Consider the following 288,358-nt stretch of genomic DNA (forward strand, 5'->3'; position numbering starts at 1 on the left):
GTGGGTTAAGGGCTGGCTAGGCAGGCTAAGCGTGGGAGAGAGGTGAGGAAGGGCTAGAAGAGCATCTGCGATCACGCTGAGCCTGGCACAGGATGCTAGTTGAGTGTGCGCGCACGTGTGTGTATGTTCGTCCACATCACACCTGCTGCAAGAGAAAGCTACAGCCTACCTGCTCAGGAGTGGTCAGTAGGGCCCGATCCAAAGACTCCCCTCAGCTCCAATGGGGGTTTTGATCAGGACTAGAGCTGAGTGCCCAATTACAGACACCCTGCAGAGGGGTCAAGCACCATTCAGAGCTGGGAGCACCCAGCACCGCTGAGAACCCGGCCCAGCTTGTGTCATGGTGGGTCCCCAAAAATGGAGGAACCCAAACTCAGTGGCCACGTGTTATGCAGGGGCTAAAACTGTCAGCAGGATCCCACAGCCTGGCCTGCCCCACACGATGCTGCAGTACTCAGCCGTCTAGGCCCCTCCGGCATTTCCTTTACATTGCCACAGCGGTGCCAGGCTTTGGGGACAATCTATGCAGGGGTTTGGTGCCAGGCACAGCCGCGTACCGGGCCATTCATGCTGTTCAGCTGTCAGCACCCCCTCTGAGTGTGATTAATAAACACGGCCCGCTGAATAAGTGCCTCCGATGGAAACATCTCGTGGCTGAAACCCCGCTCCGCTGCTTTTGCTCCGCTAATCACCAACTGACTTTCTCAGAGCCTCCCCTGAGCCGGCAGCTGCCGAGCTTAGAATTAGTCCGTTAAAAAGTGAGTCAACTAGAAACTGACAAGTGAAACACACTGGGCTTTGAAGGCAAATAAGAGCGTGAAACAAAACCTCAAAAAGCGAAGTGACAAACCCCAGCGGCAGGCCCAGTCAAGGGAGGAAAGGGTTAATACGGGAGCCCTGGCATGCCCATATATAGACAAAACTGACACACTCTCCACCAATGGTGCAGCTGCCAGGCTGTGTTCGGAGAGCTCGCAAGTCCGACGGTGCCCAAGGTGGGGGAGGGAATATCTTCGACTGGGCCAGCTCCTGCAGGTGAGAGACAAGCTTTGGGGCCAGCCAGAGCTCGGCCTCGGTCGGGGGAGGTGCCCCCACGTCACAGCGAATGCCAGGGGGGGACAGATGGATTAGCACAGTAGATAACCTATTTCAAGGGACCCGTCAAGGTGAAGTGGCCTGTTAAGACCCCTCCAGCCATAGGGAGGAAAGGCCTGGGGGCGGGGCAAGCAGCTGTGGGGTGTCCGTGGGTTATGGATTGTCGGAATAAGCCATAAATCCAGTGCTGTCATTTTCCATTTCACCTGCTGTAAACAGACTGAGCCGGGCATCTGGAGGGGAGACGGGGCAGAGGTGGCTTGAGAGGGCAGCAGAGAGGAGGCAGGGCCCTGGAAGGCTCTTTTTACCCCATCCTTCCTCTTCAAGGGTATTTCAAAACAGGCCTTTCCACTGTTAGCAGGGACTGGCTCCTACACGTTTGCACATTAAGGGCCAATCCTGACTGCTTCCACAGCACCATCACCTGTGCCCACCACTCCAGAGGCACAACTAACTTTCCTAGGACGGCGCTGTTTCTCCCTTGGGCTGAGCTCCCTCCCCCCCCCCCCCCCCGAGTTCTCATGGCACCTCAATGCTGCCCTAGAGCGAGCATCTCTTCCTGGGGCGATGGGTGCCACAGGTTTCCCCCGTGCTGCTGCAGGCGAGCTCATATTCTGGAACTGAGTTCCCATGTTGTCCTAGCCTGGGGCACAGCACCAATCTGAGAAGGGAAGGGAAGAGCACATTCTACAGCTCCGCTGAGCCCTGGCTGGAGGAGGGAAGGGGCTCTGACCCCTGCTGCTAAGGAGAAGCCACAGGAAGGATCCCAGCCTTTCCACTGACCTCAGGGAAGAATCAAGAGGCAGTGTCCCCGGCAGCGGCTGCTGAAGGCTGTAGGGTGTTGTGGAAACCTGGAGCACAGCTGGGGAACTACTGAAAGACTTGCCAGAAACAGACAGGACTTCATCACTGCCCTAAATGCCAGAGGTGCAATGGGAACATGATGATGATGAATATAAACAAATAACACAAGTCTGTAGGGACAAAATTAGAAAGGCCAGGGCACAAAACGAGATCAAACTAGCTAGAGACATAAAGGGCAACAAGAAAACATTCTACAGATACATGAGAAGTAAGAGGAAGACCAAGGACAGGGTAGGCCTGTTACTCAATGAGCGGGGGTAGGGGGGGGAATAATAACAGAAAATGTGGAAATGGCAGAGATGCTTAATGACTTCCTTGTTTCGGTTTTCACCAAGAAGGTTGGTGGTGATTGGACATCTAACACAGTGAATACCAGTGAAAATGAGGTAGGATCTGAGGCTACAATAGGAAAAGAACAAGTCAAAAATTACTTAGACAAATTAGATGTCTTCAGGTCACCAGGGCTTGATGAATTGCATCCTGGAATACTCAAGGAGCTGACTGAGGAGATAGCTGACCCATTAGCAATTATCTTTGGAAAGTCCTGGGAGATGGGAGAGATTCCAGAAGACTGGAAAAGGGCAAACCGAGTGCCCATCTATAAAAAGGGAAATAAGGACAATCCAGGGAATTACAGACAGGGCCGGCTCCAGGCACCAGCTGAGCAAGCTGGTGCTTGGGGCGGCAGATTGTTGGAGGCGGCATTCTGCCCAATCCTAGGGCGGCACGGCCGCTTTTGTTGTTGTTGTTGTTCCGCTGCAGCCACCCTATAGGGGGCGGCGGCGCGGAGAACCAGAGCGCCCTGCAGGGCAGTCCTCTTCCTTCCCTCCCCGCTGACCGGAGTGGAGCCCTCGCGGCAGGAGGCAGCGCAGTGGGAGGGGCCACGTGGCAGCACCCCTGCTGTAGCCCTGGCCGCCCCCTTCTCTCTCTCTCCCGCCCACTCCCTCCCCCCCAAGCCAGTCCCCCTGCTCCCGTGCTCCGGCCACGCTGCAAGTTTTTTGTTTGTTTGTTTGTTTTTGTTTTCGCTTTGCCGTTCTGGCCGCCCCGTTTTTGTTTTGTTTTTTTTTCTTTTTTTGCTTGGGGCGGCCAAAAAGCCAGAGCCGGCCCCGATTACAGACCAGTCAGCTTAACTTCTATACCCGGATAGATAATGGAGCAAATAATTAAGCAATCGGTTTGCAAACACCTAGAAGATAATAAGGTGATAAATAACGGTCAGCCTGGGTTTGTTAAGAACAAATCATGTCACACCAGCCTGATAGCTTTCTTTGACAGAGTAACAAGCCTTGTGGATGGGGGGAAGCAGTAGACGTGGTATATCTTGACTTTACTAAAGCTTTTGATACTGTATCACATGACCTTCTCATACACGAACTAGGGAAATGCAACCTAGATGGAGTTACTATAAAGTGGGTGAAAAACTGGTTGGAAAATCGTTCCCAGAGAGTAGTTATCAGTGGTACACAGTGATGCTGGAAGGGCATAACGAGTGGGGTCCCGCAGGGATCAGTTCTGGGTTCAGTTCTGTTCAATAACTTCATCAGTGATTTAGATAATGGCATAGAGGGTATACTTATAAAGTTTGTGGACGATACCAAGCTGGGAGGGGTTGCAAGTGCTTTGGAGGATAGGATTAAAATTCAAAATGATCTGGACAAACTGGAGAAATGGTCTGAAGTAAATAGGATGAAATTCAATAAGGACAAATGTAAAGTACTCCACTAAGGAAGGAACAATCAGTTGCACACATACAAAATGGGAAACAACTGCCTAGGAAGGAGTACTGCGGAAAGGGATCTGGGGGTCATAGTGGATCACAAGCTAAATAGGAGTCAACAGTGTAACGATGTTGCAAAAAAAAAAAAAAGAAAGTGAACATCATTTTGGGATGTATTAGCAGGAGTGTTGTAAGTAAGACACAGGAAGTAATTCTTCCCCTCCACTCCGTGCTGATTAGGCCTCAACTGGAGTATTGTGTCCAGTTCTGGGCGCCACATTTCAGGAAAGATGTGGAGAAATTGGAGAAAGTCCAGAGAAGAGCAACAAAAATGATTAAAAGGTCTAGAAAACATGACCTGTGAGGGAAGATTGAAAAAAATTGGGTTTATTTAGTCTGGAGAAGAGAAGACTGAGGGGGGACATGATAACAGTTTTCAAGTACATAAAATGTTGTTACAAGCAGGAGGGGAAAGAATTGTTCTTAACCTCTGAGGATAGGACAAGAAGCAATGGCTTAAATTGCCGCAAGGGAGGTTTAGGTTGGATATTAGGAAAACTTCCTAACTGTCAGGGTGGTTAAGCACTGGAATAAATTGCCTAGGGAGGTTGTGGAATCTCCATCATTGGAGGTTTTTAAGAACAGGTTGGACAGACACCTGTCAGGGATAGTCTGGATAATGCTTAGTCCTGCCATGAGTGCTGGGGACCGGACTAGATGACCTCTCAAGGTTCCTTCCAGTCGTAGGATTCTATAATGATGAGAGTTGTTACTGTAAGACAGAGGTTTTCAACCTGGGGCCCAGCAGACGCCTGGGGCACCACAGAGTACGTCTAAGATTTCCAAAGGGGTCCACACCTCCATTTGAAAATTTTTAGGGGTCCACAAATGGAAAAAAAAGGTTGAAAACCACTGCTCAAGTGCAGGGGTTCTCAAACTGTAGGTTAGGACCCCAAAGTGGGTCAGGACCCGATTTTAATGGGGTCAGTCACCAGGGCCGGCGTTAGACTTGCTGGGGTCTGGGGCTGGAACCCCACCCTTTGGCTTTGGCCTCCCCGCTTGGGTGGGCTCAAGCTTCTATATAACCCTCCTGGGGTCATGTAGTAATGTTTGTTGTCAAAAGGAGGTCACAGTGCAATGAAGTTTGAGAACTGCTCTAGTATAAGGGGGTAGCCGTGTTAGATACAGATTAACACGGCTATCCCCTTATACTAGAGTGACACCATCAGAGGACCCAACCACATCAGCCACACCATCAAGGGCTCATTCACCTGCACATCTACTAATGTTATATATGTCATCATGTGCCAGCAATGCCCCTCTGCAATGTACATTGCCCAAACGGGACAGTCCCTCCGCAAAAGAATAAATGGACACAAATCGGACATCAGGAATGGTAACATACATAAGCCAGTAAGTGAACACTTCAGTCTCCCTGGTCATTCTATTACAGATTTAAAAGTCACTATCATTGAACAAAAAAAACTTCAGAAACACACTTCAAAGAGAAATAGCAGAACTAAAATTCATTTGCAAATTCAACACCATTAATCTGGGCTTGAATAGGGACTGGGAGTGGCTGGCTCACTACAGAAGCAGCTTTTCCTCTCCTGGTATTGACACCTCCTCATCTATTATTGGGAGTGGACTACATCCACCCTGATTGAATTGGCCCTGTCAACACTGGGTCTCCACTTGCGAAGTAACTCCCTGCTCTCCCAGTGTCTATATAATGCCTGCATCTGTAACTTTCACTCTATGCATCCGAAGAAGTGAGGTTTTTACCCGCGAAAGCTTATGCCCAAATGAATCTGTTAGTCTTTAAGGTGCCACCAGACTCCTTGTTGTTTTTGCTCTAGTATATTTGTTTCAATGAAGTGCACCCCCTAGGGGCCCCTCAGAGAACTGCACCCGTTCATGGTCCATTCTGCATACTGCCCCGTGGCATGCCAGCAGCTGTTGGACGCAGGTATCCACTATTGAGAAGTTTTCACAGTAGAACGTGGGCAGAGCCAAGCCCAGGATTGGTAGGAACTTCTGCAAAAGAAGAGAGCAGGACCCCTTCTCTCCCCCTCTGCACATCTTAACCACCAAGGCACCTGAGCCACCTTAGACTTCATTTCTGGACCATGCTAAGCATAAGCAGCTCACATTGGCTGTGAAGAGTTGTGAGTACTTAGCATCTAGGAAAATCAGGCCCTTTTAAGGTGTCTCAGCTTCAGCACCCAGAAGCAGGGACAACAAGAATCAATGGCCTATGCTGGAAGTTTCGACTCAGAAGTATAGCCAGGACTTGCAAGGTGAAGGATGGGACTGCCAGCAGAGCAGAGACATTTCAGCCTTGTGTATGGTTTTACCTCTGAAAGGAGTGAGTCCCTTCGCCCTGGTTCTCCTCCAGCCTCTAACATCAGCAGCTCACCCACTGGGTCCTCCTCCTACACCACCACCGTGTTTAGTGGGGGACCCACCCTATGCTCACCCTGAAACCGATAGCTGGCTGATCTTACTTGAAAGCATGGCTTCAGCCATCGTCACTGGTGACTCATGGAGAGCGTTACTCCCAGGTTCTGGGGCCTGCAATGTGTAGGAGGTCAAACTAGATGATCATGATGATCCCTTCTGGTCTTGGAGTCTAAATTGTTCAGTTTATTCACCAAAAAATGCAGTTTTGGTTGACCTGAAACTATTTGCAAATTTGAGCTGCTCACGTCAACCAAGGAAGTGTGTTTCAGAGCCAGCAGAGTGGGCTTGTCTGTGTGTCCCCTTTATCACTCTTAGCTCAGTGGTTAGGCCACTTGCTTAGAAGGTGGGAGATCCAGGTTTGAATCCCCAGGCTGGGGAAAGGACTTGGGGAGCGGTCTCCTCCACCCATGTGAACAGCCCAACCCCCAGGCTGTAAGCTGTTCTGCTGTCAACGGTTCCACTTTGTATAAATATGTAACCATTCATTGGGCCAGAGAGACCAAGGAGGACACTAGAGCTTGGTGATTAAGGCACACGCATGGGAGATATGGAGTCAAATCCCCCCTCTGATTCAGGCAGAGAGAAAACTGGAATCCACAGCTCCTACCTCCCCTGTGAGTGCCTTAAACACCAGGCTACACAGTCCTTCTCGTGCTCTTTGGCCCAAAAGAGTTAAATGTTTATCCCAAGCAGCAGAGTTTGAACAGAAGAGTGCGAGCCACCCACCCTAGAATAGCCTGCTGATTAAGGTGCTCACAGCGGGGAGCTGAGTTCCAGTCCCTGAGCCTCCCACATCCCAGGCACACGCCTAACACATGGGCAAACACAGACCCAGGTGGTTTGTTGCCTGAAATGGCCTTTCCCCAGGTGTCAGCAAATTCCAAACATTTTCCCTGAGTTTTCGGTTTGCTTACTGAACTAAAAAGTCATTGATTTGCCCAGCTCCACTCCCAGAGCCACCTCTTTACTCAGAACCTGCCCCCTTCCATCCAAATTGAATTCTCTCCTCCCCCCCACATCATCGTCTCATGCATGGCCAGCCAGCAAACAACATATATGTGCAAGTGGAGCTCCGAACGTCCCCCACGTGCCCCCGTCTCTGTTACATTGGTGAGTCCCTCCCGCCTCCCTGCAGCTCAGGACCAGCACCTGGGCATCACCTTTGGCTCAGCACATGCAGGCTCTGTCAAAATCTTGCAGCTTCTTCCTACGCATTTCAAAGGCCCGACCTGGCTCGGCTGCCCACCCCCACAAAACCCTTGTCAAGATGTGAGATGACAAATGTCTGGACTACTGCAACTGTCTCTTCTTGGCTTCACCAAGGGCAAAATCCCTTCTCCACCACGCCCACATGAACACTGCTGTGAAGATCAGCTTCTTTGCCTCTCCCCCTAGTCCCTCTTCCCCACCACATTAAACATGCTACTTTCAGGCCATTTGGGACCTAGTCTATCCATCCTGTCACCTCTGACACATGACCAAGCCCGAGCCCCCTCCCCTCTGCCAGCAATGCCAGCCTTCATGACCCATTCGGCCAATTCCCCAACAAACACCTATGCTGCGCTTTCTGCCTGGGCAAAGCTTCCCATTACGATCTAACACTTCTGCATTGTCCTCCTTAAACTCACCTTGCCCCAATGCCTATGCGGCACCCTTCCTTGGCTAGGCCGTGGCAGGCTGGGACAGCTGTTTGTAAAGCTAATCACTGCCCCATGCCCCCGGTTGTTTTACCCACCTGTTGTCATCTACGAGACTGTAAATTCCTGCTGCTTTGGTACATGTGCGTCCAGCACCCAGCACAATAGGGCCTTGATTCCTGGCTGGGGCGCGAGGTGCTAGCGAATGCTAATAAACCTGTGTCGGACTGCTCAGCACCTGGCCACACGGCCGGGACAAGGGGGAACGTCTTACCCCTCAACACCACACAGGTGACGAAGGGAGAAAGCCACAGGATATGCGAGCTGGGCGGTGAGAGGAGAAGCAAACAAGATGAAAGCAAAGCAGGAGAAGAGCGTGTGATGATTGGTTATACCGACTGGATGTGAGCACACAGCTAACGCTGTACGATCCTCACAGCCAGGAAAGCATTTGCAAGGGCTACGTCTAGAAGGAAAATGTCAGAGTGTGGAGAGCACAAGGCCATGCTCAGCCCTGCCCTCCTGTTCAGTTCACTGAGCGCAGTCACTTCCACACACAGATCCTCCCCTCCTAAACCCCAGCCAGAGGGGGCTGTGAGAGGACCAAGGACTCCCAATGGCCTGCAGGCCAACCCAAGATATCAATCTCTCCTTACAGGCACTGTGCATGCAGCTACAGCCCTGATGCTGCACGGAGCTGGAACTTGTGAGGAGCAAATGTACGTGGGCGGCCAAATAAGGCAGAGGCTGTGTGTGAAAGTGGGCGAAAGGCGGCCCCTTGCTCTGTAGCAAGTGCAGGTGGTGGCTGCTTGGCTGGGCGTTCCCCAGAGCTGCCGGCAGCTGCTTTCGGAAGAGACATTCTGCACTTTGTAGTTTTGGAAACTCACTTTTCATGACCTGAGGCAGAGCTGGGTATCAGTTCTTGAAACCTGTGCAGCAAAATCAACTCACTCACACTTCCGGCCCCCAGCCCAGGCCCTGGGTCAGCACTCTCACGCCACATAGGCTCAGGCTACCCAGAGAACAGCCAGGCTGCTTAGAGCCAGTTCAGACAAGGCTGACACACGCATACCCCCGGGCTTGGCTGAAATACTCCAGCAGCACTCCATGTAAGAGCAAAGTAGCAGCTTCTGTCGGCTGACTGCAGGCTCTGGAGTCCCCCCAAACAACTGGGATCTCTCTTTTCTGTCTCCTGGCCGGGATACATGACAGGTTCTTCCAGCTGCCTGTGTAATGGGAAAGTGCCATACACTGCCACCCTAATCGCCTCTGCAGACCAGCTCTGGGTACGTCTCTAACCCCCAAGCAGGAGACGATTCCCCTGCCCTTAGCTGTACAGGCAGAGCAGGTTTGGGGGAGGCTGCTGAGAAGAGAGAGGATTCGTCTTGGCCTTTGCAATTGGGTGGCCATTTGAATAGCTGTGCAGGGCCCCCCCCTTCCCTAGAACTAGCCCAGAGGCTAGCGAGTCAGTAGGCAGCCAGTTCTGCCCCATCTGTCCCAGCATGGGCTAGGGAGCTGAGCTGCAGGCAGTGGGGCGAGCACACTGGGAGATGCCACACTCCATCAGTATCACCAAATGCCCAGCCTAGCAGTAGAGGACACGCTACTGCTGGAAGCCCCATGATCTGCACCAGACAGAAAAAGCCAGTGCCAGCCACTCTGAGATCCCCTGGTACTCAAGCCAGTTGCCTGAGCCTCTTAGCCAATTGCCAATACTGGCTGTCAAACTTCACTTTCCTCCATTCCCCTTGCTGTCTCACCTAGATACAGGTTGCTTCTTCGTGTCCTGACACGCTGCATTGCTGTGCCGTTAAACAGCTGCCAGGTATCACTCCAGAGGTGGCTGCATTACACTTGTGGAAGGAGGAGAGATTCCTGTGCTGGGTTTGCGAAGTTCCCCACTCCCATATACTGTACACCCCACTGCTGAGCTACAGCCCACACAACCAACAATGGAGAAAAGGCTCTTCCTGTCTCTCCTCCACTTGCCAGCAAGATCCTTCCCTGGCCTATTCCACCCTGAGCACACCAGACTGCCCCAATGCCCAGCACTTGCCAGCCTACTCCATACACAGATCCACCAGGGCCCATCCAGCTTCACTCTGCTCCATGCTCCCAGCAGCAGGGCAGGACAGACAGAACAGGGGAGGGAGGCAAGACCCCTAGCCTGGCCCCACTCCCAGGCAGCCAACATGGGACAACAGCCCGGGCCAGCCACCCCCGAGTCTCCCTGTCAGTAAGCAGCACCCTAAGGACTGGGCTGTTGAGCTCTCGGGGAGGGCTGGGTGCAGGGGGAGCCCCCAGCACAGAGCCTGAAAGCTGGGAAGGGTGAAGTGTAATTGGCAAGTCAGAGGGAAGCTGCCTGCTCCGCCGCTTCCCTCTGCCAGAGCTCAGCAAGGCCCACAACGAGGCTGTGGCACCCCCAAGTGGCAGCTAAACAGGGTCAGCACTGAGGCCCTCAGCCAGCAGGGCTAGGACCAAGGAAACATGGGAACAGCTCCCTAACCCCAAGCACAGAGCCCACCTGAAAGCCAACTCCACTGAATCCCCTCCCCCAACTCTGATAACAAACCACCTGCACGTACACTATGAACCTTGAATACTCTCCCCACACAAGCTTACACACAAGAGGATGCTGGTAAGCCCCAAATCCCACCCCGGACACGACTGACTCTGGCTAGCCTGAACCCTCCCCCACACGCCCCCTCAGCCCAGACTAAACCTAACTTATGCTGCCCAGAAACCATCACTAGCTCTCCCCAAGCTCCAAGGTTTAACCAGGAGCAGGCGTCCCAGGATCAGCCCTTTCTCGAAAGCAGCTCCGCCCAGCAGTCACCGACGCTTTTCACATCAGTCGCAATTCAACTGAATCTCTTACAATTCCACTATTCATCGAGAATTGTCTCTTGTGCAGGAATTGCCAGGCTGGATCAGACCCCAGGTCCAGCATCCTGACTCCAATAATGGCCAGAACCAGACGCTCCAGAGAACAATGCAAGAACCCCACAGTAGGTTGTTTCAGGGTAATCGGGCCCCAGGAAGGTTTTTTCTAATCACCATCAGTTAGTCAAGCATCTCCCAGAGCGCGGCCAGACTAGCCTTGGGCCAGATGCAAACATTAAAATGAAGAGGCTTTTAACTCCACACATTAGGGTTGAAGGGTGCTCAGCACGTTTCATTTTCCTGTGGGGGATGGTTTAGGAGACACCCAGTTCGAAGCTAACTTAAATCCCCAAAGCACCAGGGTTAATACCACGATTCAGAACCCAACTTTCATCCGAGTTTTGTGGTGGGATGTGAAATCAGCGGCAAAAACCCAGAAACAGTTGGCACTGGGCATGTCAGAAAGGAGCCTTTTAAATCTCATGGGCAGGAATATACACAGAACAATGTGACAACCTCAGAAAGCACAAGGATTGATATTCATGGAGTTACAGTAGAGATTTAGAACTGAAATGTGAATGCAGCCGTCATTAGGCAGAGGTTGAGTTGAGTTGAGATTAGAACCTTGGTCCTCTAAAAGAATATAGGCCTTGGCCTCAAGCGAAAACATCCATCTGCCACACATCCAAGTTCTTTCTAAGCTGCAACCAGCCAGTAGAGGGCCACATGCTCCCACACAGGTAAGTGTACATACACAGGCACACACTGCCCTACCCTGGAGCCAAAGAAAAACCATCGCCCATCCTGCCACCCTTGGTTTGTATAAGGTCCTACCCATCCACAGATACTGTTAATAACTTTGCCTTGTGATAGCCTCTCTTCAAATGAAGTCAACATGTTCATTTTCAAGGAGTTTTAACTCACAGGAAGTCTGGAGGGAGAGTAAGAAACCATCACCGAACTGCCGAGACAAACACCAAGAGGCAAAGTTTCAAATCAGGGAAATGTGAAGAATCTCTCTGAGCAATGAGCGAAATGCCTTAATGACTCAGCACTAGGAGTACCCCTAAATCACTTTGGAAAAATCTGACCCTCAGAAATACATTTTTCTTCACACTTGCAAAAATATTCTCCTCAGTTTAAATGCAGCAACTTTTTTTGCTTCAGGCAAAGCAAGTTTTCCATGCTCAATTGATAGGATGCAAAAATAGGGCATTATAATGGACATTGATTGCAAGGTTAGTTCCAGAGGGGAAGGAAAATAGGATTCACATGGCTAATTTTTATGAGCTGCCAAGTACTTTGGCAGCTCTAATGTTTATAAGTCAGAGACCGTCCCATCCCCAGTGGTCAGCAGCTCTTGCTGGACAAGCATGGACTGAAGTGGAGCAAATGCAGAAGTAACATGAGCAGCATTTTCACAGGAGACAAATAGGGGAAGAGGAGTAGGGAAGTTCTATCGGCCTGGCGGGCAGGGCACCGGTGAGAGCACAGGGGACTCTGGAGTCCAAGCTGCATGGAGGGCGGGGTGTAACGTGTGCACACACCCCTCACCTCTCCCCTTCACGGTGTCCAAGTGCTACCCCAAGCCAACGGGAGTCCCTGTACCCCTCCACACAGCCCCATCTACAGGCCTTTTTCTTGCTCGACATGCCACCAAATCCTCAGCACCAGCTTCACCTCCTGCCTCCAGCTTGTGCTACCCAAGCACACAGGGAAAGCCTGCTTGTGACCATTAGGAGCTATTGCACTATCCAGTGCTCCTCTCCGGCTCCCTCCTCCCTTCAGCACCTGGCACTAGAGCTTCAGCCATTAGACTGCTTGATAGTGCAGAAACGAGGCACCATCCCAGTGAGCACACCGATTCTCATCTGGCCCAAGGTGCAGAGAAAGGGGTGGCAGTTGCAGAGTCCAAGCCCAATTCAGCCTGCAAAGGGCAGCAACCAACCAGACCAACTCCCATGGTGAGTCCCTGCAGGGGCCCCAGCCCCCCTCAGACAGACTGCTAGGAGGCTGGTGCAATAGGTGACTAGGAAAAGAAAACAGATGCCTGTGACCACATTTTTATTGGGAATATTTACACAAAACAATCCCCCTCCCATGACCCCTCCCCCACACAATGTCTGGTTGACCTGCTGCTTCTGAGAAACTCAGGATGGGGGAGTCGGTACAATGCTCTTAGAGAAACACTTCATCATACACAGAAGTGTTCCAGCCAGCCCACTGCTTCCCCCATCCCTGGCCCCTGGGCTCAAAGATTCTCCATCTGCTGGGTGAAGAGAGAGGCACCATAAGAATCCAGATAATGCCTGAGAGGCTGGGTCTGATCCAAGCCCCCACTACCACTGCCATCAAATTAGGAGTTCCTGCTCCCCTCCCTCCCCACCCCGGACTGAAAAGCACCAGAGCTGCTTCCTAGAGCAGTCTCGGTACCCCAGCCGCTCTGCAGAAAAGGAACACTGGCCAGGTGCTGGAGACTCCTCCATGTGGTGCAATGATGGCTTAGGTTTTTATGGCTGTGTCTCGGGATTTGTAGGCCACACCTCGGCTCTTCAGCTCCCGCACAATCCCTGCAACAAAGAGACAAACAAGAACTTCAGTGTCATTGGGAAAAGGGAGACTTGGGAAATCTGGTGGCTATGCGCCTACTCATCCTACCCCAGGTGTAGGCCCTCACCCTGTCCCTGTTCCCATAACACCCAAAGCCTCACTAACACGAATTACTCTGTTCACATTCCTTGTGAGGGGGCAAGTCTCAGCCCCATTTTAGAGATGGGCAGCTCAAAGCGCCCATTAGATCATCCAGTCTGACTGCCTGTATAACGCAGGCCATTACATGCCGCCCAGTCATCCCTGGATTGGACCCAATAACTTGTCTTTGACTAAAGCACCTTGCAGAAAGGCTTTGAGAACATTGAGACCACGAATTCACTAATCCCTTTGGCAGGTTGTTTCGGGGCTCATCGCCATCACTGTTAAATATTTGTGTCTATTTCTACTTTGCATTTGTGTGGCTTTAACTTCCAGCTACTGGGTCTTGCTTGGCCTTTCTGCACTAGATTAAAGAGCCAGTTGGCATCCAGTATTTTCTCCCCATGTAATTAATTCCCCTGAACCTTCTCTTTGACCAGCTAAACAGGTTGAGCTCTTGAAGTGTCTGGCTGCAAGGCATTTTCATCAGCCCTCACATCATTTCTCTGGATGTCTCTGCACCCTTTCCAATTTTTCCAACATCTTTTAAAAAGTGTTGATTCAACAACTGCACAGTCTTCCAGTATTGTCTCATCAATGCTGTATACGGAGGTAAACATCACCTTTCTAGTCACTACTCCTCTTTATGGATCACAGCTCACATTAGCTCCATCTGCCCCAGCAGCACACTGAGAACTCAGGAGGATTTGCTTGTCCACTTTGACCCTTAAATCCTTTAAAGGCTCAGTAGGTATAGCCTGCATTTCTTCTTCCTAGATACGCAACACTGCATTGCGTCATCATCTCCTTTTTTCCAAATGCCAAACACTGGGTAGGGCCAAGGTTTGAGCAGATTCCAACCATGTCAGTTCTGAGCTGCCATCGGAGTCTGTTTGGTGGGTTGCCTGGATGGCTTCACCTCCTATCTCCTTGACCATCCAGAGTTTCTCGCTCCATGTACTTTTCCATAGAGAAGAATTTTAGGCACTCGGCAGGGGGTTACTCTAGCAGCATGGCCAAACACTGAAGCTTACAGAGCTCTGTGTAAGCTCGACAATTTGTCTCTCTCACCCATAGAAGGTGGTCCAATAAAAAGATATTACCTCACCCACCCTGTCTCGCTAATATCCTGGAACCCACACAGCTAAAAAACTGTCTGCCCAGTCTGTCATTTACCACTCCTCCTTTGTCTCACCTGCAAAACTGATCAGCAAGGATTTTACGTTTACATCCAGATCACTGATGGAAATGTTGCAGCATTGGGCCTACCACCTAACATTTTGGTGGAACCCCACCAGTAACAGCTGCATTTGATGATGATTCCCATCAACAACTACTTTTTGAGATGGTCAGTTAGCCAGTTTGGACTCAGTTTAAGACATGCTCTGATACTATATAGTTCTCTTTTTAAAAACAGAGATCAGAAGGATGTGTAGTACTAAATCAAATGCCTTACAAGAATCTAGGTAAATTACATCGATGCACTTTTATTAAGCAAACATGTAATCTCAAAATGAAATCAGGCAGAGAGGAACAAAACTTGCCTAGATCATACAGAGAGTACACGGCAGAGCTGAGAATAGAATTCTGATCCTCCCTCCACCATGTGTGCATTCAAGTGAGTCCCCCTACACAAGGAGACACCATCCCACCACCCTTTTAAAAATCAGGAGAAAAATCAACCAGATTACCTTGGGGCAGACGACCAGTTACAGACACTGCATACACACCAGGCTTGAAATTACCTGCAAGAGAGAGACAGACAGACACAGCACACACACTGGCTTATTCTCCACATCACCATCCAGGCAAGAGAACTCAGCCCTTGGTAATTTGGTGTGTTGAATTCCCCCCACCCCCACCCCCAATTCAATGGTAATAAGGGAGGAATACACTAGAAGGGAGTGAGAAAGCACTTTTCCCATGGAGAGTAAGTCACTGTGACTTTAAAGGACACCTGCTCAACAACAGAGCCCCAGGCAGGACTCCACAGCCCCACCTGAAACTTATCCAACCTCCCTGGCCCTGTGGGGGTAGTGAGGAAAGCTATTGCTGCTACCTGAACATTCGTCAGAGGAAAATAAGCTAAAGTATAAGAGGAGAGACACACTCACTGACTCGCTGCCACTTGGAGACCCAGCTGTCCTCAGGGCTCATCATAGCAATAATCCTGCAGAAGAGAAGAGGATTAGTGCACAAGGCATGTGGTGGGACCGCAAGCCCCACCACACAGCACAACCCAGAGTAACCAGAGGTAGGATGAAGAGCAAGTCAAGACCCCCTCCTCCTACATTCCCCAGCACTTGGCAGCAGCAGGGTCATGGATACTAGCAGTAAAAATGAAGCCCTCTTCTATGGTGTCACCATGTCAGAGCTCCCTCTGGAAAAAGATAAAAGGGAGGAGGGGGAAGTGTGGAAACAGGAGACTCCCATTAACCCATGGGAACGTACCAGCTCCTGCAGGTTGACAGAGACATGTCTGCCTTGACCAGTCAGATCAGACACTTGAGACTCCACTATCTATACACATGGTTGGCACTGCTGCCTAGAAGTCAAAGGCAGGTTACCGTATACTCTTGAGGGCATTCTGCACCAAAAAATTAATAATTCTGTGCACAATATTTTAAAATTCTGCACATTTTATTTGTCAATAAATAAATGCAGGGGCTCCAGCATGGCAGTGGGGAGCACAGGGCACTGGCCGCACGAAGGTGGGAGATCACCCTGCAACCCCCTCCCTGGGATACGGACTCAGCAGTGATGCTGCACCCAACGCTGACAGCACAAGGCCTGGGGGTCTGGGTGCGGAGGTTGCAGCAGGGAGGTCTGGGTGCTGGGGGAGTGAGGGCTCAGGGTAGGGCATCAGGTGGGGGTTTGAGTGCAGGGAGCTCAGTGGAGGTGCAGGAGTGGGGGTCTGGAGGCAGGGGGCTGGGTGCAAGACGGCTCCTGAAGCAGGGGTTGAGTTTCAACGGGGTGGGGTATATGGAGGGCTTTGGCCTTCCTGATTACACCCCTGCATGCTCGAACAATATTTTTATACTCGTCCCTAGTCAGCTGTCCAAGTTTCTACTTCTTGTAAGCTTCCTTTTTGTGTTTAAGCTCAAAGATTTCACTGTTAAGCCAAGCTGGTCACCTGCCATATTTGCTATTCTTTCTGCACATTGGGATGGTTTGTTCCTGCACCCTCAATAAGGCTTTTTTAAAATACAGCCAGCTCTCCTGGACTCCTTGCCCCCCCATTAGCCTCCCAACAACAGCACAGACCTCTTTCATTTCAGCTACAGGAGCAAACGGAGGGGACGATGGAGAGAAAGGGGGAGGAAAACACAAACACACACAGGACAGATGGAGAAACAGTTATTCTCTATATGGTCTGGCTCATAGAGGGACAACACACTTTGCCAGTGGGGTACACAATTCGTGAAGCAGCAGTGGAACACTGGGAAGAAGGATTCTGGATTTCTATCTCTGGCTCGGAGAGCAGAGTGTGGGCTAGTGTTACAGACAGCATGGCCTGACATAACATAACAGCACCCTTGTGTCTGAACATCGAGGGAACTGAACCGTGGACCTCTGGATGTGGTAATAGCAGCAGGCGACTTCACCACATTGTGTAAGCGTGGGCTACACAAGCACATGGAGGTGTTAGTGCTACAGAGCATTGCTGGTGCTGCAGAGTTGTTACTGCAGCTGTTCTTGGAGCTCTGGGGTTAGCTGCATCAGCAGAGAGTGCAGCTTGCTGTTCAGCAGACAATGCTGTTCATAAAAAGGCCATAGGCTCAGCTCGACGGTGAAGGTGCTTGGCCAGGTTTATTGTCAGCAAAGCACAGGACAAGCGCCTGGCCAATGGGTCACAGGGACACTGACACACACATGACAAGATAACAGCTCGGTCAGCATCACAGGATGCTGTCCCCGCAGCCATTACAAAGTGGCCCCTTCTATAGTTTCTCCTTTTATACATTGATACAAACAAGTTACATCTGACACTCCAGGTGTTGTTAGTTACCACCCTTCTCCTTCTAGTTCCAACAAAATACCCTCATCCATTATCCTGTCATTCCCTCCTTATCTTATGAGAGGTCGATGTGGTCCTGTACCACCTCTTGAAACTTTGTTTACAGGGTTATTTGAAACCTTTGCGTGTTCTTGTACCATCCTCTCCGGTCAGAAATGGGCTTACTTGGTGAGCCAATACCGGGTGTGTTACTATACTGCCAAGGCCTACTCTGGTTCATACTGTGTGTTATGTCTAGGGCTCCAACAAGGCCTACACATGGGTCCGGTTGTTCCTACTGAAGGCTGTATGGCAAAATTTTACAGACTTGGCTCTATTACACTAGAGACGTGGATTCTGTTGCCAGTTTTGCCAGAAGTGAATCTGTGCAAGCATTAGCTCATCTGTGAAAGGAGCATACGATAGTTACCTCCCCCAAGGTAATAGTCCGAGACCTTGGTTAAAGGAACAGAAATACTAGCAGCTGTCAGTGAAAGAGTGGGGGGACTAGAACTCATGGCCCCCTCACGCACCTCTCAATGCATCCTCCCCTAAACTACAATGCACAGTGTGGGGCTCTTCCCCATCCACCAGCCATCTGAAGGCAAGAACTTGTTGCATTTTCACAAAAGTTCCTGCAGCAGGCGAATTGGTGATAATTAATTCCCTTGCTGATAATTAATTTAAGAGAACTGACAACACTTATCAGCTAGTTGTGCTAGAATTCTATTAATTATTTCAACCAGTTTAACAGATGTAAAGTAAGGCTCACCGGTTTGCAATATTCCAGATCATTCCCAATGTATTTTTTAAACCATAAGTACATTTGCTACCCTCCAATACGGCATGAGAATCCAAGGGGCTGCATATTAACATGGCATACATTAAATTGATTACAAACTGGCTAACTAATAGGTCTCAAAATGTAACTGTAAACAGGGAATTGTCATCCTATTGGGTGTGTTCCAGCAGAGTCACAGAGATTCTTGGCCCTACACTAATTAACATTTTTACCAATGACCTGGAAGGAAATATGAAATCATCACTGATAAAGTTCGCAGATGACAGAAAAATAAGGGGAGTGATAAATAATGAAACTGGTTACAGATTCAGAGTGATCTGGATCTCATGGTAAACTGAGTGCAAGCAAACAATGTGTGTTCTACTGCAGTTCAATGAAAATGCATACAACTAGGAACAAAGAACGTAGGCCATATTTACACAATGGGGGACTCCAGCCTGGAAAGCAGTGACTCTGAAAAAGATTTGTGGGATGAGGGTGGATAATCAGCTGAATACGAGCTCCCATGGGAAGCTGTAGCAAAAAGCGATAATGCGATCCTGGGATGCATAAACAAAAGAATCTTGAGTAGGTGTAGAAAGGTTATTTTACATCTGTATTTGGCCCTGGTGCGACCACTGTCGGAATACGGTGTCCAGTTCTGGTGCCCACAATTCAAGAAGGCTGTTGATAAATTGGAGAGGGTTCAGAGAAAAGCTATGAGAAGGATTCAAAGATTAGAAAGCCTGCCTTATAGTGATGGACTCAAAGAGCTAAATCTATTTAGCTAACCAAAAGAGAAGGTTAAGGTGTGACTTGATTAGTCTACAAGTATCTACAGGGGGAACAAATATTTAATAATGAGCTCTTCAATCTAGCAAAGAAAGCTATGACACAATCCAATGGCTGGAAGTAGATGCTAGACAAATTCAGATGGGAAATAAGGCGTAATTTCTGAACAATGAGAGTAATTAACCATTAGAACAATTTACCAAGGATTTTGGTGGATTCTCCATCACTAACAATTTTTAAAATCAAGATTGGATGTTTTTCTAAAAGTTCTGCTTCAGGAATCACTTTAATGAAGTTTTCTGCTTGTGTTCCACGGGTCAGACTACTACATGGTCACAATGATTCCTTCTGGCCTTGGAGTTCATGAATCTGTATTATACAGCGGGGTGGCCAAACTGCGGCTTGCAAGCCGCATGTGACTTTTTTACAGTTAAAGCGCAGCTCGCAGAGCCCCCCATACCCCCCACATTCTCCACCTACCAGGCTGGATGGGAGAGCTCAGGACTTCTGCCCTGCACCAGGATGGCTGGGCTAGGGGCATCTGCCCAGAGGGGAGAGAGGTCGAGGAGCTTCAGCCCTGCGGGAGGTGCATGCCAGGGTTCGGTGGCTTCAGCCCCACTCTTGGTGAACCTTCGAGCCCAAGCAGGCGCCTCCTGCGGGGCTGGAGCCCCCAGCCCCTCCGCCCTGCCGCAAGGCAGGAGCCGCGAGCCCTGGCAGGTGTGCCTGGCTCTCAAATTTCTGAAGACTATCACACGCGGCTCACGTGGTCAGTAAGTTTGGCCACCCCTGTTATTCAGTCTCCTGTCTTTGCTCATGCTCAGCCTTGGAAGCACCCGTAAGATGACTAGAGGCAACCCCATCCTCAGTTCTTGTCTCAGGGCCTTACAGTTACCCTTGGCTTGTGGAACCACCTTCAGCTGGGACACTTGCTCATGTGGGGGCTCCCCAGCTGGAGAATGCTGGTCTCCTTCTGTAAGGAACAGTGGGATATGGCCATGCTCCTCATTACAGAGCCCCAATCCAACATCTCTGGCTTCCACGCCCATTGGCAGGCACCCTGGCCTCTGGCTAGGCCACTAGGAAGCCTCAAGGTACAGCTACGCTGCGATAAAAAACTTGCATCACCAAGGCTCTTAGCCCGGGTCAGCTGACTCTGTCTGCAGGGCTAAAAACTGCAGTGTAAACATTCAGGGTCAAGCTGGAGTCCAGGCTGCACCATCCCAGGGTCTCAGAACCTGGGCTCCAGCTCAAGTGTCTACACTGCAATTTTACAGCCTTGAAGCTTGAGCGCCACAAGCCTGAGCCAGCGACCCAGGCCAGTCATGGCCGTGCCTAGACCATAGCCTCAGCCTCACGTCAGTCGTGGGACATGCTGGGCCAAGCCCCAGGGGGAGCAGCCTGGCCAGGAAGTGCTACAGCTGGGGTCTAGTAGCACCCGAGTTCCCAGAAAGTCCCCGTGGCCCCCAAGCTGCCTCGCCCGGGGCTCACCCATCAAAGGAGGAGCTGGTGCAGTCATAGACCATCTCACGGTTGCCCTTCATCTGCAGGTAGGTGTCGCAGTTATCGCACCCGTCATACTCGAACTGGTCGATGGTCTGCGTGGCAGGAAGAGAGAGATCAGAGCCTGGTATCCCTGCGCGTGTCCCTCTCCCCCGCGTGTCCCCTCTCCGCCCACGCGCTCGCCCCCCCCGCCCACGCGTGTCCCCCCCCGCGCGTGTCCGCGCTCGCCCCCCCCGCGTGTCCCCTCTCCGCCCACGCGCTCGCCCCCCCCGCGTGTCCCCCCCGCCCACGCGTGTCCCTCTCCCCCCCGCGCGTGTCCGCGCTCGCCCCCCCCCGCGTGTCCCCTCTCCGCTCACGCGTGTCCCCTCTCACCGCGGCCCACGCGCCCCCTTCCCCCCCGTCCTGGCACCTTGACCAAGGAGCAGAGCAGACAGGCCCGCAGATGCCGCAGATCCTTGGGCACCGTCTCCAGCGCCATCACTCGCCCCGCCCCCAACGGAAGAAGGCGGAGCTCCCGCGGAGCATAGATATACACAACAGAACGGCTCGGTCACTTCCTGTGCCGGACAGGCGGACTTCCGGTCCCGCGCCACTCTCGGCGCCAGGCGCAAGCGCAGAATGCTTCCTGCCCGGGTGGGAGAGGCGCGAGCAAGAGGACGGCCCCTCCTCCGCGCGGGCGGGGCTTGGCAACGGGCCTGACCTCGCTTAGCAACCGGGCCCGGCTTAGTGCCGACTCCGCGGCCCAGCCCGGCTATGGGGGACCGGGACCTGCGGCGTCGCTCCCGGAGCCCCGCGTCTGCGCCCCCCAGCAGCGCCGCGGAGCCCCCGGGTCGCTAGACGCTTTGTTCGGACTCCTGCTAATGGAGCTGCCGGAGAACCTGCGGACACCCGGGTAGCCCCGCCGCGGGAGTAGGGCTGCAGAGGCCTTTCCCCAGCGAGTTACTCAACTGCGTATCAGTCACTAGGTGATTGGGCCCAGACCCTCCCTGGCAGTTGGGACAAGTGACCTTTGAGCAGCTGGGCGTTAGTGACCAGGAATTCTGGAGTCTGTTCCTGGCTCTGGAACTGCGTGTGGCTGGGGAAGAGAAGACCGGTCTCCAGTTCAATCTTCTGGCAGCAAGACAGAAATACCCTCGCCTGAAGGAGGGGGAACAGTGCACAAGTGACTGGTTTCCGCTGAAATGAATCTGGCTTCTTTCCTCTGGCTCTGTTGGAGTATGCCTGCACTGCAGCAGGAGGTGTGATTGCAGCAGGTGTAGACATACCCGAGCTAGTTTTAATCGAGCTAGTTCAGGTACCAATAGTAAGGAAGCTGTGGCCGCACAGACTAGCTGCTGAAGCACAAACCCACTAGGGAGCCTGGGTATGTACCATGAGCCTCTATGGCCTGTGCTGTGTTAGCTGGTTCATAATCCTCTGTGTAGTCCAGCCACAGGAAAATACAGAACCACTCTGTGTTAGAGGGGGTGATGCACAATAAAAAGTAAATTGCCATACTGCTCAAAGCCTCAGTCCTTCAGCTAATTCTCTCCTTTTTCTTTCTTCCTGCCTCTTTTCCTTTACTTTTCAGCTTTTGATTTGATTCACTTTTTTCTTTCCCCTTTCTCTGTTTAACTCTCCCATCCTCCCACATGCTCATCTAATGCCCTTTCTTCACCTCCTCACTTTAGAGTATCAGGAGGGGAGAGATGAGGAAGCCATTTTGTTGCCCCAGGAATATGACTTGTCCTGTGTCTTTTTTCCTCAGGAGGGGGATGGGAGGCCACCAAAGGTACAGTAACTCCTCACTTAACATTGTTTTGTTGCTGATCAATTAGGAACATGCTCGTTTAAAGTGTGCAATTCTCCCTTCTAACATTGTTTGCAGCTGCTTGCTTTGTCTACTGCTTGCAGGAAGAGCAGCCCATTGCAGCTAGCTGGTGGGGGCTTGGAACCAGGGTGGACCAGCAGCCCCCCCATCAGCTCCCTGCTCCCCTAAGTTCCCTGTGCTGCAGCCGCCCAGCAGGCTAGCAATCGGCAGTTCAGCTGTCCCTCCCCCCACTGCCATGTGCTGCTCCTGCCCTCTGCCTTGGAGCTGCTCCCCGAGACTCCTGCTTGCTGTGCAGGGGGAGGAAAGGAAGTGGGGGGCTAATGTCAGGGCGTCCCCTTCCCCCCCCCCCCGCTTACCCCATCTTCCATAGAGCAGGGGGGACACACCAGGGCTCAGGAGGGAGGGAACTTGCAGCAGCAGTGGTCTCAGCAAGCTGATCTAATTACCAAGGCCGTGTACTTAAAGGGGAATGCGCATCTCTCCCTCCATTCCTGCTGCCTTGTAGAGTGAGAGAGTTAACCCTTGAGGGCTCAGCCAATTGCTAGTTCATCATTTAGCAGTAAGGCAAATATCCCACCCTCTGACTCCTCCACCTCAACCAAGCTTCACAATCATCATCACTGTGTACCAGTATTAAATTGTTTGTTTAAAACGTATACTCTGTGTGTGTGTGTGTGTGTATATATATATATATATATATATATAGTTTTTTGTCTGGTGAAAAAAAATCCCTGGAACCTAACTCCCTCATTTACATTAATTCTTATGGGGAAATTGGATTCGCTTAACATCGTTTCCCCCTGAAGTCGCATTTTTCAGCACATAACTACAACGTTAAGTGAGGAGTTACTGTATCTGAAGAGAGGTGTCTCTGTTGTGTCTGATTCCAGCTCCTACTCATTGCAAGGAATGAGGGGTTTGTGCAGTGCTTTATTCAGGCTACTGGAGTTCCTGGAAATCAGCAGATTGCACAGGCAGCTAACACAGAGAACTACAGCTTGGGCTTGTCAGGAGGCAGAAGCAATCCTGCCTACTGTGCTATCTTCACAATGCTGGCTGCCCAAGGGGAGGGGGGAGGTAAGTACAGTAGTTACTCACGGAGAGAGACAGCTGGGCCAGGCTCCCAATAACCATCCCCCAAACCTAGCACACAGCTCCAGTGGCCCATCCCTCCTTGAGACACTACATGTGGGAGTAGATCCACCACATTCTGGTTGTGGGGGAGAAGGGAGAGAAAGTGAGCCAGAGTGGTTTTCACCCCGTCCACACCCACACATTCAACAGTTATCAGTCCCTCTCCCTGATGGGCTAACCAAGTTCTTCTGTTACCAGATAAGGTGCTAGCAGGCAGTACTACAGGTTCAGTTCCTATGCTGATGTGTGTTGTTACATTTGTACACCATAGCATTTTTTTTAAACAACTAGATTACCTAGAAGAAAACTACATTGAAAGAACATTATTTAAGTTGAGTATCAGAGGGGTAGCTGTGTTAGTCTGGATCTGTAAAAAGCAACAAAGAGTCCTGTGGCACCTTATAGACTAACAGACGTTTTGGAGCATGAGCTTTCGTGGGTGAATACCCACTTCATCAGACGCATGGGTATTCACCCATGAAAGCTTATGCTCCAATACGTCTGTTAATCTATAAGGTGCCACAGGACTCTTTGTCACTTATTTAAGTTGCAAAGTCTAGCACCTGACAGTTAGGAAATGCCAAATTTAGGGTTGCCCATGCAACCTTAATTTGCCTTCTTTGTGCATATGTATTGTGATAGAGTTTTTAATTACTTGGTCACATATTATTTTTCCTACGAGACCTCTGCCTCATTCAGTGCACAAGTTGGGTGCACAAAAGGACAGAATTAAAGTTGCACAGGCAACCAACTTTCAAGAACTTGAACTTTGCTCATGTGTGGACTGTACCTCCTGCTCCCACCTACAGCTAGGAGCTTGGGAGTGTTCTTCTCATGAACATCAGAGGCCAACATGAGATCATTTGAAATAATTTATTTATGTGAAATTGGAAGGAGGCACCTTCTTAGAACACAAGCCTCTGATGACTGTATATAGAACAAAAACAAGAACAGACCTGATACGTGGATAAATATATTAGTAAATAAATATATTTCTGAGCACATCACCATATTCAAACATCTTTGTTTCCATCTCAGACATAAATATACAGATTTGCATATATAAAAAAACCTATTCTTCCTTTTTGGTTTGTAATTTACCCAAAACACCCAAGAGCCTTGCAGAACAGACTCAGCAAAAACTAAAAACCATGTTCACATTTCAAACGGATCTGAGCTTTACAAGACGAAGGAACAGAGGGCTGTTTGCATGAATGAAGGAGGCTATAGACACAGCTCCAGGAGCTGTGCCTGCTTGGGGCTCCTCTCAGTGACACTGGCTGTCCTGGGAAGAGCCAGGGGCTCTAGGGAAGGGCTGAGGGTTCAGCAATGGGGAATGCTCATTTGAGAAGCTCTGGCTTTCACTTCTCCTCCCAGCGGGGGCCTCCGCTCTCTTAGGGCAAGGAACCCCTGAACCCCTGCCTTGGACAAACACTACCGACATTCAATGCCTGATCCTGAGTGTTGCTGAGCTCCTGTGAGTCCCTTGGAGTTACAAGTCCATTTGGAGGTGCAAGTGTTCAGCACATATCAGGATTATTTTTCATTGATTCTTACATCACCTCCCCTCTTAGATGGCTAAGGAATCTATTCCTCCTTTTATTTCATAGTCCCTTGGATTAACTCTTCCAAACAGAGCTCTTCCCCTTCTTCCCATCTGATAACCCATATGGACAGAACTGCAACCCCTCCCCCATCTAAACTACTTACTAGATCTGTTCTCCATGCCCAGAGAGATCCTGAGGCTTTGATAGGTTGGTTTTTGAAAGAAAAGTAGCAGCATAAGGCCAGAAAATAAAAACACTTTAAAGTGGGAGCTGCCCAATGCAGCCCACCTAATACTGCAGTACAGAGCAGCAGGGGTCCTTTACGACAGAGCACACGTTCCACTGGGCTTGGGGCTTACGCCAGACAGAGTCCTCCTAAGGCAGAGGTTCTCAGACTGGGGATTGGGACCCCTTGGGGTTACGAGGTTATTATGTGAGGGGTCAGCCTCCACCCCAAACCCCGCTTTGCCTCCAGCATTTATAATGGTGTTAAATTTGTAAAAAAGTGTTTTAATGGATAAGGGGGGTTGCACACAGAGGCTTGCTGTGTGAAAGGGGTCACCAGTACAAACGTTGGAGAACCACTGTCCTAAAGGAAAGAGATGAATTCTATTAAACTGCGAATGAGAGGCCGAGTGGGCTCATCAGTGGGGGTTTAGCTCTGGGGTGGAAGTCCGCACTATGCAGGATCCTGCCCTTGGTCTGAAAGCAGCTTGGAGTTCAGGGCCCTCCTCTTTGTTAAGACAATTGAACAGCATTTGGCTGGGGCATGTGATGAACTGCATAAGAAGAGCCATAGGCCAGCTTGCACCGTAAGCAGAATCTTGGGAATCTACGCCAGCTCCTGCTTTTACTTCTAGGTTAAAGGTGACCTGCTTGGGGGGAAGGGGGCATTGGGCTTGTGTCCTTTTCTTTCTTCTTTCTGATGGAGAAAGAAAGCCTGAAAGGATTAAGATACAAATCTGTTTTTGACCTTAGAAATCCAGACCCTCTCCATGCTGAAAGACTCTGCGGTTGGCTAGTGAAATGATGGTATCACAGGAGCCAACAGAATGAGAGCAGACAAACTAGGGAAAGAGCTTTTGGTTAGACTGCACCCCTCCCACACCCAAGCTCCCTCTCAGAGCCTTAGGCAGGTGTGGGGGGTGGGGTGGGACTTGGACCCATTCTGGGCACCATCAAAAATTATACAAACCTGCTGCCCCTGGGCGCAAACACCTCATGGTAGCAGCTGTGGGAAAATCTGTCCCCACATTAGGTCTCGGCCTGGTCTCTCCTACAGTAGAACATCAGAGTTACGAACTGACCAGTCAACCAGACACCTCATTTGGAAGCAGAAGTACCCAATCAGGCAGCAGCAGAGATAAAATAATAATAATAATAATAATAATAAAGCACATACAGTACAGTACTGTGTTAAACGTAAACTAAAAAAAAAAAAGGGGAAAGCAGCATTTTTCTTCTGCATAGTAAAGTTTCAAAGCTGTATTTTGAAATAACAACCATAATGTTTTGTTCAGAGTTAGGAACATTTCAGTGTTACGAACCACCTCCATTCATAACCGAGGTGTTCATAACGCTGAGGTTCTACTGTAGTTAGAAACGGGCTTCAGCCCTGAAGCAGGGGTGGGGGGACTTCTAGCATTTTCATTAGCATGAGAACACTGGATATTTCTCATGTACATATAACTGTCCAACGCCATTTTGAACCTTGCTAAGTCCTTACATGACTTTTTGTAGCAGCGAGTTCCACCGACTAAGTATGCATTGTATGAAAACGTATTTTGTTTGATCAGCTTTGAATATCACACTTTTAATTTCATCAAATGGCCCCTTGTTCTTGTGCTGTAAGACAGGGAGAGCAGAAGCTCCTGATCTCCCTTCTCAAGACCATTCATTAGTCTGATCTGTCTCTCTCTAAGGTAACAATCCCATCTTTCCACTCTCTTTTCACCTGAGTTTTTCCAGTCCCTGATCATTCGCATCACCCTCGCCCTCTGAAACCCTTCACTTCCACAATATCCTTTCTGAGAGGGCTGATCAGAGCTGCACCATGTCCAGGGGAGGCTGCACCACTGAGTTCTATAATGGCATTATAATAGCTTCCTTATTATTCTCAGTGCCATTCTGTATGCATCTTTTTTTACCACAGCTGCACACCGAACTGAGGTCAAATTTAATATGCATATCTTTCTAACAGATCTGCTCTAGCTCAGCTCTAGAGCAGTGTGATTCTGGAACAGCCTAGAGGAGTAGTGGGGCCAAACAACATCACTGGTTTTAAAATGTAGATTGATACATTTATGAATGGGATTATCTGACAGGCTTGGCTGCGATAGCAGGGGACTGGAGTCAAAGACCTAGAAGGTCCTTTCCAGTCCACCAAATGGGGAGGCATAGCTCAGTGGTTTGAGTATTGGCCTGCTAAACCCAGGGTTGTGAGTTCAATCCTTGAGGGGCCACTTAGGGATCTGGGGCAAAAATCAGTACTTGGTCCTGCTAGTGAAGGCAGGGGGCTGGACTCAATGACCTTTCAAGGTCACTTCCAGTTCTAGGAGATAGGTATATCTCCATATATATTAAGTTTTTATGTTGCAATAAGAAATCATGAGCTTGATGCAGGACTCACTGAGTGACGTTCTCTGGCTTGTGTTATACAGGAGCTCAGATTAGATGATCATAATCATAATCATAATGCTCCCTTCAGGCCTTAACACTTGTGAATCCATGAATTCCTGGATTTCTAAGGTAAATACAAGCAACAAAAAAACCTCCCCAATTTTTCCCCAATGTCTCCATCAGAAAGAAGCTAGAAAAGGACACAGCTGATTTTGAAGAATTCTTTTGCAGGTCACTGAAAAGAGCGTAAGTTTCCAGAAATGTTAGTTGGGATGGGGCTCTACTGAGCATTTACTGTCCCAGATGCTTTCCCGGGGACTTCAGTGTGCGTCTCACTGTGTCATGTGATGACGATGGCAATGATCACGATGAGGAAGGCAGAGAAGGAGGACCCATGCTGGCTCATGGATTAAGAGGATAGTCTCTCATTTCTCCATGATTCCCATGCTTTCCAAAAAGATGTTTAGAGAGGCTTTGAAACATGCACCACAAGTGAGCTACTCAGCACAGTTACAGGGCTGGCCTTTATAATTACTTTGATAATTAAGCAAAGACTTAAGTGATGAATGAGAAATCTAATAACATTTCCAGGTAACGTAATGGATTCTGAGAAGATTCTCAGCCCCAGCTCTTTCCTGGAAATGCTAGCAGAATCCTGAATGTCCTCACTGCTCCTCCAGCTGGATCCTAGTATCGGCAAAACTACAAGTTGTCCCCACCCAGGCCTCAGCTGAAGGATAGTTAATTGCCAAGTGGCAGGGACCCTTAATTCCCACTGCAGTCAATGGAAGTATCTTGCAGGGTCAGGACCTAAGAGAGCTCCTGCAGTGTAGAAATGGAAGAGAGTATCTTGTGTTTAAGTTTGAGAAATAAGAGTATTCAGGGTTAGTGAAGTAGGCTGGCCTGACTTTGACCTAAGTGAGGAAATGAAAAAGGCAGGAGCTATTTGGCTATATAATGTCATCTCTGCAGCTTTTAGTCTCATAGGTCTGCCCATTTCCAAAAGCCTCCAAACTCCCACAGGTTTGTGACCATGCCAAAATACCGGTTTATGTCTACCCAGCAGGCTCTCCAGATAACGAACACTGGACACAGGGTTGGAATGAGTAAGTCCATGCCCCCAGAGTGTCTTCTGATCAGTGTGTGCTGTCCGTGCCTTAAAAAGAGAGAGGAGTGGTGGTTTTGTGTGACCACAATATAGTAAAGTGGGCGGGGAGCAGGCAGGAGGGGGCATCATGGAGGTTACCAGCACATTTTGTTTCTCAGTGTGGGGCAGACTAGGACTGTTACTACACTACCTGCTCAGAGATACAGGAAATAAGTCACTGATTCCAGTTCTTGTTCGTTTCCTGAATGTTTTGTCCACTCTGGCTCTCTCTAGTAGGCAGAGGAGTTCATCTTTCATTAAACAGAATGTTCGTACACATCTTGGATCTCCTCCTTGGATCCTGCATTCAAAAAAGAAAATGTAAGTTATAGGTATCCCAACCCCCAAGGCCCAACTCCAACGTGGTCTTGATCCAGAGAACAATAAATGCCCCCAGCTTCCTGCCAGCATGTCCTGGGGGAACCTTCCTGTCCCCACCTGCATAGTCAGTCTAACCTTCCCAGGTAATGAATAGTCCAAGCTATAGCTAAGGATAAAACCAAACTGCTCTTATAAGTGCCTGGTTCGCTCAGTATCAGAGGGGTAGCCGTGTTAGTCTGAATCTGTAAAAAGCAACAGAGGTCCTGTGGCACCTTTAAGACTAACAGAAGTATTGGGAGCATAAGCTTTCGTGGGTAAGAACCTCACTTCTTCAGATGCAAGACTCACAATACTTCTGTTAGTCTTAAAGGTGCCACAGGACCCTCTGTTGGTTCGCTCAGAACTTTCTGAAACCACTTACCTTGGATGTAACAGAGGGTCCTGTGGCACCTTTGAGACTAACAGAAGTACTGGGAGCATAAGCTTTTGTGGGTAAGAACCTCACTTCTTCAGATGCAAGTCCCTTGCACCTGAAGAAGTGAGGTTCTTACCCACGAAAGCTTATGCTCCCAGTACTTCTGTTAGTCTCAAAGGTGCCACAGGACCCTCTGTTGCTTTTTACAGATTCAGACTAACACGGCTACCCCTCTGATACTTTACCTTGGATGTGACACTTTCCGGGCTTTGTGCCAGCACCAAAGGGGTTTCGGTTGTTGGTGTTTTAGGGAGGCTGAGTTGGTTTTAATTTGGAGTAAAATACATTGAGCCATTTTTGAATTATTAGTGATTGACAATAACAATTATTTGTATACCCAGAGTGCCCCTGACCACACCCTCCATGCCTTGGGCTGTACAGCAGAGTAAACTTGACTGCAGTACAAGGAGTATACAAGTTCTTTGTGTGTGGATGCAAGCGGGTGTGTTATGTGTCAAGAATGTACTGGGGGAAAGCTACATGGAAAGTTGTGTAATTGTTTCTGAGTTGACAATGAAGTCAAGCCCCTGCAGAGGCAGAGTTTGAGCATGAACTCCAGGCTTGGGTGCTCTGCTGAGGTAGTGGTAGGGCCTGACAAGTGCCCATTTCTCTCTGAATTATCCAGGCACTGCATGGTTTACATAGACATGTTTCAGCCTATAGTCTGCTCACAGACTATTTGCCAGGACTATTGCTTCAAATATTCACTATCTCTGCTGTGTGACTAGGCACATAAATCACATGGGACTGTTTCTCCCCCATCACTGAGTGACTCGCAAATCATAGAATCATAAAGAAGATTAGGATTGGAAGAGACCTCAGGAGGTCATCTAGTCCAACCCCCTGCTCAAAGCAGGACCAATCCCCAACTAAATCATCCCAGACAGGGCTTTGTCAAGCCGGGCCTTAAAAACCTCTAAGGATGGAGATTCCACCACCTCCCTAGGTAACGCATTCCAGTGCTTCAGCATCCTCCTAGTGAAATAGTTTTTCCTAATATCCAACCTAGACCATCCCACAAGGTGCTCTCATAATGGATACACAAGTATGTCCAGAACAAGTGCACATCTGTCCGAGTCTTTACAACATTCTCCTTGCCCCACATTTATTGAGAATGAAAGGAAACAGTTACTTGTCTTAATATTTGTGGAAAGTAAATACAAAAGGTTGTGAAACCTGTCACAGCAAATTCAGTGTCTGCAAATACTTCACTGCTTTGGAAATGGGACCAGACAAAATACAGGCAGAAAATAAGCAAAGAAATTTAGCGTGGAAAAAGCAGCTACTAGATTTGGGAAAATTAATCCCAAACAGTTGCAATGCAAAAGGAGTGCTCTGTCTCTGCATATATGTACATAAATAGATAATAGATGAGGTGCCAGTAGGTAGTGCTTAAAAATAGGCAGCAGTGTTCCTGAGTTTTGCAGGACCAATAAAACCTGTTGTTAAGCACTGCAGATTGTTTCTCATATGCAATATTTAAATGCAGCTCGCAATGTGGAGTCAGAGATTTTACTTATCAAATTCTACTTTGTGGCTGACCAGAGGCCCTGAGTCACTTTGGCATTCCATGCCCATCTGCAATGCCAGTGCATGGGTCTGTCTGTGAAGCAAGCATTCTACGGCCTCGTGGACAAACGCTGAAGCAGCTGCAAGGCTAACATTCTCCCGTGTCCCATTAGTGTCGCCCCAGGACAGAGAAGTGTCCACACACAGTCCAGCTTCACAAACCAGACCAGGAAATAACTGAAACACCGTAAGTGCTTCTGCTTTGGTCAGAATCAAGTGACAAGCTGCGGCTGTTGGAAGCGATGGACGATGTAATGATCTACAAGGTAGCAGGCAGTTCCAGCATGTAATAAAGGAGCAAATAATCAATATGGGGATTTTTGTAAAGGTCTTGGATTCCTTCCCGGAGAATATCACTTGGAAATCAGCCCTAAAATGAAACTGCTACATGCACCACACAGAGTAGCAGTTCCTATGAAGGAAGAACTTAAAAACCAGCTTGACAACTTTGTGGAGTCTAAAAGAAAGTTAAATGATTGACAGATTGGACAGCAGTCCAGTAGCTATTAAAACACTAGACAAACTCTGGTATTCACCCCATACCCCTCAGTGAAGCTCCAAAACTCTCCCATTGTACTTTCTCAGCCACTGGAGGGATCCTGCCCAGCCTCACAATGGAGCTGTTCTAGTCAGACACCACAGATGGCTTCTGGCAGGTGAAACGTGTGACAAACATCTGGACTCCTTTAGGCAGATATAGACGGCTGGAAAGGCCATTTGGCATTTCTCTGTCTCCAGAAGATCACCAGGGATGTCACCATGAAGTGCTAGAGGGACTCAGGGAGTTCATGTAATTGCAAATGGCATATAAGGGCTTGTCTACACAGCCCCACAGTGTGGACTATGGGGGTGTGAATTGCAGTGCACACCAAAATGTTGTGCTGTAACTGCCCCCATGTAGACCCTGCTAGCATGAACTAAAACGTACCTTGTTTGCATTACCGTCGTCCTGTTTCAAGCAGGACTGTTTTGGCTGTAGAGGATTGATTGTAGAGACACCCTCGCAGCGGCTAATACTGAGCACGATCATGTCCTGATTGCGCTGTTCAGCAGAGAATTTCTAGTGAGCCTGAAACTGACTAATAAAAAGCAAGTCTGTGCCTTCTACCTGTGCCACATACCAGACACCTTTGAACAGCAGAGAGCTGAAAACCAGACTGGAGACACCTCAGGCAGTTTGGGAAATGGCCATCCAGACTGTCCAGATCAGAAGGAAGAGGTGGTGCTCTTTAGTATTCGGGAATATTGGAGATACTTAGAAGAAAGAGAATCGACTTGCTGGGCAGTAACTGAAGTTCTTCGAGCTGTGTTGTTCACATATGTATTCCTCTCAAGATGTGTATGCATCCATGTGCTCTCGATTGGAGATTTTTGCTAGTTGTGTCCATTGGTCTATGCAGGTGCCCTGAACACCCTCATGCCCCGTACCGAGGGCATAAAGGGTGGAGCTGGACCAACTGCCATTTCAGTCCCCTCTCTACTGCAGACCTGGAAGGTGTAATAGGACGTTGAAGCAGAAGGGAAGGAGGGAGGGTCATGGACTAGACATATGAAACAACACATCCCAAAGAACTCCAGTTACTGTTCAGATAAGTAACTTCCCTTTCTTCTCAAGTGATTGTCCCTATGTATATTCCACTCATGGTGACTCCCAAGCAATGACCTGAATAAGAAGGTGGGAGCTTGGAGTCTTAACCAAACAGAGACCTTTACTGAAAGTCTAGATGCCTCTGTCACAGCACAGTGTCTAGGTATGTGTGGATCCCCAGGTGGTAGCTTTACAAATGTCTGCAATGGGGACATTTTATAAGGAAGCATCTAAAGCTGCCAGAACTCTCATGGAATGGGCCCTATTATTTGGTCATTATAATTTGACTACCTTGTAGCACAAATTGATACATTACAAAGCTCATTTTGTCAGCCTCTCTGTTGATATGGGGTTTCCCTTCATCCTTTCAGCACAGAAAACAAACAGTCTTGGAGAAGACCAAAAGGGTCTGGTCCTCTGAAAATAAAATGCTAAGGGCCTTTTAATGTCTTAAGTGTGTAACTTGGCTTCACCACGGTTAGTATGGGGGTCTGAAAAAAATATGGGCACATGGATGACCTGATTTAGATGCAACTTAGAACCGGTTTTTGGAATGAACTTTGGTTATGGTCTCTGCAATACCTGATCTGGACAAAAAATGCACACTGGGGGTCCGCCATCTGAGCACCTAGTTCACCTACCTCATTGCAGATGTTATTGCGATGAGGAAGGAAGTTTTCACGGATAAGTGCTGTAAATAGCATGTAGTCAAAGGTTCAAAACAGGAACCCATAAGGCCTGCTAAGACTCCATTTAAACCCCAGGGGTTCCCGCATGGAGGAAATACTCTCACTTTTAAAAATCTGGTAGTGGTAGGATGGGAAAACACAGTGTATTCCTCTACAGCTGGTTGGTGGCACTAACAGCAGCTTGTGCATTCAGCATCACATGACAGTCACAGCTATCCATTCACCAGGATTACAACACACTGGCAGATAGATCTGAGCAAGAATGCCTTGACAGACCATGAATGGGAAATAAGACCTGAAATAACTGATTGAGACACCTGTGTTCTTCAGGAACAGCATATACTCCAAGCTCAAAGGAATTTTGGCATCCAAAGGCATTAGGTGATGTTCACACCAAATGACAAATATTCTCCACTTTGAATTACTAAGTCTTTTTAGTGAAGACTTTCCCGCTATTGATTAGTATGTTATGTAGTTCAGAAGAACATTTACTTTTTCTACTTCTGACATCTATCCAAAGCCCATGCAGTTTCATGGAGGGTGTGTAGGTTGGGATGTTGGATTAGATAGTTGTTCTAAGATACTAGGTCTGGGTTTAATGGTAGAAGTATTGGTGGCAACTCGAATGACATATGAGTTGTGGGAAGCAATACTGTCTTGGTCATACTGGAACTATCAAGATAATCTTTGCTGCATCCTGCCTGACTTTCTGGAGCTCAAAGGAACTGGTGGGAATATATGTATCTGAGCATCTGAACATGAAATGAGCAGTGCAGCCCCTAGGGACCCCACACTGAGTCCCCATATGGACTAGAAAGTTGGACATTTCTTGCCCTCGTGCATTGCAAACAAGTCAATTGAGGAGAGATCTCACCTCTTGAAGATGAACTGAATCATTGAATACTTTATTTCCCGCTCATGGTCTGTCAAGGAATTCTCGCTCAGATCTATCTGCCAGTCTGTTCTGTAATCCTGGTGAATGGATAGCTGTGACTGTCATGTGATGCTGAATGCACAAGTTCCAGTGTTGCACTGCTTCTCTGCACAGGGCTGACAAATCCCCTCCCTGCCTGTTTACACAGACCAGGGAAGTTGTATTGCCTATCATGATCTGAATGGAACAACCCCACATGAATGGTAAGAACTCCTTGAAGGTGTTTTGGATTGTTCTGAGCTCCACAGTATTTATGTGGAGTTGAGACTCTTGAGGCATTTGCCTGCACTAAATGATGTTCCAGGTGGGCTCCCTAACCCAAAGAGCAGCATCTATAACTATCATCTCCATTGAAAGGAGCAGGAAGCAAGGGACTCCTGTACCTATGCTGAGGGGGGGCTTTCTACCAACTGAGTCAGAGTAGAATCTTCTGTGGGATTGTTAGGAACCTAGCCAATTTGTGTTGGTTTGGAATGTAGACTGACTTCAACCAGTTCTGCATACATTTTAGGTGAAGTCTGGCATGCAATGCTACAAAGATGCTAGAGGCCATGTGTCCTAACAAGGTGAAACAAATGCTTGATGTTGTCTGAGGCACCTTCTGCAACTGTGCGATCAGACTTGTCATCATCTGGAAACTGGGCTGAGCTAAATAGTCCATCAGGGCTCTGCTAAATTCTGCCCATTGAGATGGTACCAATGTGATATATGCCATCATGTGCCAGCAATGCCCCTCTGCCATGTACATTGGCCAAACCGGACAGTCTCTACGCAAAAGAATTAATGGACACAAATCTGACATCAGGAATCAAAATACTCAAAAACCAGTGGGAGAACATTTTAACCTGTCTGGTCATTCAGTGACAGACCTGCGGGTGGCTATATTACAACAGAAAAACTTCAAAAACAGACTCCAACGAGAGACTGCTGAGCTAGAATTGATATGCAAACTAGACACAATCAACTCCGGTTTGAATAAGGACTGGGAATGGCTGAGCCATTACAAACATTGACTCTATCTCCCCTTGTAAGTATTCTCACACTTATTGTCAAACTGTCTGTACTGGGCTAGCTTGATTATCACTTCAAAAGTTTTTTTTCTCTTAATTAATTGGCCTCTCAGAGTTGGTAAGACAACTCCCACCTGTTTATGCTCTCTGTATGTGTGTATATATATCTCCTCAATATATGTTCCATTCTATATGCATCCGAAGAAGTGGGCTGTAGTCCACGAAAGCTTATGCTCTAATAAATTTGTTAGTCTCTAAGGTGGCACAAGTACTCCTGTTCTTCTTCTTGAATTGTGGGCACCAGAAGGGGATACAGTATTCCAGCAGTGGTTGCACCAGTGCCAAATACAGATGTAAAATAACCTTTCTACTCCTACTCAGGATTCCCATCTATGCATCCCAGGATCACATTAGCTCTTTTAGCCACAGCATCCCACTGTAAGCTCATGTTCAGCTGACTACCACAATCCCCAAATCTCCTTCAGTCACTGTTTCCCAGGATAGAGCCCCCATCATCATGTAAATGGCCTAGGTTCTTTGTTCCTAGATGTATACATTCATATTTAGCCATATTAAAACGCATATTGTTTGCTTGTGCCCAGGTTATCAAGCTTTCCAGATCACTCCGTATCAGTGACCTGTCCTCTTCATCGTTTACAATGCCCCCAATTTTTGTGTTACTGGCAAACTTTATCAGAGTCATTAGCAAACTTTATCAATTTATGTTTTCTTCCAGGTCATTGATTAAAATGTTAAATAATGTGGGGTCAAGAACCGATCTCTGCAGGACCCCTCCCTGGAGGCATGCTGCTTGCTGATGGTTCACTGTTCGCTGTTCTTTTGAGACTTCTCAGTTAGCCAGTTTTTAATCCATTTAATGTTTGCCAATTATCTGGACCTACTGATTTAAAAATATCTAACTTTGGTAGCTTCTGTGTAACAGCCTCCAGAGCTACTAGTGGAATGGAGAGTGTTATCAGCATCATATAATGCAACTATATCATCTGCTTTTTCTCCAAATACAAAACAGAAACATTTATTGAACATTTCAGACTCTTCTGCCTTATTATTGACAATCCTGCCATTTCCATCGAGTAATGGACCAATACCATTGTCAGGATTCTTTTTGTTCCTAAAATATTTAAAAAACTCTTTTTAACTCTGCTGCTCATAGATTGATTTCTTCCCCTACTTCCCTTATTCATTTTCTACACTTCCCAACTTCTGATTTATATTAATTACTATCAACATCCGTGTGTGTGTGTGGGTGAGACTGCTGGAGGGGGTTTCAGTTTGGAGCGGTCTGGGGAAACAGAGGGAACCCCAAGGCTGGGGTCTAAGTTCCCTGCCCCCCACGCTCTCCAGAGGGACCTGACTGAGGGGTCCTGGTTGTACCTACAAGCTCTGTTTGGGACTGTGTTCCTGTCGTCTAATAAACCTTCCATTTTACTGGCTGGAGGGTGCAGAGCCCTGACTCCCTCCCACTCTGTGACACCCTCTAAACTAGATCGGGTTTTATAACCAGCACAGCCTTCTTCCTCAGTTGCGGAAGTGTGGCTTTGTGAGCATCTAAGAAGGTGTTCTTAACTGATTCCCAATTATCATTCACAGTTTTCTGATTAAATTCTTCCTCCCAGCTGAGTTGGCTCATAATTCTTTTCAGCTTTGTGAAACTAGCCCTATTCAAGCATCAAGTATCTATACTTACTGGTCTGGACTTTATTCTGTTTGCACATTATAAATGTGATCAAGTCATGATCACCTGTACCTAAGCTACCATTAATTTTAAGTTCTGTGATCAGTTCCTCTTTATTTGTTATGACAAGGTCTGATAAAGAATTCCCCCATGTTGTCTGCAACACTTTTTGAGTAAAGAAATTGTCATCTGTAATCTTTAGAAATTCCAACAATTTTGCTATTACTTTTTGAGTCTTTGGCTAGCTGTTCTTCAAATTCGTTTTTGGCCTTCCTAATTATATTTTTACACTTCATTTGCCAGAGTTGATGCTCCTTTCTATTTTCCTCACTAGGATTTAACTTCCACTTTTTAAAGGATGCCTTTTTGCCTCTCACTGCTTCTTTTACGTTGTTGTTTAGCCATGGTGGCACTTTTTTGGTTCTTTTACAATGTTTTTTAATTTGGGGTATACATTTAAGATGAGCTTCTATTATTGTGTCTTTAAAAAGTTTCCACGTAGCTTTCAGGGATTTCACTTTTTGCGCTGTACCTTTTAATTTCTGTTTAACTAAATTCCTCATTTTTGTGTAGTCCCCCTTTCTGAAATTAAATGCTACAGTGTTGGGCCGCTGTGGTGTTTTCTCTGCCAGAGGGATGTTAAATTTAATTATATTATGGTCACTATTACCAAGCGGTCCAGCTACACCTCTATCTTGATATAACAAGAATTTGGATATAATGCGGTAAAGCAGTGCTCTGGGGGGGGGGAGGGGGAAGAGAGGCTGCGCACTCCGGCGGATCAAAGCAAGTTCGATATAATGTGGTTTCACCTATAATGTGGTAAGATTTTTTGGCTCCCGAGGACAGCGTTATATCAGGGTAGAGGTGTATATTCACCTCTTGGACCAGATCGTGTGCTGCACTTAGCACTAAATCAAGAATTGCCTCTCCTCTTGTGGGTTCCAGGCCTAGCTTCTCCAAGAAGCAGTTTTTTAAGGTGTCAAGAAATCATGGTATCATGGATCTCAATGTGTCAGATGGGTATTTGCACAATTTACTGCAAAATGTGAATATACCACATCCTCCACATCGCAGCATACATGGTAGAAGGACAAGGACGATTCTGCTGACACAGCCATTGTTCCTATGAGCAACTAGGGAGCAGTTGCATCAAGGGATGGCCCAGGTGCTTCAGTGTAACCACTCACTATGGCAACGGCAGGATTCCTGTGTTGATCCTAACAGTGCTCCAGTAGCTGTCCCACCATGCTCCTGTCCCCACAAGAGTGGTCACTATAGTCACAATTTTGCACTTGGCTGCCCAGGGACCACAAATACCAGAACCCCACCTTCCCCCTTTAAAAACCTCAGCATGTTTCAAAATGCCTTTTTCTGGTTGCCTGCCTTGGAAAGCACACCTACTAGCCCACGTTTGAAAGCATCTCACCATGCCAGTTCAGCCCAGACAGAGCTATACATAGACATGCTCCTGCCTACGAGTCCTGGATCTCCTTGGCCTGTGGGGAGAAGAGGCTGTGTAAGCCGTTAAGGAACAGCCAAAGGAATATAGACATCTGTATGCACATTGCACAGGGGATGCCAGACTTGGCACCAAAGGAATGAGCAGCAGTGCCAGGTGAAAGCCAAGAAACTTCAGCAGGCATATCAGAAAGCAAGGAAGGGCAACAACAAATCTGGGGCCACTCTGCAGACTTGCTGCTTCTACAATGAACAGTATGCCATACTTGGCGAGGACCCTACCAGCACTCTGAATGTGATTGTGGACGTATTGTTAGAACTGGGTGCAGAAAAACCTTCAATGCCCAGTGAGAAGGAGGCGGGAGGGGGCACAGAGGGGGATGCAAACCATACTGCCAGCAAGGAGCTGTTCAAAACTCTGCCGAAATCAAGCCAATCCCACCAGGCAAGAACAGAGGAGCCAGGTGAGGAAGAGAAAGGGAACTCAGCTGAGTGTATGAAGTGCGCAACCCTGCATATCGATGGCAGTAGAACGGACTCAGTCCAGGTGACGCTGTTTCATATCCAGGGTGAACCCATGATCTTCATCAAGGACGGGCAAGCATACCAACATCTTGGCACACCCATGGGTTTCCGTGTCCAGCAGACACCTGAGGATACCATTGCGGAGATGCTACAAGATGTGGCCAGGATCGACTCCTCCCTACTGGCACCATGGCAGAAGATCAACGCCTTGAACACCTTCCTGATCACCCGTATCTCATTCGTCCTGAGGGGATCAGCCGTGCCGAAGGTACCTCTGAACAAGGCAGACAACACCATCAGGCAGCTAGTGAAGAAGTGGATGTTTCTTCCCAGAGAGCCAGCAATAAACTGGTGTACATCTCACACAGGCAGTGTCCCTCAAATGGGTGATCTGTGCGACACTGCAGTGATCATTTACACCTTCTGCCTTCTGATGTGCCCGGACGCCATGGTGAGGAACATTGCAGAAAGTGCCATGCAGGATGTTATCAAGAAGCAAATTGCCAGGACTCCCTCCAACCAAGATGTCGCCATCGCCACCTACCTTAGCAGCTCCCTGGAAGGTGAAATTGGAAGAGACGGGGAGACTTTGCTTCACTCTGGACTCGTGCCCACAACGCTACACGATGACTGGAAAAGCATATCGGCTGCCGCTGGACATGGTGCGAGGAATGCCAGGAGCTGGGAGTCCTGGTGCCACAGATGAAGAACACGGACCACACAATCGTCACTCCAAGAGCCAGAACCATGCTAGAGAGGACCCTGAAGGATGCCATCCACTGTCAGTATGTGGAAAAACTGAAGTGGAATCCGGTCCAGGGCAAGGTGTTCGAGATGACGTGCAAGTGGGATGCCAACAACCACTTCCTCCCCGGGGGCAGCTTCACCCGCTTTGCCGACTGGAGGTTCATCCACAGGGCCTGGCTCAACTGTGTTCCGCTGAACGGAACTGTCCGCCATGGGAATCGGGACAAGCGATGCAGGAAGTGCGGCTACGCCAATGAGACACTACCCCACGTCCTGTGTAGCTGCAAGCCCCATTCCAGAGCCTGGCAGCTGCAACACAATGCCATCCACAATCACCTGGCCAGAGCCATCTTGCCACCCATGGGGAAGGTTGCTGTGAACTCCACCACCCCGGAATGGTCAGCCAACTGCAACCGGACATTGTCATCACCAGCAAGGACCGGAAGATGATCATGGTGGATGTCACAGTGCCCTTCGAGAACAGCACCCCGGCCTTCCATGATGCCCGAGCTTGAAAGATGGAGAAATACGCCCTTCTGGCAGACACCTTGAGAGCTATGGGTTACCAGGTTCAGACACACATGCTGATCATCAGAGTCTTGGGCACATTGGAGCCAAGTAATGAGCGAGTGTTGAGAGAATGCGGAATCGGTCAATGCTATGTTTGGCTGATGCGGCAACTCATGGTGTCAGACAGCATCAGGTGGTCGAGGGACATCTACATAGAACACATCACCGGACATGGGCAATACCAGGAGGGATGAGCTGGAGTGCCGATGAGAAGCACAGTAAGGAAAGTAAATGAAATACTTTCTTGATAGATTGTATTTTCTAAATGGACAACCTACCCTAAATTCTCAATTACTGAGGGACAATCTTCACTCATTGATATATTTTGCTTCCCACAACCACATCTCTGTACAACTTTTCATGAGTGATGGACCCGAATACTTGGATGCTAATTCTAAACTGTATTGTTAAATGTATTCACCTAAATCTGAGTTATTGCTGATTATGTACTATATGTATCTTATGACTTTTAAAAACAAACTTTGTTTTTGTGGATAATCTAAGCACTATACCCAGATGTACAGATACTCTTTTCTCAACCTGTGTATTATATAATTTTAATATTAACTTTAATAAAAATTTAAAATCTGTTCCTCACAGGCATCTTTGTTTCCCTATTCATTGTCCAAAACCTCCCCTCCCTTTGTCCCTATTTTAAAGTGGTGCCCACCCCATCCACATGTTTAGAGAGCAAAGACAGACTTTGGATTCCTCACTTTACTTTTAAAACCAGCACTGGGAATCCAATTCAGGTTAATGCTTTGCAATTAATATCTAGTTCATAGAATCATCAACTTGCCACTTTAATCAACTAGTGCATGTTAGGCAATAAATTCAAATAGATTAGTGCAGCAGGCCAAATTCCACAGTCCACACAGATCAGGGTCCTGTGCTCGGTTAGTGCTAGAAGAAAGGTCGAGGTGGTGTTCACTTTGGCTGTCTGGGCTAACAGGGGGCCACAATTCTTCTCATGCTCAGTACTTTGTTTGAACAGGGAATTGTCCCTTTTATCCATTTGAACGACCTCAGTGAAACTTTCATGGAGATACTCTGCAATCCTCTCTGGAAGGTTTCTATGGATGGCAGCCTTGTTTCTTCCCCGGGATAGCAGACATCCCCATGCCACTCTGCGATGAATTCAGCTGGCAACAGAGCAATAAACAGTATAGTGGTATATGGGCCAGTGCAGCCTTGGGAGGCCAGTAGCAGCTGTGTTCTCTGGGCTTTTGTCCTCCTCAGGAGCAAGAGATATCAACTGAAACCACCCTGCACGTTCCATATTCTCATACCCCAGGAACATCCAGCATCTAAACCTCCCAAGCAACAGTCTGTCCAAAGACCCCCTCCAATCCATGACAACTCCATGGCATTGCTCTGTATAGCCCCAAGCGTAACAGGTGGCAGCACAGAGTGAATCCATACCCCCAGCACTCCAGGCAAGGCGGAACTAGGAGAACCATGACTATACCGACACTGACCTGTGACAACTGCAGGATCAGCCAACAAGAACAGTGCAGTACGTGTGTTTACATGAAAGAAACATTTGAAAATGTTTTTAATATGTAAATATGTATGTTTATTATTTTACTAAGCTTTTATAACTATGGGTCACCCACTTCCAGAACTGCTTCAGTGTTTCTAACTTGTTTCTTTGCACTTTAGCTTCATTTTCTGTTTATTTGCACACAATAAAGTTTTATTTTCTGAAACTCAGAGTCCAGTTTACACCAAGCAGACATGCCACATTACCGAATTCACAACGGGAGTCAAGATCCCACCCATATTTAAGGTCTATACACACGAAGGCACAACATTTCCCAAAAGCATCACACAACATTTCTATGGCTGACTGTTATAAAGTTCTTTTAAGGCCTCCCTCAACCTTATGGCTCCATAGTTGGTTTTTCTACTAGTCTGGCTGTTCAAATTCAGCAAACAGCTGGTCCACCTCATGCTGCCCTGCCAGTAGCCTTTCCCCCTTTACCTCATGATAGTATTATATAATGCACAGCGCGCTGCAACAATCATAGGAAAGTTTGCCTTGCGAGATCCAATCTAGGCATTAAACATCACCAGTGAGTTTGGAGTCTCCCAAATGCATATCCAATGGTCATCCTGCACCTGCCCAGCCAGGAGTCGAATCTTTCCTTGGTTCTGTGGAGCTGGCAAGTGTATAGTTTCATGAGTCAGGGGGAACAAGGGATATGCTTGGTCCTCCAGAATCACTGTGGGTATTTCAATATTGCTAATGTGAATGAATCAGTTGAGGAAGAATGTCCCTGCTTGCAAGTTTCTGAACAGTCCTGGGGAGGGATAGTCAGTGGTTTGCGCATTGGCTTCCTAAACCCAGGGTTGTGAGTTCAATCCTTGAGGGGGCCATTTAGGGATCTGGGGCAAAAATCTGTCTGGGGATTGGTCCTGCTTTGAGCAGGGGGTTGGACTAGATGACCTCCTGAGGTCCCTTCCAACCCTGATATTCTATGATTCTTCAAGTGTCAGGCACCTTCCCTGACTAGCCCACATGGACATCAGTGAAGCATTCCTGGTGAAAACAACAAAGAGTCTGGTGGCACCTTAAAGACTAACAGATTTATTTGGGCATAAGCTTTCGTGAGTAAAAACCTCACTTCTTCGGATGCATAGATTCCTGGTGAGCCACTAACACTTGTGTAACCATGCAAAAGTAGTCTTTTCCGTTTACAGAGTCACTGGCCAGATCTGTGTGCTGCCTGTCATCCCACCACAGTTCAGAAACACTGTCGCTGCAAATCCATCTACTTACTATTCCCTGCACATTGCCGAGAGTCACAGGCCTGCACAGCAGGAGACAGTTCATGACCTTGCATGTTTGAATGACAACAGCCCCCGCTATGGAGTTTCCAAATCTGATCTGATTGCCCGCTGCAGAATAGCAATCTGGCATTGTAAGCTTCCCGAGCACCACTGCCACTTGCGGTTGCACTGTCAGTGCAGGTCTTATTGTGGAGTCCCTATGCCAGAGAGCAGGAATGTGGCTTTTCACATCCCAAGGTCCTGCCACCACTGCTCATCATCCCAAACCTACGTGACAGTGCCATCCCACCAGTCAGGACTTGGTTCTCCAGTCCAGAAGTGCCTAGCTTCTATGCAGAGCTGCTCCATGAACCCCAGCCACAACCTGACATTCTGATTTACTGTATCTGTCATCCTGCCATTGGCCTCGAGCATCTCATTTTCCTCACAATGCCACCAGTTGTAGCTGTAACTGCTGAGGTTCTGTGCAGGGTGCATGCTTCTGCCAGAGAGATGTCAGAGACTAAAACGTGGTGTGCAGAACTGTAGGAATTTTTAAAATGGAGTGAAAGTTATGGGATGGAATAAGCATTCTGTATTGGAGAGAGTGGGATTGTGGGAATTTGAGCCCTATTCCCAGAAATCCCTGTATGAATAGCTGGTATCCCACAAACAACTGCGAAAATGTCCGGATGGCAGGTGTAGGGCATGCTGTGATACCTACCTACTGATGCAACCACCTCTGGTGAGTACATGCAGCACTGACGCAAGCAGCCAAGTGTGCACATGTTCAAGTGCAATACAAAAGTCGGGGGCTCTAAGCCAACATAATTTATGTTGACCAAATTTTGTAGTGTAGCCTTTCAAGAGGCTGTTTGCAGTCAGGCAAAATGTGAGCCTTTTATTAATAATCTGAATGTGTCGCCAGAGAAAGGAGGAATGTAATTTATAGACTCACAGAGTTTAAGGCCAGGACCATTACATCATCTGCATAACTCAGGCCAAAGAATTTCACGCCATTACCCCTGTCTTGAGCCCAACAACTTGTGTTTGTCGGAAGCATCTCTTCCAGAAAGGCATCCAGTCTTGATTTGAAGACACAAAAAAAGACAGAGAATCCACCAACCAGGCAGTTTTTTTCCAATGATTAATCACCCTCACTGTTAAATATTATGCTATTTCAATTTGAATTTGTCTGCATTCAGCTTCTAAAAGCTCAGATGCTGTCAGCTGATTTATAAGACAGGCAAAGGGATTTATTAATCATATATGCTATTAATTAGAGCTTTAATATTGTAATGCCATTGGCCATTATCTTTGAAAACTCGTGGCGATCAGGGGAAGTCTCGGGCGATTGGAAAAAAGCAAATATAGTGCCCATCTTTAAAAAAGGGAAGAAGGAGAATCCGGGGAACTAGAGACTTCACCTCAGTCCCTGGCAAAATCATGGAGCAGGTCCTCAAGGAATCCATTTTGAAGCACTTGGAGGAGAGGAAGGTGATCAGGAACAGTCAACATGGGCAAGTCATGCCTGACCAACCTGATTGCCTTCTATGATGAGATAACTGGCTCTGTGGATATGGGGAAAGCGGTGGACGTGATATACGTTGACTTCAGCAAAGCTTTTGATACGGTCTCCTACAGTATTCTTGCCAGGAAGTTAAAGAAGTATGGATTGGATGAATGGACTATAAGGTGGATAGAAAGCTGGCTAGATTGTTGGGCTCAACGGGTAGTGATCAGCAACTCAATGTCTAATTGGCAGCCGGTATCAAGCGGAGTGCCCCAAGGGTCAGTCCTGGGGCCGGTTTTGTTCAACATCTTCATTAATTATCTGGATGAAGGGATGGATTGCACCCTCAGTAAGTTTGCGGATGACACTAAGTTGCGGTGGAGAGGTAGAGACGCTGGAGGGTAGGGATAGGGTCCTGAGTGACCTAGACAAATTGGAGGATTGGGCCAAAAGAAATCTGATGAGGTTCAACAAGAACAAGTGCAAAGTCCTTCACTTAGAACGGAAGAATCCCATGTACTGCTATAGGCTGGGGACCGACTGGCTAAGCGACAGTTCTGCAGAAAAGGACCTGGGGATTACAGTGGACAAGAAGCTGGATATGAATTAACAGTGTGCCCTTGTTGCCCATATTGGGCTGTATTAGTAGGAGCGTGGCCAGTAGATCAAGGGAAGTGATTATTCCCCTCTAATCGGCACTTGTAAGGCCATATCTGGAGTATAGCATCCAGTTTTGGGCCCCCCACTACAGAAAGGATGTGGACAAATTGGAGAGAGTCCAACGGAGGGCAACAAAACGAACAGGGGGCTGGAGCACATGACTTCTGAGGAGAGGCTGAGGGAACTGGGCTCATTTAGTCTGCAGAAGAGAAGAGTGAGGGGGGATTTGATAGCAGCCTTCGACTACCTGAAAGGCGGTTCCAAAGGGGATGGAGCTTGGCTGTTCTCAGTGGTGGAAGATGTCAGAACAAGGAGCAATGATATCAAGTTTCTGTAGGGGAGGTCTAGGTTGGATATTAGGAAACACTATTTCACTAGGAGGGCGGTGAAGCACTGGAATGGGTGACCTAGGGAGGTGGTGGAATCTTCTTCCTTGGAGGTTTTTAAGGCCCGGCTTGACAAAGCCCTGGCTGGGATGATTTAGTTGGGAATTCGTCCTACTTTGAGCAGGCGGTTGGACTAGATGACCTCCTGAGGTCTCTTCCAACCCTAATCTTCTATAATTCTGATGTCTGAACTCTGAAAACATCCATTCTCAGTTGTTGTCAGTAGCTTGGGGCAATGTGTGGTGTTTTTATGCGCGCACACACACACACACACACACACGTCTATATATGAACCCTGAATTGTACAATCCACTGTTCAGAGGTTTGCTAAAAGCAGAGGTGACTAACAAACTTACCCTGATTGTGTTGCAGAGTTTGGCAGGGGAGGTAAAGACTTGTGTTGTCTTCTGTGGTGCCTGTCCCTGAGAAATCAACTGGATACATGGGTTTCCCCTCCCATTCTGATAGGTCCTTGTCCTGCTGCTGGGACTCCAAGTGGGAGGGCGGGACTCGGCACTTCCAAACCACCTGAGAGCCTGAGCAATAGGGCATAGGGGCCGTTTGCAACAGTGGCTGAACTTCTGGGGAGCAGCAGTAGCCAGGGGAGTGGCCATAGTGAATGTGAACATTGCAGTCTTTGTGCACATCTGAGTCCTCTGAAAGGTGAGCCAGAACAGGCTCCGGGCGGCACTTCCGTTTCCTTCTGTGGTGACGGCTTTGTAAGCCATGTTTCTGTGACAGCGGGAAAGACAATGGACCAGCTGCTCCAGCTTGCCTACTGGCCACCCAGCTGAAGTCAGACCCGTCTGCAGAAGAGGAGAGGTGCTTTGAGAGGTCAGGTCCCTGATGCACACAGGAGAGCTGTCCTGACAGAGATGCAGCCTGGGACACTGGGCTGCTTTCAAGAGGCTGTTTGCAGTGACGCGTTTTCTCAGTCCTCTTTTGTGTCCGAGCACTGGGCACAGCCCCAGCAAACCGGGGCTTACGCTGGCTGGGTTCCTGGCCTGATCTCCCAGATGGACATTCTAGGTCTTTCCTGTAGTGATGGTGCCTGTGGTGGTGATAATGGACATGACTCAGTGTCTGATTCTTGGCTAATGCAGTGCTGCCAGTCTCCTTCAAGTCCAAAGACCTCGGCCTTGGCTCCCCTGGAGGCTGCAGCTGCTCCTGGCCATTGTCAGTGGAGCTACAGTACACCCAGGGGTCATAGTCACTGCTCAGGGAACTGCGGAAGGTGGAGCAGCTGCCATGGATGCCTTGGAGGCTGACATCTGTGCAATTCAACATAGAATCACTGGAGGAGCCATGACAGGGTCCAGAGCTGGAGTCACTTCCCGGACCATCAGCCAGGTACCCGCTGTGCTCTGTGAGATAGCTCTCCCCTGAGCCACTGCTGTTGTGCTGTCTCCCATGACTGGTTCCCCGACGAAGAGGGGCAGCGTGGTGCTGTCTCGGTACTACCGCAGTCCTGAATCCCAGGCAACGGGCCTGGTGCTGAAGTGGGCAAGTCCTGTGAGAAGATGGCATCTGCCCACATGCTGGAGATTTTCGGTGCTGCTCATTCCCTAGGCCTTGGGCTAGAGAGGGCTGATGGCTGCATGTGGCCCTGGAGCCCACTGGCCTGTATGGCAAATAGTGCATGGTGCTGAAATCCAACTGGGAGAGCTCTGGGGAATGGAAGAAGGGGTTGCCATGGGGGAGCTGCGAAGCAAAGTTCCTGAGCTGCCGCTGGGGGTGGGCCTCTGGGAGGTGATACAGGGCGTGTCCTGGGTGTTGCCGGAAGAGGTGAAGCCGCCGCCCAGGTTCCAGATCCTGGGAATTCTGCCTCAAATGTGCAGGCTGGGCAAAGGCAGCCCCCTCTAGAGAGACAGAAAGGGCATATCCACTACGTATCTGCATCCCATCCCATGGTAACCTGGCAACCTCTCCCCAGAACCCCGCCCACACACCCAGTGCCTGGCAACTAATCTCCAGTGCCTGCCCCCACTCACCCTATGCCTGGCAACCCCTCCCCAGTGTCCCGCCCCACTCACCCAGTGCCTGGCAACCCCTCCCCAGTGCCCCACCCCACTCACCCAGTGCCTGGCAACCTCACACACCCAGTGCCTGGCAACTAATCTCCAGTGCCTGCCCCCACTCACCCTATGCCTGGCAACCCCTCCCCAGTGCCCCGCCCCACTCACCCCATGCCTGGCAACCCCTCCCTAGTGCCCCGCCCCACTCACCCAGTGCCTGGCAACCTCTCCCCAGTGCCCCGCCCCACTCACCCAGTGCCAGGCTGCTCCTCCCCAGACCCCGCTCACTCGTCCACCTGCCCTGACCCACCTCTCTTCTGTGCTTGATACCCAAACATTCCCTGTCCCCACCAGCACATGGGGACCCTTTTACTGCTTCCCATACAGCCCGATGAGCCTTCCCCTAAACCAGTGCCTCTGGAGACCTTCAGAGAGCTGCACACACAGGTGTGGGTGCAAGAAAACCTCCTCGGTGCTGGTTCACAGCCATGAATCTCCCTCACACACAAATTCCCTTGCATGCACACCACAACCCCCCTCCTGCCACGCACCACAAACACTCTCCACTCCAGACACATAACACCACCCACCCCCACACTCCCAACATCCACCCCCACATACACACCACACCTTCCCCACACGCACCACAAACCCCACACACATAACACCCCCCCCACACACACCACAAATCCCCTTCCCCCATACCCAAACAGCCACACACACCACACCTCCCCCGCACAAACGCCCCCACATAACACCACACACACACTCCCAAACACCCACCCCCCCACACACCATGCCCTCCCCCCCCACACCCACACATCCCAAACACCCACATACACACCACAACCCCCCACACACATAACACCACAACCCCCCCACACAACACCCCCCCACACACCACAAACCCCGTTCCCCCCCACACACAAACACCCCACCTCCGCACACACACCACATCCACCCACCCACGCCCCCAAATACCCACATACATACTACACCTTCCCCCCCGCACACGACAACCACTCTTCTCCGACACACATAACATCACACACACACACCACAAATACCCTCCCCCACATACCACACACACACACACACCACAAACACCCCACACACAAAGACACCACAAACACCCTTCCCCACACACCACAAACACCCCCACACACATCACAATTCCCCCACCCACCCACACTCTTGCTGGGAGGTGCTTTTCATGGGCGATTTGGCCCCTCCTGGAGCCCTACCGATGATATTGAACATGCAGAGCGGGCAGGTGTGGTGCTGCTGCAGCCAGGGGTCAACACACTCTCTGTGGAACTCATGGGAACAGGAAATAATCCGCAGCTCCTAGACAGAGACAGAGAGAAGGTTTGAGTGGGCAGAGCAAGGTCCCTGGAGGGAGCTGGATGTGGGTGGGGAGATGTCTCTCTCCCTGCTCCACGGATCAGCCTTGATCTCACACTCTGGGCGCTTCCCAATGTATAAAACAAGATCACCGAAGCACCTCTAATGCTGCGAGCTGGCTCTGAGCGTACCAGCCCATGCCTCTGCAGTGTCCAAGCTCTGGGGTCCGAGTGGGGCACACATTGCAAAGCCCTCTGGAGGAATGCCCTGTCAGCAGCCCTCTGACACCGGGGGCTCCAACAAAGGCCCCAGTGCTGAGTGCAACTGGTGTAGCACCCCTTGGGGAGAGGCATTGCTCAGGGAACCAGGCCCCAACCCATTAGAAGCTTTCCCCACACCCACAGCTCTCCCTGCAAATGTCCTGGCAGCCAGGCCAGGCCATGGAGCTCTGGAGTCACCTGGTCCTGGAAAGATACAACTGATTCATAGATTCCAAGGCCAGAAGGGACCATTGTGATCATCTAGGCTCACCCCTCCACAAGACAGGCCAGAGAATTTCCCCACAACAATTCCCAGAGCAGACCTTAGAGAAAACCATCCCATCTTGATATAAAAATCATCAGCGATGGAGAATCCCCCACAACTCTGGGTAAGTTGTTCCAATGGTTCATTGCTCTCACTGTTAAAAACGCACGCCTTATTTCCAACCTAGCTTCAGCTCCCAGCCAGTGGATGGTGTTACTTTTCTCTGTTAGCATGAGGAGCCCCATATCAAATATTTGTTCCCTGTGATCAAGTCACCCCTTAACCTTCCCTGTGTTAACTGATTGCCAGCAGGGGAGCCAGGCGCTGTGCCAGCATCCTGTCTGAAGGATCCCAATGGCAGCGTGGTGCAGTGACAAAGGCCGGGATACCTGGATAGCAGCCAGATTCACACACCCAGCGAGAGGATGCTCTTGGCATTAGGCATCACCTGGGCATCCTAGGACAGACCCCCCAAAGGACGAAGGCCCATAGTCTCAAAGAGATTTAGGCACCTAATTCCTGATTTCAATGGGAGTTAGGTGCCTAAATCCCTGTGAGGCTCTGGGTTTAAAGCCCTCACAGGCCCCCCTCTCCCATGCTGGTACAGTAGGCAGCAGTGCTGTGCTTGCTCCAAAGCCCTGCCCCACAGAGCACACTGCTCCTTTTGCCATTTACAGAGAGTCCTGCACAGCTGTGCAGCCCCCCTCCCAACGGCACCTCTGCCTAGAGAGTTCAGAGCCATGATTGGCCAGACTTGCTGTCTGGCTTCCCCTACACATACAGCTCGTCCTACCTGGCCCTCGCTGAACTCCTCCAGACAGATAGCGCAGACGGGGGCTGAGCTGCAGCTGCTGGCCGAATCCCTTTGGGTGGCCTGTCGGCACCGGACCTGGTACTTCCGGGTGGCCAACTGGCTGATGGCCTGCATGGTCTGCTGCTGCAAGGAGTCCTGGGAGAAAGGAAAAGAAAGCTAGACTGAAGAGAGGACTGGCCCCTGCTGCACAGCTAGGACAAAGAGACATGTTCCACCAAATTGCCAGATGTGAAAAGCGAGGGCTCTCCTTTCACCAGCCACACTGCAGCCTGCAGCACCAGGTCTCTGCACCCTACCTGGCAATAAAGGCAGCGGAGACAGACAAAGAGACCTGACAGCTATTCAAGGCAAACCGTGCGGCAGCATGACCTAGTTGTCAGACCAGGTCACTGGCCTTCAGGAGACCTGGCTTCTATTCCCGACTCTCCCCCGACTCAGGTTGTGATCTGGGCCCAACCTTCCAAACGCCCACTAATTCGGAGTGCCTGATGTGGCATGACGCACCCACATGAGGTTGAAAATTCAGGCTTTAGCCTCTCTGGGACTCAGCTGTATAATAGGGACAATGTTACTCCTCTTTGGGAAGGGGTTTGAAGTCCGCAGGTGAAAGGCCCTACATCAGTGAGCTGTACTGTTACGATTAATGTATTGATGAAAATGGGTTCTTTAGCCACATAAGAATAAATACAGTGTCCACAGTTTCCACCAGCTGCAATAAAACAGTGAGGACTCTTAATCCTCACACATAAAGGCCTAAGCTAATCGCCTGCTCGACTCAAGAAGAAATTTGCCCCATGGCAAATTAGGGGCAATCTGAGATTTTACAAACTAGCCATTGAACCCTGAACTAGATGAGTCTGTGGCGACTCTTCTGCGAGCCAGGAAGACCGAATGATGCTTTGTCCCAGGGCTGGATTACCCAATAGGCCGTCTAAGCACGTGCTTAGGGCACCAGCAAAACAGGGGGCACCAAAAAAATGAGATTTTTTTTTTAAATTTGATATTTGATATTTCAAAAAAAGCATCGAAGTAGTCATCATGGGAAAAATCAGAACTTTGTTAGACTTCCTTACACTCCACTCCACACTCTTCCCCCGTTTTTCTGTTAGCTTTTTATTACTTATCCCCACCTAAACCAGGGGGGCGTCCTACTAACGTAGATTGAAATAATGCGAGGAAATCAGATCCTGTCATGTATTGCAATAAATTTATGTTTTATTATTGATATATTCTTCTGAGTTATACGTACTTGATTCATTTTTTTTCTTATATATATTTTATATATATATATATATATACATAAAAATAGTGTACGTTGTGTAATTTGTTGTTGTTTTTTTAAGTTCAGATAACTGAGATAAGGGGCAAGATGAAACGTAACCAACTGAGTGGAGCACAGAAACATAAACTGGTGGAAGAAAAGAAACAAAAAACTAGTGAAATTTTTCAAAATCTTCCAAAGCTGACATCATTTTTCAAAGCAAATCCATCAGAAGCAACATCTTCTCTCAGTAGCACAGACATTGTTCCAAAACCTGTAGGCGTTTCAGAGACTGACCATTTTTCTATTAGTGAAACAAACACCATTCCAGAACATGTGGATGTGTCAGAGACTGTAACTGATCATCCGACTCCTGGTGGTAAAACAGACATTGTCCTAGAAGGTGTGGATGTGTCAGAGACTGAACCTGCTCATGCTGTAAATAATAGGAGAAAAGATCCTGGTATGTGGGTTAATTTCAGTACCGATGATATAGCTTACTGGATAGATCGTGGACCAAACGACTGTCAACACCACACTGGGCCATTTGAGAAATCACCTCGGACTTTTACCAATGGCAAACAAACAAGATATTGTCCACAAAACATATTTTTCGGCATGAAAGTGAACGGTGAGAAATACACTCGAGAATGGCTATTGTATTCACCATCAAAAGGGTCTGTGTACTGTTTTGTTTGCAAACTTTTTGCATATAAACCTTCAACATCCCGGTTTGCTGCGGATGGATTTAGTGACTGGCGGAATACTGTTTTAATTGAACAACATGAAAATAGCACTACTCACAGAGATTCAATGTTGACATTTAAATCGAAGACAGGGCTTTGGATTGACACAAAAATTGGAAGAACAAATTAAAGGGGAGCGCGAATACTGGCAACACGTCTTACCGCTTGTTATAGCTGTTATTCAAACATTAGCTGAATGTGGTCTGCCTTTCCGGGGATCAAATGACACAGAATGGAAATGTCTTGGGATTGTTGGAGTGTGTGGCTCAGTTTGACTCATTTTTGCAGGCCATATCTCAAAATATGGGAATGCTGGCAAAGGTAACCCATCATACTTATCCAAGACAATATGTGATGAACTCATTGGTCTAATGAGTGACAAAGTTCGTTCAGCTATTGTGGATTAAATAAGTACTGCTGGGCACTTCAGTTTATCTGTTGACTCTACACCTGATCTTTCACATATTGATCAATTGAGTATTATACTAAGATATACGTCTCCCACAGATGGAAAGCTAGTTGAACGATTTATAACATTCCTCAATTTGAAAAGCCACACTGGTGAAGAAATGGCAAATCAAGTACTGCATTATCTGTGCCAAGTTTGCAAAATAGATTTTTCAAAGTGCAGAGGTCAGTCTTATGACAACTCTACCAACATGTCAGGGCGTTATCAAGGAATGCAGAAGAAGCTTTTAGAACAGAACAAATATGACATATTCATACCATATGCCATATTCATAATCATCTAACATTGATGATTATTAACTGCTCCACAGAACGCTCTTTTTCTCAGCTGAAAAGAATATAAAACCCTCGGAGAACAACAATGTGTCAGGACAGACTTGATTCACTTTCCCTATTGTGTATGGAAGCGGACATGCTTCGTCGAGTCAGCTTCGATGAACTTAACCAGAATTTTGCAATCAGAAAATCTAGAAAGAAGCTATTTTAATTTCAGCATAAATGTAAGTTTTGTGTCATTTTGAAAAATAAAAATTTATTTTACGGTATAGTATTGTTTTTATTTTGAATTACATATGGGGGGGGGCACCATAATTTTTTCAGTGCTTAGGGCCTCTAAAGGTCTTAATCTGGCCCTGCTTTGTCCTCTCTGTTGAGTACAAGTGTTGGGCTGTTGGCCCCTTACTGAAACGTAGTGGTTTTTTGGTTGGCCCCCTAGCAAGGAGAAAGGGGACGGGCTCAAGAGGAGTCAGGATCCTGGGACTGACAGGTCCCCAGGGCCAATGGGGAGAGGCCAGCACTCCCAAGTCAGCAGTTAAGAGCCCAGGGCCCATGTTCCCTGTGAGCTGGAGCTGCCAGGGCAGAGCTGGGCCAGGGAGCATGCAGCAGCCCCGAGTCAGAGCAGCAGCCGGAGCGAAGCCCCAGAGCGATAGTGGTGGGGTGAGTCTCCCACTGTCACAGCAGGGTCCTGTGCATCAGTCTAGGCCCTAGGGAGAGAACAAGATACGGGCCCCTTCCAAAAGTCTATCGGGAGGCCTTTGAGCACCGGAGCCAGAGGGGACATGGCTGGCTGGGAGGGCACTAAGTGCCAGCCCTAGAGGGGGGACATGGCCAGGGAGGAGGCTGAAGCAAAGGTGCAGAATGGGTTCTGTCACACCGAGTCCAGTCCCGTCTGGGGGCAGTGCCACACCGGACTCATAAATTTGTTGCACTTTAGAGGCTGCTGCACTGAACTGTACCCAAACCAGTTCCTCACCGTGCTGACACTGTGAAGGGCTCTTCGATGCCCAAGGAACAGTTTTGGGTGCACAAATGTTTAAGTGAATTGCAGGGATTGCAGGTTAAAAGGATAACACGTGCGGTAGGTGTGTCTAGGCGTAGGGGCGCCTCTTCCCTCCTTAGAATTGCCCATGAAGAGACTGAGGTGAACACCCAGGAACCCCTGGTTTCAGTCCTCCCTGGAACCTAACTTTCCCTATTTACATTAATTCTTATGGGGAAATTGGATTCGCTTAACATCGTTTCACTTAAAGTCGCATTTTTCAAGAACATAACTACAACGTTAAGCAAGGAGTTACTATATTTGATGAACAGCAGTAGAATGCTAGTAAGCAGGACTCCTGATTTCTATTGCTGGCTAAGGAAGGGGGACGTGGTCTCAAACAGTTTGTAAAGGTATGCAGGAACCATCTCATTTTACAGATCAGCTAGCCTTGCACACAACTTTACCCTGAGTGGCACTGTGATGTTTGGACTATCACAATAAAACCTGGGCTCCATTCCTAGGTCTCTAAGTGGTGGTGTTGTGCAACACATCAGCTACCTTGTTTATAAAAGGGGCAAAGATACTTTTCTGTCTCCTAGGGCATTGGTTTTCAAACTTTTTTTCTGGCGACCCAGTTGAATCATAGAATCATAGAATATCAGGGTTGGAAGGGACCTCAGGAGGTCATCTAGTCCAACCCCCTGCTCAAAGCAGGACCAATTCCCAACTAAATCATCCCAGCCAGGGCTTTGTCAATCCAGGCTTAAAAACCTCTAAGGAAGGAGATACTACCCACCCCACCCCCCAGGTAACCCATTCCAGTGCTTCACCATCCTCCTACTGAAATAGTGTTTCCTAATATCCAACCTAAACCTTCCCCACTGCAACTTGAGACCATTGCTCCTTGTTCTGTCATCTGCCACCACTCAGAACAGTCTAGATCCATCCTCTTTGGAACCCTCTTTCAGGTAGTTGAAAGCAGCTATCAAATCCCCTCTCATTCTTCTCTTCTACAGACTAAATAATCCCAGTTTCCTCAGCCTCTCCTCATAAATAATGTGCTCCAGCCCCCTAATCATTTTTGTTGCCCTCCTCTGGACTCTTTTCAATTTTTCCACATCCTTCTTGTAGTGTGGGACCCAAAACTGGACACAGTACTCCAGATGAGGCCTCACCAATGCCAAATAAAGGGGAATGATCACGTCCCTCGATTTGCTGGCAATGCCCCTACTTATACAGCCCAAAATGCTGTTAGCCTTCTTGGCAACAAGGACACACTGTTGATTCATATCCAGCTTCTCGTCCACTGTAATCCCTAGGTCCTTTTCAGCAGAACTGCTACCTAGCCATTCGGTCCCTAGTCTGTAGCAGTGCATGGGATTCTTCCATCCTAAGTGCAGGACTCTGCACTTGTCCTTGTTGAACCTCATCAGATTTCTTTTGGCCCAATCGTCTAATTTGACTATATCCCTCTCTATCCTATCCCTACCCTCCAGCATATCTACCACTCCTCCCAGTTTAGTGTCATCTGCAAACTTGCTGAGAGTGCAGTCCACACCATCCTCCTGATCATTAATAAAGATGTTGAACAAAACCAGCCCCACGATCAACACCTGGGGCACTCCGCTTGATACTGGCTGCCAACTAGACATGGAGCCGTTGATCACTACCCGTTGAGCCCGACGATCTAGCCAGCTTTCTATCCACCTTATAGTCCATTCATCCAGCCCATACTTCTTTAACTTGCTGGCAAGAATACTGTGGGAGACCGTATCAAAAGCTTTGCTAAAGTCCAGGAACAACATGTCCACTGCTTTCCCCTCATCCACAGAGCCAGTTATCTCATCATAGAAGGCAATTAGGTTAGTCAGGCATGACTTGCCCTTGGTGAATCCATGCTGACTGTTCCTGATCACTTTCCTCTCCTCTAAGTGCTTCAAAATTGATTCCTTGAGGACCTGCTCCATGATTTTTCCAGGGACTGAGGTGAGGCTGACTGGCCTGTAGTTCCCAGGATCCTCCTTCTTCCCTTTTTTAGAGATGGGTACTACATTAGCCTTCTTCCAGTCATCCGGGACCTCCCCCGATCGCCATGAGTTTTCAAAGATAATGGCCAATGGCTCTGCAATCACATCCGCCAACTCCTTTAGCACCCTCGGATGCAGCGCATCCGGCCCCATGGACTTGTGTTCGTTCAGCTTTTCTAAGCCCGCAGGCACCGCCTCCTCAGCTTCCATTGGCCAGTTCCCGGCCAATGGGAATGCGGAGCCGGTGCTCGGAGCGGGGGCAGCACACGGAGTCCCATGGCCCCCCTGCCTAGGAGCCAAACCTGCTGCTGGCTGCTTCCAGGACGCAGCACGGTGTCAGAACAGGCAGGGACTAGCCTACCTTAGCCGGGCAGCACCGCCGACGGGACTTTTAACGGCCTGGTCGGCGGTGCTGACCAGAGCCGCCATGACCCAATGCCTGACATTCCGTGACCCGGTTCTGGGTCGCGACACGCAGTTTGAAAACCACTGTCTTAGGGTAGGGGTACAGAAGGGCTATAAGTGCAAAGAATTAATGGCACTAGAATTACTAATGCCAGTTGCTGGAAGAAAAGAGACTAGAATTCATAGGATCTTGGCTGCCTGCATTTCCCCTGTGCAAGCAGAAGGAGGAGAATCTGGTTTGCCCAAGCCCCATCTGAAGCACTAGCTACGGCCCTGGCACGTGTTAGAGGAGGCTGAGTGGGGTGCAGGCTCAGTGCAGGTAGAACATTCCCAATCTGGTTGCAAAAGTTTTGACATTGGGAAAAGCTCCTAGTTCTTTTATGGAAAACAGCTGCACTGTTTCCGTTCCAACTTTCAAAAATGTCCAACCTGAGGCAGAGCCCAGACATGAGGAATTTCTGCCTGAGGTGAGTGTTGGGCTACCTCAGCTCTAGGCGTCGCTGCTGCTCCACCGGCAATAATCGTATAATACCCCAAATCTCAACTCCTCTGGGACGTCCCTTTCTGGGTACTGAGCTTTCCGTTCTGCTTATCTTTGCTGCTATGTGTCATTTCACTAGAAGACGTGCAAGCTTATCTTTCTATTGAGTCAGAAAAAACTGGTTCTGTCAGAAATGGGGAAGTGCTGAATCTCAGGGCAAGGGTGGGCGGTGTTCTTTGTTCTTTCCATTTCTAGTGGATTACACTAAAATGTAGCTATTTTTATCTGAGTTGTGGTTGTGGCCAAGGAAGTGACTCAGGACTTTGGGTGCCCAAGCTCAGATGCCTTAAACAGGCCTGGGTCTCAAAGGTAGCTGCTTAGCTCACCCTGAAATCCAGGCCCATTTCAGGTGTCTCTAGTCACATGTCACTTCTGGATCTCTAGGCCAACAAGGTATTCAGGAGCTGGATTGTCAGGAGTGACTTTGTTATCTAAATTTGGAAATATTTCTGTACTTGGAAGGTCTTTTATGTAATGTATTGGTTTTCATCCCAAACACTAAAGTATTTCAGTCTCTCTAATGTTAGAACAGGCCAGTGACTTCCCGAGGCACCGAGGACAGGGTTAGTTAGTGTGCGGGGGAATTCAGGGCACTTGGCCAAAATTTGTGTAAATGGCGCTTGCTCGAGAGAGCTGGTTGGGAAGGTGCTGCAATTCACAGGTACAGCAATGTCTGGGGTGAGTGCAAACCACATCTGACACGACTGGTTCCCAAAACCCAGGGCTGGAGTGTGGCTGCACTGAATCACTACAGGAACCCAGACTGCTCACATCATTTGAGCTGCAGGCTTGTCCCTGCAACGGGACGCTCGCCTTGTGTAGACAGGTCTCCTCTTTCTCAAACATATACACAGTTCCTCTCACTCTTGTCTCTGCCCCCTCACGCCCTTCCTTAGACTGTGTAGAAGGAGCCCCCATTGCTCCCCTCTTGCTGGTAGAACAGCCTGTTTCTGAGCTGTCTCCACACGGTCTTACCTGAGTCCTGTTCCAGTGACACTTGGTGCGAACGACAAAAATCAGAACGATCACAATGACAGTGCTCAGCACTGTGAGAAGAATCCACACATCATAGTCTGGCTGTTGGAGAGAGACAGAAGATCCGTTACCCTGGTAGGAATGAGAGCATGCCAGGCTCCTGATCCCTTCAGACACAGGAGGGGTGCCCGGCCAGACCCACCCTCCCGGCTCTTCACAGGGAAAAGAAAACCGGTCTGAGGTCCTCGCTGCACATCTCAGCCCCTCTTGGTGTCTCAGCTCGCTATGCTTTGCTCTGCAGAGCAAAGGGCCTGAGCCTGGTACCAGATAAAGAGACAAGACATTTCCTTAGATGACTTGGGAGGTTTCAGAGAGAAACTGCCAATGAGCCGAAGGGGCTTTACAACCTTCACTAGCCGTGGGCAGCCTGAGCCACAGAGGAGGAAGAAGGGCTCCATCTGGCTCTTGCAGAGGGCCAGGGTGTCACCTCCCATGGAAGGGAGGCACAGCGTTGCTCCAGTGCTGGAAAGATTGACCTGGAGTGGAAAGGAGAAGGCGGGTATGACATGTTCCTCACCCATGCTGGCTGCTCTTTAACCTCAATCTTCACATGTGCTTCTCGATTCTTGTTCACGACGCCCATCAGAAGCTCAGCATCATGGCCCCGGATCAACACCACAGGCTGACTCAGGCCCCTGGGTTTCCTCAGCTGCAAAGAAACAAACTTGTTCATGAGCTGGCCCAGAGCCCAGCCTGAGACGTGGGTGAGATGGAGATTTATCAACACCCACCATCAAATAAGGTGTGGGGGAATGAGGACTGCGGCCCAGGACAAGAGCTAAATCGCTGCCCAGAACCCATGACATGGGATATTTATTATTGCCCTTCTGCTCCTCTGTCTGCACCAGATGGAAGTGCCTCATCCCCCCACACCCTGGCTCCTGCCCACCTCTCTGCTCTTGCCTCTACTGCTCCCCTCCCTGCCCCTTTCCTGTCCTTGTCCCTGCCTCCTCTACAGACACTGCTTGTCTCTTGCTTTCCTCTTTCAACCTCTTCCCCAAAACCGACAGGCTTCACCTCAGAGAGGGGATGATGCTTCATAACTCTTGCAAAAAAAGAATGAACACCCTGGCGTATCTCACTGCCTTTACCCCGCCTATGAACACCCTGGCGTGTCTCACTGCCTTTACCCCTCCTGTCTCCCGCACCGTACGTTGTCTGTCTCACTTGTAAGCTGTTTGGTGCAGGGCCTTTGCCTTTATACTGTACCTGCTAGTAAAGTGCCTAGCCCAATGCTGGACCTCAGGAATGAGTGAATAAATCCACTATGAAAAGTAATGGGGCCAGTGCCCGTGATCGGGGCCACATTCCTTCTTGTGTACAGTGAGATGGGCACAGTCTCTCTAGCCCAAATCTGAGTTTTCTTCGTTAATTCACCTACATTAGATCCTGGTTAGTCGTTATTTGACATAACTAATGCTGCCTGCCTCATGCCCAGGTCAGCAAAAGCAAGGCCTGCTTCCTCCCATGGACCTAGTGGAGGGTGCTCTTAGCCTGCACGTGTTTCGCCCTGACACAGTGTCCGTGGGGAAGGGTCTAGGGTTCTTCTCACTAAAGCAAAGTGTTCTTTGTAGCCAACAGCCACGTTAGTTTAGACTCACTTCCCATGACTCTAGCACCACAGAAAGTGGAGCCTATTCGTACCTATAGCCTGCAGTTCTCGTTCCACTTAGCCTGGTGCCATTTTGACTGTACGCCAAACACTAGCAACCATCATTGACCACCCACTTACACAACAATAACAGCTACTCCACACAGGTCTGAGACTTGCTCCATGCCATTATTCTGTCACATGGGGTGGGAGGAAGCAGCTCCCTTGGTGTGAGACCAACACAGTTGATCAGCGACAGAGAAAAGAGCCGGCGAACCCTGAGCTCTTTGCACACAGCTGGAGTTCAGAAGTCTACTTGGATTAATTCTGAAGAGCAGCAATCTCTCCTGAGACTGGATTGTCCCACACCTTCCCACTCTCACGTCCTTCACCACCAGCTCTCTCCAGGTGTCTCCCTACCAACCATGCTCTTTCTCTAAACACCTGATGTACCTCCTTGTGCCCTGGCGCTCTCTAGGGACCAGATGTCTCCTTAAGGAACAGATGCTTCTCAGTGACCCTGGGTAAAGTCAGTGTTGTAGATGTTTTACCAGTTGTGAGAGTCTATATGGCTCCCTCATGGGTAACGGTTTGGCTGCTAGCATGAGGACTCTGGAGGGACTGTACTTGGCAAACTCGATGCCCGAACAGTTTGGCTGCACAGAGCAGGGATTGTGTGCAGAAATGCCTGCTTGGACATCTAGTTGTGCGATGGAGCTACCCCATTAGGGAAAGGCTTTGTGCAAACTGGGCTCTCCGTGTTCGGGATGAGCTGGGGAAAGGTCTCTGTTCTATGGTAGGTGTACTGAATGGAGGAGCCAACCTGCACCATCACCCCTTGCCTCAACCCCAGCTCTGTCCCTCCATTTCTGCAGGTCATGGCTGGTATGGAGAAGGGGGAGCCTGGACTGGAGCTGTGTGTATTTCAGGACAGGATGGTATCACTGAAGTTTTCCTGAAGGTATCAATAGCGTTTGTACCTGGTCAGCAGCGCTTTCATCATCTGTGATGTCGAAGAGGATGGCACGAGCCCCCCGCTCCCCTGCTAGCTTTGCCTGTCCAAAAAAACAGACCAAGAACATGAGTGGATACTTTATGTGTTTTGCAAGGCTTGCTAGCCTAGCAGCAAACGCACAAGACCCAGAGGTTAGAAGCTGAAGTCAGCTAGAAACGAGACATGATATTTTAACAATGAAGCAGTGACCCGTTGAAGTAGCTTCCCAGGCGTGGAAGATTTTCCATCACTTGGAGCCTTGAGATTGGCTGTCTCTAAAATATCCACTCCAGCTGGCCCACAAGTGAGGGCCCAATGCAGGGCTTGCTGAGTGACGGTCTCTGGCCTGTGCCATGCAGGAGGGCTGAATGGACAATCAGTGGCCTTCACATCTGTGATTGTTACCGCAGGAGACTTTGTACAGTGTGTGGCTACAGCATGCTCTCTCAGAGCGTTGGTCTACACTGCAGCTTTGCGTGTGCTTCCCAGCCCAGGTAGATGGACACATGCTAGCTCTGCTTGAGGTAGTGCGCTACAAACAGCATTGTAGCTGGGCTTGCATGGATGGCAGCTTGGGCTAACTGTCCAGGGGTCCAGGCGGGTTTGTCCCCCAGCAGCTAGCCTGAGCTGTCGCCTATGCTACCCTCGGCTACACTGATATTTCTAGCATGCTAGTTCCAGCAAAGCTAGCATGTGTCTGTCTACCCGCACTGGGAAGCACACGCCTACCTGCAGTGTAGACATACCCAGGGTTATATACCCATTAGTTCCTAGGTCTCCTTCGTGCCCATTCCCACGTTTGCATCAACACACAAATGTACCATTACTCTACAGTACACAGTGTCCAATGCACACACAATTATACACACAGATACACTCACTTAGGCATCATCACAGCACATGTGCAAACACATGTGAAACACACATGTACATATACCCAGACATTGTCATGCTTACGTATCCATGCACACATTCATGCTTTAATACTTATAACCGTGCTCACATGACACCCACTCACTTACACACACACACACACACACACACACAACCATGCCTGTGTCTGTACACATGTGCATGTACACACACACACTTACACATATACACACACGTCTGCAGGCATGCCCACACACAGCCATGCCTGTGTCTACACATGCACACACACATATACATGTATATACCTACACTTACACACGTTTGCATGCACAGACACACATTTCCTTGCGCGCGCGCGCGCACACACACACACTTCATCATTTCTTCTGATGCTTTCAGTCCAGCACATCCCCACCCCCCTCAGTGCTGAGCTGGGTTTGCATCCTGCAGGCTTACAAGGTGCAAATATGGTGATAGGATGTGAATCCACTTGCTTTCCCCTCTTCCATATAGAAAGCCTCATTTATCCCCCAAAACGAAGGGGGAACTGGATCAGGGTTATTGCACATGAAAAGATCAATGGGGCGTTTCAGCTTCCAAAGACCCAAAAGAAGGGAGGCAGGATGGTGCAGTGGTTAGGGCCCAGGACCTGGGTTCAAGTTCTGACTCTGCCATAGAGTCCGTGTGTGACGTTGAGCAAGTCACCTAGCTGCTCTGTGCCTTAGTGCTTAGCTGTGCAGCAGGGTAACAGCCTTGCCCTGCTCCCAGGGGCTGTCTGGATACACTCATTAAAGCCGGTGAAGCACTCATGTACTATGGTGATGGGGGCCATACCCTAGACAGGAGAAAGAAGAAAAGAGATTGTCAGACACCTTCACCTCCTGCCTGGCCGCCCTGCCCGCTGTGCCTGAGAGGGGAACAGGTGAGATGGAGGAATAGGGAACTGACCTACCACCTGAGAGAGCAGGACAGAAAGCACCAGCAAGGGCTCCATCTACGAGAGCATGGGGAGAGTGTGGTAAGGAGCACGAGGAAGAAGAGCAGCAAGACACCATCAGGGAGCAATGTCCATATGGCAGAGCGAAGGCTGCTTTGGACTAGCCAGTGGGATCTGTTACAGAGGCACATTTCATTGAGCGCTCTTCAGGGTCCCCTCCCTGCATTTCCAGGCAGCTAAGAGGTATTTTTAATGGCTGCGCTCTCTGGTACAGTTGAATGGGAATGTTACGTAACAACTGTAACTCAACGTTGTCAGTCATTTTGGCTGTTTGTAGCTGGGTATAACGTCTCACTCAGCCTACATGGAGAGCTCCTTCCAATTCACACTCTCCAGTAAGTCTCAAAGAGGCTGAAGGGCCAAGCTAGAGAGCGGGGAGATGGAGAAAGGCACTGAGGTTTCAGTGGCTCCCTCTTATGTATCCAGGCACTGACAAATAGAAACCCCTGGAATGGAAGGAGGGGGCCCCTGCCTTGGGAGCCCAGTACGTGCCTCACCCGAGTGTCATCTCCTGGGACACAGCTGGAGAAACAGAGGGGCTGCCGCTGGTGTGCTTTTATGGGATATGATGTGCAAGGGATAATGGGAAGGGTTAAGCTGTGTAAATCATTGCTGGATTGAGGGGGGCGGGAGCAAAGTGCAGAAGTTGCTGGTTGTGGAGGATCATACTGTGGGAAGCTGTTGGTTTGGGGGGATTCCAGTACATAGGTTTCTCATTGGGGGGATGGCAGTCAGGTGGTTGCTGTTTTGGGGGGGATCACAGGGCAGGAGGATGCTGGTACCGGACGAGATCGCAGTGCAGAGTTTGCTGGTTGGGAGGGATCACGATGCAAAGGTTGCTGTTTTGTGTGTGTATGGGGGGAATTGCAGTAAGAGGTTTCCAGGGGCGGGGGTTGGGGCAGGGTAGGGGGAGGATTGCAATGCAGAGGTTGCTGGTTCGTGGAGGATTGCAGTGCAGAGGTTGGTGGCTCGGAGAAGGATTGCAGTGCAGTGGTTGCTGGTTTGAGAGGGATCGCAGTGCAGAGATTACTAGTTTGGGGGGGATCGCAGTGCAGAGGTTGCTGGTTCAGACGAGTGTCGCAGCGCAGAGGTTGCTGATTTGGGGGGAGCGCAGTGCAGTGGTTGCTGGTTTGGAGCGGGATTGCAGTGTAGTGATTGCTGGTTTGGAGCGGGATTGCAGTGCAGAGGTTGCTGGTTTGGAGCGGGATTGCAGTGCAGAGGTTGCTGGTTTGGAGCGGGATTGCAGTGCAGAGGTTGCTGGTTCGGGGGAGGATTGCAGTGCAGAGGTTGCTGGTTCAGAGGGGGGTCGTAGTGCAGCAGTTACTGGTTTGGAGGGATTGCAGTGAAGAGGTTGCTGGTTTGGGTGGGAATTGCAGTGCAGTGGTTGCTGGTTCAGAGGAGTGTCACAGTGCAGTGGTTGCTGATTTCGGGGCGGGGGAGATCGCAGAAGGGACTAGATATCACCTCTGGTTTCTCACTGAGCTCCTTCCCCAACACTTGGCTCCAGAGTCCTCCTCAGCAGCAGGCAGGAGGCATCTGTCTCAGTGCACACAGGCCTAAGGCGATGTGGTAACTGGTCATTCCCTGCCCCTCAGAACTGCTCTCCCCTACATTCAGGAGAAGCACCACTGACACTGGCCTGTGAAGGGCATTATGGCCTTGACTCTGCCCAATGCAGCGTTACAGAGTCCCCCATAATTTACCCTCGCAGTGTGGGACATGATTGGCCACCCACACCAGTTGTCATGGAGGCACCGGACCGATGCTCTGAATGAAGCCAGTCAGGATTGTGGTTTAACATGCCTCCTCTCTCTAAGCTGTCGCCAGGACAAGAAACCTATATGGCTTGGGTCTTCCTGCGTCTGGAGCACTCAGCCGCCCCATCCTCACCATGCGCTTCCCGCAGCGAGTTGGCCTGGATGGGACTCTAGGGAAGCCAAAGGGGCCTGCACCCCAACTTCTCAGTCAGACATGACTCTCAGCCAGCGTGTAAAACAGAAGGTTTATTAGTTGACAGGAAGACAGCATAGAACAGAGTTTGTTAGCACAGAAAGCAGGAGCATACAGTAAAGTCCATGCTCTGGGCTTCCCCCTGGGCCCGAAGCCAGCTCAGACTGACTTACTTCCAGCTTCCCAGCCCACAACACACCCGTTGCCTCTCCGCCAGTCTTCTGTCTCACTTCCTGGGCAAAGTGTTACCTGGTCGCAACCCCCCTCCTGGTTCTCAGGTCATCAGCCATCACAGCTGGGGCCGCCTCACCTGCCCCCGAGGGTCTCAGCAAAAGTCACACACCCTTATTCCCACCAGCTAAGCACTGGTGTAATACACAGGGAAACTGAGGTACACACAGTATCCATGCAAAACAGTAAGACTCACATAGGCTCACATACAACATAAGGAGGAGAACCGCACTTTGTCACATCTCTCCCCCCTTTGAGACTGAACTGAGTGAGGTTACTTTAGCCAGTGACCTGGCAGCTGAAAAAATACTATCCTGCTAATGACCCCATTATGCCTATTGGTAGGTCCAATCTCACTCTCTCCCCCATCTTGTTCCACACCTTGTGCTGTCGTCAGCCACTGCTCATTCACCTTTCTCCCACCCAGACAGCTGAGTGTCTCTGGCTCCTGCATTACCCTGCACTAGGCTTCTCCAGGCTGTCTTTCAAAGCACAGAATGAGATCTCCAGCCTCCTGGGAACTGAAACCTGGCTTAGTGCAATGTGGGCCTCTGGCTCTGAGCACTGGAGCAAACCAAGTGGGATCCCTGGCAAAACTTGTTGTTGGAGTCTCTGATATATGCCATCATGTGCCAGCAATGCCCCTCTGCCATGTACATTGGCCAAACTGGACAGTCTGTACACAAAAGAATTAATGGACACAAATCTGACATCAAGAATTATAACATTTAAAAACCAGTAGGAGAACACTTCAGTCTCCCTGGACACTCAATAACAGACTTAAAAGTGGCAATTCTTCAACAATAAAAACTTCAAAAACAAACTCCAACAAGAAACTGCAGAACTGGAATTAATTTGCAAACTGGACACCATCAAATTAGGCCTGAATAAAGATTGGGAGTGGATGGGTCACTACAAAAACTAATTTCCCCTGCTGATACTCACACCTTCTTGTCAGCTGTTTGAAATGAGCCACCTTGATTACATTGATCTCATTAGCACTACAAAAGTGATTTCCCCCCTTTGATATTCACCCCTTCTTGTCAACTGTTGAGAATAGCCCACTTCCACCTTAATTGAAATTGCCTCATTAGCACTGGCCCCCCCCCGCTGCCCTCCCCACTTGGTAAGGCAACTCCCATCTTTTCATGTGCTATGTATTTATACCTGCCTCTGTATTTTCCACTCCATGCATCTGATGAAGTGGGTTTTAGCCCACGAAATCTTAGGCCCAAATAAATTTGTTAGTCTCTAAGGTGCCACAAGGACTCCTCATTATATGAGAGTCCGTTTGTTTCAATGAGTCTTCCTGTGCAAATGTAAAACAACGAGGAATCCAAGATGTGTCCGCACATGGGGCAGACACGGCCATGTGTTTTTGTCACAGCCTGCTTTTATTAATGGAGATATCCTATCCCCTAGAACTGGAAGGGACCTTAAAAGGTCATCAAGTCCAGGCCCCTGCCTTCACTAGCAGAACCAAGTACTGATTTTTGCCCCAGATCCCTATGTGGCCTCTGCAAGGATTGAACTCACAACGCTGGGTTTAGCAGGCCAATGCTCAAACCACTGAGCTATTCCTCCTTTCTTCAAAGATGCTGCTCTTTGGCTCTTTCTGTTCTGCTGTTCTCGATGGCTTTAACCACAGACCAAGAGGTCTGCCACCATTCTGATCTGTCAGCAGCAGCAGCTTCCCATGTATTCGGGTCAACTTAACCGGAGTGTCCATATATCATTTTTGTTGGCCTCCCAGCATATGTGCTCCCGTTCACAACTGTCCATAAGACCTGGCTTTGGGGAGTTGTGTATCATCCATACATATGAGGTGACCAACCCAGCAAAGTTGTGTCTGAACGCTAGTCACACAGCACTGGTCCAGGACTTTAATGCATAATATCCTGTCCAACCACTTCATGTTACAGATGAGATGCAAAGAGTGCATATGAAAACACTCTAGTTGCTTCTGCTTTAGAGAGTCCATGTTTCACAGCCATAGAGAAGAGTGATTAACACAACTGCACAATAGACACTAATCTTGATGTGACGTCGAATGTCTCTCACATGCCACAGGTGGAGACTAAGTCGACCATAGGCAGAACTGGCTTTAGAAATGCACTGCGTCATTTCATCATTGGTCATAGCAGTATCAGATAAAGTGCTGCCCAGATAGCAAAAGTTTTCTACAGCATTAAGTAGTGTGTGATCCATTGTGATTTCGGGAGCAGAATACATTTTTGCTAGAGCAGGCTGGTAAAGCTTCTGTTTTCTTGAGACTAATAGAGTCCAAATTGTTTTGCCAATCTAGATTCCTGGTAAATACCCCAGCAACGCGTCACTAGTCAGGGGCTAAAGGACGACCTCTGCTCCAGCCCTTACAAATGGGGCATGCACACGTGGGGGGATGCAACACACACAACTTGGAGGGGGCAGGGAGAATTCAGACATGTGTGAAGGTGGGGGAAGGGCTCTCTCACACACACACACACATTAACTCTGTTGGGTGGGTCCTAGCACTGAGTTCAGTAGGGTTCCATTGGCATGACAATGTGTCACCAAAGAGTAACAGAGACAGACCTCGCTAGGCTCTGCCTCAGTGGGTAGGATCTGCCTAGACCACGGCACTTGAGATGTGGGTCCCTGCCTCCATTGCCAGGAGCATGCATTGCTGACCAAATGGGAGGTTGCCCCATAATGTGATGTCATCTCTAGGGTTAGCCTAGACCATCTAGCATATTTTCAAACAAGACTGTCCTTATCCGCGCTAAGGGCAAAATCATCTCTCACAACGTGCTGGCTCCAATGTGACGGTCTACACGGTTCTGACACTGCTTTGTGTCTCCCAGTTTCCATATCTAGTTTGTGGTCACTTGGTGAGCGTTGGCTTTAACTTTGCATATGTCACTCTGGTGAGGGCTCTGTTATTGCAATAGTTTTGTGCAGGGAGCTGTACCAGATCAGCTTGCGGGGGGTTGGGATGTGGAATTCCTCAGGTATTGTAGATTTATAGATTTTGCTCTGAGGTCTTGAACATTTCTGGGCTTTCGGTGGGTGGTTTGTCCACTGGCCAGGCGGGTGGAGTTGTCAAACCGGAAGGTGATGCTACAGGAGGGACACGGCTCTCATTGGGATGCAAGTTTTGGCTCTCTGGTGCTTTGTGGGATGGTGAGTGCTTGCTACACAGACTGCACAGCGGGGCTTAAAGTGTGTGGGGGGGAAGGAGACAATGGGGTTGCAGATCTGGCAAAAATATCATTTAAAACTCAGGTCAGGTCAGTAAGGGGCATGCTCTCGGCACTGCCTGACAAAGCTGCTGCTCCCAGACTATGCTAGACCTGCCACTTTCCCCAAAACACTTCAAGCGCTGCTGCACAAGCCTCTCTGCTCACTGCATGCCGGCTGCACTTCCCCCCGGACTGACAGAGACAGCTACGGGTGTGAAGCCCTCCAGGGTCAGGCATTAGAGGCCACTGTCCCAGGGACTGTGACACCGCTTGGAGCTGTTCCCTGCCAGCCTTGGGGCTGTCTTTGGCAGAGAAGTAGTTAATGGCTGCCTCTTGTGGAAGGAAGGAAGGAAGGTGAACAAAGTGCAGAGCAGGGATGATCTTACTCACGCGGGGTGCTTTGATCTGAGCGTCCTTGGGAGAGCATGTGCAAGCATGTATCTGCCACAACAGGCTTCACAATTACAGTGTGTGCCTCTAGCTGAGGGGCCAGAGGTCAGAGCCAGAGCTTCCCAGCTGTAAGATCAAAGGCAGCCCTCTTGCCCTGTGGCTGCCCTGAAGTCAGAGGCATTCCCCAGCCCAAAAGAGGATGTTACACAGAGAGTGTGCACGTTCAGCTCCCTCTTCCTCCTGGCCAGGCACACACATCCCTCCCTTCTCTCCTGCTTGGGCTGCCGGGGCTCTGGAGAGCCAGGAGCAAGGTTGGGAACGAAGGTGGCAAATCAGAGGCCAGGGGATTAGGGTTGAAGGCTAAGGATCAGAGAAGGGATTGGGAGCTCTAGGGTTTGGTAGAACCAGATTGGGAAACTGGGCGGTGGAATAAGAGGCTCAGAGCAGGCTCTGGATCAGGGAGCGGAGTCATCAAAGGATCCTCAAAGTTTGCCAGTACCTGAGGACAAACAGGACTTTCAGGTAGTGAATTTCACCCAGTGGGAACCAGTCAGCATGCACTGGATAGCAATCACTTCTACAAGGATTTTTCCTGTTAAAGACAGAGAAGATGGAAGAAGCAAGTAACCGGCTGGGCAAACGATTCTTGACAAATAGCTTCTCTGCAAAGGGGATTGTTGGGCATTTGGTTGTTATTCAAAATCATTTGACAAATCTTTGCTGCAAACACTTAGGCCAATGGGCGTCTCACAAATCACTGGCTGCAACTTACTGGTAGCGTGCTGGCAGTTTGTTATCCAGGCCATGTGATTGGTCCCTTCAGCCCCATTCTATTGTTGGTTTCCATGACTGAATGGCCTGATTTCCAGTCACTCTGGATGCAAATCCATACTGGCAGGAGTAGTCCTGAAATTCTGGCTTGCTGTCGCCATCCTTGGAACAAAATCTCACTCGCCGTCACAGAAAAGAAACACACAAGAACGGCTGCAAACACAAGTGCAGCAAAGGGGCAGGTGAATAATTCCTCACAGTATCTGCCCAACTCTTCAATTAACTCTCCCTGTGCATCTTAATCACCTTGGCTATTGATTTTCAGGTTTGGATGCCTCAGTACTGGAAGGAGTTCAGAGAAGAGGACCAGGAATGATCAGGTGGCTGGAAGGAGTGACTCACAGGGCAAGACTGAAAGGGCTGATTGTGTATTGCTTGGCTGAGTGACAGCGAGGGTGGAGATCATGATAACATTTTACAAAGGGCTATTCTTATCATCATTTATATAGTGCTGCAATTATATCTGCAATGGTCCACCACAGGAAACAAAAGCGACAGCCCCTTCCTCAGACAGCATGAGCGGATACAGTACAAAATACCGCAGCACAGAATGGTGTGCGGCTTGCACCGACACGATGCTTCCCGCTTCCCAGAACCAGGAGTCCCGTGGAGCGAGAGGATGTGTGTTGAATACAGAGCAGGAGGCTGTTCCACCAGCGGCATGTAAGGAGTCGGGATGAAGGGGAAGAGAGCGATCAAGAATGAAGCTTGGGAGGACTGTAGAGCAGGGAGATGTTTGGACAGTGGGCAGAGCCTGCCGACTGATGGCTGAGTAGCTTGGCCCTGATGGGGAAGCCAGCGAAGGGCCTGAGGGAGCTGGGGAGGCACAGTCTGAGTGGTGCACAGAGACATGACCTCTGCCAGCAGAGGGGAACTAAAACCTGATTTACTGAACGCTGCTGTGGACGCATCTGCCCATACGACAGGGCTGAGCTACACTCGTTGTTGGGCTTCTTTGATTCAGGGCCCCACTTTGTCACTGCCAAATGCCAGGAGTGAGGTTTCATAGACCAGCGCAGGGAGAGTGACAGTCATGTTAACTGGTCAAGCAGGATCTCAGGCAAAGTCCAGCCCTAGTCAAATTCAGTCCTGAAAGCAAAATGTAGCCCCCAAATGGGGCAGTGCCTCATGAGAAGAGTCATTCCCTGTGGCCTCCGACAGAGCCCAGCACTGCTGACTTCCCCTGGTGGCAGGAAAGAAGGGGGGGATATGACCCCTCCAGTCACCCTGGCAGTCCCCCCCAACCAGTGGGAGGAGGGAAGATCACAGCAATCCCCAGCAGCCAATGAGAGGGCAGAAGCCAGCCAGGCAGACAGGTGCAGAGCTCGGGAAAGCCAAAGGAGGAGCGAATGGCTCGGCCTTACAGGGGGTCTCCCGGCCGCGGCCAGCCCAGTGCTCCAGGCCCCGCACCTGGCCAGTCTGTAACGCCGGCCTGCAGACCGGCCTCCGGCGGGGACAATCTGCTCCTCCTGCCACAGCCTACCAGCCACAGGACACAGCCCAGCTCTCCGGCCACAGCGGCTCGGGATTTGGATCCAGAGACCAGACCTGCCTGCAACTGAGCCCGCGGGTTCCAGGCTTTACAGACTGTCAGCACCGTTCAGGGAGGGAGCGGGCGGCCTGTCCCTCTCCAGCGATCCCCGGGGAGGGCCTTCTGGCCTGCACCGCTCTCCTGACCGCTCAGCCAGAAAAGGAACCTGCGTGAGTCCCCTGGAGTACAGTTAGATCGGTCGTTAGGGCTTAATCTTGCAGCAGGAAAGTACATGGCATCTGCAATAGGACAAGACCTGCACTGCCAGGTCCCTGGATGATAAAGTGTGTTTCTAATGGCATCTCCTCAGAGGCCTGCAGCGTGTCCCCATGTGCACCCCCAGGTACCTGGGGGTCAGATAGAACAGAGGGGGAGACACTGGTGGGTCGGAACACTGGGGAGTGTGTGGTCACATGACCTAGTGCCCTTGCCAGCATCGCTTTCAGTAATTAACAAGCATTGAGACATCTTAATCGTTTAAATCTTTTACTAGTGTATATTTCTCTGTAATCAGACCCTTATATATAGTTCCTAGTTATTGTCTTTAGTCTGTTTGCTGTGTGAGTTTGAATTATTTGTGAGTGAAATGTGGTAGTCACGGCCTCACGGTGCTTAGCCCCTCGTCTCACTGTAGGCACAGCTAAGCAGCTTTATTCTTAGCACACCAGGAGGAAGAGTTGGGCACCTCCCAGCAGCACCATGAGATGAGCCCATGCGACAGAAAAGACTGGAGGTCCCCTCTCCTGTTTTCACATCAGGCAGGTACTAAGCCAGCGCCGAAAGGGGACTTACAAAAACAATGTTTGCAACACATGCGAGTGACTCTACACTGGGCTCTGCACTTACCCCGAGACCTAGTAATGGTAAAGAAAGTAGAGTTGCATTTGCTTCAGGAATGTTATCACCGTGAGACAGAAAGAAAGGACCAGTAACAGGACAGGAAGAATTAGTATGTTACTGGGCAGTGCTACATTGCTGAACTTCCCCACCTGATCGCTGTGCACAACTAGTGTTCCCGTCCAAGGTTCAGCAAAAGCCATCGCTATGGGCACAACCCTTACCTACGGGAACTGATTTCAACTTCCAAAGAAAGTATCACCTGATGTGAGAGACTGTACTGCGGCTTTCATTCTCTGTGCCTTACAAACATTGCGGAGTTCATCCTCCCGCCGCCTGGGAGGTAACGCACTGCTGTGACCCCCCTTACACAGATGGGAACTACGGCACAGAATGTTCAGAACTGCTCAGCGCCCACAACAGGGGCAGATTTTCACAGAGGCTCAGCACGTCGGTCTCGTACAACGGGAGCTGCTGGGTGTTGTGCACTTTTTAAAATCCCTTTATTTAGGTGCCGAAATGGGAGCTGGGCACTTGACATCCCAGGTCCGGCTGTGGGTGCTGACCACTTCAGTCTGGCTCTAAATGCATTTCAAATGCAGCCCCATGCAACTTCCCCAAAGTGCCACAGAAAGGCTATGCCAGAGCAGCGACAGAACGCTGATCGGTTGCTAAGGCTGTCAAGCGATTAAAAAAATTAATCGTGATTAATCGCACTGTTACACAATAATAGAATACCATTTATTTAAATACGTTTGGATGTTTTCTACATTTTCAAATATATTGATTTCAGTTACAACACAGAATACAAGTGTACAATACTCACTTTATATTTATTTTTACTACAACTATTTGCACTGTAAAAAAACAAAAGAAATAGGTGAATTGAAAAATACTAAGTACAGTCGTGCAATCTCTTTATCATGAAAGTTGAACTTACAAATGCAGAATTATGTACAAAAAAACCTGCACTCAAAAATAAAACAATGTAAAAATGTAGAGCGTACAAGTCCACTCAGTTCTACTTCTTGTTCAGCCAATCGCCCAGACAAACAAGTTTGTTTACATTTACAGGAGACAAAGCTGCCCACTTCTTGTTTACAATGTCACCTGAAAGTGAGAACTGGCGTTCTCATAGCACTGTTGTAGCGAGCATCGCAAGATATTTACATACCAGATGCGCTAAAGATTCGTGTCCTTTCATGCTTCAACCACCATTCTAGGGGACAGGTGTCCATGCTGATGACAGGTTCGGCTCGATAACAAGCCAGAGCAGTGCGGACCGACATGTTCATTTTCATCATCTGAGTCAGATGCCACCAGCAGAAGGTTGATTTTCCTTTTTGGTGGTTCGGCTTCTGTAGTTTCTGCATCGGATTGTTGCTCTTTTAAGACTTCTGAAAGCATGCTCCACACCTCGTCCCTCTCAGATTTTGGAAGGCACTTCAGATTCTTAAACCTTGGGTCGAGTGCTGTAGCTATCTTATCTCACATTGGTACCTTCTTTGCGTTTTGTCAAATCTGCAGTGAAAGTGTTCTTAAAATGAACAACACGTGCTGGGTCATCATCCAAGACTGCTATAACATGAAATATATGGCAGAATGCAGGTACATACAATTCTCCCTCAAAAGGTTCAGTCACAAATTTAATTAACAATATTTTTTTTAACACACGTCACCAGTATGGAAGCATGTCCTCTGGAATGGTGTCCAAAGCATGAAGGGGCATACGAATGTTTAGCATATCTGGCACGTAAATACCTTGCAATGCGGCTACAGAAGTGCCATGCGAACGCTTATTCTCACTTTCTGGTGACATTGTAAGTAAGAAGAGGGCAGCAGCAGCATCTACTGTAAATGTAAACAAACTTGTTTGTCTGAGCAATTGGCTGAACAAGAAGTAGGACTGAGTGGACTTGTAGGCTCTGAAGTTTTAAATTGTTTTGTTTTTGAGTGAAGTTATGTAACAAAAAAAAAAAATCTACATTTGTAGGTTGCACTTTCAGGATAAAGAGATTGCACTACAGTACTTGTATGAGGTGAATTAAAAAATACTATTTCTTTTGTTTATCATTTTTACAGTGCAAATATGTATAATAAAAAATAATATACACTTTGATTTCAGTTACACCACAGAATACAATATATATGAAAATGTAGACAAACATCCAGCCCAGGGTCCCACGCCCTGAGAGGGCCTGAAGCCCGGAATCCCAATTTTTCTAGGCGGGGAGGTAACGCTTTTTTTTTATGTCCAAAGTGGGTCGGCAGCACAAAAAGGTTGAGAAATCCTGAGTTAAAGTGAAAGTCACCAGCTAGTGCAGAGGAAAGACGAGCCCACTGCTCTAGAGCAGCAGTTCTCAAACTTTTGCAACCCGAGGACCCCCATTTTGATTTAAAAAAATTTGGGGACACCCCAAAACCCCCCACTCAGCCCCTGCCCCACCCCTTCTCCGAAGCCCCGCCCCTTCTCACTCTATGCCCCCTTCCTCCATCGCTCATTCTCCCCCACCCTCACTCACTTTCACCAGGCTGGGGCAGGGGGTTGGGATGCAGGAGGGGGTGTGGGGTGCAGGGTCTGGGAGGGAGTTTGGGTGCAGGGGGGGTTCAGGCTCTGGGCTGGGGAAGGGGGTTGGGCACACTGCTCACTAGCAGAAGAGGGATCCAGGATGATGGACATTTGCCATGGGTAAACTGGGGGCGGAAAAATCTCTGTTACATTCTCTGTTGCAAAGATCCATCACATTAGCTTCATTAATTGGACATAGGACTTGGCTGCCACAACTTGCATCACTTACCAGTGTGGGGCTTCCTTATATCCTAGATAACTTTGGTCATGGAATCTCTGAGCCCTGCCTGGACAGACTCAGCAAGCAGCAAGCATTGGACCTGACCCCTCCAAGCGCTGAAGCCAAGAGTTGTTCTCTGCACGTCTACGAGATACTCAGTGCCTAGTGGCAAAGACCCACTGAAAGAGGCCAAGCGGGAAAGAAAAGGGGCAGCACCCAACTCCTCAGCTGAGCAAGTGAGGAGCAGAAAGGCGTAATTCCCCCTCTCACAGTGAAAAACATCATAACAGACTAATAATTGAGGACAGAGTAAAACCACAGAAAACAGGCTATAAACATCAGAGGCCCAGTGCTGTCACCTGACTCATGCTGATAGTACCTTATGCCAGGGAAATCAGAGGGACGCCTCGGTGACTACGGTACAGCCTCATGTGAGTGGGGACTGGGCTCATAATGGCTAAGAAATAAGTTGCTAAGCAGAGCCTCTCCCAGAAGAGAAACAGTCCATTCTAAGGTTGCAAAAGACACTCGTCAAAATAGGGTGTCTCTACATTGCAAGCTCTTTGTGCAGGCCCTTCATTTCACTCATCTTGGAAAGCTTGCCTGCAATGCTGCGCACAAATGTGAAATAAGAATAAATTCTGTATAAAAAACTAAGTGAGGAGGCTGTCAAGGTTCATAGAATCATAGAATCTCAGGGTTGGAAGGGACCTCAGGAGGTCATCTAGTCCAACCCCCTGCTCAAAGCAGGACCAATTCCCAACTAAATCATCCCAGCCAGGGCTTTGTCAAGCCAGGCCTTAAAAACCTCTAAGGAAGGAGATTCCACCACCTCCCTAGGTAACCAATTCCAGTGCTTCACCACCCTCCTAGTGAAATAGTGTTTCCTAATATCCAACCTAGACCTCCCCCACTGCAACTTGAGACCATTGCTTCTTGTTCTGTCATCTGCCACTACTGAGAACAGTCTAGATCCATCCTCTTTGGAACCCCCCTTCAGGTAGCTGAAAGCAGCCATCAAATCCCCCCTCATTCTTCTCTTCTGCAGACTAAACAATCCCAGTTCCCTCAGCCTCTCCTCATAAGTCATGTGTTCCACCCTCCTAATCATTTTTGTTGCCCTCCTCTGGACTCTTTCCAATTTTTCCACATCCTTCTTGTAGTGTAGGGCCCAAAACTGGACACAGTACTCCAGATGAGGCCTCACCAATGCTGAATAAAGGGGAATGATCACATCCCTCGATCTGCTGGCAATGCCCCTACTTATACAGCCCAAAATGCCGTTAGCCTTCTTGGCAACAAGGGCACACTGTTGACTCATATCCAGCTTCTCATCCACTATAACTCCTAGGTCCTTTTCTGCAGAACTGCTGCCTAGCCACTCGGTCCCTAGTCTGTAACAGTGCATGGGATTCTTCCGTCCTAAGTGCAGGACTCTGCACTTGTCCTTGTTGAACCTCATCATATTTCTTTTGGCCCAATCTTCTAATTTGTCTAGGTCCCTCTGTATCCTATCCCTACCCTCCAGCATATCTACCACTCCTCCCAGTTTAGTGTCATCTGCAAACTTGCTGAGAGTGCAGTCCACGCCATCCTCCAGATCATTGATGAAGATATTGAAAAAAAACGGCCCCAGGACCGACCCTTGGGGCACTCCGCTTGAAACCGGCTGCCAACTAGACATGGAGCCATTGATCACTACCCGTTGAGCCCGACAATCTAGCCAGCTTTCTATCCACCTTATAGTCCATTCATCCAGCCCATACTTTAACTTGCTGGCAAGAATACTGTTCCAAACAGAACCATTGAAAATTCAAGAAAATGCTGCCATAAAGCTCCGTGTTCTGCCTTAATGCTGCCCTCTTGTGTGTATGCTGGATTCACAGAGTTTAAAGCCAGAGGGGACCACTAGCGCTTGTGGTCTGACCTCCTGTATAATACAGGCCATCACGTTTCACCCCATTGCCCCTGTATAGGGCCCAATCATTTGTGTTTCACTGAAGCATCTTCCAGAAAGTCGTCCAGTTTGGATTAGAAGACACCAAGAAACAGAATCCACCACTTCCTTTCCAAACTGTCTCCAACAGTTAATCCCTCTCGTTGTTAAATATTTGTGCCTTATTTCCAATTTGGATTTGTCTGGCTTTAACTTCCAGCCCCTGAGTCTTGCTCTGCCTTTCTCTGCTAAAGAATTGCAATACCAGCTTTCATTACAGGACCACAGATGATGTTTTCCAGGGATCTTGCCTCATTCAGTGCACAGGATAAATGGTGCAAAATATAATCCTTGCGCTGCGACGTGTGGCCCTAGTGGCTGTGGCTGACGTCTGTTGGGCACATAGAACTGACTGGAGCGGGCAGGAGAGCACACAGCGTGTGTGGAAGGGCAGCAGCGGGTGGGGAGTGGGTAAGCTGTGGAGAGGAGCAGGGTTTCCTTGTGATGCTGGCTAAGGGTCACCTGTCCTGAAGAACCCAGGCTCAGATTATGAAAACGTTACACTGTTTACAAGGCTGTTCAGTCCCAAGTGCCATGAAGTTTGGATACCAGGGCCAGCCGGGCCCCCAGGTGCAGGAACAGACTGGCTCAGAGCCCCTCCAATGGGACCAGAAACCAGATCAGTCCTCCTGCCAAGGGAACAGAGACTCCTCCTGCATTCCCCTTATTTCTGCCTGTCCCTTTATCCCCATGGCCCAGGCCGTTTCCGTTCAGCGCGTTTATGCACATACCTTGTTGGCCAATGACAGACAGGGGTGCAGATCTCGATCGGGCCGCTCGAGTTTGACAATGGTGACAAAGCCGGAGCCGGTGTGCTCGTCCTCACTGGTGTTACACAGAGACAGCGGGTGGAACTGTGGGCACAAAGAGGAGGGAACTCAGATCTCATTGAACACAATGGGCGTGTCAGTTTTCCTGCTAGGTCTAGGTAGTGCACGGGATCCCTAAGCTGACATGCAAGGAGCTGAGCAGGGTCAGGCAATTAGTCCAGTGACCAGGTGGGATTTACACACTGTGGCGTACCCCTGCCCACAACCAGTACACCAGGCCATGCCCGCCGATCTCAGCCATTGCACAGCACATGGGAAGAGGGTCTCCATCAGCCAGGAGCCAAGCCCAGGGGGGGTGCAGGTGCTTTTGCAGATCAGGTCTCACTTAGAAACTCCTTCACAAAGCAGCAAACTCCAGTGCATTGCCCAGTGCAGCGAGAGCTGGGCTAATGAAGCCTGAGGTAGGGCAGGAGCCTGCTGCTCTAAGCTTTGCACTCACTAACCAGCCTTTGCTGTTTGGCTGGCGTTGGAGGCAACACTTCTTAAGTGGGGTGAGTGCCCAAGAGCGGCAGTGGGGGCGGGGGATGAGTAGAAAAGCACCGGTTACCATGCCCTGGTGTCAGCTCAAGGGGTCCCACAGCAGGAACTGGAACGCCCGGCTCAATCCCCTACAGGCAGCACATGATCTGATTGGAACCGTTCATCCAAAGGTCCCAACATGCTTTGCCACTCTCAGTTCTTCCAACTACCCGCTCCCCAGGAACCAGGTCGCTATCATCATCCCATGTTACAGAGGCAGGTAGGGGCTTGTCCAAAGTCACAGAGTCAGTGGCAGAGCCAAGGGTAGACCCCAGGAGTCCTGATGGCTGGTTCCCCCTACTCTGACCACTAGACCACTCTGCCTCTTAGATTAACGGCTTTTAACTGTTCTGGAGCATGTGACTAAAATCGCATGGAGGCAGCCTCCCTCCCTCCCTCCCCAGTCCTGGACCCAAAGCCACACAGACCACATGTATAAAGGCAAATTGCCTTTGAGTTCACAACCGCGTCAGTCACTGAGGCAAAACCGCTTGAGACCCACTGGGACCAACTCCATCCCTGATATGCAAACTGCAGCTACAGACATCTCCCGGTGCGAATCAGCCTCGTGAGAGGATGCAAGTCACTGGTGCCTCCGTGGCTTGGTGGGCTCCCACCTGCATAGTGGCCACAGAACCCCAGTGCTTGTTATCCAGCCGTGCAGGAACAGGGACATGAAGGGGGTGTAAGGAACAGAAGGGCACAGCTGGAATTGCTGGGGCAGGCACAGCTGCATGCGTTCTGGGGCCATAAGGCATGGGGCCAACTCACAACAGCCTATTGTCTGAGATGCACATCCTGCCTCTTGCCTGGCCAGAGTTATGTGCGACAGGGGCCTGTTTCCCACTCAAACTCGCTGTACCACCCTTTATGTGTCTGGGATCCAGCCAGGCCACCCAGGGCGCTCAGTTTCATATCTGGCCACCTATGAATCAAGCCATTTTTTCTCATAATGACATCCCAGGAGGGCTCTTCTCAGGTCACTTGTTGCTGAGAGTAGAAAGGAAGGATGGTCTTGTGGCAAAGAAACTGACTAAATTCAACCCTTGGCTTTACTACAACCTTCCCGTGACCTTGGGCAATCCTATCTTGCTGCAGCTCAGCTCCCGGTCTGTGAAATCCTGCCCCACCCCCGGGTGTTGTGTGGGTAAATTATTGTGGGAGAGGTGCTTAGATGTTATGAAATAAGAAAAGTGTCTAAATACGTAGGATACTGGAGAATAAAAGCTTTTTTAGCACACTAAGACATTGGAGTAAGGGAAATAAGTGGGAGAGTTCAGTGAACAAACCACAAAGAATGAGGAGGATTATGAATTTGGGCAAGATTCTCAGACCTGAGGGAAGGTTGCCAACCCTCTAGGATTGTCCTGGAGTGTCCAGGAATTAAAGATTCATCTTTAATTAAAGATTATGTCATGTGATAAAACCTCCAGGAATACATCCAACCAAAATTGACAACCCTTCAATATGGCTGCATGCAAAGAAGGCTTGTGTGAGCCACAGCAAATTCTGCTGCAAGGGCCTTGCCCTCTGTGGCATTCAGTGCTGCAGATTCTGCAAACTTAAAAGTAGGAGGATGAATCCTGGCCCTGTCCACGGCTGTAACCAGCCAGCTGGGGGAGAGTGCCCCAGCCCAGGCACTGCCTCTCCCCCATGCAAGATACAAGCTCTCATGCGGGGGGCATATTGGGGGTGAGCTAGAGGCAGAAGTGGATGGCGGCATAGACAGTACATGCTCTACTCTGGCCAGAGAAGTTGCCATAACTTGCAACCTGCCTGACGGCTGTTGATTTCTGAGCCTTTAGGTGAGCGGTTTTCAAGCGTTTTTTCTGGGGACCCAGTTGAAGAATATTGTTGATGCCCACGACCCAACATAGCTGGGGGTGAGGGGTTCAGAGTGTGGGAGGGGGCTCTGGGCTGGGGCCGGGAATGAGGGGTTTGGGGTGCAGGAAGGGGTTCCAGGTTTGGGGGGCTCAGGGCTGGTGATTGGGGTGCGGACTTACCTCCGGTGGTTCCTGGTCAGGGGCACAGCCAGGGTGCAGAGGCAGACTTCCCGCCTGTCCTGGCACCGCGGACAGCGCTGCGCCCCAGAAGTGGCCAGCAGCAGGTCCGGCTCCTAGGTGGAGGTGCGCAAGCGGCTTTGCACGACTCTCACCCACAGGCACCACCCCCACTCCCTCCCCCCAGTTCCCCAGAGCCGGTGCTCGGGGCAGGGGGCAGCGTGTGGAGTCCCATGGCCACCCTGCCTAGAAGCCGGACCCACTGCTGGCCGCTTCCGGGGCACAGCGCAGTGTCGAAACAGGTAGGCACTAGCCTGCCTTAGCCAGGCAGCACCACCAATGGGACTTTTAACGTCCTGGTCGGCGGTGCTGACCAGAGCAGCCCAGTGCCTGACATACCGTGACCCCGTACTGGGTCACAACCTGAAGTTTGAAAAATGCTGCTTTAGGTTACACCAAGATCATTTTCAAGCTTTTCTCGGCAACCAGGAGGGCTGCTAGAAATGTACATTTTAATGAAAGCTGAGATTCCCACACAATTAACCAACTCTAGATCTTGGGCCTTTAAGAAGAATACCAAATATTGGGACACTCACCCCAAAAAAAAAATATATCACCAGAGTTGGCAACACTGGGGACATAATAAAAAGATGTAATAATTAATGGTGTAGAGATGATATATTGAGAGCACATAATGAGAACATGGGGAGCATTCAATAATATTGAAAGGCAGCAAATTCAAAACTGAGAAAGGGAAATACTTTTTCACACAATACATAATTAAACTGTGGAACTCACTGCGACGGGAATGAAGCCAAGAATTTAGCAAGATTCAAAGGACTAGACGTGTATCTGTATTACAAGAGCATCCAGAGTCACAATAGTTAATGCTAAAAGAAGAGTTTTGGAAGAAAGAGAACCCCAGGAGATACACCCTTCTGGTTCAGGGCTGATGCCGATCTCGGACTTTGAGGGATCAGGATACACATTCATGGGTACAGAGTATTCCGCAGCTGCTACTGTGGGGCTTCCGCGGCTTCCTCTGAAGCACAGTGCTGGCCACTGTCAGCTAAAGGGCACTGGATTAGATGGACCTCAGTTGTGAGGCAGGCTTGGAATTCCTGTGTTCTTACAAAATAGGAGTGAGACTTTGCCAGCGGAGAGTGCAGTGGGGAAAATTCCTAGAGTAAGGCAACAAGGAATGAAAAATAAAAGAGAAACAACTGTGAGCATCTGCTGCAGCCCACAAAACTGGTGGAGAAAGAACAAAGCAGACCTGCACCAGCTCGCCCAGTGCAGCAATCCCTGCTGTGCTCATGGATCACAACAGAATGAAACCAGCATCCCTGCCACCCCAAACTCTGGAAGGACATGATCAAAGCCAACCAATGAAAAGGAAATAAATGACAGTCACCCAGGCCCCTAACTTACACCTCTCCCGATGGAGAGCTCTCAATCCCCTCCCTCCCCGAGGCCTCCTATCCCAACCAGGGCTCTTTCACTCCCCCAGGGCTTTGCCTTCCTCTCCCTCCCATGTTCAGGATACAAAAAAAACAAACAAAAAAACCCTACATTTTTGATTGACGATTTAATTATTTGCTCCTAGAAAACTGGGCAATGCATTCGATTAGTTCCATGTGCTGCCACCTGATTCCTCATCCCTGCCTCTCTAGGTCACCCTCCTCCTGGCATCCTCCCCCTCCTCCACCACGAGGCTCTTTGGCCTCCCATTCAAAGCCCCTCAGAACACCGCCCCTAGCGACTTACTGGCTTTGCTCACGTTTCACCTGGCCCCCTCTGCCAGCTTGGAATGCCCCATTTCCTTACACCATGCCCCTGAGCTCGCTGGAGCAGGGAGTGTGTCTGTCCTGCACCCAGTATGACGGCCCCACCTGGCAGGGCCTCTGACAGCTTCCCTCAGCTAATAAAATAAAATAATAGCATCAATCATCATCATCTGGGCTGCCCAAAGAATTCCCTAAAGCCGCACACGCTAGTCTAGGTCACACAGCCACTACCCTGGGTGTAATGCTACAGCACTCAGATAGGTAAAGGGTGGTTAGAGGGCTGGAATGTGGAGTGCCCCTCCTGGAGGCTCAGGAGGAGGGGAGTTTCATGGGGCTCAGTATTGAGACAGGCCCATTGTACAATTTTTATTAATGATTTAAACAAGCTCCCTTCGTTTCTAGGCAACTAAGACTGGTGGGGGATAGGGTGCCAAGGGCACTGTGGTGATGGGGTACCTGAACCAGCTATGAAAGGTAAAATACTACAGCAGAGGTTTTCAAACTGTGGGGCGTGCCCCCTAACAGGGGCATGGAGGAACATTCAGGGGGGCTCCCGGAGATGCCAGATGGCTCGTGCCAGGCTTGCACGGTGGAGCCGAAGCCAGCTCCCATGGGGGGCAGGGAGGGAGTGTCACTCCACCCTCGACTCACCTCAGCCTTGGGCCTCCCAGATCCTAAACCTGCTGGGCTGCCAACACTGATTCAGGAAACCCAGAGGCCTGCTTGTTTGTGTCCCGATCTGCCTTGCCTGGCTGGGCCCAGCCCCAGGGGAGGAACAGTACAGGCTTAGTAAGAGCCAGGCCAAACTTTCTCTTGCCCTTGAGAGAGGCTCCTGCAGTGGCGGGTGGCTGTGGGGGGCTCCCTGAGCAGGAGCATTGCCAGGGGAGGCCTACAGTCCCTTTGCACTGGGCTACTGTGCAATGAAGGTTTCCCTGCTTGGTGTTTAGCTCTGTAAGATCCACATGGCACTAATCACCCCCAGACCCAGACTAGACAGGGCTGGGCCTTTCCCCAGAATGCCGGCCCAGCAGCGCTGGGTCTCACTCTTTGTTTCTTTTGGGAGGTAGGGAGCACAAGCCCTTCCGGCCTCTGTGATACCCTTGTTCAGGCCAGGAGGGGCCCAGCCCCACTGCTGCACTGGGCCTGGTGATGCTGGCAAGGGCCAGGAAACCAACTATGACCCCAGGAAATGCAGAAGATCGTCCCTGGGGCTGGTGGGGCCCTGGGACCAGAATGCTGGGGGGAGGCCTGGAGTTCCTCTTTTCCCTGAGGGCAAGCAGCCAACCCCTTGACTGACTCAGCCCCTCAGGGACAGCAGCGACCTGGCTTCCAGGGTAGCGGGAGGTAGGGGGCTGCTGGAGCTCAGCACTCTGATGTGTGGGTCAGTGACTGTGACTGCAGCGTTTGTATGGCCCATTGTTATGGGAGTCCCCTGGGGCCCTGCACCATGTCCCCACCAGGCCCGTCCAAAGCTCGCTGTGGCCTGATCTGTTCTTCCAGCCCCTAGCTCCTGGGTGCTGTAACATGCAGGTGTTTCCATAACCCACCTGGGCCCAGAGCCACGTGGCTGCTTTGTTACAAACCAGTGCAGCAAAAAACACTGGGCAGTTCAGGATCCCAGCTATCCTGGACATGCTCAGATCTGATCATTGACACCATTGCACTTATCTGGCCCATTCTCTGGAACCTAATGGAAAACGAGGGGCCCTGTAAACTGAGCTGCCGTGTCCATCCCTGGGCCTCGGGGCTGACGCAGCTTATGTGCGAGATAGAGAGAACTCCAGGGGAGGTTCACTTCATGCACGAGTGCTTCTTTGCTATGTGTGGCTTGTGTAATTGTGCATGAGACCCTGTGATGAGAACGAGATGTAAGTGAGATCAGAAGGAGTGCGGCAGCATCTGGCTGTGGGTGAAACGAGCCTATCCACTCCTGTATTCTCGCTCTCTGCTCGGAGCTGCCACACTTGGAACATAACAAGGTAAAGTTCCCTGCTGAAGCTCAAAGGCTCCCTTATCGTTCCTCTAAACCTTTTAGAATAAGGGCAACATTCTGCTCTCCGTCACCCACGTGTGAATCTAGTGCCCCCCACTAAAATACATTTCCCCACTGGGGTCACCCGAATCAGAGCTTGGCCCTTTGATCATACTGTTATAGTCATAAATAAAGTGTAATGAATGAATGTCTATGTACTAATCTACGAGAGACTGTCCTTGAGAGTCAATGTACTTTAGGTGGAGGACTTGGGGGACCTGAGAAAGTTAACAAGTAGTTATTGTTCTTAGTCCAGTCTCCATGATAACAATGATAAAATCTTTTCCCCTTTATTTTGGAATGCCAGTCCCCAATCTTGGAAGAGACCTGTGATGGCAAGATGTTTTGCACCTTGCTTTGCTGTGCCCTTGAAGCCTGTTGCAATGAATATTATGATAGAAAACTTGCACTGATTTGTATGAATAAGAGTATTGCCAACCTCAAGCATTCAAAAATCATGAGTTAGATCCCCCAAAATTATGAGATTGCCTTAAAAATCAAGAGGATAAGTGTGGGGTAATTTAAGTGTAGAGTAACTATATTACTTCATTCTCCATCATCATTAGCACCCTGCAAATACATCATGGGGGTGCACAAACCATCACTGCTGTCCCTGCATCCTGCCCCCACGGTGATAGGTGCATTTTCTGATTGCATGTAACGTTCCTGCAATCCAACAGTGCCTTAATTTCGCTCCTGGTGAATCGGTTCGCCTTTCATCTCACATACATTGTGCAGTGCACAGCAGAGCACAATAATTCAGCTGGTATTCACAACACTGGCATCCAAATGGTTCTGAAGGCAGCAGCATCTTGACTTCAACCTTCCAAATGCGCATTCCACCACCATCGTACAGCTACTGAGCATGTAACTGAACCTTCTTTGCCAGCCTCTGAAGTCAGGGAATGGTTTCACAAACCATATGTAATGATCCTCACTCGGGGGGGGGGGGGGGTAGTTGATAAGGGAGCATCACCTAGTGGTCAGGGCTTAGACCCAGGACTTGCTGGGGGGTTGTTGGTAGGGGAGTGTGAGCTCTCCCTCTCCACCAGACTTTGACCCAGAGCCCTTTGAGAGCTGTCAGTGATCTGACAGCCAGGGTTGCTTGAGGCCACCTTCCCTGGACGGCTTCCTATCACTCCCCCCATCCTGCGATTGTCCCAACGTCACCCTCTGGGTCTAGGCAGCATGAAGGGTGTCTGCTCACCACAAAGCACCTTCTGGCTGCTGCCTGTACCAGGGTAGTGCTCTCTCTCTCGCCCCCCACCCCTGTGGCACAGCCCCCCTCCCTTGCAGTCTCTGTTGTCTCTCAATCTCAGTGATTAACCAGGGGGATAAAGAGGGGAGCCCGGGCCCACCCTCTACTCCAGGCTCCAGCCCAGGGACCCTAATAGTAGCAGCTAAGGTAGCTGACCTTTTAGAAACAAGACACGTACAATTCCCTGGGCTACTTCCCCACAGCAGCCCCCACTTCCTCAAGCTCCACTTCACCCTTACCTCAGGGCCTCCTTCCTTGTGCCTGATATGGTGTGTACTGCTCAGTCTCTCCAACAGCGCAACTTCCTCCCACAGCTCCTGACATGCGCACCTCCCTGACTCACTGGGAGGCTTTTAACTAGTTTCAGCCAGCCCCTGATTGGCTTCAAGTGTCCCAATCAACCTAGTTGTCTCCACTGCTTTCTGGAAGGATTTTAATTGGCCCCAGGTGTCTTGATTAACCTGGAGCAACTGCCATTTGGTTACCATGGTAACAGGGATTTGTTTAGCCTGGGGCTAACATACCTGTTCCTCACTACTTTACTGTAGCCATCAGGCCTTGCCCCATCACAGCTGTTATCTAGGGGACAGAGTCTTTCTTTCTTTCTTTCTTTCTTTCTTTCTTTCTTTCTTTCTTTCTTTCTTTCTTTCTTTCTTTCTTCTGCTCTGCTGGAACTGCAGGTTGCAGGTCTGGTCTCTTCCCTGGTCTGCCCTAAGGGAGCTGCTCCCCTGCCTTTTAACTCCTCTTCCAGTTGGTGCATTTCCTACAGGTGTGGCAGGGTGGGGCTGCCTGGGCCCAGAGCAGTTCCTTAACCCCTTGTTACCCAGTGTGGGGGTTGTACACCCCATCACACCATGGCAGAAGGGGATACGTGAGGTCCCCTAGAACAGTGGTTCTCAACCAGCGGTATGCGTAACCCACGGGTACTCAGAGGTCTTCCAGCATCAGCTCATCTAGATATTTGCCTAATTTTACAACGGGCTACATAAAAAGCACTAGTTACGTCAGTACAAACTAAAATTCCATACAGACAATGACTTGTTTATGCTGCTGTATAAAATGTAAGTACAATATTTATATTTCAATTGTTTTATTTATTAATTATATGGTAAAAATGAGAAAGTAAGCATTTTTTCAGTAACAGTGTGCTGTGACACATTTTGTATTTTTATGTCTGATTTGTAAGTAAGTAGTTTTTAAGTGAAGTGAAACTTGGGGGTACGCAAGACAAATCAGACTCCTGAAGGGGTACAGTAGTCTGGAAAGGTTGAGAGTCACTGCCCTAGAATAACTGTGGAGACAGATTCCATTTGTAACAATGTCATCAAGAGGAAGTAAGGTCCCTGCTTGTTCATGGAGGTGAAATTCTGATCTTTGAAAAAAACCTGACATAAGAACATAACATAAGAACATAAGAATGGCCCTACTGGGTCAGATCAAAGGTCCATCCAGCCTAGTATCCTGTCTATCAACAGTGGCCAGTGCCAGGTGCCCCAGAGGAAATTAACAGAACAGGTAATCATTCCCAATTGCTCATTCCCAGCTTCTGGCAAACAGAGGCTAGGGACACCATTCCTGCCCATCCTGGCTAATAGCCATTGATGGACCTATCCTCCATGAATTTATCTAGTTCTTTTTTGAACCCTGTTATGGTCTTGGCCTTCACAACATCCTCTGGCAAGGAGTTCCACAGGTTGACTGTGCGTTGTGTGAAGAAATACTTCCTTTTATTTGTTTTAAACCTGCTGCCTATTAATTTCATTTGATGACCCCTAGTTCTTGTGTTATGAGAAATAGTAAACAACACTTCCTTATCTACTTTCTCTACACCAGTCATGATTTTATAGACTTCAATCATATCTCCCTTTAGTCGTCTCTTTTCCAAGCTGGAAAGTCCCAGTCTTATTAATCTCTTCTCATACGGAAGCTGTTCCATCCCCCTAATCATTTTTGTTGCCCTTTTCTGAACCTTTTCCAATTCCAATTTTTTGAAATGGGGTGACCACGTCTGCACACAGTATTCAAGATGTGGGCGTACCATGGATTTATATAGAGGCAACATGATATTTTCTGTTCACCATGCACCTTGCCAGTACATCCCACTGGTGCCTCTGAACCCGCCTCTGTGGTTGACCAAAGCCTGCATAATGATGGAGTATCATCCTTTATAGTTTGTACTCATTTGCTCCTTTTGGAGAAAAAGTTATGGGCACGTAAGTCCCATCAATAACCCCAGTGCAGTTTTGAAAGCCCAGTCTCTCAAAGCTGGCACTTATTTCAGTAGCATTGTTTATGCCCACCACTTTCGGGTAAACCACAGTCCTGACCTCCTTGCAAACTTCCAATACCTGAACTCCCACAGTTGACTTGCCAACAACATACTGGTTTGCCATGGACTGGTAGCAGTCTGGAATAGCCAGCTTCCAGATGGCTATAGCAACCTGCTTATGGACTGGTATGGCTTCCCTCATGTGTGTCCTGGTGCTGAAAGGTCAGTGCATAGTGCTCACAACATCTGCTTCTTCATGCAAAAGTTTTGGAGCATCTGTTGGTCATCCCAGGTCCACAGAACAATGTGATCCCACCAGTCTGTGCTTGTGGCCCTGCTCCAGGAGCTGCTACCTATGGAGAGTCGGCAGCAGGCATCAGCTGCGTCAACTGGGCTGTGGATGCCATGGCTGGACTCTCCTCTCAGAGCTGCCTTCAACAGGACAAATACTGAAATCTCCACCAGCACTCGCAGATGCTCTGTCTGAATCCGGACATAGCAAGGAACCTGTGACCAGGAAATGGTCGTCCACCAGTGCTGGAGCCACGGTGCTGACTCCTGTTGCAGGGAATATGCAAAATGGCTCAGCTGGATGTGTTGGTGGGCTAAGAGCACTTCAGGCAAGTGCCACGGGAGAGACAGACAAGTTCTCCCACAATACATCACAAATCAAGCTCTGGAGCTAGTAAGGGTGCTAAGAATCCTGGGATACGCTCCCCAGAAGCCAAAGCTTCTGACACGTCTGCATACTACAGTATGGATGTGCTGGCACAGGTCTGAGGCGTCCATAGCACTCACAGGTGAACCTTACAAAGAACAGGTTTGCAAGTGTGGGTCACATGGACTCAGGTTTACTACACAGTGTAGACAGATCCTGGGGGCAAGGGTAGAGGGCTGGTTCCACCTCAGGCTATGCCGAATTCCTGAGAGGTGAGCACATTGCTGGGATTGCTCAGGGGCTGTGATGTACTCTTACTTGGGTATCAGCTGGCAGGGCTACTTGGAAGCTCTTTGGGGCAGGGTCTGTCTCTTTGTTGTGTGTGCGTCTAATGCTCAGCACAATGGGGCCCTGAGCTGTCTGGGTCTCCTTGGCTTACCACATGATTAATAATTGCAAGTTGCTTCACCAGCTCCCAAAGGGGCTGGGTGTGTGAGTGAAATGCTAGCAGTGGAGTGAGAGGGGTGATGTAAAAATCCAGCCAGGAAGCCAAGAGGGCTGTTGTTGTGGGATTAATGGTGGCAGAGGGTCCTTCCTCCTCGGCAGCGATTGAGCTGCCGCCGAAGACAGCGGCGGGACTTCGGCAGCATCTCCTTCGAATTGGGCCCCGCGGTGCATAAAGCCGGCCCTGAGCACCAGCAGCAGCAAAACAGCAGGAGTATTGGCCAAGCTCAGAGCCCCCTAGTCCCCCTGAAGCCTATTCATGTGAGTGCCGACTCACCGATGTGTGTCAGAAAATCTACAGCTGACCCTAAATGGACTGACTGGCTCAGAACTAAACCACGGGTGGAATTAGTGGAATGGAACTAGCCAAATCCCCAAATGAAATTAGCTGCCAGGTAGCCACCAGTGCAGAGTCCCAGAACGTGATTTTCTGACCACCCCTCTGCCTCACTCTCTGAGCAAGCAATGGCCCCCATTCAGGACTGCAGGAGCCCATCCCCCGTCCCAGGCAACCCCTATGGTTTTCTTTTAGAAGCAGGTTGTTCCACAGAGCTCAGCACGTCAGGGTCGAATGGACGCTGGGTCTCAGACACTTCTGAAAATCTGGTCCTTATAATCTTGAGTGAGACAAAAACTGGGCAGACCCAGTTCTTGGCTAGTGAGCCCCAGAATCCACTCGCAGGGGAAAAGCTCGGCCCCCTGCTCAGGACCCCGCACCATCTCAGTGAAAACTCAGCCAGGGAACTTTCTAGGCTGGACCTGGGTATGTCCCCTGGCTGCGGCCAGGGAAGGCTTAGGGACACTGCCTTTGGAAAGGGAAATATAATGGGATACAAGCAGTTTCTCCTCACTTATCCCAGCTTCAGACATGGCTAAGGCTCTTGTAATGTACGTGCCCTCTCTGGAAACGATTTAAATACGAAATAGGGACTCAGGAAGCTACCGTGTGGCCAACCAGAACTCCTTCGTCCGCACGCAGTGGGGACAGCTGAGCTGGGGGCAGCACCACCCGGAACAGCAGGAGATTTCCACAGAGCTTTGGAAGGGAGATTTGTATTTTATCAGGAGCAGAGGGCTGGCTCAGGGTGTGCAGACAGGGACTATTTACATTGTCAGATACAGAGCTGGGGCAAGCTCCTGTCACTGTCCCCAGTAACTCCTGTCTCTCTGGTCTTCCTGCTGTGATGCCATAACACCTGGTGGTTTCTTTTCTGAGTGATCAAAGTGGCAGCACCCAAGGATTACAGACCTGCCCAGATCATAGCATGGCAGCTTTCAGGTATTCTAAACACAGCTTTATAATTCCCTTGTGTAATTTACATGTTCTTATAAAGCATTGGTTGCACTCAGGTTCTGCACCAATTTAATTGTATAGTAGCAAAAGCATGCCAGGGAAATAGGGGCAAAACTTCTGTGCAGACAAGGCCTAAGCGAGTTCTTGGCAGCTGTCTAAGGCAGTAGTAATAATCATGGCCGTGTCCTCTTAAAGCAAAGCAAGTTGAGAGGGGCAGAATGGAGAGAGGACCCAGGATCTCCTCAAAAGCAAAGTCCAGTTTCAAGGCAGAAAGGATGCTGGAGTCAAGGTGAATTTGGCAGAACTGGAAATAAGGAGATGGAACCCTGTGGGAGCCCTGTCCTCACTGCAGGGCTGAGTGCCACCCCCAGCGCCAGCCTTAGCTGAAGGAATTAGAACCCCAATGATTGACGCGTGTCTCTCTTAGTTACTCTTCTGCTTACACCACCTGAAGAAACACTGCAGCAGGTCCATCTTAGGACTGGTTGTCTCCTCAGTACGTTTCTCCCTGCTGTGTCCACGGGAACTCGCTTCCTCAGACTTCCCCAGTTCTCTGAGCTGTGGCCACAACTGCAGTCTGCCCCAGGAGACACGTGCAAAGCACCTAGGTCAGTGCCTAACTCTCACTAAGAACTTCTCTGCATCTTTAGATGCCTAAATACCTTAAGGAGTCAACCGTGTGTCATTCAGGCCCTTTGTTGGGTTTTGCTTCAGCCTTCAGTAAGGATGATGACATAGCCCATCAGGCAAAAGTAGGCTGGATGATTGGAATGAGTGTATAGAAATGGAAATTACCACATCAAAGGTGGAAGCAAAGCTCAAAGAGATGTATGCACTCAAGTCAGGGGCATCGGATAATCTCCATCCCAGAACACTGAAAGAACTGGCACATGAGATTGTAAATCCTGCAGCAAGGAATTTTAATCAATCTATCAAATTAGGAATGGTAATGTGGGCGGAGAATAGCAAAGGTAGTACCTATATATAAGACAGGGGGAAAATGTGACCCAGGCAACTACAGTCTGATCTCAGTAGTATGCAAGGATTTAGAGCAAATTGTGGATGAAAGACCAATTAAAGACATGGAGGTACATGGAAAATGGGAGAAAATGCAACATGGCTTTATCAAAGGTAGATTGTGCCACACTAACATGAGCTCTTGCTTTGATAAGATACCTGATTCTCTAGATAATGGAAGTGCAGTAGATCTAATATAGCTGGACTTCATTAAAATGTTCAACAAGGTACCAAATGGGAAATTATTAATTACACTGAAGAAAATGGAAATAGGGACAGGAACTGTATGGAGGGTAAGGAGCAGGCTGAGAAAGAGAGGGCACGGAGTTGTGCTGAAAGGTGAATTACCAGGCCAGAAGGAGGTTGCCAGTGGAGTTCCTCAGGGGCTGGTCTTGGGATCAAGCTTACTTACTTAATCTTTTCAGTAATGGCACAAAAGTAGGAATGTGCCTTGATGCTCTATCTGGGGATTTCCTGTCTGAACACTCTGAACCTCACCCAGATTTGTCTCCAGGCGGGTGACCCCTCTGGCTCCCCAGCCAGGCAGTGCCTCAAGGAGCTCTTCCTTGGCATCCTCATACAGGGAGTGTTGTGAGACTCAAGCAGCGTGGCTGATTGGTTCTGTGTATAGTGTGGGCAAAGCCCAGTCCCTCACAGCCTTCCTGCCAGCATTTCCCTTCCCACTCTCAGGCTGCTCCGTGCAGAGATGCACAGGTAGGCCCAGATTCTCCAAAGGGCTCTGGGGCATCCAGAGTCTTTGAACAATACCTGACACCTTCTAGTCCAAAAACTAAGCCTGTTCACCAAGGTGAAACACACCCTCCACCCGCACCAAAGCCATGCCCCCTGCATTTCAGAAGACCGAACCAGCTGTGTCCTGCCAAGTTCGTATAATTTAGCCCCCCAATCTCTCCCTCCCACTAATCCCCCCCATCTCGTCAAACTAACGCAATCACCCAGTGGGCCTTGGAATTTAACTGCCAGAAGGCTGTACCTACAGAGACCGATGTGAACCAGGAGGCCCCAGTGTCCAGGCCAATGCCCAAGAGAGAGGCAAACTCAGCTGAAGGGGAGGGTGTTGGGATTCCTGCAAGGGTGCTGTTCCTCAGCCCTGCCTGGGGGCTCCATCTATCATGCCAGTCTCCACCTGGTCGATATGAGGTGTCTGATAAATGTGTCCCCCGCCTCATCATCCCACTCCCTTTCTGGGTCTCTGCTCAAGCTGTCGCCCCACAGCCTCCTGGCCTCTGAGGCTGGGTGGAGGGTCTCTGCTAAGTACTCCTCCCTCAGTATCGGTTTTTGAGCTTGGCTCCTCAGAGACTAGCTCCACTGCCTCCGCTGCTGCTCAGAGCCCTCCACACCAGCACCTGAGTCCTGTCTGCTTGCTCTGAACAGCAGCAGTGAAACCAGACATGACTCTGGTCAATGTCCAGTCTGCTGCAGTGTGGAAAGCTGAGTCACCGCGGAGGCACTAGGTGAGCTGTTGGCAAGCTCAGGCAGACGTCACTGTGCCACTCACACTTAGTTGTCATTTGCTGGCTTTCTTCACAGCACAAAGGGCTACAAAGGAAAGACAGTAGCCAAGAATGTAACAAAGCTGAGTGCCTCCAGATGCGGACGCCATTCAGATAGAAGAGCTTCCTTCCCCCCACGTAGCCCCAAGGGCAGCGGATGCTGCATGCTCCATGCTCTGCCTTCGTCAGTTTAGCTGAAGCTGCTGCAGGATTTCCACCAGAGGTCACAGAAATGAGGAACCTCGTCCTAGAGTCTGGGCCCAGTTTACTGACCAGGGCTTCCCCTGCGATCCCTTCCTCATGGACATGCCAGCACTCCGCTATCCCTCCCATTTATTCCAGCCCATGTCCAAGGCATTGCAGCAATTCTGCACACCCAGGTGGGCTGCACCCACAGGCTGGGCCTGGGAGCCTCTCCTGTGCCAGCAGTTACAGCCGCTTAGTGCGAATGGCATTGTCTGCTGCCCCCTGCCAAGGCTCTGGCTGATAGGGGATCTGCTTGTGTGCTCAGTGGCAGTAGGGGACAGCTATTGAAAATGCCAGGCTGGGGCTGAGGAGTTGCTGGGGCAGGGGAACCTTGGGACAACAAACACAGAAAGCATCCTGCCAACACCAGAGGGCCCGAAGCAGAAAGTCTAGGCAGCCTGCCAGCGGTGCACTGAGGAGCTAAGCTTCAGGGCTGAGACACCGCTGTGTCAGGCACTTTAGAAATACCTCAGCCCCACCTGACTCATTTATTTCCACCACCTGTTGTGTCTTGTCACTAACCCAGATTGTGAGATCCTTGGAGCCGACAGAGAGAGAACGTCCCTGCTTGTGTGCATGCAGCACCAGGGCAGTGAGGCCTGAGGCCTGGCAGAGGTCTCTCACTCGGCTGTGCTGTAAATGTGACTCTCACTCAGATTTCCAAAGGGCAGATGAATGCATTCCCTGCTCCCCAGGCTCCCTTCCAGCAGGGAGCTCACACTGACCATCTCTGGCTAGGCAAGTCCACCACAAGTCCATGGCAGGAAATGTACAGCAGAACTACAGGGCCACAGAGCCATGCTGCTGGTCTATGAGACAACTGGGTGCCTAACTGGCGACACAATTGCATTGTGCACCTGCCTGTTGATGTGCCAGACCAGTAAAGCTATGGTGAATACTGACTCGGGGCATGGGCCGGGGCGAAGGGGGTAGACATCCCTCCAGTCTGTGGGACTTCTCAGGGTAAGTCTACAACCCCGCGGCTGGCCTGGGTCAGCTGACTCAGGTTTGTGGGGTGTGGGCGCTGGGGCTGAAAAATTGCCATGTGGACATTTGGGCTCGGGCTAATGGGCAGTTTAATTGTGCTGGAGGCATTTGGGCTCGGGTTAGAGCCCGGGCTCTAGGAGCCTTCGAGGGGGGAGGGCCCCAGACCTACACAGCAATTTCTAGCGCCATAGTACGAGCCCGAGTCAGCTGAGCCAGGCTAGTTGCGGCTGTGCTGTGACTTTTATAGCCATGTAGACGAATCCTGAGTGGCATAAGTGGCAAAACTGCAGCCTTTTGCTTTGTGCTGTGTTGGGGGGTGTGATTTAGTGCATGTGCAGAGGTGTGTGTGTGTTTCAGGGCAGGGGTAGGGTTGCCACGCATCCCGGTTTTCGACGGGAACGCCTGGTTGAAAAGGGACCCTGGCGTGACAGCGCAGCAGGGATAAGGCAGGCTCCCTGCCTCCCTGGCTCCGCATGGCTCCCGGAAGCGGCTGGCATGTCCCCTCTCCGACTGATAGGCTCAGGGGCAGCCAGCGAGCTTCGCACACTGACCTGCCCCTAGTGCCGGCTCCCCAGCTCCCATTGGCCGGGAACTGCGGACACCCCTGCCTAGGAGCCGGAGGGGGGACATGCCACCGCTTCCGCAAGCCACCTGAGGTAAGTGCATGCCCCACGCCCTTTCCCATGCCCCAACCCCTTGCCCCAGCCCTGAGCTCCCTCCTGCACCCAAACTCCCTCCCAGAGCCCGTGCCCTGTACCCCAAACTCCTGCCCCAGCCCTGAGCCCCCTCCTGCACGCCAAACTCCTCAGTGCTGGCCCTCCCAGAGCCTGCACTCATAGCCGGAGTCCTCATCCCCTCCCATATCCCAACCCTCTGCCCCAGCCTGAAGCTCCCACCCCAGAGCCCTCACCCCTTCCCACACCCTAACCTCCTGCCCCAGCCCAGAGCCCCCTCCCACACTGCAAACCCCTCAGTCCCAGCCCATAGCCCCCTCCTACACCCCAAACCTCTCATCCCCGGCCCCACCCCAGAGCCCGCACCCCCAGCCCTCACCCCCTCCGGCACCCCAACCCCCTGCCCCAGCCAGGTGAAAATGAGCAAGTGAGCGAGGGTGGGGGACAGTAAGCAATGGAGGGAGGGGGGATGGAGTGAGCAGGGGTGGGGCCTCGGAAAAGGAGCGAGACAGGGGGCGGAGTAAGGGTGTTTGGGCAATCAAAAAGTTGGCAACCCTAGGCAGTGGTTGTCCGCTGTCCAGTCTCTACCTCAGGTGTTTGTACAGCTCCTGCTCCCATGTAGCTGAGTGTCCCACAGTATTTCTGGGGTTAGGCCTCACCCCACCAGCAAGGCAGGGCAGGGCAGGGCTGTTAGCCGCACTTTACAGATGGGAGCTCAGGCCCAGAAAGCCATAAGTCTTGTCTCTAGGGAACCTCTACCCAGTAATGCTGACCTAATTATACAGGCCTGGCTATCCCAGAGACATGCCCCCACCATGTGGGCAGGCTAAGTCTGATGTCACAGTGTCTTCTTTTGGTGTGGGTACCCCCTTCCTCAGTGACATAAACTAAGGGCTTGTCTATACTTACCGCGCTGGTTCGGCGGCAGGCAATCGAACTTCTGGGTTCGATTTATCGCGTCTAGTCTGGACGCGATAAATCGAACTCAGAAGTGCTCCCCGTCGACTCCGGTAATCCTGCTCGCCGCGAGGAGTACGTGGAGTCGACGGGGGAGCCTGCCTGCCGCGTCTGGACGGCGGTAAGTTCGAACTAAGGTATGTCGACTTCAGCTACGTTATTCACGTAGCTGAAGTTGCGTACCTTAGTTCGATTTGGGGGTTTAGTGTAGACCAAGCCTAAGGCCTCTTATACCAGCGTAAGCATGACCACACAGGAGTTATAACAGCATGGCCTTATTGGCTTAAAGTCACCCAGTAGAAAAAACCTCTCGCCCCTAGCCAGGATCTGAGTGACTGGTGGCGTCTGGGTCAGGGCAGGGAAAGAAACCCAAGGGAGGCGTGCAGCCTCATCAGTGGGCCATTTTCCCACCTCTGCCCACTGTCAGTAACTGTCATGTGTCACTCTGCCCTGAAGGACAGCTATAGAAGAAGGGGGCAGAGGTGAGGGACTATTCCAGAAGAGGGGGCAGAAGAGAGCCCAGGGGAAGAGGTGTGGGACTAGCAGGTAGTGGCAGCGTTGCTACGAGGTGCTGTGGGATGGCGGCCAAAGCACTGGGGCCAGGGAAGCTAGGGCAGGGATAGATGAGCAGGAACAGAGTGAGCAATGGGTCAGCACTAACTGTAAAAAAGAAGGGAAAGGCATGAATTGGGAAGAGGTTTGAGCTGCCTGTCAGTTTTGGAAAGAACGGGAGTTGACATGGCAGAGTTTTAGTCTGAAACTGAAGACAAATTGCTGCTTCCTGCTACTGTTGGGCATGGAGCTCAGCTCACAGGGCATGGGGGTTTGTAAGTTACATGCATCAGGTTTCAAGGCCTGATGTAATAACAAACACACCTTACTCATATCTGAGTCACTGACAAACATGCACTCAGATAACAGGGACATTATTCTTAGAGAGAAACACTGGAGTTCTACCTCCCAGGGCAAGTGAGAGAGAAAGACTGAAACATCTGCCTCCAGACATCCCCGGCACCTAGGGGGTGGCTTGGGGTGTGAAAACCTTCCACTCTGCTGCTGTGACAGCCCAGGGATGCACGCGCGCGCACACACACACGCGCACACATACACTTTGGTGCTTCCAAGGGGGCAGGAGTTGCAGAGGGTTTCATTTGACAATCAACCCCCAAGCTGATAAATGCTGCTCCTTTTCTCTTTGCTGGCAAAGGCCTGTGAACAATAGGGAGGAGGAGCTCTTTGCACAGAGTTGGGCAAACTACAGCCCGCAGGCCATATCCGGCCCATGGGACTATCCTGCCCAGCCCCTGAGCTCCCAGCCAGGGAGGCTAGCCCCCAGCCCGTCCCCTGCTGTACCCCCTCTGCCGCAGCCACGCCACTGTGTGGGCAGTGTGGCTTGCACCCGCCCACCTCCCAGGCTTTCCAAGAAGCCAGTCTTGCCACTCTGAGCGGCATGGTAAGGGGGCAGGGAGCAGGGGGAGTTGGATAAGGGGCAGGGGGTCCTGGAAGGCAGTCAGGGGACAGGGGGCAGTTGGATGGGGCAGCAGTTCGGGCGGGGGGGGGCGGTCAGGGGATGGGGAGCAGGGGGTGGTTTGATAGGCGTGGGAGTCCCAGGGGGGCATGTCAGGGGACAGGGGGCAGTTGGATGGGGCGGAGGTTTGGGGGGGCGATCAGGGGACGGGGAACAGTTGGATAGGGAGTGGGGTCCCGGGGGGGGGGTAGTTAGGGGCAGGGGGTCCCAAGAGGGGGCAGTCAGGGGACAGGGAGTGGGGGGGTTGGATAGGGGGTGGGGGTCCCGGGAGGGGGTGGTCACGGGACAAGGAGCAGGGGGGGTTGGATGGGTCGGGGGTTCTGAGGGGGGCAGTCAGGGGGCAGGAAGTGGGAGGGGACGGATAGGGGGCGGGGGCCAGGCTGTTGCGGGAGGCACAGCCTTCCCTACCCGGCCCTCCATACAGTTTCGCAACCCCAGTGTGTCCCTCAGGCCAAAAAGTGCCCACCCTGGCCTAGCACAAATCAGGATACTTGTACCATAATGGCACCCGGGGGATCTGACTAGTGTAAGAGGTATTTATTTGTGTGCTTCACTGTCCCAACCACAGCCCTAGAAGGAAACTTCCCCTGGGACAGGTTATCCCAACTCCCCACCTGTGGGGGGCTCACGCATCTGCCTCTAATGCACCTGGTGGTGCCAACGATTGGAGACAGGATGCTGGGCTACATGCACCCCTGGTTTAATGGGTCTGGGAATTGCTATGCCCCTGGGTTTCCAAGGTGAACTCTCCTTGTATCAGTGCTAGCTGCCTCTGCAGTCACCCCCAGCCAGCGCCATGCCCCGGCCTAGCCACCCCGGAGGACCCAGCAAGGCTGTGAGGGGAGGGAGTCATTTCAGGCAGCATGTGGAAAAATACAGGGAATGGCACAGAGGAGCCTCCAGGGGTCACCAGAGAAACATGGGTGGCTGGGAGGGGCTGGCACCTTGGCTTGCTGCAGGCGGGAGTCTGGGCCTGGGGTAACCTCTGCTGAAGCTGCCAGGTGGTGGCTGTGGCGGGGGAGGGGAACGCATTGTCTGACTCCAGAATCACATCCACCCCCACCACCCAGGCCTGCTTTCCTCGGCCTAAGCCAGGTGCAGAACAAAAGGAAACGGATGATTTAGTTATTGCTCCCGCACAGAAGGTTTGAAGGTCAGTTGTTCAGAGCAGGCTCCATTGTACGGCCAAGCACTGCAGTGGAGCTGGAGCTGCAATCTGCACAGCAGGGGCCATTACAGGCCGGCTGCCTTCGAGCGGAGAGATGAAAGGCTTTTTCTAATGTAATAACTGACGGCCTCTTCAGTGCCGTTTGAACTGTTTACAGACCGAGTTAACGATTACAGGCAATGTGTATCTTGGCTGGCTGCCCAAAATTCCTACCCACCCGTCAGATACTATCAAAGAGCCCTTCACTGCCTGCTTGGAGCCCTTCCAAAGCACCGCACAGAGATGCCGACACAAAAGGAGGAGTGTTCGGTGGGCACTCGGAGGCCCAAGCTAAAAAGTTACAGTGTCGGCTCTGGCCGGGGCCGGGGGTCTGAGCCTGGCTGCCTGAATCACTGGCTCAGGACAGATGGAAACACCTGTGAGGTCACCTCCCCAGGTCAGCCAGCAGGGCCTCGTCCGACAGGCCATTACCTAGAGCTGCCCACCCTGGGCTCCGACCACTTACTGGAGGAGACGCTCTCAGTGACAGGGTTTCCCGCGCATTCAGCCTAAGCTTCCCCTTTCTCAGTGTAAACTCATTGCTCCCACTCCTACCCTCTGTTACCAGCCTCAGGAATTCCTCTCCCCTCTGGAGCTGACCCATTCGCAAGCAGTGTCCTGCCCCTGCAATTGGACTGCTGTGCATTGTCCGTTCTTTACATCCCAGCTACACTGGCAAGGCTGCTCATTAGCAGAAGTGGTTACACAGCTTAAAGCCATTCCTGCCTAACACGTTTTCATCATCCTTACGCCTGGTTGTGTGGCCAGGCCTAAGGGTAGGGCCCTATCAAATTCACAGTCCATTTTGGTCAATTTCACTGTCAATCTGAAATTTCACAATGTTGTAATTGTTGAGGTCCAGATCCCAAAAGGAGTTGTGTGAGGGTTGAAAGGTTATGGGGGGGAGGTTGTGATACTGCTACCCTTACTTCTTCACGGCTGCTGGAGGTGGCGCTGCCTTCAAAACTGGGTGGCCAGAGAGCAGCAGCTGCTGGCCGGGAGCCCAGCTCTGAAGGCAGACACACTGCCAGCAATAGTGCAGAAGTAAGGGTGGCATGGTATGGTATTGACACTTTTACTTCTGCGCTGCTGCTGGCGGGGCGCTGCCTACGGAGCTGGGCGCCCACCCCCAACAGCCGCCACTCTCTGGCCACCCAGCTCTGAAAGCCGAGCAGAAGTAAGGGTGGCAATACTGTGACCCCCCCCTGCAACTCCCTTTTGGGTCAGGACCCCCAATTTGAGAAACTCTGGTCTCCCCCAGGAAAGTGTTATAGTATAGGGTAAAAGCACACAAAAGACCAGATTTCACAGGGGGAGACCAGATTTCACAGTCTGTGACGCGTTTTTCGTGGCCGTGAATTTGGTAGGGCCCTACCTATGGGAGATTAGGCAAAACTGTCTCCATCATTACTTGCATCTACAAACTAGTTTAGTCTGGGTTAAAAACCAAGCCCTCGGTCTCTGGGGCAAACTCTGGAAATATTCTGCTGAATTGCAGGGGTTGAAGCAAGGACCTGACACAGCTGAATAACACAGAGCCACATTTAGGCAATGCTGAGGCCACACAGTGAACAGCACAGGAAACACCAATGCCAAACCTAAGATTGAACGTTCAACCATAGGGCCCATTCCTTCACCCACTGAAAACCGTGGGAGTTTTGCCATTTACTCTGATGAGAGGTATCAGCCCCTTCTGCTTAGGCATTACTGAACACAGCTAGGAGCACTGACAATTACTCAAATACTAATGTTGGATACAATGCTTCTCCAACTTAGATACAAACATGTAGCATCTTGTAATGCCTTTGTGTCACTCCCTGTACTCCAGCTAAACTCACAGAAGACACAATGCAAACCCCTAGAGTCCCCGTGCCACCCCGGTACAAAGCCCTAGAGTCTTCGTGCCACCCCGGTGCAAACCCCTAGAGTGCCTCCCTGATGCAATAAAGTCCTTGTGCCACCCCAGTGCAACCCCCTAGTCTTCATGCCACCCTGGTGCAAATGAGTCCTTGTGCTGCCCCAGTGCAAACTCCTACAGTCAGTTGTGCCACCCTGGTGCAAACCCCTAGAGTGCTCATGCTGCTCCAGTGCAAATGCCTAGAGTTGGCCGTGCTCCCCTGGTGCAAACCTCTAGTGTAGACACACAGCTCCAGTGTAAATGGCGCTTGCAATGGTGTGGTTTACTCTGGTCAATTATTTCTGGAATTTGTACAGTGCATGGTCTCCACTGGGGTCTACACCAGTGGAACTACATCAGTGCAGCTACACTGGCAGGAATTCCTCTGATCTAGACAAGCCCTCACTCCAGTGCACTTGACTCTGGCATGAAACTTGGGCAAGCCACAGAGTATGAGTTAGAGTTCATGCTGGGGCACCATGTCTCCACTAGGGATTTGTACTAGAGCAGCTATATCTCTACCTAAAACTTCCATGCAGCCAAGCCTTTAGGGATGCAAGTATCCAGATCTGAACCCACAGTTCATCCCTAGGAACAGAAAATGTGGGTGCATATTTTACCTGCACAAACTGAGTGTGATAGATATGTCAATTTCCTGCAATATCAATGAAAAAGCTTATTGAATTAGGTTTAAGTATCCTTGGAATCCAGTGTATTAAATGCAAAAGTTATGTATTATTGAGGGCCAGGATTGTATGTAACCTCTCTAGAGGGGAGATATGAAATAAATCCTGGGACATATTATAAACCTCAAATGACTACACTGAACAATGTGCCAGACACAATGGACTTTTTGGATAAACAGTGTCAAGTGTCAAGTATCAGGGGGTAGCCGTGTTAGTCTGTATCTACAGTGCAAATAAGTGATGGTCACATAAACACCACCCTATACCGGAAACCTTCTGACCGCTATACATACCTACATGCCTCCAGCTTCCATCCAAGACACATCACACGATCCATTGTCTACAGCCAAGCCCTAAGATACAACCGAATTTGCTCCAACCCCTCAGACAGAGACAAACACCTACAAGATCTTTATCAAGCATTCATAAAACTACAATACTCACCTGGGGAAGTGAGGAAACAGATTGACAGAGCAAGACGGGTACCCAGAAATCACCTACCACAGGACAGGCCCAATAAGGACAATAACAGACACCACTGGCCATCACATACAGCCCCCAGCTAAAACCTCTCCAGCGCATTATCCACGATCTACAACCTATCCTGGAAAATGATCCCTCACTCTCACAGACCTTGGGAGGCAGGCCAGTCCTCGCTTACAGAAAACCCCCCAACCTGAAGCAAATACTCACCAGCAACTACACACCACACCACACCACAGAAACACCAACCCAGGAACCAATCCCTGTAGCAAACCTCGTTGCCTACTCTGTCCCCATATCTACTCTGGCAACACCATCAGAGGACCCAACCACATCAGCCACACCATCAAGGGCTCATTCACCTGCACATCCACTAATGTCATATATGCCATCATGTGCCAGCAATGCCCCTCTGCCATGTACATTGGCCAAACCGGACAGTCCCTCCACAAAAGAATAAGTGGACACAAATCGGACATCAGGAATGGTAACATACATAAGCCAGTAAGTGAACACTTCAGTCTCCCTGGTCATTCTATTACAGATTTAAAAGTCACTATCATTGAACAAAAAAACTTCAGAAACAGACTTCAAAGAGAAACAGCAGAACTAAAATTCATTTGCAAATTTAACACCATTAATCTGGGCTTGAATAGGGACTGGGAGTGGCTGTCTCATTACAGAAGCAGCTTTTCCTCTCCTGGAATTGACACCTCCTCATCTATTATTGGGAGTGGACTACATCCACCCTGATTGAATTGGCCCTGTCAACACTGGTTCTCCACTTGCGAAGTAACTCCCTGCTCTCCAAGAGTCAGTATATAATGCCTGCATCTGGAACTTTCACTCTATGCATCTGAAGAAGTGAGGTTTTAACCCACGAAAGCTTATTCCCAAATAAATCTGTTAGTCTTTGAGGTGCCACCAGACTCCTTAGTGTCAAGTGGTTTGCCCCGAGGGTGAAGTGAATGCAAATTCTCCACATCTGGTTATGCAAAAACCCAGCCTTTTGAAATTACATCATGAGGGGAGAACCACTGTCTGATGATCACCTGTTCATGGACTCTCAATACTAAAGGCTTGAGCAATATCAAGGAAAGACTAACCTATGCATGGGATGTTGTTCTAAGCGAAGGGTGTTATGAATTTGCAACCACAGAACTAACCCCTAAGTGGGGTTAGAAGGGCTAACTCCTACAAGAGCCCTGATTGGAGTTGGGGAATGATCTCTGGTGAGCTTACACCGGTCTACAATTTTTGAGCAATGGTCTACTTCAGAGATAAAATGTGCTATTTATTATGTAGTTTGATGTGCTGAATTCAAATATGACAATTAAAACAACTGATTGGGGACTGCTTCTAAGGTATTTAAGTTTTTACATTTTATGTCTATGTATATTGTGTAGATAGTAGAGTTTTAATAATAAATTGTAAACCTAGATCTTTTCATGTGTTTATGGTTGCTTTACATGATAATATTTCACCTGTCCTGTTTATGTAACACTTTAAAAATCAGCAAAAGGGTTATATAAATAAAATGTATTATGAAAAAAAAGGCAAAAAACTATTATGTACATAGTTTAGTCCTATTCAGTGTGTACTCGGCGCTTCTTGGCTTGTCTCTTGTATTCATTAAATGGAGCATCTCTTGTCACTGTCCAGCAATAGTCTGCAAGCATTGATGGGCTCCATTTGCCCTGATAGCGTTTCTCCATTGTTGCAATGTCCTGGTGAAATCGCTCGCCGTGCTCGTCGCTCACTGCTCTGCAGTTCGGTGGAAAAAAATCTAGATGAGAGTGCAAAAAATGTATCTTTAGTGACATGTTGCAACCAAGGCTTTTGTATGCCTTGAGGAGGTTTTCCACCAACAACCTGTAGTTGTCTGCCTTGATGTTTCCGAGAAAATTTATTGCCAATAACTGGAAAGCTTTCCATGCCATCTTTTCCTTGCCACGCAGTGCAAGGTCAAATGCATCATCTCAAAGAAGTTCACGAATCTGAGGACCAACAAAGACACCTTCCTTTATCTTAGCTTCACTCAACCTTGGAAATTTTCCACGGAGATACTTGAAAGCTGCTTGTGTTTTGCCGATGGCCTTGACAAAGTTCTTCATCAGACCCAGCTTGATGTGTAAGGTGGTAACAAAATCTTCCTTGATTCAACAAGTGGTGGATGCTGAACACTTTTCCTCCCAGGCTCCAATGACTGTCGGAGTGGCCAATCTTTCTTGATGTAGTGGGAATCTCTTGCACGACTATCCTATTCGCAGAGAAAACAGCAGTACTTTGTGTATCCAGTCTGCAGACCAAGCAAGAGAGCAACAACCTTCAAATCACCACAAAGCTGCCACTGATGTTGGTCATTGTTTATGCACCTCAAAAGTTGTTTCATGTTTTCATAGGTTTCCTTCATATGGACTGCATGACCAACTGGAATTGAAGGCAAAACATTACCATTATGCAGTAAAACAGCTTTAAGTCTCGTCTTCGATGAATCAATGAACAGTCTCCACTCATCTGGATCGTGAACGATATTGAGGGCTGCCATCACACCATCGATGTTGTTGCAGGCTACAAGATTACCTTCCATGAAGAAGAATGGGACAAGATCCTTTTGACGGTCACGGAACATGGAAACCCTAACATCACCTGCCAGGAGATTCCACTGCTGTAGTCTGGAGCCCAACAGCTCTGCCTTACTCTTGGGTAGTTCCAAATCCCTGACAAGGTCATTCAGTTCACCTTGTGTTATGAGGTGTGGTTCAGAGGAGGAGGATGGGAGAAAATGTGGGTCTTGTGACATTGATGGTTCAAGACCAGAAGTTTCATCCTCTTCCTCGTCTGACTCAAGTGAGAATGATTCTGGTGCATCAGGAACCAGCAGTCCTTCTCCGTGGGGTACTGGGCGTATAGCTGATGGAATGTTTGGATAATGCACAGTCTACTTTTTCTTCTTTGACACACCTTTCCCAACTGGAGGCACCATGCAGAAGTAACAATTGCTGGTATGATCTGTTGGCTCTCTCCAAATCATTGGCACTGCAAAAGGCATAGATTTCCTTTTCCTGTTCAACCACTGGCGAAGATTTGTTGCACAAGTGTTGCAGCATATGTGTGGGGCCCACCTCTTGTCCTGATCTCCAATTTTGCAGCCAAAATAAAGGTGATAGGCTTTCTTAACCATAGTGGTTATACTGCGCTTTTGTGATGCAAAAGTCACTTCACCACAAACATAGCAGAAGTTATCTGCACTGTTCACACAAGTACGAGGCATCTCTGCTCACTTTGGCTAAACAGAAATGTGTCCCTTTGCAAAATCAAACACTGACAAATAAGAGAGCACGACACTGTATGATTTCTAGAGCTGATATAGGGCAATTTGTTCAGCAGAGTGATGTAAGCTTCATTATGATTGCATCATCCATGACTTCTAGGAATAACATGATGCAATTCATATCATGTATGACGCAATACCAGCTTCAGATTGCATCATTCATTGTTTTGCCTAAAAAGCAAGTACTGTCCAAACCCAGTCATAGATTTATTCATAGATCCAGTCAAAGATGTGTTTTAGTCATTTCTGGTTTAAATTGAGATCCCTTCCCTTTATAACTCACTTATCCTCCGCCATTCCCAAGTCAAGGGTCGTATATACTGACCCAATAGCATATCTTGAAAACTAGAGCCAATCAACAATTTTAAGCATCATTTTTGTTCTCAGTGACCCAGAATTAGTAAAGTTGGACTACATTTATTTCAGAAGCATTTTGGCTGTAGAGCAGTGTTATCAGCATGCAGGTAAGTTCTTTTATTCTTTTCTCTGTAATGCTGTCACTATAAGAATAAATGTGCTTGCTTAGATAGAGCTGTATGTTAACTTGTGTCTGCTGCCAATTACAGCTGTTCTTAGTCTTCCGAGAGAGAACAAAGTGCAGTGGCTGGCCTGAATAGGCAGTCTGGCTTGCTGGGAATATCACAGTGTAGGCAGGTAACTGCATCCTGGGAAAAAACCCAGTCAGAAGAGAGTGAGAACATAGGTCCCTACCCAAGAGCGGTGACAGCTGAGGAACCAGAAGCCTAGTGGGGTTCCCTTGGCCGACCACCAAGGGGAAATACAGGTGCAGTTGCCTTGAGCTGTGAGACTGAGCAAAAGGTGTTGGTTCCCAGGACACACGCATTGCAGATTGTAAGAAATGCATGCTGTGATAAGGGCTGTCGGGCACATGCTGCCATTGCTGTCCAGGTACCAGGGCCCATGCCAGCTGGAGTCAATGATGGCTCTGATGGCTGAGATTTCTGAGCAGGCACAGGAACAAGTCAATCGAACATTGTTTGGCTTTTCTGATGCATTTGTTTTTCTTGGGAAGGGAATGAGGGGGGAGATGGCTGAAATGGCCCACAGGAAGGATTGGATGTCTTGCTGGATATAGGGAGATAGAAATGTGGATGCAAAGGGCATTTCACTGTGATTTGACTCAATAAAACTATTTGAAATATAAAATCAGTCCCTCCTATACTAACCAGCCAAGACCTGAGTTCAGGCCCTCAGGGTTCTGCATTTCCCTCACTGCTGTGGATGACATCATTGACACCTAAGAAGCTGAAGGAATGAAGGGAATGCAGCTCCTGGCTCCCTTAGGTGTTGAGCTCATCAGCTACAGCAGGAGACACAAAGAACCAGGGGCCTGGGCTCCAGTCCTGGTTCAGCAGCCGCCTTTCACTCCCTTCACTGCTTTGAAGGCCATGTCCTCACACAAAGTTGCACCAATTTAAATAAAAGTGTTTTTGTTACCAGCTGCAACTCCTGTGATGGTGGACAGGGTGGGTAAGGGAGTATCTTTTACTGGACCAACTTTCTGTTAGTGAAAGAGACGAGCTTTCAAGCTACACAGAGCTCTTCTTCGGGTCTGGGAAAGGTACTCTGAGTGTCACAGCTAAATACAAGGTGGAACAGATTGTTCAGCAGAGGTAATTAATACATATACTAAGAGACCATTCAAGATGAATATCCCGTTAACATCGCTCCAGTCATAGGACTAAAAAGGGGGTTTAGTGGGTTACAGATTGTTGTAATAAACCATAATCTAGTGTCTTTATTCTGACCATGATTTTTAGTGTCTAGCCAAATTATGAATTTAAGCTCATCTTTTGAAGGTGTTGTTCAGATTTTCTTTGAGAATGAGGACTGAGAGGTCAGATATGGAGTGGTCATTTTGTGGAAAAGTGTTTGCCCATGGGTGATAGGGTGTTTTTGTCTTTTATCATTTTTCTGAGAGTTCATTCAAGAGTGTAGTGATTGTCTGGTTTCACCCATGTAATTGTTTTTGGAGCATTTAGTGCACTGGATGTTTAGTGCACATGCTGTGATGTGTAGGACCCACGGATCTTGAAAGATGTGTCGTACTGGGTATTGATCCTTGCAGCAATGGAGATATGTCTGCAGGTTTTGCATCTGGTGCCACTTTGAGTGGTGGGTCAGGGTCTGTGGGGAGCTTGCTTCTCATGAGTTTGGTGAGGTTGGGGGGGCATTTGAAGGCCAGGAGAGGGGGGTTGGGAAAATTTCTTTCAGGATGTGGTCCCCAATAAGTATGGTTTGTAATTGTTTAATGATACCCCGTATGGGTCCCAGGGTGGGGTAGTAGGTCACAAATAGGGGCGTGCAGTTTTTTTCCTGTATCGAAGCAATTATCTCAGAATATTTGGGTGGCCTGTTCTGTGATGCAGTTTACTTCTCTGGTGGAGTGTCCTTATTCGTTGAATGAGATTTTAGTGTGTTAAGGTATATATACCAGACTTTCTCCTCAGAGCATATTTGATGGTATCTGAGTGCCTGGCTGTAGATAATAGAGGTCTCGGTGTGTTTGGGGTGGTTACTGGATCTGTGAAGGTAAGTGTGACAATCTGTGGGTTTCTTGTATATAGTTGTCTGTAGGGTTCCATTGTTGAAGCTGATTGTGGTGTCCATGAAGTTGATGCTGGTACAGGAGTTTTCTAGAATGAGTTTGATGGATGAGTGGTGATTGTTGAAGTTGTAGTGGAAATCTAGGAGGGAGTTATGGTTGTCTATCCAGAAGATGAAAATATCATCAATGTATCTCAGGTATATCATTGGTTTCCTGGTGCATTTGCCCAGAAATTCTTTTTCAAGCTGGCCCATGAAGAGGATGGAGTATTGGGAGGCATTCTATTATCTATGGCTGTTCTTATGGCTTGGATAAAATGTTTATTATTAAATGTAAAATTGTTGTGAGTTAGGAGGAAATGGATGAATTTGGTGATATGTTTGGGGTGGATATCTGAGTGTTGTCCACTGTCTTGTAGATATTTCATACAGGCAGCAATTCCATCATTGTGAGGGATGTTGGAATATAGGGAAGTGACATCCATGGTGGCAAGGATGGTGTTCTGAGGGAGGTTGTTTTTGCAGCAGAATTACTGGAGGAAGCCGCTTGTGTGGTGGCCCTTTGTGTGGTGAATGGTTTGAAAATGGTTTCTATGAGTTCCGATATTCCTTCAGTAAGAGTGCCATGACTAGATACGGTGGGTTTGCCTGGGTTCCCTTGTTTGTATATCTCAGGAAGCATGTAGAAGATCCCTGGGGAGGGTTCATGGAGGATGAGGATGTAGAGTTTTTCTTGCAGTCATTTGGGGAAGGATTTGACAATATCCTTAAACTCCTGGGTGAATTGCAGTGTGGGGTGTTCTTTGAGTTCTTTATAGTAGGTGACGTTGGATAGTTGTCAGTTGGCCTCATTGACATAGTTATCACAGTTGAGAACTACGATGGCATCCCCTTTGTCTGCTGTTTTGATCACTATCTGGTGGTTGGATTTCAGAGACTGTATAGCTGTGCTCTCGGCGGTGGAGAGATTGTGCTGGATGTGATGTTTGTTAAGGATTTAGAACATAAGAACGGCCATTCTGGGTCAGACCAAAGGTCCATCCAGCCCAGTATCCTGTCTACCGACAGTGGCCAAAGCCAGGAGCCCCAGAGGGAGTGAACCTAACAGGTAATGATCAAGTGAGCTCTCTCCTGCCATCCATTTCTACCCTCTGACAAACAGAGGCTAGGGACACCATTCCTTACCCATCCTGGCTAATAGCCATTAATGGACTTAGCCTCCATGAATTTATCCAGTTCTCTTTTAAACGCTGTTATAGTCCTAGCCTTCACAACCTCCTCAGGCAAGGAGTTCCACAGGTTGACTGTGCTGTGTGTAGAAGAACTTCCTTTTATTTATTTTAAACCTGCTGCCCATTAATTTCATTTGGTGGCCCCTAATTCTTATATTATAGGAACAAGTAAATAACTTTTCCTTATTCACTTTCTCTACACCACTCATGATTTATATACCTCTATCATATCCCCCCTTAGTCTCCTCTTTTCCAAGCTGAAAAATCCTAGCCTCTTTAATCTCTCCTCATATGGGACCCCTTCCAAGCCCCTAATCATTTTAGTTACCCTTCTCTGAACTTTTTCTAATGCTAGCATATCTTTTTTGAGATGAGGAGACCACATCTGAACGCAGTATTCAAGATGTGGGCGTACCATGGATTTATATAAGGGCAATAATATATTCTCCATCTTATTCTCTATCCCTTTTTTAATGATTCCTAACATCCTGTTTGCTTTTTTGACTGCCGCTGCACACTGCGTGGACGTCTTCAAGAAACTATCCACGATGACTCCAAGATCTCTTTCCTGATTAGTTGTAGCTAAATTAGCCCCCATCATATTGTATGTATAGTTGTGGTTATTTTTTTCCAATGTGCATTACTTTACATTAATCCACATAAAATTTTATTTGCCATTTTGTTGCCCAATCACTTAATTTTGTGAGATCTTTTTGAAGTTCTTCACAGTCTGCTTTGGTCTTAACTATCTTAAGCAGTTTAGTATCGTCTGCAAACTTTGCCACCTCACTGTTTACCCCTTTCTCCAGATCATTTATGAACAAGTTGAATAGGATTGGTCCTAGGACAGACCCTTGGGGAACACCACTAGTTACCCCTCTCCATTCTGAAAATTTACCATTTATTCCTACCCTTTGTTCCCTGTCTTTTAACCAGTTCTCAATCCATGAAAGGATCTTCCCTCTTATCCCATGACAACTTAATTTACATAAGAGTCTTTGGTGAGGGACCTTGTCAAAGGCTTTCTGGAAATCTAAGTACATTATGTCCACTGGATCTCCCTTGTCCACATGTTTGTTGACCCCTTCAAAGAACTCTAATAGATTAGTAAGACATAATTTCCCTTTACAGAAATCATGTTGACTTTTGCCCAACAAGTTATATTCTTCTATGTGTCTGACAATTTTATTCTTTACTATTGTTTCAACTAATTTGCCCGGTACTGACGTTAGATTTACCAGTCTGTAATTGCCGGGATCACCCCTAGAGCCCTTTTTAGATAGCGGTGTTACATTAGCTAACTTCCAGTCATTGGGTACAGAAGCCAATTTAAAGGACAGGTTACAAACCATAGTTAATAGTTCCGCAATTTCACATTTGAGTTCTTTCAGAACTCTTGGGTGAATGCCATCTGGTCCCGGTGACTTGTTACTGTTAAGTTTATCAATTAATTCCAAAACCTCCTCTAGTGACACTTCAGTCTGTGACAATTCCTCAGATTTGTCACCTTCAAAGGATGGCTCAGGTTGGGGAATCTCCCTAACATCCTCAGCCGTGAAGACTGAAGCAAAGAATTCATTTAGTTTCTCTGCAATGACTTTATTGTCTTTAAGTGCTCCTTTTGTATCTCGATCGTCCAGGGGCCTCACTGGTTGTTTAATCTATCACTATAATGCAGGTTTTCTAATCCTTTCATCATTCTTGTGGCTCTCCTCTGAACCCTTTTCAATTTATCAATATCCTTCATGAATTATGGACACCAGAACTGGACACCATATTCCAGAAGCAGTCATGTCAGTGCCAAATACAGAGGTAAAATAACCTCTCTACTACTGCTTGACATTCCTCTACGCATCCAAGGGTCGCATTAGCTCTTTTGGCCACATTGTTGCACTGGGAGCTCATGTTCAGCTTATTATTCACCATGACCTCCAAATATTTTTCAGTCGCTGCTTCCCAGGATAGAGTCCCCCACCCTGTAAATATGGCCGACATTCTTTGTTTCTGGATGTATACATTTATATTTAGCCATATTTAAATGCACATTGTTTGCTTGCACCCAGCTTACCAAGCGATCCAGATTGCTTTGAATTAATTACCTGTCCTCTTCATTACTTACCACTCTCCCAGTGTTTGTCATCTGCAGACCTTACTAGTGATGATTTTGTTTTCTTCCAGGTGATTAATAAAAATGTTAAAAAGCACAGGGCCAAGAACCAATCTCTGTGGGGCCCCATTAGAAACATACTGGTTCAGTGATGATTCTCAATTTATAATTACATTTTTAGATCTATCAGCACAACATCTGCACAATCCACTGTGAGCAGCGTCCCATTTTGGCTTCTCCAGTGGGTGAAGCTTGGCTTGTGGGTGGTGCTTGGAAGAGCATCATCACCACGTTTTCTTATTCCATTTGAGCCCTGTCTAGAGTACATGGCTGAGTCTCCCCAGGGAACAGATGCTGCAGCTGTAAGAGGCCCCACTGATGGTTGCTATCTTCATCTGAAATTCTTTCTTGTGGCCCCGTTCAGCAGCCTGTGATGCTCCACAGAGGGTCTCCTGCTGAACAGGGAACATTGCTGAGCTTGTTTGTGTTGTACCTAGGCCCTTCCAACATCATCAGAGTCTATGGTTGTGCCTGGGAGCCTGTGCTGGTTAGAGATTCCCATCCACCCCCAATCCTATGGAAAGGTGCAGAGCTCAGTTCACGCGCAAGGGACATCTGCGATGTCTGACTTTCCAGCCATTTCCTGGAAAATGGTATCAAAAGCAACATCCAGTCAATGAAATACCTACGGAAAAGTCTGTTGTCACCTGTTTGATACTGTTATCCACAAACACTAGGAAGGGAACGTTTTCATCCCAATTCAACTGGCTTACCCTATCAACCGTTCCCCAAACAGAGCCTCATCTAATGTGCATTTACACCGCTCAGTACACCATGCTCTGGGTTTACCCCACGCAGTCAAGACCAGCTTAGCTGTGTAGCTAAGGCCTGGTCCCTCACAGCACTGCTGCCAGTTTCCATTCTGTTGTCAGAAATTGGTGCAGCACTTGGGAATGTAGGGATAAATCATTAACAACCACTTATTGTTCACAGGTATTTCTGGCAATAGACCAATGAGGTCAACTTGGACAAACTGTTACGGTTTAGTGGGGGTGGCTTTTTCCCCAGAGGAGCATTCAGATTCTTGTCTGGTACCTTAAAAATAACAGTCTGGAAGCATGCTGCCCTACCCAGTCCAATATACGTGAACTGGTGTCACAGCCAGTTCTCCCCTCCCCAGGCTCTGTATACTTTCTTCCCTAGACTGTGATCTCTCTGGGGAAAGGACTGTTTTCTTATAGGTCTGTAAACAATCATAATAAAGTGCACCCCCAGCAGTGGAAGTAAAGTGAAAGCACAAATATCATGTTCCATCCATTCATCCCATACACACAGCCCATTTCCTAGTGGTACAGCTGCAATGCAACGCAATGTGCCTGCATCTGTGTGTGCCGTGCTGGATTTATGAATTCATATTCTGATAGGTTAAGCAGCCATCTCTACAGGCACCCAGTTGGTGACTCTCTGAGAGCCAGAGCAATGCTTGGTACTCTCCGTATACCAATAAATAGCATTGATAGTGTTTTAAGAGTTTCTGCACTGCCAGACATTCTAGTGCTGTGGCTGAGTATTTATTCTTGTTGGCATTTAATTTCCTGCTTCTACGTTCAATTGTCCACCTACCTCTGATGCTGTCTCATTGTTATAAATCGAACACCAAATGGCACTTCCAGAACATCACATGTGGCGACCCCTTGGATTTATGAATGGGGTCATTTTACAACTACACGAGTACGCAATTCTGACTTGACACCTCAAAGGCGTATTCTGCTCATTGTACAGAAAGTCCCCAAGTAGAAGGACAAACACTGAGGCCGGTCTTTCTGCAAAATTCAACTGCTTACAAATCATCCAAGTGTATCAGATGGCAGCATTATCAGCCAGCTCACCAATTTCCTCTGTTTGGGATTCTGGGTCCAGCTTTCTGCTAGAAAAAATGTCATTTACTGCCGCTTGGCTTTTGAAGCCAGCTTTCCTGAGAAGAGGAAGGTCCTTTTCAAACTTGCCTGCTCCTTGGGACACTTATGGAAGCCAACAAAATCAGCCACGTAAGTCCAACTCTTAAATAAAAGAACCCACTCATCTCGGTCAAGTGCTGGCTGCATCATCAGAGAGCTAATGGAAGCCATTTGTAGCCCAAGTGCAAGTGAAAGCTGCCTTGCAACAGTCCGACTGTGGGATCTGGAGCTGTCATGGCACCACATCCCGATGGTGATAGGAGGCACTACAGGCTAGATCCAGCCAGCACTGAAGTCAATGGAGAGACTCCACTGGATCAGGCCCACAGTGTTCCAGTTCTGCTGGGGAAACAGGAAAGTCTCTTAGTAGTGATTTAGTTTAGTCAGTGCCTGGGTGCCATCACCTGGCACTATAACTGAGGGGTGGGGGGGCTTCCACATTGTCCTCCATCATCTCGAGCACTTTCTGTATCAGGGTGTTTGTATGACTGGTACTTTGCACTGTCCAATTTGTCTCGCTGGAATGGCTCTGGCTTCATGCTAAGGCGATGTTGGACTCTAGTTGACTTATGGCCAAAAAATTCTGAATTTGAGGAGCAAAGTTTTGTGTTGCCACCTACCGTTCCCTCAGCTGCACCTGGAGAAACATACCTTCCAGAGGCAGCGAGAGCGTTTGGGTGAGCACCACTTACAGCCACAATCACAGCTCCAATCTGTGGCAACAACTGCACTCTCTGTCCGAGTCCCAAATTCTCCTCTGGGACCTGGCATATTGTTGTTTAAAGGGCCCTGGGATGCTGGAAGATATATTTAACTGCCTCCTAGAAATGCAAACAAGTGGATGGCAGCTGCCTGCCTTAAGGGAAGGGGCTGAGGCCTTGGCTAATAATAATGGCTGTAAAGTGCATGAAAATTGTAATAGCTGGGAATAGAACTCACAGTCTCCTAGCCTGAGGCTATGGTGCGTAGAACAAGGCTGTTACACACACACACACACACTCTCTCTCTCTCTCTCTCTGTCACTCACTGAGCTGCCAAACAGGTAACTGTCCCGCAAGATGTATAGCCCTGGTCTCCATTTCTGACTCAAGTGGAGCCCGCTGTACAGACCAGAGCATGTCCCACCCCAGTGAGAGGCTGGACAGGGCTTACATCCATGGCTGCCAGGCCACAAAAGGCAAACCCTGCCTTAAAACTCTGCCAGAATCCCTTAGTCATGGCTGCGGGTGGAAGATTGCTGTAATGTCTCCATTTAAGAAGGTAGCCAGGAGTCCTGTGACCACGTACTGCAGCGATGCAAGTACTGCCTGTGTTGCACAGCAAGGCCCACAGCAGTTTCTCCAGAGCGTGTTCTTCCAGCCCTCTGATCTCAGGCAGCTATGCTCCTTCCTGTAGATCAGAGTTCACATGATGCTCAGGATATGCTGCTTCCGCACCTTTGTCTGTGGGTAGCAGCTAATCCTCTGGGGCAAGCTCCCTCCATTGGATTCAGCTTGCTGGGCTTTTGCCCCAGGAGCACTAACCCGTGCTGTTCTAATGAGGAGCCGTGTGCTTGACATGGCCCGAGTGACATTGGGGGCTAGTCCAAGGACATTCCATACTAATAAAATTGTCAGCCTGCAGCAGGATTACCAGCGTCACCATGCAATGGGATGGCCCATACAAAGGAATGTCCAGCAGAGACACCCCCCAGCCTACTGAGAACAGATGGAACAAGGGGTATATACCCAGTCCAGGAAGGTGAGGGCTCCCGCCTCCTGTCTCCATAGGGACCTTCCCTTTTTTGCCTCGTCTGGTTGTTGCTGTTTTCTGTGTTGACGGTGATGGGTTTGCAGGGCTTTGAGGGCCCTAGTGATGGAGCCCTGCACAGATGCCATCCATGCCGGAGTGTTAGTGCTTTGCCTTTCATGCCTTCTCCACATTCCATTCTAGGACCCACATATTTCTCCAGTCCCTTTAAACTCCGTTTATACCCCAGGACTGGGGATGAACAGCAGTTGGTTAGAAAACAATTTCTTGTATTAATAAAAAATTCCTTGCAGGGCGTGAACAGCAGGAGAAAGAAAGGACTTTTCTGAGTGGCAAGCTAGTTGGAAACCCCCTGGGGGAAAGAATCTGATCCCTTGTCTTTGAAAGGAGCAGGCCTGTCCGTACAGGCTGCTGGAGCAGCAGGCCTGGGAGAGCTGTGTGTGTGCATGGCTGACGGCAACAGCACATCAGCCTCTTGCCTTTTCCTTGCCAATGGAGACCTCGCAGGATGTACAGGATTTATTAACATGCCGTTTTGAATCCGAGCACATCAAATGGCCCCATTTCCATAGCCCACAGAGAACTATCCCCACCCCCAAGCTCTCAGGTTTGCTCCTGACAAACCCTTCCCCCCACTGCACATACCTGTCCCACACAGCTTTTCCTGCCTGCCCCCAAGAGCACCGCAGCCCTGAGCATGTCCCCAAGGAGAAACCTGCCCCCTGCAGCACCACACTTGTCCAGCCAATATCTTGCCCTACATCCTCCTGTAGCTGCTCCTCAGCCTGTTGGGTTCAACTTGGCACAACTATGCTGCCCAGGGAACCCCTCAGACCAGCTAAAGAGAGGGAAGCAGGATACCACATTGCATGGCCACTCTGGGAGACCTCACAAGCTAAACAGTGATGGGCAAGGTCAACGCTTTTATAGTCCTTCGAGCAACCTACAGACAGTGATGCTGGTGATCCACTAGTTAACACATTTCTCTTTGAGCCAGTCTTGAACCTAGGCCCCAGAAACATGATAGGGGCACTAAGCTGTATGAGCCATCACCAGAAACATTCCAACTCCCCAGACCTACCTATTCCCCACCTAGATCTTCCATCTCCCTCACATACTCCTAAAATTGAGAACTAAAAAATCAAAATCAGTTGATAGACTTTATTTGCAACTTTATCACTTGCAACCTTCTTCCCATGGACGATCCTTCCAAATGAATGCCAAACCACACAGAATAAGAACATTAGAATGATGTTTCTGCTCAAATAATCAGCAATGAAAAAACTGTTTTCATTAGGCTTCAGAATGAACACACCAAGAAGAACAGTGCTGTTCATACACCTTTCAGAGCTCGTTTCAGTTTGCAGATTCAGACTGCACTAATTCAGCTCACATTCAGAAGGTTTTCATCACAACCAGAAAGGCTAGAAACAAGTGTTTTAAATGAAAGCATACGTCACAGAAAATATTAGACTAAAATCCAACAGCAAAACAAATCTTTTGAGTGCATGGAAATTCTGCATGTGAGGATTGAGTGTCCTGAGTTATGGATAACTGTAGCATGACATGCATTCAAGGCCCTGTATGCCCCCTTCAGTCTTATGCACTAAATGGAAGTCCCCAAAATGGGCTCCCTTTAAATTAACCCCCGCCCTTAACCGATAAGTTCTGCAATCTCCTGCCTCGCTGTGCCATAACAGCACATACTCCCTGGGCCCAACCTTCCCCATTGTTCTGCTAGTCTCAGTTCCTACCTGCCAGTAAGAAGCAAATGCAGATCCAGGGGGCTGCTTTCTTAGGTTAGATGCTGTTTCTGGATCATAGCAGTGGGTGCAAGCATGTGCTATGCCTCTTGGAGGTGCAGCCCAGGGGCTTTAAGCCATCTTTGTCCCCTCCGCCCCCGATTCTGGGTTATTCCAGGAGTTGGTGTGGCCCCCAATGGAAACTGGGGAGCTCTACAGGGGTTTCTAAGTGACAGCAGATGATCCCTGGCTGCCTGTTGTTACAGCACTGCCTGAAATCTCCGTAGTGCCATGTACCGTGTCCCCACCCACCCCTATACAGCTCTCCCTACGCCAAAGCATGTTATGCAGCTCCTGCACCAGGGCATTCTTCCCCACCAACTAAGGGGATTTTATGGTCCCTTTATGGTGCCACTGCACAGCATACAGGGCCAGGCCAGGGGGAGAGAACCCCTTCTCTTGCCATCTGTGTACCTGAGCAACCTCTTTGGTGAGGCATGCTTGGCTGTATTCATCAGCCCACAGTTCTCCAAGTAATTATCGAACTCTCCCTATATCCCAGTTTCAAGCATGCCGAGACCTGGCCCAGGAGTTCTTTGCTTTTGCCCACAGCCCAGGGGGCTGAAGCAGATTGCACTGGAACATCTTTGTTTTCCACCCCTTACATCCTAACCCAGAGCGCCACCCCCAGACTCTTTGTTTTAATGGTATCTCACTGGCACTGCAGATACGGCCGGCACGCAGTACAACCCTGCACCTCTTCATCACGTTTTCTATCCATGCTGTGTAGCTCATCCTCCTCTGACTGAGAATCCTCTTGCCATGTGTCTGTTTTGTCCACGAGACCATAATTTTTGTCACTCATTATGACTTCATCATGGGCCCAGTTCTCTCTGGCAGCACAAAACAACCACAGAGGCACCATATACAGTTTTATCAGGTGATACAGATGCTGCTATGCCAATCCTCTCCTGGCCAAGGAAAAAGCAGGGTGTCACAGTGCCCCTGCACTCAAGTGATCATTACCACGACAGCCCCTTTCACCTTTGGTCGCTGGTGTATACAGCACATCAGGGCAGCTTCAAGCTACTCTACTTCCTGCCAGGAACCAGCACAGCAGCCAGAGGGCCCAGGATTGGGGCAGGCTGCAAAGGACACCTTTCTGCTCCTCCTCCCAAACCATACTGAATGCTTTGCAGTTGCAGCTGAGGAGCAGTCCCTAGTTCTTGCTTGTTCCCTTCACTCCTGGAATTTATGTTCAGACCCTTCAGTCCATGAATACTTTTCAGCTTCTCTTTCAGAACTCCAGCGGCTGCCTTGCTTTGTAGGTTGGACCTATTTGTGTCTGTGTGTGTAGATTGGAGGCAGGTGGGTTCAGCTGAAGCAGTTCAGGACGTTGAGGGAGCGAAGCAGGATCTGTAAGGGATTGGCTCAGCACTGTTAAGGACTGTAGAGAGGAAGGGGACATGCAAAGAGAGCACAGTAAAGGCCTGATTAGAGCATGACAGAAGCAGGGCCTGGAGAAGCATGGAGGAGAAGCGAAGTTTTGGAGAATAGGCGCAAGACTCCGGGGAGTTTCCCTGACGAAGGATTGAGTAAGAGTCAGAGCTCATGGTATCTAGGGCTCAGGAACGTGGTTGCTGGTGTGAAAGGACAGCAAGGGGAAACTGGGTAGATGGCATGCTGTTTGCATGTGAAATTCAACCATAACAAAAACAAGAGAAAACATGTTGCTGCTTAATACTTTTATTAACATTTGCAGAGATTAGGAGCTAGAGACATCTGATCAGCGTCTTATTCTATACCAGCATACCTGATTCTAACCCTGCCTCTATGCCTGGCCCTGGGCTAGTCACTGACGTCAACATTTTTCAATCCACATTAGATAGTCAAAGTCAATGCAGAACACCCACAGCTCCCACTGCTTGCTCAGCACTTCTGAAAATCAAACCACTCTTTTAGATTCCAAATGTAGATCTAAGTGCTTGACTTTACGCTGTAAATTTTTTGTGCTTCAAATTCTGCACCTGTAAAATGGGCATGACACCTACAAGCCTATCACACAGACATGCTCTGAAAATTAATCAGCCAGCTTGCTCACTTGACTTTGCCAATGTTGGGCAGGATTAGGGCTTATATAAAAGCTAGCTGGTTGAAGTCTGTTCAGATAATAGTGAGATGATACTGCTGGGTATGGGGAAACAATGGGAGGAAAGAGCAGAGGTGTTATCTACCCTGTTCACTGAGGCTCAGCCTCCCTTTTGTTACTCAAATTTGCAATTTACAGTATGTCTACATTGCATTTAAAAATCCACGGCTGGCCTGTGCCAGCTGACTTGAAAAAGGGACTTAAGCTAATGGGCTGTTTAATTGGGATGTAGTCATTCGGGCTCTGGCTGGACCCCGGGCTCTGGGACCCTGTGGGGATGGAGGGTCCCCCCACGCCTGAGCCTAAGCCCAGTGAGCCTAAGTCAGCTGGCACAGGCCAGCTGCAGGTGTCTAACTGCAGTGTAGACATACTCCTAGAGGTCTCATCTGATCCTAGGCTGCTTCTGAATTGCCAGGTAGCAGCAGTGGCCAAAAGTATTTGTTGAGCTACAAGCTTTCCTGACATCCGCAGATCCCACCATGGTTAGCCAAGCATTTGCTGGATCACTGCAAAGTGTTCTACTTAGACTTACAACTGAAATCTTTAAGTTGATGGAGAATGTGATCATGTACTTGCTTAGCAGTGCTTATCACAGACAGCACATTACTTAGCTCCAGGGATAGCACTGGCTTTCAATTTGTTTCAATGTATTACTCAAGGTGTTGGGCTTTACCTATAAATCCCTTTATGGTTTGAGCCCTCTATCCTCAAGACCTACCCCTCTTTTCATGTTGTTCCTCAATAGTTGAGATGAGGCAGGAGCACTCAGAAGACAAAGCCTAGATTTCATCTTCTGGCGCCTGGGGTTTTCTAGGAGAGGGGCTTTTACAATTCACTCAGTTCCCATCGCTGAGTCTGATCTTGATGACCTTCCAGACACAATGCAAGGTCTATGTTAGAGGGCTGAGTTGGGAGACCCTGAGGGTACATCTACACTACCCGACGGATCAGTGGGTAGCAATCCATCTATCGGGGATTGATTTATCGCGTATAGTGTAGATGCGATAAATCGATCCCCCATCGCTCTCCCGTCGACTGCTGAACTCCAGCAGTGTGAGAGGCGGAAGCAAAGTCGACAGGGGAGCGGCGGCCGTTGATCCAGCGCCGCGAGGACTTGAAGTAAGTAATTTTAATTTGATCTAAGATACGTCGACTTCAGCTACGCTATTCTCGTACCTGAAGTTGCGTATCTTAGATCGATCCCACTCCCTAGTGTAGACCAGGCCTGAGTCTTTTTTCCATTTGGTGGATTGTGAAGTTTTTCATGTCTTGCTTGTAGTATTAATTTGATTAGCATTTTTTGTTTGTTTTTTTTTAATACCACTTTTTGGTGTGGATGTACAAAATAAATGAAAAAAAACAAACACGCTGGGAATCACTTACTAGGGAAGACAATCTTTGCAAAGGGTCAAGAAACATACAGCTTTATTTCTAGCAAAGGACTGAAGGGAATGGTGGAAGAAACTGTGAAATAGGAAGATAAACCAAAACAGGTCAGTCTGCAGACAAAGCCTATGGTTATAAATGAAGGATCTCTCATTGGGCTTCTCTACAAATTTACTGGAAATTCTGTTGAACAATTTTCTGAACTTAGTGTCTTTTGGCATAAGCAACACTATTAAATACCAAAATCTAAAAATGAAGGCAAGAATCGTTCCCATGAGGAAGAAGTGTTCAAGGAGACTCTCCAGGCAGAAATCAGGGTTAGACTGCAGCAGCTAAATGAATGGGCCTCTTTTTTTCCTGGTGGCTGGCATCTTGTGCTCCACAATCCAAGATTTCTTTGTTTTAAATTAGGGACTGGTCTACATTAAAGCTGTAAGTTGACCTAAGTTACACTACTTCAGTTACATAAGTTCTGAAATTGAAGTCGACATAATTTAGGTCAACTTACAGCAGTGTCTACACTGCGTTATGTCGATGGGAGACGCTCTCCCGCCGACTTACCTTCCGCCTCTTAGAATAGGTCTATACTTACCCACTGGTTCGGCAGCAAGCAATCGATCTTCTGGGATCGATTTATCGCGTCTTGTCTAGATGCGATAAATCGATCCTGGAAGTGCTCACCGTCGACACCAGTAATCCTGCTCCGCGAGAGGAGTAGGCAGAGTCGACGGGGGAGCCTGCCTGCCGCTTGTGGACCCGCGGTAAGTACCTTTAAGTTTGAACTAAGATACTTCGACTTCAGCTATGTTATTCACGTAGCTGAAGTTGTGTATATTAGTTCGAACTGGGGGCTTAGTGTGGACCAGCCCTTAGGGAGATGGAGTACAGACATTGACAGTAGAGCGCTCTGCCATTGACTTAGCTTGTCTTCACCAGACCTGCTAAATCAACACCGCTGCATCGATCACAGCAGTGCCGATTTAGCCAGAAAATAGACAAACCCTAAGTCTCCAGTCCTTAGGATTGCCATCAAAACACTGCACATGTGCTACGAATGTAACCAATATAGTGATATCTGCTGCAGTCTTCAGACAGCCTGAAATAATAGCTCTGACACCTATCAAGTGTCCCTATTAATTTCAAGGGATGATAATGCTAAAGTCTAATGATGATAATTCAGAAGGACAGTACTGTTAACTCTTCCGTTCCTAATCAAAGCAAGCAAGAAAGGACAGGGAAGATGATATGATGAGGCGCTGAATCTCACCCTGACATTTCAAGTAGGAGTTTGTTTTATGGGCAGTGCTCTAGGAAAGTCTACTTCTTTTCTCCACAGTTTGAACACAGCAAAAATGGACAGGCTTCTCTAGAGCTGGGTGAACCATTCATAAGAACAGCCATTGATGGACCTATCCTCCATGAACTTATCTAGTTCTTTTTTGAACCCTGTTATAATCTTGGCCTTCACAACATCCTCTTGCACAGAGTTCCACAGGTTGACTGTGCATTGTGTGAAAAAATACTTCCTTTTGTTTGCTTTAAACCTGCTGCCCATTAATTTCATTTGGTGACCCCTAGTTCTTGTGTTATGAGAAGGAGTAAATAACACTTCCTTATTTACTTTCTCCACAGCAGTCGTGATTTTAGAAACCTCTATCATATCCCCCCCCCTTAGTTGTCTCTTTTTCAAGCTGAAAAGTCCCAGTCTTATTAATCTCTCCTCATATGGCAGCCTTTCCATACCCCTAATCATTTCTGTTGCCCTTTTCTGAACCTTTTCCAGTTCCAATGTATCTTTTTTGAGATGGAGCGACCATATCTACATGCAGTATTCAAGATGTGGGTGTACCACAGATTTATATAGAGGCAATATGATATTTTATGTCTTATTATCTATCCCCTTTCTTAATGATTCCGAAGATTCTGTTTGTTTTTTTGACTGCCGCTGCACCTTGAGTGGATGTTTTCAGAGAACTATCCACAATGAATCCAAGATCTTTCTTGAGTGGTAACAGCTAATTTAGACCCCATCATTTTATATGTATAGTTGGGATTATGTTTTCCAATGCGCACTACTTTGCATTTATCAACACTGAAGTTCATCTGCCATTTTGTTGCCCAGTCACCTTGTTTTGAGAGATCCTTTTGTAGCTCTTCGCAGTCTTCCTGGGACTTAACTATCTTGAGTAGTTTTGTATCATCTGCAAATTTTGCCACCTCACTGTTCCTTTTTCAAGGAACATTTATGAATATGTTAAATAGGACTGAGCCCAGTACAGACCCCTGGTCAACACCACTATTTCTCTCTCTCCATTCTGAAAACTGACCATTTATTCTTACCCTTTGTTTCCTATCTTTTAACCAGTTACCAATCCATGAGGGGACCTTCCCTTTTATCCCATGACAGCTTACTTTGCTTAAGAGCCTTTAGTGAGGGAACTTGTCAAAGGCTTTCTGAAAATCTAAGTACATTGTATCCACTGGATCCCCCTTGTCCACATGCTTGTTGACCCCCTCAAAGAATTCTAGTAGATTGGTGAGGCATGATTTCCCTTTACAAAAAACATAGAATCATAGAATATCAGGGTTAGAAGGGACCTCAGGAGGTCATCTAGCCCAACCCCCTGCTCAAAGCAGGACCAATCCCCAACTAAATCATCCCAGCCAGGGCTTTGTCAAGCCTGACCTTAAAAACCTCTAAGGAAGGAGATTCCACCACCTCCCGAGGTAACCCATTCCAGTGCTTCAACACCCTCCTAGTGAAAAAGTTTTTCCTAATATCCAACCTAAACCTCTCCCACTGCAACTTGAGACCATTACTCCTTGTTCTGTTGACTCTTCCCCAACAAATTATGTTCATCTATGTGTCTCACAATTTTGTTCTTTACTATAGTTTCAACCAGTTTGCCAGGTGCTTAAGTCAGGTTTACCGGCCTATAATTGCCGGGATCACCTCTGGAGACTTTTTAAAAAATTGGCATTACATTAGCTATCCTCCAGTTATTTGGTACAGAAAGTGATTTAAATGATTGGTTACAGACTACAGTTGGTAGTTCTGCAATTTCACATTTGGGTTCCTTCAGAACTCTTGGGTGAATACCATCTGGTCCTTGTGACTTATTACTGTTTAGTTTATCAATTTTTTCCAAAACCTCCTCTAATGACACCTCAATCTGGGACAGTTCCTCAGATTTATCGTCCTTGAGTGCTCCTTTAGTATCTCGATCATCCAGAGGCGCCACTGTTTGTTTATGTCCTGCTTCTGATGTACTTAAAAAAAATTTGCTATTACTTTTTGAGATTTTGGCTAGCTGTTCTTCTAATTCTTTTTTGGTACACTTCATTTGCTAGAGTTGATGCTCCTTTCTATTTTCCTCACCAGGCTTTAACTTCCACTTTTTAAAGGATGCCTTTTTGCCTCTCACTGCTTCTTTTACTTTGCTGTTTAGCCATGGTGGCACTTCTCTGGTTCTCTTACTATGTTTTTAAATTTGGGGTATACATTTAAGTTGAGCTTCTATTATGGTGTCTTGAAAAAGTTTCCATGAAACTTTCAGGGATTTCACTTTTTGCGCCGTACCTTTTAATTTCTGTTTAACTAAATTCTTCATTTTTGTGTAGTCCCCCTTTCTGAAATTAAATGCTACAGTGTTGGGCTGCTGTGGTGTTTTCCCCACCACAGGGATGTTAAATTTAATTATATTATGGTCACTATTACCAAGCGGTCCAGCTATATTCACCTCTTGGACCAGATCCTGTGCTGCACTTAGGACTAAATCAAGAATTGCCTCTCCTCCTGTTGGTTCCAGGCCTAGCTGCTCCAAGAAGCAGTCATTTAAGGTGTCAAGAAATCATGGTATCATGAAATTTAAGAGATCATGGATCTCAATGTGTCAGATGGGTATTTGCACAATTTACTGCAAAATGTGAATATACCACATCCTCCACAACACAGCATACATGGTAGAAGGACAAGGACGATTCTGCTGACACAGCCATTGTTTCCTACAAGCAACTAGGGAGCAGTTGCTCTCAAGGGATGGCCCAGGTGCTTCAGGCACAACAAGATGAACAGCTGTTCAGAATCTGATTGTGAATATTCACAGAGCGGGTTATGTAGTATTCACTCAGCTCTGATCTTCTCAGCAGAATATAATCATTAAAATGGAAAACTGAGATGCTGTAGTCTACAATTACCAAACTAAATGTAGAAGCCAATGAAATGAGGATGTTTAGATTGCTCCTGTAGATCTACCACTACAAGAGAAAAACTTCCTCAAAAGTTCAATATAACCATTATTATCAGTTCTCAAAGAAAGTAAATCACTGCTGATACAGTCAGCAGATAACACGGATGGGTGAAGTGATAAAAGTTGCTGACAGGGAACAGATCCTTAGTAATCTCTGGTAAACTGGATGTGACGGGTTGAATCACAGAAACCCTCTGGGAGCTGCCACCCGATGTGCCCAGACCACTTCTGCCCCTGCTTTCCCTGCCAGCTCAGCACTCCAGCACCCTGTCTTGCTGAGCCAGACACTCCCGTCTGCTCCAACAAAGACCCAGGGTCTGAATTACTTGCCCCAAAGCTCCAGGTTTACCTGAAAGCAGCTAACAGAAGTGTTCCTGTCTTTAACACTCAGATGCTCAACTCCCAATGGGGTCTAAACCCAAATAAATCAGTTTTACCCTGTATAAAGCTTATACAGGGTAAACTCATAAATTGTTCGCCCTCTATAACACTGATAGAGAGATATGCACAGTTGTTTGTTCCCCCAGGTATTAATACATACTCTGAATTAATTAATAAGTAAAAAGTGATTTTATTAAATACAGAAAGCAGGATTTAAGTGGTTCCAAGTACTAACAGACAGAACAAAGTAAGTCACCAAGCAAAATAAAATAAAATGCGCAAATCTATGTCTAATCAAACTGAATACAGACAATCTCACCCTCAGAGATGCTTCAGTAATTTTTTTCCTCAGACTGGACTCCTTCCAAGCCTGGGCACAATTCTTTCCCCTGGTACAGCTCTTGTTCCAGCTCAGGTGATAGCTAGGGGATTCTTTATGATGGCTCCTCCATTCTGTTTTGTTCCACCCATTTATATATCTTTTGCATAAGGTGGGAATCCTTTGTCCCTCTGGGTTTCCACCCCCCCTCACTGGAAAAGCACCAGGTTAAAGATGGATTCCAGTTCATGTGACATGATCACATGTCACTGTAAGACCCCCCCCCTCCCCCAAGCCTTCATTCCTCCCAGCCTGACTCACAGGAAGGTTTGCCTGCAAACAGAGCCATCCAGTCAATTGTCCTGGTTGATGGGAGCCATTAAGACTTCAAACCACCATTAATGGCCCACACTTTGCATAATTACAATAGGCCCTCAGAGTTATATTTCATATTTCTAGTTTCAGATATAAGAGTGATACCTTTATACAAATAGGATCACCACACTCAGTAGACAATAAGCTTTGTAATGATACCTTACATGAGACCTTTTGCATGAAGCATATTCCAGTTACATTATATTCACTCATTATCAAATTTTTATAAAATCATATAGACTGCAACGTCACTCCCTTCCCCTGAGTCTACTGCCAGAGACTTGGACACTGACCATGGCGGAGGCAGTATACCTAAAATTCAGTTTTGGGCTCCCCTATAGGGCAGATACTCCTGTGTCCCCCAAAAAGGAAAGAGACCTTGATCCAGCTATAGGCTTACAGCTACCAGCTATGACAGACCTTTCACTGGCCAGCAAAATCTCCCCCCTTTCACGCAGGTTGGGTTTGCTTCCAGCTAGAGTCCTTGGGGTTTGTTCCCACCACAGTAATCACCAGGACCCCAACTTCCAGCTCCAGGATACATGTCTCTGTGCACCTCTTCCACTCCATTACAGCCAGTTCATGCTTCTGGGTCTTAATTGCTTTGTCTCTTAAGTCCAGGCTGGTGGGCAGCCTTTTCTTTTTCCAGGGCAGCCTTTTCCTGGGCAAATTGTACATCAATTTCCATTCTTCCCTTGAGACCATCACTTGATGAGCTGGGATCCACAGAGAACCCCCTCCTGCCAGAACAGGCACCCCTCCACTCATTATCAATTTTTTATAAAATCATATAGACTGCAACGTCACATTGGACACAAACAAACGTGCATTTTAGTATAGCCAAATGGAAAGTCATATATATAGAAACAAAGAATGTAGGCCACACATTTGTATAACTGTAGTGCAGGGGTCGGCAACGTTTGGCACGCGACTCGCCAGGGCAAGCATCCTGGCGGGCCAAGCCAGTTTATTTACCTGCTGATGTGGCAGGTTCGGCCGATCGCGGCCCCCACTGGCCGCGGTTCGCTGTCCTGGGCCAGTAGGGGCAGCAGGAAGTGGCGCGGGCGAGGGATGTGCTGGCCACGGCTTCCCGCCACCCCCACTGGCCCGGGACGGCGAACCGCGGCCAATGGGGGCCGCGATCAGCCGAACCTGCTGCGTCAGCAGGTAAATAAACTGGCCCGGCCTGCCAGGGTGCTTACCCTGACGAGCCGCATGCCAAACATTGCCGACCCCTGCTGTAGTGCATAGTAGGACCTCTAGTCATGGACCAAGACCTCATTGTGCTAGGCACTATACAAACATGGAACAAAACCAGTATCTGCCCCAAAGAACTTCCAATCCAATATAAAGCAAGAGATAACAGAGGGATACAGACAGACCAATTGGGGAGTACAAGGAAACAGTGAGACTGTATTGGTCAGCATGACAGGTCAGTGCTTTCTCTACAATGGGGAATTTTTTTCTTGGAAAGAAGTGACTATGAAAAGGATTTGGGGTCATGGTGGATAGACAACTGAATATGCACTCCCAGTGTGATACAATGGCCAAAAGGACTAATGTGACCCTCTGATGTAACAACGGGAGACTATCAAGTAGGATGAGAATATAGGACATATGAACTCTACATGGCACCATTATTAGAATATTATGTTCAATGCTTGTGTCCACACTTCAGAAAGGATGTGGAAAAACAGAGAGAATTCAGAGAAAAGCCACAAGAACTGAGGACTGGATTGTATTAATTGTAAATCAGGAATGTCAGAATAATCTCTTGGGCTACAGTAGACTCTAAATCTTTACCAAATGATAAATGAATAAAGCTTTTTCATTTAAACAAGTTTGTAGCCATTTCCGTCGTGAAAAGTCTTCAGAACAGAAAATGATTGTATGATTAGTCATGCCATTTTTCCTTTAAAAAAAATCCTTTCAGGAGCTGGCATTTGCCAAGGTGACGACTGACTTTATGGTCCACAGATGATCAGAGAACTTTTTAAAATTTGCCTTAAGGTCTGGTAGACTTTTATAATGGGACAGAATGGGGCAAGGATTGGACCTTCCCACCATGATACACACACACTACCACCAAATTCATGCATGATCCCCCTTGATTCCCTCTCAAATCTGGGTTAATGCACTCATGTCTGCAGAACTCATAAACCACACAAGGACTCCTGTGGCGGTTCTATGTTCCACATTGGCTCTACTGGACTTTCTAAGCCCTGCATAGACTTTGCAATCTCTCTGCCCCCAATTCACAAAAACTCCATTACCAAACATACATACACAACTTCACTGATCACACAACTGCATGTCCCATCCACCCAAATCCATGGTAATACACTTACTCCTGCATGGTTTATAAATTTGGAAATGCACAATTCAAATTCCCCAAAGTGTAACTCTGCTTCTGACAGACATTAATCTGCTTTCCCTTGTGGGTGCACTGGGTGGCATGGTCACACATACACAGTAAGAATTGCTTCAGGGACTTTCCCACATTTTCTAGCCTTGGATTTCTTTTCGCTTAACTGAATATTTCCAGAGTTGCCAATGTTTGTTTCTTTAGAACGCCACTTTTCTTTTATGTTTTGTTCATAGATACAAAGATTTTAAGGCCCAAAGAGCCATTATGATAATCTATTCTAAACTCCTGTGTAACACAGAGAATTTTACCATTTGATTTTTGCATTAAGCCTGCAACGTCTGGTTGAAGTACAGCACATCTTTTAGAAAGACAGCCAAATTTGATTTAAAGATTTCAAATGATGGAGAATCCACCACATCCAGAACTAAATTGTTCCAATGGTTAATCATCCTCGTTGTTTAAAACGTGCACTTTATTTCTAATCTGAATTTGTCTAGCTTCAGCTTCCTGCCATTATTCTGCCTTTGTTTGCTAGATTAAAGAGCCCTCTCCTATCAGAAATCTTTTCCTTGTGTAAATTCTTGCAGATCAAGTCACTTAACCATCTCTTTCTTACACTAAATAGATTGTGCTTCTTTAGTCTCACTATAGCAGATTTTCCAGACTTTGGAAATGGTTCAGAAAAGAGCTACAATGATTCAGTTTTTCAACATTCTTTTTAAAGTGTTGATATCAAAACTGGACACAGTATCCAGTAATGGCCTCATTTAATGCCATTTATAGTGGTAATAACACCTCCCTACTTTTTGCCTGATATTCCCCTACTTATACATGCAAAGATCATGATGGTTCTTTGAGCTACCATACTGCATTAGGAATTCACAGTCACTTGATTATCCACCAGGATACCTAAGTGTTTTTAAGTCACTACTTTCCAAAATACATATCCATCATGTGTTTCCTGCATGCTATTGACATAAATTTATCATTTTAATTACCTTAAACACAATTCTGTCTGGAAATTAAAGTCACTCATTTGTGCATGGACATGGAAATGCAGCTCTTTTGTGGTTTCCTAAACTCTACATAGTTCTCAAACAGCAAATTATACATTTTGGATGTGGGATTGGTTTTGGTTGGCTGATAAAAGTGAGACCACAGAATACAGCCACAGATGAAGAATTTAAACATAATACTGGGCTAATCTGGTACAGAAAATGTAAAGTAGAATTTTAAATTAATGAGAAAATTCTGGACACTTACACAGTTTGGAATATTTGGTGTTTTTTCTGGAAAGGCTGACAAATAATTCAAGGTCAACCTGCCAGAGCATTCAGAAAGTTACATTCTGTCTTCCGTCACTCTCCCCCCATTTCCTGTTTCCCTAAGATTTGTGACTCATGTTAAGTTCTACAGGGGCAGAGAAAGTCCAAGTTCACTCTACTCCGATAAGATTGAGGGGTTCAGTAGTACTGTGTAGATCAGTGGTTCTCAACCTATTTACCATCGTGGCCCACATATGCAGCTCTCTATGTGTTATGTGGGCCGCATCAATATATATACTACCTGTACATCTAAAAAAAAATAGGGTTTAGTATTTGTTATATGATAGCAATGTGATTCAAATCGACATAGTACCTTTCATTTCAACACTGGCAAATGTCTACGAAAAGCATTTTAAATTAGCAAAATAAGTAAAAACATTAACTGTTAAAATGAATTTACAGTAAGGGTGGCATGGCATGGTGTATTGCCACCTTCACTTCCATGCTGCTGCTGGTGGCACAGCTGGGCTAAGCACCCAGAGAGCGCAGCGATGGAGCCTGCCTGCAAAGATGGGGTGCTCCCCCCACCAGCCAGGCCCTGTTCCGCATGCACCCAGGCCCTCCCACCCCTAGACTGCCACCCAGCCAGGGAATACCCCCCAATCACCCAACCCCCCCCAGGACAGTCCACCAGCACCCAGACCACCACCCAACATTGGGCTGGCACACAGGATGCCCTGCAGAGACAGGATGACAGAACAAGAAGCAATGGTCTCGAGTTGCAGCAGGGGAGGTCTAGGTTGGATATTAGGAAACACTATTTCACTAGGAGGGTGGTGAAACAGTGGAATGGGTTCCCTAGGGGGAGGGATAGCTCAGTGGTTTGAGCATTCGCCTTCTAAACGCAGGGTTATGAGTTCAATCCTTAAAGGGGCCATTTAGGGATCTGTGGGGAAAAATCCATCTGAGGATTGGTCCTGCTTTGAGCAAGGGGTTGGACCAAATGATCTTCTGAGGTCCCTTCCAACCCTATGATTCTATGATGTCCTGTCCAGGGCAGAAAGCCCCTCCCCCAAGACTGCTCTCTCCATCACTCAACAGGGTGGTGGTGATGGTGATTCAGTACCCTGGCTTCCTGCCAAGGCCACTGGGCCCGATCCTGCACCTCCCCGCCAACTCTGCGCCCAGGGCAGGTGTCCCTCCCACACCACCCTAGTTATGGCCCTGAGGATCTCACATGAGCCGCAGCTGTGTGTTGATTAGGCCACAAGTGGCCCACAGGATGAGAACCAATGGTGTAGATCAGTGGTCCCCAACCTTTTTCATCTGGCGGTGGCCAGACGAGCCACGGAGGACTGTGGCGGCGGACAAGCATCCGCCAAAATGCCGGCGACATCCATAGGCGTCGCCACTGAAATGCCGCCGACAAGCAGCGTCATCCAGAGGCGTCGCTGCCGAAATGCCGCCGAAAATCTCTGGATGACGCTGCTTGTCAGCGGCATTTCGGCAGATGCTCGTCCGTCAGCCAATACGCGGGCACACCTAGGCACCCCTGCGGGCGCCATGGCACCTACAGGCACCGCGTTGGGGACCCCTGGTGTAGATATTACCAACAATGTGTAGTATTATTACTTCCATAGAATTACTATTATTTGCTGAGCATGGTGTGTTCAGTGCTGCACTGTACCACAGAGAGAACATGGTTCCTACTCCCTGAAGCTTAAAATCTATTTTAAAAACTCCAAAATATATACAATGATGCACACACAAAATGCCAGGTGACTGGACAATGGATTTACAGGTGTGCATTTTAAGGAAGAGTTTAAAAGAGGAGAGCATAGAAGCCTGCAGCACCAGCACTGGAAGGGATTCCATTATTTAACTGTTCAGTAGGCATGTGACCAGTTTCCAGGTCTGATAATCAGCAGTGTGAAAGTTTACTTTCTTTTGAAAAATACATATAAGCAAGTTTCAGGGTATTTTTTGCTGTCTTGGTCAAATGTAAGCCGAATGATAAGTGAGATGTGAGATCACTTAATAAAGATTATTTAATATTGCCTTGACATGAGCTCTGGTCAAGTGAAAAATTCTCTTAGTTTATTTCCTTTTCCTCCCTCTTCTCTTCTCCAGACTTAGACAAATAGGCAAACTGAAGCAATAAGGTATATACATACACTTCATCATTTCCATCTTCAGCAAATGACTGATAAAAGGTTAGTTATCTCTTATTTCTTTGAGTGATTTCCCAAAGAGCTCTTACAATTAATTTTTAGGCATGAATTTCTGATTCAGGTTTAGTCCAAGAATTATAGGGATCACCTTAAATGTTGGTTATTTGGTTTTCTTCCAGATCCTTAAGATATCTGAAAAGAATAGGGCTGGCCTGTTGGGATCAACATCTGTCCCTATTCCTAGTTCAAACCCCCATAAAGCAATGTAAGTGAGCTACAAATGGTTGTGCACAACACCAAGCTAAGTAAAGGACCGATGCTGTCTATCTACTCACCATACTATTAACAGATTTCCTTCTTCATATAGCAGTCTTCCAAAATCCTTATTCAGTCCCAGTACTCATCATCCCTACACTGCTCCATTATTTGGTTATTTTGCTCTTTATAGGAAAAGATGAAGCACAGACTGTAGCAGTAACACAGTCCTAAGAACAATTTGCAACTTGTAGCACAAACAGCCAAAGCTCTTTCTACAAGTGTCAGACTGCCCTGCCTCTTGCCCCAGTGACCGAAGGCTGTAAATTTCGATTCTAGTATCTAAGGGAATATGTTTACTTCATACATCTGATCTCTTACTTGCCTATCATTGTTCTTCTTCTTCCTTTACAGAAAATGGATAGCTTGAGAAAGGCCAGATCCCAGATGAGAAAGGTCCCCATCCCACCTTTGATGCCTCAATGGATTTCAATTGGGACAAGAGAATTCTAAAACTTGAATTTTAATGTTCATGTATAGCTCCCAATTTCTTGGGAAGCATTGTTATGCTCTAACAGACAAAAAATTCTGTGTGTCAAAGATTTTATGTGAACAAAAGTTATTTAATGGGTTTCTGCCATGCTTATGTCTATCTTCCCAAACCAGAATACAAGACTGGTGTGATTTTGCACGGGCCCTTAGTCTATTTTTCCACATGTGGATTTGATTGAATAGCGGAGGAGTGAGGTAAATAGAAGGAGGGGACTCAAACACTTGGAATGAAGGAATTCACTCTCATATCTGGGGGAACAAAAGACCCCAAATTGCCTTCTCTATCACTGATTACTTCACATACTTCTCTTATCCAAACTAAATAATACTACAGTTAACTCGAAGTCTGTCTCTGTCTAAATATTTTAACTTGTTCCCTCCAGTGTACAATTTCGTACACTTTTCAACACTGATTGATCTGTCTTTGTATTGGCTTCGTAACCAACCTACCTAGGTCCTCCTAGATTTTCTCATGTGTTAGCTCTCCCTCCCCTTCTTTCCCTCCCACAGTAATGCCCACGAAGCAGCTAGTTTATATGCGTGACTAAAGATCTTGTGAGACTGCAGTTATCAAGCTATTTCAGAAGCAGAGCATCTCTGCTACATGGTGGTTTCATGTTATTTTGAAGCAGGAAGTAACATATTTTGTGAGACCTACAGAAAACTTAAAACCCAAAACATTTTATTTTAGATCTAGTGATGAAAAGTGCTTTATGAGTTCAATGAGTAATGAGAATAGCAGGACAAACTCTGCTCTCACTTATATTGGTGCTACTTCATAGAAATCAATGTGAATTACACAGGTGACCCAAAGAGGAGAAAATGGCTCAACATAAGCAGTTACAGTACATTGGGGTGATAATTAAAAGAGCTATGAATTGTTATGCTTCAGAGCAAAAGCAGATCGATCCTCAGATCACCTAGGTGAAATGAGTATGAAATTTCCCATCCTAATATTCATTACACTAGCAATACATTAGCAAGTGCATTATGTTTATTCAAGATTCAATGTTTTTCTAAAATATATGCTCTAGGAATTATTCTGGGAAAGTTCTATGGCCTGATGTACAGGAGGCCAGGTTCTCTGGCTGGTGTTATACATGAGATAGGACGAGATGATCACAGTGGTTCCTTCTGGCCTTGGAATTGATGAATCTTATGGTGGTTTTTGCCTTTACTTGCAGCCTACTGCTGGAGCCAGAAATACTAGACTGGGAGGACTATTGGGGTCCATTGTGGTATCATGATTACTTTTACTAATTAGACTGTAAGCAATGATGTGTTCAGTGCTTAGAGCACAATGTGGCCCCAATCCTGACTGAGCCCTGTAGGTACTACCATAATACAAATGATATCTTTCTTCCCCCTTCTCATCTCACAGATCCAGCTCCTTCCTATCCTTTCTTTGCAGCTTCACAGTCACACTTAGCTCCTTCCCTTCAACACTCATCACTTTTGCTCAGCCCTGTTCAGTTATTTACCTGCAACACTTTCTTGTTCCTTTGAACGTTGTTCATGAATGGATGTAAAAGCATCAATATCACTATTTGCACACAAGCACCTCACACTGAAAACATCCCCCCACTTCAATCCTCTTGTTCAGAGATAATCCTGACTTCCATGAACTAAGTTTGGAGTCTGAGAGTAAAAGAAATGAATGGGCTCATTCCTTTCCAACAATTTTAGGACAGGAATTCCTACTGCCATCCCAGCTGCCTATTTTCTGATTGCTCACTTCCTTATCACCTTTCCAGGACTAGAACAGGCCTTAGTTCACATACATTCATCAAAGGTACTTGGAGCAGTAAGGATTTTGTAATGAATTTAGCCATTACAAAATCCTCACTTCTCACCCGTGTATGGCACCCCTCTGAGCTCACCAGGAAAGTGATGTTTGGGGCATGACCTCAAAGAAGAGTTTAAGACAAAACAAACATGTCAGTTTGGTAAAAAAAAACCTCATTAAAATATGTACTTTGGTGCTCAGAATTCTTGACTCAGACCAATGCACAAAGGAAAGTGTGGGATCCTTAACATCGCCTCTTGAGACAAACTTGCATTTTTACTGCCTGATTTGTTTCTCATGTAACTGGAGACAGTGTGTGGTCTACACCCTTGCTGTATCTACATTCAGATACTTACAGTCTGGGCTGCAGACGCAAAAATATCAGATGATTCCTGACTTGCACTTAATTTGTGACTCACAAATGCATTAGAGTCTATCTGAAGTTGACTTCCAATCTGCTGCTGATACACACACCTTGGGACTTTTCGCATCAATCCCTGCTGGAAATAATTTCACACCCCTCTCTAGGGATTAGGACTTTGTTACAGATCAACTACCAGAAAAAGTAATCTGTTAGGATATTTAGGATTGTGATGCTATCTAAACCCTTGCAGTCTGGGGGATTCCTTAAAATGCAATGCTAGTCTGTCTACTGTTTTGCTTTTAAAAATCCCAATTGATTCTAGGCTATTGTATAGTTATACCAAGTTTCATGGTAGTGAATACTACAGTTAAGGCTGCAACATAATTAATTATACATCTCTACTTTCATTCACACATCACTTTCTCCTTTTTGGGTTGATATTTTTTGTTTCAACCCAAAGGAAAGGGATTTTTCAGGAAAGTTTGAAGAAAATCTTATAGACACTTTTCAGTCATAAAAGTGGGTAAACTAAATAAATATTATTTATTTATAAACAGCACACTTACAAATAATTTTGTATAAAAGTATACTCAGCTGACTTTACAACTTCAAACTTTGCAGGTGGCTGGATCTTAAATAGTTTCTTTGCTACTTTGGAAAACTTGAATAACTAAAAATTATAACTGATAAATTATACTTAATTTAAAATTGGCTTTGGTACATAGTGTTTATGAAATTTCTACCAAATTTTCGGTAACTGTCATCAGCACATAGGAATTGCCACAATGGATCAGACCCATGGTCCATCTAGTCCAATATCCTGTCTCTGACAGTGGCCAGCCTCAGATGTTTCAGAGGAAGGTGCAAGAAACCCCACAAGAGGCAGATGAAAGATAATCTGTCCCCTTGCAGGGCTCATCCCAATTCCTAATAGAGATTGGCTGAAACCCTGAAGCAGGAGGTTTTTCCGAGGATGTGGAAAAAGCTAATGTACTCAATGATTTTTTTGCCTCTGTCTTCACGCACAAGGTCAGCTCCCAGATTGCTGCACTGGGCAGTACAGCATGGGGAGAAGGTGACCAGCCCTCTGTGGAGAAAGAAGTGGTTCAGGACTATTTAGAAAAACTGGACGGGCACAAGTCCATGGGGCCGGATGCGCTGCATCCGAGGGTGCTAAAGGAGTTGGTGGGTGAGATTGCAGAGCCATTAGCCATTATTTTTGAAAACTCCTGGCGATCGGGGGAGGTCCCAGATGACTGGAAAAAGGCTAATGTAGTGCCCATCTTTAAAAAAGGGAAGAAGGAGGATCCGGGGAACTACAGGCCAGTCAGCCTCACCTCAGTCCCTGGAAAAATCATGGAGCAGGTCCTCAAGGAATCAATTATGAAACATTTAGAGGAGAGAAAAGTGATCAGGAACAGTCAGCATGGATTCACGAAGGGGAAGTCGTGCCTGACTAACCTAATTGCCTTCTATGATGAGATAACTGGCTCTGTGGATGAGGGGAAAGCAGTGGATGTCTTATTTCTTGACTTTAGCAAAGCTTTTGATACGGTCTCCCACAGTATTCTTGCCGCCAAGTTAAAGAAGTATGGGCTGGATGAATGGACTGTAAGGTGGATAGAAAGCTGGCTAGATTGTCGGGCTCAACGGGTAGTGATCAATGGCTCCATGTCTAGTTGGCAGCCGGTTTCAAGCGGAGTGCCCCAAGGGTCGGTCCTGGGGCCGGTTTTGTTTAATATCTTTATTAATGATCTGGAGGATGGTTTGGACTGCCCTCTCAGCAAGTTTGCAGATGACACTAAACTAGGAGGCGTGGTAGATACACTAGAGGGTAGGGATCGGATACAGAGGGACCTAGACAAATTAGAGGATTGGGCCGAAAAAAACCTGATGAGGTTCAACAAGGACAAGTGCAGAGTCCTGCACTTAGGACGGAAGAATCCCATGCACTGCTACAGACTAGGGACCGAATGGCTAGGTAGCAGTTCTGCAGAAAAGGACCTAGGGGTCACAGTGGACGAGAAGCTGGATATGAGTCAACAGTGTGCTCTTGTTGACAAGAAGGCTAATGGCATTTTGGGCTGTATAAGTAGGGGCACTGCCAGCAGATCGAGGAATGTGATCGTTCCCCTTTATTCGACATTGGTGAGGCCTCATCTGGAATACTGTGTCCAGTTTTGGTCCCCACACTACAAGAAGGATGTGGAAAAATTGGAAAGAGTCCAGCGGAGGGCAACAAAAATGATTAGGGGTCTGGAGCACATGACTTATGAGGAGAGGCTGAGGGAACTGGGATTGTTTAGTCTCCAGAAGAGAAGAATGAGGGGGGATTTGATAGCAGCCTTCAACTACCTGAAGGGGGGTTCCAAAGAGGATGGAGCTCGGCTGTTCTCAGTGGTGGCAGATGACAGAACAAGGAGCAATGGTCTCAAGTTGCAGTTGGGGAGGTCCAGGTTGGATATCAGGAAAAACTATTTCACTAGGAGGGTGGTGAAACACTGGAATGCGTTACCTAGGGAGGTGGTGGAGTCTCCTTCCTTGGAGGTTTTTAAGGCCCGGCTTGACAAAGCCCTGGCTGGGATGATTTAGCTGGGAATTGGTCATGCTTTGAGCAGGGGGTTGGACTAGATGACCTCTTGAGGTCCCTTCCAACTCTGATATTCTATGATTCTATGATATAATTTCCAATCTTTTTTTAGCATTATCATAACAACTCTGGAAATTATTGTTATCCAGATAAATATCCCGACCCTTTTTGAAGCTTGTTAAATCATTGGCTTCAGTGACATCATATGGCAAAGAGTTCCACAGCTTAATTACATGTTACGAGAAAAAGTATTTCCTTTAATCAGTTTTGAATTTATAACCTTTCAGTTTCATTGAATGTCTCCTTGTTCATGTGTTATAGGACAGAGAGAACAAAGACTCCTGATTTATCTTTGTGATACATATAGCAATTTCTTGTCATATCCTTGGGAGACGTTACTGAATTAAGTTTTAGTATTGTTGGGGTCCATTATATTAAATAAATGTATTATTGTGGGCACACAATAAGGGACCTGCACAGTCTGACAACCTCTGGTTAGGAAAGAGAGAGATGTGGGACTTTGTCCAAGAGAGGTGATGGCTGAGGAGCTGGGAGCCTGGAGTGGATGCTCTGAGGGACCATGGTAGGAGAAATACAAGTGCAGTTCCTCTGAACTATAACAATCTTCTCTAAACTATTCATTATTTTACATACTTTTATAATGGAGATATCCCATCTCCTAGAACTGGAAGGGACCTTGAAAGGTCGAGTCCAGCCCCTGCCTTCACTAGCAGGACCAAGTACTGATTTTGCCCCAGATCCTTAAGTGGTCCTCTCAAGGATTGAACTCACAACCCTGGATTTAGCAGGCCAATGCTCAAACCACTGAGCTATCACGGCCCCTTTCTAAACATAATCCAATCATATCGCAGTTTTTAAAAGTCTCTTATAGGAGGTTTAGGAAAAGGCAATTATTCTGCAATATCCTTTCTGAGAGTGCTGCATATAGTATTTTAGATGTGACCACATCATTATTTATATAATGGTATTATGCTGTCTTTTGTATTTTCCATCCCATTCCTTGTTTGCTTTTTTGACCATAATTGCATATTGAGTAAAAATTTTCATTGAGTTGGTCACAGTGATACTCAGATCCTTTTCCTGAGATGATAACTAATTTAGAACCCTTTAAGGCGTAGGAATAGTTCAAATTTTCCCCTGCAATGTGCATTACTTTGCATTTATCAAAAAAGACGGTTACTCACCGTTGTAACTGTTGTTCTTCGAGATGTGTTGCTCATATCCATTCCATTAGGTGTGTGCGCGCCGCGTGCACGATCGTCGGAAGATTTTCTACCCTAGCAACACCGGCGGGTCGGCTGCGGAGCCCCCTAGAGTGGCGCCTTCATGGCGCTGAATATATACCCCAGCCGACCCGGCGCCCCCTCAGTTCCTTCTTGCCGGCTACTCCGACAGTGGGGACGGGGGGCGGGTTTGGAATGGATATGAGCAACACATCTCGAAGAACAACAGTTACAATGGTGAGTAACCGTCTTTTCTTCTTCGAGTGCTTGCTCATATCCATTCCATTAGGTGACTCCCAAGCCCAACTTAGGTGGTGGGGTCGGAGTGAGACATTGCTGTGTGCAAAACCGCTGATCCGAAAGCAGCATCGTCTCTGGACTGCTGCACTAGTGCATAGTGAGCTGTAAATGTGTGGACTGATGACCAAACCGCCGCTCTACAAATGTCCTGGATCGGAACATGTGCCAGGAAAGCAGTCGAGGAAGCTTGGGCCCTCGTGGAGTGAGCGGTGAGGTGCGGTGCTGAGACACCTGCCAGGTCATAGCAAGTCCGGATGCAAGACGTAATCCAGGAGGATAGGCGTTGTGAGGAGACCGGTGAGCCTTTCATTCGGTCGGCCACTGCAACGAAGAGTTGCGTCGTCTTTCTAAAGTGCTTTGTGCGGTCAATATAGAAGGCCAGGGCCCTGCGTACATCCAGGGAATGCAAACGTTGATCCTGGCGAGTGGCATGTGGTTTGGGATGAAAGACCGGGAGAAATATATCCTGGTTGATATGAAAAGGAGAAACCACCTTAGGGAGAAAGGCAGGATGTGGACGAAGCTGCACTTTATCCTTATGAAAAACTGTGTAAGGGGGCTCAGATGTAAGCGCCCTGAGTTCAGAAACACGCCTTGCTGAGGTGATGGCTACGAGGAAGGCTGTCTTCCAGGATAGGTACAGAAGTGAACAGGTGGCCAGTGGCTCGAATGGAGGACCTGTGAGCTTGGAGAGAACCAGGTTGAGGTCCCACGTCGGGACGGGCTGACGTTGTTGTGGGTACATCCGGTCTAAGCCCTTGAGGAACCTAACGACCATCGGGTTAGAGAATACCGAGGACGCGAGTTCCCCTGGGTGAAAGGCCGATATAGCGGCCAGGTGAACTCTAATTGAAGATATCGCCAACCCCTGCTGTTTTAGGGAGAGGAGATATTCCAAAATGAGAGGAATGGGTGCCTGCAACGGGGACGTGGCTCGTTGTTCGCACCAACAGGAGAACCGCTTCCACTTGGCCAGGTACGTGGTGCGTGTTGAGGGCTTCCTACTGCTCAGCAGAATCTGTTGGACAGAGTGCGAGCATTGCTGCTCTGCCTGGGTGAACCATGGAGCAGCCACGCCGTGAGGTGGAGTGATTGCAGGTCGGGGTGACGCAACCGGCCGTGGTCCTGAGAGATGAGATCCGGACATAATGGAAGCGGGATCGGTGTCTGAACCGAGAGTTCCAACAGTGTGGTGTACCAATGTTGTCTCGGCCACGCTGGAGCGATCAGAATTACCTGTGCCTGGTCTCTGCGCAATTTGAGCAGTACCTTGTGGACCAGAGGAAACGGAGGGAAGGCATAAAACAGGTGGTCTTTCCAGGGAAGGAGAAACGCATCCGAGAGGGAGCCCGGAGCTCGACCTTGTAGGGAGCAGAACACGTGGCACTTCCTGTTGTCTCGAGATGCAAACAGGTCTATCTGGGGAAACCCCCACTTCTGGAAGATGGAATGTATGATGTCCGGACGGATAGACCACTCGTGCGTCTGGAAGGACCTGCTGAGTCGGTCCGCTAGAGTGTTCTGGACTCCAGGGAGGAACGATGCCGTGAGATGAATTGAGTGGGCGATGCAGAAGTCCCACAGGCGAATGGCCTCTTGGCATAGAATTGACGAACGTGCTCCTCCTTGCTTGTTGATGTAAAACATGGCCGTGGTGTTGTCGATGAGAACTAACACACAACGGCCACGTAGGAGATTGAGAAATGCCTGGCACGCCAGGCGCACCGCCATCAGTTCCCGAACATTGATGTGCAGGGCTAACTGGGGTGCAGTCCACAGGCCCTGGGTATGGTGTTCGTTGAGATGGGCGCCCCAACCCAGAGATGAAGCGTCTGTGACCAGGTGCAGAGAGGGTTGTGGGGTGTGAAAAGGGATCTCCTCGCAGACCACATTGTGATCTAGCCACCAGGTGAGGGAGGTCAGGACCGAGTTCGGGACCGTGACCACCATGTTCAGGCTGTCCCGATGTGGACGGTATATTGATGACACCCAGGTTTGAAGTGGGCGAAGCCGAAGTCTGGCATACCTGGTTACGTACGTGCAGGAAGCCATGTGACCCAGCAGGGTAAGGCACGACCTCACCGTGGTAGTTGGGAAGGCCTTGAGCCCTTGAATGAGGTTCTTGATGGTGCCAAAGCGGTTGTCTGGCAGGATGGCTTGTGCACGTCTGGAGTCTAGAACTGCGCCGATGAATTCTATTCTCTGGGTAGGTTCTAGAGTGGATTTGTCCTTGTTGAGGAGGATGCCCAACTCGTTGAATGTGTGCACTATCATGTGGACGTGAGCTTGAACTTGCTCCTTGGTGCGACCGCGTACCAGCCAGTCGTCTAGGTACGGGAACACCTGTATCCCTTGTCGACGAAGGTACGCTGCCACGACAGCCATACATTTCGTGAACACCCTTGGGGCCGAGGATAGGCCGAAGGGAAGGACTGCAAATTGGTAGTGCACCGTGTTTACCACGAATCGCAGGAAGCGTCTGTGAGGTGGGTAAATTGTGATGTGAAAATATGTGTCTTTCATGTCGAGGGCGGCGAACCAGTCTCCAGGATCGAGGGAAGGGATAATGGCCCCCAAAGAGACCATGCGGAACTTCAACTTTACTACGAATTTGTTGAGTCCGCGCAAGTCCAAGATGGGCCGCAGACCTCCTTTGGACTTGGGGATCAGGAAGTAACGGGAATAAAATCCCCTGCCCCTTAACTCTATCGGAACCTCCTCTATGGCCCCCATGGCCAGGAGCGTAGAAACCTCCTGTATAAGAAGTTGCTCGTGAGAAGGGTCCCTGAAGAGGGACGGGGAAGGGGGGTGGGAGGGGGGGATAGAAGAAAACTGGATAGCGTATCCCCTCTCCACCGTGCGGAGGACCCAACGGTCCGAAGTTATAAGGGACCAAGCACGGTGGAAGTGGGAGAGGCGATTCCGAAAGGAGGGGGCTGGATCCTGGGGGGATGACTGGGGCGCCGTCCTCGACCGCACCTTCAAAAGTTCTGCCTGGGGCCTGAAGGTGGTCTAGGTGGCCCCTGGTTCTGGCCGGGTTGAGGGCCGGTCCACCTTCTTCTACCACCTCGCCCTCGCCTCCGGGCCGAGTCCTGTCTCTGACGAGGCGGGGGGGGGGGGGGTAGAAGCGCTGAGGCTGCGGCCTAAATGGCCTGCGCTGAGGGCCCGCAACATGCATCCCCAGGGAACGCATGATTGTCCTGGAGTCTTTGAGGCTCTGCAGGCGAGAGTCCGTCTTTTCTGAAAACAACCCTTGTCCTTCGAAGGGCAGATCCTGCAGGGTTTGCTGCAGTTCCTGAGGCAAACCCGAAACCTGGAGCCAGGAGATCCTCCGCATAGCGATACCTGATGCCAGGGTTCTCGCAGCAGAGTCCGCTATGTCTAAGGCGGTCTGTAAGGAGGTCCGAGCCACCTTCTTACCCTCCTCTACCATGGCTCCAAACTCCTCCCTGGACTCTTGGGGAACCAACTCCTTAAACTTCCCCATAGAGTTCCAGGAGTTAAAGTTGTAGCGGCTCAGGAGCGCCTGCTGGTTCGCCGCTCTAAGTTGCAGCCCTCCGGCTGAGTAAACTTTACGGCCAAACAAATCGAGCCGCTTAGCTTCCTTTGATTTAGGCGCTGCAGCCTGCTGACCGTGGCGCTCTCTTGCGTTCACTGATGCCACCACCAGTGAACACGGTTGGGGGTGGGTATACAAGTACCCGTAGTCTTTAGACGGGACAAAGTATTTCCTTTCCACCCCTCTCGCTGTGGGTGGGATAGAGGCAGGAGTTTGCCATATCGTAGCTGCATTGGCCTGTATCGTGCGGATCAGGGGTAACGCCACCCTCGATGGGGCATCCGCTCCGAGGATATTCACGATAGGGTCCTGCACCTCCACTATCTCCTCCGCCTGCAGGTCCATATTGCGGGCCATCCTACGCAGGAGATCCTGGTGAGCCCGAAGATCTATTGGAGGTGGACCTGTGCATGATGTGCCCGCCACTGCCTCATCCGGAGAGGAAGAGGAAGATGCCTCCGGTGGTACAGGATCCAAGGGAGGGTCCTGGTCCCCCTGTTCCTGGGCCGGAGCATCACCTGTGCTTGGGTCCAGGGCGTCGGGTGACGCGGACACGGAAGCCTCCATGCCCCCTGGCGGAGGCCGAGAGATGGTGGACTCCGGGGCCCTTCTAACGGAGTGACCCGAGCGAGAGGTCGAGGGTATTGGAGCCCCTTGCTCCTGGTGGTACGCCCACGGGGTCCAAAACGACCAGTGAGATGGGCCATGAGAATGGTCCTCTGTTATCTGCTGCCAATGGCCCAAGTCCTGTTCCTCGGCTTGCCCTTGAGGGGGGTATGCCGATCTCGACAGGTCCTCCGAGGAGCGAGACACCGATCTTGATGGCCATGGCGGTGCCGAGATTTACGAAACGATTCCCGTGGGCTGCGGTGCCGCACGGTGCCGGTCCGGAGATGATCTATCTCTACGTGGTGCCGGCGAACGGTGCCGGGACCGCGATCGGTGCCGATGACCTCGTCGGTGCCGGGAGCCGGATCTGGACCTCAACGAGGACCTGGAGTATGCCCGGTGCCGGGAGCGGCCTCTCGACGTCGAGCGTCGACCGTAGCGGTGCCGAGAACTACGTCTCGACGTTGATCGGTGCCGACGATCATAGCGGTGCCGAGACGTAGAGCGGTGCCGCGACGAAGATCTTGGCTGCGAGTACGACCGGTGCCGAGGTGATATTCGGTGCCGGGACTGCGAGCGGCGTGGGGACCTGCTTCGGGACCTGGACTGGTGCCGAGGTTCCAGCCCTTGCGATGGAGGGCGCATCAAGGCAGGTTTCCCCCTCGACTGGACCGGGCGAGTCAACGGTGCCGTCGGTGCCGGTGGTTGAGGCGGTGCCGGCTCCGTGAGAGCTATCAAGTCTCTCGCCGCCGCGAAGGTCTCTGGAGTCGACGGGAGGCACTGTATCACCGCCGGTCTCGGTGGAGACGCTATCTGCACCGGACTCAACGGCCTCGGCGCCGGAGTCGACAGTGCTGGAGGCACCTGTTTCCGGTGCTCCACCGGCGGACTCGGCTCTACCCCCGGCACTGGGGGAGCCGGCGTCTTCGGCACGGAGGCCCCCTTCTTATGGGCTTTTTTATGCCCCGGGGATAATGACCGGCGTCGAGGCACTTGCTGTGCTTGCGGTGCCGACGAGGTCCGGTGCCGGGGAGGCTTGTCCGACGCCACTCGCGTGGTCGGCATGGCCGGTGCCGCCGGGGCACTGCGCACCGAGGCGCTAGGTGCCGGGGCCTGACTTGTAGAGGGAGCGTCCGGACTAAGTGCCGCCTCCATCAGGAGTTGCCGGAGCCGAAAGTCCCGCTCTTTCTTGGTCCTTGGTCTGAAGGCCTTACAGATCTTGCACTTATCTGTTTGATGGGACTCCCCCAGGCACTTCAGACAGGAGTCGTGCGGGTCGCTCGTGGGCATAGGCTTAGCGCAGGAGGCGCACTGCTTGAAGCCGGGAGCGTTGGGCATGAGCCCGGGCCCGCGGCCGGGGGAGAAAGGGGGAGACGACCCCCTTAATCCCCTGAACTACTATAATAACTAGAACAACTTTTAAAACTATTTAACTATTTAACTATAAACACTAGAACTATGACTATAATTATAACTATAACTGCGAATAACTAACTAAGCTAGGGAGAGTGGAGAACAGCTATGCCGCGCTCCACAGTTCCAACGACCGTCAGGGGCGGTAAGAAGGAACTGAGGGGGCGCCGGGTCGGCTGGAGTATATATTCAGCGCCATGAAGGCGCCACTCTAGGGGGCTCCACAGCCGACCCGCCGGTGTTGCTAGGGTAGAAAATCTTCCGACGATCGTGCACGCGGCGCGCACACACCTAATGGAATGGATATGAGCAAGCACTCGAAGAAGAATAGAATTTTTGGGTGCTTAAAACATTTCAGTGGCATTGCTGTTGTGCTTCAGTGTAGAGAATACCTATGCCAACAGGAGGGGTTCTCCCACTGGCATAGGTAATCCACCTCCCCAAGAGGCAATAGCTAGGTTGACCTAGCACTGTCTACATTGGGACTTAGGTCAGTTTAACAATGCCGCTCCGGTGTGTGGATTTTTCACACTCCTGATCGACATAGTGAAACTGACCTAATTTTCTAATGTAGACCAGGACTAATCTACCATTATTTTGCCCATTCACCTACCTTGGTTAGGGCTAGGTCTACACTTAAAAGTTATACTGGCATAGCTACGTCAATCAGGGATGTGAAAAACCACACCCTTGACTGACATAGCTATGGTGACAAAACCCCCAGTGTAGACACAGCTATTGATGGAAGTGCCTCTGTTGATGTAGCTAATGTCATTCAGGGAGGTGTTGTCCCTACACTGACAGAAAAACATCTGTTGGTGTAGGCTGCATTTACACAAGGGGGCTATGCTGGTGTAGATTCCACAATGTAGACATAGCCTAGGTCTCTCTAAAGTGCCTCACAGTTCTCTCTAGTTTTGACTAACCTAAATAACCTTATGTCATCCTGCATAGTTCACTCCTGTTTTCAGATTAATATATCAAACACCCGATCTAGTACAGAACCTGGAAGCACAACACTTTAGCCATGATGAAAATTAACTATTTAATTCTACTCTTTGCTTTTTGTCCCATTGCCATTTTTTTTTATCTACCCCATGACTACTTAGTTTCTTTAGTAGCCTCTTGTTAAAAACTTTTGACAAAGGGCTTTGAAAGTCTAAATAAATGTCAACCAGTTCTCCTTTATCCACTACTTTATCAACACATTCAAAGAATTCTAATAGATTAGTGGGATATCATTTTCCTTTGAAGAAACCATAATGATTAGTCCCTATCATACCATAATCTTCCAGGTGTTTTATTATTATTATTTATTATTCTATTTTTAAATTATCATTTCAACCAATTTACCATGTGCAGATGTAATGCTTATTGGTCAGTAATTCTCCCAATCAGTCCTAAAGTCTTTTTAAAATACAGGTAAAGCATTTTTCATCCTGCAATAGTCCAGTACAATAGCTGTTTTTAACAAGTTCTTATTTTTGCTAAAAGCTCAACCACTTCATACCGGAGCTCTTTCATAACTCTTGGATCTATCATCTGGGCTTTGTTCAATCATCATTTCATTCCAGCACCTCTCTCAATCTCTGGTAGTACCTCTTTTTAATACCAAAAAAAGAGCAGGTATCTCCCCCAAATCTTCTGCAGTGAAGACTGATGCAAAGAAATCATTTAGTTTCTGAGCAATTTTGTTATCATTAATTGCTCCCTTCAACTTCTGATGATCCAGCAGACAGAAATTCTTTTGCAGTTTTCCTGTTTCTGATATAGTTAAAAAATGTCTTGTTGCATTTTTTATTTAGTGCTTTGAGCAATTTGTTCTTTGAAATTCATCTCAGCCCTCTGAACTTCCCTCTTACATATTGCTTACTGTAATTTATGTTCCTGCATATTGGCATAACCAGGGTTACTGTTACAAATTTTGAAAAATCTCTTTGGCTCAGGTAACCTCTTGAACCTTGTCAACAGAGGGTGAGACTACACAGGAAAAAAAGCCCCGCAGCAGGGAGTCTCAGAGCCCAGGTCAATGGACTCAGGCTCGCAGTGTAGATGTTCAGGCTCAGGATGGAGCTTGGGTTCTAAAACTCGAACATCTACACTGCTATTTTAGGCCCCACAGCACAAGACCCATGAGCTAAGACCCAGGCTCTAAGACGACTCACTGCTGTGGATTTTTTTTTTCTGCATAGATGTACCCATCGTCATATTTACTTCCTGGTTCTCCTTTTTGTTCAGCCTTCTGTGATTCTACTTTTAGTTTAAGTAGCATCCATGTCACATCCAAGGACTTTTTTCTTTACCTTTTTCCTTCAAGGTCTTTTTGACTAGACTTTATTGAAGTCTCTCTTTCTAAAGTTTAGTGTCACCGTGTCCTTTTTTGATACTTTGCTTAGGATGTTGAACCTATAACTATTAGTGGCTCAACTACTGTTAATTCTTGAACTAGATCTTGTATGTTACTTACTTTAGACTACAGCCATGTCTACAATAGCGAGTTTACAGAGGCACAGCTGTACCAATGCAGCTGTGCCGCTGTAAAATCACTTGTAGCCATTCTATGCCGATGGAAGAGAGCTCTCCTGTCGACATAATTAAACCACCTACAGCGAGTGGCACTGGCAGGAGAGGGTCTCCTGCCGACATAGCGCTGTCCACACTGGTGCATCTGCTAGTGTAAGTTATGTTGCTCAGAGGGGTGGTTTTTTCACATCCCTGAATGACGTAAATTATACTGGCAAAAGTGCTTGTGTAGACATAGCCTAAGCTCCTCTTGTGTGCTCTAGATAGACCTAGTTGTTCCAAGAAGCAATCAACATTTAAAAGTGTCAAGAAATTGTTTCTTTGAACTTCATTCCATTGTACCATTTGACCTGTTTATATGTGGATAGTTGAAGTCACCCATTATTATCATTTTGTTAGACTTTGCTGCCTCTTTGATTTATCTCAACATTGTGCACTCCCATATCCTTTTGTTGATCCAGAGATCAACCATATAGTCCTACTAATATATTTACATTTTTAGCGCCTGGGATTTGTATCCATATACATTTAACTGAGTTCACTCAGACCTATCATCTCCCAAATGCACTATGAACGCCAATACTGGGAACCCTCTCCATTTCTAAATTTTGTAATCTGGGGGTAATGTTGGATTCTGTTAATCTGTGGATAACTTGTTACACTGGTTAATTAATCTCACTGTAAAATTTGACCTTACTTGTAATCTGAATTGATCTAGTTTCAGCTTCCAGCCATTGGATCTTATTTAGTATCGCTAACCCTAGGTGTTCAAAAATCATGAATCAGACCCCAAATCATGTCATTGACTTAAAAGTTTTTTTAATAAAAAGTTTTGAGTTTTTTTCTTTGCCTTCTGAGCCTTTAGGATGTTTTGCTTTATGTTTTCAGGTTTTTCTCTGCAACCATCAGAACTACAAGCATATTTTACTTCTTTTTTTAAAGAACTGAGTTTCTCATGATATCTCCTGATTCTAGCAACTGTGATTTTAAGAAAAACACCAAATATTGTGAGACTTATAGTCAAATCACGAGAGTTGCCAACACTGATGTCTTTGTCTGCTAAATTACAAGAGCTCTCAACTATCAGAAATCTTCCGATGTTGATTTCTACAGATTATGATCAATCACCTCTTAACTGTCTCTTGGATAAAATTATAGATATAATTTGAGTTTCTTAAAGGTCTCGCTATCTGACAGTTTTTCAGACCTTGAATCACTCTCTCTCTCTCTCTCTTTTTTTTTTATTACCCTTTCTAATCCATCAACATTCTTTTTAAAATGTGGACACCAGAACTGGATACAGAATTCTTAATACTGATCTCATTAATATCATATACAAAGGCAATACCATGTTTCTACTTCTACATGAGTTTGAACAGTTATACATCCCAAAAAGAAATTATAATTAATGTTTAATTTTTAATTCTGAACCCCAGGCACATATGCTTTTCAATACAGTCTTTAATTACGTGATCACATATTTCTCAAATAAGTTTCATTATCCCTAAATCTCTAATGGAAGAAGGCAGAGTCAATCTGGAGTATGGCTCTATCCCCTTTTTTCTGGGAAATCTGATATTTCTATCTTTTCAAACCCTACAAGTAAAACTAAATGATTTACCCAACATGTAATGGAGATTGTGGCATGGATGAAAAAGCTAACTGGCTGAGACTCAAGTCAGCACAGAGACAGATAATAATTACAAAATAGAGAAAAAGAGAAGTAGTGATAGAAACATTATTAGTAACCACAACTGAGGCCGTTCATCTGTCAAACATTTCTAAGGTTTGAAATTGGGGGCCATTTTGGATCTCAGATGCTTCTGGATCTCCAATTAGCAGCAAAGGTCAAAAGTGCTTTTTATAATGTGCTTATCTAGAAGATTGTGTCCTTTCCTTTTTAATGTAGGGATACTTCCTGCAATTATCCAGACTTTTTCATGTCAAAGATAGATTACAGCAACGTGCTTTACATGGGGCTGCACCTTCACACTGTTTGAAAATTGCAGCTAGTGCAGAATGCTGTTTCCCACTTACTAAGCAATGTTTCATGCTGAGAGCATATTATTTCCATTTGAAGTATAAGGTGTTGGTTTTGACCTATAATGTCTTAAGTGGTCCTGTGTATTTGAGAGATTATTCTCTCTTTGTGACATATTACCTCTGGAGTGCCAGAGCTAACTGTCCCCTGGTTTAGACTGGAGGGGGCTGATGGCAGGGACTTCTCAGTGAGGGATCCTTTGCTTTAGAATTATCTCAATACACTATACCCTCCCTAGTCACAGGAGCCTGGATTTGGTGACCTTTGGGACATGCTGCAAAATTCAGTGTTTTCCCAGGCTTTTTCTGGTATAAACAGAAAGGATGGTGGGGGATTGGGGGGGAAATAGGACTGAGCTTGGTCTGGATTTGGGAGGGTTTTATTTATGAAGTCATATTTATAAAATCTGTTTGCTACATTAGGATTAATGTTGATTTTTAAACATTTTTAATGCCCCTAAAGAATATGATATATACATTGAAAATAAAAATATATTCTGATAGTGATATTTACATGTTTGGTGACACTAAATTCTTTTATATAATAAACTGGCTCTGTAACAGTAATTATTTTGGTCAATCTAAGTGTACCCAGATAGAGAATTTTCTTTTAATGTATGAGGCCTAATTTTGCAGCCCTTGGCCCCTTATACATGACTAATCTTACAGAAGTGAAAGGCAATACCCATGGAAGAAAGGGCTGTAGGATATGCCCATAAGTAATTAACATTTTACTACATTAATTCTGAAGCTGATTCTTGTATCATTGTATTAACAATTTATATTTTCCAATTTTTTAATTTTCAGCATGTAGCTCTCTAGTTAACTTCATTTATCCATAAAAGGCTGTTATATAGCCATTAGCTTTATTAGTAGAACTAAAAATCTTCACAAAGGACTGTTCAGACATTTTTCTCTTCAGTGGTAACACTGATAGTTTATGTACAGTTGTGTTTAGGACGACTGACTGGTTGTACATTACTGATTTTGAAATGTAACCATGTCATCACAACTTTAGATCTAAACTTGGAGGTTAAAAAAAAAAAGCTTTTCTCATTAGCTGATGGAAATATAATGTTGTGTTTTGTATCTAAATCATATACAAGGACTTGAACCTGTAGATACTTGCACACATGCTTAACTTTATTCACGAGTAGTCCCACTGATGCCAAAGTTAAGCACATGCAGGACAGGGATGTTATTAATATAAGGACAGTAAGATATTCCAATATACCATAATTAAGATGTATTATTTCCCTGTTTAAATGTAAACCCATATATAGGCCATCCTATTAGTTTCTTATATTTGAGTTACTTAAACCCTTTTCATTGTGCACTTTGAGGAAATAAAGTGAATTTGCTCTTACTCTTACAACAAGCTACAACTGTGTATCTAGATTTCAACTCTTCCAATGGGATCCATGTGCACACAGGAGCCTTACACATGGAACCTACAGCAGGATCTGACCTATTTTTTTTTAAATGGCACTGTATTGTATTACCTGAGTATCACTATGTTATAACATAATTAAAGATGATATTATACATACACACAAGGGGTCAGTATGTATAATATCTAAGCTTTTCTGGCCATTGTGCCTGGCGTGGTATAAACATCCTGTAAATGAAGATAGTCTCTGACCCCACAAATTTAATCGTAGGCCCTAATCCTGAAACCAGTTACACGTGCATGGACCTTTGCAAACAGGTGGCATACCACTGACTTCAGTGGGACTCTGAGATTGGGAAATGTCCACCTGTACAAAGCTAGTTACAGAATCAGGGCCTAAAATCAGATACTGAACTGTATGTATGTTTACATACATCAGACACATTAAATAAGATTAGTGAGAGTTTCTCCAACCTTTTCATTTTGTGGACATTTTTATTTTCTCATTGATTTAACACTCCAATCTACCAATGTTTAGTTCTCAAAATAGTTCACTCTATGGTGTCTTAGAAGGGGTTCAGCTTTCTTCTTATAGTAAAAGGATAACAATTTGAAAAACTGTATTAGGTTAAAATGTTCAAACTTCCATGCACCACGGGATATCCTCTTTTTTTTTAAAAAAAACCCTGTCAATATTCTATATTTTGTGGGTGAACATCTGAAGACCTCTATGATCAATTGCAGCACTTACATACTGCACTGCTGTAGATTTTGGTATGGCATGAATATTGACTTCATGGGTGTTGCTTGGGACAGAACTGGTCCTCAAGTATATTTGTCGAGGATACTTTTCATAATGGGAATATGGTTTAATATAATAATGCTTTGCTCTGCTCTAGCACTTTCATTCCGAGTTCAAATTGCTTTACAAACCTGAATTAAGCTTCAAAATGCCTCAGTGCCTCTATCTTGTATTACTGTCCATTTCTGATTTGTTAGCAGAGGACCATATATTGCAAGACTGGCTCAAAGATCTTTCTGTTCTCCCATTGTTATATACAATTTACTGTTTTAGTTACTGAAGAGTCAGTGTCACATTTGGAAAGTCACCACAGGGAACTGCTTTTCAGAATTAAATATGACTTCAGAATTGAAATTAATAAAAACTATCTGTCTTCATGAGCTTTGTAGTATCTGGTTCTTGAACAGGGAGCTCAGTTGTGTGTGAGAAAGGCACACAAGGCAAGTCACTGACAGACAAGATGGCATATGAAGGTACTCCAGTAGCGCACTATGCTCTGCTAAAATGAACCGAACTCTACAGATACATTATGTGAGCAATCGGCCTGCTCACTGACCAGCACACCTGTGCTTCTGTCACAGCCTCTGCTGCTATAATCTGTTCAGAGGCTCTCCTCTCTCTTTGGATCAAGATGTTAGAAACAGATATTGATTACACTTATAACAGGTACTGACGCTGTGGGAACCTGCGAATTGAGGATAATTTGCCTCCTTAGCTGAGCCAACACTCAGATCCTGGATCAATAATTATGGAGGGCAGAATCCACCTGTATCCCTTGGATCCATTAGAAATATAGAAGTAAGGGGAGAAGTAGGAGAATCTCTCAGGATTTCAACAGAAAGCCCATCCTCTTTGAGTGGTGTTTGCCCAATATGGAAAGTGGCTCACCAAACTTTGCATTGTATCACCAACTATGATAGAAAGTAATAAACCCCATAGGAGCAACTGAACATGTCCATACATTCAGCATTAGTACACTAGCAGCTTTAGTATACCACTGCAGTTGATGACAGGATGAAAAAACAGTTATAAAAGAAATTATCTTGTAGTATAGTATAGTATCCTACTGCTCTTTAACCTTTCACAGTGTGAAATGTTAAAGAGCAGTAGGATACTATACTATACTACAAAGCAAACAGGTGGGCAGCTCAGAGAGAAAAAAACACATGGTTCCTCTGGTTACAAATGTACACTTGGGAAATAAAAACAATTCCACTGCACTAGGAGCACTAAGGGGGTGGGAGTGGGGGAAGGATATGGCACTAGGAGCATAAGGCCAATGGAATGGGATAGAATAAAGTTTCTCTTACCTGCAGCAATTTTCCTTCTGCTGGAGTAACCTCAGCAACATTAGCAAACACTCCTTCCAATGTGATTGGCTCCACTTTTAAGGGGATCACCCTAATAATAGCCTTCTGTGCTGCTGACCTCTCCGACTCCGCTGCCATGGCCAGCCCAGTATGGCCAAGTCCAACCTGCAGTGTAGCCATTAGCAGCCAAGGCCAGAGGACAGCCAGCTGCAGCTGGGGGCCAGCACTCATGCTACCAGCTGCAGCAGTGCACTTCGGCCACACATATCGCTCAGGAATGCGTCCTCACCCCACCAGCAGGTTCCAACAGTTGACAGAGCTGGTTAAGTATAGAGCTTTTGTGTGTTTCCAGTCAGTGGGGCATATGGGAAGGAGAGGAGAGGGGCTCAGTAACCTACAGCCCTTCCTCCTGGCACTCCTTATAGGGTTCCTCTTCTGTTTCTCACGATAATGGTTTCTCTTCCTTGGTGCCACGTGCCCAAAGGCCTGTGGGGCCTTAACAAAATTAAAAACAAAACACCAACAATCTAAATCAAGCGTTTCTCCTTCTCCTCCAATGGATAGATCCAGAAAGATCACTAGAAACTGAACAAACGGGCATTAAAAAAACCCAGCCAGGACATACAACAACACAATGTAGCATTTCAGTCCTGCCTGAGCTAATCACAGAGCGAGTCTCTGCCATGCAAGAAGTGTCTCTATAGCTCCTGCCCTTTCAGGATTACATTTCAGGATGATCAGCAGGTCGAACACATCAATCTTAGATGCACTTGGCCTTTTCTCCAGCTAGTTATCTTCTCCACACATCTCATTCCCAAAAGCATAAGCTCTTCCGATTTAATGTTCATTACAAATATCAGTGTCCTCCATCAACTCCACATATTAAAGAATAATGTTGGAGGAGAGCGGATATTCCCCTTCGATAATTACAGCAGTATTTTTAAAGTTCAGTATAAATAATAAGTGTTTGCTATTGGGATGTCCTCCAAATTTATTTGATCCCTGACATCCCTGTTCTGTTAGAAATGCCTCGCTCACTTGGGCTCAGGGATCAAGATTTATTCTCCTGGTTCAGCATAAGGATAGGAAATCACTAGTAATCTGTGTTTGGAGTCTGTTTTAAAGCACATATCTTCTATCTTCAGTTCCCAAAATTCATTAGATGAACACGAGGCTTCTCAACCTATTTTCAAATTCCCAGGAGGTAAAAAGGCCCCCAAAACATTTTAAAAGTTTAGGCACAGGCTTTGAGCAAAAAGTTACCAACATGTCCTTGTTTTATGCTATTCCTGTGCACGCTCAGGGACTGCTGTAATTGCTTTCAAGCACATGTTAGTACAATGGTAAATAAAAGCACCACACACACAAAAAATCCATATGGGCTACCCAAAGGTCACACAAAAAGTACTGAAGAATCCTCATAATTGTAGAGAGGGGATAGAGAAATTCAGTAACTAAAATGACTTGGGACACTGATCATTCTCCTGAGAAGGGAGATATGGATTTTTAAGAAGATCTGCAAACCTGCTGAGTAGTCTGCCTGCAAGAATCTCCAGGGGCTGAAACAGATGGAAATGTTTCTATAAATCCTGGACAAAACCAACTTTTAACAGCTTAGCAAAAACTGTCTCTTATTTTACCAACCTGTTACTTAGAAAAAAATAATTCTCTCTCTCTCTCTCTCTCTCTCTCACACACACACACACACGCACGCATGCACAAAATGCAGGTAGATAGGAATGGAATTCCACAGCCCGAAAGACAATCCAACAAGATCAAAGGTAGAAATTTACTCCAGGCTGAAAGTTCCTGGGCCAGGCATGGCTGAAAGTTAAGTGTCCAAATGCAATCGAAGAAGCTTAGAATTAATCCAAAAGCATTTCTGAATACTCCATTCAAATAAAAGAGTCTCTCTTCTCGTTACAGCACATACAACGATCAGCTCGAAATGTGCGAAGCGAGAAAGAAAAAGTTTGGAAATATCAGCAACAATCCAGCAGCAAACCTAGGCAGACTGCTATCAGTATTAAAGTAGGCAACAAATCCCAGAAGCAAGGACTCTGAATCCTGAGGTGGACTTGGAAAGTTATGTAGATGTCGTGGAAGAGCTTTCCTTCCAGCAAAGCACTTCTGGATCGACTCCCTGGAGGAGGAAGCCTGTGGTTTGCAGTTTGTGTTCCTCAGCTCTCTGCCTCCCTCCCCTGGGACTGCAAGCTTTCTCTCTACCTGCTGACACAAAGTGAGGGTGGAGCAGCCATAGGCAACAACCCCACCCCCTTGATGTCTGGTTCTCAATGCTCCTGAACTCCCTCTCCTGATCCACAGCTAAATTGCATTCAACACATCCCTTACTAACTTACTAACCGGTTAAGCTATCACATATAAATCAGGGTCATTGACTGGTCCTTCAAACTGACATTAAAGCAAAGTCTGTGCCCAACATAGGAAAGATAAAAATAAATAATAAAATACATTAAAATGCTAAGTCAGATCAATAAACAAATGAAGTAGGGAATTTATCAGTGTGATGGCAGGCTCTTTCCCAGCCTTCCAGTGACACTCTGAATGGCATCAAGCCAGTATCTGAAGCAACTCCCCTCAGTAGAATGTACTGATTTATTGCAGCCTTATGTCTTCGGCCCTGGGAAGGACTCTGTCCATTTCACGCACAGCTTTTCTTCAGCTCTTGCTAATTTAGATTCAGTAGCCCTTTTCTAGTTTCTACTGCAAGAACGTTTCAGGTCAGGCTGATGTCAGAGGTCTGGAATTCAACTGTTATTCTCCTCTGACATCACTGGGAGGTGAATAATACTATAGGTCAGACCTATAACCTCAAAGTTAGGTTGCAAGTGGAAGTTTGTAACTAGGCATGTGATGGATCTGTGTTGACGAGGAATCTCAAAGACATACAAAAAAACCCCAAGTAAATGCCATACAGAAAATATGCTGTCCTATCCATCCAGCCTCTCATTAAGCTAGTTAGGAGAGAATCTCTATAAAACATGGTGCTTATGAAAAAGGAATTGCACTCAAAACATGACCGATTAATGACCCTTTGGGTACACACGGAGCCAAATTCATCCCTGGTGAACTCCACAGAAGTCAATGGAGTTACAAGAGGGGGAGATCTGGTAGACTATACTTTTAAGAAGCCTATCAGTGTGGCAATGATTTTTTTAATTTATAAAGGCGTTATCAGGAACTATTGGTTAAAATATTTATTTTAAAATATCCGTATTTTAAAGTTTAACACACATATTGAGAATATAAATGCAACATCTATTTCACTTTAACAACTTTGGTTGCAGATTACTGCAACCATGATCTGCATGTGCTGCTGTAATTTTATATCTCAGTGAGACCACACTCCACACTGTTCCCATTAACAAGAAAATAGTAAAACAATGTGCCTGGTTGGAGCAGTCACACTTTATTATTTACTGACTGAAATACAACCATGCTAAAAGTGCCGAAATATCGAGATGTCCAGTCTGCCAGGTTACCTGAGACTTGTTTGTTTTGTGCAATATTATACGGATTTCTTTACACAGTGAGTGTCCTTTCTCTTCTGCCCTCTCACAATGTGCCTGGGAGTTAATTAAGGATAAGGAAAGCTACAGCTGATAATACTGTATGTAAAGTATGGCAGGAGATCCAGCTCCATGGCCTTTTTTAATTCAGAAAGGTAATAAATACTAGGATTTCGTAATTAATCATTAAAACAATAGAACCTTAAACCATGCCAAGACTCCTTGACTCACGTCTCCAAAAGAACATCACATCTTTTGGTGTAGACAGGACTGAGAAAGTTAAGACAGGAAGCTTCCTTACTTCATATGTAACAGCTCCAGTCTGGCAATGCAGAATTCCAGTGATCCCTATGACTTCATACTCACTTAGTAGTCAGGGCAGCTGAACTAGACAGGACTCTCCTCAAAACCTGTCATCATTCCCTTAATGGCAGAAACTGCTAGAGATTAATGAGGCTCTCCCCTATTCCAACAGCATCCTCTGCATTAGTCCCAAGCCCTGCCAGCCTGGGGTGCAACAAACCAAACTCAGATTTCAGTATTCCTGCTGTATTGCTGAACTCCTTTTCCCTTTAACTATTTGAATGCACAAAGTCCATTTTTTTACTATTGGGTTTCCACATATTCTAATTTGACTGTAGGGCCTGAGAAGATGCAACCCCCTAAAACATTCAAGGCCTCTGAAAACGTACTGTATGCATACGACGAAAGATGTAAAATGGCAGCTCTGAGGAAGGTCAGTATAGTAGTGCTCCTAGGGTTACCATATCCAGCAAATAAAAAAAGAGGACCCTCCACAGGACCTGGCCCCGTCCATTTCCCCACCCCCAGCCCCGCCCCAACTCCGCCCCTTCCCCGCCCTAACTCCGCCCCTCCTCCCTCCCAGCCACGAGGAAAGGGCTGCCCGAGCGCTACCGGCTTCCCGGTTTGCCGGGCAGCCCCCAGACCCTGCGCCCTCGGCCGGCGCTTCCCCAGCGCAGCTGGAGCCCGGGAGGGGAAGCGCCCAGCCGGGGGCGCAGGGTCTGGAGGCTGCCCGGCAAACCGTGAAGCCGGTAGCGCTTGGGCTTCGGGCAGCCCCTATGCCTCCGGACCCTGCGCCTCCAGCTGGGCACTTCCCCTCCTGGGCTCCGGCGGCGCAGGGTCCGGAGGCAAGGGGGCTGCCTGAAGCCGGTAGCGCTCGGGCAGCTCGGCTCTTGAACAGAGCCGAAGAGTCAGGGGAGGAGCAGAGCCGCCATTTTCCCGGACATGGTCGGCTTTTTGGCAATTCCCCCCGGACGGGGGTTTGAGTGCCGAAAAGCCGGACATGTCCGGGAAAAAGAGGACATATGGTAAGCCTAAGTGCTCCTGCTAGTGTGCCATGACCCAAGAGCATCCCCTAGCTTCCAACTTTCTAGTCTGGAGCCTTGGTAGGGATTTAAAAGGTCTGATCTTGGTTCATCCTACCATCCAGAGTTTTTCTGCGAGGTACTGAACATAGCTGTAAGCTGCAGAAAGGCCATAACTCGGTTTCTGACAAATAGCAGGCCTATTCGCTCTGTTTCTTCCTTGTCCATTTTCCCAATTATATTGGACTGAGTCTCACTGACTATAAAGATACATGAACAGGCAGGAAACAATTAGAGTTACATTTTTCAATGCTGCCTCATTCACATATATTATCCTAACACAACAAATATTGCACATGCATCCTTTATCTCTCTGTCAGTATTTCAACATTAATAAATATTAATACAAATACATAGCTGTTAAAAACCTTAACTCTACTGTCAATATAAATACAATTATATTAAACAAGTGTCTTGTGAAGACCTACTTAAAATAAGCAATACAGTAAACAAAGAGATGACTTACCATTACAGATATCACTAGAATCAAATGAAATTATTAAAACAGAAGAATGTTTCATTTATGTAAAAGATCCAGCGGCTGTTGTGTGTGGTGGATGCTCATTGGTCGGACATACTTGCTGATGAAACAGAGCACTGTGCTTGGAAGGAAGAGCATTTCCTGAGTAATCACTTAGAAAATTAGTTCCCTTTTCCCAGAGATGCTCTCCTGGAATCCCTGACTCACTCAGACCTGGAATCTTGTGACCTCCCAATGTTTTTGTTTCTCATACAATTCCCTTTAAAGGGCCGGCGTAACTCCAAGGAGATGCACTGTTAGCACAAAACTGGGGCTATGCTGACTATACTCCCCAACAAAGTGAAGTAGAGAGATCCCAAATACAACACGAGAAACAGCTTGCTCCCCAGTAAGAAAGTCTTGCAGAGGCTTTTAAGGTTTCCTGTTTACAGAGAGTCCAAGCTTTTTGTTTCTAAGCGATTTTAGGCAGGTAAACAATTATTGCATATTAAACACTCTGGCCGCTAGATGTTTTACAACCTGTCAAAGTAGAAAATGTAACAAAAGAGATGCAGTAAACAATGAAGTGACTAGTTCCCCATACAACTCACAACAAAAGCAAAAGGAAAGAGATTTTTTTTAAACAGTTGAAAAGTTCCAAAGTGCATATTGTGTGCAAATCACTGCCTCTGGGGTCTGATATGGAGAACCCAGTTGGCAGTTACTGCACATTTTCACATGCTTGTCACCCACTTCTCACTCTCTTAATTCTTCTTTTGGAAAGTGCTCCTGTTTGCAAGCTACATCCACCAGTAGATGGAGATCTAGGAGGAAAAAAAGGAGCAGTTATACAGTACACACGAGTGCTTCTCACCTAACTACATCTAAGGCAGGATTCTCAAGTCTCTTCTCATCTACTTTCTGGGAGCTGGTATAAAATGTAGCCCACAGCCAGCCTAAACCTCAAGAGTTTGCTGGCTATTGTCTAGGAATGCCAAGTGCTCAGACTTTGGGCACCTGCACCTTTCTAAACAATTTTTATCTGACATATATCTATCTAGACTGAGGTGAAATATTTCACTGCTGATTGTTAGTTTATTTGTGCTGCTGCTTGCCAGAATATTAGCCCTTAGGCATCTGCTGTTTCCTGCTCTCTCCTACAATACAAATGAAGTGTCCACAACCATCCTGTACAGTTAGGAAAAACATAAGCAGTATTCAAAATCAACCATTTACTGTCCTCAAATGAAGATAACTTTGGAGAAACATGGACCAATGTTCCTCTCTGAAACTTACATTTCTTAAGCAGAGTGAAGATATTCTGGATGTATCCACAGCGCGAGATTAAGGCATAGGCTCTGTAAATGCCTAGGGCCCCAGCTCCTGGAGTCATGTGATTACATCAGAAATTCATCTTTCATTTTTTAAAGTGTTTCCTAGCCGTCAAAGTAGGAAAGAAAAACTTGAAACTATGATTCAAGTGTATAGATGCAGTGAAGTCAACAGACAAGACAGTTACTTACCTGTACTGTAATTGTTGTTCTTTAAGATGAGGGTGCAGAAATGTTTTCCACTCAGGTGTGCATGCGAAAGGGCATTAAAGTCAAAAACATCCTTAGCAGTATCTGTAGGGGTGGCACGCATGCTCTGGTCCTGAGCTACTCCCCAGGCTATTTAAGGGCGGTGCCACGCTGACCCCCCCCTCGGTTCCTCCACACCATACATCAAGAATGTAGACTCCAATGCTGAGGGGCCGGAGAGTGGGTCGTGGAATACCCATTGCCATGGATCCACAGGATCAGTGCAATGCCCTCAACTTTGGCACAGTCATTTGGAGGAACCCCTTTGATGTGCCCAACTTACAAGGGGTCCCAAGCTTCCTTCAGGGTAGGCCACGCAGCCTCACCACCTCCTGAGACTGAACCTCTGAGCTTTAGCACTCCTGCTTCACATGGTGAGCTCTGCTCAGCAAGTCCAACTCAGATAGATTCCTGGTAGAAACTTGTACTCTCTTCAGGAATTAATGCACCTCGCCAAGCATTTACAGTGACACTCAAGCAGTATTTTCCAAACAGTAGGGCTTATTAAGTCAACTGGAATACAGCATAGAAAACCCGTAGGTCAACACAGAGAAATAAAGGTTAAAGCATTCTGGTTAGCCCAGAGTCCTAGCCAAGCTGTAGTAAAACTCAATTTTCAGATTCTGTCTGTCTTTCTCAGGAAATGTCTACATGTACAGCGCATCTGATGAAGACACTCTCCAGCATAGAGTGTCTTCACCAGATGCACTGCAGCTGTATCAGTACAGCTGCACCCACTTGAGTGCTGTACAGAGCACTGTGCACACAAGCGCTTATGTAAGTGTAATGTATGTCGCTCAGGAGGGTGGTTTATCCACAACCCCGAGCAACATAAATTATGCTAACACAGGCTGTAGATATAGCCTCAGTCTGACCTCCTTAATCAGTTCCCAGATGCCAACACTTTATCCTCCACTTCACAAATTCCAGTTCTTTGTCCTTGAGCTGGGGTCTTTCCTCAGCATCCCTGTTTAGAGGCAGGGAAATCCCTCTTTCTCTAGGTCATTGGTTGCTATGGATCAATGGCCTGGTGATTGGGTTTTCCACTGTCTCCTCAGCCAGTCCTTTTTAATAACCCATTCAGGCTCAGAAAGCTAGATCACTGACATTCACACACACACATACACCCCTATGTCTCTTAGCCTGCCCTCAGAGCAAATGTGGTCCTTTTTTCCCCACTGGGGGGAAAAAAAATTCCATGTAAAATATAAGGGAAACTGAGGCACACACAGAGGATTCATAAAAATATTACAGAAAATTCCCACTCTATCACACATAGCTGCTCCCACATCTCGAAGAACAATTGTTACAATACAATTGTAAGTAACCGTTTTTTCTTTTTCAAGTGGTTGCAGATGTATTCCACTGAAGTGGCTCACAAACAGTATCAGAAGGAGATGGGCTTGGAGTCTACTTAAGAAGTGCCTGCAACACTGTCTTCCCAAAATTCACATCTGATCTGGATGCAGTAGTAATAGCATAATGTTTGGTAAAAGTATGTATGGAAGACCAAGTAGCAGCCCTGCATATGTCCAATATTGTAATATCGCTGAGAAATGTGATTGATGCTGTTTCGGACCTCTTCAAATGAGTTCTTAACCTGTGCAGAGGTGAAATCCAAGCTATCACATAAGCCGTTGTAATACAGGATGTTATCCACCAGGAAATCATCTGCACCGAGACCACTTGACCCTTCATACAATCCACAAAAAAACCAAAAAGATGAATGGAATGGCTTACTTCTTTCCAAGTAAAATGCTAAGCATTGTCTCACATCCAAAGAATGAAGACATTGTTCGTCAGCACTCGAACGAGGCTTGGGAAAAAATACAGGTAAGTGACTAGTCTAGTTAAGATGAAATTGTGATGCCACCTTACACAAAAACTCAGGATGAAGTCTCAAAGCAATCTTGTCCATGAAAAACTGGGTATATGGAGGATTTGCCATTAGGGCCTGCAGCTCACTAACTTTTCTCACAGAAGTTATGGCCACAAGAAATGCTTTATTTTGGCATAGTAGAGACATAGAACAAGTTGCCAAGGGCTCCAATGGAGGTACCATGAGTAGGGTCCTTCCATATTAACAGCCGTGAAAAACATATCACAGACTGTGAAATCTGGTCTTTTGTGTACTTTTACCCTATGTTATACAGATTTCACAAGGGAGACCAGTGTTTCTTAATCTGGGGGTCCCAACCAAAAAGAGGGTTGTGGGGAGGGGTCAAGGTTACTGAAGGGGGGAGCGTGGTATTGCTACCTTTACTTCTGTGGTGCCTTCAGAGCTGGGCGAATGGAGAGCACCAGTTGCTGGTCAGCTGCCCAGCTCTGAAGGTAGTGATGTAGCCTGCAGCAGTGCAGAAGTAAAGGTGGCAATATCCTGCCATGACACCCTTATTTCTACACTGCTGCTGGCAATTGCGCTGCCTTTAGAACTGGGCTCCCAGCCAGCAGCCACAGAGCTTCCTGCAGCTGGGGGAGGTTCCTGGAGGTGGATCTGACCCAGCCCGGCATACAGTAGGAGCTTTCAGCCACTGTGCCCTGAGCCATGCCCCTCCCCGAGCCCAGTGCCCCAGCACTCAGGGGTTAAAGAGGCCTTGGGCTAGCTGTGTGGGTGGGGGAGATGACCATGGAAACCCCCCCCCTTCCTCCCCCACAACATCACCCACCTGTAAGGCCAGCCCTGTCCCCCCAAAAAAGTGAAGCCCCCTCCATACTATGCCACCCTCACTTCTGTGCTGCTGCTGGAGGCGGCGAGAGAGCAGTGGCTGCTGGCCGGGCACCTAGCTCTGAAGGCAGCTCCGCCACCAGCAACAGCGCAAAAGTAAGGGTGGCAATATCGCAAACTGCCCTCCCCATTACACCCTTTTGGGTTGGGACCCCCACGATTACAACACTATAAAATTTCAGATTTAAGTATCTGAAATCATGAAATTTATGATTTTTAAAATCCTATGACTATGAACTTGACCAAAATCGACCATGAATTTGGTAGGGCTCTGGCCAATACAGAGTTACGGTCCCACTGAGAATCACTTCCTTCACTGGTGGAAAGAGACAAGTGAGCCCTTTCAGAAATCTAACTGCCAAAGAGTTCAAGAAGATTGATTTCCCCTTGAACTGGAGGATGTAAGACCAAAACTGAGTGACAAACCAGATGACTGGAGGTATAACAATGTTCTGAACACATGCCTGCATTGTTGAGTCCCCCAGATGAGGGACCAGATGGAAAAACGATTCCATTTTGCCACATAGGGAGTCCTAATAGAGGGCTTTCTACTGGTCAGCAGAACTTGTTAAACAGCTTCGGAACAGGGCTTCTCTTCCTTGTCTAACCACACAGCATCCATGCTTGGAAGCGTAGACTGTTCAGCGCAGGGTGTGAAATCTGACCATGGTATGAAATCAATTGATTGGGACAAGGAAGAGGAATGGATAGAAGAACAGAAAGACTGAGGAGATTGGAAAACCAACACTGTCTCAGCCAAACTGATGCAATGAGAATCAGTCTGACATGATCCATCCTTAGCCTGAGGATTACCTAAGGAATGAGCAGGACTGGGAGTAAAGTATACATCTGAGCTGATCCCCAACTCAGATGAAATGCATCTGTCATGGAATCCAGACTGAGATTCATTTGAGAGCAAAACTGATGGCACTTTTTGTTGTCCTTCGTTGCAAACAGGTTAACAGCAGGAATACACCATTCTCCGAATATGCACCTCAGCACACTGGTCTTCAGAGATCACTCGTGATTCTGAGAGAAATTCCTGCTGAGATGATCAGCCACGTGATTCTGGGCACTTGGAAAATGAACGGCTGTGAGAGTGAAGTTCTCTTCAGTGCAGAATTGGCAGAACTTTACTGCCTCCTGACAAAGCTGATAGGAGTGGTCTCCCCTGTTTGTTCACATAATACATTGCTGTGGTGTTGTCAGTGAGTATGTGAACCACTATGCCCCGGTCTGTGCTCAACATTCCTTGTGTGCATTGTAAACAGCCCGAAGCTCTAGAATGCTTATATGAAGAGATGCTTCCTGCTCCAACCACAAACCTTGTAACTTCAATTCCCTCAAATGTGTTCCCCAACTTATTGTGGAAACATCTGTGACTATGGTCCTGCCTGGAAGAGGTTCAGCAAAGGGAACACCCTAGCATACATTGCTCTGAATTGTCTAGCACCGGAGGGAGTCCAGAATTGCTGGAGGCACTCGGACCGGCCCGTCGAATACCTGACAGACCAACCAACAAGGCTTGAAGAGGGTGAAGGTACAATCTTGCATGCGGGAGCCTGTAACTGCATGTGGCCATATGACCTAATAACGTCAAGAACACTTGAATTATAATAGAAGGATGAGAGTGGAGAGCCAGACATAGATGGTGAATTGTCTGGAATTGCTCATTTGGTAGGAATGTCCTTGAACTCATAGAATCTAGTAGAATGAATGAAGATTGCACCAAGAATCATGGCAGATTAACACCAATATAGAAGGGGAAAAGTAATTGAAGCCCCAACTATTGTGGACCAAACGATCTGGTTGGAAGGAATGCAAATAAACGTAAATGCACAATAACTGGAATGTGTGCCATATGCCTTACCTCTATTACAAGTGTGGCGACAACAATGGGACTATATGAAATAAAAGAGGTATAGGGGAATATATTGTAGGTGGCATTGGTGCTGGAGCTGGAGTTTTAAAATCATTTGATATTGAGATGTTACAAGGGAAAATGGCAGCCTTGGGTAAGATTTTGGGGGTTATACAGACACATGTAACACAAAATGTTGGTGAATTATCGGAGCAAGGAATAAGAAGTGCGGAGCTCCAATTGAAACAAGCCCAAGCCTTGGAAACGTCTCTAAATGTAAATCTGTTTGGTGTGTCTGAAATTAACAATAAAACTGTACTAGCAATATGATGTGTAGAGATGCAAACTTATGGGATACAATATATAGAGAGAATGGTAAATCTGTTAAGTAATGGGCAATGGCCTTTTGAATCGAATCAACGAATTGCAGGATGGAAGAAATATATGGAGATTAATTGGAATCAAGCCACTCTGAGGGGAGAGTGGAAAGGCAGAATGCTGTTACACAACACAGAGAAGCAGAGAAAAGCACCAATGGCCTGGGTGTTGCCAAAAATTATTAATGGAGAATTATGGCAAATAGAAATAAGTGGGACCCACCTGGTTCAAGAAGAAGGGGGTTATAAATTAGTAGAATTAACAAAACATTGTGAGGAGTGGGAGAGAAATAAATGGGTGTGTCCACAGCTAACTTGGTCCCTAGAGGGATGTCATCTGAACCATTCAAGCGGACACTGTACCATGCAAAATTTAGCCTCTAATGGCACAAGAGTGTTTGATTTAGGCAATGGGTGCATTTGTGTGGCAACCACTGAAAAACATGTATTTTGGAGAAATATGAGGAAAAAAAGGCCAAATGAGTCATGTAAATGTAATGTAACAGATGTCATTATTGATGGAATTATTTACCGAGGTCCTCTATTTTTAAAAAAGGAAATTCTTTGGATACCAAAAGATGCGGACTGGTCCTTTGATTTGGGGATACGCTGGGAACAATGGGAAAATTTGATTGATGAAAGTGAAAAAAATCAGGCAATATGCAAAAGATGTATTTAAATCTGCTCAGCTGGGAAAAATAAACATTCTTGTCCACACTGGTCAAATATTAAAATTGGGGAAAGAAGGAGAACAATTGACAGTCCATCATTGGTATGATGTTTTTAAAGGATGGTCTCCCAGTGCTACAGCTCTTCTAAATTGAATGCTACATCCTCTTGTCATATTATTTGCATTGATGAGTTTGTTAACTTTTATTATGCTATGTCTATACTGCCGAATAAGAAAGTTCTGGAGCAAATAATATATAAAATTGAATTGCTTGCAAAATTATAAAGTGATACAATAATTAATGGTATTAATCATGTATCAAAGGGAGGAAATGTTGGGATATGTACATATATATCCATGTAATATGTTATAGGCCATGGAGGCCTAGTGTGGATGACATGAACTAGTGTGTTTTGACATAAGTACATACGTTGCATGTTGGCAACTGAAGCAAAAAGCTTAAGGTTTCAAGCGGTCAAGGACTATTGTACAAAATAACTGTTATGTCCTGGGAAATATATGGAGAATCAGCAGATAAGGAAACACCACCAGCTGGACTGCTATAAAAAAAAATGTATAAAAATTGGAGGAAATAGCACGCCTCGGATCCTGGCGGCCTGCCTGGAACTGAGTTTTGGGTGAAAGGCCCAAACAACAGAGACAAAAAACTAATGATGTCATGAAGTAGATTATAAATGGAGGCTTCCCACATTTGCAATTTGGAATCTATCAACAAACAGAGCCCTGTTTGGCTATAGATGTGGTCTTTCTGCCGGCTTACCACATCTTGTGATCTGATCTGGTTGAACCTAGACTGGCCATCAGGACTTCATTCTGATCTGCGGACTCTGGTGTAATATATTTGGGGTAAGAATGTGGATTGAATGAGGTTTATTTTGTAAGCAATAAAGAGTACTTAGAGTATTATATACCAACACTGTATCCGGTATCTGCCTCCCCATCCCATAAGGAGGCCCCTATTGTGGGTCTAACAGCTTCTTCTGCTATGCCTTCAGCACCATCTGGCTTGGCTGCAGAATCAGAGAACCACAGGGTTAGAAGGGACATTGAGGGTCATCTAGTCTAACCCCCTGCCAAGATGCAGGATTTGTTGAGTCTCAAAGACTTTAAGGTCAGAAGAGACCATCATGATCATCCGAACAACCTCACCCACCCACTCCTATAATAAACCCCTAGTCTCTGGACTAGTTACTAAGGTCCTCAAATCATGATTTAAAGACTTCAAGTTACAGAGAAGCCACCATTTACACTAGTTCAAACGTGCAAGTGACCCATACCCCATGCTGCAGAGGAAGGCCAAAAAAACCCAGGGTCTCTGCCAATCTGATCTGGAGGAAAAACTATCCAAGACAGATGGCTCTCCAGCATCTTTTGGAAAACTTCCATTGAAGGAGCTTCTACAAGTTTGTTCCATCGTCCTACTGTTCTTACAGTTAGGAAGTTATTCCTGAGATTTAATCTAAATCTGCTATGCTGTAGTTAGAATCCATTGCCTCTTGTCCTGCCCTCTGTGGCAAGAGAGAATTTTTCTCCATCTTTTTTATGGCAGCCTTTCAAGTATTTGAAGATCGCTATCATATTCCCCCACTCCTTTAATCTCCTCTTTTCCAAACTAAACATACCCAGTTCCTTTAGCCTTTGTTTATATGGCTTGCATTCCATTCCTTTGATTATCTTTGTTGCTTGCCTCTGGATCCTTTCCAGTTTCTCTACAGCCTTTCTATACGTTGGTGAACAAAACTGGACACAGTACTCCAGCTGAGGCCTAACCAGCACAAAGTAGAGCAGTACTATCACTTCCCGTGACTTGCATGCTATGACTCCCTAAAAGTCTCAGTCAATGGCACATTATTGAGGGAAGTGATGAAAACTATGTGGGTTCAAGTCAAATGTTTAGGAGTATCTCTGTTAGCACATAGCAGGTATGTATACAGTCCAAAACCCACTTAGCCACTGTGAAGGCATTGGTTGTCCTGTTATCTATTCCACAAATACAGCTAATAGTCTTGGTGAGGCTCTAAGTGATGTAGTCCAGTCCATGTAAACGGACACTGCTCTAAGCATACCTAGTGTTTGGAGTTTTACTTTGGCTATGGAAGAAAGGGGTTTGGGGGGAAAAAAACAGGAGGATGAATAGACTGGCTAATGTGAAAGTCTGAAACAACCCTGAGAAGGAACTCTATGTGGGTATGTCTTCCCTGCAATTATACACCCGTGGCTGACTCAGGCTTGTGGGGCTCGGGCTAAGGGGCTGTTTAATTGTGGTGTAGACCTTTGGGCGTGGGCTGCAGCCTTAACTCTGGGACCCTCCAACCTCCCATGGTCCTAGAGCCCAGGAGTCAGCCTGAGCCCAAATGTCTACAACGCAATTAAACAGCCCGCTAGCCTGAGCCCTGAGAGCTCACGCCAGCTCGCATGGGCCAGCCGCAGGTTTTTAACTGCAGAGTAGACATACCCAGAGAGGCCAGAGAGTGACCTTGACCTTGTGAAAGATAATATAAGGGGGGAACCAACGGAGGGAGGGGGAGTCTATCTTTGTGGAGACATAACAGAGGCTATGTCTACACGGCAATGTAAGCCCATACTTAAGCTTGGGCTCAAGCCTAACCCCCCTTGCATCTACACTGCTATTGCGCTAACCCAGGGTTCAGACCCAGGGTCCTAGGGCCTGAGCACAAGTCAAGCTGGAACCAATGGTTCAAGCCCGACTGCTTTGCAGTGTAGATGCAGCCCCACTTAAAACATGTCCTGGGAGTCCGCCAGAAGTATCCTACAATTCCATGGGACAAGTTCCTTAGTTCTCTCTATCCCAACAATCTCTAATCAACTGTATTGAAAAGAGAAGCCATCCCTCCTTCGCATATGGCAGCAGCTCAAGTCAGCGTTAACCTGTTGTTTTCTGATCCCTGAGCTGAAAGCGCACTATTCGGAGAGCCTCCTGGATTTGCAATGGAGACTGATCAGAGCAAGCCCTTTTTAAAGCCTGCTGCTTCCTGGTCATGGGAACACAGCCAAATTTTGGTGAATCTCTGGTGCGAGGCCAGTACAACTGAAGGCTTTGGCAAACACATCAGGAATGACTATACATACCTGCAGATAGCTAAAAAGCTGGCAGCTTTGCAAATTTTCTGGAAAAGTGATCAATGAAGGGAGCATACGAAGAGGCTGAAGAACAAGCAACAGAAGACCAGGGGAAAGAACTACACCTCAGGCAACGACATGCCCATTTTATCAGGCGTTTAACCAGGAGCTGGGCATTGTGCTCAGCACAGAGCCAACTGTCCTTCATGACAACCTGATCAGCCAGGATGGTGCCCTGCTGCCCCCTGAATCCAGCATGGAGACTGATGGGAGCCAGCAGCAGCCCCTGAATGAGGTGCATGAAATGACTCTATTTATGAAACCAGTCCCAGAGCAGGCTGTGGATCAGGATAAACAGCAAATTTAGGTCCCTACTTGGAAGAGCTGTTTGAGCCCCTTCCCCTCCTCTTACCCTCCGTCTTCCCCCTCCCCTCGCAGGAGGAACAGTCTGCTGCTGAGCCTGAAGCAAACCCGGTGGAGTCAGAAGTCGCCCCAGAGCCTGGTAAGTTTATGACTCCAATTTACAGTTTATTATTACAGTAATGGGAGGGATTTCTGCTCTAAGAAGCAACGCTAAAGTTATGATAAGCCCTGGCTACTAGCATGTGTCTGCTAATGGTGGATTGTATCAGAGCACCTTGATGTCCCCCCCCACAAACCACATCTCCTGACCACACGGAGTTCAAAATGGCACCTGGAAATTTCAAACATTCATAACAGCTGTAAAAGGTCTTTTCACTGTGAAGTCACAGATGTTTGCTAGTCACTCATGTTTTCCTTTCAATAGTAAGGACTTGAAATGTGCCGTTCTGTAACCATTCTTGTTTGGTCTATAGAGCTGCCTGGAAATGGTGAATTCAGTGTGTATGTTTGGGGAACGGTCTTCTATTTCCAAATCTAGTCCATTTCAGTTTCAGGTAGTCCATGCCATCTGTGGTTCACAAAATCATTTCTCTCAAGAATAAGTAGAGTGTCAGTTTTTGCCCAGAATGGATTATTTTAATCTGCCAAAAGCACATTAAACAACCATTCTAAACCTACCGAGAATGTAATTAAACCTTCTTTTGCCAGGGCCTCTGAAATCAGGGTACGATTTCATAAGCCAAGGCAAAAGGGAACACTCGGGGTCCCTCAGAATAATGGAGAAAGTAACTCCATTTATGTCAATGTCATTTAGTGGGAATAGTGTCCCAGCCTGTCCATGAATGTAGAGTCCTGAGAAGCAAAAAACTCTGGCATTGTGACCTTTTCCAGTACAGCGTAAATTGGCCTCTGTGGTCTAAAAGGGCCCACATAACAATGAAGTAGTATCCTTTGTGGTTTATGTACTCATGTTCTCCTTGAGGAGGGCAAATTATGGGTCCATGAGTCCCGTCAATTGTCCCGGAGCAGTAAGGAAACCCTATTCTCTCAGCCAGCAATTTACCTCTGGAATATTTTTACTGCCCGCCACACACAGGGTAAACCACACACCTGATTGCCTCAGATACCTCTATCACCACTTTACCCACAGTTGACTTTCCAACTCTAAACTGGTTGACAAAGAATCTGTAGCAGTTCGGAGAAGCCAGCTTCCAGATGGTTACGGCAACACACTTCCGGACCAGCAACGGTGACCTCAGTTGTGTCTCTACACTACAGGGTGGGAGCAAGCTGTTCACAAAGCTCCAGAAATCTAGCTTTCTTCATGCAAAAGTTCTGGACCCATTGTTGGTCAACCCAGATCTACAGGACAATGTGACCCACCAGTCTGTGCTTCTACATAGGAGGCATCAGCGGCTATGCCAATTGTACTGAGCAGCATCTGCCAGTGCAAGTCTGCCATGCCAGGGTACTCCTCCTCCTTCTCCATCAGGAAATCCATCAGGTATCTTGGATGGGACAGAAAACACCACTGAAATGTCCACCAGCACCTCACAGATGCTCTGCCAGTTTCCTGACACAGGAGTGAAAGCGCAAGCAAGAGAAGTTCTTCAAAAGGTGCCTCCATGTTGCTGGCTCCAGTAGCTGGGAGTGCACCGACCAAAATGACTGCTTGACAGACTGTAGGGGCAGACTGTTCAAACTTCCTGTAGTCTGCAGGGTAGGCAGTACAGTTTTCTCACAGTGCATCACGATCACGGGGGTAAAGTGGCCACATTTTGGGAGGGAGCTAAGGACTTTGGGATATGGTTGATTTGTCTCAGGTCTGTGCCCTGCAGTGTGGATGCCAGAGCCCCCAAGTTTGAGCACGAGTTAGAAAAGTCTTAATGTAGGATTAAAAAACGGTGTAGGCGCTCAAGCCCAAGGTTCCCTAACACGGGTCAGCTGACTCAAGTCCCACTAACCCTGGGTTTACACTGCAGCACAAGAGAGAGAGCTGGTGGCCATGGGCTCAAAGGGAGGGCCCATCCATCTGTTAGCACTACACTGAGATCCAAAGAGGAGGCGTTCTTTGATTGGAAGAAAGGCATGGGCAAGTTCTTTGAGAAATATTGTCACAGTAGGGTAAGAAAATATGTGGGCCTGTACCAGAGGCTATTCATTGCTTGAGAGAGAATGAGTGATCCAAAATACTGTGGATTGTCGCTTGCAGAGGAGCGCAATTTTGTCATGCAAAAACAAAGAATATTTTCCATTTGGCTCGATAAGTTCATCTCATTGAGGGCTTTCTACTTTGGTACAGAATATCTAGGACTGCCACAGAGCGGTCCTTTTCAGTAGTGGTCAGCCAGATAACATCCAGGCTATCAGTTGTAGACACTCTGGCTCTAGCTGAAGGACTGGGCTGTTGCTCTGAGACAGTAGCAGTGATTGGAGCCGGTAGGGTTATTGGCTTCCAAATGGAGTCTCACTAGTTCAGGCATGTCACTAAAAGGCGCATAGTGTAGACAAAGCCTTAGTTTGTGACAAGTTGGAGTGTGAATCTAGCCTGACAGCTCTAGCCTGCCATGGACTAACTGTCCATGTGCACCCTGCTAGTGCGCTTACTAACAGTTTGTTAACACACTTTGATCTAATTCTCTTTGAAATGGGACTTGATCTAAGTGCATTAAAAAACTCTGTGTGTGTCAGCAGGGTCCACACCGACAGATAGTCCCCAGCAAGCTAGTGGTGGCAGAGTAGATTCAGACCCCAGCTTGCTTCTAAGATAAATGTTCATGTAGTCAAGCCCTGTGCATGCTGCTGCAAAATCTGACTAATGCTTGTAATTTAAAGCCAGTGAGTCTTTCCTTACTAGTGCACTTTTTCTTTTGTCACATGGTTTCTAAAGTCCTCGACCGAATTCCTTGTTTGCCTATTAATCATCCCATGTAAGTGAAACATTGCCCTAAAGTGCAGATTGAGTGGGGAGCCTCTGGGTGGAGACTGTGGATCCCCAGGAACTATCCGCAATTGAAACAAACAGCCTAGTAGACTTTCAGAAAGTTTTGGTTCTGTTCAGATAAAAGGCTAATGCCCATCTGACAACTAACATATGGAAGGTACTGTCCTGCCAAGTCTGATGTAGTTTTGAGGGAAAAAATTGGGATATGGATGGTCTTGTTTATATGAAATTGAGAAGACACCTTGAGTCAGAACTTGGTATGTAGTCACAATAATACTTCGTCCTTTAAAACACTGTAAAAGGCGGTGGCGGGGGTGGGGGGGGAATCTGCTACTAAAGCCTCCAATTCTCCAACCCTCCAAGCAGAAGTTATGGCTACCAAGAAAACTATTTCAATAGCTAGAAGCAGCAGCAAACATGTAGCTAATGGCTCAAAGGAGTGTTTCATAAGCCAATTAAGAATGACGTTCAAGTCCCATAGTGGATCAGGTTTCTCTAATCTGTGGAAAGAGGTTCATCAGCCCTTTCAGAAACCTTACGGTCTCGGGGGTAAGAAAAAACTGAAAAACCTTCTACCAGTGAAAGGTACAGCGCCACCAAGAGGACCTTGAGAGAACCCTTAAAGAGACCAGATCTTTTCAATTCCAACAGGTAAACTAAAATTGTGGGAAGAGGAGAGTGAACAGGAGAATCTTGATGATGGGAATACCAGTGGTGAAGTCTCTTCCATTTCTGAAGTATTTCATGTAAATGTCTTTCTACGATGTAACAATATTTGTTGCACCTCTGTTGAACAGAAAATCTTTATCCCCAAGAAGCATCAAGGAGTCACACCTGAAGTCGCAGAATTTCTAATCCGGGATAAAGTAACAAACCAGTCTCCTGAGACAACAGGTAACGTCTCAGCAGTGGACAAGAAGTGAATCAAATCAGGTCAGGATACCAAACTTGTCTTGGCCACGTGCAATCAAAATGACTATGGCTTTATGCTTCTTTATCTTGTTCAAAACTTTGAAGAGCAATGGTGTTGGTGAATATTTGTAAAGTAGGCTCTTTGCCCAGGAAATAAGGAAAACATCTCCTAGTGAGTGAGGGATCTAAACCCCTTCTGGAAATCCCCAAGGTAAGAATATGGTTTTGAGGACTCATAAGTCCCCATTTGTAATTATAGGAGAACTACCTGCTGAGGTCATCGCTGTGGTAGTCTGTATAGCAGGGAGGTAAGAAACTGAGATCACTATTTGGTTGTCCATGCACCAATTCCAGCAGTTTATGATCCATCACAAGTGAGAGGGAACCGACGATTGATGTAAAACATGCAGTCCACATGGCCTGTCATGATCTTGATGGATTTGACTTTGATCAGAGAAAGAAGGTGAATACAAGCACTTCTCACTGCTCTCAACTCTAGAAGGTTCATATGAAGAAGCCTCTCTTGGGATGACTATTTGTCCTGGATTGTGTTTGACCTCAGATGCACCCCCTATCCCAAGAAGGATGGGTTTGATGGTATGACGATGGTAGGAGGATCTTAAATTGCAGGAGTCCTGAAAAGATCTGCTGTATTGGTGTCAAAATGGATTTCTCAAGATTGAGTTGGAGGTCTAAACTGTGGAATAGTGACCTTGTCAGTTGTACTGCTAACAAACCTCTTGATAAGAGGGACTTCTGAGCAACCAATTGTCGAGATAAGGGATGACGATTATCCCCATAAGACATATGTTGGCAGCTACAATTACCATGATCTTTAAGAATACCCTTAGGGCAGAGGTGAGGCCAAAAGAGACGGTGCAATACTGGTAGTGGTCGTGGTTGACTATAAAAGTGAAGAAATCTCTTGTGAGAGGGATGAATCATGACATGAAAATAAACATCTTGAAGGTTGAGAGTCAGAAACTAATCCCCAGAATCAATGGAGGGAATTATAGCTGCAAGAGTCCCCATATTTGTTACATCTGAGATCTAATATTGGCCTCCATCCCCTGTTCTTTTTGGAAACCAGAAAGTAGTTGGACTAAATCCCCTTTTCCCCTGAGCTATACTGGAATGGGTTCTGTAGTTCCTAAGCATAGAAGGAGAGGCAACCTCCTGTCTAAGCAATTGATCATGAGATGGGTCCCTGAAAAGGGATGGAGAAGCAGTGGTAGGAGGAAGGGATGGAAGTGAAAGGGATGGAGTAACTGGACCTTATGACCTCCAAAACCCACTTGTTGGATGCTTTGGCCTGACACGCAGGCTGAAACTGGGAGAGATGGTATGCAAATGGGGGGTGAGAGAGGATGGAATAGTGCAGTCATCCCTGTGGAGTGGGTGGGTCAGACTCTCAACCAAGTCATCAAAATTGGATGGCTGGGATGAAGTAGCTGTGGCAGTAGCTGGTTTCTTGGAATATTTTGGTCTCTTGGCTGGAGGTTCAGGAGGTCTACAGAAAGTAGAAAAGTGAGCTGGGAGAGATCTCTGGGCTGTATGACACCTGCTAATTTTTTTTTTATTCACAGGTGTATAGATCCCAAGTGTTGCCCTCGAATCCTTCAAACTGTGATGGGAATTGTCAGTAGAATTCAAAAATAAAACTTGTGACAGTCAGAAGGAAAGTCCTCTACAATAGGGGGAGGGACAGCTCAGTGGTTTGAGCATTGGCCTGCTAAACCCAGGGTTGTGAGCTCAATCCTTGAGGGGGCAACTTAGGGATCCAGGCAAAAATCAGTACTTGGTCCTGCTAGTGAAGGCAGGGGGCTGGACTCGAAGATCTTTCGAGGTCCCTTCCAGTTCTATGAGATAGGTATAGCTTCATATATTTTTTTAATAGATTGTACCTCCTAAGGTATCTGGACAGCTGGCGTCAAGATGGTCATCACATCATGATTGCAGTAGAAATGGACTGGGATGCAGTCTTAGCTGAGTCTAAGGAGGCCTGTAAACGTGTCTTGGCCAAGAGCTGACCTTGATGGCCTTCACAGCGCTCCTTTTGTGCACAATGTACCTTTTGTGACCAAAAAGATCAAGACGCTTCTGGTCCTTGGTATACAGTGTCTTTGGTGTTGTACTGCCTCCCATGTTTATTAACTGCATCTAAAAGTGCCTCATTAATTGGAAGTGCCATATGTCTTGAAGCTGAGGCACGTAAAATCTCTATGAGTTTATGATGGGAGTCCTGGATTTCCTCAAGAGGAATATGAAGTGTATCCAGGACTCGCTTCATCAGCTCATGGAACTATCAAAAGTCATCCACCATAGAAGGTGGTGGAGGCATTACAGCCTCATCTGGTGGCGATGATGAAATATTTGTGTGAGGTGTTACTTTCCTTGTCAGTCCTTGCCTTCTGTTCTTTAGAGGTCTACTACAGCAGTTCTGATTAGTGACGAGGGAGCGAGAGCACAGGAGAATGAGACTGCCTATGCTCCCTATGAGAGGGACTCAGGGCCCTTAAAAATTGTTGGTGGTATTGGATTGCAATAAGACCATTGAGGAGGACCATAGGGCATAGGAGGAGATAGCTACCATTGGTCATCTCAGCTGTTTGAAGGTGGAGGTCGCCTAGCCTCCCTCCTCTCCGTGTGCGAAGGAGAGTAATGTGTCTTCGAATAAATAAAAAACTCTTGAACAGAAAACTATGAGTCCGAATCAGAGTCCTCTTCCACATAGATGATACCTATTCTCCCTGGATGGCAGAAGTCAGAAAAGTAGAGGGTCTCAATGAAAAATGAGTAATTGTTGACCCAGAAGACCTTGGTACCGAGAAGTGCACAGTATGAGTAGGCAGAAGAGACTCTGGTTCATTGGAGACAAAGAAGTCCATTGAGTTTCTGAATTCCTGTGGTACTGGGGGTATGTTGGAGGTCAGTATTGGTACTGAGGTAGGTACCTGTCTAGTCTGAATTGAAGGATGAACATGCCCAGGCACAGACTCAGATGTAATAGTCCCAAGAGTACCAAAGGGTCTGATGGCACCGATCTCTTGTTTGCATGGACATGACCAATGGAAGCAGGATGACGACTTTGGGGTCAGGTCCTCCTTTGTAGAAGCATGACTTTTAGAAGCCGCCTTAGACACATTCACAGTACCAGAAACACTCAGAGCCTCAATAGCACTCCTCTTGGGGTCTCTGGTGACCAAGGTTTCTTTGAAGGAGATCTAACATTCCTGCTCCCCTTGGTTGGTTATCCATCAATTTATAATGTGAGGCTCTCGGTACCGTTAGCATGGATGAAGATGCCTCCGCCCAGAGGGCTTTCAGTGACTGGTATCTTGAGGTGGCCAGAGAAGCAGCTGTCTTCTCCCTTGCAGGTCTCAGTGACTGAGATCCTAAGGTAGAAGGAATAGCAGAAAACTCCTTGAAGCTCTCAGTGACCAGGATCCCGAGGTAGACAGGGCATACAGGGGTGTCCTCAGAGCATTGGTCTGAAGCCAGTTTTAAGGATTTCTCTAATCTCCCTGTTCTTACGAGATCTGATTTTAAATGAAGTACAGATCTTCCACTTTGAGAGAATATGGGTATCCCCCAAACACTTCAGACACTGAGAGCATCTGTCAATAACTGGGATCGCCTTCCATCAGGAAAGACAATATTTAAAGACTCGAGATCTTGGCATAACCCAGAAAATAAAAGTCCAAAATGACTAACTGAAGAAACACAAGTACAAGAAAACAGACAAACACCCAAAGAAACTATCTACAACTATATACTAACTAACCTAACACTTTATAGGTACGGCTTGCCTGAGTCATTAAACACACAGGAAAGGCCTCATTCTTTGGAAGATAGGATAGGGAGGTAAATGAATCTTCAGGCTGAAAACAGGACGTTTGTGCTAAATAAAGTAAGTAAATAAGAGGGAGAACACCAAGGGAATCATTTACTACCAACAAGGTAACAATGGACAAGATCGGTTAGAAATCTAGAGATGAGGTAAAGAGTACATTGAGTGTGGACAATACGTGGACAGAGCATGTTGCACGGGGATTGGTTCCTGCAAAATAACCAATCCAATCCAAAAATGTGTGATTCAATTCATAGTAAATGCAAAGAGATGTGTCATGTATATAAAGGGAGAGGGTTTCTGTGTAACTTTAGAGCTGTGATGTATCATAGAATCATAGAATATCAGGGTTGGAAGAGACCTCAGGAGGTCATCTAGTCCAACCCCCTGCTCAAAGCAGGACCAATCTCCATCTAAATCATCCCAGCCAGGGCTTTGTCAAGCCTGACCTTAAAAACCTCCAAGGAAGAAGATTCCACCACCTCCCTAGGTAACTCATTCCAGTGCTTCACCACCCTCCTAGTGAAAAAGTTTTTCCTAATATCCAATCTAAACCTCCCGCACTGCAACTTGAGACTATCACTCCTTGTTCTGTCATCTGGTACCACTGAGAACAGACTAGATCCATCCTGTTTGGAACCCCCTTTCAGGCAGATGAAAGCAGCTATCAAATCCCCCCTCATTCTTCTCTTCTGCAGACTAAATAATCCCAGTTCCCTCAGCCTCTCCTCATAAGTCATGTGCTCCAGACCCCTAATCATTTTTGTTGCCCTCTGCTGGACTCTTTCCAATTTTTCCACATCCTTCTTGTAGTGAGGGGCCCAAAACTGGACACAGTACTCCAGATGAGGCCTCACCAATGCCGAATAGAGAGGAATGATCATGTCCCTCGATCTGCTGGCAATGCTCCTACTTATACAGCCCAAAATGCCATTAGCCTTCTTGGCAACAAGGGCACACTGTTGACTCATATCCAGCTTTTTGTCCACCGTAACCCCTAGGTCCTTTTCGCAGAACTGCTGCCTAGCCACTCGGTCCCTAGTCTGTAGCGGTGCATGTGATTCTTCCTTCCTAAGTGCAGGAATCTGCACTTGTCCTTGTTGAACCTCATCAGATTTTTTGGCCCAATCGTCTAATTTGTCTAGGTCTCTCTCTATCCTATCCCTACCCTCCAGCATATCTACCCCTTCTCCCAGTTTAGTGTCATCTGCATCCACACCGCCTACATTTGGGTCTAATCAACTAAGCGTAGCATTGCTGTATGCCAAATAAAGATATGTGAGTGTCAAAGTCTGGAGTAAACTGATTTCTTGGGAAGCAGAGTGGAAAGAAGTCTCAGGGGGAATCCCAACACACTAAAGCACTCTGTAAAAGCAGCTACGTTTGACGCTCTGTCTCAGGCCGAAGAGAAGGAACTGAGATCTGTTCACCTCTGCAGTCCTATACATCCTTGCTATTCGGCACAAGATGTGTAGAGCACATGTATGGGCCGAATGGACGCTATTACCGAAAAATTTCTGATCACAGGCGCAAAATAGTGGGACAGGGGTGCGTGCACCCCTGAAGAGGAGCACCCATAGGGAAGAAGAATCAGAAATTACAGGCAAATGTTTGAGTCCCAATTGCAAGGACATTTGACCTTCTCAGACCGTCTTTGGACCGTGGGTTCATCGAACTAGTGCAAAAGCTGATTAATGCGGATAATACCTACAGCTGAGTATCAGCCAGTAGTGTGTTACCACTCCCAAGTACAGTTTCAAGGAGATGCCATGATCTAGCTGAATAGGAAAGAACAAATTTATCAGATGACATACCCACCACAATCACATCTTTCAGTATGACAACTGATATGTGAGAGGTAAGTGGGTGAGATAATATCTGTTATTGGATCAACTTTTGTTGGTGGAAGAGACAAACTTTCGAGCTTCACAGAGCTGTTCTTCAGGTCTGGAAAAAGTAACCACAGTATCACAGGAGGGGTAGGAGGGCGGGACATGAGCAACACATCTTGAAGAACAACAGTTACAAAAAGTTAGCTCATGTCAATTCCATTCTAGGTGACTCACAAGCAGTATCCTTGCAGGTGGGCTAGGAGTTCACAGCCTAGCGGCTTGTAGTATTGCTGTACCAAAGCCAGCATCATCCTGGTCTGCTGGGTAAGTGCGTAATGGGACGTGAATGTGTGGACAAACAACCAGGTGACCGCCCTACAGATGTCCTGGATAGGCAAATAGGCTAGGAAAGCTGTCGAAGAGGCTTGCGCCCTGGTTGAATAGGTGGTTACAATCGCTGGAGATGGCACCTTTGCCTGATTGTGGCAGGGTGTAGCCCGAAGATATTATGTCGAGCACCCAATGCTCCGAGGTCAACCACAATCAGTCTGACCGGAAGGGGTGCAGGCGGTTGAGGAAAGAGCAGGGGGGTGGGGGTGGATCCTGGGAAGTGACTGGGGCGCCATCCTCGGGAGCAACTTCAAAATGCCTGCTTCTGGCTTCTGGAAGAACCAGGCTGGTCAGAGGAACAGGAAGATGAGAGATGACGCCATTTAAATCCTTTATCTCTGTCCTTCTTCCTGTAGGAGCTGGACAGGGGGACACCCCAGGACCTCGACAGAGGGGGAGACATACATACCTGAGTCTGCCGACTGATCCTCATCGGTGAGCGGTAAGGAGAGGGCTAGGACCAGTGCCTGCCCAAAGAGTGGTAATGGGGAGCCGGAGACCAGTGCTGTGACTGGGAACGATCCTGCACCAGAGGGATCAACTCCTGGGAGAACGCCTAGGTGATGGTGATCTGCACCGTGGCGAACTCTGGCGGAAGGCCCGATGATACCATGGGTACAGGGATCTGCGACGGGACTCAGGTGTCACTGGCCTTGCAGGTGGAGACCTTGGCATCAGGGACCTGTGTCTTCTAACTGGGGACTGAGGCAGCAGTGTCAAGGTCCGAGGCCATGGTGACGGGGACTGACAGCTGTGGTCCGGGGGTTGGGAATGCTCCACTGCTTTAGGGGGCGGTACGATAACCAGCTTGCCCAGAGATGCCGGGGCCTTGGGCAGGTCCGTTGCCTGACTTGGGGTCTGCGGTGCCAGTTGGCCTACTTGCTCTTTGGCCGTTGGGCCCACTTCAGGCACAGATGACGCTACGAGGGGCCGGGACTCCCTGCCACTCCCAGGATTAGGAGACGGGTCCCTGGCTGGGCTAGAGGATCCGACTGCAGTGGTACCCCCAACAGCTCTGGCGTGGGCACGTGGCCTGACACAGGTCCTTTGCCCAAAGCCCCCTTCTTCTGCGAAGCTGGCGGGCCTGTCAACTTTGACCGCTTCTTAGGGACCGGTGAAGGGGAATGGTGACGGGTGTATTCCGATGCTGGTGGTGCGCTGCGTGCCGATGCTGAAGTGCTGGGCATGGAGTGCAATTGAGAATGCTCCGAGGTAGGATGAAGTACAGTATCCATGAGGAGGGCCCTCAAGGGGATATCATGCTCCTTCTGAGTCCGAGGGTGAAAGTTTTTGCAGATCCTGCACTTATCCTTTCTGTGGGACTCCCCCAACACTTTAAAAAACGGTTACTTACCTTTCTGTAACTGTTGTTCTTCGAGATGTGTTGTTCGTGTCCATTCCAAGCAGGTGTGTGCATGCCACGTGCACGCCAGCCGGAAGATTTTCCCTTAGCAGTGTCTGTAGGGTCGGCCTTGGCGCTCCCTGGAGTGGTGCCTCCATGGTGCCCTATATAGGGGCCTGCCAACCCTCCACCCCCTCAGTTCCTTCTTGCCGGCACTCCGACAGAGGGGTAGGAGGGTGGGTATTGGAATGGACATGAACACCACATCTCGAAGAACAACAGTTACAGAAAGATAAGTAACCGTTTTTTCTTCTTCGAGTGATTGTTCATGGCCATTCCAAGCAGGTGACTCACAAGCCTGAGTTTAGGCGGTGGGGTCGGAGTTCACTGCAGATTGGAGCACTGCGGGGCCGAAGGCTGCATCGTCTCTGGCCTGGTGCATGATGGCATAGTGCGACGTGAAGGTGTGGATTGAGGACCACGTGGCAGCTCTGCATATTTCCTGTGTCGGGACCTGAGCCAGGAACGCCGTGGAGGAGGCCTGTGCCCTTGTGGAGTGGGTCGTGATCGGCAGGGCAGGCACCTTAGCCCAACCGTAGCATTCTCGGACACAGGCCGTGATCCATGAGGAGATACACTGTGATGAGACAGGGAGTCCCTTCATCCTGTCGGCCACAGCAAGAAAGAGTTGGGTTGATTTCCTGAACAGTTTGATTCTTTCAATATAGAATGCCAGAGCTCTGCGAACGTCCAGGGAATGCAGCCTATGCTCCATGCTGGAGGAGTGTGGCTTAGGATAGAACACAGGGAGAAAAATGTCTTGACCCATGTGGAATTGGGAGACCACCTTCGGAAGGAACGCCGGGTGTGGCCTGAGTTGGACTTTGTCTTTGTGGAAGACAGTGTATGGAGGCTCGGACGTCAGTGCTCTGAGTTCCGACACTCTCCTGGCTGAGGTGATAGCCACTAGGAATGCGACCTTATATGAGAGATATAACAGACAGCACATAGCCAGGGGCTTGAAGGGGGACCCTGTGAGGGCGGAAAGGACCAAATTGAGGTCCCAAGCTGGGGCTCGTTGTTGAGTATGCGGGAACAGTCTGTCCAGGCCCTTGAGGAAGTGACAAACCAATGGGTTCGTGAAAACTGAACCACCTTCTGCTCCTGGGTGGAACTCTGAGATGGCCGCCAAGTGGACCTGAACCGAAGAGAGGGAAAGTCCTAGCTGTCTCAAATGAAGCAAGTAATCCAGGATGAGAGGGATCGGGGCGAGCAATGGAGCCTGACCCTGCCGTTTGGCCCAGATGGAGAAGTGTTTCCACTTGGCCGTGTATGTGGCCCTGGTGGAGGATTTTCTGTTACCGAGGAGGACTTGCCTGACCTGCTGTGAGCATTGCATCTCCACGGGGTTTAGCCATGGAGCATCCAGGCAGTGAGGTGGTGCGACTCCAGGTTCGGTGGCGGAGATGGCCCGATCCTGTGTGATCTAGTCTGGGAGCATGACAGCAAGAGGGGCGCCCGTGTGGACATGTGCAGCAGCGACGTGTACCAGTACTGGCGCGGCCACGCCGGCGCTATCAGGATAACACGAGCGTGATCCCTGCGGATCTTGAGGAGTATCCTGTGAACCATGGGAATCGGGGGGGAAGGCGTAAAGCAGGCCGCCTTCCCACGAGAGGAGGAAGGCATCCGTTAGAGACCCTGGACTGTGCTCCATGAGGGAGCAGAAACATCGACACTTCCTGTTGTCCCTCAAGGCAAACAGGTCTATCTGGGGATAGCCCCAGAGATGGAAGATTGAGCGTGCTACATCTCGGCGAAGGGACCACTCGTGACGTTGGAACGAGTGGCTGAGGGCGTCCGCCAGTCCGTTCTACACACCCGGGAGGTAGGATGCCGTCAGGTGAATTGCGTTCTGTACGCAAAAATCCCATAACGCGAGGCTTCCCGGCACAGAGGAGAGGAGCGTGCACCCCCGTCTGTTGATATAGAACATCGCCGAGGTATTGTCCGTGAGGACTGCAACACACCTGCCCGCCAAGCAAGATTTGAAGGTTAGGCAGGCTAGACACACTGCCCGTAGCTCCCTGACATTGATGTGCAGGGAGAGGTCTGCTGGGGACCAAAGGCCTTGGGTCCTGAGGTTCCCCAGATGCACCCTCCACCCCAGATCCGACATGTCTGTTACCAAGGATAGGGCTGGCTGGGGGCTGGCAAAGGGTACTCCCACGGATCGAGCCACCACTGGAGGGAATCTAGCACCGTTGGGGGAAGCGTCACCACAGAGTCCAGCGCGTCCCTGGCTAGTTGGTACATAGTCCCTAACCAGGACTGGAGAGGGCGCAGCCTGAGCCTGGCATGGCTCACCACATAGGTGCACGCAGCCATATGGCCCATCAACTTGAGGCAGTTTCTCGCTGTGGTGTCGGGCAACGTTGGAGACTGAGAATGATGTTGGACATGGCCCGGAACCTGGCCTCCGGTAGGTACGCTCTGGTTTGTGTCGAGTCCAGAACTGCCCCTATAAATTCTATCCTCTGGATAGGAGACAGGGTGGACTTGGCCTCATTCAGCAGGAGGCCGAGCTCGAGGAAGGTCTGTCTGATGAAGACCACCTGAGCCTCCACCTGTGCCTTGGCATGGCCCTTGATGAGCCAATCGTCCAGGTAGGGAAACACCTGAATTCCATGCTTGCACAGGAAGGCTGCAACGACTGCCATGCATTTTGTGAAGACCCTCGGGGCCGCTGACAGGCTAAAAGGCAGGACTGTGAACTGGAGATTGGCACTGCCCACGATAAATCTGAGGTAACGCCTGTGCTGGGGAACTATTGCAATATAAAAATACGCGTCCTTCAAGTCGAGGGCAGCGTACCAGTCCCCTGGATCCATGGAGGGAATGATGGAGGACAGGGAGACCATACGGAACTTGAGCTTCTTTACAAACTTGTTCAGATGCCGCAAGTCCAGAATGGGCCTGAGGCCCCCTTTTGCCTTCGGTATTAAGAAATACCGGGAGTAGAAACCCCTGCCCCTGAGTTCCTGAGGAACTTCCTCCACTGCCCCTGCTACGAGGAGGGACTGCACTTCCTGAATTTGAAGTTGCTCGTGAGAGGGGTCCCTGAAGAGGGACGGGGAGGGGGGCTGGTGGGGCGGGAGGGAGGGAGAATTGGATAGAATATGCCCTCTCTACCGTGCAGAGCACCCAACTGTCCAATGTGATTCGGGACCAGGCACGATAGAAGGGGGACAGACGTGACGAAAAGGTAGGGTTGGTAGGATCCAGAGTCCTGACTGGTAGGTCCTCCCCGACCGCACCATCAAATTTGGGGGCCGCGGCTGGCCGGACGACTGGCCAGAGGGCTGTTGTTGCCTCCTTCTGCCATTTCTGCTCTGCCTATGTGAAGTGTCTGTGCGGTTCTGGAGCTGGTAAGGTTGCGGGGCCGGCTGCGGCCTGAATTGCCTGCATTGGGTGGCTGAGGTGTGCAAGCCCAGCGAGCATAGGATAGCCATTGAGTCCTTTAGGCTACGGAGCCTCTTGTCTATCTTTTTGGAGAAGAGCATGGGTCCCTCAAAAGGGAGGTCCTGGACCTCATGTGGAAGGCCTGAGACCTGAAGCCAGGCTCCCCGTCGCATAATCAGACCGGTTACCAGTGTGCGGGAGGCTGTGTCCGCTGCATCCAGGGCTGCCTGGAGGGATGCCCGGGAAATTAACTTCCCCTCCTCTACTATAGCCGAAAACTCTGTTCGCGATTCCTGGGGAAGGAGTTCAGCGAACTTGGATAATGCTGAGCATGTGCTGTGTCCATAACCGGCTCACTATAGCCTGTTGGTTGGCTATACGTAATTGCAGACCCCTTGTTGAGTACACCTTTCTGCCAAATAGGTCCAACTTTTTTGAGATACACCTGCAGACAGACAACTACTGTAAAATACATTATATTACAGGAACTTGCCATTATGCCATATCAGACTTTACACTTAAAGCCAGGGTTCAGCTACTGCTATGTTTCCTTTAGAACAAAGGTCCCCAATCTGAGTGATGTGCCCTCGTAGGAGAGGAATGTTTGGGAGGGGGCCAGCCCCCACAGGGGGCAGGGAGAGAGCGCCACCCCAGCTGCTGGCCCCACACCCGGGTTCCCAGTTGCTGGCCCCACTCCTGGGGCTCCGCTTCCAGCCATGGCTGCCAGTCCGGCGCCCAGGATCTGGCTGCCAGCCTCAGGTCCTGGAGGAGGCTATGCTCCCACCCCTGCCTCTAGCTATGGCACCCGCCTCAGCCTCCTTACCCGTCCATGTCCCCACTCCTAGCCCTTGGGGGGGGGTGGGGGCAAGATAAAAAGTTTGGGGACCACTTCTTTAGAAGAAAAAAAACAAAACAGTGAAAACATTAGGTGTGAACTTTTAAAGCGGCTGGTGAAAACACTTGGATTTGATCCAGTTAATTTATATACAGTAATATGAGTGACAGATCAGAGAGCTAATATAGTGCTTTCTCTAAGACCACACAAATACGTAAATTGTCAAGACCATGTGAAGCTCCCAACATTGTACAGACTGTACATAATGCAATGTCTTTGGTGAAATAATCTGGCATCACAGCACCGTTGTCTAAACTGTGATTAAAATGGCAGAAACAAGTTTCAGCATGGTGTGTCTGACACTAAATTCAATTCAGGAGATTTACTATGAGCTGCAAGAGAATCTAAAAGAGTGAGGGGAAAGCTACAGGTTGGAAAACAACCCCCAAGGGGAAGTGGCATCATTCCTCTGACCATTTTATGAAGCTCAGAGGGAACTGGAAGGAGACAAGTATTCTACACTGAACTTATTAATGCTATAGTTTGAGAAACTTAAATGACATTGTCAGCCTCTTTTCTCAGGATACGTCAGGCAACGTCATCGCAAGTGGCTCGTAAAAACAAATGGAAATACAGGACCTACACAAGATAGAAGTATTTCCCTGGCCTAATTTTAATCAGCACCAAATGCTGTCTGACCATGAACATGAAAAAGTTAATTCCAAGTGTGCAGGCTAATTAAAAACTTGAAAGGAGATGGAACAGACCCTGTAAAGCAATACAACATTACTGATAATCTACCAACAGGTGCTGAAAAAGCACTGTCTGACTTTGGAGAACAGGAGAATTTACATGATGATGAAGTGCAGCAGTATACAACATAAAAGGCCATAATGGAAAATGAACAGGATGTGTTGAACTAGTGGAAGGAACACAGTGTTGCGTATTCCAAATTAATCATGTTGGCTAGAAATATGCTACATATTCCAGCCAGCAGTAGCAGCAGGGAGAGGAACTTCATTGTAGATAGAAAGACGACTGATCAGCAGAGGACTATCCTCAAGCCATCAGCCATCGACTATTTTCTTAAATGACATTTTATAAACCAGCGTTTTCCATTAATTATTTTGCCTTGTTTTCTGTTTGGAGGAATTTAATAACTTTACCTATCCAGTCCAATTTGCCCAAGGCTAAGATTATATTTATCATACATCAGTATTACTTAATTACTGAAAGTAGATGGACACAGCATAACTCCTAGTTTATGGCAAAAAATGGTATTTAAAAACCACAGATGTGATATGTTTTTTATTGAATATTAACTTTGTTCTTTGAATGTTACATGAATCTCAAAATTTTAATAAATACCAAGACTCTTCAGTGACAAGGTAAAACCTTTTCCTGGACCAACTTCTATTGGTGAAAGAGACAAGCTTTCGAGCTACACAGAATTCTTCCTCAGCTCTGTGTAGCTTGAAAGCTTGTCTCTCTCACCATCAGAAGTTGGTCCAATAAGAGATATTACCTCACCCACCTTGTCTCTCCAATATCCATGGGCCGACATGACAACATTGTATACAAAACACTTCATCTTTATATTTACTGAGGTTAAAAAAAAAAAGACACTGAAGAAACATCTTACTGAGAAGATTATGATCAGGATATATTTGTTTTTTCTTCTGGCTTTGCTTTTATCTGTATTGCTCCCCGCCCCACAAAAAAAGACTGCTCCTAAAGGCTAAGAATTTTGCTAATTAGTGCTAAGACATGTCTTAGAGAAGGACTTTCTTTTTGGAGTTGGAAACCAAGAGGACAATATCACCACATGTAACCCCTTAATGACAGCACAGCTAACAAGGGTGCCATCCTGTAATTATAATCTCATTCTAGCTATAAGTGTGTTGCACTTCTCAGTTAGTGTCAACACAGAATGTACCTTAGTGCTGTCTACAAGAATGTTAGTTTGCTACAAGCTGAGGTGTGAATCTACCTCACACTAGCCTGCCATGGAATAACTGTTCACCAGGGCGCCACTGATGTGCATTAAGTTAGTTAATATGCTTTGAACTAGTCTTCTTTGAAATTAAATGGACCTATATCAAAAAGCGTTAAACTGTAAATGTGGCTTCTGCAGAGTGCACACAGACAGTTAGTCTGCGGCAGGCTAGCTTCACACCACAGCTTGCTGCAAACTAACTATGTAGATATCCCTTTAGTTTGAAGCATGTATTTTGGGATTATTATATTTGAGAATCAGAGGGGTAGCCGTGTTAGTCTGAATCTGTAAAAAGCAACAGAGGGTCCTGTGGCACCTTTGAGACTAACAGAAGTATTGGGAGCATAAGCTTTCGTGGGTAAGAACCTCACTTCTTCAGATGCAACTTGCATCTGAAGAAGTGAGGTTCTTACCCACGAAAGCTTATGCTCCCAATACTTCTGTTAGTCTCAAAGGTGCCACAGGACCCTCTGTTGCTTTATATTTGAGAAGGTTTTCGGGTTGGGTGTGAAACAACTCCAGGCACTTGGGCTCAGGTTGAGTTTGGGATTACATATGAACATAAGAACAGCCATACTGGGTCAGACCAAAGGTTCATCAAGCCCAGTATCCTGTCCTCTGACAGTGGCCAATGGCAGGTGCCCCAAAGGGAATGAACAGACAGGTTATCATCAAGTGATCCATGCCCTGTCACCCAATCCCAGCTTCTGGATTAGCTGTGGTCTAGTCAGGTTGTTAGATTAGGCTCGAGCAGACCTCCACCCTGATGAGCTTGGGTATCAGCAGAAAAGCTTACATCAGACCTACCTAAATTTAAGGAATAAGGAAGAAGTATGTGAGGGAACCCAGTCACCTGCCTCCTCTGAAACAGAATCTCTTAAACTTCAAAGAAACTTGTAGCATGCTACAAATAGATCCGTCATCAGATATCCGCACCTGAAGAAGATGCTGTGGAGGACCAAGGACTTAAGAGACTATATGCGGTCCCCTGAAAGATCCCTGCTGACTTGATCTGCACAAATGTTTTGAAAGCCCAGGAGATGAAGAGCTATAGGATGACAAGGTCCTGAATACTCCAAATCCAACCGACACATGACCTCCTGGCACAAGGGAGACCATTGTGCTCCTCTATTGCCTGTTAATGTAATGCATCACCAAGGTGTTGTCTGTAAGCCCCTGCACAGTGATACCTCAAAGGGGCAGGAACGCCTTGCATGTCAGCCAAATTGATCTGAGTTCTAGCACATTAATATGAAGGGAAGTTTTGGGGGCTAACCATTTCCCTCAAATTTGTAAGTGGTTCACCATTGGGTGGAGCTGTCTGTAATTAGCCTTTGATAGAAGGGATGTGGAGAACTGGACTCTGTTGCATACCACATCCGGTTACATCCACCAGTCTAATGATGACAGGATCTCTCCAGGAAGGGAGAGTGTCTTGACTATATTGTTTCTGTTGGGTAGAAAGCGGATTTCAACCTCCTCTGCAGTGGTTAGAGGTGAAGTTTAGCACATTATGTGACATACTTGCACACCCATATGTGACACAAAAGCTGCAGACAGGTTCTTAACTGTGTTGCAGCCTGTCTTTTAAGCTGTTGTATGATGTCTGTTATAGAGCAGAACCTCTGATGAAGTAGGCATGCTCTCACCAGTTTTGAATCTAACACTGCCCCTTTGAATTTGATGCATTGTGTGGGATACCATGGATTTGTCCTTGTGACCCTTACAGCCAAGAGAGGCAAAGAGGTCTGGAGTTTTGTGACCTGTTGAGGGGTTGAGTCCTGTATAAGCCAGTTATCCAGAAAAGTGTATACCTGGATTCCTGGTTGATGGGCAGTGTGGTATCGCATGAGGGGCAGATCTTAAACCCTGGACACTTGCTTTCAGCTATTTTAGGCTGCATACAGGAGGCATAGCGGGAGCAAGGAAACATATTAATGCTCTGGATCTTATTAAAGCTACAATAAAGAACTCAAATTTTTAATCTATTGGTTATAAAAAACCCTAACTACTGGAATAACAATAGGCCTACTAATCTAAGTGGAGACGGATACTGTAGAGTTGTCTCGCAACCACTGGCGGAAAGAAGAAACTGAGACACCCCAGAGGGTGCCTGGCCCCACCTCCTATACCTTCAGCTACAAAGGTTGCAAGGGCTCCCAGGGAACAGGCACAGCCCAACAGGCACTGCTATTTCAAAAGTATACAATCTTGTGCACAATATTAGAGCAGGCACACAAAAAGAGGAATCTGCGTGGGCAATCACTCAAAGAGCAACATTTACAAGGAAAATTTCCATTTCTGCACAGATATTCAAATCTCAGCAGGGTGAATTGATGTAAAAGGCCTTAGAGACAGTGAACAGAAGTATACTCTATGAGACCTTGGTGCCCTCATACAACATCAACAGAAGCAAAAGTCTAAAGGCTTTCAAAGAAGTAGCCACTAATTTTGGGGGTCCAAACTGAAACCAGATTTTCCAAAGTGTTGAATTCCCATGCCTCCAACTGAAGTCAAATGGCACTGCAAGCCCAAGGTTTCTCATGTTGGACATCTAAAAATCAATGGCCACTTTTGAAAGTGTCAGCTTTAGTAACCAACGTGAAGCAGCTGGTAAACAATGGCAGGCATAACTAAGCTGCTGCTAGACAAAGTTCCAAAGCCTGCCCCAAAAGAGGCCATGCCTTTGAGGGAGTGAGGTTAAAAGATATAATGGTGAAAAAGAGTGTGGTTGTGGAAGCATTATCTACACCAGAGTTTTCTCTAGTAAATCACTGATAGTGCAGGTGAGAATTTTTTTTTTTTTTTTTTTTTTTTGTAAAACTCCCTATGGTAGACATACTTTTTGAGACTCAGGGCAGGGAGTGGTGCTATTTGCATCTTGTACAACTCTGAATACAATGCTAACACTTTACTACTACCAAAATTAAATAAAAGCTCCAGGGATGTTTCTAATAGAAGAAAAAATCTCACTCCAACAGGCAATGAAAGATGAAAAATAGGATAAAAGAACCTTGAAAATTTAAGAAAAATGTACAAATGAAATTATATTACAGCTAGGGCATGTAGGAACAGCTACAATTTAGGTATTTAATTAAGTGTTTCCATTCTAAAATGCCATTTTTAGTGGCTTTAAACTGTCAAAAATCTCACTTTTGGAGCTGAAATTTTCCAGGTTTCCTCTCTGCCTGAGAGAGCATATCTGAAAAATTTGAACAAGAACAGTTCAGCCATTTAAAAATATACACAGAGTGAAAAGAATAGCTTTGTCATTTGTCATGAATCCACACAATTTGTGCTATTTCCTAGCTTTTAAACAGTTTCTTGGAAGAACCGCATTATTGAGGCAGACCCCCAATAAGTCCCACTCTTCCTTCAGGGTAGGCCCTGGAGACTTACTGCCTGCTAGTCTGAGGCCAGGTCTACACTATAAAGCTTACATTGATATAAATACGTTGCGCAGGGGTGTGAAAAATCCAGACTCCTGAGTGACGTAGTTATACCGACTGTGAGGGAGCAGAGAAACTGCCACCTGGCACAGCAGGGGTTAAAGAAAACCTTTGAGTTCAGCTAGTCTCGCCCCACTATACCTGCAGGCAATGCCAAGCCTGGATGGGGGAAAAAAGAAGGGAGCCTGGCTCAGTTGGGGGCTGACTTGTGAGGAGGCAGGAGCTGTCTGTTTGCCTGACCGAAGAGACTGATGAGCAACCTGCCAGCCAGCACAACCACTGGAGGCAAGTAAGCCTTCCCTTGCCAAGGGAGCCTGCAGATAAGCCCCAACTGCAGGGCCACTGGACTAGGGGGGCCATGTCCCAAACTAAAGAGACTTTAGTAGACTAGGGAAACTGATCTTGACCCGCCCCTCCCAGCTGGGAGGGAGACCCATCTCCCCTGTTTACAGGTTGAACTACACAAGGCCCCTGGGCTGGGTCCCCTCTCATCTGACCAATGATCTAGTCACTAGGCCACCTGACCACCAAAGGCCCTATCACACCGACCTAACCCCCGCATAGACAGCACTATGTTGACGGGAGAGCTTCTCCCGTTAACATAGCTACCATCTCTCATGGAGGTGAAATGCTACAGCAACGCAGCTGCACCAGTGCAGCTATGCCACTCCAGCACTCCTGTTTCACTCCATGAACTCTGCCCAGTGAATCCAATTGAACTAGACTCCTGGTAAAGACTTGGCCACTCTTCAGGGACTAACAACAGAAAAAAACCCTTGAAGTTTGAAGACTTACTCCTCTCAGAGCTCCTGCTGGGATTGTAGGGGGGTGATCTCTGGTAAGCTTATTAGCATGCATGTAGGATTGTTTATTCTTTTATTGCTTTTAACGTTTTCTCCGTAATGCTTTCACTTTAAGAATAAATGTGCGTGTTTAGAAACGGCTGTGTGGTAACTTATAACTGCTGGCTATCATACTGGTCATAGCCTTTGAAGAGAAAGCTAAGTGCAGATAGTTGCCTGTTAAGGCAGTTTGGTTTACTGGGGAAATCACAGTGTAGGCAAGGAAGTGTGAAGCTAGAAAAGCCCCAATCAGGAGGGAGAGCAATGCGGGTCTCTACCCAAGAGAGGTGACTGCTGAGAAGGCAGGAGCGTAGAGCTGGTGCCTGTGGTATATTATGAGAGGAATATACAGGTGCAGTTGCAGGGAATAAGGACAACTCGGAGAATTACAGACCAGTCAGTTTAATTTCAGTACCTGGAAAGATAATGGAGCAAATTTGCAGACACTTAGGGCTTGTCTATACTGGCACTTTACAGCACTGCAACTTTCTCGCTCAGGTGTATGAAAAAACACCCCCCTGAGCCCTGCAAGTTTCAGCGCTGTAAAGCACCAGTGTAGACAGTGCACCAGCGCTGGGAGCCGCGATCCCAGGGCTGGTAGCTATTCCCCTCGTGGAGGTGGGTTTTTTATAGCGCTGGGAGAGCTCTCTCCCAATGCTATGCCGCGACTTCACAAGCCACGTTAAAGCGCTGCCGCGGCGATAAGGTGATAAGTAACAGCATGGATTTGTCAAGAACAAATCAAGTAAAATCAACCTGATAGCTTTCTTTGACAGGGTAACAAGCCTTGTGGAGGGGGAGGGAAGTGGTAGATGTGGTATATTTTGACTTTAGTAAGGCTTTTGATACTGTCAAGCATGATCAAACTAGGGAAATACAACCTAGATGGAGCTAATATAAGATGGGTGCATAACTAGCTGGAAAACCATACCCAGAGAGTAGTTATTAGTGGTTCACAGTCAAGCTGGAAGGGCATATCGAGCGGGGTCCAGCAGGGATCAGTTTTGGGTTCTGTTCAATATCTTCATCAAAGATTTAGATAATGGCACAGAGAGTACACTCAAAGTTTGTGGACGATACCAAGCTGGGAGGGGTTGCAAGTGCTTTGGAGGATAGGATTAAAATTCAAAATGATCTGGACAAACTGGAGAAATGGTCTGAAGTAAATAGGATGAAATTCAATAAGGACAAATGCAAAGTACTCCACTGAGGAAGGAACAATCAGTTGCACACATACAAAATGGGAAATGACAGTCTAGGAAGGAGTACCGCAGAAAGAGATCTGGGGGGACATAGTGGATCACAAGCTAAATATGAGTCAACAGTGTAACACTGTTGCCAGAAAAAGCAAACATCATTCTGGGATGTATTAGCAGGAGTGCTGTAAGCAAGACATGAGAAGTAATTCTTCTGCTCTACTCCGCGCTGATATGGCCTCAACTGCAATACTGTGTCCAGTTCTGGGCACCATATTTCAGGAATGATGTGGACAAGGAGAAAATCCTGAGAAAAGCAACAAAAATAATTAAAGGTCTAGAAAACATGATCTATGAGGGAAGATTGAAAAAATTGGGTTTGTTTAGTCTGGAGAAGAGAAGACTGAGGGGGGACATGATAACAGTTTTCAAGTACATAAAAGGTTGTTACAAGGAAGAGGGAGAAAAATTGTTCTCTTTAACCTCTGAAGATAGGAGAAGCAGCATTGGGCTTAAATTGCAGCAAGGACAGTTTAGGTTGGACCCTAAGAAATATCTCCTAACTGTCTGTGTACTTAAACACTGGAATAAATTACTTAAGGATGTTGTAGAATCTTTGTCAGTGTACATTTTTAAGAACAGATTAGACAAAACACCTTTCAGGGATGGTCTAAATCAGGGGTTCCCAAACCTGATTCGCGGTTTGTTCAGGGTAAGCCCCTGGCGGGCCGCGAGATGCTTTGTTTATCTGTTTACGCTTTGTTCCCAGTCAATAGCAACTACGGGAAGCGGTGGCCAGGGGCTTACCCTGAACAAGCCGCGAACCAAGTTTGGGAACCCCTGGTCTAGATAATACATAGTCCTGCCTTGAGTGCAGGGGACTGGACTAGATCTTTCAAAGTCCATTCCAGTCCTACACTTCTATGGTTCTATGATCGGAGAAAACAAGAAAATTCCATTTTTGTTATAAAGGCTGTTTAAAGAATAACCTGATCTAGTGAATTTAAGGTTGCAAGCACATAGGGCCAGATTTTCAAAGATGTGTCTAAAAATAAAGATAGGTGCCTAGTGGGATTTTCCAAGGTGCCTATCTCCCACTGAAATACCTCTAAAAGTCTGGTCCACAGTGTTCGAAATGTAGACTGACTTTCAAAAATTTTAGAATTAAAAAAACAAATATTTCAAACCTAGGAAATTCAGAGTTAATGGTGCACTTTCCCAACAAGCTACACTCAGATAACAACCACTCTCTTAATTCTTTCCCAATACAAAACACAGAAGTGAAGTCTCATACTTGCACAAATTAATACCAGCATTCTTTTCCACAATGGTCATCAGCAAGCATCTTTTAGTGGTTCTAACGCTACAGTAAAAATTAAACTTTTTTTTTTTAAAGTTACCACAGAGAATGACATCTATTGAAAATTCAGTTTCCATTCACAATTCTAAAATAGTAAGGGTAATATTTTCAAAAGTGTCTTGATGACTTAAGAACCCAAATCATAAGAATGTCCATACCGGGTCAGACTAAAGGTCCATCTAGACCAGTATCCTGTCTTCTGACCGTATCTAGAACCAGACGCTTCAGAGGGAATGAACCGACCAGGGCAAATTTATCAAGGGATGTCCAGTCCCAGCTTCTGGTTGTCAGCGCTTTAAGAATATAAGAATGGCCATACTGGGTCAGATCTGTGGTCTGTCTATCCCAGTATCCTGTCTTTTGACAGTGGCAAATGATGGGTGCTTCAAAAGGAACAAACAGAACAGGTAATCATTGAGTGATCCATCCCGTTGTCCCTCCCAGCTTCTGGCGGTCAGAACCTGGGGACACCCAGAGCATGGGGTTGCATCCCTGACCATCTTGGCTAACAAAATCCCCTGGCAATGAGTTCCACAGGATGACCGTCCATTGTTTGAAGTACTTCCTTTTGTTTGTTTCAAACCTGCTGTCTATTAATTTCATGGGGTAATCCCTGGTTCTTGTTATGTGAAGGAGTAAATAACACTTCCTTATTCATGTTCTCCACACTATTCATGATTTTATAGACCTCTGTCATAGATTCATAGATTCTAGGACTGGAAGGGACCTCGAGAGGTCATCGAGTCCAGTCCCCTGCCCGCATGGCAGGACCAAATACTGTCTAGATCATCCCTGATAGACATTTATCTAACCTACTCTTAAATATCTCCAGAGATGGAGATTCCACAACCTCCCTAGGCAATTTATTCCAGTGTTTAACCACCCTGACAGTTAGGAACTTTTTCCTAATGTCCAACCTAGACCTCCCGTATCTCCCCTTAGTCATCTCTTTTCTAAGATGAACAGTTCCAGTCTTTTTGATCTCCTCATATGGAAGCTGTTCCATACCCTTAATCATTTTTGTTGTCCTTCTCTGTACCTTTTCCAATTATATTTTTTTGAGATGGGGCAACCAGAACCGCATGCAGTATTCAAGCTGTGGGCATACCATGGATTTATATAGTGGCATTACAGTATTTACTATCTTGTTACCTATCCCTTTCCTAATGGTTCGTAACATTCCATTAACTTTTTTGACTACTGCTGCAGCAGATGTTGTCAAAGAACTATCCACAATGACTCCAAGACCTCTTTCTTGAATAGTTACAGCTAATTTAGACCCCGTCATTTTGTATGTGTAGTTGGGATTATGTTTTCCAATGTGCATTACTTTTGCATTCATCAACATTCAAATTCATCTGCCATTTTGTTGCCCAGTACTGTGTCCAGTTCTGGATGCCACACTTTAGGAAAGATGTGGATAAATTAGAGAGAACAGAGGAGAGCTACAAAAATGATAAAAGTTTTAGAATACCTGACCTATGAGGAAAGGTTAAAAAAAATAACTGGGCACGTTTAATCTTGAGAAAAAGAAGGGGGACCTGATCAGAGTCTTCAAATATATTAAGGGCTCTTATAAAGAAGACAGTGATCAATTGTTCTTCGTGTCCACTGAAGGTAGGACAAGTAGTAGTGGGCTTAATCTGTAACAACGGAGATTTAGGTTAGATATTAGGAAATACTTTCTAACTGTAGGGATAGTTAAGTACTAGGATAGCTTACCAATGGAGGTTATGGAATCTCCATCATTGGAAGTTTTTAAGAACAGATTAGACAAACACCTTTCAGGGATGGTCTAGGTATACTTGATACTGCCTCAAGGGTGGTGGTGGGGGAGGAAATGCTAGATGATCTCTCAAGGTCCAGTCTAGCCTTACATTTCTACGATTGCTGGTGCCGATGATGCAGAGTAACTTGGTTCCAGTGATGGAAGTAGGGTAGCTGATATCAGTACTGCAGGAGATGCTCATCTCTGAACTAATGACAGTGATGGTACTGAAGTGACTACTTCACAGTGTCGGTAAGTGGAGACTCAGTTTTGACAGACACATAAGATCCTTTGCAGCTGCGTATGGCTCTGGTGTACTCCACTCAGTAGTGGACCTGAATCCACCACAGTCTCAGTGGATGTAGCTGGTCTCAACAGCTCCACAGAGGGTATTGGAGTCAATGGTTCCAGACGGTGAGTGCCACTATAGGACTGTACTGGGGAATGGCGGAGCTTATGCTCGCACTCTAACATCAGTGCTGTGCTGGCTGACATCAAGTCCCGCACTGCAGACAGAAGAAGTACTCTTCTTAGGCTTTGGAGCCCCAGAGTGCTCCAGATGCTTGCATTTCTTACTCAGAAAGCCCCCGGAAGGAGATTTCTGTTTCTTCCATAGTCAGAACAAATAAGATGCAAGGCACTACCAATAGAGTTGTGCATGAACTCCCCTGCACCGACCTAGTGAGCTCCAGTGCTAGTTGAAGTGCAGTGTGCATTAGGTCAATGATTCTTGACCCTCAGGGGTCCATCAGTATAATCAAGGGGGTCTGCGAACTGATTGGTCCCTCTCAAAGATGATGCATAGAGGGCATGCAGGGTCACGTGCCCCCCCAGATTTCTGCCTTCCAAAGGGACCCATCCAGAGGGGCTACTGCAGACTCTACCCCACAGGGCAGTGGGTGGAGAAGGCCTCAGACCACCTTTCACTGGGAGCAGAGAGGAGGCAGCGGCTCCCCCTGGCAGCCACACTCATCACGTGTCCGTGCAGGGAAGGAGAAAGCAGGAGGGAGGCTGACTGTGAGCTGAGCCCCCTCTCTCCCTGCTACATGGGGCTGCTTCTCCTTCCTGCTGCTGGAGTCCCAGCACTTCTCTACCCCTGCTTTGCAGACTGCCCGCGGAGCTGAGCTGGGGGTGGAGGTGGCACTTCCTCCCTAAGCCTGGCCACACAGAGCTCACCCAGCCCCCACCCCCAAATGTTCCTCTACAGTGCCCTCTGGTCCCTCCTCAAGCACCTACTCGGGTACCCCTCCCAGTGCAGACAGACACACACACACACACCCCCACACACCCCCTCCAGCACCCGCCCAAATATCACCTAGCAATGCTATAATGTATTAGTATAGGTAAGCTGTCAATATTTTAATTAACTATGCTTTTTGTTGATCTATTCAAATACTTTCTCTACAGTAATATGTGTAATAACTATTAAAGTAACATGAAAAACAAATTATGGGCAACAAAATAATGAGGAGGAAGTTGGGGAGCTGCAGATTTGTCTATTTAAAATTAGGTTTAAAAAAAAAAAAAGGTTGAAACCACTGCATTAGGTAATCCCTGAGGCACATGTCCCTCAACTTCTGTGTCCTTTTCTTAAAGCCTCTGGAAAGAGAACACCCATCTCTAATGTGACATGCTCCTAAACAATGAGAATGAGGGTCACTAATGGACATCAACATCCAACATTCTAAGCAATATTTAAATCCAGGGGACTTTGGCATAAGCACTCCCAGTACCAAGCAGAGTCCAAAAAATAAATAAACTACATAAAAAGTAAGAAAATAAAGAGAGAGAGAAAAAAAAAAGTGTCCTTCTGAACTAAAAATAAAGAGCATCAATAACTCAATACTAGGGCTGTCAAGTAATTGCAGTTAACTCACACGATTAACTCAAAAAAATCGTGATTAATCACAGTTTTAATTGCATTGTTAAACAGTAGAATACCAAAGGAAATTTATTATTTTTTTAAATTTTTTTCTACATTTTCAAATATATTGATTTCAATTACAACACAGAATACAAAGTGTACACTGCTCACTTGATATTATTTTTATTACAAATATTTGCATTGTAAAAATGATAAACAAAAGAAACAGAATTTTTCAATTCACCTAATACAAGTACTCTAGTACAATTTCTTTATCGTGAAAGTGCAACTTACAAATGTAGATTTTTTTTGTTACATAACTGCACTCAAAAACAAAAACAATGCAAAACTTTAGAGCCTACAAGTCCACTCAGTCCTACTTCTCGTTCAGCCAATCGCTAAGACAAACAAGTTTGTTTACATTTACGGGAGATAAAGCTGCCCTCTTCTTATTTACAATATCACCAGAAAGTGAGAACAGGCATTTGTAACCAGCATTGCGAGGTATTTAGGTGCCAGATATAATAAACATTCGTATGCCCCTTCATGCTTCGGCCACCATTCCAAAGGACATGCTTCCATGCTGATGACGCTCGTTAAAAAAATGTGTTAATTAAATTTGTGACTGAACTCCTTGGAGGAGAACTGTATGTCTCTGGCTCAATTTTACCTGCATTCTGCCAGACATTTCATGTTATAGTAGTCTCAGATGATGACTCAGCATGTTGTTCATTTTAAGTTTCAGAGTAACAGCCGTGTTAGTCTGTATCCGCAAAAAGAAGAACAGGAGTACTTGTGGCACCTTAGAGACTAACAAATTTATTAGAGCATAAGCTTTCGTGGACTACAGCCCACTTCTTCGGATGCATCCGAAGAAGTGGGCTGTAGTCCACGAAAGCTTATGCTCTAATAAATTTGTTAGTCTCTAAGGTGCCACAAGTACTCCTGTTGTTCATTTTAAGAACACTTTTGCTGCAGATCTGACAAAACGCAAAGAAAGTACCAATGTGAGATTTCTAAAGATAGCTACAGCACTCAACCAAAGGTTTAAGAATCTGAAGTGCCTTCCAAAATATGAGAGGGATGAGGTGTGCAGCATGCTTTCAGAAGTCTTAAAAAAGCAACACCCCAATGCGGAAACTACAGACCCCAAACCACCAAAAAAGAAAATCAACCTTCTGCTGGTGGCAACTGACTCAGATAATGAAAATGAACATGAGTCGGTCCACACCACTTTGGATTGTTATCAAGCAGAACCTGTCATCAGCATGGACACATGTCTTCTGGAATAGTGGTTGAAGCATGAAGGGACATCTGAATCTTTAGCGCAACTGGCATGTAAATATCTTGCAATGCCAGCTACAACATGTCACGGAGTGTGGGGGGACACCAGGACCTGCACCCCCGGCTTCCTGAGATTCACCATGACTCTCAGCCAGCCAGTAAAGCAGAAGGTTTATTTAGACGACAGGAACACAGTCCAAGACGGGTCTTGCAGGCACAGACAACAGGATCCCCCCCAGTTAGGTCCATCTTGGAGTCCCAGGGCACCACAGCCCCCTTGGGAGGTCAGAGCTCTGTCTGCCTCCCAGCCATTTCACCAGCCAGCCCCTGAAACTCTCCCTTCAGCAACCCCTCCCACAGCCTTTGTTCAGTTTCCCGGGCAAAGGTGTCACCTGGCCTCTAACTCCTTCCTGGGTTCTCATGTTACATGCTCAGGTATCTTCCCTCAAGGCCAGTCTCCCATCCCCCAATGCAGACCGTCCTAGCCAGCCTCCCCTGCCTTCCCAGCCGACACTCCCCATTTAAAGACCACATTAAGAACAGTCCCAGTTCGTCACACAACAGTGCCATGAGAACACCTGTTCTCACTTTCGGGTGACATTGTGAACAAGAAGCGGGCAGCATTATCTCCTGCAAATGTAAACAAACTTGTTTGTCTGAGTCACTGGCGGAACAAGAAATAGGACTGAGTGGACTTGTAGGTGCTAAAGTTTTATACTGTTTTATTTCTGAATGCATTTTTATTTTTCTGTACATATTCTACATTTGTACGTTTAACTTTCATCATAAAGAGATTGCACTACAGTACTTGTCTTAGATGAATTGAAAAATACTACACCTCTACCCCGATATAACACTGTCCTCAGGAGCCAAAAAATCTTACTGTATTATAGGTGAAACCGCGTTATATTGAACTTACTTTGATCTGCCGGAGCGCTGCTTTACCGCGTTATATCCAAATTCCTGTTATATCAGGTCGCGTTATATCGGGGGAGAGGTGTATTTCTTTTGTTTTTTTACAGTGCAAATATTTGTAATAAAAGATAATAATAGAAAGTGAGCACTTTACACTTTGTATTCTGTTTTGTAATTGAAATCAATATTTAAAAATGTAGAAAACATCCAAAAATATTTAAATAAATGGTATTCTGTTAGTGTTTAACAGTGCGATTAATCGCGCAACTAATTTTTTTAATCACTTGACAGCCCTACTCTATACACTAGCAAAATTCTAAAAGGGTAAATTGTATGCCAAGGCACAGTGAACACTCCACTCTGATTACCAGCCACAGACAGTCAGAAGAAACTGAGGGAGGGGCAGGGCAGCTACACTCTTTATATCACAGCTCAAGCCGGAGGAAACGCAGGGCTGATAACAGTAGGAAAAAACTCTCCAGCATCAATGCACTGGTTGTGCACATACCTGGAGCGGAGCACACATATGCAAGCACTTGAACTCTAAATTTTTGGGGTTTACATTAAACAAAAAACCCAAACCAATTCTGAATATCCTTGAAAGGCATTAAAATTACTGATAATTTCACTTTTTAAAAGTTTGTGAGATAATTTGCATGAAATTAAGATGGAATAATTAGCTCAATCTCAACAAGAAATATTCTAGAAAAGTCACTTGAAAGTACACATTGAAACTATTTAGGGCTTGTTTACAGATAAAAATTGTTCTGAATTAACCGAATCAGCGTAGTTTGACTATACCATATTGCTAAAGCAGTATAACCCACCTAGTATGAACAAGTTATACCAGTATAAAGTGCTTCTGGTACAGTTTATTCCTGTATGGAAAGAGAAATAAGCTCTACTGGTATAAGGCACCTTTATACTGTGGTAACTTCAGTGGTTGTACCGGTATAATTATTTCAGTTAAAAAAAATAGTATACAATTAACCAAAATAGGTATACTGGTATAACTTTCAAGTGTAGACCAAGCCTTAGACTGTTCATCATTCTCTTGGTCTTGACTACACGGGCTCCTTAGTCACCAGACACAGTAAACGCTGGAAAAGCTATGGGCCCAATTCTTACCAGGAGACTTGCCCTTCTGTGAACTGCTTCTTCTCTCTCTGCACCTGGTTTGTATGGATGAAGCTGTGTCTTTGACAGATTTGCTCACAGGTTCCACATCTGAAATAAGGAATCCTACCTGCTCCGAAGACACAACTGTCTCCGATGGACTGGTTTGACACTTAATACTGGGCTCCACCTTTAAAAAAAAATCAAAACCCACTCAATACAATCACTTTAGGGGATTTAATGCAGATAAATATCTTTTTCTTTCATGGAATGTCCACTTCAAGGGACATTCCACAAACAGAAAACACTACTTGGAGCTTAGATGCCATAAATCAAAACTGGTCTGAATTTTCATAAGGTATAAACTGTGTAAAATAAATGTAAGAATAAAAGCTCTCTTTTTTTAAAATTGGTATTTCTGAGCATCTTGCTGATTTGTAATATCACTTATGACTTCAGCGATTTGAGCTCCATCCTAATATAATATTTAACAAATAAAAAAATCTTTCAGGTGAGATTTTTAAACTAGTGCTAAAAAGGTGTAACTGCATACTCCAATGACTAGTAAGGCATCTAACTAGCCACTTACATGCACAACTGCCACAATTCTATGTGCATTTTAGGAATGTCTCTAAGTCTAATATTTAATCAGTGATATTTCACACAGTAACATTCTTCTGTTTAAATAAATATTACGAAATAAAAACTAGTTTTCAGATTTTTTCATTGTATCAGCATATACTCATATATCAAATGATGTTACCATTCAGCAAGATAGTTGTCAGCTGCAGTCTCAAAGTGCCAGAATTTGTCCAATCTATTAACACATTAAAATAAACTGGGATGAGAGCATATGCAATAAGGGAACAGGATGTCTGGCCAAAACTGTTTGGTGATATTTAGTGTGACAGACCCAGACCAGTGGGGTACAGGAATCTGGCAGAGGGCAAATATACTGGTCACTGGATGAGTAATTTTCTGTTCCCTGAATGACCAGAGCAGGGGCTGCACTAGAGTAATCAGGAACCTGCTAAAACCAATTAAGACAGGCAGGATAATTAAGATACCTGGAGCCAATTAAGAAACTGCTAGAATCAATTAGGATAGGCTAGCTAATCAGGGCACCCGAGTTTAAAAAGGACCTCACTTCAGTTTGTGGTGTGCATGCGAGGAGCTGGGAGCAAGAGGAGCTGAGAGTGAGAAGACATGTTGCTGGAAGACTGAGGAATACAAGCATCATCAAACACCAGGAGAAAGGTCCTGTGGTGAGGATAAAGAAGGTGTTGGAAGGAGGCTATGGGGAAGTAGCCCTGGGAGTTGTAGCTGTCGCGCAGCTGTACCAGGAGGCATTCTAGACAGCTGCAGTCCACAGGGCCCTGGGCTGGAACCCGGAGTAGAGGGCGGGCCCGGGTTTCCCCCAAACCTCCCAACTCCTGATCAGACACAGGAGAAATTGACCTGGACTGTGGCTTCTACCAAAGGGGAAGGTCTCTGGGCTGTTTCCCGACCCACATGGTGAATCTGTGAGGTGAGAAAATTTGCCAATAAGTGCAGGACCCACCAAGGTAGAGGAGGAACTTTGTCACATTAGGTATTTCAGCTCGGGGGGAAAAAAAAGTTTTTCTGAAGGTTAATAACTACCAAAACTAGAGGGGTTGTTTCTTTAACAACAATTATAACACTTAATGTAATCCTAAAATGGCCTTGAACCTATAGGGTCCAGAGTGACCGAGACAAATTGGAGGACTGGGCCAAAAGAAATCTGATGAGGTCAAGTGCAGAGTCCTGCACGTAGGACGAAAGAATCCCATGCACCGCTACAGGCTGGGGACCGACAGGCTAAGCAGCAGTTCTGCAGAAAAGGACCTTGGGATTACAGTATACGAGAAGCTGGATATGAGTCAGCATTGTGCCCTTGTTGTCAAGAAGGCTAACGGCATTTTGGGCTGCATTACTAGGAGCACTGCCAGCAGATCGAGGGAAGTGATTATTCCCCTCTATTTGGCACTGGTGAGGCCACACCTGGAGTATTGCGTCCAGTTTTGGGCCCCTCATTATAGAAAGGATGTGGACAAATTGGAGAGTCCAGCGGAGGGCAACAAAAATGATCAGGGGGCTGGGCCACATGACTTACGAGGAGAGGTTGAGAGAACTGGGCTTGTTTAGCCTGCAGAAGAGAAGAGTGAGGGGGGATTTGATAGCAGCCTTCAACTATCTGAAGGGGGGTTCCAAAGAGGATGGAGCTCGGCTGTTCTCAGTGGTGGCAGATGACAGAACAAGGAGCAATGGTCTCAAGTTGCAGTGGGCAAGGTCTAGGTTGGATATTGGGAAACACTATTTCACTAGGAGGGTGGTGAAGCATTGGAATGGATTACCTAAGGAGGTGGTGGAATCTCCATCCTTAGAGGTTTTTAAGGCCCGGCTTGACAAAGCCCTGGCTGGGATGATTTAGTTGGGGTTGGTCCTGCTTTGAGCAGGGAGTTGGACTAGATGACCTCCTGAGGTCTCTTCCAACCCTAATCTTCTATGATTCTATAAATGCTGCAAAGATGGGAATAGATGTTGCTCTGCAGTGCAAGCATAAATAGAAGCAGATGCATGGTCCAAGTAATTAAATGTAGAACTAGTCAGATATAGGCTTTTCCCCCTGCTAAAAATTTTGCATAAACTTTTAAAGACAATTGCTTGAGCAAACTTTTCCATGGAAAGTAAGATTCTAGGGAAAATCTGAAATCCAAAATATTTTGATTTGGAAGTGCTGCCGTGCTCCCATTCTCCTCCAAGGGCTGGGCTCCCTGGTCAGACATATCACATGATATACCTCACCTCTCCTGGTGAAGGGGGGCAGCTGTACCAGGGGAGTCTAGTGCATCATGGGAGATGTCGCTGAGCTGGGAAGCTCAGCCCATAGAGGAGAATGGGAACTTCCATAACATAGCACAGTAGGATACCTGTATCAAAATGTTTCCGTTTTTTTGTGAAATAATCTAAGTTTTCCATGGAAAGTAGACAGAATTTTTTTTTTAAAACACAAAAAATTCCATTTAATCAAAAACCCAATTTCCCATCAAAAAAAGTTTAGATTAAAGCTTTTGACCAGCCATGGTTAAATGCTAGGTATGAATCTTTGCTTTGACTGTTAGCCCCCTAAGCACTCATCCCTTTCTCTCCAGTGTAATGTGTAAAAGATGGAAGTAAACAGAGTGGGCATGTCTGGGAAGACCTGGATTTAGTCACAATGTCATGATAAACTGGCGTTTAACCCTATATCTCACATTTGAGGCTGCACTTCTATGCGGAAATAACTTGGTAGCCATACTCCCATGCTCTCATTAATACAGAATACATGTCCCCTGCACATCCTGTCCTGCTCATCTTTTTTTACTTTGTATGTCTCGAAAGAACAATCAAATCAAGTATGGGATATTACAATACACAAGGTTCAGAGAAATCTTTCCTCAACGAAACAAAAAAATTGAATTAAACAGTGTGCATAAATTAAGAATACTAACCATCTCTCCAATTAATTGCTCAGTGTTTTGGAATAACACTAAGATTTTGTGCAGGGCTGGATTAACCTTTTGTGGGCCCAGCGCCAAACATATTTGTGGGCCCCCATGGAGGCAATGGAGCATGGCGTGGGGAGGTCAGTCCCCGGAGCGAGGGGCCAGCCGGAGGCAATGGGGCATGGCAGGGACAGCCCTGCTCCGCCCAATGCGAGGACACTATTTACAAACCAGCAGTTGCCAGATGCACAGTAGCCTGCCTGCCCCTGTGCGGCCAGCATGCCCCTTCCCCTCTGGGGTGGGCCTATGCCGTGCGACACAGCCCCCCTGCCCAACACTCCCCTCACTCCATATGGCTAGAGCCCCCCCGGACCACTATGCCGAGCGCCCCCCAAGACCCACCCACAAATGCATCGTGTCCTGCACACCACCCCTGCCCATAGCCCCACCACAACTGCCCAGCACCCACACTCCCATGTGCCCCAACACACACACCTTCCTCACCCCCTCACAGCCCAGCCCCTCCCCCAATCCTCCAAGAGACCCACCTCCCCACACCCTGCCTCCCGGCCGCACTCACCGGCCTGCTGGGAGGCAATTATGTCTGCCAGGCTGAGCTGGCAGTGTAGCCAGAGTCAGTCCCAGGGCTGGAAATCGCTCTGGCCCCTTGGGAGCGGCGTGATCAACCAGCCCAGGACCTACCCTGGCCGGGGTCCCTCAAGACGCACTTGCCTGGAGGGGCCCAGCCAAGCCCTCCACACTGTCTCCCCCTCCACCTGGCTGAGATTGGCCAGGCTTCTGCCACAGTCCCAGGCGGCTCAGTTCTGGGGAGATAGGTGGGGCCCCTCAGGTGGTGGGAAGCAGAGAGTGCCCGGAGCCGGAGGTGCACTGGGTTCCAGCCAGGGGGCTGAGGAGCATGGGGGTGGGGCCAGGGAGTGGAGAGGAGCCTTCAGCCAGCTGGCAGGAAGGCCGAGAGAAGCAAGTGGTGGGCAGGGGGAGCCAGTGGGGTCTCAGGGCACAGTGCAAGCAGAGCAGACCGGGGCCCCTTCTGAGCATGGGCCCGGCTCCATGGAGGGCCCCTGCCACAGCCGTGCCGCTAAAAGGTGTGCGGTATAGCTTCTGTTTGTCGGCAGGAGAAAGTTCCCCCCGAGAAGCAGCGGCTTTGTCAGCAGGAGAGCGCTCATGCCGACACAGCGCTGTTCACACTGGCGCTTTTCATCAGTAAAACTTTTGTCGTTCGGAGGTAGAGGGGGGTGTTAAGTCGATGGGAGAGTTTCTCCCGTCGACCCAGCACTGTCTAGACAAGACAGTAAGTCGACCTAAGGTACGGCAACTCCAGCTATGTTATTCATGTAGCTGGAGTTGCGTAACTTAGGTCAACTTAACCCCGTAGTGTAGACCTAACTGACATAAGACATAGTAAATACTAAGGGTCAGATCACTCTGGAGTGATGCAGATTTACATTAGCTGGGAATCTGACCCTAGAAGTCCAATCCAGCCAACCCTTTAGTTTCTTTCAGTTTTATGTAAGTTACTTCAATGGGACTACTCACACAAGAAGTTTGTAGGACCAGGCCCTCACTGTGGTATAGTGTAGTTATCACAGCAGAATATCCTGTAGTACAGGAACACATATTGCAGTGTTCCTTTACCCCATACCTGCTGTGGACTGAAGGGCAGTCCCTCCTGAAGAAACACCACTGAAGACTGAGCTGAAGCATGGCTCATCTGTTCTTTCAGTTTTGCATGTTCTTCCTGTGTGGCTGCAGGTTCCTGCACCATTTGTGCAGCAGTATTCTCTACAGGCTTGGTGGTGTGGATAGTATAAATAAATTCAGAAGGCTGTGGCAGAGAACAGGCTATTGCTTGATCTGTTCCCACCATAAATGTAATATCAGAACCTACAGGTGTAAGAGGCTCCAGCTGGCTGGCATGACTCGAGGAAGGTGCATCATTATTCCCAGGATTAACTATCAATTGCTGGCCTGCATTAGGCTGTGGGGTTGGACACTGGTTCTCCACAGGTTCCACCTTCACCATCTCTAGCTTGGGGGATGAATGCATCTCATCTACAATCTGAAAGACAGCCTCTAGGTTTACTTCCGTCTTCTTGTTTTCATCAGCTGTATTGCATGGCCAGTTAGATGGCAAAAATTCAACTGGGTATGATGACTGCATTGGAGGATTCTGGGAAAACAAAATGCAGTGGACTGCAATCAGAAAATTACTACTACAATATTAGATATATTTAAAGTTTCTTAGGTTCATCAGTTCCAAGGCCAGAAGGGACAACAGAGCTTCCCCAAAATAATTCCTAGAGCACATCTTTAGAATAACATCCAATATTGACTTAAAAATTGTCAGTAATGGAGAAACCACCATGACCCTTGGTAAGTTGTTCCAATGCTTAATTACTTTTGCTGTTAAAAATTTACATTTTATATCCAGTCTGAATAGGTCTAGCTTCAAGACATTAGATCATGTTATATCTTTCTGTGCTAGAGTGAAGAGCCCATTATCAAATATTTGCTCCCCATGTAGGTACTTATAGACTAATAAAGTCATCCCTTCACCCTCTCCTTGTTAAGCTAAATAGGTTGAGCTCCTTGACTCTGTCACTATAATAAGCCATGTTTTCTGATCCTTAAACCATTCTCTGGCTCTTATCTGAACCATCACCAAATATTCTTCTTGAATTGTGAACAACAGAACTGGACACAGTTCTCTACCAGCAGTCTCACCAGTGCCAGATTCAGAGGTAAAATAACTCTCTACTCCTACCTGAGATTTCCCTGTTTACACATTCAAGGAAACCATTAGCCCTTTTAGCTGCAGCACCAAACTAGGAGCTAATGTTCAACTGATTATCCACCTCAACCCCCAAATCTTTTTTAGTCGGTCCCCAGCCTGTAGTAGGATTCTTCCTTCCTAAGTGCAGGACTCTGCACTTGTCCTTGTTGAACCTCATCAAATTTCTTTTGGCCCAATCCTCCAATTTGTCTAGGTCACTCAGGACCCTATCCCTACCCTCCAGTGATCTACCTCTCCCGTCAGCTTCGTGTCATCTGCGAACTTGCTGATGGTGCAATTCATCCCATCATCCAAATCATTAATAAAGATGTTGAACAAAACCGGCCACAGGACCGACCCCTCAGGCACTCCATTTGATAATGGCTGCCAACTAGACATCGAGCCATTGATCACTACCCATTGAGCCTGGCAATCTAGCCAGCTTTCTATCCACCTTATAGTCCATTCATCCAATCCATACTTCTTTAACTTGCTGGCAAGAATACTGTGGGAGACCGTATCAAAAGCTTTGCTAAAGTCAAGATATACCATATCCACCGCTTTCCCCATATCCACAGAGCCAGTTATCTCATCATAGAAAGCAATCAGGTTGGTCAGGCATGACTTGCCCTTGGTGAAACCATGTTGACTGTTCCTGATCAACTTCCTCTCCAACAAGTGCTTCAAAATGGATTCCTTAAGGACCTACTCCATGATTTTGCTGGGGAATGAAGTGAGGCTGTAGTTCCCCAGGTTCTCTTTCTTCACTTTTTTAAATATGGGCACGAGATTTGCCTTCTTCCAATCATCTGGGACCTCCCCCTGATGGCCATGAATTTTCAAAGAGAATGGCCAGTGGCTCTGCAATCACATCAGCCAATTCCCTCAGCACCCTTGGATACATTAGATCTGGACCCATGGACTTGTGCATGTCCAGCTTTTCTAAATAGCCCTTAATCTGTTCTTTCATCACTGAGGGCTGCTCACCTCCTCCCCATACTGTGTTGCCCAGTGAAGCAGTCTGGGAGCTGACCTTGTCTGTGAAGACTGAGGCAAAAAAAGCATTGAGTACTTCAGCTTTTTCCACATCATGTGTCACTAGGTTGCCTCCCCCAATCAGTAAGGGTCCCACACTTTCCCTGACCACCTTCTTGTTGCAAACATACCTGTAGAAACCCTTGTTACCCTTCACATCCCTTGCTAGCTGCAACTCCAACTGTGCCTTGGCCTTCCTGATTACACCCCTGCATGCTCGAGCAATATTTTTATACTCCTCCCTAGTCATCTGTCCAAATTTCCACTTCTTGTAAGCTTCCTTTTTGAGTTTAAGCTCACCGAAGATAAGCCAAGCTTGTCGCCTGCCATATTTGCTATTTTTTCTGCACTTTGGGATATTTGGTCCTGCACCCTCAATAAGGCTTCTTTAAAATACAGCCAGCTCTGCTGGACTCCTTTCCCCCTCATATTCGCCTCCCAGGGGATCCTGCCCATCATTTCCCTAAGGCTGTGGTTCCCAAAGTGGGGTTCGCAGAATGTTTCAGGGGGTTTGCAAGAAAAATGTCATTAATGGCGGCCAGAGGACTCTGCTGGGACCCAGTTGCAGGGCAGACAGCCTGAGCCCCAGGGAGAGCGGGGCCGGGCAGTTTGATCCAGCAGCCCCAGCCCTCCCCTGTCAGCCAGGGAACCGGCAGCCCGAGCCTCATGGAGAGTGGGGCTGGGCAGTTTGAGCCGGCAGCCCCAGCCCTCCCCTGTCAGCGGGGGAGGCAGCAGCCCCGAACCCCAGCACTCCATGCGGGGTGCAGGTGGCAGCTCGGATCCCTGTCCTGGTCAGGCAGGGGAAGTTTGCATCCAGGGCAGTCAGCAGGGGGCCACGCTGAACGTGGGGGGTGGTCCAAGCTAATTTGTCCCTCCCAGGGCACCTTTCTCGGCAGAAGAAAAGCTGTTTGATATCTTCAATCTGACTAATGCATATTTTCAAGAAAAGGAAATGGATTGGTCTCGTTGCCTAGGCATTTGCACTGATGGGGCCACATCAATGACAGGGAAGTATACTGGATTTGTAGATCGAACAAAAAAGGTTGTATCAAAAGTCTCTTGGACTCATTGCAGCATCCATAGACAAGCCCTTGCAACAAAACGCATGCCAGAGGGACTGAAGGAAGTGCTGGACAATGTTGTGAAAATGGTGAATTTCATAAAATCATGGCCAACAAATTCCAGAATATTTCACATACTTTGTGACAAAATGGGTAGTATACATGTCTGTGTGTTGACCCATACTGAAGTTAGATGGCTCTCAAGGGGTAAAATCCTTGCGCGCTTGTTTGAGGTTAGAACGGAAATCCTAGTTTTTTTTCCAACTGCCACCCTTTCCACCTTGCCAGCTGTATGGAAAATGTCTGGCTCCAGAGCCTAGCTTATTTAGCAGATATTTTCTCAAAAATTAATGACCTAAATTTATCTCTTCAAGGCCTCAATATAACAGTTTTCAATGTGCAAGACCGAGTTGAATTCCTGATAAAGAAGTTGCAATTCTGGGGAAGTTGTTTGGAAAACAATCAAACTGAGTGTTTCAGTAATCTTCATGACTTCCTGGAAGAACATAAACTTCAGTTGGATCAGTGCACTAAAACCAATATAACTGCACACCTAAAAGGACTTTGCACAACTTTCAGGGAATACTTTCTAGCTATGTCAGGCGATAATGACTGAATTCGCAACCCTTTTGATGATACCACTTTCTCAACACAGATATTAAACACCAAGGAAAAAGAGAAATTGATTGAGATCTCCTGTGATTACGAACTGAAAAGGAGTTTCAGAAATCTATCATTGATCAACTTTTGGCTGAGTTTAAGAAACGAGTACCCCCTTCTGGCAGAAAAAGCTGCTGCAGTTTTGTTACCATTTTCAACAACATACTTATGCGAGAGAGCATTTTCCTCGTATGCACATCTGAAAACCAAATACAGAAACAGACTTTATGCCAAACCAGACCTGAGACTTTATCTTTCTCCAGTGGTTCCAGACTTCCAAGAGCTATGCAGAGCAAAGCAAGCGAGTCCATCACACTGAGGAAATTTAAACTTAAATCCCTGGAAATATTCATTTTTAGGAGGGGGTTCACAAGATGTCACAATTTAGTGAAAGGGGTTCGCGGGCTGTTAAAGTTTGGGAACCACTGCCCTAAGGGAGTCTAAGTCTGCTTTTCTGAAGTCCAGAGTCTGTATTTTGCTACTCTCCTTTCTTCCTTTTGTCAGGATCCTGAACTCAACCATCTCATGGTCACTACTGCCTAGGTTGTCACTCACTTCTACTTCCCCTACCAATTCTTCCCTGTTTGTAAGCAGCAGGTCAAGAGGAGCACAGCCCCTAGTTGGTTCCTCCACTACTTGTACCAGGAAGTTGTCCCCAATTCTCTCCAAAAACTTCCTGGATTGTCTGTACATTGCTGTACTGCTCTCCCAGCATATGTCAGGGTGATTGAAGTCCCCCATTAGAATCAGGGCCTGTGATCTGGAAACTTCAGTTAGTTGTCCAAAGAAAGCCTAGTCTACCTCGTCCTTCTGATCTGTGGTCTATAGCACACGTCCACCACGACATCACCCTTGTTGCTCTGTCCTCTAAACTTAACCCAAAGACACTCAACAGGCTTTTCTTCAGTTTCATACTGGAGCTCTGAGCAATCATACCGCTCTCTTACATACAATGCAACTCCTCCACCTTTTCTCCCATATCTGTCCTTCCTGAACAGTTTATATCCATCCATGACAGTGCTCCAGTTATGTGAACTGCCCCATAAAGTTTGTTATTCCAATCACATCATAGTTCCTTGACTGTGCCAGGACTTCCAATTCTTCCTGCTTGTTTCCCAGGCTTCTTACATTCGTGTACATGCACCTAAGATAACTACCCAATTGCCCTACTTTCTCAGTAGGGATCAGGAGGCTTCCCATCTTGTACCCTCGTCTTTGTGTTTCCTCCCGGCATCCCATTTACCTCTTGGCTTAGGTCACCATCCCCCGGCGAACCTAGTTTAAAGCCCTCCTCACTAGGTTAGCCAGCTTGCCTGCGAAGATGCTCTTCCCTCTCTTCGTTAGGTGGATCCCATCTCTTCCTAGCAATCCTTCTTCCCGGAACAACATCCCATGGTCAAAGAATCCAAAGCCATATCTGTTATTACATTAAACCTAGGAATTTTGTTTGCCCCCAAATAAATAAGATCATAAATAGTAATTAGATAAGGATTTCTTGTAGAAGTGTTTTCAGTAAAAATGTAATCCTAGGGAGAAGGATCATTTTCACCATTGTGATTCTACCAGTCAAGGATATCATCATCCTGACCCATGTTGTTTTTTTTTTTTTAAAAGTATTTACAATAGTTGTTTTCATTCTGTACATTTTCATAATAGGGGTCCATATTGCCTTCAAAGGACTTTTGAGATTTCCCCCCCTAACAGAATTTAATATTTTAAAGCTATTTTGGGGTATCTTGGTTTAATGCAAGTGCTAGATGCCATCCTCACTAATATACAAATTAACGACTGATGTAACCTGGACCTACAGTCTTCCTACTTATCCTTGTCACCCTTTTCCCCTCCGGAAGTGTAAAGGTCCACTCTGAAAAGCTGTAGAACCAAGATCTCAGGTCTTTGAATTCTTGTGGTCAGTGAACTCCAAGGTCTTGCTCTGGAAAGAATGCATCATACTTACAATTTAGGCTTGACCAACAATGGGTAAGTTAAAGTTCTGTTACTCTCTATCCGCCCTAAAGCCAAAGTGATCAGTATGGAACGAAATAGCTTCTTTCTTTTAAATTTTAGAATGGCCCAAAGATTCAGTCACCATAAGTCTAGCTGGAGGTGTCAGATATATTTTTCAAGCACCAGTCATTGTTCTTGGTCTTTTGAAGACTTTTACAACCCTGTTTCAGCATCAGTGGAAAAATACAAAGGAGAGCATAGGCTCTTATATTTTTGAAAAAGAGACTTCTAACACATAAAATGAGAGAAACCTGATCCAGCATGCCAGGCATAATATAACCTCAGAAAAAACAAGGTATCATCTTGCACAAGTGATATGCAGGACAGGAAATATTGGACGAACAGTGTCAAACCTTGAGGACTGAAGCTGTCTTCATCACATTCTGTAAGTTTTTTGGAAACAGGGGTACTTGAGCAGATAGGAGATACAAAATTCCACATAGCATCATTATACACGAAGTGTGAACAGAATATTAGGATATTAAAAGACCCTTATTGTTGTTTTTAAAAAACTTAACTGTGTCTGTCTGTGTCAAACAGGTCTTTCTATTCAGCCAAATCCGAGATTTTTTTACTAGACCACTGAAAGGCATATGTCCAATCTATGGACTACCACTGTACCAAATTTCAAGTTTCTACTTTCTCTATGAGATGGTAGAAGTTGTTTTTTTTTTTTTCCTTAAAAAAAAAAAAAAAAACTATACAACCAACAATTTTTGTCCTTCACTTCCTTCTAAAGAAGGAAATAAAAACCAAGAACCAGTAAAACTGTTTTTGCTTAAACGCCACAGGAATATTCTCCTCCAGGTAGAGATAAAACACTTTTCAGGCTGAAATTTTCTAGGTAAGTCAGACAAAGTTGTAAGAAATTGAAAACAGGCCTTTTGGAATGGAGATGCGCAGGCAATCATAATTCTGTCACTAGGCACTACAGGCCAGATTTCAAAGTATTTAGGTGCCTAAAGATGCAGATAGGTACCTAGTGGGATTTTCAAAAACACCTAAACTGGTTAGGTGCATAACCTGCTTAATCACTTTTAAAAAAATCCCAGTAGGCACCTGAATAACTTTGGAAAACCTGGCCCCCACAGCTATAATACCACCATATGTACATAAACATTAGCAGTAGCTGGTAGTAACTCCTATATTTAGGGTGCATAACACTATCCATTATAAAGAATCCTTGTAAACTTTTCAGGGTGGATTTGATTTAAATTAAATTGATTTAATCATGATTTAAATCACTAGTCAGGAAGATTAGATTTAATCATGGATTTCTACATAAAAGTGTATTCTTGGTGGTGGTTATAATCTTAATACATATTCTTCACAACTCAGATAGATGTAGGTTTCATTTTTAGAAGGTACACACGATTCATTTTAAATGATTTATTTTGAAAACGTTTCAGATTAGTTTTACAGCTATATCAGAAAATTAATGATTGTTTGGTTATTTCATTTACCAAAGGTAACTGAAGCAGACATTTATGAAGTCATTGGGAGGTGAATTATCTTCAATTCAACAGGTTAATCAATAATATTTGGAGGATTTTCTTGTCATGCTGTATTAGGAGGAGAACATCACCAGACAGACATTTAAAATGTTTTATTTAACTAAAACAACAACGTTATGTATTCTGGATTTTTTTCTTCAACAGGAAACATAATATTTTAACAAAACAAGCATATGAATTGTTGAATTTAGTTAAACATTCAAGATTTGTTTTAAATCAGGTTTGTTTTTGTTAAAATTGTTTAACTAAAATAGTTAAATGAAATATTCTTTTAAAAAAAACAAAACAAAAATTAAATCAACTGTCAGCCAGGTCAACATGAGAAACTTAAAATATTGGCTTCTGCAGCTAACTCAGTTGCCTTCACCTTCATTTTCCTGTTTGTTCATAATCTGGAAAAGAAAAACACTTTCCTGCTTTTTCAGGTCCCAAATGATTTCTCAATTTTTTAATGAATTTTTCCAAAGGAAGAAAATATTCTTTCTACAGCGGCAGAAGAAGCTACTGCTATTAAAAGTGAGATTATCACTTCAACAGTCTCTGAATCCAATAGCTTAAGTGACTTCCACCAGTTCACTGATGTGACTTTCTTTAAAACATCAGCAGCAAACATGTATTTCTTGAATGATTCACCCTTAGCTCTGAAGTTTATTATGGTTGGCATTATGGAGGATGATGGCTGGATGTCCATGTCATAGCCAACTCCTCTTCTTCAGCAGTTAAGGTTTGACCCTGGTACTGAGTATTGAAAATATTTGCAAGAAAATGACCTGGAGACAGTGCTTGTCCCATTAGTTTTTTTTTATGATTGTAATTTAACTCTGTCATTGCATATTTCTCTTTTTAAGATCTCACTCAGTTCCTTCCAAATTTCAACAGCATCAGCAGCAATAAAACAGCTATTTCCCTGCATTTTGTTCAAGGCTATAGAAATAGGCTTTAGGATACTCGGCATGTGTTCAACATTTCTCGTAAGCCCAATGTTGAGAACTTTGGCTGTGACAGTGCACCTATTTTTTCACGATTTTGTTCACAAACTAATCAGATTAGGCCAATTCTTGATATAGTGCTCAAAACACTACTGAGTTCCATTGCATGTCTTGTGGGAGAGTTAGCTTAGTTCCTCCCACTTTTTTCAGAGCAGCTGCTGCAAAGTGGTTGTTACAGAAGTATTTTGCAATTTCAACAACATTGGCCTTTATTTCTGGAACACTGAAGTCTTTGGCTCGGAGGTGCATCAAATGAGCACTGCAAACGTATGTTATTAGCTTGGGACTCTCTTCTAAATTTCTTCTCATCTTGGATACATTTGCAGCATTGTCTGTGACCAAGCTGCGTACTAGACATTTGAATTTTTTTTCAGTTTGTTATAGCTTTTACTGCTACTTCTTGTAAGTATTCTGCTGTGTGTGTGCACATTTCCTGATCTATCAACTGTTTCTGTAAGGAAGACATTCCCTTCTTCTGTTGTCACACAAGCACATACAACAGGATCATTGTGGACATTACTCCACCCATCAAGATTCAGGTTAACAATTTTACCCTGTAGACCTTTTGCACACTGCTCAATTTCTCTTTCATACACTTTATCCAGCAATTTGCCTGTGACATCTGCTGTGTTGGGTGAACTATATCCTGGTCTTAATGACTGAACCATGTTAATGAAGTGTGGGTTCTCAATCATACGGAAAGGAGAGTTTGTTGCATAAACAAACCAGGCAAATTTTTTCATCAATTACCTCTTTTTGTAATCTGCTGGTTCTTATCACAAACTTATCTATGGTTGTTTCTTCATGATGGAGGTGGTGTTTTTTTTTTTTTTTTTTTTTCCTTTTTGCTCCAGGTGATATACGGCGGCTATGTGACATACATGATGTGACAAACATTATCATTGGCAGATAACTCTGAAACTATAGAAAATGATGGTGATCTTGAAGGTGGATAGTCTTCAGAATCCTGTATGTTGAGGATGGATTCTCCTAAACAAAATAAGTCAATGCAGTTATTTAATTATTACCATACTGCTCATTTAGTATTACTCATTGCATTCACTGACACTCACTACTACTTTAAAGGTGAAATTGTAAAAGGAAGATCTGCCTATTTCAGCTATTTATTTTTTATCACAACTGCATCTAAAATGATAGTACCATTGAGTAACAACTATATTTTTTTGCTCAAACGTGAGAATTCAAGAATAGTCCAGAAGGAAGACAGGCAGTCTTAAGAAAGAAATATGAAATAAAAAAGTTTACCAACCTGAAGATCCTGCATTTTCAGACATGTTCCTTTCCTCATCTTCAACGCAGCTTCCTCCTGAGAAGAAACACTTCTCATGATGTTGTTTCATTCAGGCTACCAGACCTTGCATTTCTTTGTTGCACTGTTTGCATTTTGCATGCATGCCTGTCTTACCCAAAGGTAGAGGAACTTCATTACAATATTCCCAAACTGGGTTTCTTTTACGGCCTGCTGCCATTATAGGTTTTCCCCCTCCCCCATTCGACCACCACTGGCACAGGAAATAAAGTCCCTATTGTTCTGAACCCATTCATTCTTTATTTATTAAAAAAAAAACTTGAGATCACTGGCAACAGTGACTAGTAAATGGAAGCCCGGGTGTACAAAGTGTTTCATAACGGGGTAGAGTTGGGGAGGAGGGAAGAACAAGGCCACATTGCTTATTGTAGCCACACTACAAATCAAAGCTGTTTGAATGACAGCCTTCTGTTGCTTGGGCCATCCCCTGGAGTTGAGTGGCAGGATGCCCGAAGCCTCTCTTCCCGCCCACCGCACATTCTTGGGCATCTGAGTGAGGAGGATATGGAACTCGGTGAGGAGGGCAGGCGGTTACACAATGGCTGCAGCGGGGGTCTGTAATCCAGTTGCCTTTCCTGCAGCTCCTCCAGATGCCTCATCATGTCCATTTGCTCTCCCATTAGCCTCAGCATCTCCTCCTGCGTGTTACAATCACGCTCACTGTATGCTTTCCTGGCCTCTGCCACCGAATGCCTCCATGCTTTCAGCTGTGCCCTATCAGTGCGGGAGGATTGCATGAGCTCTGAAAACATTTCAGCGTGAGTGTGTTTTTTTTCGCCTTCTAATCTGCGATAACCTCAGGGAAGGAGTTGATGCAGGGAGCATAGAAACATTAGCAGCTGCAGGGGGGAAAAAAAAGGGAGAGTAGACTTTACAGAAAATATGTTTCTGAGAACAAAAGGGAGACTCTTTCACAGTGAATCAAGCAATTCACAGCAGACAGCACATGTGTTTTAGGTACAAGGTCGCATTTTGCCTTTTATATTGAGCGCCTGCTGGTATCGTGACACATCACACACAGCTGGGCAACAGAATTCAGTTTGCAAGCAGCCATGGTAAGCAAAAGGGTACGCGGGGTTAGCTTCTTCCGTGTTCATAACATATGGGAATGATTTCAAACTGCAGAACCCTCCTTTCCTATAGAAGCCAATGCCGGTTGTGTTTGCCATTTAAAAGGAGGGGCTCCGGTTTTGGGGTGGATGTGCAGCACACCCCTCCCACCCAGTGTAGTTATTCTCCAGGATGATCCCTTTTAGCCAAGCGCAAACAGCCCAGCATGCCCGGGGTCTAATGTGTCAGGGATCACCAAACAGAGGGGATTACTGTTCTCTTACAAAACTTCCCCTATTTCAACCAGGTGACCATGAATGATATCACTGTCCTGAGGCTGACACAGAAAGATAAAGACCGAATGTTACATGAATGCGACCAAAACCCAGGACCATTCGCTGCTATGCTTTGTGCTGCAATGATTCCAGACCACTTGCTACTAGCTTGGTGTGGTACCACGGAGGACGAAATAAGGCAGCTCTCCCCAGAAACCTTCTCTGAAAGTCTTTGCAGTACCTCCACGAGAGCTTCATGGAGATGTCCCTGGAGGATTCCCACTCCATCCCCAGACACGTAAACAGACTTTTCCATTCAGCTGTACTGGCTGCGAATGCATCCCAATTGTTTAGGGCAAATCAAACATTAAACAATTGCTTTTAACACCTGTAGTGTCGTTACAAATGTGCACTCACCAGAGGTGCCTTCTCCACCATCAGGGTCCGGGAACAATAGGCCCTGGGAGGGTATTGGCTCCAGTGTGAGGAAAAGGTCCTGGCTGCCGGGAGAACGGATTCTCTGCTTGCCTGCTATGCATTCTCCTCCTCCTCATCCACAAGATCTTCATCTGTGTTACCTGAGGCTGCCAACTTGCAGGTGTCCACGGAGAGTGTTCGGGTACTGGTAGGATCCTCCCCTAGAATGGCATGCAGCTGATCATAGAATCGGCATGTCTGGGGCTCTGATCCGGAGTGACTGTTTGCCTCCTTTGTCTTTTGGTAGGCTTGCCTGAGCTCCTTAATTTTCACGCGGCACTGCTGTGCATCCCTGGCGTAGCCTCTCTCCACCATACCCTGTGTGATTTTGGCATAAATATCAGCATTTCTTCTGCTGGATCGGAGTTCTGCCTGCACAGATTCTTCTCCCCATAGAGCAATCAGATCCAGTGTCTCCTGTTCACTCCATGCTGGAGCTCATTTACGATTCTGGGACTGCATGGTCACCTGTTCTGCTGAGCTCACACGCTGACCAAACAGGAAATGAAATTCAAAAGTTCCCGGTGCTTTTCCTATGTACCTGGCTAGTGCATCAGAGTTGAAAGTGCTGTCCAGAGCCATCACATTGGAGTACTCTGGGATAGTTCCCAGAGGCCAACACCATCGAACTGCACAGCGCTGCATCTCCACTACCCCAAATTCAACCCAGAAAGGTCGATTTTAGCGCTACTCCCCTCGTCAGGGAGGAGTACAGCAGTCGATTTTAAGAGCTCTTTAGGTCGGCGGAACGGGGTTGATTGTGTAGACGTATTCATTACAAAAATCCACCTAACGCAGCTAAATTTGACCTAACCTCATAGTGTAGACCAGGCCTACTTCTACATTGCTACCCATGAAGTGATTAGCCAGTGCCTCTTTATACTCCACCACCACTACATTAATCAGACCACAATTTGGCCATAAATTTTTGTAAGACCATCATGGGTATCATAGGCTGGGGGAGGCACCTCTCCATGGCCGCGGCAGCTCCGGCTGGGCTGGGCCAGGCGAGAGGCGCCTCTCCACGGCTGCAGCAGCTCCGGCTGGGCTGGGGAAGGGGCACGGCCCTTGATAGCCTGCAGCCGCGTGGCTTAGAGGGAAGTTAGGTCACGTGGCTTCCTTTTGTTTCAACTTAGTGCACTCACCTGGAAATAGCTGCAGTGTGTGTAGGTTGAGGCTGTAGGACTGCCACAGCCACTAAGAGGATCTAGGTGAGCCGTAGGTGAGCAGCACTGTAACACAGCTGGAAAGAATCCAAACAGAAAAGTTATCAAATTTCTAGAACCTCTGTTCAGTGTAAAGAGTTCTACGTCCTACCCTGACAAAACATTTCAATATTGGCACTGCCAGCTCACTTCCAGAAATCTAGTATTACCTCCTTAAGGGATTTAAAATATACAAGATTCACTTATCTTAATAATAATGCTTATTCTATGTATTTAGGCTATCCAGCATCTATTGCTTTGGGTCTATGTCTGATGTGTGTCTCCTGAGAAGTCAATCACGTGTGGGCAATGGACTATACCTTTAGGAAAAGTTAAGATGCTTAAGAAATCAGTAATGAATAATCATTATAGCTTTTAAGCAATTAGGAGTACACAAAGTGAAGGACTGTCTTAAAACAGGCTTAGAGAAATACAGTTGAGGCATTTAACAGAAGGCCTGAATAGTTAGCATGAGTGGTTGACACAAAGGTCATAAGATTTAGCAATATGTGTCATGTTATAAACACATAAACCACAATAACAAGAATCTGGGCTTAAAATAGCATATAATGTACTTTCTGGGTACACCTGAAATTACATTGACACGTTGAAACCATTGTTAAATGTATTGATGCAAATTGGCCATACAAGAGGCAAGAACCCTAAAATTGGTCCCTGGAATACCAAACATGGGCAGAGGGCTGACACTTAATAAATTATGGTCCCAGACACATGTGGGCGTAAGGGAAAGGTATATTCCCAATTTAGCTGGGAAGGTTGGACCGTGGAAAGCTTAATACCAACCCCAGGGAAGATGGACTCCTTCTTCCTTTCCTCATCACAGACATGGGACTGAGTAGAGAGCCCCTTTCCCTTTCTTTCTTTCCCTCTCTGCTACTCTTCACAAACCTGACTGGTAGGAGAGTGCCACTCCAAAACAAGGACACAGAATTAACTGTGGACCTTCTGGGATGGTCTGAGCCAATGAACAGATGGGACGGGATAGGAAACAAGCCCAGGAAGATGTAGAGAGAGAACAAAGGAAGAGCTGAGAACCAGCAGCACTGAGCTGGGGCAGAGAGACACCAGGGCGCAGTGTCTGAATGAGGAGCTGCTTGAGAGCCAGCTGCTGCACTGGTGCTTGCAACTCTTATAGATGCACAGCCTGGAGCTGACAATTCAGCTGAGACTATACAGCAAGTCTGTATATACAAGTCTGAGCTGAACAATGCACCAGAGTGCACAGACAGGTTGGAGTGACCCGAGGGGGGAGGGGGGAGGAGAAAGAGAGGGCTGCATTGGCATGGGGCAGAGAGTCTGTGTGTGTCTAGCCAAGTGTGGGGGGGGGGGGGGGGCGCGAAGGTGGGGGAGTATGTGCTACATGCTGTATCAGGGCAAGGAAGTCTGCATAACTCCTGCTAGAAATCCATATTTCAGTCTACTCCTGGCTTTGCCTGGGTTAGATAAAAGTGTTTTTCTATTGTTACCGTGGCACTTGATCCAGGGATTAACTCTGAACTCCCCTAAGAGGGAGGTTTGGGGTTTATTTAGAGGTGCATGGCTGGAACCTGGGATCACTTCCCCAACCCTGGGAATCCCCCACCTGACACAGGTGTTCCAGATTAGTTTTGTGAGTATGCATAATGCGGGTCGTTCTTTTATACTTTTGATGCCTTAACTGTGTTGTGACTATTAAAGCCCAGATCAGTATCTCTCTCTGAGTGCCCCGCCAATTTCAAATCTCTGAAACAATTCCTTAAGTAGCCACCTAAGAGACTGAACCACAGATCAGTAGCTTGGGCATTTTGCACCCCAATTAACTAAAAGGCTATGAAAGCACAAGAAACTGGAACCCTTAAAACCCAGAAGTCTGAGTTACATATGCTCCAAAATGGAATACCTCTATTTGTAACATTTACAAAAATGAAATTTTCTCTTTTCCTGTAATTCAAATAAGGGTCTTAGACAATTTGCTTCAAACTTTCTGGACAAAACATCTGCTCTGAAGATACATATAGAATTTTTGAGGCAATATTTTTTTTTTGGGGGGGGGGGGGGGAGAGAGAGAAGAATAAAGAAGTCAAAAATAAAACTTAGAATGGAATGCATGCAGCCTTAACTATGGTACTACAAGAATGATGGAGAGATCAATGTCATTTTCCATCTGGAGGTGCACAGAGATTACAATATGAATGGCTCAATAGGAAAGAATTTGAGAAAATGCAAAAATGGTGGCACAGATTTTCAAGCAGGGTGAAATATCCGATCAGGGATTGTTAGGAAATCCTTTAAGTTTGATACTCTTCTTTCGATTCTAAGTCTTGTTTAATATGTATACATTAAAGTGCATTGCAGAAAAATAATTTGTTGATTTAAAATATCTTCTTAAAAGGCAAATGCTAGACCCTTATCATACCTGTTGGGTAGTAGGTTTGAGAGTACTGTGCTGAAGGTGTGTAGTTGCTATATTTCTGGGAAGAAGTGGCCATTGTCTGCGGTCCTTGTTGTATGTGCATAGATGTGGCACTGGGTTGGAGAGTGTACGTGACCTCTGTTGGAAACCTCTGGAGTACAGGAAATGGAATCCCTTTGTCTGAAAATGTCGGGGAAGTCTCCACCTGCCCTGGAAGCATCCCAAGGGAGTTCTGCCATGTTCTGGGAGGGATTGGAGTCCGATCTGAACCTTTCGATGATAAAGTGCAGTGGTTGTGGGATGAAGCAGATACATAGGAGTAAGGAGATAAACTGTCTCGCCGAAAAGACCGATGAAACTGTCCTATTGTCAGTGCTCCTGCATTAAAAAGAAAATGTTTACTAGAATTAAATGGTTATGAAATAAATAAAGGATCATAAAATACACCATTCAATCCACACACAGATTGTATTTCACCATACGAAGATAAAGGAATATCTGTCTCTTAATGTTGCCAATGCAGTATTTCAATCCCTTGTTAAAAAAATAAAATAAAATAAAATAAAAAGATTTTTCAGTAGCCAGTTCTCAGCCCCACAACATGGAAAGTAGTTTTTTTGCACAGTAAGTCAGCAAACCAAATCTGAGTTACTTAGAATCTGCATTTTGGTAAGCCATATGGTATAGCAGACAAGCATGAAGTAATATGTCAGACAAGATGGAGTACAAGATTCCTAGGATGAGATTTTCAAAGCCACCTAAAAGAAGCCATTGGAAACTGGGTGTCCAAATCCTCTAGGCGGCTTTGACAATCTTACCTTAATTGCTTTATCACAAACTTTCTGATGGAAAGAACGGAGAAAAATCCAAAGAGTTAATAATAAACTCTAAACACTGGCTTTAGATAATACAACACTCTGCTTCCATGTCTGACATCCCAGGTCTCTCGGTACCAGCCTTTTGCTCTCTGCAAGTAAGTTCTGAAAGCCCAATCAGCACTGTAGAAAGGGAGAGCTGCAAATCACAACCTCTACTAACCAATCTAAGGAATAGACTGTAGATAGGAGGTGGCGATAGTGATACAGGGAATAGGTGTTAAACATGACATGCAAAAGAGGAGATACTTATTTTATAACAGGCAGAGCTGGCAGCAATGCAACTACAGCTATGGTTGACCAACGCTTCCCACTACAAAACCTTGTTTTCATTTTTTTAAAACTTTGCTAAATTTAACCATTTAGGTAGAAATTTTCAATGGTGGAAGTCTGCCCCAGGCTGAATTTTTTGTAGAGTTTCCACAAAAACAGTTACATAAGAACAGCCATACAGGGCAGACCAAAGGTCTATCTAGCCAAGTATCCTGTCTTCTGACAATGGCCAATGCCAGGTGCCCCAGAGGGAATGAACAGAACAGGTAATCAGCAAGTGATCCATCCCATCGCCCATTCCCAGCTTCTGGCAAACAGAGGCTAGGGACACCATCCCTGTCCATCCCAGCTAATATCAATTGATGGACCTATCCGCCATGAACTTATCAGTTCTTTTTTGAACCCTGTTATAGTCTTGGCCTTCACAACATCCTCTGGCAAGGAGTTCCACAGGTTGACTGTGCGTTGTGTGGGGGGGAAAAAACCTTCCTTTTGTTTGTTTCAAACCTGCTGTCTATTAGTTTCATTTGGTGACCCCTAGTTCTTCTGTTATGAGGAGTAAATAACACTTCCTTATTTACTTTCTCCACACCAGTCATGATTTTATAAACCTCTATCATATCCCCCCTTATTCGTCTCTTTTCCAAGCTGAGAAGTTCCAGTTTTATTAATCTTTCCTCATATGGCAGCTGTTCCATACCCCTAATCATTTTTGTTGCCCTTTTCTGAACCTTTTCCAATTCCAATGTATCTTTTTTGAGATGGGGTGAGCACATCTGCACTCAGTATTCAAGATGTGGGCGTACCATGGATTTATATAGAGGCAATATGATATTTTCTGTCTTATTACCTATCCCCTTTTTAATGATTCCCAACATTCTTTGTTGACTGCCGCTGCACACTGAGTGGATGTTTTCAGAGAATTATTCACAATGACTCCAAGATCTCTTTCTTGAGCGGTAACAGCTAATTCAGATCCCATCATTTTATATGTATAGTTGGGATTATGTTTTCCAATGTGCATTACTTTGCAGCATTGAATTTCATCTGCCATTTTGTTGCCCAGTCACCCAATTTTGAGAGATCCTTTTGTAGCTCTTCGCAGTCTGCCTGGGACTTAACTATTTTAAGTAGTTTTATATCATCTGTAAATTTTGTCACCTCACTGTTTACCCCTTTTTTCAGATCATTTATGAATATGTGGAATAGGACTGGGCCCAGTACAGACTCCTGTTGAACACCAATATTTACCTCTCTCCATTCTGAAAAATGACCATTTATTCCTACCTTTTGTTTCCTATCTTTTAACCAGTTACCAATCCATAAGAGGACCTTCCCTGTTATCCCATGACAGGTTACCTTACGTAAGAGCCTTTGGCAAGGGACCATGTCAAAGGCTTTCTGAAAATCTAAACACACTATATCATTGAATCCCCCTTCTCCACATGCTTGTTGACCCCCTCAAAGAATTCTAGTAGATTGGTGAGGCATGATTTCCCTTTACAAAAACCATGTTGACTCTTCCCTAACAAATTAGGTTCATCTAAAGGTCTGACAATTTTGATCTTTACTATAGTTTAAACCAGTTTGCCTGGTCCTGAAGTCAGGCTTACCGGCCTATAATTACTCGGATCACCTCTGGAGCCCTTTTTAAAAATTGGTGTCACATTAGCTATCCTTCAGTCATTTGGACAGAAGCTCATTTAAATGATAGGTTACAAACTACAGCTAGTAGTTCTGCAGTTTCACATTTGAGTTCCTTCACAACTCTTGGGTGAATACCATCTGGTCCTGGTGACTTATTACTATCTAGTTTATCAATTTGTTCCAAAACCTCCTCTAAGTCATTTACAAAAATGAGGACAGGAGGAAATGTACTAAGAATCTTAATTCAAGCAAAGCAAGTTTTTTGTTTAGAGCTTCTAGCATGCCCAGGCTTTAATTTAGGAACTTGAAATTTGTTCAGGTGGAGGAATACCTTGAGGTAAGACAGGTGTTTTTTGTTGCCCTTATGAATATCCACCCAGACTTGCAGAATTATAAGACTCTGAAAAAACAGCTTGGAAAAAATATTTTAGTAGTAAGGATAGAAAAGAATGGGAGGATTTTAGCGATTGTCTGTGCCCTTTTATTATTTCTTTATTATGTACACAGAAAACCCAAGTAGTATTTATCCTGTTTATTTATTACCCTGGGGGGGGGGGGAAAATCAAGATTATCCAGCTTTGCCTTCCCTGTTTTTTCTGGAGGTGCTCTTGGAGAATCAGAGATCTGCAGTGGGAACTCTCTCAGTCCTTAGTTGAAAGGACAAGAGCACTCAACCCAGAAGTCATGGGCTTGATGCAGGAATTATGATGTGAAATTCCATGATGTATTATAGAGGAGGTCAGATTAGATGATTACAATGGTTCCTTCTATCTTTTAAATCTTTAACAAAGATCTTTTATGTTAAACAAAACAAAAATTAAACAAGAAGTTTGATTTAGGAGTTCCTTCCCTTCTCAAGTTTTACTTCCTGGGTACCTAAGGTGTTGTAATCCTATCAGTTTTCCAGTTGTCCATTGAGTCTTCCAGAAAAAACAGGATGAACAAGTTTTCAATTTATATTGTAAACAAAACAAAAAACTTCAACCAAAAGAAGTTCAAGCCTTCTTTGCACATCAAAACCACCCATTTTTTTCACCTTTGCCGGTCATCTTTGGGGGGGGGTGGAAAAAGCAAGAATTGGGGAGCTCTTCAAAACTTCACTTGGACAGCGAATAACTCCCTTTAGAAGATCTGAGGAAAATAAGATTTCTGATTCCTATTTGCTGACTGATTTCAAATCATATGTATGTCATTTAACCTCCACCTAACTCATTCATTCCTCTCAAGAAAATTATTTCGCTTTTAATTCTCCTTAAGAGATTTTGCAGAATTATTACTCCAGCATCTGTGTTCCTTAGCACAAAATGGCCATCACACTCCTAGCTATCATTCAGACCAACTCATGGAAGACAAGAGGTTGTACACGTGTACCTGGAACTTAGCAAGCAAGACACACAATGCGTAAGAAAGAACAGAATCCAGATCCATCTGTGAAAGCTCTGCAGGGATAACAGTATAAAAACTTATCTTTTTTATCCTGTAGATCAGTCTACATACAAGTAACTTTATGTACATGAGAAATGATCCTGAACCCAACATCATGTGCATAAAGCTACTCCTGCTTATGGATAGGGTAGGGATTTTAGTCTGCAGACAGGTGTTTGAATACACAGAAACACCAACTGATAAAGTACAGTTTTTATTTTCAGCACAGAAACACGCTGGAGAACCCTAAATCTGTTCAGATTGCCCAATTCACTATTCCCTCAAAACCATCACCTCTCTTGGCACAGGTTCTCCCAACTTCATGTAACTAAGTAGCGGTCTAAACAACCAGTCAGACGAGGGAGGCCAAACGCACGTTGCTACCATCAGGCCCACTGCCCCCGTGTAACTAGCTTGACCCACCTGGCCCTCCCCACGTGCCCCGTTGCTGAGCGGACACTCTCCACGCACCGCCCGCAGCGACCACGTGCCCCTGGCGCTGCCCGCCCCCCGCCTCACCGGGCTTCTCGGCCTTGCCGGGCCCCGGCGGGGACGCGAGCGGCTCCCCGTGCAGCGAGGTGCTGAGCAGCCGCTGGAAGCGGTTGGGCGGGCGGCTGGTCACCTCCAGGCCGGCCGCGAGCTTGGCCTTGTTGGCGCTGGTGAGTCTCTTGAGGTGGACGAGCAGGTCGGGGCGGTCGCGGCGGAAGTGCGGGCTGTGGAAGTGGTGCAGGGGCCCGGAGGCGCCGGGCCCGGGCGCGGCCGAGGAGCCGCCCGGCGGGCCCAGCACCACCTTGCGGAAGCCGTACAGGTTGAGCTGCCGGATGAAGCTAGTGAAGTTGGTGGTCTTGAAGAGCTCGGCCGAGGCGGCCGCGCCCCCGTCGCCCCCCGGCCCCGCCCCAAGGCCCGGCCCGGCGCCCAGCAGCTCGGCCTCGAAGAGCGGCTGGTCGATGAGCAGCCCCTCGCCGCGGGTGTCCCAGCGGATGGAGCGGAACCGCGGGCTGTTCACCAGGCGCCACAGCTTGGCCGGGAAGTTGTTGGGGTTGATGGGGGCGACCAGCAGCGGCTCCTCCATGGCGGGCCGGGGCCGAGGGGCGCGTCACGCCCAACCAACCAACCGCCGCCGCGCGAGCTCCGCGCCCAACCGTGGCGGCCGCCAATCAGCGCCGGCCGCGAGGCCCAGTCGCCCTCGGCACGCGCCGGCCTCGCGCCTCGGCTGCCACCGCCGGGCCTCAGCGCGCCCGTCAGCGGGCTGGGGGCCGGGCCGCGGCAGCGCCCAGGGTGCTCTGGGAGCGCCCCACGCTCACAGGGGAAGGTGTGGAGGGGCCAGAGCGGAGGTGGGGGGCAGAGCGGCTGGGCTGATGGGGGGCAGAGCTGACGGCTCTGACCAGGGGACTGGGTGGGTTTGAGGTGCTGCTGGGGCACCCCCTGCTCGGGGCTGTTGGGTTTGGGGGCTGGGTTGCAGTGTGGCTGGGGGCTGTAGGGACTAAGGGCACCCCAGCTTTCAGTCCCCCACAACTGTGGGGCCAGAATTGCCGTAGTATCAGCACCCTGCTTCTTGCCGGGGCACAACCTGAGTGGCAGGTAGCAATTGACATAAAAGGCAATAAGAAGAGGGTCTAACATAGGTTAGGAGCAAGAGAAGGCTGAACAAGGTGTAGGCCCACTACCTAGTGGGCAAAGAGCTAACGGAACAACACCAAGATGGGTAAACCTTTTAATGCTGATTTTACTTCTGATTTGCTAAAAGAGTGAATTGCGATGAGACGCTTAACATAATTATTAACAACAAGGGGGAGAGAACAGGTTAAAGAATATTTAGATAGTTAGATGCATTGTACTTAACCAGCCCGCACAAAATTCATCCTGAGATATTTAAGGAACAGCTGAATCAGTCTTGGAGGTATTAGTGATTATCTTCAAGACCTAATAGAGGATGGGGGAGGTCCCAGGAAAAGGACAAACATAGTACCTGCCTTTAAAAAGGGGAACAAAGAGGACCCAGAGAATTATAAACCAGTCAGCCTAACTTTGAGACCTTGAAAAGTACTGGAACAAATTATTAAGGAAAAATAAAATTGTAAGTACTTAGCAAATAATAGTGATAAACAGTAGCTAACATGAATTTGTCAAGAACAAATCATGCCAATTCAAAAATTTCTTTTTTTACAGGGTTACTGGCCAAGTGCAGTGGTTTTCAAACTCTTTTTCTGGGGAAGAAAATTGTTGATGCCTGCAGCCCAGTATACATGGGATGAGGAGTTTTGGGTGTGGGAGGGGCTCAGGGTTGGGATGAGGGCTGTGGGGTGGGGCTGGGAATGAGGGGCTCAGGGTGTGGGAGAGGGCTCTGGGCTGGTGCAGGGGGATGGGGTGTGGGAGAGGGTCAGGACTCTGTTCTGGGGGTGCAGGCACTGGGCTGAGGATGAGGGGTTTGGGGTGCAGGAGGGGCTCTGGGTTTGGGGGGCTCAGAGCTGGGGCAGGGGGTTGGGGTGTGGCAGAGGGTCAGAGTTCTGGGCTGGGGGTGCAGGCTCTGGGGTGGGGCTGGGGATGAGGGGTTTTGGGGGGAGGTCTTGGCTGGAGCAGAGGGTTGGGGTGCAGGAAAGGGTCAGGGCTCTGGGCTGGGGGTACAGGCTATGGGGTGGGGCCATGAGGTGGGACTGGGCATGAGGGGTTTGGGGTGCAGGAAGTTATTTTAGGGGGCTCAGGGCTGGGGCAGGGGGTTCGTTGTGGGGGGGGCAGGGCTTTGGCTGGAGGTGCAGGTTCTGGGGTTGGGATCAGGGATTTGGGGTATATGAAGGAGTTCCAGGTTTGGGGTGGGCTCAGGGCTCTGGCTGGGGATGCATGCTCTGGGGTGAGGCTGGGGATAAGGGGGTTGGGGTACAGGAAGGAGTTCCAGGTTGGGGGGAGGGGAGGCTCAGAGCTGGGGCAGGGGATTGGGGCATTAACTTACCTCTGGTGGCTCCCGGTCAGTGGTGCAGCTGGGGTGCAGAGGCAGGCTTCCTGCTGTCCTGGCACCGCGGACTGCGCTGTGCTCTGGAAGTGGCCAGCAGCAGGTCCACCTCCTAGGCAGAGGCACGCGACTCTAGCCCGCAGGCACGCACATCCGCCTCCCCCAGTTCCCATTGGCCAATGGAAGTGCTGAGTCGTGGCGGGGGGCAGTGCACGGAATCCCGTGGCCCCCCTGCCTAGAAGACGGACCCACTACTGGCCGCTTCTGGGGTGCAGTGCAGTGTTGAAACAGGAAGGCACTAGCCTGCCTTAGCTGGGCAGCACCGCCAACAGGACTTCTAAGGTCCTGGTCGGCGGTGCTTACCAGAGCAACCCAGTGACTGACATGCCACCGCGACACAAAGTTTGAAAAACACTGGCCTAGTGGATGGAAGGGAGCAGTAGACATAGTATATCTTGATTTTAGTAAAGCTCTTGACACAGTCCCACACAACATTCTGTTAAGCAAATTCGAGTAATGTGGACTAGATAAAAATATTGTTAAGTGGGGGCACTACTGGTTGAAAAACCATACTCAAAGAGTAGTTATCAATTGTTTGCTGTCAAACAGGGAGGATATATCTAGTAGGGGTTGTTCTGGCTCCACTACAATTTAATATTTTCATTAATGATTTGGATAATGGTGTGGACAATATGCTTATAAAATACGTGGATGACACGAAACGGAGGGGTTGCACGCAGTTTGGAGGACATCACTGGTAAAGTTTGCAGATGACAACAACTGGGGGGAATTCTTTGCCAAAAAATTAAATTGTGTGCAATATTTTATTTTTTTGCAAAATAACACAATATAATTGCTAGTTTCAGTTATTTTGATAATTTATTTCAAAATACTGTCAGCAAATATGTCTGTATCAATACAGACAAGAAAAAAGATTCCCCCAGAAGTAGAGAGTTAAAGAAATCGCTATGACCACCCAGTTCCTGTTTCTCTGTTATGCTGTTGTTAGGTGCCTCCGTCTCGGTGTGTCACACATGCCAGCTGGGCACATCTTGAGGGAAAAATCTGCACCTCTGGTCTCTTAGTTGAGTCTCGTTTTAGGGGACACCGCTGGCGAGAGGGAGCTGGAGAGGAGGGATGCAATTGAAGGGGTGCTGGTGGGGTGTGTGTGTACTGGGAGAGGGTATTTGGGGGGTACTGGAGGGGACTGTTTGGAGCCGCCCAGCCCAGTCACCCCCACCCCCTTGCCTGCAGACCCCAGCCATGGGGCATCCCCTGGCCCAGTCACCCGCCACCCCTACTCTCCCAGAGCCAGCCATGGTGCCAGACACCCCCATCCATCCCCGCCTGCCCTCCCTCCCAGGGATCCAGAGGGAGAAACAGCCTGATGCTGGTCAGACTGGGCTTGTATGGAGTTTTCTGCATGCCACCTCCTTACTTCAGGATGTGCTGAGAACTGCAGCTGCCGGGAACCCTCCAGCTCTCCCTTCCCTTCCCCCTGGCAGTATCCTCTATTTGTGAGCTGGGGAGGCAGGCACTGCTGGGTCCAGCGGCCCCTCCTGGCGGCCAGCAGCTCTATAGCACCAATTCTCCAGGGAAAAATGTTCTGCAATGGAATTAATGTTCTGCACAAATTCTGCATTGCGTACTGTCACAGAATTCCCCCTGGAGTAAGAGTCGTAAATAATGAAAAGGACAGGACAGAGGTCTGGATCACTTGGTAAATGGTGCACAAGCTGCTAAACAATATGCATTTTAATATGGCTAAATGTAAATGTACACTATGACAGTGCACCCCATATTTTTCATAGTTGTATGATTATGATATTATGACATAATTATACATTTTATACAAGATGGGTCATGTAAGGTGTCATTGGAAAAGTTATGATTTGCTGAATATGCTCATTTGTATCCATGTATCATTTTTGTATCTGAAGTTATGAATATTGACTATGTATCTGTATTTCACGTGTATGTCAAGTATCAGAGGGGTAGATGTGTTTGTTGTTTTTGTGGATACAAACTAGGAGTCTGGTGGCACCTTAAAGACTAACAAATTTATTTGGGCGTAAGCTTTCGTGGGTAAAAAACCCACTTCTTCAGATGCATGGAGTGAAAATTACAGATGCAGGCATAAATATACCGACACATGAAGAGAAGGGAGTTACCTTACAAGTGGAGAACCAGTGTTGACAGGGCCAATTCAGTCAGGGTAAATGTGGGCCACTCCCAATAATTGATAAGGAGGTGTCAATACCAAGAGAGGGAAAATTGCTTTTGTAGTGAGCCAGTCCCTATTCAAGCCCTCTCTACGTAAAAGAATAAATGGACCCAAATCAGACATCAGGAATGGTAACATACAAAAGCCAGTAGGAGAACACTTCAGTCTCCCTGGACATTCTATAACAGATTTAAAAGTAGCCATACTTCAACAAAAAAAACCTTCAAAAACAGACTTCAAAGAGAAACTGCAGAGCTACAATTCATTTGCAGTTTTAACACCATTAATTTGGGCTCAAGGGATACTGGCAAGTACCGCTAAATGACCCGGCTGACCTTTTCTTGGTGGGGTCATGTAGCGGAACTTGCCAGTACCCCTTAGTTAAGTCTGAGGTGGAGATGAATTGGGCACGTCCCAGTTTCTCCAACAGCTCATCTGTGCGTGGCATTGGATAGTTTTTCTGGGCTAGTTATGGCATTTAGTTTATGGTAGTCCACCCAAAAGCAGATTTCCCCCTCTGGTTTGGGAACCAGAACCTCTGGAGAGGCACTCTCAAAGGGGCAGATTATACCCATCTGTAATATGTCCTTGATCTCTCTCTTTATCACAGTTTTGGCTTCCGGAGCCATCCAGTAAGGTTGGGCTCTAATTGGGTGAGCATCACTTGTGTCAATGGAGTGGTATGCCCGTTCTGTCCATCCTGGGGTGGCTGAAAACATTGGCGCGAAGCGGGTACACAACTCCTGGATTTGCTGTCACTGTTTACGCCCAGGGATCATGGAAAGGCTCACCTCTTCCACACCACCGTTGCTTTTTGCATCATAGTAGACTCCTTCAGGCCACTCACCATCGTCTCTCTCCTGGGCTGTAAACTGGGGAACCTTGATTTCTCAGGAATAAAAGGGCTTTAGAGAATTGCCATGGTATACTTTAGGTTTAGGGTAGGGTCTGGGAACGCTATGAGGTAACTAACAGCTGCCAGGTGCTCTCGGATCATAAATGGCCCCTCCCATGACGCTTCCATCTTATTGGCCTGGAGCGCTTTCAGGACCATGACTTGGTCACCTACTCTGAAGGAACGCTCTCTGGCATGTTTATCATACCAGGCCTTTTGCTCTTGTTGAGCATCCTGTAGGTTTTCTTGAGCAAGTCTTTGAAGATGTTTTGCAGGTTGGCTATAAAGTCCAAAATGTTAGTTCCTGGAGAAGATGTAACCCCCTCCTGTTGCTGCTTCACCAACTGTAATGGCCCCTTAACTTTGTGGCCATAAACAAATTCAAAGAGTGAAAATCCCAAACTGGGATGTGGTACAGCCCTGTAGGTAAAAGAGCAACTGCTGCAACACTAGGTCCCAATCATTGGAGTGCTCATTCACGAATGTACGTATCATGGCCCCCGAAGTCCCATTAAACTTCTCCACTAGGCCATTTGTTTGATGGTAGTAAGGGGTGGCAACCAAGTGGTTCAACCCATGAGCTTCCCAAAGACATTGCATGGTCCCTGCCAGGAAGTTAGTTCCCAAATCCATAAGGATGTCGGAGGGCCAACCTACCCTGGCAAAAATGTCCTCCAATGCCTGGCTCATGCTTTTAGCCCTGGTGTTGCTTAGAGCTACTGCTTCCGGACATTGGGTGGCTAAATCCATGAAAGTCAGTATGTACAGCTTTCCTCCTGGTGTCTTCTTAGGGACAGGACCCAGAATATCCACAGTTACACGCTGAAATGGAACCTTAGTGATGGGGAGTGGCTGGAGAGGGGCCTTGACCTGGTCTTGGGGCTTTCCCACTCTCTGGCACACCCCACAAAACTGGACATAGGTAGAAACATCCGTGCCCATCTCCTCCCAGTGGAATGACTTCCCCAAACGGTCCTTGATCCTGTTCACCCCAGCATGGCCTCTAGGGTGATTGTGGGCTAAGCTCAAGAGCTTTTCCCTATACTTAGTTGGAACTACCAACTGTCTCTGAGGATGCCAGTCCTCGTGCCCACCAGAAAGGGTCTTCTTGTATAAGAGTCCTCCTTCTATAACAATCCTGGACCTATTAGAAGAGCTGAGAGGTGGTGGGTCTCTCCATGCCACCGTCCAAGCTCCCTTGATTCTCTCATCTGCTTTCTGTTCTGCCTGGAACTGTTCCCTTGATACTGGAGACATCAGTTCCTCGTTGAGTTGTGGACTTGGGCTTGGTCCCACTGGAAGCGATGTAGGTGATGGAGTTCTTTCCGTTGACTGTGAACCACTCTCCGCTGTTGCACTAGGTGGTATTTCAGGCTCTGGTTGAGGTGCAGGCTCTGTGGCACCCTTTAGTACTGGCTCCCCTGACTCTGGTAGGGTTGCAAGCACAGGCTTTGGTGCTGACCGCTCCACCAGTTTCAATTCTTGGGCTGGTTCTGGCTGGGTTTCAGGAACTGGATTTACAACTGCTGCCATAGACTCTGATCTGGGGTCTGGTTTCAACACCTCTGGCTGGGTTCCCGGAACTGTGGTATCAGGGGACACAGACTGGGTCCTTGTAGGAGGCTCAGGAATGAAGTTAGGTGTGGAGTCCTGTTTAGCCTGGCTGTGGGTGACCATCCCCACCCTTTTTGTTAGCCTCACAAGATTGGTGAAGTCTTCTCCCAGCAGCATAGGAATAGGATAATCGTCCTGGACTGCAAAAGTCCATAGTCCAGACCAGCCCTTGTACTGGACAGGCAACTTGGCTGTAGGCAAGTTAAAAGAGTTGGCCTTAAAGGATAGCACCGTCACTTGAGCCTCTGGGTCGATGAATTTGGGGTCCACCAGGGATTGGTGGATAGCTGACACCTGTGCGCCAGTGTCTCTCCACGCAGTACCGGTAATCTTCCTCCCGCCCACACTTACAGTTTCCCTTCTCTCTGGGGGTATTTGCAAGACATCTGGGCCTGAGGGCTCTTGGTGGCACTCCGGGATGATGAGTTGTAGTCGGTTGGTGCTCTTGGGGCAGTTGGCCTTCACATGCCCCAGCTCATTACATTTGAAGCATCGCCCAGCTGATTGTCGGCTGGGGCGAGGCTGGTGGTTGGAGAGTGGAGTGGTGGGACAAGAGGGCATCTGTGGTCTCCCTGGCTGTGTGGAGGGCTCCTCCTTGCGAGGTGGGGCTTTGGGCTGACCCCAATGGTGGGGTGTCGTCTTGGATTGCCCCTTCTGGTATCCGCTCCAACTGTTACTAGCTTTCTTCTTCTCCACCACCTGCACGCATTTGGTTCCAATCTCCCCCACCTCGATTACAGTTTGGGGCTTCCCATCTAGGATGTACCTTTCTATTTCCTCAAGAACACCCTCTAAGAACTGTTCCATTTGCATTAGGAGAGACAGATCTTCCAGAGATGTAACACTTGCTCCTGATATCCAGGCATCCCAACTTTTTACAATGTGTAAGCATGTTGGGAAAATGCCACGTCTGGTTTCCACCTTAGGCTGTGAACAGCTGACGGGCATGCTCGGGCATTAGCCCCATTCGAATTCTGGCCTTTTGTTTAAAAAGTTTGTACTTGTTTATGTGTTCTTTAGGCATTTCAGCTGCCACCTCTGCTAAGGGTCCACTGAGCTGCAGCCTCAGCTCCACCATTTATTGGTCTGTAGGGGTGTTGTACCCAAGGCAGGCCCTTTGGAAATTTTCTGAGAAGGCCTCTATCATCGCCTACCTTGTATGTGGGGAATTTCTTGGAATGGGGAGCGGTACCTGGAGGAAGACTATTAGGGCTACCTGGCTGACCCAGCTTAGCTCTTTCCAGCTCTATGCGCTTCAGCTCTGGCTCCACTTCTAAGTGCTTCTCCTCCATTTCCGCTTCCAAGTGCTTTGCCTCTCTCGACTCCTCCGCTTCCAAGTGCTTCATCTGTAGGAAGAAATTCCTGTCTTCCGCCATTAGAACTCGGTCTGGGTTAAGGACATCATCCCTCCATCTTGGCACCTGGATCTCGGGTTGGGGAGGGCTGACCATTCCCTCTGAGGAAATCTCCGGTCCCCGATCACCTCCCTGCATTTCTGTCATGGAGCTGGATGACTGGGCTTGACCTGGGTCTCTCTTCTCCGTGGCGTGCTGGTTTGGGAAGATTGGGAAGACTCTAGGGTTTCGGTGCCCAACCGAAACCTCATGCACAGGGCTGCCCTACTGTAGCCTAACTATTTTGTTGCCATGAAGCTAGAAAAGAAAAAACAAAATAAACTGCTTGTTGGACTCCCTGGCTTTGCAGGCTAATCTTTTGGCGTGCCTGTTCCCCCTCAGGCAGCAAAGAAAAGAAAGGAAAAAAAACCTCCCTGGCTTTCAAGCAGCCGAAAGGAAAAATGTGTCCTTTTAAAATCCTGAGGTCTGTGCTTTTGGTTCAAAATGATCCTACCGCTCTGTCACCATGTCAAGGCTGATTCTCCACTCTGGCACTAAGAGTGCAGAAGGTGGGGAACCGCAAGGATTCTAAAAATTAATACTTGCCACTCCCAAGGTTATAGCTTTTCTCTGACCTTGGCTTGGTAAACGCTGCCACCACCCAAGTGCAGAACCCCTTGTAGAGCCCAGGAAGGCGCACTTCGGAATTCCTTCCTGGGGAGTACCCTCAAGCCCTTCAAACCTCCCCCCCCCCAGGGGGAAAAGGAAGGGGGAAGGAAATCAGCTGTTGCCACCAGCTAATTAAACAATGTCTGCACAAATCTTTTAAGACACAAAAATCCAATTCTGTTCTTAAAAAAGGTAAATTTTATTAATAGAAAGAAAATACATCTGGAAAGTCAGGCTATTGCTAGATTTTAAAAGAGCATCTACAAGGATTAAGCACCAAAAATAGCTTTCTCGAGGTCCAGCTTAAAGGTTACAAGCAAAACAAAGGCACCTGGGGTTAGCACAGAGGAATCCACAAGCCATAATGAAATAGAAGGGATAAACCTAATTGTGTCTTCCTAGACATTTCCTGATCTACTTACATATCTGGGGTTTTAAATGAATAGTTTCTGATTTTTTCATACCTGGCCCAAGTTTCTTACAGCATAGCTGTTGCCTGTCTGCCTCTTCCCAGGAGAACAACCACAGACAAAGGGGAGTCTTTTTTCACTTCTAAGAAGTTCTAGCCTTCCCATTGGCTCTTTTGGCCAGGTGCCCACTCACTTCCTTTTACCTATGCCTAGCAGTGAGACTTTTTAACCCTTTACAGGTAGAGCAATTAGACAACAGCTACTAAGAGGGATTTTATAGCGACTGGCTGTCCATAAAAAGGAGCAACACCCCCCCCCCCCCATCATTTATCACAAATGTGAAGAAAGACCAGTAACTGAACACATGCTATGGTTCAGGGCGGAGTTGAAAAACACAGTGAACAGATTTAAAATGTTTATTAAAGCTAATGTTAAAAAAATTATATAATACATAGGTTGGGAAACGTGTCTGTACATCTGGGTATAGTGCTTAGAAATCAGAGGTGGCCAACCTGTGGCTCTTCAGAAGTTAATATTCAGCTCCTTGTATAGGAACTGACTCCAGGGCTGGAGCTACAGGCGCCAACTTTCCAGTGTGCTGGGGGGTGCTCACTGCTCAACCCCTGGCTCCAGGGCCGGCTTTAGGAAGTGCGGGGCCCAATTCAAACATTTTCGGCAGGGCCCCAACAGGGATTACTTTAAAAAAAAAAAAAAACACGTAAAAAACACCTTTCATTTCTTCCATGTATTATTTACTTTCCATAACTATATAAATAATAAAATTATATATTACATACATTGTGTAATGTATGTGGATGCATGCTAAGCCTACCTAAAGTTGACACACACCCCGGGACCCCTGCCCCATCCACCCCCCTTCCCTGTCCCCTGCCACCCCATCCAACCCTTCCTCTCATTCCTGATGGCCCACTGGGACCCCTGCCCCATCCAACCACCCCTTCTCTCTGTCCCTGACTGCCCCTGGATCCCCTGACTGCCCCCCACCACCCAACCCAACCCCTGCTCCTTCCTGACTGCCCCCCCAGGACCCTTGCCCCCATTCAATCCCCCTGTTCCCTGCCCTCTGACCGCCCCAACCCCTATCCACCCCCCCACAACCCTCTGAACTCCCCTGTCCTCTTCCAACACCTGCTCCCTGCCCCCTAACCGCGCTGCCTGGAGCCGCTCGGTCTGGGCTGGGTCCAGGGCCGGGCCGGGTCCGCTCGGCCCGGGTCTGGGCCTGAGCCGGGTCCGCTCGGTCTGGGCCTGCGTCCGGGTCTGGGCTGGGTCCGCTCGGTCTGGGCCTGGGCCGGAGCCGCTGGGCCAGGGCCAGGCTGGAGCCTCTCGGTCCGCGCTGGCGCCGGCGCCGCAGGGCCCGAGCTGAGCCAGGCCAGAGCCGCTCGGCCAGGTCCACGTCCGGGCCGGGGCTGTGGCCGTGCCCGGGGCCGCGGGGTTGGGCCGGCGCCACTTGGCTGGGGCCGGCGCCGCAGGGCCCGAGCTGAGCTGGGCCAGAGCCCCTCGGCCAGGTCCACGTCCGGGCCGGGCCCGGGGCCGCGGGGCCGGGCCGGAGCCACTTGGCCAGGGCCCGAGCCAGGCCGGGCCAGATCCACTTGGCCGGGACCGGGCTGGGGGTGTCCGGCCGGGGCCAGCCGCGCGCTCGACCTGGGCCTCACTGAGCCCCCTGGAACTCTCCTCCACCCCCCTGCTTACCTCCTGCCTGCTGCTTGTTTCAAGCTTCCCGCGAACATCTGATTCGCGGGGAGGAGAAGGTGGGTGGAGCGTTCAGGGGAGGAGGGGTAAGTGGGCCGTGGGCCGGATGGACAGCTGCGCGGGGCCCTCTAGGCGCGGGGCCCCATTCAGGGGAATCGGCTGAATCGGCCTAAAGCCGGCCCTGCCTGGCTCTACCCCCACTCCACCCCTTCCCGCCCCCTGCCCGGGCAGAAATCGGTAAAAAGGTCTGTCCTAAACAAAGGAAAGTCTGCTTGCCTTAATTTGCATTTAAACAGTAAACAGAGCCTTCAAGTAGGAAGGGAAAACAAAGAAATTTCAATCAGGTGAAAAAAGCCAGCAGGTAACATCCTTCCACATAGACTCTTTGTCTCCTAGTGTCCGGTTGGAAATGCTTTTCAAAGAGGAACAGGAGAGTATAAAAAGATGGGGCAAACACCCCCTTTTCTATCTGTCTGTCCCTGGCATTGCATCTAAGAAGACAAAAGGGAACAGCTGTTAGACTCTTGGGGGAGAGGTCCTGACCTGAAGAGTTAGTATTCCTACTGGAAGCATGTGGTGATAAATTTTGCTTGACTCTAATATAATTTGTTAGGCACTAGTAAGCTTTTTATCTTTTTCTTGTAATCATTTCGGACTTTTATGCCTCATTGCTTGTATTCACTTAAAATCTATCCCTTTGTAGTTAATTAACATGCTGTATTGTTTCATCTATTCCAGTGTGTTTAAATGGAAGTATCTGGATAATTCTATTTATGATAACAGGCTAGTTATCCCTCATCCCGTTAAAGGAATACAGACTTAATATGTTTAGATTGTCCAGGAAAGGATTGGGCAATACAATTCTGGGGCAAAGTCCGTGACTGGGAGTGTGTTACTTAAAACTCTGTTCACCATACAAAATATTATTCTGATCCCTAAAGGACCCAGCCCCATTACCAAATCAGTACTCGTTTGGATCTTACCCAAAATACTATGCTGCCAGCCAATCCTTTAATATCTAAAACCAAAGGTTTATTAGAAAAGAAAAGAATGACCAGAGCGTTATTAAATGGTCAAAGCAATCAGATACATCCATAGGACTTCAGAGTCCATACATCAGGTTCTTAGCAGCATTGGTGAGGTTGCTGGCTTGTAAAGTCCCTCTGGAACACATCCCAAGCTTGGATTGATCTATCAGTCTTTTGTTCAAAGCTTCAGTTTGTACAGAAGTTACTTCAGAGGTGAGAAGCAGGATTGAAGACAACATGGAGGTGATGCAGCTGCCTGCATTCTCTGCCACATGGCTTGTACATCCTTTGTCCCAAACACAAGCTCACAGCACATAGGCATGGAAACGTATTTGGAGTCCGCTGTCCATAGACATGTCCTGCTGACTCATAGGCATAGCCCATGGCTTCTTTCAATGGGTTCATTGTACAGCTGATTCTCCTTGATGGGCCATCAAGTAGGCTGTGTAGTGCTGATGCCAATCTGTCTGGGGGTGTGACCCAGATACACAGCACAAGTTTGAGATATCAATATACCACACATACTTATAACTCACAATGCAAAGATGATACATATAAACATGCTTATCATATTTAGCAAATCATATCTTTTCCACTGATACCTCACATGGCATATATAAGAGTTACTGCAATTTTGTAATATTGGTATCAATAATATAAATGATCATCCATATTCCATACAGCGTCACAGGCTGTTATAAAGAGGATGGTGATTAATTGTTCTCCATATCTACTGAAGGTAGGACAAGAAATCATGGGCTTAATGTGCAGCAAGGGAGATTTAGTTTATTAGGTACTAGGAAAACGTTCTTAACTGTAAAGAGAGTTCAGTATGGGACTAGGTTATCAACTAAGGTTGTGGAATCCCTGTCATTTGAGGCTTTTAAGAAAAGATTAGACAAACACCTTTCAGGCATGTTCTAGGTATACTAGACAGTGCTGGGGATGAACTAGATGATCCCTTGAGGTACCATCTAGCCCAGCGGTAGGCAACCTTTCAGAAGTGGTGTGCCAAGTCTTCATTTATTCACTTTAATTTAAGGTTTCACGTGCCGGTAATACATTTTAACGTTTTTTAGAAGGTCTCTCTCTATAAGTCTATATTATATAACTAAACTATTGTTGTATGTAAAGTAAACAAGGTTTTCAAAATGTTTAAGAAGCGTCATTTAAAATTAAATTAAAATGCTGATCTTACGCCACCAGCCTGCTCAGCCCGCTTCCAGCCTGGGGTTCTGTTCACCTAGGCCGGCAGCGGGCTGAGCGGGGCCTGCGACTGGGACGCTGGCTGGCAAGGGGCCAGCAGCTGGGATCCCAGACCTGGAGGAGGGAAGGGGGGTTCAGGGGTCAGGGCAGTGGGGATGTGGGGGGGCTCAGGGCAGAAGGCTGGGTGTGTGGGGGGGTTCAGAGGTCAGGGCAGAGGTCTGGGAGTGTGTGGGAGTGCAGGGCAGAAGGCTGGATGTGTGGGTGGGGTTCAGGGCAGAGGGCTGGGGTGGGTGGCTCGTGGGTGTGCTCCCGGCCCCCTGCCCTGAGCAGCTCACAGCAGGGGGCTGAAAAGAATATGCCCTGTTCCACCTCCTTCCCCAAGGCCCCGTCCCTACCTCTTCTCTGCCTCCTCTATGGAGTAAGGAGCACGCTGCCACTCCTCTCCCTCCCCCTCGCAAGGGCCATCAGCTGATCAGCGCAGGGAAGGAGAAGAGATGGGGCAGGAAAGCACCACACTGGGGAAAGAAGCGGGGGAGGGGGGAAGCTTGGCTGCCGCAGGACCAAGCTTCTGCCTCCTGCCCCCGCAGGGGAGAGCGGGGGGGGCTGGGGGCCGGGACCCCCCGCACACACCACTCTCCCCTGCAGGGGCAGGAGGCAGAAGCTTGGTCCTGCAGCAGCCAAGCTTCCCCCCCTCCCCCGCTTCTTCCCCCAGCGTGGTGCTTTCCTGCCCCTTCTCCTCCTCTCACCAGGCAGGCAGCAGCGTGCCACTCAAAATCGGCTTGCGTGACGTGTTTGGCACGCATGCCGTAGGTTGCCGACCCCTGTTCTAGCCTTCTATTTCTGTAATTCTGTGCCATCCAATATCACTAACGTGTACCCCAGAACTAAAGTGACTATAGGTCCCATTTTTATATGCTGTTCCACCCTTCAAAGAGCTGCTTTCAAAAAGCCTTAAGTATCTGTTTTTGTTATAAATTAAAATGTTCATGTTTTCAGTAACTGTAAAGTGTTTGTTTCAGGTGTGTTTCTGCCCTGATATAAAATGCTCAACACATGCTTATCATCTAACAAGATTGAGTTTTGTGCCAACCATTGTTCAAGGCCACCATTTGTCAGGCAACAATATTGCAATGTAAGACTGATGGTTCAATGACCTTGTCTAGTCAGTGCAGAACTCCTCCTGTGGCCCCAAAGGAGGAAAAGATGGAGAGGGAGGAGGAGTTGGGGATCTGATGGTTCATCTCTCTGTCCTTTGTTTCCTGCTAGACTATGTTAATGTGCTCTGCATACCTAGAGCATACCAGCAGGGTTCACACAGGGTAGGTAAAGTGCAGCATGCAGCCAGCCTATGGCTTGGGTGGTGAATTGAATGCCCCAAACCTCACTGATAATCACTGCAGCTTGCTTCCTATGAGACCCTCCCTGCACAGTCTGCGGGGAAGAGAAGCCAGAGGAGGCAGCAGTGGCAGAGGGGAAGGATCATCCCAGGAAGGAGGTCCGGGCCCAGGACTTGTCAAGGTAATTAAAGGCCTTAGGAGGCATGAGGGTAACTTTCCTGGGGCAGATCCTCCCTTTCTCCCTTGGTGGTGGTGGGAGTTTGACAAAATATGTGTGTGGAGCGGGAGTGGGGAGGCGCAGACCAGGGAGCTCAGGACCCCTTTGGCCTGGAGAGAGGAGAGAGAGGTTCCAGTAACCTCTCCGCTTATTTTCATAAACATCCCTAAAAGTCTCAGAGCAAGGTTGGCATCTCTGCAGTAGCCTAGGAGTTAGGAAACCTGGGTTCTGTTCCCTGTTCTGCTACCGACTTCCTGTGTGATCTTGGGCAAGTCACTTGGCCTCTTTGGATCTCAGTTCCCCAGGTGTAAAATGGGCATAATGGTACTTACTACCTCAGGAGTGTTGTGATGCTCAATACATTAAAGATTGTGAGGTATTCAGATACCATGGTGGTGGGAGCTATATAAGTACCTTATCAGAGGGGTAGCCACGTTAGTCTGAATTCACAAAAACAACGAGGAGTCCGATGGCATCTTGAAGACTAACAGATTTATTTGGGCATAAGCTTTTGTGGATAAAAAACCCACTTCTTCAGATCACAGAATCATAGAATATCAGGGTTGGAAGGGACCTCAGGAGGTCATCTAGTCCAACCCCCTGCTCAAAGCAGGACCAACCCCAACTTAAATCATCCCAGCCAGGGCTTCGTCAAGCCTGAGTTTAAAAACCTCTAAGGAAGGAGATTCCACCACCACCCTAGGTAACCCATTCCAGTGCTTCAACACCCTCCTAGTGAAAAAGTTTTTCCTAATATCCAACCTAAACCTCCCCCATTCCCAGTTCCCTCAGCCTCTCCTCATAAGTCATGTGCTCCAGCCCCCTAATCATTTTTGTTGCCCTCCGCTGGACTCTTTCCAATTTTCCACATCCTTCTCGTAGTGTGGGGCCCAAAACTGGACACACTACTCCAAATGAGGCCTCACCAATGCCGAATAGAGGGGAATGATCACATCCCTTGATCTTCTGGCAATGCTCCTACTTATATAGCCCCAAAAAGACCATTACCTTTTCCGTAACTGGTGTTCTTCAAGATGTGTTGCTCATGTCTATTCCACAGTAGGTGTGCATGCTCGCCACGTGCATTGGTGCCGGAAGTTTTTCCCCTAGCAGTACCTGTAGGGGAGTGCCCCAGCGACCCCTGGAGTGGTTCCTCCATGGTGTGGTATAAGGGGTGCTGCGCGCTCCCCCCACCCTCAGTTTCTTCTTGCCAGACATAGTAACTCCAACTCAGGAACCAATCCATGCAACAAACCTCGATGCCAACTCTACCCACATATTTACACCAGCGACACCATCACAAGACTCAACCAGATCAGCCACAACATTACCAGTTCATTCACCTGAACGTCCACCAATGTAATATACGCCCTCATGTGCCAGCAATGCCCCTCTGCTATGTACATCGGCCAAATTGGACAATCCCCCTGTAAAAGGATAAATGGACATAAGTCAGATATTAGGAATGGCAATATACAAAAACCTGTAGGAGAACACTTCAACCTCCCTGGACACACACTAGCAGATTTAAAGGTAGCCATCCTGCAGCAAAAAAATTTCAGGACCAGACTCCAAAGAGAAACTGCTGAACTTCAGTTCATTTTGCAAATTTGATACCATCAGCTCAGGATTAAACAAAGATTGTGAATGGCTAGCCAACTACAAAAGCAGTTTCACCTCCCTTGGTGTTCACATCTCAGCTGCTAGAAGAGGGCCTCATCCTCCCTGATTGAACTAACCTAAGACTTATTCTTGTCTGCATATTTATACCTGCCTCTAGAAATTTCCACCACATGCATCTGACGAAGTGGGTATTCACCCATGAAAGCTTATGCTCCAATATGTCTGTTAGTCTATAAGGTGCCACAGGACTCTTTGTTGCTTTGTAAATGTTGAAAAGATCACTTAAAACAGAACTTCTGGAGGCACAGTCCAAGGCTGCGAGGGTGGCAAGCTGAATGGGGTTTTGGAGAGTACAGAGGAGGTAGTGGAGGAGTTGTTTGGTCATATTATGGGCTTCGCAGCCTGTATTATGTCAGGTTCTTTAGTTACCCACATGGTCTTTCTGGGGCCGGGGTGGTACCAGGTTCATGGCATTCCCATCCCAGCCATCTATTAAAAAAAAAAAAAAAAAAAACGGTTACTCACCCTTTTTGTAACTGTTGTTCTGCGAGATGTGTTGCTCATATCTTTTCCATTTAGGTGTGCGCGTGCCACATGCACGGCTGTCGGAAACTTTTCCCTATCAGCTACCCATGGGGCTGGCTGTGGAGCCCCCTGGAGTGGCGCCGATATGGCGCTCTATATACGACCCTGCTGGCCCAACTCCCATTCAGTTCCTTCTTGCCAGCAACTCCGACAGAGGGGAAGGGGAGGAGGGAATGGAATAGATATGAGCAACACATCTCAAAGAACAACAGTTACAAAAAGGGTGAGTAACCGTTTTTTCTTCTTCGAGTGCTTGCTCATATCAATTCCAGTTAGGTGACTTCCAAGCCTTACCTCGGAGGTGGGGTTGGAGTCAAGGTATCACTGACCGAAGTACCACTCTGCCGAAGGCTGCATCGTTCCGAGATTGGTGGACGATGGTGTAGTGTGACGTGAAAGTATGCACTGAAGACCATGTAGCAGCCCTGCAGATTTCCTGGAGAGGTATGTGGGCCAGGAAGGCCATTGACGAGGCCTGTGCCCTCATGGAGTGAGCCGTGATGGCAGGCAGAGGAACCTTCACCAAGTGTGGATACACACTGTAATCCAGGAGGAGATCTGCTGGGAAGAGACGCAACTCTTTCATCCGCTCTGACAAGGCAACGAACAACTGGGTTGTCTTGCGGAATGGCTTTGTGTGGTCAATATAGAAAGCGAGCGCCCTCCTGACGTCCAGCGAATGCAACTGCTGTTCACGAGGGCTGGCATGCAGTTTTGGATAGAAAACTGGCAGAAAGATGTCCTGGTTAACATGGAAGCGGGACACCACTGTAGGAAGGAAGGCCGGGTGAGACCTAAGTTGCACCTTGTCCTTATAAAAGATAGTGTACGGAGGTTCAGACGTGAGGGCCCGCAGTTCAGACACGTGTCGTGCTGAGGTGATAGCCACCAGAAAAGGAGGTCCCATGAGGTGGGAGAGGACTAGGTTTAGGTCCCAGGCGAGAACGGGGGGCTTCATCGGGGGATGTATCTTTTCCAAACTGTTTAGGAAACGTCCCACGATGGGGTGCATGAACACTGAGCGCCCGGAAACACTTGGGTGAAATGCTGAGATGGCTGCAAGGTGAACCTTGAGACAACCGAATGCCAGATGCTGGTCCTTCAAGTACAGAAGATAATCCAAGATACAAGGAATGGAAGCCTGGAGTGGGAGCACCTGCCTTTGGGCACACCAGATAGAGAACCTTTTCCATTTCACTCTGTATGAGGCCCTAGTAGACGGCTTGCGGCTCTCCAGAAGCACCCGCCTCACCGGGTCTGAACAGGCGAACTGTGCCTGGTTCAGCCACGGATCATCAAGGCCACGAGGTGGAGCGATGGGCTGTATAAGTAGGGGCATTGCCAGCAGATCGAGGGACGTGATCGTTCCCCTTTATTCGACATTGGTGAGGCCTCATCTGGAATACTGTGTCCAGTTTTGGGCCCCACACTACAAGAAGGATGTGGAAAAATTGGAAAGAGTCCAGCGGAGGGCAACAAAAATGATTAGGGGGCTGGAGCACATGACTTATGAGGAGAGGCTGAGGGAACTGGGATTGTTTAGTCTCCAGAAGAGAAGAATGAGGGGGGATTTGATAGCAGCCTTCAACTACCTGAAGGGGGGTTCCAAAGAGGATGGAGCTCGGCTGTTCTCAGTGGTGGCAGACGACAGAACAAGGAGCAATGGTCTCAAGTTGCAGTGGGGGAGGTCCAGGTTGGATATCAGGAAAAACTATTTCACTAGGAGGGTGGTGAAACACTGGAATGCGTTACCTAGGGAGGTGGTGGAGTCTCCTTCCTTGGAGGTTTTTAAGGCCCGGCTTGACAAAGCCCTGGCTGGGATGATTTAGCTGGGAATTGGTCCTGCTTTGAGCAGGGGGTTGGACTAGATGACCTCTTGAGGTCCCTTCCAACTATGATTCTATGATTCTATGATTCTATGATGGAAGGTCCGGGTGAAGGAGACGACCATAATTCTACGAGATGAGGTTGGGAGTGAGAGGTAGACGTACCGGTGACTGAACCGATAGGTCCATGAGGGTGGGGTACTAGCATGGTGAGGCCAAGCTGGGGCCACCAGTATGACGTCCGCTTTGTCCCTGCGGATCTTGAGAAGCACCTTGTGGATGAGTGGAAATGGCGGGAAGGCGTATAGCAGTTGACTGGACCATGGAATCATGAATGCATCTGCGATTGAGCCTGGATTGTGGCCCCTGAAGGAACAGAAGGTTGGCCACTTCCTGTTGGCCCGCGTGGTGAACAGATCAATTTGGGGAAACCCCCAGCTGCAGAAGATGGAGTGGATGATGTCCGGACGAATTGACCACTCGTGCGTGAGGAACCGTCTGCTCAAGCTGTCCGCCAGCATGTTCTGAACACCCAGCAGGTATGAAGCCTGGAGAAGGATGAAGTGGGCTAGACAAAATTCCCACAGTAGGAGAGCTTCCTGACAGAGAGGAGACGATTGGGCTCTGCCTTACCTGTATATATAAAACATGGCCATGGTATTGTCCATCAGTACAGCTACACAGTGGCCCTGCAAGCAGGACAGAAACACTTGGCAGGCAAGGCAGACTGCCCTGAGTTCTTTGATTTTGATATGCAAAGCCAGTTTCTCTACCTGCCACCAACCCTAAGCGATCCTGAGAGAGAGGCCCCCCATAGAATTAACTTTTCTTCCAAACAAATCAAGGCATTTAGCGTCTCTTGATTTGGATGCAGGGCCCTGCTGACCCTGCATCTCTTTCTCATTCACCGCCTCCACCATAAGGGATAACGGGGGAGGGTGGGTGAAGAGATACTCTTCCCTGTAGTGGGGACAAAGTATTTTCGTTCAAACCCTTTGGCCTTAGGGGGAATGGAGGCAGGCATTTGCCAAATAGTCTTAGCATTAGACCGGATGGTTTTTAGCATGGGTAAGGCCACCTGAGAGGGCCCCTCTGGTGCCAGGATGTCCACCATGGGGTCCTCCTCCTCGACCACTCCTCCACCTGGAGGTTCATATTCAGGGCCACCCGTCGGAGGAGTTCCTGCAGGGCCCTGTAATCCATGGGTTTTAGTCCAGATGTGGAGGTACCTGCCACTGACGAGGAAGAAGCCACCAGCAGGACCGGTTCCATGATGGCCTTTTGATCCTCCGGGACCGGTTCCTCCCGAACACTGGGTGTAGCCTCCACCAGGGATGGGGTTGGATCCAGGTTTTGTGATGGGTCCTGAGGTGGGCGGCTGAGGGTTGCCTCAAGGAAGCAAGACCCTGAATGGGATGGTGGCGGTACGCCGGGGGGAGGCACCTTGCGTCTGATGGTACGCCCAAGGGGTCCAAAATTGCCACAGGGGCTGCCATTGGGGCGCTGAAGCATCCTTCCTAAGATTCCCCGGCCCTGATCTGGGCGCTCCTGATGCCCTGCCTGATCTGAAGGAGGGGGATCTCGAGTGTGATGGCCAAGGGGGAGCGGTGCAAAACTGCACCAGGGAGGCCTCCTCCTCCTCCAATGGATAGGATGGGTGCCGAGAAGGGTAGTGAGGTTCAGACAGTGACCGGTGGCGTGATGCAGGGCGGTGCTGCTGTGGGGAGCGATGGCAAGATGTGGAGCAGTGCCGGGAGGTCGAGCAGTGCTGCGACGTGGAGCTTCGCCTTGGTGGGGAGCAATGCCGCAATCGAGACGGGTGCCAAAGTGGGGACCGGTGCCTGGAGCGGGATCAGGAGCGGTGCCGCAAGCGGGACCAATGCCACGCCGGGTAGCAGTGTCGAGATGGGGTCTGGTGCTGCAATGTAGAGCAATACCATTGCATAGAGCGGTGCAGGTCCGTCGAATGACGACGGGAAAGTGCAGGCCGAGGTCGATGCTGCGAGCGGTGCCGTGAGGTCACAGAGCGGGACCTGGAGCACGACCTATCCACCAATGACCATCTTGAGCGGGAATGGCTCCAAGGGTCAGGGCTGCGAGACCGGTGCCGCAAGTCAGACCAGCAATACAGGGACTCAGAACAGCGCCGGGACTCAGAGCGGTGCAGAGATACTGGTTGGGGGGCAGACGGTCCGAACATGGCTGGCTTGCCTCTGGACGGTGCCAGACCTCAAAGTAGTGGAGGTCTTGAGATTGGAGACTTGGGCACCATCATCTCAATGAGCCCCCTAGCGGTCTCGAAAGTGTCTGGCATGGAAGGCAATGTGACCTCCCGCACCTGCAGCCGCGGTGAGTCCAGGAGCGTGGGCTTTCCTGGGGAGACGGGGGCCCGCGAGGGTTGAGTTCATCCCGAGGGTCTGTCGGCCGTAGGCCCTTGTTCCGCACCATCCCCTGCCGGGGGTGCAGTGTCCATGACAGGCCGTAGGGGAGACTTGCCCTTAGCCTGCTTCTTGTGGGAAGCTGGTGAGTGGGAGTGGTGCTGAGGGAAACGCTTCTGGGGCCCAGGAGACCGCCAGTCCCTGGGTAGGTGGGCCGAGTCCTTTTTCAGTACCGCGGACAGCACCGCTGGAGGAGCGCTCTGCAATGAGGCGCTCGGGACCGGGTTCTGCTGCGGACGGAGGGCAGCACTCCATGAGTTGTTTTAATCGAATGTCCCTCTCTTTTCTGGTGCGAAGCTTGAAGGCCTTGCAGATCATGCACTTGTCCGACTGATGGGCTTCTCCCAGACACCGGAGGCAGGAGTTATGGGGGTCGCCCGTGGGCATAGGTTTGGCACAGGGGCTACAGGGTTTGAAGCCCTGGGATGCCATGCTCCATCGCCCCATGGGGCACTCGTTGGAGGGGAAATCTCCCCAACCGCTAAAGACTACAATTAACACTAAGGCCTTGTCTACACTACGAGAGTAGTTCGATTTTACTTAAATCGAATTTTTGGAATCGATATTGCAAAGTCGAACGTGTGTGTCCACACTAAGGACAGTAATTCGACTTTGTGAGTCCACACTAACGGGGAAAGCGTCGACATTGGAAGCTGTGCACTGTGGGCAGCTATCCCACAGTTCCCGGAGTCCCCGCTGCCCATTGGAATTCTGGGTGGAGCCGCAAATGCCTTCTGGGTAAAAAAAATGTGTCCAGGGTGCTTTTGGGTAACTGTCGTCATCCGTCCATCACTCCCGTCCTCCCTCCCTGAAAGCGCCGGCGGGAAATCAGTTCGCGCACTTTTCTAGTCAGTGACAGCGCGGACGCCACAGCACTGCGAGCATGGAGCACACTGCGACCATCACTGCAGTTGTGGCCGCTCTCAACGCCTCGCAGCTTATCATACACCTTTCCCTGAGGCAGATGCAGATAAGTCAGGCGAGGAGGCTACGTCACCGCGGTGATGGCCTGAAGTCTGAGAGTAGCACAGACCTCTCAGAAAGCAGGGGACCCAGCGCCGAGGACATCACGGTCGCAATGGGTCATGTTGATGCCGTGGAACGGCGATTCTGGGCACGGGAAACAAGCACTGAGTGGTGGGACCGCATAGTGCTGCAGGTCTGGGATGAATCCCAGTGGCTGCGAAACTTTCGCATGCGGAAGGGAACTTTCCTGGAACTTTGTGAGTTGCTGTCCCCTGCCCTGAAGCGCAATGACACCCGGATGCGAGTAGCCCTGACTGTCCAGAAGCGAGTGGCCATAGCCCTCTGGAAGCTTGCAACGCCAGACAGCTACCGGTCAGTCGCGAACCAGTTTGGGGTGGGCAAATCTACTGTGGGGGTTGTTGTGATGCAAGTAGCCAAGGCAATCGTTGATGTACTGCTGCCAAAGGTAGTGACCCTGGGAAACGTGGAGGCGATCATAGATGGCTTCGCAGCGATGGGATTCCCAAACTGCGGTGGGGCCATAGATGGAACTCACATCCCTATCCTGGCACCGGACCACCAGGCCAGCCAGTACATTAACAGAAAGGGCTACTTTTCCATGGTGCTGCAAGCACTGGTGGACCACAGGGGACGTTTTACAAACATCTACGTCGGATGGCCGGGCAAGGTTCATGACGCTCGTGTTTTCAGGAACTCTGGTCTGTTTAGACGGCTGCAGCAAGGTATTTACTTCCCGGACCACAAAATAACTGTTGGGGATGTGGAGATGCCTATAGTCATCCTCGGGGACCCAGCCTACCCGCTAATGCCCTGGCTCATGAAGCCCTATACTGGCGCCCTGGACACTGAAAAAGAACTCTTCAACTACCGGCTGAGCAAGTGCAGAATGGTGGTGGAGTGTGCTTTTGGCCGTCTCAAGGGGAGATGGAGAAGCTTGCTGACTCGCTGTGATCTCAGCGAAACCAATATCCCCATTGTTATAGCAGCTTGCTGTGTGCTCCACAATCTCTGTGAGAGCAAGGGGGAGACCTTTATGGCGGGGTGGGAGGTTGAGGAAAATAGCCTGGCTTCTGATTACGCACAGCCAGACAGCCGGGAGATTAGAAGAGACCAGCGGGACGCGCTGTGCATCCGGGAGGCTTTGAAAGCTAGGTTCCTGAGTGAGCAGGGTAACCTGTGACTGTAAAGTTTGTGTACAGAGAAGCCGAACCTGCCCCCGTTTCTTTACCCAGTTAATGTTGACTATCCTCTCCAGTTACATACCCCCTTCTCCCCCCCTTCCAACACACGTTTCGAAATAAAATCAGTTCTACTTTGTTAATGAACACCGTTTTCTTTACTACTGTTTTCGCGGGAATTTTTTAAAACTGGGACGCGGATTGTGGTGCGGAGCGGGTGTAGTGTAGTGACGCAAAGAAAGCTTCTAAACTCAAGGATTGACAGGCTCCGCTGTGGTGGGCTGGTTCTTTCAACGGAGCCTGTCACCCCTCCTGATCGGGACTGTGTGTATGGGGGGGCTATGTGACTTTGTGGCAGGGGGAGGACGGTTACAGATCTCCTGCTGTGTGGCTCTGTGATCCTGCATAAGGACCGCCGCTTAAGATCTGTAACTGCCCTCCCCCGCCACAAAGTCACAGAGCAACCCACCCCCCACTACAGAACATGAAAACCACCTCCCAGACTGACCAGGGCAACTAGTCACTGCACTGTGTATGTGCCCTGCTGCTGTACCTGCCCCCGCCTATGTACCCTGCCAAAGGTCACTGTCCTGTCCAATTACCATCCCCCTTTCCCCCCCTCCTCCAAAAGAACATGATGGAAACATTAGTTAACAGAAACATATTTTTTATTATCAACTACACATGGAACTGGGAGGTGAAACTTGGACGGGGGCTTGTGTCAGGCAGGAAGGAAAGAACTTGTCAAATTTTGGGGAATGAGAGCCTTCTGCTACTAGAGCTCTCTGCAGGGGTGGAGTGAGAGTTGGCGTGGACTCTGCCGCCTCTCCTTCTGTGCACTTTGGGTGAGGGGGGTATGGGACTTGGTGGCGGGGGAGGGCGGTTAGAGATGGACTGCAGTGGGGCTCTGTCCTCCTGCAGAACATCCACAAGGCGCCGGAGCGTGTCCGTTTGCTCCCTCAGTAGTCCAAGCAGGGTTTGAGTCGCCTGCTGGTCTTCCTGCCGCCACCTCTCCTCCCGATCCATGTTTGCTTGCTGCATTTGGGACAAGTTCTCCCGCCACTGGGTCTGCTGTGCTGCCTGGGCTCGGGAGCAGGCCATAAGCTCTGAGAACATGTCCTCCCGTGTCCTCTTCTTCCTATGCCTAATCCTCGCTAGCCTCTGGGAGTGTGATGCCAGGCTAGGTTGTGAGACAGTCGCAGATGGGGCTGTGGGAATGGGAAAAAGGGAGTGAATTCCTCAGAAAGATAAATGTAGTTGTGAACAAAGAACATAGTCTTTCTCTGTGAACAAGACCATGCACAGCACCTATCACATGCGCACTCAGCACAAGGTCGAATTCTCGGCCTTCGCATTCAGTGCCTGGGGTCTTGCACAGCACATTTGAGAACCGTGTCAGGACAACGGAATTTCTGTTGCAGGCAGACATGGTAAGCCGTAGACTCGTGGCAGCTTAAAACTTTAATATTAGCAATGGCCTCATTTCACATTGAAATCAATGTCGGTCCCTGCTGCCAGCAATCCGGCAAGCAGGAACTCTGCTCCTGTCCCACACCCTCGCGGCTGTCCCCGGGAACGATCCCTTTCGGCTGCCCCTCTCCCGCCTCCACCGCGTGGCTGCAAACCAGCGGTTACAGTTCTGTAAAGGAACGGTAAAGCAGTCCCAACACTAACATTCCCCTACCTCATTCAAAGCAGGTCACCATGAGCGACATCACCCTCATGAGGATCTCTGACAGCGAGAAAGAGAGAATGCTCCGGGAAAGCCTCCAAAGACCAGGGCCGTATGCCGCCCTGCTGTGCAGAGCAATGATTCCCGAGTACTTGCTTGTCTCGTGGCGCGGCAACGTGTCGTACTACGGAGGACCCAATAAGGCCGCTCTCCCCAGGAACCTAATGCAACGGATTTCCAATTACCTCCAGGAGAGCTTCCTCGAGATGTCACAGGAGGATTTCTGCTCCATCCCCAGACATATAGACCGCATTTTACTCTAGCTGCTGTAGCAGTGACTAAACAGTAGAGCGGCTTGGGCAGGACAATCATGCAAAACTGGACATTGCTAGATTTTTTTTTCAATAGTTGCACTGCCCATGACTGAACCGTTAAGCGCCTAGGGCAAACTAATCATGAGAAACCCATTTTTTTAATTGTTAATATTCCTGTTCTGTTAAAAATAAATGTTTAGATGTTTACAACACTTACTGGCTGATCCTTCCCCAGATTCTGTGTCCGGGGTAACGGCTGGGGACGGTTGGTAGGGGATCTCTGTAAGGGTGATGAAGAGATCCTGGCTGTCGGGGAAACCAGCGTTGTGAGTGCTGTCGACTGCCTCGTCCACCTCTTCTCCTTCCTCATCTTCCCCGTCCGCTAACATGTCCGAGGATCCGGCCGTGGACAATATCCCATCCTCAGAGTCCACGGTCACTGGTGGGGTAGTGGTGGCGGCCGCACCTAGGATGGAATGCAGTGCCTCGTAGAAACGGGATGTCTGGGGATGGGATCCGGAGCGTCCGTTTGCCTCTTTGGTCTTCTGGTAGCCTTGTCTCAGCTCCTTGATTTTCACGCGGCACTGCGTTGCATCCCGGCTGTATCCTCTCTCTGACATGTCTTTAGAGATCTTCTCGTAGATCTTTGCATTCCGTTTCTTGGAGCGCAGCTCGGAAAGCACGGACTCATCACCCCACACAGCGATGAGATCCAAGACTTCCCGATCAGTCCATGCTGGGGCCCTCTTTCTATTCTGAGATTGCACGGCCATCACTGCTGGAGAGCTCTGCATCATTGCCAGTGCTGCTGAGCTCGCCACAATGTCCAGACAGGAAATGAGATTCAAACTGGCCAGACAGGAAAAGGAATTCAAATCAAATTTTCCCGGGGCTTTTCCTGTGTGGCTGTTCAGAGCATCCGAGCTCGTACTGCTGTCCAGAGCGTCAACAGAGTGGTGCACTGTGGGATAGCTCCCGGAGCTATTAGCATCGATTTCCATCCACACCTAGCCTAATTCGACATGGCCATGTCGAATTTAGCGCTACTCCCCTCGTCGGGGAGGAGTACAGAAGTCGAATTAAAGAGACCTCTATATCGAACTAAATACCTTCGCGGTGTGGACGGGTGCAGGGTTAATTCGATGTAACGGCGCTAACTTCGACATAAACGCCTAGTGTAGACCAGGCCTAAGAGAGGACTATTAACTAACAATGGGTAACTATAAACAAAGATCAGCAGAAGAGCTAGGGATTAGTGGGACACCTGTGAGCAAGAGACCACTGTTCCAACAACCATCACAGGCGGTAAGAAGGAACTGAATGGGGGTCGGGTTGGCAGGGTAGTATATAGAGTGCCATACCAGCACCACTCCAGGGGGCTCCATAGCCGGCCTGACAGGTAGCTGCTAGGGAAAAGTTTCCAACTCCACATGCACACTCCTAACTGGAATTGATATGAGCAAGCACATGAAGAAGAACTCACCATAAGCATCTCAAGCTAGAGCCAGAAAGCCACATAAGTGCACAATTGACACTTTGGGTGCTGACATTTAGGTACTATTGAGGGCCTCAAAACCCCTGCACCACTGTTGCCTAACTCTGTAGCCGCCTAAGTCCTATCACCCCTGAACTGCTCAGTGCCCTCACTCACATCTAAGCCCCGGTGGAATTGTCCAACTACGCATTCCCCCACTGATCTTGCCTGATCTGATAGACATGCTCTGATCATGCCTCTCAGATTGGGTGTCACACGAGATTGGGAGAGTGTGTGTCCTAGAATAGCATATAACCCAGTGCTTTGAGGCACTCAGCTAGGATGTGAGTGACCCTTTTTCAAATCCTCACTGACTGATATGGAGCAGGAACTTGAAACCCAGGTTTCCCACATCCCAGTTGAGCCCTAACCCCTGGGATGTATGGAGGTGGGTATATCTCTTTGTCACCTGTGAAAGCTGTTCCACTTTGTCTAAATAACTAAATATTCAGAGGGCTAGTGAGGCATGGACTCTGTAGCCCCAGGGCTAGGGCATACACCTGGCAAGTAGTAGACCTAAGTTCAAGTCCCTGCTCCAGAGTAGGGATTTAAAATCATTCTCCCAGATGAATGCTCTAACCCAGGGATGGGCAATAATTTTCACAGGGGGGCTACTCCATGAATTTTGGTAAGTCATCACAGGCCACACATTTCTACTATATTAATGGAGGGGATGTGGGCTCTGGGAGGGAGTTTGGTGCAGGAGGGGGCTCCGGGCTGATGCAGTGTTGGGGTGCAGGAGAGGGTGTGGGGTCTGGGAAGACATTTGGTGCAGGAGGGGGCTCTGAGGTGGGGCAGGAGGGGGTGCAGGGTCTGGGAGGGAGTTTGGGTGCAGGGGGGGTTCTGGTGCAGGAAGAGGTGCAAGGTGCAGGCTCTGGCTGGGAGGCGCTTATCACAGGTGGCTGCTGGCCGGCAGCGCAGCAGGGCTCAGGCAGGCTGCCTGCATGCTGTGGCCTTACGCCGCTCCCGGAAGCGGCTGGCACGTTTCTGCACACCCCTTGGGGGAAGGGGGACAGCAGGAGAGGGGATCCTGTATGCGGGGCAGAGGAGGCTGGCCAGAAATGTTCGATGGGCCAGATGTGGGTGTGTCTGCCCCTGTGAGAAAGGGCTGACCTGACTTAGGCACCTAAACCCAGGAGAGGGTGGATCCTGACTGGAGAGAGGGGCTCCTCTCATCAGCATTTCCTACTAGCTACCTTAGGCTGCTTCCTGCTCATCTTATTGGCTTGTGATAATCCAGTTCTTAGGTACCTAACTCTCCACTGCACTGTATAGGGAGCCTGGGCTGTGAATTCCATTGGGCAGCAGGGCCCCTAAGTCACGTTTTGCAAAGCCTAAGGCTCAGATCCTCCAATGAACTTAGGCATTGTGATGCTCAGTGTCAACACCTAACCCCTGGAATCCACAAAGCCAAAATTAGGTACCTAGGCTCCCTAGACAGTGCATGGGGGGGGGGGAAGAGAGGCAGCTGAGGAAGGGATTCACAAAAGCCAGCCTACTAGGTGGGAAGCTCACCCATGGGAGAAGCTCACCCATGGGAGATGCTGCCAAGAGGGCTGTGTCCTAAGCCCCACTCCTCACAGTTCAGTTCAGGTTGCCAAGAAGCACCAATCTCTGATTGAGCCCCGCATCCAGGATCCTCTCTCCTGGAGTCAGGCAGATGAGGTGTCTCTTCTTGAGAGAATAGCTTAGGCATTTGTTTAACTGCACCCAATGGCTGAGGAAGGGGAGATGAGCCCTTGAGCCAGTGGTTAGGTACCCCACTTCCATTGCCCCCTCTGCCTGATGAGTGCCCTAACCCCAGACTGTAGAGTCAGTCTCATTCTCTCTCCGGCCCAATTATTATTTAATACCAAGAAGAACCGCTTCAACAAAAACAATGGAGACACCCCACATCAGACTGTCCCATAGTCCAGTGGCTCGGAGTCTCCAACTCAGAGTGATGTCTAATGCTGTTTGCAATGTCATGAGAGGCTAGCCAGGAGAGTGTGAAACCACTCTTTTGTTACAGAGATGCCGGAAGCTCCTGCCGGCCAGGCTCTTTTGTGTGTTAAAAAGAAAGGAAATTGACACTGAAAATTTTGTTATAATAGCGCTAAATTGCTGCTACCCTACAGGGCCTCTGCTGCACATACCCTCCAGGAATATGATATATGAAGAGGTCTTGTTAGAAAGCATGATAAACGTTTAATATTGTGCTAGTTAAAACACAAGTTTTCCCTCAGTACAGAGGTCTATCATATTTGAAAACGTTACAGTTAATCATGTCATGCCAACATGTTTCAAACATGAGTGTCCTTGTCAGCATTAAGGGTACAATCCTCTTTAACATAGTGCTACTTTATAGATTGTAAGGCCACGAGTGACCATTCTGATCCTCGGAGTCTAGTCTCACCTCCTGCATAACGAAGGCCATAGTTTTTCTTTCAGTGAGTCCTGTATCCATCCCATAACACCAGCTTAACCAGAAGTTATCTGTAAAAGAGCCATCCAGTCAAAGTTTAAAGACTCCAAGTGATGGAGAATCCACCACATCTCTAGCTCAGTTGTTCCAATGATTCATTTACAAATTGTACCTTATTTTTAGATTGAATTTGTCTAACTTTAGCTTCTAGCCCTTGGACCTTGTTCTGCCTTTGTCTGCTAGATTAAAAAGCTCTCCCCGCTATCCACATCTTCTTGTGTAGTTACTTACCAGCCATGATCAAGTCACTTACCTAACTCTTTCATAAACTAAATAGATTGTGCTTCTTTAGTCTCTCACATAACACAGATTTTCCAGACTTCAAATCCTTGTAGCTCAGTTCTTGCCACAGTAGCCATAGATTGGCAGAATATGATTTTTTGTTGTTGAAATTTCAATATAGATTTTATTATTTTAATTTTGACAGTTGTGGGAAATTAAGAGTGGGTAAGGTTGGGCTTTGGATAGCACTGACAGCAGGGCTCCCTGCGTGGCCATGGGGTCCAAGACACCTGGACACAAGATGCAGCGGAGGCTGTGGTCCTGGCCCAGCAGAGCAGACACCCCCAGTCAATGCTGCAAGGATGAGCCTCTGGCCGTGGGGAAAGCCACCCCACAGCCAAGCAGTTTCTGCTCAGGGATACCCCCTGCACTCTGGCTGCTGAGTGAGTGAGCTAGGCCTTGACAGCAGGGCTGCAGAGGACTCTCTGTGTGGACACAGGGCCAGTGCCACCACATTCTGACAGACACAAGGTGCGGGCAAGGCTGCAGTCCTGGGAGGGCACAGCAGAGACCCCTGGCCAGAATGAGGATGAGCCCCTGGCTGTGGAGGCCACCCGGCTATTAAATGGCTCCAGCCCTGCGCAGCCAGGGGCTCATCATTGCAGTCCTGGTCTGTGTGTGTGCACATGTCTCTCCTCTGTCCCACCAGGACCACACCCTTCTGTTCACCTTCCACCTGCAGGCATGCAGTGTCACCGGCCTTGGGGCCATGCCAGGGAGCCCTCTACAGCTCCACTGTCTCAGCCAGCTCATTCTCTCCCATGACAGCCAGCTCTCTGCACTGCTGCAGGGCCGGTGATATCCAAGCCCTGCACATGCAAGGTGTGAGGGGAGGCTGCACTCCTGCTGTTACTGCTGGATTTTGTGTGTGTGGGGATTGCAGTGTGTCAGCTGAAATTGACATTTATGACACCTGCAATTTAAATCAAATCCTGTCAAGCCTAAGGTCCAGTAATGCTGTAGAAAGAGGTATTACCACCGCCTGGCTTCCATTTACACATTCAAGGATCAGATTTTCTCTGTCACACTGAAAGCTGATGGTCAATTGGTTTCCACCATCACCCTTAAGTTCCTTTCACAGTCTCTGCTATCCAAAATGCAGTCCCCTCGCATGTGATTCCATTCTTGATTCCTAGATGAACGACACTCTATTTAGCTGCATTAAAATGTTTGTTCTTCAAGGGAGCCCAGCATACCAAACAATCCGGACTGTGCTTTGTAACAGCCCTATCCTTAAAGTTGTTTACCACTCCACCAATGTTTGTGTCTGCCTCAAACTTTACCAATAATGGTTTTTTCCTCCCATATCATTGATAAGATATTGCATAGCATTTGGCCAAGAACAGATCCCTACATGACCCCACTAGAAAGACCCCAACTGAGTAATGATTCCCCATGTACAATTAGTTTTTGAGATCATCTAGCTACTTTTTAATCCATTTCATATCTGCTGCATTGATTTTGTGTAATGCTAATTTTACTCAGAATATTGTGCAGTACTAAGTCAAATGCCTTAGAGAAGTTTAAGTGCATTATGTCAACACTGTTACCTTTGTCAATCAAATTTGCAATCTCAAAAAAAATCAGGTTTGTTTGGCACAATCTGTTTTTCATAAAAGCATATTGATTGGCATTATTTATGCTGCCATCCTTTAATTCTTTACTGATTGTATCCCATTTCAGCCTTTCCATGATTCTGCCTGGTATCAGTGTCTGGCTTTCTGTCCTATAGTTACCCAGGTCATCCTATCAGTACCACCTGAGCTGTTTTCCAGATCTCTTTTTTGCTTGCTGAAATATGGCAACCCTAGCAGAGACAGAGACAGTGGCCGGGCCGGGGGAGAGGTGAATGGTGGGCTTCACCCCGTCTCCAGAGACTTGCCCCCCCCACCCTATGCTGAGCCCCTTTGAACATCCAGCCATCTCCTGCGGTGCCTACCTGGGAGCTGAGCTCTTCTGAAAATCTGGCCCAGTAGTTGAGCCCCGTGAAAACTCTGGCCTTAGCATCTAAGGGTAACATTTTCAAGAGTGGCTAAGTCACTTAAGTGCCTAAATCCCAGTGAGTTCTAGTGGGATTTAGGCACTTGTGAAACTCTCTCCTGGTCTCATGTCCAGCGGTTTCTGTCCCCTGCAGGGTTCCAGTCCAGCTCTCTCCTGCTTCTGTCTGCGCTGTCCATGATGGCGCTCCTTTGCGTAGCCCCCGTGCAGGGCAACGGGGCCCTGGCCCACAAGAAGGTGGAGAGGGGTGAGTAGAGAACCCGTCGGAGAGCTTCTATCATCTACCATATCCGAGATCAGGGCATCGTGGGCCTGATTCTGCTCCTCTCCCCCATGCCGGGGTCACCCCTAGATCCACTTATCCACTGAATGCACCTTCCCGCCCCCCCCCCCCGCCAGCCCTGGGCCCAAAGAAACGCTGAGTTCTCCGAAGGGATCGCAAGGCCGGCCTGCGCTAGTGAGCCCACTACTCCCATTCGGAGGCCTCCAGCACCTGGGAATGGGCCAGCAGGGGTGGGGGAGGTGCTGCTCGACTGGCTGTTTGCTTTACACAGCTTCGTTATCCCTTTCTCCGGTAACGGCTGCCAAGCCCCCGGCAGTGACTGAAGAGCGCTGGTGCCAACCGCAGGGCAGCGTGTGGGAACCAGGCACCCCCCCCCAAATTGGCTGGGAGTTCTACCCTTCCATCTAACCAACTCCTATACTAGGGCTAGCCCCGGCTAACAGCTGGGGATCTCTCGCTCATGCCTAGAAGCCTTGCCCCCAGAGTCCAGGCAGCAGGGAGAGCCAGTTCCTCCTTGTCAGGGGTTTTCATTCCCTTCTCCCCACACCTCCAGCGGCTCTGGGAGCTGCTCAGGGGCTTGCCCAGGCAGGCCAGGGGCCGAGCCAGCTCCAGAGGTGGCCCTGAGCCCCTGCCCCCTTCAGTACTCAGCAGCTCCTCCCTCTTGGCTCAGCTATGGGGGAGGGGGGCAGAGCTGGTGGGGCACATAGGGGGATTGTCTGGGGGGTAGGGGAGCTGGGGGGCTCAGGCTCGAGGGAGGACCCTGGGGATGGGAGGGGCAGTATAACCACAATGCTCTCATTCTACCAGGATAGTTCGGGACAATTTCCGCCCCAAAGACAAGCCCCTCGATAGGATGTCTGGAATTTTCAAAGGCGCCACAGGGAGTTGGGTGCTTAAATCCCACTGAATTCCAATCACAGTTGGGTGTCAAACTCCCTTAGGCTCTTTGAAAACTCCCATTTAAATTGTCACTGGTGGGTTTCATAATTAACATTCGCTGAGATGGATCTGGCAGCATCTCCCCCACCCTCCCCAAACGATTTCTTCAGCAGTACGGACTCAGGAAGGATACAGAGCCTTGGTTTACACTTGATTCATCTCTTCAAGGTTTCTTCAAAAGCAGCAGAGCAAGAAACTATTCTTATTTTATTTTATTGGTAAAATGAAAGTGTAAGATCTGGAGCGGGATTCTGTGGCCAGGAATGGCCGGGGCGGATTCTGTGGCTGTAGTATTGTGAAATACACAGGACCTGCCTCTAAAACCCAGCCTCCAGTTACCCCAGGCTGATTTGATTGAGCTAGCTAGCGCGCTCTCTCTCTCTCTCTCCCTCCCCACCCCCTCCGCCCCCTTAACCTGATGTTCGTGGCATTTCAGGGTTCCCCAAAGACTGCAGCAACATTCCCAGGGACAGCCCCAGCGGGGTCCATGTCATCCAGCCGGCAGGCTCTCCCCCTCGAATGGTGTGGTGTGACATGAACACCGAAGGCAAAGGCTGGACCGTTGTCCAGAGAAATTCTTACAATCACCTGGAAGGAGTCCTGGAGCACCTACAAGTACGGCTTTGGGAACGTGCAGCAGGATTACTGGCTGGGCAACGAGTACCTGTCCCTGCTCACGCGGCAGAACATCTACAAGGTCCGCTTTGTCGTGGAGGACAAATCCAACAACACCCGCTACGCAGAGTACGACATCTTCAGTGTCGAGGATGAGCTGAGCGGGTACCCGCTGAGGCTGGGCAGGTACTCTGGGGATGGCGAGGACTATCTCACCACCTACCACTCCGGCCTGGGGGGCATACACGACAACATGAAGTTCAGCACGACTGACAAGGATCAGGACCAGGCCAGTGGGAATTGCGCAAGTAGCTATGGAGGCTGGTGGTACGACAAGTGTCAGAACGTCCTGCTCAATGGGAAAGGCTACATCTACTGGGCAGGGTTCTGTAAGAGTGGGGAGTGCAAGTCTTCCCTCATCCTGGGGGAACAGATGTGTGCTGGGTCCGGAAGGAGGAGCCCATCCTCCTTGGGAGCCGGCGCCGCTGAGAAGGGGAGACAATATTAGATCAGACACGGCGCGCCAGCCCCCACCTAATCAGTGCAGTCCCTGCAATGCCTCCACTCTGCTTACCTCCTTCCCTGTTGGCTTCTGCACGGTAAATCCCCTGGAATAAATGCTGAGAGCTGACCCCGCCGGTGCGTTCGAATGACACGAAGAGTGTGATTGGTGTGTATAACTGGACCCCCGCTTCCACTCTGCCTCGCTGGAAGCCATGTCACTCACTACGACTTTAGATCCACATTAACCTCTGCTTCTCCCAGCCCTGCCACTGCCCCTTGGCATTAGTGATCAATGAATCATGACACTGGATTTCTAGCAACTGTCATTGAGCATTTAAATGGGAGATGACTCGAAGCCAGGACTTTACATCTGAATCCTGCATGTATTAGCAGTGGTGAGTTTGGGTTCAAAAACCTGGCCTCTGTTTTTAATAAATATGGTTATTACATGAGAAAACATTGCAACAGTAATTAGTTGCTGATAAACCACTGAGATTAGATAGACGTGCAACGAAACCGCACAATAAAGATATTGGTGTCCCTCTTCAACCCAAGGGGCTAGTCAAAGTTTGGGGCCCTGGGGATGTTCCAGTCGGGAGCAGAAATTGGCAATGGAGTCTGGTAATTTTTTGATGTCTTGTTTATTGACAAGGAACATACAGAGTCCTGCTTCTCCAAACACAGCAGGAACCAACAGCAGGGATTAGCCTCCCTGCACTCAGCTCCAAGCCTCTGCAGCTGGCCCAAAAGCTCTCTATGCTCCTCCCACAATCACACCATGCTCACAGGCTCTGCTCGGCTTTCCTGCTCTGCCTCCGTGTCCTGGCTGCACTGCCCGGCTTGTCTCTGTCACACACGCACCAGCTCAGAACGACACTCGGTGGCATCCTCTGCCCACCTGGGGCTAGTTTCTGGGCACACGCCATCATGGCCTGTTCTACACAAGGCCCCCTTATCTATTGCTTCCAGCTGTCTTAAATGAAGAGTAAGAGTACTTGTGGCACCTTAGAGACTAACAAATTTATTAGAGCATAAGCTTTTGTGGACTACAGCCCACTTCTTCGGATGCATATAGTGGGCTGTAGTCCATGAAAGCTTATGCTCTAATAAATTTGTTAGTCTCTAAGGTGCCACAAGTACTCCTGTTCTTTTTGTGGATACAGACTAACATGGCTGCTACTCTGATACCTGTCATTAAATGGAGATATCCCATCTCCTAGAACTGGAAGGGACCTTGAAAGGTCATCAAGTCCAGCCCCCTGCCTTCACTAGCAGGACCAAGTACTGATTTTGCCCCAGATTCCCAAGTGGCCCCCTCAAGGATTGAACTCACAACCCTGGGTTTAGCAGGCCAATGCTCAAACCACTGAGCTATCCCTCCCCCCCTGTCTTAAATGAAGAGTGCATCCTCACAGCTGTGTCAATGAGATTTTAACTCCACCCATCACCAGGTATAATCCAGCTCCTAGCAGTGTATTTATCTGTCAGGCTGACGTCCTCTGAGCATCTCTGAGCATTTCCTGCCTGTTTGGCTTCAGTCACTTCAATCAAAGTTCACTGTGACCAGATGCTGAACACCATTAATGCTAACAGCCAGGGGCAGGAGCACCCCCCCGAACAGGGAAAGAACAGGCTAAAGAATAACGCCATGGATTCAAGTCAGCTGGGCCTGATGAAGTTCACCCTCGGGCAGGACTCCCAAATCGTGGGCTGTAGCCCAAAGATGGGCCATGACGTAGTCCTGGCTGGTCCACTGGCAGGGGTGAAGATGGGGGGGAATGTGAAGGGGCATTGCGCCCCCCCCCCCCAAACTGCATCTTTCCATTCCCCTACTGACCATGGCCCTTCAGTGCATCCCCAGGACACAAGGCCCTGTCTAATTGGCCTTCCTGACAGAGCCTGCATGGAGAGCGTGTGTAGGAGAGAGTTTGGGGGGGCAGGTTTGGAAAGAGGGATGTTTTCAGGGGGAGGGAAGCTGGGAGCCGCTGAGGTGCAGCTGGAAGGTTTCCTCCTCCCTCCTCAGCATCTGGGGTGCAGACAGGGGGGAGGGGGTTGCTATTTTGCAGTTGGGAGTATCAGGGACCCCTCCCCACCCCCGTGCACTAAGCTGTCCCCTCCATCTCGGTTGCTGGTGGTGAGGTGGGGGTGTGCTGTTTTGCAGTGTGGGAGCGGGGGATCCCCCTGCCCAGGGCACTGACCTCTCCCCTTTCCGCCTCCCATCTCCGCTGTCCGTGCTGGGAGCCCCACCCCCACTCTGCCCATTGCAGGCTGCGCTTGGTGCCCTCCCCAGCCAGCCATACCTCGCCAGGCTGGAGCATGACGCTGCAAGCGGGGACATCCTCAGTCTGTCCCGGGCAGCCAGCTTGCTCAGCCGTTTTGCTGACTGGGGGCTCCCTGCCAAACCCAGGGTTCCCCTGCACCATTCCCCCCAACTTGGGGTCCCACCCACACCCCAACTCCCCCCAGAACGTGGCTACCCCTCCCCTTCCAAAACAACCTGAACTCTTCATACGCCACAGCCCACCCCCGCCCCCCCCCATGAGCCACCTGGCAGCAGTGCCCTGCATCGGACCAAACTGCTCTCCATGTCGCCCTCCCACCCCCACCCCCCAGGGCCAGGCTGGCGCTCTCTGGGGCTGGACCCCGGCTGGGACTGGGGTTTCATCACTCCTGCTTCACAGATGTGTACAGAGCACTGTATAACCAGAGTTGTCATAACTATAAAGGGAAGGGTAACAGCTCTCCTGTGCACAGTACTATAAAATCCCTCCTGGCCAGAGACTCCAAAATCCTTTTCCCTGTAAAGGGTTAAGAAGCTCGGAGAACCTGGCTGACACCTGACCCAAAGGACCAATAAGGGGACAAGATACTTTCAAATCTTGGTGGGGGGAAGGCTTTTGTTTGTGCTCTTTGTTTGGGAAGTCATTCGCTCTTGGGACTGAGAGGGACCAGACATCAATCCAGGTTCTCCACATCTTTCTGAACAAGTCTCTCATATTTCAGACTTGTAAGTAAACAGCCAGGCAAGGCGTGTTAGTTTTTACTTTGTTTCCTCAACATGTAAATGTACCTTTTACTAGAGTGTTTACCTCTGTTTGCTGTACTTTGAACCTGAGGCTAGAGGGGGGTCCTCTGAGCTCTTTAAGTTTGATTACCCTATAAAGTTATTTTCCATCCTGATTTTACAGAGATGTTTTTTACCTTTTTTCTTTAATTAAAAGCCTTCTTTTTAAGAACCTGATTGATTTCTCCTTGTTTTAAGATCCAAGGGGTTTGGATCTTGATCCACCAGGAGTTGGTGGGAGGAAGGAGGGGAATGGTTAATTTCTCCTTGTTTTTAGATCCAAGGGGGTTGGATCTGTATTCACCAGGGAATTGGTGAAAGGTTTCTCAAGGCTTCCCAGGGAAGTGAATCCACTTGGGAATGGTGGCAGTGGACCAGATCTAAGCTGGTAGTTAAGCTTAGCAGTTTTCATGCAGGCCCCCACATTTGTACCCTAAAGTTCTGAGTGGGGAAGCAGCCTTGACAAGAGTCTAGTGACTCTCTCACCCTGGGCTCTCCCCAGTATAGACTCTTGTTCACACTAGTCAAATGATGTTCAAATGCTGAGAAGGAGCAGGGAAGAGGCACAGAAATGACTTGTGGCCTGGCCAGCACACCTTCGAGCAGGCAACCCGAGGGGCTGCAGCTAGTCAGTTTGACTAAGCAGTTCCGAGCTCTGTCATTAAAGTCTATAGTCACCCAGCAGGAGGAGGTAGCTGCATTTCAGGTTTTTGCTCTAGCAGACAAAGGTGTAAGGAGAGCTGGCAAAGCTGATGTTAGAAACATTGACACTGGAAATCCATGTAAGTGTAGAAGAGTGACGGAACCAATCGTGCGGGGACGTGGGAATTCACTCTCACCTGGCCTCTGGGGATGGAGGCAGCACGTGGCTGGCACTTCTCGCTCCTGCCGTACGAGGGGCAGGTGCTGCTACCGACTGCTCCCCCTAACCCCGCCCTGCTGCGCTCTGGGGATGCTGCCCTGCTGTGGAGCTCTCAGGTGTCTTGAACTGGAATTTGTTTGGAGAGAAACTGCTAAGGAGCCTTATCAGCCCCGAGCAGAGAGTACCTGGGAGCCTGCCTGGGTCGGGCGGGTCTGGTACAGCCTCCCCGCAGATAAGGCTCTTCCCTGGACCTGCCACCCATTGGAATCTGGAACGATTCCCTCCGAGGTAACACCCGGGGCAGCCAGGGCAGGGCAGGGCACGGCCTGCTCCCCGGGAGCGTTAGGGCTTTCAGGAGTCAGAGGTGCCAGCGGAGCAGGTTGTACGTTAAAGCAGCGAAGGCAGTTGGGGGGCAGAGGAATTGGGTGCTTTGCCATTGCACTTGTTCAGCTCAATTTGAAAATTCTTTCAAAGGAAATCCAGATGTATACATCTGACTGGGGTACATGTACACACATACACACGCACACTCACATGTGCACACACTCATGTGCACATACACGTACACACATGTACACATACATATATCTACAGACGTACACATACACGCACACACGCTGTCCCTGGAGCGCCCCAGGATGCGACTGACGGGGTGGCTGGCTATTATGGAGGCAGATGGGGCTTGGGAGAAAATAATCAAGAAGAACTTTTGCTGAAAATGCAAACCTAAGCTGGAAATCTGTGCAGCGCTGGGCTCAGCGAAAATGATCTTTTGAGCTGCTCTTATTAACCGTGGTCCTGTACTTCCTGGTTTGCGTCGGACCCAGGCAGGAGACTGGGCTGCTCTCAGCTGTAGAAGCCATTGGAATGAGCCAGGTCGGAATGAGCCAGGCCCTCAGAGCCTTCTGCCACCAATCGCCCCAGCAGTCACTGATCCACACCAAACCACGTCCTTCCAGTCAGGCAGTTTCATATGCACACGTCAAACCCTTGGTTTTCCACTCAGACATTACGGTGATGGGCACAGTAAGGACCGAGAGACGCTAAACAGGCAGACAGACAAGGAAATAGTGGCCCTGCCTACAGGTGTGTGTGTGGTGCAAACGGATGAACACCAGTTGCTGGCTGAAGACACAACCTTAATTCCCGCATCTCCTGTCTGTCAGCTATCGTTCGCTTGGCAGCCTGAGCTCCAATTTCTAACGCAGCGTTTTGCTCTGGCCTATTGTGGTTCTCATGTCCGGGGGCGCCTTGACCCCTGGTATCAGGAGAGGTGCTAAGGAAGCTGCTTTTCAAAGGTCCTTAAGTAGGCTTGTCAACTTTCTACTTCCACAAAACCAAACGCCCTTGACCCAACCCCTTTCATGCCCTTCCCCAAGGCCCCACCCCCACTCACTCCAGCCCAGCCCACCTCCCTCAGTCGCTCGCTCTCACACCCTCACTCACTTTCACTGGGCTGGGGCTGGGGGTTGGAGTGTAGGGAGGGGGTGAGGGCTCCGGTGGGGATGCGGGCTCTGGGATTGGGCTGGAGATTAGGGGTTTGGGGTGCCAGAGGGGGATCCAGGCTGGGGCAGAGGGTTGGGGTGCGGACTCTGGGAGGGAGTTTGGGTGCGGGAGGGGGCTCAGGGCTAGGGTAGGGGATTGGGATATGGGTGGAAGTATGGGGTATGGGAGGGATTAGGGTACAGGAGGGGGTTCCGACCTGGGGCAGGGTTTCTGGGTGCAAGCTCCGGCCAGACGGCGCTTACCTCAGCCAGCTCCTGGTCAATGGCACACCGGTGCTAATGCAGGCTCCTGACCCCTGGTCTCCCTCCGCTGGCAGGCTCTGAGCAAGGCCTGCCCAGAGAACATGGATGACGAGCTCTCGATCCTGCTGACAGCACCCCCCAGCACAGACAAACTCCAGCACATCTTGGAGGTGAGCAGAATGGGGAGGGGCAGCAGGGGTTTTACCTCAGCCCTGGGGACTCCTAGAAAGAAGAGACTGGAAAATCCATGTTTCTATTGGATCCTTCCGAGTATGCATTTGTGATATAAACTCACTGGGTGACCTTGGGGTAACTCACTTCCCCCTTACGGCATCAGTCTTCTCCACTATCAAATCTACACTGGGGAAGAAGGACAGAAGCCCCGACAACCACCTTCACCTCTGGGTGTCTGGTCCTGGGATCCGAAACCAACTGGACTATCTGCCCCATCTCCTAAACTGCCCTGTCTTTCCCTCCTAGGGCCTTGTCCTTAGTGCTCAGCCTGGCCCCTTCCCAGCTTGTCTCTGACCTTCAAAGGACTCTCCAAGCCCCTCCCATGCCTGCTTCCCTTGGGGTCTCTCTCCTGGCTGAGCACAGGCTGCCCTTCTATCTCTCAGCAGGCCTGGGTCCTAGTCACAGGCTGGGTCTTGTCACGTGACCCCCACACTTATTCCCTTCACCCTAGGGAGCTGCATCACCTGGGCTAGGTGCAGTTGAGCTCCAACCCCTTTCCTGGCCATCTCACCCTGGGACACGTTGAAACTGGAAACCTGTGGGTAACAGTAACTGGTTGCTCCCAAAGGTGCTGAAGACACAATGGAAGAGGAAATCCTTTGGCCTGGATTGAAATTATTCCGACTGAAAGTGAATGAGAGAAAATAGGTTCAGAGTTCTCTTCCCAGCAGCAGAAAATGTAGCGATTGATAGAGGTTCAGGTCAGAAAGGACCATTATGTTCATCTAGTCGCCCCTCCTGTATAACTCAGGGCCTAGAATGTGACCAGGTGGTTCCTTCAGCCAACCATAGCATGGGACTGAGCCAGAGCACGTCTTTTGGAACAACATCCACATGCAGGAGAGCCAGCTGGCTACCAGAAAATCACTCTTCTGCAATGACGTGGGGTTAAGGGACACGGGGGAAAAGACATGGAGGCTGTGACTAAACTTAGAGCAGCAAGGCCAGGATAACCGGGGCTAGGTCCCAGGCCTGGCTATCAGATCTGCTGTTTTCTATTCCTGGCTTTGGGACCATGAGCGAGTCTTTGCACTGCTGGGTGCCTCGGTTTCCCCAGCTATCAAATGGAGCTAATCAAGGTTTTGTTTGTTCTCCCCATTTTACAGGGTGGGAAACCGAGACACAGTTGGAACCTGTCTACACTACAGGTCTGTCGTGCGTTTGTAATCTGCTGACCCCCACATGTTGTTCAGGGCCTATGGACAACACAGCTCCTAAAGGTACGTTTGTTCTGTGCTTATCCCCTATGTACCAGCAGGGCTGGACAGCATTTCTCACTGTGATGTGGGGAGCAGGTCCTGGGTACTAAGGGTCTGAAGAAGCTCTCAAGGACTAATTTTTTAAAATAATTGTTATCAATGAATTGGGAGAAAACATACAATCACTGCGGATAAGATTGGGGGGTGACAAAATACAGAGTGGTAATTCCTGATGGCGAGAGGGCAGTGATACGGAGCGATCTGGCTCATTCGGTCAGCTGGACCCATTCAAAGAAAACAAGTTTGAGCAGAGCCCAATGCAAGATCCTATACGTGGCAACAAGGCACGCCGGCCACACCTCCAGAATGGGGATGTGTATCCAGGAAAGCAGTGACTCTGAAAAGGATTTAGGGGCCAGAGTGGAGAAGCCACTCAACATGAGCTCCCAGTGTGATGCCGTGGTGAACAGGGCTAAAGCCATCATTAGACGTAGGAGCAGACCCGTGAGTAGGATAGGGAGGTGACACAGAAGCAGTGAGACTGCTATTGGAATACTGCCTCCAGTGTTGGTGTCCTCCTTTGAAAAAGATGGTCCTAGAAATTGGAGCTGGGGCAGCAAAGAGCCACCAAATGTTCTGAGGGCTGGAGAAAAATGCCTTCTAGTGAGCTAATGAAAGAGCTCAACCTGTTTAGCGTATCAAAAGAAGATTGAAAGGTGACTTCACTGAAGTGTTGAAATGCCTTAATGGAGAGAAAATATGGGGTATTAAAGGGCTCTTTAATCGAGCAGAGAAAGGCTGGAAGGTGAAAAGAGACAAATTCCTATGACAAATAAGGCACAAATATTCAACAGCGAGGATGATTGACCACAGGAAGAAGCTACCAAGGAAAGTGGTGGATTCTCCATCTCTTGATGTCATTAATAAAGACTAGATCCCTTTCCGGAATGTGTTTGCCCCAAAAGTAGCTATTGTGGTAGACAGGAGGCCTGTGACATGCAGGGGGTCGGATTAGATGCTCTAACGGTCTCTGCTGCCCATAAAGTCTACTCATTTCTGAGAAACCGAGTGTAGCATTGGGAGCAGCTTGTGATGTTTTACTGTCTAGCCGGCTTGCTTCCTAGAATGAACACTCATTGAGTGGGGTGATCCACAGGGAGTAGCTCAAACCTCCAAAGTGTCTGACCTCTGGCAGGACATTAGCACTGCAGGGGAGGGGTGGGTGTGGCAGTGACATCACAAAGGCCTTTGCAGGACCTCAGCCTATTGGCCAAAGGTGCTGGGGAGGTGGTGACCTCACAGAGGGATGCTGACATCAGCCAGGCAGGACAGGGGCGCAGGGCCAGGGAAACCTCAGAAACCCCTGTGGCTTTGCTTCAGCAAGTCTCCTTCTCAAGGTCTCTCTCTTTGAGGACTGAGAGAGTATTTAGGTTCACGTACATGAGCGCCAGGAGGAACCTCTTTTGAGTTTTCTCCTTTCTTTTTCCTGATTTCACTAGAAAACTGACGTCCCTGTTTAGAAGGTAAGAGCCTCCGAGAGGTTTGGAACCTGTTCAGTCTGATGCATCTGGCGCCAGCTGAATTTTAGGCATGGAAAACACTAGCTTAAGGTGGCCAAATTTCATTCCCCACCTGGGATTTTGTCCCTTAGAATCTCTGGGGACATTAGGGTTTGTCCTTTTTGTTTTACCTTTTCCTCCATCCCTCCCTCCTTTCTCTTCATCTCTTACTTCTTTTGTCCTTTCCCTGTTCCCCTCCCACCACCAGGAGGGGTGTGTGTGTGTCGTGGGGGGTGCTCTACAACTCCCATTGTGGGAGGTCCACCGAAAAATGTGGGGCTGAAATTGCGCTCAGACAGTGATCCCCATCGGTGACCTGGGCCATCCTTTGGGCTCTCTGGTGAGAACCCTCATCCTCCCGCCCCTCGGTCTCTACCCTGATTGGGTGAGCAGGGGGTTATTGACAGGGAGGAGACTCAGGTCCCTGTTGTTTTCTTTTAAGACCAAGTAAATAGTCATAACCAGTCATATGTTGGACAAATTTTGCTGCTTCTCTGCAGTTCATTATTTTCTCTACCATTCCAGTTCTCCTAAAATACTTGCTGAATAATTACTATGAACTCTTGCTGGTCTGGAACTCACTTGAGAGCACTTTATTCAGGTCATTCAATGTCTGAAATTCAAGATCCGATGGTTAGTTTGAAAATCAGGGCTCTTGGGTCCTATTCCCAACTCTGCCACGGACTGGCTGTGTGACCTAAGACAAGTCAATTCTCCTTTCTCAGCCTTAGCTTCTCCCTCTTTCAAGTAGGGATAACAATCCGCCCCTACCTACCTCCCGGCGGGTGGAGGATGGGGATCTATTGGAGAGTGTCACTAGGAGCAGTGCATAAGATGAGGTGTCCTATCGTGTTTACTCAGATCAGATTAGGACATAATAGAATGGCTGAAATAGTCTATTTTATTTGTATTTTATTATGTTGCAATTGTTAAGAGCAGCAACTACTTAGCTCAGACTGAAACATCTTATCTAATTTTTGAGATCTAAGTGTCTCCTCTTTGTGTGCGACGAGACAGACACGTACTCCTGTTCTTTTTGTGACACAGAAGATGCTTTTGTTTTGCAACAAAATATTTTTGCAAAGAATTTTCATGCCACTTGATATGATTTCAAGAAACAAACTGGTTTAGTTTGGGATTTTCGGACAGAAACGGTTTCAATGAAATTTCCCCACCATCTCGATTCCTGGGCTCTATCTCTGCCTTTCGGGGCTGGGGTGGGGGGAGGTTGCTGTCTGTTAGAACAGGAGTCTGATTTGGATAGGGATAGAGACCTCTTCAATGTTTTTAATGAAGTAAATACTAATGGGAATTGTGTGATCATGGGAGACTTTAACTTCCCAGATATAGACTGGAGGACAAGTGCTAGTAATATAATAGGGCTCAGATTTTCCTAGATGTGATAGCTGATGGATTCCTTCACCAAGTAGTTGCTGAACCAACAAGAGGGGATGCCATTTTAGATTTGGTGTGGGTAGTGAGGATCTCTTAGAAGAAATGGTTGTAGGGGACAGCCTTGGTTTGAGCGATCATGAGCTAATTCAGTTTAAACTAAATGGAAGGATAAACAAAAATAGATCTGTGACTAGGGTTTTTGATTTCAAAAGGGCTAACTAGAAAAAATTAAGGAAATTAGATAGGGAAGTGGATTGGACTGAAGAACTTGTGGATCTAAAGGCGGAGAAGGCCTGGAATTACTTCAAGTCAAAGTTGCAGAAACTATCAGAAGCCTACATCCCAAGAAAGGGGGAAAAATTCATAGGCAGGAGTTGTAGACCAAGTTGGATGAGCAAGCATCTCAGAGAGATGATTAAGAAAAAGCAGAAAGCCTACAAGGTGTGGAAGATGGGAGTGATCAGCAAGGAAAGCTACCTTACTGAGGTCAGAACATGTAGGGATAAAGTGAGAAAGGCCGAAAGCCATGTAGAGTTGGACCTTGCAAGGGGAATTCAAACCAATAGTAAAAGGTTTTATAGCCATATAAATCAGAAGAAAACAAAGAAAGAAGAAGTGGGACCACTAAACACTGAGGATGGAGTGGAGGTTAAGGATAATCTAGGCATGGCCCAATATCTAAACAAATACTTTGCCTCAGTCTTTAAGAGGCTAATGAGGAGCTTAGAGATAATGGTAGGATGACAAATGGGAATGAGGATATGGAGGTAGATATTACCACATCCGAGTTAGAAGCCAAACTCAAACAGTTTAATGGGACTAAATCGGGGCTCCCAGATAATCTTCATCCAAGAATATTAAAGGAACTGGCACATGAAATTGCAAACCCATTCGCAAAAAATGTTAATGAATCAGTAAACTCAGGGGTTGTGCCATATGACTGGAGAATTGCTAACATAGTTCCTAGCTTTAAGAAAGGGAAAAAAAGTGATCCAGGTAACTACAGGCCTGTTAGTTGGACATCTGTAGTATGCAAGGTCTCAGAAAATGTTTTGAAGGAGAAAGTAGTTAAGGACATTGAGGTCAATGGTAATTGGGACAAAATACAACATGGCTTTACAAAAGGTAGATCGTGCCAAACCAACCTGATCTCCTTCTTTGAGAAGGTCACAGATTTTTTAGACAAAGGAAACGCAGTGGATCTAATTTACCTCAATTTCAGTAAGGCATTTGATACGGTTCCACATGGGGAATTATTAGCTAAATTGGAAAAGATGAGGATCAATATGAAAATTGAAAGGTGGATAAGGAACTGGTTAAAGGGGAGACTACAACGGGTCGCACTGAAAGGTGAACTGTCAGGCTGGAGGGAGGTTACTAGTGGAGTTCTTATATTATGGGAACAAGTAAATAACTTTTCCTTATTCACTTTCTCCACATCACTCATGATTTCATATACCTCTATCATATCCCCCCATAGTCTCCTCTTTTCCAAGCTGAAAAGTCCTAGCCTCTTTAATCTCTCCTCATATGGGACCCCTTCCAAACCTCTAATCATTTTAATTGCCCTTCTCTGAACCTTTTCCAATGCCAGTATATCTTTTTTGAGATGAGGAGACCACATCTGTACACAGTATTCAAGATGTGGGTGTACCATGGATTTATATAAGGGCAATAAGATATTCTCCATCTTATTCTCTATCCCCTTTTTAATGATTCCTAACATCCTGTTTGCTTTTTTGACTGCCGCTGCACACTGCGTGGAAGTCTTCAGAGAACTATCCACGATGACTCCAAGATCTTTTTCCTGATTCGTTGTAGCTAAATTAGCCCCCATCATATTGTATGTATAGTTGGGGTTATTTTTCCCAATGTACATTACTTTACGTTGTCCACATTAAATTTCATTTGCCATTTTGTTGCCCAATCACTTAGTTTTGTGAGATCTTTTTGAAGTTCTTCACAGTCTGCTTTGGTCTTAACTATCTTGAGCACTTTAATATCATCTGCAAACTTTGCCACCTCACTTTTTACCCCTTTCTCCAGATCATTTATGAATAAGCTGAATAGCATTGGTCCTAGGACTGACCCTTGGGGAACACCACTAGTTACCCCTCTCCATTCTGAAAATTTACCATTTATTCCTACCCTTTGTTCCCTGTCTTTTAACCAGTTCTCAATCCATGAAAGGATCTTCCCTCTTATCCCATGACAACTTAATTTACGTAAGACCCTTTGGTGAGGGACCTTGTCAAATGCTTTCTGGAAATCTAAGTACACTATGTCCACTGGATCCCCCTTGTCCACATGTTTGTTGACCCCTTCAAAGAACTCTAATAGATTAGTAAGACATGACTTCCCTTTACCTAAACTATGTTGACTTTTGCCCAACAATTTATGTTCTTCTATGTGTCTGACAATTTTATTCATTACAATTGTTTCAACTAATTTGCCCGGTACTGACATTAGACTTACTGGTCCGTAATTGCCGGGATCACCAATAGTGCCCTTTTTAAATATTGGCGTTACATTAGCTATCTTCCAGTCATGGATACAGAAGCTGATTTAAAGGACAGGTTACAAACCATAATTAGTAGTTCTGCAATTTCACATCTGAGTTCTTTCAGAACTCTTGGGTGAATGCCATCTGGTCCCAGTGACTTATCAGTTAATTCCAAAACCTCCTCTAGTAACAACGCAATCTGTGACAATTCGTGAGATTTGTCACCTACAAATGCTGGCTGAGGTTTGGGAATGGCTGGAAGGTGAAAAGAGACAAATTCCTATGAACAAATAAGGCACAAATATTCAACAGCAAGGATGATTGACCACAGGAAGAAGCTACCAAAGTGGTGGATTCTCCGTCTCTTGATGTCATTTAATAAAGACTAGATGCCTTTCTGGAATGTGTTTGCTCCAACAGTAGCTATTGTGGTAGACAGGAGGCCTGTGATATGCAGGGGGTCAGATTAGATGCTCTAACTGTCTCTTCTGGCCATAAAGTCTACTCATTTCTGAGAAACCGAGTGTAGTATTGGGAGCAGCATCTGATGTTTTACTGTCTAGCCGGCTTGCTTCCTAGAATGAACACTCATTGAGCGGGGTGATCCACAGGGAGTAGCTCAAACCTCCAAAGTGTCTGGCCTGCGGCAGGACATGAGCACTGCAGGGGAGGGGTTGGTGTGGCAGTGACATCACAAAGGCCTTTTGCAGGACCTCAGCCTATTGGTCAAAGGTGCTGGGGAGGTGGTGACCTCACAGAGAGATGCTGACATCAGCCAGGCAGGACAGGGGCGCAGGGCCAGGGAAACCTCAGAGTCCCCTGTAACTTTGCTTCAGCAAGTCTCCTTCTCGAGGTCTCTCTCTTTGAGGACTGAGACAGTATTTAGGTTCACGTACATGAGCGCCAGGAGGAACCTCTTTTGAGTTTTCTCTTTTCTTTTTCCTGATTTTACTAGAAAACAGACGTCCCTGTTTAGAAGGTAAGAACCTCCGAGAGGTTTGGAACCTGTTCAGTCTTATGCATCTGGCGCCAGCTGAATTCTAGGCATGGAAAACACAAGCTTAAGGTGGTCGAATTTTATTCCCCACCTGGGATTTTGTCCCTTAGAATCACTGGGGACATTAGGGTTTGTCCTTTTTGTTTTACCTTTTCCTCCATCCCTCCCTCCTTTCTCTTCATCTCTTACGTCTTCTGTCCTTTCCTCTGTTCCCCTCCCACCACCAGGAGGACTCTGTGTATGTGTCGTGGGGGGTGCTCTGCAATGGGAACAGGGACAATTCTCCAACTTTGGGCAGTCGAGAGCCTGGGTGAGATAAGGGGCGTTAAAGCCCTTTGTGAAGGAGAAAGGGGAGTTTCACGGTGTTGAGCACCAAGGAATTCTAAACTTTGCTAAAACATCTAGTCTGCAGAAACCAGAAATGGTCGGGGCCACATTGTAACCATTGTCTTTTTTAAAGCCCATTGAGGGATGTGAGTCCCACCTTTTTAGGTATCTAGGGTGCTGGGAGGAGAGAAGAGGTGCCTGTCTCCATTTTATGGCCTCAACAAACTAAGTGCTGTGCCCCAGTTCTCGTCAGAGATCCCTGAAAAAGAACGTCTTCCCATCCATTAACATACCTGGAAAGATACTGGAACTCCTTATTAAACAATCAGTTTGTCAGCACTTACAGGACAATTTGGTTCTTAGGACTAGTGAGCATGGACTTGTCAAGAACAAAGCATTCCAAACCAATCCTAGCTCCTTCTTTGGCAGGGTTACGGGCCTAGTGGAGGTGGGTAAACAGTAGATGTGATCCATCTTGGTGTTAATAAGGACATTCTCACAAACAAACTAGGGAGATGTGGTCTAGATGCAATTAGTATAATATGTGTGCACAGATGGTTGCAAGCCCGTACTCCAACAGCCCAGAACCAAACAGCAGGAAGCAGATCATGCAATGAACTCCTGCCAGTGCGTGTAGATTGCATTACATGCACCCCTGTGCGGGGAGGAGGAGCTGCTCTGGCTGGGGCAGGGATGGGGAGGGACCAAACAGGCTGGTTAGTGAGAGGCTGCCTTGACCCCAGACTCACGCCCGCTCCCCGCTCGGTTCCAGGGTGGCCAGGCTCCTGAGGATGTTCAGGAAGAAGGCTCTGCAGGTGGCCCCAGAGCCTGAGGGAAGCAGCTGCCATCTTCCCCAGGAGCAGAGCGGCTCCTCCGTCCCCACTGGCGGGGAAGGAGCTCCCGGCCAGGCCAGGAGGTCCAAGTGCCCAGCCTTCTGGCGGAGAAAACCCGCTCCCAGCGCAGGCGCCGAGGTGGGAGAGGCCAGGTCGCAATGGAGCTGGGCCAGGCTGCGGCTGGGCAGGCAGGACCCAGCGCAGGAGGGGAGCCGGGCAGGGTGACTCTGGGGCATGTTGTGTGGGCAGCAGCGGCCCCAGGAGCCCAGCCCTGATTCCCAGCAGGAGGCATCGCCCTGCCCGGTCACTGAGGACCTTCCAGCCTCCCCAGGGCAGGAGGTGGAGGATCCCTGTCCCACCACCAGCAGCTCGGCCCGCTCCCCATGGGACAGCAGCAGTGCCTGGGACTCGGGCAGCAGCGAGGCCGATGGACGCCGCTGCTTTGTTCCAGATGAGGAGTCAGGCTGGGCTCAGGGAGAGGTGAGGGCGGGGCTGTGAACACCCTGGGCCCAGGCCCTCGATCAGTGCTATGGGAGCGGGTCCCCAGCCCAGGGGTCTGGCCTGAGCCACATGAACCCCACTGACACTAGATGCTGCCACTTTGGTCCTTGGTGCTCCAGTTGGGGGGGAGGCACCTCTCAGGGAGTCCAGGACAGTCTGGGGGGGTCTCTTTGCTATGGGCTCCTGAAGGAGTTGGGGGCTGAAGGCATCACTGAGAGGGGGGAGTGTGGGGCCCGATGTGCCCTGGGTCCCGGAGGTGGGAATGGGACACATTGCCCCACCGTGCCCCTATCCTTCCCCCCAAGTGGCAGCAGGGGTCACCCTGTCCCCTTGTCTCCCTGGTGCAGGGACCGCCAGGGACTCAGGGGACGAGGAGGAGGAATGGGTGGACGTGGCCACAGAGGAGGCTGCTCTCAATAACAGTCAAGAGCAGCTCCAAGGCGGAGAAAAGGTACAAACGTACCCCAGCTGTGCTGGAACCGAGACTGTCCTGCCCCTTCCCAGCACCTGACCCCCTGCAGAGGGTCTTGTCCCTGATTATCCACCAGCCCTAATGGGGACCTTTCTCCTCCATGATCTGGGACCCCAGAGGTGGGGGTGTCTGTCACACACCAGCCGGGTCTCCTCCCCCCACAGGCACTGTCTCAGTTCCTGACCCTGCTTGTGGTGGAGTGGTGGGTGATTTGGACAATGGGCGGGTCCCCACTATCCCCCATTCAGGCCTGAGTCCTGCAGCTGCTGTGTGGGGGCAGGGAGGTCCCTGGCTAACTGGCTCTCTCTCCCCTAACCCCACTCCTGCTGGGTGCAGGAGGCGGCCCAGCAGCTCGTGTTCCTGCACGCCATCCACCCCGCGTCTCGCTGCACAGCAGAGAGGGCAGGACACACTGGAGCCGCACTGCTGCAAGGCGGCTGTGCCGGAGAGGATTGTGGTGAGCGAGACACGGTGCCCAGCAGCTGGAGGAAAGACAGAGACATGGGAGGGGCACGGGTATCCCCAGGCCAATGGATGGGGGATTGTTGGTGCTGGAGGGGCAGCTGAGGGCAGGGATTGCTGGGGCTGAAGACTGGGGAGAAGAGACGGGAGAAATTCGGAGAGTGGTCACTATTGGGCAGGAATCGGAGGAGCGGGAGGTAGGTGGGGGATCCTGCTGGCTGTGTGGGGCCCTGGCTGTGTAATCTCCTCACTGGGAAGTGTCAGTGTGGCCTGAATCTCACACGCTCCTTTGTCTCCTTTGGGTCTCACAGGAGCTCATTGAGGAGCTGCCTGATAACTCTCCACCCGGCGCCGTCCTCGCTAACTCCCTGATTGCTGTGGGCAACCTCAGGTACTGAGACCCTCCGGCCCGGTTCCTCTAACCCCAGTGCTGCTCAGCCCAGGGCTGGGAGTCACTGCCCCTCCCACTCCCAGGTCACCGCCCAAGGGTGGCTCCTCTGGCAGAGGTGCGGGGAAGGTTCACTCTCTCCTGGCTGGGCTGTTCTTTTCACTCCAGTCACATTGCAACGGCTTTGGGGAGAGGCTCACTCCCAGGATCAGATACAGGAGGGGCAGCAGGGTGCAGGGAACAGGGGCTATTCCTGCCCTGTCACTGTCTGTCTGAGAAACCTTGGCCTTGTCATTCCCTGGCTCGGTGCCTCAGTTTCCCTTCTTGCCAGCTTCTGCCTATTTCCCTGCGGTTTCACCTGCGTCTTGGTGCCAGTCCCATCCCCGCACTGCACGGTCTAATGCCTGCTCCTCTCTCTTGCCAGCACCATGACACCTGCCCTGGAGCCAGAGCTGGAGACCCACCTCCTCCGAGCTGCCCTGCACGCCGTCTTCACCCTGGGCATGGAGAAGGACACCACCCAAGTGCAGGTAGATCATGCTGAAGTCATGGATTGAAGAGCCAGCTGTCATCCTGCCATGAATCCTTGCTAATTGCCTGCAGTGGGATGTGAATGAGAGAGGCCAGGATATGTGTTTGGAGTCTCACCAGTGCTTCCCAGAGACCCCACTTCCCATCCTGTGGCAGGTGTAGCCCCAGTTTCCCTAACTCTGACCCATGGCTCTCCCTTGCTTTCAGGATCTGCCTAGGGTCTTGCCAGACCTCCTGGACGCCATGCTGGGGAACCTGCTGGCAGAGTCCCCAGACACCGACAGGCTCCAGTACATCTTGAAGGTGAGCCCGATGAGAGGGGTGGGGGCAATTTTACCTTCACTCTTAGATCCATTTTCCAATCTGTCCTCCTAGCCGGGCCCCCAGTGGGCATCCTTGGTCAGGGCAGTCAGTGCAATGCCTCCTTTCCCCACAGCACATTAACTACTGGATCGTGTCCAGGGTGCCGCGAGAGAGATCCAGGGCCGTTAACAGCAGCACGGCCCTGCTCAGATTCACCATCCCCCTCCCTGAGTTTGACATACGTGACCTCTGACCCCAGCTTCCTGACTCCAGGGGTAGGTGGGCTGGCTCCGACGGGCTGTAGGATCTGCTGCTGCAGGGGCTGTGGGTTAGGAGTGTTCCTCTTGGGGAGGCAGAGTCAGAGCAGAGAGTGAGCCTGGCTTGAGTCAAGTTCTTCTTGTCCTAGTTAAGTGGTGACTCTGGGCTTTTAAGGGGACTGTGCTCCAGGTTCATGCCTCCCTGTCATCCTGGAGCAGCTGGGGAAGCAAGTCCTCACGGAGGGCCCTGCCCACAGCCCTGTGCTCCAGGCTTCCTTGGGGGCAGAGGAAATTAAGGGTCTGGCTCTAGCTCCTATCCTCTAGCATCTCCTGCAGAGGGGCTGAGGGGAAGGAGAGTCCTGGCCCGGGGGGGACTGGGAGCTGACAGGAAAATGCTGATGGAGTCCCCTCTCTCTCTCCCGTCCATTAGAACTCAGCGGAATTCCCCAGGATGGGTCACCACATGGCACAGCTGGCTCTGTCCGTCAGTGACCCAGCCAAGGACATCAGCCGGCAGGCCAGGGAGGGGGTTTACCGGCTCTACCAGCTGCTGCTGCACCAGAGGGGTAAGGAACCCAGCTGGGAAATGGCACCCGCTAGAAGAGTGAGACTGGGACCCCAGCCAATTTCTCTCAGACTGACCCCAGCTGGAGGATGAGTCTCTCTATCTCTTTCTGTGTTCCACACCACGCCCTGCAATTCTGTTGGGCCGGGCACGCAGCGAGGACTCTGCCCACTGTGCAGCCACCAATGGGATTGGAAGGACACAAGCCCTGCAACCAGAAGGACAAATGTGTGTGTGTCTCTCTCCCTGTCACCTACTCCCTCCTGGGGGAAACCCAGCAGCTGATGGGGGACAAGGTGAGCAGCTGCATTAGACTCAGGAGATTGGGGCGGGGCCCAGGCCTCATTCCCATCCTGTGGCCATTCGCTGGCCTGGCACAAGGAGCCTGGTGGGGAATGAAAGGGAGAGCAGGTGCTCCTGGGAAGGGAGATGAATTCACCTCCATGAGCAGGAGCGAGCCAGCTTGTCCCCGGAGCAGCTCCACCCAGCTCTTTAGCCAGGCTAATTAATGACAAGCTTTGCCTCATCCGAGACTTATGTTCTTAGGACAGGGTGCTATCGCTCTTGGGAAGGGCAGGAGAGTCCCCCAAGTGCCCTCTGCGAGACTCTCCTGTCCCACAGGGCCGCACCCAATTCCTAGTGGTCTGGTGTCTGTGTCACCCGAGCCACCACCCAGAGTTGCTCCCATCACTGGCAGCCTGGGAGGCCAAGGACTGACGGGTGATGGCGTCTGACCAGGCAGTGCTGAGGCACATGGGCAGGGGACGCTTGTCCTGCTGCTTGCAAGGCTGGACCCGTTCTGGAGAGAACAGGAGGATTCAGTCAGCAGTAGGGTTACCATGTCTAATAAATAAAAAAAGAGGACCCTCCACGGGCCCTAGCCCCGCCCCCTTCCCCACCCCTAGCCCTGCCCCAACTCCGCCCCTTACCCCCGCCCTAACTCCGCCCCCTCCTCCCTCCCACTCCCAGCCATGGGGAAAGGGCTGCCCCAGCGCTACCGGCTTCACGGTTTGCCGGGCAGCCCCCAGACCCTGCGCCCCCGGCCGGCGCTTCCCCCGAGCCGCCGGAGCAGAGCAGCTGGAACCGGGAAGGGAAGTGCCTGGCCCGTGGCTCGGGGTCCAGAGGCGGGGGGGGGGCTGCCTGAAGCCAGTAGCGCTGGCTCGGGCAGCTCGGCTCTTAAAGTCGGAGACGGGAGGAGCGGAGCAGAGCAGCCGCGGGAGGGGAAGTGCCCGGCCGGCATTTTCCCCGCACATGTTTGGCTTTTCAGCAATTCTCCCCGGACGGGGGTTTGATTGCCGAAAAGCAGGACATGTCCGGGAAAAACCAGACGTATGGTAACCCTAGTCAGCAGGGGCTGCCGATCCGTCCCATTCACCAGGGCTGCCATCCTGCGGATTCAGCATTAGTGGCTGGGGTGACTTGGGGAAAGGTCTCAACCTCCCCACATCCCACTTCACTGCTGCCAGAATCCCTCCTGCCCCCCCCCGCTACAGTCCCCTCCCTACCCAACCTGGGTGGGGCTGGAGGAGAGGGGTCTGAGAACTTGAGCTGTGGATTGGAGGTGGAACAGCTGTCAGGGGCACTGAGGGGGAGGTGGCAGGAGCTCCCCGTACAAGGAGGGGGGTTGCCACTGGAGGTCACTAGGAAGGACAACAAGACTCCATCCTGGGGGTCAGGAGGGGGAATCCATCCCTCAGAGGTGGGCAGGGGCTGGGTGGAAATGCTGCTGGTTCCAGGTGCCGTTAATCCCCCCTGATTCCTCGGAGGCGTCTGAGGCTCAGACAGGTTCTCGTTCCCTTGCAGCAGGAGGACGTCACGGCCAATGTGATGCGCCAGCTCCGTATCATGCGGCACTTGCGCCAGATGCCCGAGGCGCTGCAGGGCCTGTGCCTCTGAGGCCACCAGCAACCTTCGCTCTCTTCTGCAGGTACTGCTCTGGCTCTCTGTAAATGGGGAGCTAATGGAAGGGGAAATGGAGCCCCCTGGCACTCACAGAAACCCTTTCCCTTCTCTGTGGAGCAGGGTTCTATCCTCTGCCCCCAAATTCCTTCATCTGGGACAGGAGCTCTTTCCCTCACACCCATTCCCCTCCCCCATTTCCTTTATCTACCCCCATCCCATTCCCCCTGCGCCCAGGCAGAGCTCTGCCTGCCCCATATGTTGCAGAAAGGCCTCTGATATGCAGGGGGTCAGATTACATGCTCTAACTGTCTCTTCTGCCCATAAAGTCTACTCATTTCTGAGAAACCGAGTGTAGCATTGGGAGCAGCCTCTGCTGTTTTACTGTCTAGCCAGCTTGCTTCCTAGAATGAACACTCATTGAGCGGGGTGATCCACAGGGAGTAGCTCAAACCTCCAAAGGGTCTGGCCTGCGGCAGGACATTAGCACTGCAGGGGAGGGGTGGGTGTGGCAGTGACATCACAAAGGCCTTTTGCAGGACCTCAGACTATTGGTCAAAGGTGGTGGGGAGGTGGTGACCTCACAGAGAGATGCTGACATCAGCCAGGCAGGACAGGGGCTCAGGACCAGGGAAACCTCTGAGTCCCCTGTAGCTTTCCTTCAGCAAGTCTCCTTCTCGAGGTCTCTCTTTGAGGACTGAGAGAGTATTAGGGGTCACGTAGATGAGCGCCAGGAGGAACCTCTTTTGAGTTTTCTCCTTTCTTTTTCCTGATTTTACTAGAAAACAGACGTCCCTGTTTAGAAGGTAGGAGCCTCCGAGAGGTTTGGTACCTGTTCAGTCTGATCCATCTGTTCCACAAGTCCTTCAGTCCAATCCACTTCCCTAACTAATTTCCTTAATTTTTTAAAGTTAGCCCTTTTGAAAAAAAAAAACTCTAGTCACAGATCTATTTTTGTTTACCCTTCCATTTAGTTTAAACTGAATTAGCTCATGATCGCTCAAACCAAGGCTGTCCCCTACAACCATTTCTTCTAAGAGATCCTCACTACTCACCAAAACCAAATCTAAAATGGCATCCCCTCTTGTTGGTTCAGCAACTACTTGGTGAAGGAATCCATCAGCTATCACATCTAGGAAAATCTGAGCCCTATTATATTACTAGCACTTGTCCTCCAGTCTATATCTGGGAAGTTAAAGTCTCCCATGATCACACAATTCCCATTAGTACTTACTTCATTAAAAACATTGAAGAGGTCTCTATCCCTATCCAAATCAGACTCCTGTTCTAACAGACAGCAACCTCCCCCACCCCCCGAGCCCCGAAAGGCAGAGATAGAGCCCAGGAATCGAGATGGTGGGGAAATTTCATTGAAACCGTTTCTGACCGAAAATCCTATTCAAACTAAACCAGTTTGTTTCTTGAAATCATAACAAGTGGCAATGAAAATTTTTTGTCACAATGTGTTAAATTGTCTCGTGGCACTCAAAGAGGAGACACTTAGATCTCAAAAATTAGATAAGATGCTTCAGTCTGAGCTAAGTAGTTGCTGCTCTTAACAATTGCAAAATAATACAAATAAAATAAACTATTTCAGCCATTCTATTATGTCCTAATCTGATCTGAGTAAACATGATAGGACACCTCATCTTATGCACTGCACCTAGTGACACGCTCCAATAGACCCAGCAGTCCTTATTTCCAGGCCCCTTCACTAACCACTGCTGCACACTCCCTCCCACAGCTGGCAATTACAACCAGGCCCTCATGTCCGGTCCCCCTGCTTTGAGAGGGAGTGTGCTCCGCTGGAGTGATTGGAGCAGGGAACTGGGAGTCAGGACTCCTGGGTTCCATTGCTGGTTTCCTATTGACCTGTGGGACTTGGGGTAAGTTGCTGCCCCCTCTAGGCTCTGTCCCCAGCAGTCAAATGGGGATTTCATACTTTCCCACTATTGGAAAGTGCTGGGAGAATCCCCCAGCAAAAGCTGCTCTGACAGTGCTAAGCAGCATCTGTTTGCTTGTGAGAATGTCCTATGGGACTGTGTCAAAAGCCTTATTAACACCAAGATAGATCACATCTACTGTTTACCCACCTCCACTAGGCCCCTAACCCTGCCAAAGAAGGAGCTAGGATTGGTCTGGAATGATTTGTTCTTGGCAAGTCCATGCTCACTAGTCCTAAGAACCAAATTGTCCTGCAGGTGCTGACAAACTGATTGTTTAATAAACAGAGGCTGCTCCCAATGCTACACTCGGTTTCTCAGAAATGAGTAGACTTTATGGGCAGCAGAGACCGTTAGAGCATCTAATCTGACCCCCTACATATCACAGGCCTCCTGTCTACCACAATAGCTACTTTTGGGACAAACACATTCCGGAAAGGCATCTAGTCTTTATTAATGACATCAAGAGATGGAGAATCGACCACTTTCCATGCTAGCTTCTTTCTGTGGTCAATCATCCTCGCTGTTGAATAGTTGTGCCTTATTTGTCATAGGAATTTGTCTCTTTTCACCTTCCAGCCATTGGGTCTTGTTCTGCCTTTCTCTGCTCGATTAAAGAGCCCTTTAATACCCCATATTTTCTCTCCATTAAGGCATTTCAACACTTCAGTGAAGTCACCTTTCAATCTTCTTTTGATAAGCTAAACAGGTTGAGCTCTTTCAATAGCTCACTAGAAGGCATTTTTCTCCAGCCCTCAGAACATTTGGTGGCTCTTTGCTGCCCCAGCTCCAATTTCTAGGACCATCTTTTTCAAAGGAGGACACCAAGACTGGAGGCAGTATTCCAATAGCAGTCTCACTGCTGCTGTGTCACCTCCCTATCCTACTCACGGCTCTGCTCCTACGTCTAATGATGGCTTTAGCCCTGTTCACCACAGCATCACACTGGGAGCTCATGTTGAGTGGCTTCTCCACTCTGGCCCCTAAATCCTTTTCAGAGTCACTGCTTTCATGGATACACGTCCCCATTCTGGAGGTGTGGCTGGCGTGCCTTGTTGCCACGTATAGGACCTTGCATTGGGCTCTGCTCAAACTTGTTTTCTTTGAATGGGTCCATCTGGACGAATGAGCCAGATCGCTCCGTATCACTGCCCTCTCGCCATCAGGAATTACCACTCTGCCTGTATTTTGTCACCCCCCAATCTTATCCGCAGTGATTGTATGTTTTCTCCCAATTCATTGATAACAATTATTTTAAAAATTTAGTCCTTGAGAGCTTCTTCAGACCCTTAGTACCCAGGACCTGCTCCCCACAGCACAGTGAGAAAGGTGGTCCAGCCTGCTGGGACATACGGGATAAGCACAGAAAAAACACCCTTAAGGGGCTGTGTTGTCCATAGGCTCTGAACAACATGTGGGGGTCAGCAGATTACAAATGCACGACAGACCTGTAGTGTAGACAGGTCCTAACTGTGTCTCGGTTTCCCACCCTGCTCTAAGTTTAGTCACAGCCTCCATGCCTTTTCCGCCATGTCCCTTAACCCCACGTCACTGCAGAAGAGAGTTTCTGGTAGCCAGCTGGCTCTCCTGCATGTGGATGTCGTTCCAAAAGACGTGCTCTGGCTCAGTCCCATGCTATGGTTGGCTGAAGGAACCACTTGGTCACATTCTAGGCCCTGAGTTATACAGGAGGGGCGACTAGATGCACATAATTGTCCTTTCTGACCTGAACCTCTATCAATCGCTACATTTTCTGCTGCTAGGAAGAGAACTCTGGACCTATTTTCTCTCATTCACTTTCAGTCGGAATAATTTCAATCCAGGCCAAAGGATTTCCTCTTCCATTGTGTTTTCAGCACCTTTGCGAGCAACCAGTTACTGTTACCCCCAGGTTTCCAGTTTCAACATGTCCCAGAGTGAGATGGCCAGGAAAGGGGTTGGAGCTCAACTGCACCTGGCCCAGGTGATGCAGCTCCCTAGGGTGAAGGGAATAAGTGTGGGGGTCACGTGACAAGACGCAGCCTGTGACTAGGACCCAGGCCTGCTGAGAGATAGAAGGGCAGCCTGTGCTCAGCCAGGAGAGAGACCCCAAGGGACGCAGGCATGGGAGGGGCTTGGAGAGTCCTTTAAAGGTCAGGGACAAGCTGGGAAGGGGCCAGGCTGAGCACTAAGGACAAGGCCCTAGGAGGGAAAGACAGGGCAGTTTAGAAGATGGGGCAGATAGTTCAGTTGGTTTTGGCTCCCAGGACCAGACACCCAGAGGTGAAGGTGATTGTCGGGGCTTCTGTCCTTCTTCCCCAGTGTAGATTTGATAGTGGAGAAGACTGGTGCTGTAAGGGGGAAGTGAGTTACCCCAAGGTCACCCAGTGAGTTTATATCATGAATGGATCCAATAGAAACATGGATTTTATATCATGAAGGATCCAATAGAAACATGGATTTTCCAGTCTCTTCTTTCTAGGAGTCCCCAGGGCTAAGGTAAAACCCCTGCTGCCCCTCCCCATTCTGCTCACCTCCAAGATGTGCTGGAGTTTGTCTGTGCTGGGGGGTGCTGTCAGCAGGATCGAGAGCTCGTCATCCATGTTCTCTGGGCAGGCCTTGCTCAGAACCTGCCAGCGGAGGGAGACCAGGGGTCAGGATTATGGAACCTGGGGTGACACCTGCCAGGATGACAGCAGGCTCTGTAGTCCTTGCCCAGAGCAGCTCTCTGCAGAGGGCCTGGTGCACAGCAGTGTAGGGAACAGCCAAGCAGCTGGGCTTCCTGGCAGAGTCCAGCACCCAAAGCCCAGCATCTGCAAGGAAGGGATTCCCCACAGAGGGGCAACATCATCTCCCACACACAGGGAGTCTCCCCCTGACACTTGATTCATCCTATGGCCTGTTCCCATCTCTGCCCACCACACTCCCAACTCAGCAGCTCCAGCTACCGAAGGGAGCACGAACCAGACGCCTTCCTGCTCCTGGGACAGAGGAGTAGGTTGATGATCTACCTGGATGTGAGCGTTGGCCTTCCCCATGCCCAGGGTCTAGACTCCATTCAGGGCAGCGCACAGGAACTGCGATTCCTATTCTGGATCTAGTGGCAGCTTCAGTTTGCTGACAGGAGACTGTACATGAGACCTTGCAGTTGCGGGGGTGACATAGGCACTAACATGTGCATGGGAGTTTGAGCAACAGGGCAGAGGCCTGTGTGAGGCAAGGAGGGCAGGGATTTGGGAAGCAAGAGCAGAGGATCAAACCCTTTCTTAATGTGGGTCGGGATGATCCCCATTTCAAAGACAGAGAAAGTGAGGCACCAGGTGGGAGAGTGACCTGGCCAGGATCACGTTACCGCTCAGTGGCAGGACTGCAAACAACCCGTTCCCTGATCTCCTCACTGGACGCTGCTGCCCCTCCTGTATGACCCCTCCAGCCATCCTCGCCCACAGGCCATCCCCACCACTCTCCAATACCAGGCTGTTTCCACAATGGAAGCAGGCTTGTAACAGAGTTCACTCACCGATAAATGCCCCTTCCTTCAAGGCCTGGGGTCACAGATTTCTTGGGCTAGCACGCCCGCCAGCAGGTTTTGGGCTGGGAACTCAGCCCTTCGGCCAGGCGACCATCTTTTAGTCCCACTCCTTCCTGGGTCGCGCTCATCCCAAACGAAAAGTCAAAAAATGTCTTTAACTGAAACAAGATCCTCTGTCCCTTGGGGGCTTTTCCTCAGCCTGACTTTGGCTCGGCCTGCCCTTGCTGGCCTTGGTAGCCCTTTCTATGGCCCTGTACATCCCCTTCCTTAGAGACCGTGGGAGAACCAGTCCTACCCTGGATTCTAGGATCTGCCCCAAGGCCCTGTACCGAACAGCTAGGCCTGCTCCTGTACCTTTGTTGTGGTTTCCCCTGGTTTCCCCTCAGCTGGAGATCACTCTGTAATCCATTTGGCCTAGCTCCAGGCTTTATAGCCCACAGGCCAAGCCCCCCGTTACCCTCCTCCTTAGAACCTGGCCCACGCGGGGGCAAGTTCTATTCTTCTCCAAGCTTCATCCCTCCTCATCTCATCGCTGTCACCGGCTGCGCGCTTGTACAGCCTGTGCGCAGTGTCTGCAGCTCCACTGCCAGCTCGCTCGGGGCAAACCTTCTCTTCTGCAGTATCCCGACGCTCTTCCTGCAGCCACTCAGTCTCATGAACAGCTGCTTGCAGAGCCTCTTCTGAAGCCTTTAGCGTCTTCTGTTGCCTTTTTGCTACTGCCGCTGCATCTGCCAAAACCTTTTCGGTCAGGGTCTGAGAACCCACCATGGACTGCTCCACCCTTGTGTTTGTCCCTCCTCCAGTCTGCTTCATCTCTGGGCCAATCATTTCGTCCTTCATCTCCCTGCAGCACCCGACAGGGTGTGTTGGTGGAGGGTCTGCAAGGTCCATGGTCACCCCAGTCACCTCCACCTTGCCTGCCTCATGGGGGTTTGTGTCAGAGGACACCTTCTCCTTTCTTTCTAACTTCTTAGGGCCCTGGCCCCTCGTTCAGCCACTCAGCAATTTCCTAAGCAGGCCGTGTCTTTTGATATGGCCTGCTTCTCTGCCCCCAAAACAAAGAACTCTTGCTCCCATCTTGGCATTAGGCCACGCTTGTACACTTTCTCATGCCCTTCTCCCTGGGCTAACCTTCTCAGCACAGCCCAGGCATGCTCTCCTTCTCTGCTCTTTTTGTCCACGGGCATAGCAGACCCTGAGTTGATTTCCCTTTGCAGGATCTCTCACAGGTATTGCTGCGTCTTTAGCTCCACCTGCACTTCCTTCTGCGTCTGTTGGTTTTCTAAGAGCTGCTGGAGAAACCCCTAGATCTGCTTAGCCCGTCCCTGGAACTGAAGTGGGAAATCTAGCGACCAGCCTGGTCCCTTGATACACCTGCTTGGGGGAGGGATAGCTCAGTGGTTTGAGCATTGGCCTGCTAAACCCAGGGTTGTGAGCTCAATCCTTGAGGGGGCCATTTAGGGATCGCGGCAAAAAACTGTCTGGGGATTGGTCCTGCTTTGAGCAGGGGGTTGGACTAGATGACCTCCGGAGGTCCCTTCCAACCCTGATATTCTATGATTCCTTCAGCAACCAAGACTTCCCTCACGGATCACAGGGGGAACTCAATCCTGCCAACTATGCCAATCCTAAGTGAATCTACTCATCGTTAGGTGCCCCCCGGCGGCCAGGCATGGCATCACAGCCCTCTCGCTGGGCTAGCGTCCCTCATCCATGGTCGCTCCAGCACCACGGCAGTTTCTCTGCCTGGTAACTCCTGCCAGGTCACCACCTTTAGTCCACCCTTCTGGGGCCCAGCTTGCCTCACACTAAAAGTCCAAAGAGGTCTTTCCACAGACAGAAATCCTTCTGCCATCGCTGGGGCACTTGCTCAGCATGTAGCCCCCTTGCTGGGCTTGGGAACCTTCTCCAGGTGCGTGTACGCCACCTCCTCTGGGGCCGGTAGGGGAACCCAGTCCCACCCTGACATTGATAGCAGCTTAGGGCCCTGGACCCAACAGCTAGGTCTGCACCTTTCTCTTTGCTGCACTTTTCCAACCTCTCTTCTCAAGTTCCCCTTCAGGCTTTCCTTGCTGCTCTGAACTTCCTACCTCGTTCTCAATCCTGTTGCTACCCCAGCTGGGGTGTATCACCACTGAAGTCTGACTCTTTAGGAGGGTGGATAGGGTGCCTCTCAGTTCGGGCTCATTCTCTAATCAGCTTTCTGTGAGTGCCAGGGGGCTCCATTTCCCCTTCCACTAGCTCCCCATTTACAGAGAGCCAGAGCAGTACCTGCAGCAGGGAGCGGGAGTTGCTCGTGGCCTCAGAGGCACAGGCCCTGCTGCGCCTCGGGCACCTGGCGCAAGTGCCGCATGATACGGAGCTGGCGCATCACATTGGCCATGACGTCCTCCTGCTGCAAGGGAACGAGAACCTGTCTGAGCCTCAGACGCCTCCGAGGAATCAGGGGGGATTAACGGCACCTGGAACCAGCAGCATTTCCACCCAGCCCCTGCCCACCTCTGAGGGATAGATTCCGCCTCCTGACCCCCAGGATGGAGTCTTGTTGTCCTTCCTAGTGACCTCCAGTGGCAACCCCCCTCCTTGTACGGGGAGCTCCTGCCACCTCCCCCTCAGTGCCCCTGACAGCTGTTCCACCTCCAATCCACAGCTCAAGTTCTCAGACCCCTCTCCTCCAGCCCCACCCAGGTTGGGTAGGGAGGGGACTGTAGTGGGGGGGCAGGAGGGATTCTGGAAGCAGTGAAGTGGGATGTGGGGAGGTTGAGACCTTTCCCCAAGTCACCCCAGCCACTAATGCTGAAGCCGCAGGATGGCAGCCCTGGTGAATGGGACGGATCGGCAGCCTCTGCTGACTGAATCCTCCTGTTCTCTCCAGCAGGGCCGGCTTTAGGAAGGGTGGGGCCCAATTCGAACATTTTTGGTGGGGCCCCGGCAGGGATGACTAACAAAAAAAAAAAAAAAAAAAGTAAAAAAAAGCCTTTCATTTCTTCCATGTATTATTTACTTTCCATAACTATATAAATAATAAAATTATATATTATGTACCTTGCATCATATATGCTGTTGATCGGTTATTAATGAGCTCCGTTTCACGTGTGTGGGTCCCCGCCACTCCCCGGGTGTGTGCTAGGGTGACCAGATGTCCTGATTTTATAGGGACAGTCCTGATTTTTGGGTCTTTTTCTGATAGGATCCTATTATCCCCCACCCCCTGTCCCGATTTTTCACACTTGCTGTCTGGTCACCCTAGTGGTGTGCACATGTGTGGGTCCCAGCTGCTCCCTGCCCCCCTCATTGAAGCAGGTGTGCAGGGTTACTGCCCTGGGAACTGCAGGGCACCAGTGGACATGGGGCTGGCTGGAGGCAGGGCAGGGGCTCACTGGAGGTAGGGTCTCGCTGCAGGCAGGGCAAGGGGTGCGGGGCTGGCTGGAGACAGGGGTGTGTGGGGCTGGCTGGCTTTGGGCAGGGCCGCAGGGGGGTGCGGCAGGAGTTGCCTGGAGACAGGGCAGGGGGTGCGGCAGAGGCTGACTGCAGGCAGGGCAGGGGGGCGGGGCTGGTGCGGGCAGAAAAGGTGGGGGAGTTGCGTTGTATGTAAGAGAGGAGTATGACTGCTCAGAGCTCCGGTATGATACTGCAGAAAAACCTGAGAGTCTCTGGATAAAGTTGAGAAGTGTGAGCAACAAGGGTGATGTCGTGGTTGGAGTCTGCTATAGACCACCAGACCAGGGGGATGAGGTGGACGAGGCTTTCTTCTGGCAACTAGCAGAAGTTGCTAGATCACAGGCCCTGGTTCTCATGGGAGACTTTAATCACCCTGATATCTGCTGGGAGAGCAATACAGTGGTGCACAGGCAATCCAGGAAATTTTTGGAAAGTGTAGGGGACAATTTCCTGGTGCAAGTGCTGGAGGAACCAACTAGGGGCAAAGCTTTTCTTGACCTGCTGCTCACAAACAGGGAAGAACTAGTAGGGGAAGCAAAAGTGGATGGGAACCTGGGAGGCAGTGACCATGAGATGGTCGAGTTCAGGATCCTGACACAAGGAAGAAAGGAGAGCAGCAGAATACGGACCCTGGACTTCAGAAAAGCAGACTTTGACTCCCTCAGGGAACAGATGGGCAGGATCCCCTGGGAGAATAACATGAAGGGCAAAGGGGTCCAGGAGAGCTGGCTGTATTTTAAAGAATCCTTATTGAGGTTGCAGGAACAAACCATCCCGATGTGTAGAAAGAATAGTAAATATGGCAGGCGACCAGCTTGGCTAAACAGTGAAATCCTTGCTGATCTTAAACGCAAAAAAGAGGCTTATAAGGAGTGGAAGATTGGACAAATGACCAGGGAGGAGTATAAAAATATTGCTCAGGCGTGCAGGAGTGAAATCAGGAAGGCCAAATCACACTTGGAGTTGCAGTTAGCAAGAGATGTTAAGAGTAACAAAAAGGGTTTCTTCAGGTATGTTAGCAACAAGAAGAAAATCAAGGAAAGTGTGGGCCCCTTATTGAATGAGGGAGGCAACCTAGTGACCGAGGATGTGGAAAAAGCTAATGTACTCAATGATTTTTTTGCCTCTGTCTTCACGCACAAGGTCAGCTCCCAGATTGCTGCACTGGGCAGTACAGCATGGGGAGAAGGTGACCAACCCTCTGTGGAGAAAGAAGTGGTTCGGGACTATTTAGAAAAACTGGACGTGCACAAGTCCATGGGGCCGGATGCGCTGCATCCGAAGGTGCTAAAGGAGTTGGCGGGTGAGATTGCAGAGCCATTAGCCATTATTTTTGAAAACTCATGGCGATCGGGGGAGGTCCCAGATGACTGGAAAAAGGCTAATGTAGTGCCCATCTTTAAAAAAGGGAAGAAGGAGGATCCGGGGAACTACAGGCCAGTCAGCCTCACCTCAGTCCCTGGAAAAATCATGGAGCAGGTCCTCAAGGAATCAATTATGAAACATTTAGAGGACAGGAAAGTGATCAGGAACAGTCAGCATGGATTCACGAAGGGGAAGTCGTGCCTGACTAACCTAATTGCCTTCTATGATGAGATAACTGGCTCTGTGGATGAGGGGAAAGCAGTGGATGTGTTATTTCTTGACTTTAGCAAAGCTTTTGATACTGTCTCCCACAGTATTCTTGCCACCAAGTTAAAGAAGTATGGGCTGGATGAATGGACTGTAAGGTGGATAGAAAGCTGGCTAGATCATCGGGCTCAACGGGTAGTGATCAATGGCTCCATGTCTAGTTGGCAGCCGGTTTCAAGGGGAGTGCCCCAAGGGTCGGTCCTGGGGCCGGTTTTGTTTAATATCTTTATTAATGATCTGGAGGATGGTGTG

General features: G+C 48.1%; 3 protein-coding genes across 5 annotated transcripts; all 3 read right to left on the reverse strand.

Moving 5' to 3' along the window:
* Positions 1-12,706: 12,706 nt before the first annotated feature.
* On the reverse strand, positions 12,707-20,940 carry SUPT4H1 (SPT4 homolog, DSIF elongation factor subunit). Its single transcript, XM_054008069.1, has 5 exons — positions 20,830-20,940; positions 20,409-20,515; positions 15,465-15,520; positions 15,042-15,095; positions 12,707-13,229 (listed from the first exon to the last, which is right to left on the reverse strand). The coding sequence occupies exons 1-5, from the start codon at positions 20,896-20,898 to the stop codon at positions 13,162-13,164; spliced, it is 354 nt and encodes a 117-aa protein (XP_053864044.1). The 5' UTR covers positions 20,899-20,940; the 3' UTR covers positions 12,707-13,161.
* Positions 20,941-24,332: 3,392 nt separating this feature from the next.
* RNF43 (ring finger protein 43) lies at positions 24,333-152,860 on the reverse strand. 3 transcript variants are annotated; one of them, XM_054008065.1, is made up of 9 exons: positions 150,705-152,860; positions 76,998-77,120; positions 60,607-60,681; positions 58,553-58,684; positions 57,976-58,077; positions 50,271-50,426; positions 48,853-48,955; positions 45,950-47,452; positions 24,333-28,978 (listed from the first exon to the last, which is right to left on the reverse strand). In XM_054008065.1, the coding sequence occupies exons 1-9, from the start codon at positions 150,933-150,935 to the stop codon at positions 28,935-28,937; spliced, it is 2,469 nt and encodes an 822-aa protein (XP_053864040.1). In that variant the 5' UTR covers positions 150,936-152,860; the 3' UTR covers positions 24,333-28,934. The 3 variants fall into 3 exon arrangements, with proteins under 3 accessions (XP_053864040.1, XP_053864041.1, XP_053864043.1); XM_054008066.1 differs by lacking the exon at positions 60,607-60,681; XM_054008068.1 differs by lacking the exons at positions 57,976-58,077; positions 58,553-58,684; positions 60,607-60,681.
* Positions 152,861-156,835: 3,975 nt separating this feature from the next.
* HSF5 (heat shock transcription factor 5) lies at positions 156,836-223,719 on the reverse strand. Its single transcript, XM_054008466.1, has 6 exons — positions 223,167-223,719; positions 218,431-218,805; positions 215,955-216,052; positions 203,281-203,808; positions 198,127-198,304; positions 156,836-156,903 (listed from the first exon to the last, which is right to left on the reverse strand). Exons 1-6 carry the CDS (start codon positions 223,717-223,719, stop codon positions 156,836-156,838), a joined length of 1,800 nt encoding a protein of 599 aa, XP_053864441.1.
* Positions 223,720-288,358: the final 64,639 nt, after the last annotated feature.

The sequence above is a fragment of the Malaclemys terrapin genome, chromosome 18, assembly GCF_027887155.1.
Source record: "Malaclemys terrapin pileata isolate rMalTer1 chromosome 18, rMalTer1.hap1, whole genome shotgun sequence".
In the NCBI taxonomy this organism is placed as follows: Eukaryota; Metazoa; Chordata; order Testudines; family Emydidae; genus Malaclemys; species Malaclemys terrapin.

What these genes read in the sequence shown, in the direction of transcription:
- SUPT4H1 (XM_054008069.1), bottom strand. Translation starts at nt 20,898, where the DNA reads ATGGCGCTGGAGACGGTGCCCAAGGATCTGCGGCATCTGCGGGCCTGT. An exon ending in TGCTCTGCTCCTTGGTCAAG is followed by an intron (nt 20,516 to 20,829) that starts GTGCCAGGACGG and finishes CCTGCCACGCAG; the next exon opens with ACCATCGACCAGTTCGAGTA. An exon ending in ACCAGCTCCTCCTTTGATGG is followed by an intron (nt 15,521 to 20,408) that starts GTGAGCCCCGGG and finishes TCTCTTCTGCAG; the next exon opens with GATTATTGCTATGATGAGCC.
- RNF43 (XM_054008065.1), bottom strand. Translation starts at nt 150,935, where the DNA reads ATGAGTGCTGGCCCCCAGCTGCAGCTGGCTGTCCTCTGGCCTTGGCTG. An exon ending in CAGAAGGAAAATTGCTGCAG is followed by an intron (nt 77,121 to 150,704) that starts GTAAGAGAAACT and finishes TTGTGCCCACAG; the next exon opens with TTCCACCCGCTGTCTCTGTG. An exon ending in AACTCTGCAACACAATCAGG is followed by an intron (nt 28,979 to 45,949) that starts GTAAGTTTGTTA and finishes TTTTGAATGCAG; the next exon opens with GATCCAAGGAGGAGATCCAA.
- HSF5 (XM_054008466.1), bottom strand. Translation starts at nt 223,719, where the DNA reads ATGGAGGAGCCGCTGCTGGTCGCCCCCATCAACCCCAACAACTTCCCG. An exon ending in TCAAACCTACTACCCAACAG is followed by an intron (nt 216,053 to 218,430) that starts GTATGATAAGGG and finishes GATTCTTTCCAG; the next exon opens with CTGTGTTACAGTGCTGCTCA. An exon ending in CACACTGCAGCTATTTCCAG is followed by an intron (nt 203,809 to 215,954) that starts GTGAGTGCACTA and finishes TTGTTTTCCCAG; the next exon opens with AATCCTCCAATGCAGTCATC.